This window comes from Nicotiana tabacum, chromosome 15 (genome assembly GCF_000715075.1).
Source record: "Nicotiana tabacum cultivar K326 chromosome 15, ASM71507v2, whole genome shotgun sequence".
NCBI classification, from domain to species: domain Eukaryota; kingdom Viridiplantae; phylum Streptophyta; class Magnoliopsida; order Solanales; family Solanaceae; genus Nicotiana; species Nicotiana tabacum.
This window is the reverse complement of record NC_134094.1, coordinates 15,543,654-15,832,011: the sequence shown is the minus strand read 5'-3', so window position 1 is coordinate 15,832,011 and position 288,358 is coordinate 15,543,654. Positions and strand designations below refer to the sequence as shown.

Here is a 288,358-nt window from a genome sequence, read left to right as displayed (position 1 = left end):
TATTTTGCCCTATTATCAACCTAATATATGAAGGGGAAAGAAATTTTAAAAGGCCTCTTTGAACGACCTGAATTGGCCCATTTTTGGACGACCCGAACTGGCCCAGTTTTGGATTCTCGTTTAAGCAAGTAGGTGACAGTCTGCGCAGTCTTGCAAAAATGCCCATATCTCTCTACTCCGATATCGTATTGAAAAATGGTTTAATGATTTGGAAAATAAAATCCAAGATATTTAATTTTATGGGTGAAACAACTCATAACTCTAGGTATATTGGGAGAAAATTTCAGTTACATTTGATCCAAAGTTTCAGTAAAACTTATGAACGTAACTTGTGATGACTTTCATCGACTTTTATTCCATCACTCGCTTGACTTCAAAACATAACACACGACTATCATATGAATAACATAACTCTTAACATATCCTCCTTATCATGTTAAACACTTTGGTATCACCCCAAAAGTATATGCTATAACATTTCCAATTTGTCGACTTTCGACGGAACATTCTTTTCTTCAATTCCTTTAGCTTCTGAACCTTCCTACCCTCTTTGTAATTGTTGTTCATGATCTTCAATATTTTTTACTTCTAAGGTAACATTATTAACTTACTTTGTAAACTTTTCATATATGATTTTATTTCTGAGCTTACATCAATTGACTTACGACATACTTGTACGTACGAAAACATGGGTTGTAACATCATTCCTCCCTTTGGAACATTCATCCTCGAATGTTGACTGGTGCACTTTTCAATCTCATAACCTATATCTCTTATAAATACTTGATTGCTGGCCTCTCCATCTAGGCAACTATTCTATGAATAAATCCATAGGCAGGGCATTCCCCCTCTTAGGCCTCTTTCTCACACCACGACTTGTGGTCGGAATCCTTCCAATCTCGTAATTATTGCGACCTTCTGTCATGCAGTCTGTACGACTTTTCCCTTGTATGTGCGCCTATGCGACTCTTATTTTCCTTTTCCTCCAGCTTCTAGCCAATCTCTAGGCCTCACTTTGGGTACATATACAGAACTATGACAAGTTGTTCCTCCTGGTGTATATAGGTGTAGTGAAGTTCTTCGCTCGGTACTTTGTCAAATTTACGACTGTTGGGATATCTTGTTTCGTAGCCTTGTAAATATCTCATTATGGCTTTACTACATCTAGGTAGGTTATACTACACCATCACACTTACTTCGGTTTATTATTGCCGATGTTTGCTACCCAACTCCAGGTTACCCTCTCGCTGCTTATCCTATATGTATAAATCTAAGTCCTTTAGTTCTTCCTCATTACTGTTCATCTTAAGAATGACGGCCTAATATCATCTCATACTTTGGAACTTTTATCTGCCTATTGTTGATTCACCTTAATGTTGATCTATAATCTACCACTGATAAATTGAAACCTCTTACGTAATACATTGTCCTTAGGGATCACATCTCATCAGGGAACATCTGAAGTTATTTTCTCGATCCACCTAGGGGCAATACTATACTTCAATAACCTTATTCCATCGCATCCCAACGTGATTCATCTTATGAGGGTTATTCTATTCTCATGCAATTCATGAAATCCCTTCTCTTTGAATCATTAACCAATCAAGGTCTTAACGTCATCCTCTTATCTATCACAATTACACCCTTATTCTACTACCAGGGCAACATTTCATCTCTTCAAATTGCTCATAGTCTTAGACTCCTCTGAGTTCATTCATGCTATACTGAGTTTTTTTATATAACTTACGGAAACTATCAGCTCTCTTGTTTTGATGGGCTTAATTCTAATGCCTTACCTATTCTCGTCACTTTCTTAATCACCTCTGCTTATCATTACTCCTATCCACCTAAAACCTTGTTGCTCTACCACGCTTTAGCTTGCGACCTACACATATCTATTTATAGTACTGACAAACTTCCTTTAACTTTCTAGAACCATACATTTCCTTATGTTATTCAGGAACTTCAAGCGAGACATCAAATCGTCTCTAACTCTTCCTTACTCTCTTAACTAGACCTCTCGATACTTGGAAACTATACGCTAGAAGATATGTCACTAATAACACCACTATCATTTGTGGATACTGAATCGCGATACTTCTAGCCCTCTATCTGATGTATGGACTATTCACAACCTTCTATACTTGAGGATCTCATACCTTCTTAACATTTACCTTACTTAGATTTTAATATCGCATTGTATCTTCTGTCTCTTTCATAACATCCATTCCACAAAGGTAGAATTCACATCCACAACTTGAAGCTCTACTATAAACTTGCACCTCTAGTGCGTACCCAATCCGGCGAGAGCTTCATACTTACTCCTTATGAGGCTGTTACTTTTTTTTTCTGGCTTTATTGTAGAGTCATTATAGAATATGGTTGTTGTACTATCTTTATTGTACCTCTAATGTGAAGAGTGATCTTGAATGTTCAGAATCATGATTTTTATAATTATATTGATCTAATAATCAGACTCCTGATTTACTTACATGATGTAACTCATTAGTTTCCTCTTATCTCCCAACCTTTAAGTATGCTTAAGCTATCTTCCGATCTGCTGCTAAGGGTATTATTACTTTTTCCTTTGGTTGACGCCATGGAACATCCATAATATAATCTTGTAACAATTCAAGCCTTTGGCTGTGAGGTGGACTCAATTCTTTCTTTTAACTTTATACCAGAGTCTCCTATAGCTGTAGGAATGTCAACATTTATGCTGCATGGATAATACTCTGAAATGTAAAGTGCGGTCATAACGTAACTAAGATTGAATAATTCATTTCGTGCCTTCTCAAGTTTATTTAAAAGTGCAGAATTACTTCTCTTGGTCGTTCTATCACTTGTTGCATAAATACTTGGCTTATCTTAGTGCCCACACCTGTTGGAATTTCGGGCAACTCATATGATCTCAAATATTTCTTTTGATTTTTACTTCCCGTTCATTAGCCACGATAGGTGCCACTTTCTTATGGAGTGTATACAATATTGTAGTGAGACTATTGTTACAAGATCATTTCTTCTTTAGGTCACTATGCTTATGTTGAAGCCTTCTTCCTTATTTCCTCAGCTAGTCTTTCGTTGTAGCACTTAGGGAAGACCCTCTGACTCTTGTAAAGCTGGTAGCTTTTTACATCGTATACCCGACAAAAATTTTGATGTACTGACGCGCCAATAATTATCCTTAGTTACTTATCTCTGCGCCCTTATGCTCGTAGGGTTACTTCTGTACTCAAATTTTTATTATCTCCTTAGTGGCACTCTCTCTTTTATTTCCATAACATTTATACGGTATATTTTATTACCCAACTCCTATCAGAATATTTCTCAAGGATTACGATGCCGTATCTACGAGACCGAATTTCCTATGCGGGGTTTCACTTCGTTTATCTCGCATGATCTACTGATTTATCTGAGACCTCTTGTCTAGCCATGACTAGGCTCTTCCTAAATGAGCTACTAACTACTCGTCAGTCCATGCTCATATTTACACTCTAGGTAACCTCTCTTGGGTTATGTCTTCTATATTAACTTAACTTTTGCACTGGTTCCTAATGTATCAAGTGTTCATTCATACTTATTTATCAATAACATATGGTGTGGGAACCCTTACTGCCTCTCCCCGACGTCGTGCTTGCATAATGTTCTGGAGTCGTATCATGTCTGTAGGATCTGAATAAATGCAATATCATTCCTTTCGCCATTTACTGCATTCTTCCTTTACTATTCCATAGTTACCTTAACCACTTAACTCCGACTTAATACCATATTACACCATCTTACCCCTTTTAGGGGAGTATTAACATTTAATGCTATGAAGACTTACTTATAAATATTTTACCTCTTCATCTTCGACGTCTTTTTCACGTCTTTATTGACTCTTACTCGCCTTGCAGTAAACCTTATGTACCAAGGATAATTGAATATCTTACACACGACGGTATAAGATACCTAGTGTTACTGGAACACTTAGTCCTTTAAGCTTAACTTTGCTCAAAGTGCTTGATCTACTTTCATGGTATATATAAGATAGATATGAAATATTCGACATAGATATGTTTCTGAAATATGGATTTAGGAGAAACTAGTATGAAAAATACTAGATTGGAAGAGGTAGATATACCTCAAAACCTTGATTTGTTAAACAAATGGACTATTCCTAAAGTCCCTATTAGAACAATCTATGATTATGGATGGTTTGATAAACTCTCTTCTAAACAACTTGTTAAAACAACTGAGCAATCTTTAGCTTTGAATTCGTCTGAACAGACTATTCGTTTGTTAAACAAGCATGATGTAGATGTTTATAAACACCAGTATAATTATTTGCATATTGGTATGGTTCAAATTGCCTTTAAGCCTTTAACCCTTAAAGGGTTACCAGAGACATTTTTGGCTGCTCTCAGAGATGCCAGAAATTTGAACTTTAGACAGTCTTTGATGGGTTCTATTGAATCTACTGTTGCCTACGGCCCAGTATATTTTAATACTCAACCCAATCTGCAATTATCTCTATCTGATGTTAATATACTTGATGCATTAACATTAAATGTGAAAACGCATGGTTATAATTATGCGCCTGGTTCTGAGCTTATATGTTTATCATATAGAATTTATTTCAAATTGCTATCTATGTTAAACCCCAGATGTAAATTATATGATACATCTGATCAGACTATTTTAATGGAAACGAATTTTGCAAAGTCTAAGGTCACCACGAGGAGACCTATTAAGTGGGAAGAAATCAATTTTCCAACTACATGGACTTTAAATTCGGTTATATCCCCCAGTCAGATAACTGCTGCTGTTAGTAATACTGAGTATTCTCATATTACTCAAAATCCAGATGGTAGGATTTGCATTCCGTTTGACGATAATAGTTTCACTTATAGTAGATAGTCATTCTCTAATAATAGACTGTTACCTACTATTAGTTCTAATTATAACAGACATTCTTTCACAAATCATAGACTATTACCCGATATTCAACATATTTCTCCATGTTGAACCAGTCTATAGACCAGCTAGAAATCATGCTGCATCTCTACACACAATTTCTACTAAGATAGGTGATAAACCTGTTGAAAGGATTAAGATTAACCCGAAGACAAATATTGTCCAGGATAATAATAATATTTCTGACAAGGATATTCCTTCTGCGTCCGAGATGAATTTTGACCCAGACAGTGTTTAAATGATCCCACACCAAATTGATTTTAGTCCAGGGTCACAAGCTAGGGGTTATATTCAAAAAGAATTTTTTAGTGATAAGTGAAACCGGTTTAAAACTTGGTTTTTTGATACTTATAGTAAAGAGGATTTAAATAATATTTTACAAGAGTTTTATGAAACCTGTGCTTTACATAATCAAATTATGTATTTTGTTCCTTGGTTTATAACCATATATTTACCACTTTATATAAAAGTTTTAGAAAGATCTTATAAAGACGGGAGTGGCAATATTACTAAAGCCATTTACCCTCCTCAAGCACCTTTTGTTTTACCTAATAATACAGGTATTACTTTTACTGCATTTCAAAAATTTATTGATGAAGATGTTGCTGCAGTCAGCATCGCAAAAATTAATAAATTAATTTCTCACAACAATTATTTGATCTTATATGTTAAAGTTCTGGGAGAACAGATTAGTTTTCTTGATAAAAAACTTGATGATTTAACAGTCTTGATTAAAGATATGAGTACTAAAAAGACTTTGACTGATATTGCCTCTTCTTAAGGAAGCAAATCAGAACCTCAAATTGCTTTTACTCATATTCAAAGACCTCCTGAGATTCAGGATTTTAAATTTAAATCTTTTGGTGATTTAGAAGAACTTCTTGATAAAAAGTTATCCGGTTTGAATATCAAACCCATTGATTTATCAAATGATTTTGCTGATAAATTAGATAATACTTTTGATTACAAAAAGGATGTTTTGTCAGAGTTTAATAAACTCAAAAGTTACCCCAAAAAGAATAGTAAGTTTGCGGATAGCAGATATGCTGATAAACCTAGAATGCAAACTTATTATTACAATCGTCCAACTCCTCAAGATGTTTTAATAGAGGAACGTGATTGAAATCAGACTAATACGTCTTATAGTGATTCCGAAATATATGAGTAGAATCTTGATGGTTTGACTGATAGGCAATTGACTATTCTTGTGCATAGAATGCTTATGTATGCAACTATCTGTAAAAGTGTGAAAAATACAGATAGAAATATTTGCAGAATGATTGTTGCAGGTTTTACTGGCCAACTTCGTGGCTGGTGGGACAATTATTTAACTATCGATGAAAGGGCAATGATTATTAATGCCAAAGCCACTGATGATGGAATTGATAACTTAGGCATGGCTCTGGTAGCAAATAGAGAAGATGCGGTTTACACTCTTATTCTTACTATATTAGAACACTTCAATGGTAGATTTATCAATCAGAACGAGACTGTTCGTACTCTCCTTAATAGCCTTAGATGTAAGACTTTAAGTGAGTTTAGATTGTATAAAGACACTTTTATGAGTAGAGTGATGGAACTACCAGAAAATAAGCTGGAACATTGGAAGGCTAAGTTCATAGATGGCCTTCCCTCTTTATTTGCTGAAAGAGTTAGAAAGATTTTAAGAGGTAGTTATGGTGAAATTCCATACAGAGACTATACCTATGGTAAATTGATAGGAATTTGCACACAGGAAGGGTTAAACCTGTGCAATGAATTAAGATTGTCCAAACAGCTTAAGATGGATAAGCTTAAGGAAAGAAACCAGTTAGGGGACTTTTGCGCCCAGTTCGGTTTACCCGAGACTTCTACTCATAAGAAGAAGAAACATAAGTATCATAGATACCCCAACCAAGATAGTCCTTATAGGAGAAAGAGATCTAGATATAGATCCAAAGAAGAACGAGAAACTAAGAAAGCCCATCGTAAGGCTACTAGATTTACCAAAAATAGGTCTAAGAGAGACCTAGCTGACATTAAGTGTTATAAGTGTGGTAAATTTGGTCATATAGCTCCAAATTGTAAGCTTCAAAAGCTGAAAACCTTAGGACTAGACGATGAGCTACGTGATAAGGTTTATAGTTTGTTATACACTTCTGGATCAGAATCAGATTATTATTCTGAGTCAGAATCCGAAGCTGAAATTGATTTACTTGATTTATCTGATAGTGATAAAAATGTTGATAATACTTGTACAACTTGCAAAGGTGATACATGTACTTGTGATGATGAATTTTATAAATTACAATCACAATTTGAAAATTTAAATATGAAAACTATTACATCTGATAATGTAATAGAACTTTTAAAAGAAGTTACTGATGAAAAACTGCGTGAAAAAATTATTAATTTGGCTGCTAGTCCAAGTTCTAATTCAAGTTCTAGTTTTGCAAAACCTTTTGAAAAGGAATTTGAATATTCACCGCCTTATTCTTTACTAGAGGTTAATAACCATCTTTTGAACAAAAATGCAACTCCAGCAAGAGATTCTTCTTTCGATGATTTAAAAACTGAAGTTGAAAACTTGAAACGAGAGATTAAATCTCTTAAACAAAATCAGATGATTTGTGATCATAGGATTACTCAGATTGAGAAAATCAATCCTCAAGCTGAGAAATCTGATGATAAAAACAAAGGTATTTCTGAAATTGATAGTGAAGAAAAACCTATTAGTTTTAATCCTAAACATGATATGTTTTTAGGAATGATGCAAATTATTACTGCTCACAAATGGTATATTAAATGTACTATTCTTATTGATAATAATTTCTCTATTACAAACATTGCCATGATTGATAGTAGAGCAGATGTTAGCTGCATTCAAGAAGGTTTAATACCTACAAAATATTTTCAAAAAACTACTCATATGGTTAGATCTGCATCTGGACATGCTTTAGATATAAAGTATAAATTGCCTAATACGGGTATTTGTCAGAATAAAGTCTGTATTCCTCACTTCTTTTTCTTAGTTAAAAATCAGTTATACCCTCCTATTATACTTGGAACACCTTTTATTAATGCAATTTATCCTTTTACTAGCATTGACGCGAAAGGATTTACTGCTACTTATAAGGATAAAGAAATTAGTTATACTTTTGTTACAGATCCAGTAACTAGAGATATCAATGCTTTAATTGGTATGAAGCAAAAACATGTTGATTCCTTACAATTAGATTTGCTTAGTATGAATATATTTGATACTTTGAATTCTACTAAAGTACAGGAAAAAATTAAATTGATTTCCGAGCAGATGGCTATTGATATTTGTGCTGAGCATCCAAGTGCTTTTTGGATCGAAAAAAGCATATTGTCACTCTTCCTTATGAAGACAATTTCTCTGAGGATAATATTCCTACTAAATCTCGACCCTGTCAGATGAACGCAGAATTAGTGGAATTTTACAAAAAGGAGATTGATAATTTACTACAAAAGGGTTTGATAAAACCCTCAAAATCTCCCTGGTCTTGTACAGCTTTTTACGTTAATAACGCAGCTGAAAAGGAACGTGATGTTCCTAGATTAGTCATTAATTATAAACCCTTGAATAAATATTTGAAATGGGTTAGGTATCCTATTCCTAATAAAAGAGATTTATTATCTAGATTATATGATGCCAATGTATTTTCAAAATTCGATTTAAAATTTGGATATTGGCAAATTCAAATATTTAAAGAGCATACTTATAGAACTGCTTTTAATGTTCCATTTGGGTAATATGAATGGAATGTTATGCCTTTTGATTTGAAGAATGCCCCTTCAGAATTCAAAAAAATTATGAATGATATTTTCAACCCTTATCTAGACTTCATTATTGTCTATATCGATAACATTTTGGTATTTTCCAAAACACTTGAAATGCATATTAAACATTTAGATATTTTTAAAAGAATTGTTATACAAAATGGTTTGGTCATCTCAAAACAAAAAATGAGTTTATTCCAAACTAACATTCGATTCTTAGGACATTATATTTGTCAGGGAAAAATTACTCTTATTCAAAGATCGATAGACTTTGCTTCAAAATTTCTCGATGTTATTACTGATAGAACTCAGTTACAAATATTTTTGGAAAGCCTAAATTATATTTCGCCTTTTTATAAAGATTTGTCGCGTGATTTAGCCCCTTTATATGACAGGCTAAAAATGAATTATAAAAATCCTTGGACTGATAGTCATACTACTTTAGTTAAAAATATTAAGCAACGTGTAAAATCTTTACCTTGCTTAACCCTTGCTAATCCTGCATGACAAAAGATTATAGAGACTGATGCGTCTAATATTGGTTATGGAGGGATTTTGAAACAGATAAATCCCAAAGATAAACATGAATATCTGATTAGATTCTACTCTAGTAATTGGTCTGAATCCCAAAAGAAATACGCTACTGTAGCACATGAAATTTTGACTATAGTAAAATGTGTTTTAAAATTTCAGGACGATTTATACAATCAAAAGTTTTTGATAAAAACTGATGCACAGTCTGTTAGATATATGTTTAACAAAGATTTTAAACATGATACCTCGAAAATAATATTTGCAAGATGGCAGGCTCAATTAGCCCCTTTTGATTTTGAGATACAATATAAAAAGGGAATTGATAATTCTTTGCCTGACTTTTTATCTCGTGAATATCTACAGGATGGAACCCCCCTGGGGTAGGGGAAGAGGTAGAGGTTGGGGAAGATCATCCCCACACTCTAAAGGAAGATCATCATCTTCAGGATTGTCATATGGATCCTCATCAAACTTCCCAGTTATACAAATGGGAAGAAAGAGTTTGGTTAATGAGAGGATATCTCTCAGAAAAGAATCATCAATTAGACCATCTATCCATCTGGAAGATATTCCAGAAGATAGCCCGTTATACGCGCATTTGCAGGCATATTTGACTGCTCAAAAACAGAAAGATACTTCTATTAAGCAAAGTGATACTTTTGCTTCCATTTCTAAAGATGACAATGATGATATCAAGTCATACGAAAAGGTCTCAAAAAGAGAAATGATATTTCTCTTAGAAAACTCTGATATTCAGAGAAAAGAAGAACCTTGGAAGATATTCCAAAGCTATTTAATAAATGGGTTATATTATCCGGGTGAGTCATACAAAACCCGTTCCTACTATGAAACGATATTAACCAGTACTGGCAGTGCAGATTTTCAGCACTTCTCTGGGTATAGCACAGACGAGAACGTTTATAACTTCTCGAAGATTATAATTAAACAGATTATATCTGTTGAAGATTGGGGTATATCCACAATGAAAGAAAGGCAGATAAGCCTTAACAAAAATAAAATAAATTTTACCTATTGGGATTATATCCAAGCCTTTGATAAAGTGCTTTACTACAATAATGATAGACACAAACATACTTGGTTTATAAAGGTTTGTGCAAAGATACTTGCAGCAACTGTTCCTAATTGGTTTCTGAACTGGTGGTCATACTACAGTCCAACAATAAAAATTTTACCATATCCATTTCTTAAGTTATACAAAGAATGGATTAAAACCTCCCCTTTTATAAACAACTTATATCATTCAGATCATATTTGTTACCCTCATAAAATCAACCAAATTTATTTCTTTCTGAAATTCTCTATTCCGTGGATACACAAATGGAATCCAGAAGTCGGATTCACAGAAGAACAAGTCCCATGCTTATACAGGACTTTTTACAACAATTTTTGGGATAAGCTAATGAAGAAAGATCCCAAAACGAAGGCATTATATGGTCAATAGCTCTTAGATTCAATAGAAACAAAAATCCAGAAATATTCCAGCAAACCTCAAAAAGAAGTAATTGATGATAGTTCAGTCAGGCATATTGCCAGAAGAATCTCCTTTCAAGAAGGAGATAAAGCAGAGATGATTAATGCTTATTTGGAAGAAGTCAAAAGAAATTTACTTCATTCCATTATTCAATATGAAAAATCAGATACGTCTATGCAAAGTGAAACAAGCAACGATGATATCGCTAAAGATTCTCATCCCATTGAAGCAGAAAGGATATTATCTGAAGAAGACTTAAATGATGCAGAAGAATTCATCCGCAAAATGAAAGAAGCGGAGAAGAGACCAGCACAGTAAAACAGCTGGGACCCACTGCAACAGTGAAGCCGCCGGACCCCACTCAAACAGTAGATACACTGTTCATCAACAGTAGATACACTGTTTCAACAGTAGATACAATGTTCTAACAGTAAAAACACTGTAACAGGGACCCACGGGATCCACTTTTTATTGTTCATAGATTCCTTTTCTTTTTCTATTTATATAATTCATTAGTTCATTCTTCAGAGGAGACAGGACCCTCTCTCTCTACAACCTTCTCTCTCTCTCTAAGTTTGTAAGTAAGAAGTTTGAAGAAGTTTAGCTTGTAATAGAAGAACACAAGTAAATAAAGTTTTGTTCTTCATCTTCAGGGCCTTGCTTCTTGGCCACAAGGTACATATTTTCTGTCCTTCTTAGTTAGCTATTTCTCCTCTCTGGCCGTGACGATGTCCGGCTAAGAGACATCATATCTATGTTGAGTATCTAACTTCTCTCTTATATACACCATGAAAGCGACGGCATCTATTAAAATATAAATGAGTTTTATATATAGAGTTTTCACTTGGTGTCAAGATGGTTGGTACAGGCTGATATAATACTGCTCTTATTGGCTTTGCCTTAGTGGCTCCGTCTAGCCAGTCGTGAACCTCAGCCCGATAAAGGAGTTAAAAGGGCATCTTCTTTCATGATTAGAACTGCTAGACACATGGGCTCAATAAAAGTATGTATTATATCATGACAGGACCCTTGCTTGAGTAAAGGTTTTAACCTTCCATACAGTGATTAAACTATATATAAAATTCAAGTATATTTTTATTCTTATATCCTTATTGATTGTGCGGATTACCGCCAGTCTTTAAATATAAGGGTACTGAATTAGCTAGATTAAGAATTCTCAAGTATGTTAAAATAGAAATCTTTAACTGGTGGAAACCTTCCAGGCATATAAAAGCCAGATGTGAGGTGTGAAATAAGTCCAGTTCCCGGTCAAACGGGTGATTTCTGTTTTTATTTAATTGAGAAGGCATGGCGGATTACCGCCCGCCACTTGATCCTGTTATTAACAGGATGAAGAACAAAACTTTATTTACTTGTGTTCTTCTATTACAAGCTAAACTTCTTCAAACTTCTTACTTACAAACTTAGAGAGTGAGAAGGTTGTATAGAGAGAGGGTCCTGTCTCCTCTGAAGAATGAACGAATGAATTCTATAAATAGAAAAAGAAAAGGAATCTATGAACAGTAAAAAGTGGGTCCCGTGGGTCCCTGTTACAGTGTTTCTACTGTTAGAACAGTGTATCTACAATTGAAACAGTGTATCTACTGTTGATGAACAGTGTATCTACTGTTTGAGTGGGGTCCGACGGCTTCACTGTTGCAGTGGGTCCCAGCTGTTTTACTGTGCTGGTCTCTTCTCCGCTTCTTTCATTTTGCGGATGAATTCTTCTGCATCATTTAAGTCTTCTTCAGATAATATCCTTTCTGCTTCAATGGGATGAGAATCTTTAGCGATATCATCGTTGCTTGTTTCACTTTGCATAGACGTATCTGATTTTTCATATTGAATAATGGAATGAAGTAAATTTCTTTTGACTTCTTCCAAATAAGCATTAATCATCTCTGCTTTATCTCCTTCTTGAAAGGAGATTCTTCTGGCAATATGCCTGACTGAACTATCATCAATTACCTCTTTTTGAGGTTTGCTGGAATATTCCTGGATTTTTGTTTCTATTGAATCCAAGAGCTCTTGACCATATAATGCCTTCGTTTTGGGATCTTTCTTCATTACCTTATCCCAAAAATTGTTGTAAAAAGTCCTGTATAAGCATGGGACTTGTTCTTCTGTGAATCCGACTTCTGGATTCCATTTGTGTATCCACGGAATAGAGAATTTCAGAAAGAAATAAATTTGGTTGATTTTATCAGGGTAACAAATATGATCTGAATGATATAAGTTGTTTATAAAAGGGGAGGTTTTAATCCATTCTTTGTATAACTTAAGAAATGGATATGGTAAAATTTTTATTGTTGGACTGTAGTATGACCACCAGTTCAGAAACCAATTAGGAATAGTTGCTGCAAGTATCTTTGCACATACCTTTATAAACCAAGTATGTTTGTGTCTATCATTATTGTAGTAAAGCACTTTATCAAAGGCTTGGATATAATCCCAATAGGTAAAATTTATTTTATTTTTGTTAAGGCTTATCTGCCTTTCTTTCATTGTGGATATACCCCAATCTTCAATAGATATAATCTGTTTAATTATAATCTTCGAGAAGTTATAAACGTTCTCGTCTGTGCTATACCCAGAGAAGTGCTGAAAATCTGCACTGCCAGTACTGGTTAATATCGTTTCATAGTAGGAACGGGTTTTGTATGACTCACCCGGATAATATAACCCATTTATTAAATAGCTTTGGAATATCTTCCAAGGTTCTTCTTTTCTCTGAATATCAGAGTTTTCTAAGAGAAATATCATTTCTCTTTTTGAGACCTTTTCGTATGACTTGATATCATCATTGTCATCTTTAGAAATGGAAGCAAAAGTATCACTTTGCTTAATAGAAGTATCTTTCTGTTTTTGAGCAGTCAAATATGCCTGCAAATGCGCGTATAATGGGCTATCTTCTGGAATATCTTCCAGATGGATAGATGGTCTAATTGATGATTCTTTTCTGAGAGATATCCTCTCATTAACCAAACTCTTTCTTCCCATTTGTATAACTGGGAAGTTTGATGAGGATCCATATGACGATCCTGAAGATGATGATCTTCCTTTAGAGTGTGGGGATGATCTTTCCCAACCTCTACCTCTTCCCCTACCCCAGGGGGGTTCCATCCTGTAGATATTCACGAGATAAAAAGTCAGGCAAAGAATTATCAATTCCCTTTTTATATTGTATCTCAAAATCAAAAGGGGCTAATTGAGCCTGCCATCTTGCAAATATTATTTTCGAGGTATCATGTTTAAAATCTTTGTTAAACATATATCTAACAGACTGTGCATCAGTTTTTATCAAAAACTTTTGATTGTATAAATCGTCCTGAAATTTTAAAACACATTTTACTATAGTCAAAATTTCATGTGCTACAGTAGCGTATTTCTTTTGGGATTCAGACCAATTACTAGAGTAGAATCTAATCAGATATTCATGTTTATCTTTGGGATTTATCTGTTTCAAAATCCCTCCATAACCAATATTAGACGCATCAGTCTCTATAATCTTTTGTCATGCAGGATTAGCAAGGGTTAAGCAAGGTAAAGATTTTACACGTTGCTTAATATTTTTAACTAAAGTAGTATGACTATCAGTCCAAGGATTTTTATAATTCATTTTTAGCCTGTCATATAAAGGGGCTAAATCACGCGACAAATCTTTATAAAAAGGCGAAATATAATTTAGGCTTTCCAAAAATCTTTGTAACTGAGTTCTATCAGTAATAACATCGAGAAATTTTGAAGCAAAGTCTATCGATCTTTGAATAAGAGTAATTTTTCCCTGACAAATATAATGTCCTAAGAATCGAATGTTAGTTTGGAATAAACTCATTTTTTGTTTTGAGATGACCAAACCATTTTGTATAACAATTCTTTTAAAAATATCTAAATGTTTAATATGCATTTCAAGTGTTTTGGAAAATACCAAAATGTTATCGATATAGACAATAATGAAGTCTAGATAAGGGTTGAAAATATCATTCATAATTTTTTTGAATTCTGAAGGGGCATTCTTCAAATCAAAAGGCATAACATTCCATTCATATTACCCAAATGGAACATTAAAAGCAGTTCTATAAGTATGCTCTTTAAATATTTGAATTTGCCAATATCCAAATTTTAAATCGAATTTTGAAAATACATTGGCATCATATAATCTAGATAATAAATCTCTTTTATTAGGAATAGGATACCTAACCCATTTCAAATATTTATTCAAGGGTTTATAAATAATGACTAATCTAGGAACATCACGTTCCTTTTCAGCTGCGTTATTAACGTAAAAAGCTGTACAAGACCAGGGAGATTTTGAGGGTTTTATCAAACCCTTTTGTAGTAAATTATCAATCTCCTTTTTGTAAAATTCCACTAATTCTGCGTTCATCTGACAGGGTCGAGATTTAGTAGGAATATTATCCTCAGAGAAATTGTCTTCATAAGGAAGAGTGACAATATGCTTTTTTCGATCCAAAAAGCACTTGGATGCTCAGCACAAATATCAATAGCCATCTGCTCGGAAATCAATTTTAATTTTTTCCTGTACTTTAGTAGAATTCAAAGTATCAAATATATTCATACTAAGCAATTCTAATTGTAAGGAATCAACATGTTTTTGCTTCATACCAATTAAAGCATTGATATCTCTAGTTACTGGATCTGTAACAAAAGTATAACTAATTTCTTTATCCTTATAAGTAGCAGTAAATCCTTTCGCGTCAATGCTAGTAAAAGGATAAATTGCATTAATAAAAGGTGTTCCAAGTATAATAGGAGGGTATAACTGATTTTTAACTAAGAAAAAGAAGTGAGGAATACAGACTTTATTCTGACAAATACCCGTATTAGGCAATTTATACTTTATATCTAAAGCATGTCCAGATGCAGATCTAACCATATGAGTAGTTTTTTGAAAATATTTTGTAGGTATTAAACCTTCTTGAATGCAGCTAACATCTGCTCTACTATCAATCATGGCAATGTTTGTAATAGAGAAATTATTATCAATAAGAATAGTACATTTAATATACCATTTGTGAGCAGTAATAATTTGCATCATTCCTAAAAACATATCATGTTTAGGATTAAAACTAATAGGTTTTTCTTCACTATCAATTTCAGAAATACCTTTGTTTTTATCATCAGATTTCTCAGCTTGAGGATTGATTTTCTCAATCTGAGTAATCCTATGATCACAAATCATCTGATTTTGTTTAAGAGATTTAATCTCTCGTTTCAAGTTTTCAACTTCAGTTTTTAAATCATCGAAAGAAGAATCTCTTGCTGGAGTTGCATTTTTGTTCAAAAGATGGTTATTAACCTCTAGTAAAGAATAAGGCGGTGAATATTCAAATTCCTTTTCAAAAGGTTTTGCAAAACTAGAACTTGAATTAGAACTTGGACTAGCAGCCAAATTAATAATTTTTTCACGCAGTTTTTCATCAGTAACTTCTTTTAAAAGTTCTATTACATTATCAGATGTAATAGTTTTCATATTTAAATTTTCAAATTGTGATTGTAATTTATAAAATTCATCATCACAAGTACATGTATCACCTTTGCAAGTTGTACAAGTATTATCAACATTTTTATCACTATCAGATAAATCAAGTAAATCAATTTCAGCTTCGGATTCTGACTCAGAATAATAATCTGATTCTGATCCAGAAGTGTATAACAAACTATAAACCTTATCACGTAGCTCATCGTCTAGTCCTAAGGTTTTCAGCTTTTGAAGCTTACAATTTGGAGCTATATGACCAAATTTACCACACTTATAACACTTAATGTCAGCTAGGTCTCTCTTAGACCTATTTTTGGTAAATCTAGTAGCCTTACGATGGGCTTTCTTAGTTTCTCGTTCTTCTTTGGATCTATATCTAGATCTCTTTCTCCTATAAGGACTATCTTGGTTGGGGTATCTATGATACTTATGTTTCTTCTTCTTATGAGTAGAAGTCTCGGGTAAACCGAACTGGGCGCAAAAGTCCCCTAACTGGTTTCTTTCCTTAAGCTTATCCATCTTAAGCTGTTTGGACAATCTTAATTCATTGCACAGGTTTAACCCTTCCTGTGTGCAAATTCCTATCAATTTACCATAGGTATAGTCTCTGTATGGAATTTCACCATAACTACCTCTTAAAATCTTTCTAACTCTTTCAGCAAATAAAGAGGGAAGGCCATCTATGAACTTAGCCTTCCAATATTCCAGCTTATTTTCTGGTAGTTCCATCACTCTACTCATAAAAGTGTCTTTATACCATCTAAACTCACTTAAAGTCTTACATCTAAGGCTATTAAGGAGAGTACGAACAGTCTCGTTCTGATTGGTAAATCTACCATTGAAGTGTTCTAATATAGTAAGAATAAGAGTGTAAACCGCATCTTCTCTATTTGCTACCAGAGCCATGCCTAAGTTATCAATTCCATCATCAGTGGCTTTGGCATTAATAATCATTGCCCTTTCATCGATAGTTAAATAATTGTCCCACCAGCCACGAAGTTGGCCAGTAAAACCTGCAACAATCATTCTGCAAATATTTCTATCTGTATTTTTCACACTTTTACAGATAGTTGCATACATAAGCATTCTATGCACAAGAATAGTCAATTGCCTATCAGTCAAACCATCAAGATTCTACTCATATATTTCGGAATCACTATAAGACGTATTAGTCTGATTTCAATCACGTTCCTCTATTAAAACATCTTGAGGAGTTGGACGATTGTAATAATAAGTTTGCATTCTAGGTTTATCAGCATATCTGCTATCCGCAAACTTACTATTCTTTTTGGGGTAACTTTTGAGTTTATTAAACTCTGACAAAACATCCTTTTTGTAATCAAAAGTTTTATCTAATTTATCAGCAAAATCATTTGATAAATCAATGGGTTTGATATTCTAACCGGATAACTTTTTATCAAGAAGTTCTTCTAAATCACCAAAAGATTTAAATTTAAAATCCTGAATCTCAGGAGGTCTTTGAATATGAGTAAAAGCAATTTGAGGTTCTGATTTGCTTCCTTAAGAAGAGGCAATATCAGTCAAAGTCTTTTTAGTACTCATATCTTTAATCAAGACTGTTAAATCATCAAGTTTTTTATCAAGAAAACTAATATGTTCTCCCAGAACTTTAACATATAAGATCAAATAATTGTTGTGAGAAATTAATTTATTAATTTTTGCGATGCTGACTGCAGCAACATCTTCATCAATAAATTTTTGAAATGCAGTAAAAGTAATACCTGTATTATTAGGTAAAACAAAAGGTGCTTGAGGAGGGTAAATAGCTTTAGTAATATTGCTACTCCCGTCTTTATAAGATCTTTCTAAAACTTTTATATAAAGTGGTAAATATATGGTTATAAACTAAGGAACAAAATACATAATTTGATTATGTAAAGCACAGGTTTCATAAAACTCTTGGAAAATATTATTTAAATCCTCTTTACTATAAGTATCAAAAAACCAAGTTTTAAACCGGTTCCACTTATCACTAAAAAATTCTTTTTGAATATAACCCCTAGCTTGTGACCCTGGACTAAAATCAATTTGGTGTGGGATCATTTAAACACTGTCTGGGTCAAAATTCATCTCGGACGCAGAAGGAATATCCTTGTCAGAAATATTATTATTATCCTGGACAATATTTGTCTTCGGGTTAATCTTAATCCTTTCAACAGGTTTATCACCTATCTTAGTAGAAATTGTGTGTAGAGATGCAGCATGATTTCTAGCTGGTCTATAGACTGGTTCAACATGAGAAATATGTTGAATATCAGGTAATAGTCTATGATTTGTGAAAGAATGTCTGTTATAATTAGAACTAATAGTAGGTAACAGTCTATTATTAGAGAATGACTGTCTACTATAAGTGGAACTATTATCGTCAAACTGAATGCAAATCCTACCATCTGGATTTTGAGTAATATGAGAATACTCAGTATTACTAATAGCATCAGTTATCTGACTGGGGGATATAACCGAATTTAAAGTCTATGTAGTTGGAAAATTGATTTCTTCCCACTTAATAGGTCTTCTCGTGGTGACCTTAGACTTTGCAAAATTCGTTTCCACTAAAATAGTCTGATCAGATGTATCATATAATTTACATCTGGGGTGTAACGTAGATAACAATTTGAAATAAATTCTATATGATAAACATATAAGCTCAGAACCAGGCGCATAATTATAACCATGCGTTTTCACATTTAATGTTAATGCATCAAGTATATTAACATCAGATAGAGATAATTGCAGATTGGGTTGAGTATTAAAATATACTGGGCCGTAGGCAATAGTAGATTCAAAAGAACCCATCAGAGACTGTCTAAAGTTCAAATTTCTGGCATCTCTGAGAGCAGCCAAAAATGTCTCTAGTAACCCTTTAAGGGTTAAAGGCTTAAAGGCAATTTGAACCATACCAATATGCAAATAATTATACTGGTGTTTATAAACTTCTACATCATACTTGTTTAACAAATGAATAGTCTGTTCAGACGAATTCAGAGCTAAAGATTGCTCAGTTGTTTTAACAAGTTGTTTAGAAGAGAGTTTATCAAACCATCCATAATCATAAATTGTTCTAATAGGGACTTTAGGAATAGTTCATTTGTTTAACAAATCAAGGTTTTGAGGTATATCCACCTCTTCCAATCTAGTATTTTTCATACTAGTTTCTCCTAAATCCATATTTCAGAAATATATCTATGTCGAATATTTCATATCTATCTTATATATACCATGAAAGTACCTAGGCTCTGATACCATTTAACAGGACGCAATAATAATAATAATAATAATAATAATAATAATAATAATAATAATAATAATAATAATAATAATAATAATAATAATAATAATAATAATAATAATAATAATAATAATAATAATAATAATAATAATAATAATAATAATAATAATAATAATAATAATAATAATAATAATAATAATAATAATAATAATAATAATAATAATAATAATAATAATAATAATAATAATAATAATAATAATAATAATAATAATAATAATAATAATAATAATAATAATAATAGGAATAGTAGTAAGACCGGTAAATAATATCAATAATTGAAGTCAATTCAGCAATCAAAATCCCTCAATTTATTTCCATTGCGGCGTGCAACCCACTTCAACAATATAAACTTAGAATAAAATCCGTTGCGGCGTGCAACCCGATCCAACAATATAACCTTTCAATTAAATTCCGTTGCGGCGTGCAACCCGCTTTAACAATATAAACTTTAAATAAATCTGTTGCGGCATGCAACCTGATCCCTCAATATATTTATTTTTATTTCCGTTGCGGCGTGAAACCCGTTCTAGTAATATAATTTAACAACTCTTAAATGTAACAAAAATACTACAATAAATACCACGTTCAATGATAAATTATTATGAAACAAGGCATACAATAATTATAATTTATTTATGAAATAAATAATGACAAGTAGCAATTAATTATGGATATCAAGGAGAAAATAGAATATTTAATATTTAATATGCTAAATATCAAGTAGCAATTGAGACACATAAGTCAAATAAGCATGTAGAAATTATAGCATGAATTAAAGACATAATACTGGACAAGGAATATGAGAGAAATAATTAATTAATGATTTAAATTTATTTCTGATTTTTCTGATAAATAGGCAAATAATCAATTTGACAACGTATAGGCACTCGTCACCTCGCCTATACGTCCTTACACATGAAATTCACATAACAAATCATTCAAGGGTTCTATTCCCTCAAGTCAAGGTTAACCACGACACTTACCTCGCTTCGCAACCAAATTTCAAGATTTCAATACACCTTTGCCTCGCAAATTCGTGTCCGAAAGCTTCAAATCTAGTCACAAACAATTAAATATACTCAACACGAATCGTAGGAATTAATTCCATATGAATTTACTAATTTTTTGAATTAAAATCTGAAATTCATTTTAAAAATCGACAATGAAAAATTATCGAATTCTGATACGAGGTCAACCATACAAAAATTATCGAATTCTGACATCGTATTAACCTTCAAATCTTCATTTTACATTTTTGGAAGATTTTATAAAAAATCTGATTTTTCTTCCATAAATTCACGGATTCATGATGTAAATGAGTACGGAATCATGAAATATTATCAATATAGGATAAGGAACACTTACCCCAATGTTTTCCCGTGAAAATCTCCTGAAAATCGCCTCATCCGAGCTCTTAAAATCCAAAAATGGGTAAAAATGGTCAACCCCCGAATTTATATGTTCTGTCTAGGGATTTTCGCTTATGTGACCTCGGCCCCAACTGCTCGCTTCTGCGACCTCAGCCTCAACTAATGCCTGGTCGTGACCTCGGACCATCTAGTCGCTTCTGAAACCTCGGCCTCAACTGATCGCTTCTTCGATCTCGGCCTCAACTGATCGCTTCTGCGACCTCGCCTCAACTCAAGCCTGGTTGCTTCTGTGACCTCGGCCTCAACCTATGTCTGGTCTCTTCTGCGACCTCGGCCTCATCTCATGTCTGGTTGCTTATGTGACCTCGGCCTCAACTCATGCCTGGTCGCGACCTCGATCCATTTGCTCGCTTCTACAACCTCTACCTCGACCTTGATTACGACCTCGGCCCATGCTTGGTTGCGACCTCGACCTCGGGCCATGCCTGGTCACGACCTCGACCTCGGCCCAAACCTGCGAGCTAAATTCTGCAGGTGCGATTGCACTAGAAGACTAAAATTTCCAACAACTATTTAAGTCTAAATTTAGATCTGTTAACCTTCTAAAACTCACCCGAAGCCCCCGGGACCTCAACCAAATACACCAACCCGTCCTAAAATAGCATACAAACTTAGTTGAAACCTCAAATCACATCAAACAATACTAAAATCATGAATCATACCCCAATTCAAGCCTAATGAAACTAAGATCTTTCAACTTCTACATTCAACGCTGAAACCTATTAAATCAAGTCCGATTGACCTCAAATTTTGCACACAAGTCATAAATGATATAACAGACTTATTCTAATTTTTCAGAATCGGATTCCGACACCGATATCAATAAAGTCAAATCCGCGGTCAAACTTTAGAAAGTATTAGCTTTTATATTTCTAGTTTTGTTAAATGTCGATAATTTGAGTTAAGGACCTCCGAATTCAATTATGGGTATACTCCCAAGTCCAAAATAACGATACGGACCTACCGAAGCTAATAAAATACTGATCCGAGTCCGTTTGCTCAAAATATTGACTAAAGTCAATTAAGATGAGTTTTGAAGCACTATTTCACATTTTAATCAATGTTTCACATAAAACAATTCCAGCAATTTATACGTACTGTGCACGTAAGTCAAGAAATGATAAATAGTACTTTTCGATATCTTAGAACAGAGAAATAAATGTTTAAATTGAATATGATATTTTGGGTCATCACATTAGTAGAGTCTTGCGGATCGGTATAGAAACGTCTGTACTTATCTTCGAGATGATGCCGGACCCTTAGGAAACTTCACATTCTAGTATTCTTGTTGTGCAGATTTGTTGATAAATCAGACTGGCCTCAATACTTTTAGGTAGTGTGTCTGCTATTATTAAACACTCACAACCACTATTGTCATCACATGGATCCACCTCAAGAAAATTTACTTTCTCAGAAACACTACTGAATGTGTCACCATTGTATGGTAATTGTATCAGGTTATTTTATGTATTTTCGAAGCACCCTGCAATGATATTCTCGTTTGTCGTATTCTAGTCCAGCGCGGATTCCTTCAGTGTTATACATAATGGATACATTATGAACTCCTTGTAGTTCCGTTTCATCTCTTTATACACTTGTAGCCCTATATTATTGTGAATTTTCATGGGAGGGCACCTGACATTGACAATATATTTGATCTCCATTATTTTAACAGAGGTATCTATAGATAATTTCCGAGCAATGACTGAAATTAACTCATTGCAGCTTGACTCTATGTTGATTACAACTCCATCGACATTGAATCGACATATCAACCAGTAACATCCCATCGGCCTGAGTGTTGAAGCATGATTGCCATAGTCACCATTTGAATCTCTATCAGGATTTGAGTTAGACTCGATATCGAACTTCAAAATTGTATCACAGTGACGGTGATTTTTCTTCTCCAGTTGAATTTTGTTCGTCAAATGTAGCAGAATATCGATTCAATCGATTCTATTTAGATTTTATGCTGCTCCGTTTATGGTAGGAAAAAGAAGAGATGGGGATTATGGGCGGAGATTAAGGGATTTTGAGGTAGATGAATCCTTGATACTTCGCTTGTAATTGAACGCGTTTGTTAAGGTACTATTAAAAACCTACAGGCTTGGAAAGTTAATATACTAATTGTATACAAATTGTTAATGAAAGTAGGGTATTTGGAGAAAACTACTAAACCTAGAGAAAATTGATAATAAAGTCTTTATTATAGTATAACTAGAAAAAAATCCCAACTTATTAGGTCCAGGCCTGGGCCCGAGCTTAGCACGGCAATTTTCATCTAGTATATACATATTTCACACTTAGATTTGTTAATCACTAAAATATATAACTCTTCAACAGCTTCCAAATTCAAGAAAGGAATTTAGAAGAGCTAGTATTTGGTTTCAATTAAGGGGTAGACAGAAATGTGCACTCTCTTGATAATTTGGAGGAAATTAAATTAGTTGTAGTTCAAAGGAACATAAATGGAGTCGGTTCCAAAAACCTTTTTTTGTTTTTTGTAACACATGTGAATATAACCATACCAACAAAATAACCATTCAATACACCTAAAGAGCACTCGTAGTCTTGATCCCCTTCCAAAAACCATTTTTAATAAGGTTATTGATTTTAATATTTTGCTCGTGTTTATTTAAGGGGCTTTTATACAATGTCATTGGGTAGGATGAGTCATGTTACCAACATATATTGTATTTTGTGAGGGAATGGTAAACACTGTTTTACAAATTTAAATATAAAAATTAGTATATCATATGGTTACATGCCACGTGTATCAACGTGGAAAAGCATATTGTTTTATGGATGGTTGCTTGTTCTTTCTCAATATATCTTTCCTGTTTGGAATAAGATATTCAGCAAGCAGTGGTACCTAAATTCACAATAAAAATTAAAATTTTTGGCCTTCGTACTCTAAATTTTGCTACATAAAATGAAGTGGAGCGAGTAGTAAAATATTGTTATAACTTAAAATATTCCCTTTGCAAACACCTAATGTTACAGTATCTTGCAGATCTTTTATGAGTTAGCATTCTTTGTTTTATTACACGATAAATTAATTTCTCGCTTATGTATTCTCTCCCACGTGCATAATAAAAATGAATTTTCCTCTTTTGGATGGCTAACCATTATTCTATCTCATATACATTTTTTTCCCCTTTTCGGAATTAATAAGAAATTCTGCTATGAGCGCTATTAACTTGTTATCTATCAACACTAATATTAGCATAAACAAACTTCATAGTTTTGGGGTGGCAAAACTAACCTAAATCTGTCCAACCCACCCAAGTTTTAATGGGTTTGGGCTAGAACGATTTTGAAAATGGGATGATTTGAGCTAACCCAAGTTAACTCATAAAATATTATCAGCCCAAATAGACTCATGATGATGCCCAACATTGACCCATGGAAATACTCAATCTTAGAGTTCTACCTTGACCTGAAAATATTTTCTAATTTTTTCATATTTGGTTGGTTTAAATATTTGAAAAATATTTTCTTTATCAATTCATTTTTCTCCAATTGGAGGAAAATATTTTTCTACAAATATGTTTTCTATCAAGAGAAGGGAAAATATTTTTCAAAATTCTTTTTCAACCTTCAAAAACTAACTGTTGTTGACAAAAAATAATTATCAAACATGAAAAAAATCTGAAAATAATGAAGAAACATTATCACAAAAGAAAAATAACAAATAAAATTTACATCAATAAAATAAATGACGGGTACTGAGCTATTTTTAGGTATCACAATAAAATAAAAGAAAGTACTCATGTTTGGTTGGTTGGTTTCGGCATCGTTTGTCAAATTTGGAAGTTTCAAGTTTCTTTAAGTTTGAATTGGAGGGTGATTCGTGATTTTAGCATTGTTTGTGATTTGAGGGTTCGACTAAGTTCGTGTGGTATTTTAGGACTTGTTGGTATGTTTGATTGAGGTGTCGTGGGCCTCGGGTGTGTTTCGGTTGCTCAACGGACTAGTTTTTGGACTTGAAAGATAGCAGATTTCTGGTGTTTTTGTTGTAGACAATTCTTCATCGCGTTCGCGAGAGAGGTCTCGCAATCGCATAGAGCATCTGGGAAAGGCAACTAAGTTTGCTATTCGCATTCGCGACGTCGTTCCCACATTCATGAAGGTATGGAACACTATGGCTACGCGTCCGCGATAGGGACCTCGCGTTCGCGTAGAGTCAAAGGTCAGATGGGTTCCAGAGATATCAATTGGGTAATGATTCTTAACTTGATTTTGGTTATAACCAAATAATCTATCATTAATTTTATCATTTAATTTCGGATTTGGGGTGAAAAAGTCAGTAAAATTGAGAAGAGTTCTTAAACAATATTTTGGGGTTTTGATCGAAATTTTGGTATCGGATTTGAGTAATTTTTGTATGAGTGAACTCGTGATTTAATGGGTGTTCATAATTGGTGACTTTTACTCGATTTCGAGACGTGGGCCCGGGGAGGCTTTTAGGGAGATTTTCCAATTTCTTGATTTAGCTTTGATTTCACTAATTAGATTAATTTGTGTAGTTGTATTTATGGTATGTAATTGATTTTGGCTAGATTTGGGCTATTCGGAGATGGATATTCGTGGAAAGAGCATTGTTACGGATTGATTGAGCTTTGTTTGAGGAAAGTGGCTTGCCTAACCTTGCGTGGGGAAAATTCCCTTAGGAGTTGGTACTGATTTTACAATGTGAGCGCCGTGTATGCGAGGTGACGAGTGTGTACACGAGCTATTAGTTGAAAAATCCGATTTTTACTGAGAATTTTCCCCGTTTCCACCTTATTTGAATATACTAGCATGCGTAGTTACCCTGTTAGCTTAGAATAACATGTCTACATGCCTTATTTGCTTAATTGAACTCTTTGCAACATGCCTATTGAATTCTAGCTTCTTTCCCGACTTGTACTTAGTCTAGACTGTATATTTACCTTGTTGTACTTATCGTTTGTAATTGATTGTGCTGTGTATTTATTTTGGGACTACGGGAAGGTATCCCGGGAGATCCCCTTGCATATTTACTTTGGGACTACGGGACGGTATCCTGGGAGATCCCCCTGCCGATTTACATTTAGGTCTAGGGGACGGTATTCCAGGATATCCCCCTCCACATTTACTTTGAGACTACGAGGCAGTACATCGAGAGTCCTCCCTGCATATTTACTTTTGGGACTATGAGATGGTATCTCGGGAGAACCCTTGTCGCTTAATTCCGTGCACTGTTATGTTATTTTACTGTTCTTTCCATTGTTGAACTTTAGTCTCTTATTATACTGCTTATTCTCCTGATTTTATTACTATATACCAGTGGGCCTGACCTGACCTCGTCACTACTCGACCGAGGTTAGGCTCGACACTTATTGGATACCGCTTTGGTGTACTCACGCCCTTTCTTGCACTTGTTTTTCGTATGCAGATCCAGGTCCCTTTTACCGGCCTCGTCCTTAGCTGCAGTTGTTGCTGTTTTGGAGAACTTCAAGATACATCTGCCCGCGCCCGCAGATCCTCGGAGTCCCCCTCTATCCCTCTATGTTCATTTTGTTTCCTCTTTCTCTAGAAATGATATATAGAACAGTTAAGACTTCTTAGTAGCTTGTAACTTGCGGGTTTCTGAGTTTTGGGAATTGTTTAGTACATTTCAAAGGTGATAATTGTATATGTCGAGTGGCATTAAGTTTCTTATTAGATATTTGTTACTGTTAGTGGTTTATGTTTAAGTTTTTATCTCATTTCTGCAAAGTGTTAGGCTTACCTAGTCGTAGAGACTAGGTGCCGCCACGACAACTCACAGAGGGATAAATTGGGTCGTGACAAGTTGGTATTAGAGCTCTAGGTTCATAGGAGTCATGAGTCACAAGCCTGTTTATTAGAGTCTCGCGGATCGGTACGGAGACGTCTGTACTTATCTTCGGGAAGCTATGGAACTGTTAGGAACAAACATACTTCTTTTTTTTCCTTGTCGTGCGAGTTATTGGCATCAAATTCTAAGAATTCTCTATTCTATTCTTTCTCACAGATGGTGAGGACCCGTACCGGAGGATCTGATGACCAGGCACATGCGCCCCCTGCTGGAGCCTCAAGAGGCCGGGGTAGAGTACGGCCACGCGGTGCAGCCATAGCACCCGCACGAGCCGTGACAGAGGATCCCCCAACAGTTCCAGCTGAATGGCAGACACCGGAGGTTCCTATTGTTGCACTAGCCCTCTAGAAGTCTCTAGCTCAATTCATGATCATGTTCATCACCTTAGCTCAGGCTGGATTAATTACGTTAGCTCACGCCACGTCTCAGGCCGGGGGAGGGGTACGAACTTCCGCAGACCACACTCCTGAGCAGAGGGTCCAGGTTGACCATGCCCCAGAGTTCATTCCTATGCCACCAGTAGCCCCGGTTCAGCATAAGACTAGGACAACTGCTTCTGAGGCAAAGCAGCTCAGACTTGAGAGGTACGAGAAGTACCACCCACCTACCTTCAGCTGATTGGCTATAGATGATGCTTCGGGTTTTTTGGAGGAGTGTCATCGTATTCTCCGTACTATGGGTGTAGCAGAGGCGAGTGGGGTTTCTTTGACCACTTTCCAACTTAGAGGAGCAGCCTATCAGTGGTGGCGCGCTTATGAGTTGATTAGTCTGGATGGGGTAACATTACTTACATGGACTCAGTTCTCGAACATGTTTTTAAGAGAGTATGTCCCTCAGAGCCTCATGGACTCATGGCGCGCGACATTTGAGCAGCTACACCGGGGTGCTAAGACTGTGTCAGAGTATGCAGTCTGCTTTAGTGATTTTGCTCGACATACCGACCTTGGTTGCCACAGTTCAAGAAAGTGTTCGACGATTTTTTGAGCGACCCCACCCCAGTATCAGGATTAGTATGGTCAGGGAGCTGGAGATAGATATTTCTTGCCGTCAGGTTGTGAGTATTGCTAAGATATTGGAGGGCATGCTTTCCCGGGATCGAGAGGAGAGAGAGGCCAAGAGGTCTCGAGAGACTGGTTCTTATTCTAGAGCTCGTGCCCCAGTAGCTCGCCATGGTAGGGGTTATGTGGGTCACCCCATTCATTCAGCTCTTCTAGCTGCCAGTGGTGTTCTAGCCCCTTATAGGCCTCACGAGCCTTATTATGCATTGCTAGTATCTAGTGTGCCTCCTGCTCGGGGTACTTTTATTGGCTAGTCCAGCAGACCTGGCCTGAGTCAGTCACAGCAGCCACGCCCTCCGAGGGATTGTTTTGAGTGTGGCGACACCCTCCATATGTTGAGGGATTTCCCAGACTTTGGAGGGTTGCACCTCCACAGACTTCTTAGATACCACATGCTCAACCGGGTCCTCAAGCTATGATCATAGCACCAGCTACCTCCCCACCAGCTCAGCCAGCTCGAGGTGGAGGTCGGGGAGGTTGAGGTTACCCTAGAGGGGGAGGCTAGGCCAGGTATTATGCTCTTCTGTCTCGTACATAGGCAGTTTCTTCCGACTTTTTCATTACCGGCATTGTTCCAGTCTGTTATAGAGATGCGTCGGTATTATTTTACCCATGCTCTGCGTATTCATATTTGTTCTCTTATTTTTCCCCACATTTGGGCGTATCTCGGGATTAATTGAGTTCCCATATTTATGTGTCTACTCCTATGGGAAATTCTCTTGTTGTGGACTGCGTGTATCAGTCATGTTTGATTCCTCTTAGTTATTTTGATACTAGGGCCAGCTTATTATTACTCACCATGGTAGATTTTGATGTTATGTTGGGCATGGACTGGTTGTCGCCCCATTATGGTATTCTTGATTGTCACGCTAAGACCGTAACACTGGATATGCCAGGCTTACCACGATTAGAGTGGAGAGATACCTTAGAGTATACTCCCAATCGAATTATTTATTTCTTAAAGCTCATCGAATGGTTGAGAAGGGATGTGACGCGTATCTAGCTTATGTGAGAGATGTCAGTATTTATACCACTACAGTTGAGTCAGTTCCAGTAGTGAGGGACTATCCAGATGTGTTCCCAGCTGATCTTCCGGGCATGCCGCCCGGCAGAGATATTAATTTTGGCATTGATTTGTTGCCGGGCACTCAACCCATCTCTATTCCTCCATATTGTATGGCTCCTCCTGAATTGAAGGAATTGAAGGAGAAGTTACATGAGTAAATTGGTAAGGGCTTCATTCGGCCCAGTGTGGCACCTTGGGGTGCTCAGTCTTGTTTCTGAAGAAAAAGGATAGTTATATGCATATGTGTATTGATTATCGCCTATTGAACAAAGTCACAGTGAAGAACATGTATCCCTTGCCTCATATTGATGACCTATTTGATCAGCTACAAGTGCCAACATATTTTTCAAGATTGATTTGCATTCAAGTTATAATCAGTTAAAGATTCGGGAGCCAGATATCCTGAAGACTGCTTTCAGGACTCGGTATGGCCACTACGAGTTACTTGTGATGTCATTTGGGCTGACCAATGCCCCAACAATCTTTATACACTTGATGCACAGTGTGTTCCGACCCTATATTGATTTTTCATCATCGTTTTCATTGATGACATTCTAGTGTATTCCTGGACTGGGGAGGATCATGAGAAGCACCTAAGGACAGTGTTTCAGACATTGAGAGAAAAGTTGTATGCAGAGTTCTCAAAATGTTAGTTCTGGTTAGATTATGTGGCATTCTTGGGTCATATTGTGTTGAGTGAGGGGATCAAGGTGGATCCGAAGATGGTGGAAGCAGTGCGGAGGTGGCCCAGACCGTCCTCAGCTATAGAGATTCGGAGTTTCCTTGGTATGGCGGGGTATTACCTTCGGTTTGTTGTGGGATTTTCTTCTATTGCAAAATCTATGACCAGGCTGACCCAAAAGGGTGCTCCGTTCAGGTGGAGAGAGGAGTGTGAGGAGATCTTTCAGAAGCTCAAGACAGCTTTGGCTACAGCCCCATTATTGGTATTGCCTTCAGGTTCGGGATCTTATACAGTTTATTGCGATGCGCCGCGAGTTGGCCTCAGTGCAGTGTTGATGCAGGACCGTAGGGTGATTGCTTACACATCCAGACAGCTAAAGATGGATGAAAAGAACGATCCTATCAACGGCCTTAAGCTTGCAGCTATTGTTCATGCCTTGACGATTTGGAGGGACTATTTGTACGGCGTTCCTTGTGAGATCTACAGTGATCACCGGAGTTTGCAGCATCTATTCAAGCAGAAGGATCTTAATTTGCGTCAGAGGAAGTGGTTAGAGCTGCTTAAGGATATGACATTACCATTTTGTACCATCCCGGGAAGGCCAATGTGGTGGACAAGCTTTGAGTCGTCGGGCAGAGAGTTTGGGGAGTTTAGCATATCTACCAGTAGCAGAGAGGCATATGGCATTGGATGTTCAAGCCTTAGCCAGTTAGTTTGTGAGATTGGATATTTCTGAGCCGAGTCGAGTATTGGCTTGTATGGTCTCTCGGTCTTCTCTTTATGATCGTATCATGGATCCTTAAGGGCACGGTCCAGCACGATAATGCTAATGAGGTAACTATTGGGGGGATGGTGCACTGCGGATGCAGGGTTGGTTATGTGTGCCCAATGTGGACGATTTTGTGTGAGTTGATTCTCCAGGAGGCTCATAGCTCGCGGTACTCAATTCATCCGGGTGCCACAAAGATGTATCAGGACTTGAGGTAGCATTATTGGTGGAGGAGGATAAAGAAGGACATAGTAGTGTATGTGGCTATATGCCTAATTTGCGAGTAGGTGAAGTATGAGCATCAGCGACCGAGTGGGTTGCTTTAGAAGATAGAGATTCCTGAGTGGAAATGGGAGCGGATCACTATGGACTTTGTTGTTAGACTCCCACGGACTCAGCGGATATTTGATGCAGTTTGGGTGATTGTGGACAGGCTGACCAAGTCAGCTCATTTCATTCTTGTGATGACTACCTATTCTTCCGAGCAGCTGGCTCGAACTTACATTCGTGAGATTGTCAGATTTCATGGCGTACCGGTATATATCATCTCTGACAGGGGCACGCAGTTTACATCGCGGTTCTGGAGAGCCGTACAATAGGAGTTGGGTACTCGGGTGGAGTTGAGCACAGATTTTTACCCTCAGGTGGACGGCAGTCCAAGCGCACAATTCAGATTCTTGAGGATATGCTTTGTGCATGTGTCATGGAGTTTGGAGGTTCTTGGGATTAGTTCTTTCCACTTGCGGAGTTTGCCTACAATAACAGTTATCGGTCCAGCATTCAGATGGAACTGTTTGAGGCTCTGTATGGTAGGCGGTGTCGGCCCCCAGTGTGTTGGTTCGAGCCGGGCGAGGCCAGATTATTGGGTACAGAGTTGGTTCAGGATGCCTTGGAGAAGGTGAAGGTGATTCAGGACAGACTTCACACAACCCAGTCCAGACAGAAGAGCTTATGCAGACTAGAAGGTTTGAGATGTTGCATTCATGCATGGAGAGCGGATCCTACTTCGGGGTTCGCCTATGAAGGGCGTTATGAGGTTCGGAATGGGGCAAGCTGAGCCCCAGGTTTATTGGCCCCTTTGAGGTGTTGCGGCGAGTTGGGGAGGTTGCTTATGAGCTTGCCTTACCTCCCAGCCTAGCCGGAGTTCATCCGGTATTTCTTGTTTCGATGCTCAGGAGGTATCACGATGATCTGTCTCATGTGTTGGATTTAAGCTCAGTCCAGTTGGACAATGATCTATCCTATGTTGAGGAGCGAGTGGCTATTTTGGACAGTAAGGTTCGGAAGTTGAGGTCTAAGAACATTGCATCAGTAAAGGGTTCAGCGGCGGGGTCAGCCAGTCGAGAAGGCGACTTGGGAGACAGAGCAGGATATGCACAGTCATTATCCTCAACTATTCACCACTTCAGGTATGTCTCGATACTCGTTCGAGGACGAATGAATGTTTTAAGAGGTGGAGGATGTAACGGCCTGGACGGTCATTTTTAGAGTTATAGCCCTGATCCCCTATTAACTGCTTCTCCCATATCTATTTCTGCTATTGTGGCTTGCTGAGAGGTTTCGTTTTTGTTTGTTTGGAGTGTTTTGGGACACTTAGTCCCTAAATGGAGGTTCAAGCCTTAGGATTGCCACCCTAGTCGGATCCATGTGATGACGACTCTGGAATGGAATTCCATCGATTTTGTTAGCTTTGCTGTGTGCTTTTGGGCGTAGGGGCGGGTCCGGATTGTGTTTTAGAGGTCTGTAGCTCATTTAGGCTTGAAATGGCAAAAGTCAAATTTTTGGAGTTTTGGGGTGGCAGTGGAATTTTTTGATATCGGGGTCGTATTCTGATTCCGGAAGTTTGAGTAGGTCCGTAGTGTTGAATATGACTTTTGTGCAAAATTTGAGGTCAATCGCACGTGGGTTGGTTGGTTTCGGCATCGGTTGTCGAATTTGGAAGTTTTAATTTTCTTTAAGTTTGAATTGGATGGTGATTCATGATTTAGCATTGTTTGATGTGATTTAACAGCTCGTCTAAGTTTGTATGGTGTTTTAGGACTTGTTGGTATGTTTGGTTGAGGTCCCGGGAGCCTTGGGTGTGTTTTGGATGCTCAAAGGACTAGTTTTATTACTTGAAAGATAGTAGATTTCTGGTGTTTTTGTTGCAGACAATCCTTCATCGTGTTTGTGAGAGATGTCTGGCAATCGCGTAGAGCATCTGGGAAACGTAGCTGAGTTTTTTCTTCGCATTCTCGATGTCGTTCCCGCGTTCGCGAAGGTATGGAACACCATGGCTACGCGTTCGCGATAGGGATCTCGTATTCGCGTAGAGTCAACGGTCAGATGGGTTCCAGGCATGATAGCCTACGCGTTCGCGGTGAGTATCCCGCGTTCGCGTAGGGTGAGGCTAGTTGATCTTCGCATTCGCAACCAGCGCATCGCGTTCGCGACAAGTATATTTTTGGTCTGAAACAGGCTTTGACCGCGTTCATGAAGAAGGATCACCTGGGCAGTGCTTAAACATTTCAAAATCGAGGGTTAGCCATTTTTATCAAAACTTGAGTATGGGAGCTCGGATTTGGACGAGATTTTGAGGGAGTTTCAGAGATATCAATTGGGTAATGATTCTTAACTTGATTTTTGTTATAACCCACTAATCTATCATTAATTGTATCATTTAATTTCGGATTTGGCGTGAAAAACTCGAAAAATTGAGAAGAGTTCTTAGACCAAATTTTGGGATTTTGATCGAGAATTTGGTATCGGATTTGAGTAATATTGGTACGAGTTAACTCGTGAGTGAATGGGTGCTCATAATTGATAACTTTTACTCGATTCCTATACGTGGGCCCGTGGAGGCTTTTAGGGCGATTTTCCAAATTCTTGTTTAGCTTTGATTTCATTAATTTGATTAATTCTTATAGTTGTATTTATGGTATGTAATTGATTTTGGCTAGATTTGGGCTATTCGAAGCCGGATATTCGTGGAAAGAGCATTGTTACGGATTGATTGAGCTTCGTTTGAGGTGAGTGGCTTGCCTAACCTTGTGTGGGGGAAATCCCCTTAGGAGTTGGTACTGATTTTACTATGTAAGCGCCGTGTACGCGAGGTGACGAGTGCGTACACGGGCTATTAGTTGAAAAAGCCAATTTTTACTGCGAATGTTTCCCTGTTTCCACCTTATTTCAATATACTAGCATGCGTAGTTACCCTTTTAGCTTAGAATAACATGTCTACATGCCTTAACTTTTTAGTTGAACTCTTTGCAACATGCCTATTGAATTCCTGCTTCTTTCCCGACTTGTACTTGGTCTATACTGTAGATTTCCCTTGATGTACTTATCATTTGTAATTGATTGCACTATTTATTTATTTTGGGACTACTGGACGGTATCCCGGGAGATCCCCCTGCATGTTTACTTTTGGGACTATGGGACGGTATAACGGGAGATCCCCCTACATATTTACTTTTAGGACTACGGGACGGTATTCCGGGAGATCCTCCTGCACATTTACTTTGAGACTACGAGGCAGTACCTCGGGAGTCCTCCCTGAATATTTACTTTTAGGACTACGAGACGGTATCTCGGGAGATCCCCTGTCGCTTAATTCCATGCACTGTTATGTCATTTCACTATTTTTTCCCTTGTTGAACTTTACCTCTTATTATACTGCTTATTCTCCTCATTGTATTATTATATACTAGTGAGCCTCACCTGACCTTGTCACTACTCGACAGAGGTTAGGCTCGGCACTTATTGGGTACCACTGTGGTATACTCACGCCCTTTCCTGCACATGTTTTTCGTGTGCAGATCCCGGTCCCTTTTACGAGCCTCGTCCTTAGTTGCAGTTGTTGCTGTTTCGGAGAACTTCAAGGTAAATCTGCACGCGCCTGTAGATCCTCGTAGTCCCCATCTATACCCCTATGTTCATTTTGTTTTTCCTCTTTCAGTAGAAATGATGTATAGAACAGTTAAGACTTCTTAGTAGCTTGTGACTTGCGGGTTTCTGGGTTTTGGGAATTGTTTGGTACATTTCAAAGTTGATAATTGTATATGCCGAGTGGTATTCAGTTGCTTATTAGATATTTGTTACTATTACTGGATTATGTTCAAGTTTTTATCTCATTTCTACAAAGTGTTAGGCTTATCTAATCGTAGAGACTAGGTGCCGTCATGATAACTCACAGAGGGATAATTCGGGTCGTGACAAGTTGGTATCAGAGCTCTAGGTTCATAGGAGTCCTGAGTCACAAGCCGGTTTATTAGAGTCTTGCGGATCGGTACGGAGACGTCTTTACTTATCTTCAGGAGGCTATGGAACTATTAGGAACAAACGTACCTCTTTTCATTCCTTGTCGTGTTAGTTATTTGCATCAAATTATAAAAATTCTCCATTGTATTCTTTCTCACAGATGGTGAGGACCCGTACCTGAGGATCTAATGACCAGGCACCCGCACCCCTTGCAGGAGCCGGTGTAGAATATGGCCACATGGTGTAGCCATAGCACCCGCGCGAGCTGTGACAGAGGGGCCCCCGGCAAGTCTAGCTGGAGGGCAGGCACAAGATGTTGCTATTGCTGCACCAGCCCTCCAGGAGTCTCTAGCCCAGTTCATGAGCATGTTCATCACCTTAGCTTAGGCTGGATTGATTACGTTAGCTCCCGCCACATCTCAGGCCTGGGAAGGGCACAGACTCCCGTAGCCCACACTTCCGAGTAGAGGGTCTAGGTTGATCAGGCCCTAGAGTTCATTCCTATTCCGCCGGTAGCCCTGGTTTAGCATGAGACTAGGACAGTCGCTTCTGAGGCGGAGCAACTCAGACTTAAGAGGTATAAGAAGTACGACCCACCTACCTTCAGTGAATTGGCTACATATGTTGCTCAGGTTTTTCTGGATGAGTGTCATCGTATTCTCCGTACTATAGGCGTAGCAGAGGCGAGTGGGGTTTCTTTTATCACTTCCCATCTTAGAGGAGAAGCCTATCATTGGTGACGTGCTTATGCGTTGAGTAGTCCGGATGAGGAAGCTTCACTTACATGGACTCAGTTCTCGGACATGTTTTTGAGAGAGTATGTGCCTTAGAGCCTCAGGGACTCATGGCACGCAGAGTTTGAGCAATTGCACCAGGGTGATATGACTGTGTCAGATTATGCAGTCTGCTTCAGTGATTTGGCCTGACATGCACTGGCCTTGGTTGCCACAGTTCGAGAGAGGGTTCGATGATTTATTGAGTGACTCCACCCCAGTATTAGGATTAGTATGGTCAGGGAGCTGAAGATGGATATTCCTTACTAGTAGGTTGTGAGTACTGCTAAGAGATTGGAGGGCATGCTTGCCTGGGACCAAGAGAAGAGAGAGACCAAGAGGTCTCGAGAGACTGGTTCTTAATATGGAGCTCGTGCCCCAGCAGCTCACCATGGTAGGGGTTATGTGGGTCGCCCCGTTCATTCAGCTCTTCCAGCTGCCAGTAGGGGTGTTCGTTGGTCGGTATGGTACAATATTTAGATATTTTGGTTCGGTATTTTCGGTATTCGGTGTCTTAAAATGCTAGTCCAGCAGACTTGGCCCGAGTCAGTCACAGCAGCCACGCCCTCCGAGGGATTATTTTGAGTCTGGCGACACCCGCCATATGGTGAGGGATTGCCCCAGACTTTGCAGGGTTGCACCTCCACAGACTTCTCAGACACCACATGCTCAACCGGGTCCTCAAGCTATGATCATAGCACCAGCTACCTCCCTACCTACTCAGCCAGCTCGAGGTGGAGGTCGGGGAGGTCGACCTAGAGCGGGAGGCTAGGCCAGGTATTATGCTGTTCCGGATCGTACAGAGGCAGTTGCTTTTGACTCTGTCATTACAAGTATTGTTCTAGTCTGTCATAAAGATGCATCAGTATTATTTGGCCAGGCTCTACGTATTCATATATGTCCTCTTATTTTGCCCCACATTTGGGTGTATCTCGGGTTCTTTGAGTCCCTATGTTTATGTGTCTACTCTTGTGGGAGATTCTCTTGTGGTGGACCGCGTGAATCAGTCGTGTTTGATTGCGCTTAGTGTTTTTGAGACCAGAGCCAGCTTATTATTACTCAGCATGGTAGATTTTGATATTAACTTGGGCAAGGACTGGTTGTCATCCCATTACACTATTCTTGATTGTCATGCTAAAACCGTGACACTGGCTATGCCAGGCTTACCATGATTAGAGTGGAGAGGTATCTTAAAGTATACTCCTAACCGAGTTATTTCATTTCTTAAAGCTCAACGAATGGTTGGGAAGGGGTGTGACGTGTATCTAAATTATGCGAGAGTTTTCAGTATTGATACCCCTACAGTTGAGTCAGTTTCAGTAGTGAGGGACTATCCAGATGTGTTCCCAACTGATCTTCCGGGCATGCTGTCCGACTGAGATATTGATTTTGGCATTGATTTGTTGCCATGCACTCAGCCCATCTCTATTCCTCAATATCGTATGGCTCCTCCTGAATTGAAGGAATTAAAGGAGCAGTTACATGAGTGGCTTGATAAGGGCTTCATTCGGCCCAGTGTGTCACTTTGGGGTGCTCCTGTCTCGCTTGTGAATAAAAAAGATGGTTCTATGCGTATGTGTATTGATTATCGCTAGTGGAACAAAGTCACAGTGAAAAAAAGGTATCCCTTGCCGCGTATTGATGACCTTTTTGATCAACTACAAGGTGCCAAAGTATTTTCCTAGATTTACTTGCATTTAGGTTATCATTAGTTGAAGAATCGGGAGCTAGATATCCTGAAGACTGCTTTCAGGACTCGGTATGGCCATTGCGAGTTCCTTGTGATTTCATTTGGGCTGACCAATGCCCCAGTAGCCTTTATGCGCTTGATGCACAATGTGTTCCAACCCTATATTGATTCTTTCATCATCGTATTCATTGATGACATTCTAGTGTATTACCGGACTCGGGAGGATCATGAGCAGCACCTGAGGACAGTGCTTCAGACTTTGAGAGAAAAGAAGTTGTATGCAGAGTTCTTAAAATGTGAGTTCTGGTTAGAATCTGTGGTTTTATTGGGTCATATTGTGTCGAGTGAGGGGATCAAGGTTGATCCGAATATGGTGGAAGCAGTGCAAAGTTGGCCCAGACCATCCTCAGCTACAGAGATCTAGAGTTTCCTTGGTTTGGCGGGGTATTACCTTCAGTTTGTTGAGGGAGTTTCTTCTATTGCAGCACCTATGACCAGGCTGACCCAGAAGGGTGCTCCGTTCAGGTTGAGAGAGGAGTGTGAGGAGATCTTTCAGAAGCTCAATACAGCTTTGACTACAACCCCATTATTGGTATTGCCTTCAGGTTCGCGATCTTATATAGTTTATTGTGATGCGTCGCGAGTTGGCCTCGGCGCGGTGTTGATGCAGGACCGTAGGGTGAATGCCTACACCTCCAGACAGCTGAAGGTGGATGAAAAGAACTATCTTGTCCATTACCTTAAGCTAGCAACTATTGTTCATGCCTTGAAGATTTGGAGGCACTATTTGTATGGCGTTCCTTGTGAGATCTACAATGATCACTGGAGTTTGCAGCATCTGTTCAAGCAGAAGGATCTTAATTTGCGTAAGAGGAGGTGGTTAGAGCTGCTTAAAGATATGACATTACCATTTTGTACCATCCCTGGAAGGCTAATGTGGTGGCCAATGCTTTGAGTCGTCGGGCAGAGAGTTTGGGGAGTTTAGCATATCTACCAGCAGCAGAGAGGCATATGGCATTGTATGTTCAAGCCTTAGCCAGCTAGTTTGTGAGATTGGATATTTCTGAGCCGAGTCGAGTATTGGCTTGTGTGGTCTCTCGATCTTCTCTTTATGATCATATCAGGGATCGTCAGTATGATGACCCCCATCTGCTTGTCCTTAAGGACACGGTCCAACACGATGATGCTAAGGAGTTAGCTATTGGGGAGGATGGTGCATTGAGGATGCAGGGCAGGTTATGTGTGCCCAATGTGGACGGTTTGCAAGAGTTGATTCTCTAGGAGGCTCACAGCTCGTGGTACTCCATTAATCCGGGTTCCGCGAAGATGTATCAGGACCTGAGGCAGCATTATTGGTGGAGGAGGATGAAGAAGGACATAGTAGAGTATGTGGCTAGATGTCTAAATTGCCAGCAGGTGAAGTATGAGCATCAACGACCGGGTGGGTTGCTTCAGAAGATAGAGATTCCGGAGTGTAGATGGGAGTGGATCACTATGGACTTCATTGTTAGACTCCCACAGACTCAGCGGATGTTAGATCCAGTTTGGGTGATTGTGGACAAGCTAACCAAGTCAGCTCATTTCATTCTTGTGAGGACTACCTATTCTTCCGAGTAGCTAGCTCAAATTTACATTCGTGAGATTGTCAGATTTCATGGCGTCCCGGTATCTATAATCTTTGACCGGGGCACGTAGTTTACATCGCGGTTCTGGAGAGCCTCATGGTGCACGCTCACACGCTCATCACCTAGCATGTGTATCTCCTCTAATTATTCACATCATACAAGTTCTTGGGGTTTCATACCCTCAAAACCAGATTTAAGACTGTTACTTACCTCAATGGCGTTGAAATCCTACTCCGAAATGCCATTGCCTTTTGAATCGTCCTCCAAATGCCCTAAATCTAGTCACAAACAGTACGTAGTAATCAATATTGGCTAAAAGGATCAATTCCATAAGAAAGCTACTAAAATCTAGCCCAAAATCCGAAATTGTCTCAACCCCCCGGGACCACATCTCGAAACCCGACGAAAGTCGCAAAACCCGAAAGCCCATTCACTCACGAGTCTAACCATACCAAATTTATAAATATCCGATGTCCATTGCCCCTCCAAAATCCCAAAGTTCACTCTCCAATTCCCAAGCCCTAAACCCCCAAATTTCCAACTCAAATCCCTAATTAGGTGATGAAGAAAGCCATAGATTCACGAAATTCAGATCAATCCGGGCTAGAATTACTTACCCCAACATTTTCCTTGAAAATCCTCGAAAAATCGCCTCCCGAGCTTCTCAAGTCCAAAATCGAAAATGAAAGTCCAACCCTCGAGCTGGTGTTTTTCTGCCCATAAATACCGCACCTGCAGAAATTCCATCGCAGGTGAAGATTTCACTTATAAATCCTGACCTCTCTCCTGCGGCCCCAAGACCGCATATGCGCCTATCGCAGGTGAGGGAATCCATCACACCTGCGGCCATCCTTTGCACCTAGACCCAGCTGCCTGCACCTGCGACCCTCGCAGGTGCGGGAAAATCTTTGCACCTGCGGATTCTGCCCAGCTCCTTCTTGGACGCATGTGCGACTCCTTCTTTGCTTTTGCAGACTCGCACCCGCGGTTCCCATTCCGCAGGTGCGGTTACACCAGTAGCAGCAGCTTCAACTGCATTTCCTTAACTCCCTTTAGGCCGTTAACCACCCGAAATTACCCCGAGGCCCTCGGGACCTCAAAAAAATGCCAATAGGTCCTATAACCCGATAAGAACTTAGTCGAACATTTGAATCACTCCAATCAACATGAAAATACCAAATTACACCCGGACTCAAGCCTAAAGAATTTCTAAACTTCCGAATTTCACAAACGATGCCGAAACCTACCAAACCACGTACGATTGACCTCAAGTTTTACACACAAGTCAAAAATGATACCACGAACCTACTCCAACTTCCGAAAATCCATTCCAGCCTCGATATCAAAATTTCCACTGTTGGCCAAAGTCGCCAAAATTCCAACTTTCGCCAATTCAAGCCTAATTCAACTACGGACCTCCAAATCACATTCCAGTCGCACTCCTAAGTCCAAAATCATCTAACAGAGCAAAAGAAACCATCAAAATTCATATCCGAGGTCGTTTACACACAAGTTGACATCCGAATAACTTTTTCCAACTTAATCTTCCAATCAAGAGACTAAGTGTCTCAATTCACTCCGAAACCACTCCGAACCTGAACCAACCCATCCGATAGGACATAATACAGTTGTAAAGCACAAAAGAAGTAGAAATAGGGGAAACATGGCTATAACTCTCGAAACAACCGGCCGGGTCGTTACATCCTCCCCATCTTAAACAAATGTTTTTTCTCGAACGAGTCTAGAAACATACATACCTGGAGTCTCAAATAGGTGTGGATATCTGCTCCGCATCTCCCGCTCAGTCTCTCAAGTGGCCTCCTCCACAGGCTGACCTCTACACTGCATTGAAGCTATATTTTTTGATCTAAAATTCTAAACCTACCACTCCAAAATGGCCACCGGCACCACATCATAAGTCATATCACCATCCAACTGAACCATGCTGAAATCCAAAACATGGGACGGATCGCCGATATACTTCCAGAGCATAGAAACATGAAATACTAGATGCAAACTTGACAATCTAGGTGTCAAGGCAAGCTTGTAAGCCACCTCCCCTATCCTCTGAAGTACCTCAAAAGGCCCAATGAATCGGGGGCTCAACTTTCCCCTCTTCCCAAACCTCATAACACCCTTCTTGGGTGATACCTTCAGCAGAACCTTCTCCCCGACCAGGAATGACACATCACGGACCCTCCTATCAGCATAGCTCTTCTTCCTAGACTGCGCCGTATGAAGCCGCTCCTGAATCAATTTCACATTGTCTAATGCATCTTGGACCAAACCAGTGCCCAATAGCCTAGCCTCGCCTAACTCAAACCATCCCACCAGAGATCTACGCTGCCTCCCATATAAAATCTCATACAGAGCCATCTAAATTCTCGGCTGATAACTGTTGTTATATGCAAACTCCGCGAGCGGCAAAAACTGGTCCCAAAGTCTCTAAGAGTAAACATTCGAGGACGAATGTTCCCAAGGGGGGAATGATGTTACACCCTATATTTTCGTACGTAAAAATGCATCGTAAGCAAACTAATGTAGGACCAAAAATGAGATAATATTTAAAAGTATATAAAGTAATTTAATCATGTTACCTCTGAGGTTACAAATATTGAAGATCATGAATAACAAGTACAAAGAGGGTTGGACGGTTCAGAAGCTAAAGCAATTGAAGAAAATAATGTTTCGTCGAAAGTCGACAAGTTGGGAATGTTATAACATGTACCTTTGGGCGAGACTAGGGTGCTTCACATGATAAGGAGATTATGTTATGATTTATATTAGTCGTATGACATCCGTGTGTTATGTTTTGAAGTGAAGCGAGTTGTGGAACAAAAGTCGATGAAAGTCATCACAAGTTACATTCATAAGTTTTACTGAAACTTTGGGTCAAATGTAACTGCAATTTTCTCCCAATATACTTAGAGTTATGGGGTGTTCCACCCATCAAATTAAAGATCTATGAGTCTATTTTCAAACGCATTAAACCGTTTTTCAATACGACATCGGAGTAGAGAGATGTGGGCATTGTTTTGATACTGCACAAGCTGCTAGATGACAAGTAGGTGTGTCACCTACTTGCTTAAATGAAAGCCCAAAAATGGGCCATTTAGGGTCGTCCAAAGAGGCCTTTTAAAGGCCTATTTTCTTCATATATTAGACTTAAAATAGAGAATAATAACCAGACATAGGCTCTGCAAAGAATCCTCCCAAATATTTCCCACAAACCCTAATTTATTTTCTCTCCCTTTCAAGTTCTAATTGGAGGTAAAACCTAGAGTTTGAAGAACCAAGATAGGAGCTGAGTTATCCAACAAATAAGGTAAGTTTACTGATCTCTTTCATCCATTATTTCTGCTGTAAATTCATGGTAAGTCGTTCTATACTTGTAAGAACTCACGGGACGGTGATCGGAAGCCGTGAGTTTGAGTTATTCACTTGTAGCGGACTGTTTTGTGGACTGTTTTGTGTTGCTGTTGGGCTGCGTGTTTTACTACTATTTTGTGGTGTTTGGGAGGAGGAAGGGGGTGTAAAAATACCATATAAATGTAGGGTGGTTGGCTGGTCATTCTTCATAACATTTCCGAGTCGTTTGACACTACTACGGTGGTCGTTTTGTGTATGAAGAGATTGGGGTGTGTTGGGCTGTTTTGTAGTATTTGATGGCGTATATAGGGCTGAAAAATGGTGTATATATGTTGTTATTGTTTTGTTCTTGTATTGTTGGTGTTATCTTGAGTTTGGAGGAAGTAAGGATTACAGGGGAGATGCTGCCCGTTTTAATACAAAATAAGTTTGTCGTTCGTTGTGCGATAGTTGTACCTTTCGAAACTTAAAGATAGTATTATTATCATTCTTGTAGATTAAGGTGCGAAGAGGTGAGTTCAACTTGGTGATTGGAAAGATTGTGATAAGGTATGTTAAGGCTAAGCCCTTCCTTCATTTTGGCATGATCTCATAGCTACATGTGTTAATAATGAGACATAAAGAGAAGTTCGTATTCATGAATTTATTCACATTATTCTAGTCTCATAAGTTACAATATTATTCCTTATCGAGACTTCATATTCAGTTTAGTTTTGTCTTTATTCAGTCAAGAGAGCAGATGGTCTATATATATATATATAGTATTACATTATTTTCACCACCATCGAGCTATAATCGGTGGGCAGGCCCCTATTGGGCAACCTCTGATCAGATGGTAAGTTATATATACAGAGCCTAATATGGCCGAGCGCCTATGAGCGAGCCCAGGATGGCCGAGGTACAGAGCCCAGTATGGCCGAGCGCCTATGAGCGAGCCTACTACGGCCGAGCAGTTACACGTACCGAACCTTATAGGGCCGGACATTTATTTTACTTACTATATTGAAGGAGTTTAGTCACTATCAGCAGGTAAGTATATCTCCAGACCATCTTTGACTCCCAGTTATTTTATTGCCTTACATACTCGGTACATTATTTCGTACTGACGTCCCATTTCTGGGGGCGCTGCATTTCATGCGTGCAGGTTCAGACAGACAAACGGGTAGACCTCCTCAGTAGGTGTTTCCCGAGTTAAGCCGGATCGGTAAGCTCCAAGTCTTTCGGAGTTGCCAGGTCTAGAGTTTTGTGTACATCTTATGTATATCTGTATATATGTTATGGGTAGGTCGGGGCCCTGTTCCGATCACAATATATCTATCAGTAGAGGCTTGTAGACATATCATGTTGGTTAGTGCAGTATGTTGGGTTTGTAGGCCTGGTATGTATATTTGATGGTTTGTCAGCTGTAGTAGCTACGACGGCCTTGTCGGCCTAGCTTTATATTGATGTTTAGTTAGCGCTAGTTTCCATTCAGTTTTATATTTTGCTTCGCAAATTATCTATTAAGGTGGCCCCATGGCCAAAGTATGACATTATATGTTCAGAGTCCCTTAGTCGCAATTTGTTACGCCAGGTTAGGTGAGGCACCGGGTGCTGGTCTCGTTCCTAGGTTCGGGGCATGACAGGCTATGCTCAACTCAACCTGAGTACCCAACTCTCACTGCACGACCCTCCAAAACTGCGATGTAAACTATGTGCCTCTATCTCAAATGATGGAAACTGGGACACCATGAAGGCGAACAATATCTCGAATGTAAATCTCAGCCAACCGCTTTGAAGAATAAGTAGTACGAACTGGAACGAAGTGCGCGGACTTGGTCAGCCGATCCAAAATCAACCAAATAGCATCGAACTTCCTCGAAGTCTGTGGGAGCCCAACTATGAAATCCATGGTGATCCGCTCCCACTCCACTCTGGGATCTCTAACCTCTGAAGTAAGCCACCCGGTCTCTTATGCTCAAACTTAACCTACTGATAGTAGAGACACTGAGCCACAAACCCAAATATATCTTTCTTTATCCTCTTATACCAATAGTGCTATGGGCCTCCTCAAGAATCAACTCCCGAAACCCATCCACATTGGGCACACATATCAGGCCCTGCATCCTAAACACACCATCATCACCAATAGTAACATCTCTAGCATCACCTCGCCAAACCTTGTCCTGGAGGACGAGAAGATGGGGGTCATCACACTGATGCTCCCTACCACGATCATAAAGAGAAGACTTAGAGACCACACATGCCAATACCCAACTCGACTCTAAAATATCCAATCTGACAAGATGGCTAGCTAAGGTCTGAAAATCCAATGCCAAGGGTATCTCTACTGCTGGTAAATACACTAAACTCCCCAAACTCTCCGCCTGGCGACTCAAGGCATCGGCCACCACATTGGCCTTCCCGAAATGGTACAAAATGGCGATATTATAGTCTTTAAGAAGCTCCAGCCACCTCCGCTGACGCAAGTTAAGATCCTTCTATTTGAATAGATGCTGAAAAATCCGATGATTAGTGTAAATCTCACAATGAACCCCGTACAGATAGTACCGCCAAATCTTCAAGGCGTGAAGAATAGCTGCTAACTCAAGATCATGGACATGATAGTTCTTCTCATGGGTCTTCAATTGGCACGAAGCATAAGCAATCACTCTGCCCTCCTACATCATAACACATCTAATAAATATCCACGAGGCATCACAATACATTGTGTAAGAACTAGAAGCTGATGGTAGAACTGGAGTCGTGGTCTAAGCAGTCTTGAGCTTCTGAAAGCTCACCTCACACTCATCCGACCACCTGAATGGAGCACCCTTTTGGGTAAATTTTGTCAAGGGCGATGCAATAGATGAAAAACGCTACAGAAAATGACGGTAATAGCCTGGCAAACCTAGAAAGCTCCCTATCTCGGTGGTTGAGGATGGTCTGGGCCAACTCTACACACGCCTCCATCTTCTTCGGATCCACCTGAATACCCTCGTTGGACATCACATGCCCTAAGAACGCCATTGAACCGAGCCAAAACTCAAACTTGGAGAACTTTGCATAAAGCTTCTCCTCCCTCAATCTCTGTAACACAATCCTCAAATGCTGGGCATGCTCATCCTAGCTACGAGAGTACACTAGGATATCATCAATGAATATAATAACGAACGAGTCCAAATAAGGCTGAAACACACTATTCATCAAATGCATAAAGGTTGCTGGGGCGTTAGTCAGCCCAAAAGACATCACAAGGAACTCATAATGGCCATATCGAGTCCTGAAAGCTCTCTTAAGAATATCCAAATCCCAAATCTTCAGCTGGTGATACCCTGACCTCAAATCAATCTTGGAGAACACCCTTGCCCCCTGAAGTTGGTCAAATCAATCATCAATACGTGGCAAAGGATACTTGTTCTTGACTGTGACTTTGTTCAACTGCCTGTAGTTAATGCACATCCTCATAGAACCATCTTTCTTCTTTACAAATAGAACCGGTGCACCCCATGGTGACACGCTAGGCTGAAAAACCCTTTATCAAGGAGTTCCTGAAGTTGTTCCTTCAACTCCTTTAATTCCGCCGGTGCCATACGATACGGTGGAATAGAAATATCCTGAATGCCCAGCACCAAATCAATACCGAAGTCAATATCCCGGTCAGGCGGCATGCCTGGCAGATATGCAGGAAACACATCCGAAAAATCACACACCACCGAAATAGAATCAATGGAAGGAGTCTCTACACTAACATCCCTCACAAAATCCAGATAGTATAGACAATGCTTTAAACCGTTTGTCAATACAAAATCGGAGTAGAGAGATGTGGGCATTTGTGCGATACTGCACAAGCTGCTAGATGACAAGTAGGTGTGTCACCTACTTGCTTAAATGAAAGCCCAAAAATGGGCCATTTCGGGTCGTCCAAAGAGGCCTTTTAAAGGCTTATTTTCTTCATATATTAGACTTAAAATAGAGCATAATAACCAGACATAATCTCTGCAAAGAATCCTCCCAAATATTTCCCACAAACCTTAATTGATTTTCTCTCCCTTTCAAGTTCTAATTGGAGGTAAAACCTAGAGTTTGAAGAACCAAGATAGGAGCTGAGTTATCCAACAAATAAGGTGAGTTTACTGATCTCTTTCATCCATTTTTTCTGCTATAAATTCATGGTAAGTCGTTCTATACTTGTAAGAACTCACGGGACGGTGATCGGAAGCCGTGAGTTCGAGTTATTCACTTGTAGCGGACTGTTTTGTGTTGCTGTTAGGATGCGTGTTTTACTACTGTTTTGTGGAGTTTGGGAGGAGGAACGGGGTGTAGAAACACCATATAAATATAGGGTGGTTGGATGGTCGTTCGTCATAACATTTCCGGGTCGTTTGACAATACTACGGTGGTCGTTTTGTGTATGAAGAGATTAGGGTGTGTTGGGCTGTTTTGTAGTATTTGATGGCGTATATAGTGCTGAAAAATGGTGTATATATGTTGTTATTGTTCTGTTCTTGTATTGTTGGTGTTATCTTGAATTTGGAGGAAGTAAGGATTATAGGGGAGATGCTGCCCGTTTTAATACAAAATAAGTTTGTCGTTCGTTGTGCGATAGTTGTACCTTTCGTAACTTAACGATAGTATTATTATCATTCTTGTAGATTAAGGTGCGAAGAGGTGAGTTCAACTTGGTGATTGGAAAGATTGTGATAAGGTATGTTAAGGCTAAGCCCTTCCTTCATTTTGGCATGATCTCGTAGCTACATGTGTTAATAATGAGACATAAAGAGAAGTTCGTATTCATGAATTTATTCACATTATTCTAGTCTCATAAGTTACAATATTATTCCTTATCGAGACTTCATATTCAGTTTAGTTTTGTCTTTATTCAGTCAAGAGAGCAGAGGGTCTATATATATATACAGTATTACACTATTTTCACCACCGTCGAGCTATAATCAGTGGGCAAGCCCCTATTGGGCAACCTCTGATCAGATGGTAAGTTATATATACCGAGCCTTATATGGCCGAGCGCCTATGAGCGAGCCCAGGATGGCCAAGGTACAGAGCCCAGTATGGCCGAGCGCCTATGAGCGAGCCTACTACGGCCAAGCAGTTACACGTACCGAACCTTATAGGGCCGGACATTTATTTTACTTACTATATTGAAGGAGTTTAGTCACTATCAGCAGGTAAGTATATCTCCAGACCATCTTTGACTCCCAGTTAATTTCAGTTATCATATTAACAGTTCAGTTTCAGATATCAGTTATTTTATTGCCTTACATACTCGATACATTATTTCGTACTGACGTCCCATTTCTGGGGGCGCTGCTTTTCATGTGTACAGGTTCAGACAGACAGACGGGTAGACCTCCTCAGTAGGTGTTTCCCGAGTTCAGCCTGATCGGTAAGCTCCACGTCTTTCAGAGTTGCCAGGTCTAGAGTTTTGTGTACATCTTATGTATATCTGTATATATGTTATGGGTAGGTCGGGGCCCTGTTCTGATCACAATATATCTATCAGTAGAGGCTTGTAGACATTTCATGTTGGTTACTGCAGTATGTTGGGTTTATAGGCCTGGTATGTATATTTGATGGTTTGTCAGCTGTAGTAGCTACGACGGCCTTGTCGGCCTAGCTTTATATTGATGTTTCTTTAGCGCTAGTTTCCATTTAGTTTTATATTTTGCTTCGCAAATTGTCTTGCAAGGTGGCCCCATGGCCAAAGTATGACATTATATATTCAGAGTCCCTTAGTCGCAATTTGGTACGCCAGGTTAGGTGAGGCACCGGGTGCTGGTCTCGCTCCTAGGTTCGGGGCGTGACAAACTTGGTATCAGAGCAGTTCTGTCCTAGGGAGTCTACAGGCCGTGTCTAGTAGGGTCTTGTTTATAGATGTGTTGTGCACCACATTATATAAGCAGGGAACTACAGGGCATTTAGGAGTTGGTTACCCTTCTTTGAAATCTAAATCGTGCTATAGAACTGAGTTATAGGAAATTTGAATTAAACTTATGTGTTGGTATTTGAATGCACAGATGACGGTGACTAGGAAGACTACGGCTAGCCAGAGGAGAGATACAGCAGTAGGTGAGGGGACCAGCAGGGTACCCCAGTAGATGGGGCCCAGTCTGAGGCTCAAGGTGAGACCCCTACTCAGCCATTACCGGCTCCTCCACCAACTGCGGAGATTCCTAGGAAAACCGCACATCCAGTTCCCCCTCCACTTCCATCAGATCAGGACTTGAGAAGTGCATTGTATTTGTTGACACAGTTGGTAGCCACCCAGCAATAGGCTAGGGCATCAGCTAGTGCAGGAACTTCTGAGGGGTCTGGGAGTTCAAGGGTCCGAGAGTTTATTGTTTTAAGTCCCCCAGAGTTCACGGGGACATATCAGAGGGAGGACCCACAGGATTTCATAGATCAACTTCACAGGATCTTTCGTGTTATGCATGCCACGGAGAAAGAGGCACTCGAGCTAGTCGCTTTTCGACTCCGAGATATAGCCATCCTTTGGTACGAGGGACGGGAGAGGTCCAGGGGACGTGATGCACCTCCAGCTATTTGGGAGAATTTTTCAGATGCCTTCCTTGACCAGTACTTACCGCGGGAGATCCGACAGGCTCGAGTCGATCAGTTTCTAGCCCTCAAGCAGGGTAATGTGAGTGTTCGAGAGTATAGTCTCCGTTTTGACTCATTGGCCAGATATGCACCATCCATAGTTGCTACTATGCGGGACAGGATTCACAGGTTTATAGCAGGGTTAGCCCCAGAGTTAACCGAGGCATGTGCCACCGCTGCATTGCAGGATAGTATGGATATCTCCCAGATTCAGGCATTCGCCCAGAATATAGAAAGGGGTAGGCGTCGGCAGCAGGGTACAGAGAGGGCTGAGGAAGGGCAACGTAAGAGGATGAGATTTCCCAAGTCTCAGGAGCAATCTCAGGGTAGTTATAGGACCCAGTACTTCAGACGGCCACCTAGGCCTCCACCACCTCAGTTACAGGGTTACAGGTATTACCACTATACTTAGTCAGGACCAGGTGAGAGCTCACGGGCATCGGGTTTGCAGTGACAGCGAGGTTCTGCGTAGACATGGTCATTTCCTCCACGGTGTGACATCTGTGGTAGAGGACACTTGGGCCAATGCCGAGCAGGTTCTGATGCTTGTTATACATATGGGCGTCCGGGGCATATGATGCGAGATTGCCCAAATAGAGATTCTGGGGGAATGGCACAACCAGCGAGTTCAGCAACCGGATCATCTATGTCCGTGCATCCTTCAGGGCGTGAGTCTCAGTCTTCGGCTGGTAGAGGTCAAGGCAGAGGTAGAGGTTCCAGTTCAGGTGGTAATCAGAACCGTATCTATGCTTTAGCGGGTCGACAGGACTAGGAGTCTTCACCAGACGTTGTGACAGGTATATTAACTATTTGCTCTCACGATGCTTATGCTTTGATAGACCCAGGATCTACTTTATCGTATATTACCCCATTTGTCGCGAGGAAGTTTGGTATAGTGCCTGAAATACTAAGTGATCCTTTTGCGGTATCTACATCGGTCGGAGAATCGGTTATTGCTAGATGGGTTTATCGAGGTTGTACGGTGACAATTTGTAGTCGTCAGACCTCAGCTGACCTAGTTGAGCTAGAGATGATGGATTTTGATGCTATCATGGGCATGGACTGGTTGGCAGCTTGCCATGCCACAGTTGATTGCCGAGCAAAGGCAGTCAGATTTCATTTTTCGTGTGAGCCAGTCCTTGAATGGGTAGGTAATACAGCAACACCCAGAGGTAGGTTTATTTCCTATCTGAAGGCGAGGAAAATGATCGCAAAAGGGTGCATTTATCATATTGTGCGAGTTAGAGATGCAGATGCTGAGATACCTACACTTCAGTCTATTCCCGTAGTCAAAGAGTATGCAGATGTGTTTCCAGATGAGCTTCCAAGTATTCCTCCAGAGCGAGAGATTGATTTGAGCATCGATTTGCTTCCAGGAACTCAACCAATATCCGTCCCTCCGTATAGAATGGCACCTGCCGAATTGAAGGAGTTGAAGGAGCAGTTAAAAGATTTGCTGGAGAAAGGTTACATCAGGCCCAGTACCTCACCTTGGGGTGCACCGGTACTATTTGTGCGGAAGAAAGACGGCTCGCTGAGGATGTGTATCGATTATAGGCAGCTGAACAAGGTAACTATTAAGAATAAGTATCCACTTCCAAGGATCGATGACTTGTTTGATCAGTTGCAGGGGGCTAGATGCTTTTCAAAGATAGATTTGAGGTCGGGGTACCACCAGGTCAGAGTTCGGGAAAAGATATTCCAAAGACAGCCTTCAGGACCCGATATGGCCACTTCGAGTTCCTTGTCATGTCCTTCGGGTTGACTAATGCACCCGCCATATTTATGGACTTGATGAATAGCCTATTCCGGCCATTTTTAGATCTGTTCGTGATAGTATTTATTGATGATATTCTGGTTTATTCCCGTTCAGAGGATGAGCATGCGGACCACCTGCGAGCGGTACTCCAAACCCTCCGTGATCGTAAGTTGTATGCTAAGTTTTCTAAATGTGAGTTCTGGTTAAAGTCTGTAGCATTCTTGGGGCATATTGTATCAGATGAAGGGATAAAGGTGGACACTCAGAAGATTGAGGCCGTGAAATCTTGGCCTAGACCTACCACTCCGACAGAGGTTCGTAGCTTTCTAGGCTTAGCAGGATACTATCGGAGGTTCGTAGAGGGTTTTTCTTCCCTTTTGGAACCATTGACGAAGTTGACACAGAAAGAAACTAAGTTTGAATGGACAGAGGCTTGCGAGCGGAGTTTCCAAGAGCTTAAGAACAGGTTGACCTCAGCTCCAGTTCTAACACTTCCAGAGGGTCTAGAGGGTTATACCGTGTATTGTGATACATCAGGTGTCGGGTTAGGATGTGTCCTGATGCAACATGGGAAGGTAATTGCGTATGCTTCAAGGCAGTTGAGGAAGCACGAGAGGAATTATCCGACCCACGACCTCGAGTTAGCTGCGGTTGTCCATGCACTTAAGATATGGCGGCATTATTTATATGGTGTTCATGTTGATGTATTTACTGATCATAAAAGCCTACAATATATCTTCAAGCAGAAAGAGTTGAATTTGCGACAGAGGCGATGGCTTGAGTTATTGAAAGATTACGATGTTAACATTCTCTACCATCCAGGGAAAGCTAATGTTGTAGCAGATTCCTTAAGTCGCCGATCTATGGGTAGCTTAGCACATGTAGAGCCTGAGAAAAGACAATTAGCTAGAGAGATTCATCAATTGGCTTCGTTGGGGTTTCGGTTAGTAGATTCTGAGGATGGTGGAGTTGTACTCCAAAACACTACAAAATCATCCCTTATAGCTGAAGTCAAGGAAAGGCAGTACGAGGACTCAGAGTTGGTCGAGTTGAGAGAGCGAGTTCCGCAGCAGAAGAAGCCAATGTTAGAGCTAAAGGGAGATGGGGTTCTCAGATATAGGGGTCATTTGTGTGTTCCAGATGTAGCAGGGCTACTAGACAGGATTATGTCAGAGGCACATTATTCATGGTATTCCATCCATCCTGGGTCGACGAAGATGTATCATGACATTAAGGATGTGTACTGGTGGAACGATATGAAGAAGAACATTGCTGAGTTTTTCGCCCAATGTACTAGTTGCCAGCAAGTGAAGGTAGAGCACCAGAAGCCCGGAGGGCTAATGCAGACTATAGAGATCCCGACATGGAAATGGGAGGCGATAAACATAGACTGTATCACGGGTTTATCTCGTTCTAATCGTAAGTTCGATTCCATATGGGTGATAGTCGATAGGCTTACGAAATCAGCTCACTTCCTACTGATCAGATCTACATATACAACAGAAGATTATGCAAAGTTATATATTAAGGAGATAGTGCGGCTACACGCAGTACCAGTTTCTATTATATCTGACCGTGGGGCTCAGTTTACAGCACATTTTTGGAGGTCATTTTAGGGAGGTCTAGGGACTCAGGTAAATCTCAGCACAGCTTTTCATCCACAGACTAATGGACAAGCCGAGCGCACAATTCAGACGCTCGAGGATATGTTACGAGTATGTGTGTTGGATTTTAAAAGAAGTTGGGATGAACATCTACCTCTTATCGAGTTTGCATATAATAACAGTTACCACTCCAGTATCCATATGGCTCCGTATGAGGCTTTGTATGGGCGTAAGTACAGATCTCCTATAGGGTGGTTTGATGTTGAAGAATCTGGGTTACATAGGCCAGACCTGGTTCAGCAGGCCATAAAGAAAGTAAAGCTTATCCAGGAGCGACTGTTGACAGCTCAGAGTCGTCAAAAGTCATATTCTGACGTGCGACGACGAGACTTAGAGTTCAGGATTAATGACTGGGTATTCTTAAAGGTATCACCTACGAAGGGCGTGATGAGGTTTGGCAAGAAAGGCAAGCTTAGCCCACGGTATATTGGGCCTTATAGGATCATTCGGAGAGTGGGCCAAATAGCTTATGAGTTAGAGTTGCCCTCAGAATTGGAGTCTGTCCATCTAGTTTTTCACGTATCTATGCTACGAAAGTGCATTGGCGATCCTACCCGAGTGGTGCCCACGGATGATGTACATATTACAGAGAACTTGTCATACGAGGAAATTCCAGTTGCCATCCTAGACCGACAAATCCGCAATCTACGAAATAAGGAGGTAGCTTCCGTAAAGGTTTTATGGAGGAGCAAGAATGTAAAAGAGATGACATGGGAATCAGAGGAAGAAATGTAGTCTAAATACCCCCACCTATTTCAAACTGAAGATATGGCTCGAGATGGGATGCTACAACACAGCTCTATGTAGGCTAGCAGGTCATCAGGTAAGCTTTTATTTTTCACTTTCAATATTTATGATTTATGGTCGGTGAGGCAAATTGCTGCTATTTATAAAGATTGGCCATGTGTGGCATGCATAGTATGTTTTCTAGCTGCGTGTAGGTTGGTTTTAACCTAGTGTATGAAGGATACTCTGGCAAAATTTTCCAAAGTCTCTAAGAGTAAACATTCGAGGACGAATGTTCCCAAGGGGGGAGTGATGTTACACCCTATATTTTCGTACGTAAAAATGCATCGTAAGCAAACTAATGTAGGACAAAAAATGAGATAATATTTTAAAGTATATAAAGTAATTTAATCATGTTACCTCTGAGGTTACAAATATTGAAGATCATGAACAACAAGTACAAAGAGGGTTGGACGGTTCAGAAGCTAAAGCAATTGAAGAAAATAATGTTTCGTCGAAAGTCGACAAGTTGGGAATGTTATAACATGTACCTTTGGGCGAGACTAGGGTGCTTAACATGATAAGGAGATTATGTTATGATTTATATTAGTCGTATGACATCCGTGTGTTATGTTTTGAAGTCAAGCGAGTTGTGGAACAAAAGTCGATGAAAGTCATCACAAGTTACATTCATAAGTTTTACTGAAACTTTGGGTCAAATGTAACTGCAATTTTCTCCCAATATACTTAGAGTTATGGGGTGTTCCACCCATCAAATTAAAGATCTATGAGTCTATTTTCCAACGCATTAAACCGTTTGTCAATACGACATCGGAGTAGAGAGATGTGGGCATTGTTTTGATACTGCACAAGCTGCTAGATGACAAGTAGGTGTGTCACCTACTTGCTTAAATGAAAGCCCAAAAATGGGCCATTTAGGGTCGTCCAAAGAGGCCTTTTAAAGGCCTATTTTCTTCATATATTAGACTTAAAATAGAGAATAATAACCAGACATAGGCTCTGCAAAGAATCCTCCCAAATATTTCCCACAAACCCTAATTTATTTTCTCTCCCTTTCAAGTTCTAATTGGAGGTAAAACCTAGAGTTTGAAGAACCAAGATAGGAGCTGAGTTATCCAACAAATAAGGTAAGTTTACTGATCTCTTTCATCCATTATTTCTGCTGTAAATTCATGGTAAGTCGTTCTATACTTGTAAGAACTCACGGGACGGTGATCGGAAGCCGTGAGTTTGAGTTATTCACTTGTAGCGGACTGTTTTGTGGACTGTTTTGTGTTGCTGTTGGGCTGCGTGTTTTACTACTATTTTGTGGTGTTTGGGAGGAGGAAGGGGGTGTAAAAATACCATATAAATGTAGGGTGGTTGGCTGGTCATTCTTCATAACATTTCCGAGTCGTTTGACACTACTACGGTGGTCGTTTTGTGTATGAAGAGATTGGGGTGTGTTGGGCTGTTTTGTAGTATTTGATGGCGTATATAGGGCTGAAAAATGGTGTATATATGTTTTTATTGTTTTGTTCTTGTATTGTTGGTGTTATCTTGAGTTTGGAGGAAGTAAGGATTACAGGGGAGATGCTGCCCGTTTTAATACAAAATAAGTTTGTCGTTCGTTGTGCGATAGTTGTACCTTTCGAAACTTAAAGATAGTATTATTATCATTCTTGTAGATTAAGGTGCGAAGAGGTGAGTTCAACTTGGTGATTGGAAAGATTGTGATAAGGTATGTTAAGGCTAAGCCCTTCCTTCATTTTGGCATGATCTCATAGCTACATGTGTTAATAATGAGACATAAAGAGAAGTTCGTATTCATGAATTTATTCACATTATTCTAGTCTCATAAGTTACAATATTATTCCTTATCGAGACTTCATATTCAGTTTAGTTTTGTCTTTATTCAGTCAAGAGAGCAGATGGTCTATATATATATATAGTATTACATTATTTTCACCACCATCGAGCTATAATCGGTGGGCAGGCCCCTATTGGGCAACCTCTGATCAGATGGTAAGTTATATATACCGAGCCTAATATGGCCGAGCGCCTATGAGCGAGCCCAGGATGGCCGAGGTACAGAGCCCAGTATGGCCGAGCGCCTATGAGCGAGCCTACTACGGCCGAGCAGTTACACGTACCGAACCTTATAGGGCCGGACATTTATTTTACTTACTATATTGAAGGAGTTTAGTCACTATCAGCAGGTAAGTATATCTCCAGACCATCTTTGACTCCCAGTTAATTTCAGTTATCATATTATCAGTTCAGTTTCAGATTTTAGTTATTTTATTGCCTTACATACTCGGTACATTATTTCGTACTGACGTCCCATTTCCGGGGGCGCTGCATTTCATGCGTGCAGGTTCAGACAGACAAACGGGTAGACCTCCTCAGTAGGTGTTTCCCGAGTTAAGCCGGATCGGTAAGCTCCACGTCTTTCGGAGTTGCCAGGTCTAGAGTTTTGTGTACATCTTATGTATATCTGTATATATGTTATGGGTAGGTCGGGGCCCTGTTCCGATCACAATATATCTATCAGTAGAGGCTTGTAGACATATCATGTTGGTTAGTGCAGTATGTTGGGTTTGTAGGCCTGGTATGTATATTTGATGGTTTGTCAGCTGTAGTAGCTACGACGGCCTTGTCGGCCTAGCTTTATATTGATGTTTAGTTAGCGCTAGTTTCCATTCAGTTTTATATTTTGCTTCGCAAATTATCTATTAAGGTGGCCCCATGGCCAAAGTATGACATTATATGTTCAGAGTCCCTTAGTCGCAATTTGTTACGCCAGGTTAGGTGAGGCACCGGGTGTTGGTCTCGTTCCTAGGTTCGGGGCGTGACAGGCTATGCTCAACTCAACCTGAGTACCCAACTCTCACTGCACGACCCTCCCAAACTGCGATGTAAACTATGTGCCTCTATCTCAAATGATGGAAACTGGGACACCATGAAGGCGAACAATATCTCGAATGTAAATCTCAGCCAACCGCTTTGAAGAATAAGTAGTACGAACTGGAATGAAGTGCGCGGACTTGGTCAGCCGATCCAAAATCAACCAAATAGCATCGAACTTCCTCGAAGTCTGTGGGAGCCCAACTATGAAATCCATGGTGATCCGCTCCCACTCCACTCTGGGATCTCTAACCTCTGAAGTAAGCCACCCGGTCTCTTATGCTCAAACTTAACCTACTGATAGTAGAGACACTGAGCCACAAACCCAAATATATCTTTCTTTATCCTCTTCTACCAATAGTGCTATGTGCCTCCTCAAGAATCAACTCCCGAAACCCATCCACATTGGGCACACATATCAGGCCCTGCATCCTAAACACACCATCATCACCAATAGTAACATCTCTAGCATCACCTCGCCAAACCTTGTCCTGGAGGACGAGCAGATGGGGGTCATCACACTGATGCTCCCTACCACGATCATAAAGAGAAGACTTAGAGACCACACATGCCAATACCCAACTCGACTCCAAAATATCCAATCTGACAAGATGGCTAGCTAAGGTCTGAAAATCCAATGCCAAGGGTATCTCTACTGCTGGTAAATACACTAAACTCCCCAAACTCTCCGCCTGGCGACTCAAGGCATCGGCCACCACATTGGCCTTCCCAAAATGGTACAAAATGGCGATATTATAGTCTTTAAGAAGCTCCAGCCACCTCCGCTGACGCAAGTTAAGATCCTTCTATTTGAATAGATGCTGAAAAATCCGATGATTAGTGTAAATCTCACAATGAACCCCGTACAGATAGTACCGCCAAATCTTCAAGGCGTGAAGAATAGCTGCTAACTCAAGATCATGGACATGATAGTTCTTCTCATGGGTCTTCAATTGGCACGAAGCATAAGCAATCACTCTGCCCTCCTACATCATAACACATCTAATAAATATCCACGAGGCATCACAATACATTGTGTAAGAACTAGAAGCTGATGGTAGAACTGGAGTCGTGGTCTAAGCAGTCTTGAGCTTCTGAAAGCTCACCTCACACTCATCCGACCACCTGAATGGAGCACCCTTTTGGGTAAATTTTGTCAAGGGCGATGCAATAGATGAAAAACGCTCCAGAAAATGACGGTAATAGCCTGCCAAACCTAGAAAGCTCCCTATCTCGGTGGTTGAGGATGGTCTGGGCCAACTCTACACACGCCTCCATCTTCTTCGGATCCACCTGAATACCCTCGTTGGACATCACATGCCCTAAGAACGCCATTGAACTGAGCCAAAACTCAAACTTGGAGAACTTTGCATAAAGCTTCTCCTCCCTCAATCTCTGTAACACAATCCTCAAATACTGGGCATGCTCATCCTAGCTACGAGAGTACACTAGGATATCATCAATGAATATAATAACGAACGAGTCCAAATAAGGCTGAAACACACTATTCATCAAATGCATAAAGGTTGCTGGGGCGTTAGTCAGCCCAAAAGACATCACAAGGAACTCATAATGGCCATATCGAGTCCTGAAAGCTCTCTTAAGAATATCCGAATCCCAAATCTTCAGCTGGTGATACCCTGACCTCAAATCAATCTCGGAGAACACCCTTGCCCCCTGAAGTTGGTCAAATCAATCATTAATACGTGGCAAAGGATACTTGTTCTTGACTGTGACTTTGTTCAACTGCCTGTAGTTAATGCACATCCTCATAGAACCATCTTTCTTCTTTACAAATAGAACCGGTGCACCCCATGGTGACACGCTAGGCTGAAAAACCCTTTATCAAGGAGTTCCTGAAGTTGTTCCTTCAACTCCTTCAATTCCGCCGGTGCCATACGATACGGTGGAATAGAAATATCCTGAATGCCCGGCACCAAATCAATACCGAAGTCAATATCCCTGTCAGGCGGCATGCCTGGCAGATATGCAGGAAACACATCCGAAAAATCACACACCACCGAAATAGAATCAATGGAAGGAGTCTCTGCACTAACATCCCTCACAAAATCCAGATAGTATAGACAACCCTTCTCAACCATCCGCTGTGCCTTCAAGTGTGAGATCACTCTACCGGGAACATAGTCTATAGAACCGCTCCACTCAACGTGACAATATAGAACAACATGACATGGAGATAACCAATCCATAACCAATATCACATCAAAATCGACCATACTGAGCAGCAAAAGATCCACTATGGTCTTTAAACCTCCAATAGTCACTACACATGACCGATATATGCGGTCCACAATAATAGTATCGCCCACAGGAGTAGATACATAAACAGATGAAACTAAAGACCCACGGGGCATATCCAAAAAATGAGCGAAATATGAGGAAACATATGAATAAGTGGAACCAGGGTCAAATAATACAGAGGCATCTCTGTGGAAAACTGAGACAATACACGTAATAACAACATCTGAAGCAATGATATCTTGTTTGGCATGGAGGGCATAGAAACGGGCCTGTCCACCCCCTGATCTTCCTTCCCCTCTCGGGCGACCTCTAGTTGACTGGGCTCAACCCCAGGCCGGCTGAGCGGGTGGTTGAGGGGCTGGTGTTGATGACATAGATTGGCTCCTCTATGGAGCAGGACCTCCCACTATACGAGGATACTCTCTCCTCATGTGACCAAAATCCCCAAACTCATAACAACTCTCCGGTGCTGGTACGGGATCTGAAGGGAGCCCCGAACACCGGGATAACTGGTAGAAGGACCTAGCATAGATGAACCCTGACCTGATGGAGCACGAGACGAACTCTGCACTGGGAGGGCACCGAGAGAAGAACGTCCCTACTGATAACTGTGAGAACCATGGCCAGATGATGTACCACGGTGACCTAGATGAGCCGTATAGGCATGTCTGAAAGGACGGCCTCTACCGTGCTAGAACTGACCCACAGAAGAAGCACCACTAAATCCTCCCTATCCACGAGGCCTCTTGGCCTCCCTCTCAACCATCTCCTGACTACGAACCATCTCAATCTGACAAGCAATGTCGACAACCTCATCAAAAGTAGCATCAGACACTCTCTCTCTAGTTATAAGCAATCGCACCTGATAAGTGAGGCCATCTATAAGCCTCATGATCCTTTCCCTGTATGTGGGAACAAACCAGATAGCATGACGGGCCAAATCCAAGAATCGTATCTCATACTACGTCACAGACATATCACCCTGACGAAGCTTCACAAACAGTCTGCGCAACTCCTCTCTGTGGGACTGAGGTACGAACTTCTCTAGAAAGATAACAGAGAACTGCTGGCAGGTAAGGGGCTCTGCGCCGACCGGCCTACGCCTCTCGTAAGCCTCCCACCAATTGAATGCAGCCCCAAAGAACTGAAAGGTAATGAACCAGACCCCACTGATCTCCATATTATCTGCTGTACAGAGTATACTTTGACACCTATCCAAGAAACCTTGTGCATCCTCTCCCTCTACACCACTGAAAGATGGAGGCTGGAGTCTCCCAAACTTCTCCAATCTATGCTGCTCTTCCTCAGGCATAGCAAGAACTATATTAAGGATGTGTATCGATTATAGGTAGTTGAATAAGGTTACTACAAAGAACAAGTATCCACTTTCAAGGATTAACGACCTGTTTGACCAACTACAGGGTGCCAAGTATTTATCCAAGATTGACTTACGTTTAGGGTATCATCAGTTGAGGGTTAATGAGAAGGATATTCCGAAGATGACCTTTCGAAAATGATATGGGCACTTTGAGTTCTCGGTGATGTTGTTCGGGCTAACAAATTTCCCAGTAGCTTTTATGGATCTTATGAACAGTGTATTCAGACCCTATCTTGACGTGTTCATGATCGTATTCATTGATGACATTCTAGTGTATTCTCGTTCAGAGGCGGAACATGCGAGCCACTTGAATATAGTATTACAGATCCTTCAGGATCATAAGTTTTATGCTAAGCTCTCCAAATATGAATTCTAACGGAACTCAGTAACATTCTTTGGCCATGTGATATCTGACGAGAGTATTAACATCGACACTCAGAAGATCGATGCAGTGAAGAATTGGCTGAGACCTACAACCCCATTAGAAGTCTGTAGCTTCCTGTGGCTAGAATGATATTATAGGCAGGTTGTAGAAGGATTTTCCTCTATATCAACACCATTGACTAAGTTAACATAGAAAGCTACCAAGTTCCAATAGTCTGACGCTTGTGAACATAGTTTTCAAGAGATAAAGAATCGATTGACATCCGCACCAGTGCTCACTCTCCCACAAGGAACAGAAGGTTATGTGGTATATTGTGATGCCTCATGTATAGGTTTGGGGTGCGTATTGATGCAACATGGCAAAGTGATTGCTTATGCATCAAGACAATTGAAGAATATGAAAAGAATTACCTGACTCATGATTTGGAATTGGCTGCATTAATATATGCTTTGAATATATGGCGGCACTACTTATATGGCATCCGTGTTGACATCTACACAGATCACAAGAGTTTACAATACATCATCAAGTAGAAGGAGTTGAATTTGAGGTAGCGTAGATGGCTTCAAATACTGAAAGACTACGATATAGAGATATTGTACCATCCCAGTAAAGCCAATGTTGTGGTAGACTCTCTCAGCCGTAAGCCAATGGGAAGCTTAGTACACATTGAGGCAAGTAGACAAGGGTTGACTAAAGAGCTTCATCAACTGGACAATATGAGAATCAGATTGTTAAACTCTAATGATGGTGGTGTTACTATACAGTATACAACAGAATCATCTTTGGTAGCCGAGGTAAAAGCACGTCAATATGAAGATCCTACCTCAGTACGATTGAGAGAGGTCATTCAGCAGCGTAAGGTTATAGCTTTCGAGACCGTAGGAGATGGGGCACTGAGATACCAAGGCCGATTATGTGTGCCTAATGTGGCAGGGTTGCGAGAGAAGATTATGATTGGGATTCAACAGTCTTGATATTCCATCCATCCCAGCTTGATAAAGATGTATCATGACGTTAAGGAGCTGTATTGGTGGGATAACATAAAGAGGTCTATTGCAGAATTTGTAGCCTAGTGTCCTAATTATCAACAAGTAAAGATTGAGCATCAGAAACCCTATAGATTGATTCAGAATATAGAGATTCCAACTTGGAAATGGGAGGTAATCAATATGGACTTCATTATTGGATTACCTCGCTCTTATCATAAGTTTGACTCCATTTGGGTGATAGTTGATCGACTTACAAAATCTGTCCGTTTTCTGCCAGTTAAGACAACGTACACGGTTGAAGATTGTGTGAGCTTATATATCAACGAGATTGTTAGGGTTCATGGTGTTCTAGGATCTATTATATCAGACCGAAGAGCTCAATTTAAAGCTAATATTTGGAGGTCTTTTCAGTAGGGCTTAGGCACACAAGTAAATCTCAGCACTGCATTCCACCCACAGACTGACAGACAGCCTGAATGTACCTTAAGACACTCGAAGGTATGCTACGAGCATGTGTTATAAATTTCAAGGGGACTTGGGATAACCATCTTCCATTCATAGAATTCACCTATAATAATAGTTACCATTCTAGTATTAAAATGGCCCCGGTACGAGGCACTGTATAGGAGGAGATGCAGATCACTAGTTGGATGGTTCGAAGTTGCTGAAACAAAATTATATGGGCCATATTTGAGTCACCAAGCCATTAAGAAGGTGCGAGTGATACAAGAACGACTAAGAACATTGCAAAGCATGCAAAAGTCTTATTCCGATGTCTAACGTCGTGATCTAGAATTTGAGGATGGTGATTGGGTAATCCTGAGGATCTCGCCGATGAACGTTATTATGCATTTTTGGGAAGAAGGGTAAGCTGAGTCCGTGTTATATCGGGTCGTGCAAGGGTCTTTGACAAATTGGACATGTTGCTTATGAGTGAGAATTTTCATCCGAATTGGAATTTGTCCACCCGGTATTCCATGTATCTATGTTGAGAAAATGTATTGGAGACCCTTCTTTGGTCGTCCCTATCAAAGATATATAAGTTACGGAGGATCTATCATATGAAGAAGTTTCAGTGGCTATATTAGATCGACAAGTCCACAGGCCAAGAACAAAGGATGTAGCTTCCGTCAATGTATTGTGGGGGAACAAGAATATGGAAAGAAGTGACATGGGAAGAAGAATAGGAGATGAGGTCTAAATACCCTTACATATTCAATATTCAAGATAACGAGGATGTCGGGGGAATGCAAGATGCAATGGAAAATGAAACGGCTGTATGAGGTAATAATAGCTTGAGAATACTCTTCCTTAATACAAAATGGTGATACACAAATAATGTATATATGCATAATGCTTTGTATAGCCTTGTGAGGCCATAGATTGGGTTTAACTACTTGCAAGTTTGTTAAGTGTCCATTTTATAGGGGAAACTCGGCCGGGAAGTTTCGCCAGAATCCACGATGAGTTAGACTCCTCATAAACCCTTATATTCGAGGACGAATATTCCTAAAGGGGGAGGGTGTTACAACCCATATTCGAGTACGTTAGATCACACTATAAGTTAGTCGACGTAAATCGGAGAAGATATTATCTTTGATATGATAAGAAGTTAATCCTATTGGACTTAAATGATACAAGGGTGTATAAGAGTGATTAACAAATATTAGACGTTAAATGAATCAAGGATGTTGTAACCCGTATTTTCGGGTAACACTAGAGGTGCTTAATATTCTCTGGAGGCTGTGTTTTAAGGTATTTAAATCATATAATATCCTTATCATAAGTGTTACAACCCAAATTCGCATACCTTAGATCATGCCGTAAATTAGTCGACGTAAATCCAAGAAGAGATTATCTTTGAGATGATAAGAAGTTAATCCTATTGGTCTTAAACGATACAAGGATGTATAAGAGTGGTTAACAAGTATTAGAAGTTAAACGAATCAAGTATGTTGTAACCTGTATTTTCGGGTAACACTAGAGGTGATTAATTATCCCAAGAGGTCATGTTTTAATGTATTTGAATCATATAATATTCGTATCATAAGTCTTGAAGTCAAGCGAGTTATGAAACAAAAGTGGATAAAAGTTGTCGCAACTTACGTTTATAATTTTACATAAACTTTAGGTCAAATGTTACTACATTTTTCTCCCAATGTACTTGGAATTATGGGGTGATCTACCTATCAAATTTAATATCTATAAGTCTAGTTTCCAACACATTCAACGTTTCATCGATACGATCTCAGAATAGAGAGATATTCACATTTTCGCGAGAGTGCGCCAAGCAGCTCTCTATGGGGCCCACATAGGCGGTTTAAGACATATGGATATATATTAGATACCTCAACCCCGTTTTAAATCATTATTTTTCAGTATATTCAGACCTTAGAACCCTAAAAAGAGTCTCTCAAGGTTCTCTCATGATCCAAGACTCAAACAAAGGGCAAACAACACAAATCAAATATCGGAAATCCCGTGGCGCTAGTAAGTTTCTTGTTTTTCTTGTTGTTGCTGATTTTTGTGTTGTTCCAGCTCGTGTGGGAGGTTGTTTTAAGTGTTTTATGTTCTGTAAATACTCCTTCAAGTTTTTAATATCAACCCTAGGTGATTTCAAGTCTTCTAAAGTAATTCTAGTGCCGAAAAACCCGAATTAATTACTAGTTTCGCTTCCTTGTTCTTGTGGCAGAATTGGAGGGATATTTCGTGGAACATTTAGGTCAAATTGGAGTTGTTCTTTCTGTTTAAATGTAAGGAACCTATTACTCTATATATATTTAAGATTATCCAAGTTGCGGCTAAGTCGTTAAAGCTAGAACTTGTGAAATATATATCGGAAGGCTTGGCAGTAATGTTGTTGGTTGGTGGACTCTTTTGGGAGGCTCAATATGATTATTAATGGTGTTGTTTGGGCTGTTTGATGATTGTATTGACTTGTGGGAAGTCATATAAATAGGGGAGGTGCTGTCCGTTTCATCGTAAAATAGGTTGCGGTCGATACATAATAGTTACGATGCTTAAACGATAATGATAGTGTCATTTTTCTTATTGTAGACTAAGGAGTCGTGACATTTGCATAGCTTGAGGTTGGGCAGTATATACAAGGTATGTGAGGCTATCCCCTTCATTCTTTTGCACGACTCCGATTGTATATAATGTAATGAACGAGCTCCCAAAGATACTCTACTCTTAGAAGCTAGCAGTACTTACATTGCTGCCCTTCTTATGAAACGATTGATATTGATGTTAGTTCTCTTATTCTTATATTATCAATTTTGTTGGTAGTTCCTGATTCTTATAAGATTCTTGATGAAGAGTTAATCCTAATAACATGTACGAAGGACACCGACCTTACGTCACTCCGAAAGGTTCAAAATGTGATTCCAATGAGTCCAGCATGCATCATATATATGTATCTATTTTACTCTACTGAGCCACGCTATAGTCGGCCGGGTATGGCACCTATTGTGCAACCACTGATCAGTTGGGTTTTACCGAGCTCCAAGTGGCCGGGTACGATTCTACCGAGCCCTTTGATGGCCGGGTACGTTTTACCGAGCCTATTACGGTCGGGTATGACATTATGATGGTGATGCCCACAAAGGCGTATGTTTTAAAATTTTATGTATATATATGTATGTATCATGTATTTCATGTCAGTAGCCCTCAGAGGTACCCAGATGTCACAGGTTGTATATTCTCTATCCTTGTTTACATTACTGTTCTCACTTATGCTTTCATGCCTTACATACTCAGTACTTTATTCGTACTGACGTCCTTTTTATTGTATACAGTTTGATTCTTTAGCAAGGTATGCTCCCCATATGGTGGCCGAGATGAGTGATAGGGTGCATCTGTTCGTGAACGGGTTGGGACCACATCTGATAAATGAGTGCACAACAGCCTCTTTGGTAGAGGGCATGGATATTTCCCGTATTCAGGCTTATGCCCAGACCCTAGAGGATCGTAAGCGCCAGCAAAGGACAGATAGGGAGCAGGATAGGGGCCAGCATAAAAGGGCGAGATTTGCAGGGTATTCTGATGGGTTCAGAGACAGTATCAGGCCCCAGTCTTTGAGGAGTTCGGCGCCACCTGTAGCTAGTGCTCCTCCACAGTTTCAGAGGCCTCGATATGATCGATTTACCTATTCTGGTTCAGGTCAGAGTTCGAGGGCATCCGGCTCACAATTTCATAGAGATACTAGTTAGACGAGACCCCCAACACCTCGTTGTGATCCGTGCGGCAAGGCCCACTTTGGATTGTGCCGTCGAGGTTCCGATGCATGCTATTCTTGCAGGCAGCCTGACCATATGATGCGGGATTGTCCTAACAAATGAGGTGGTGTTATGGCTCAGCTGACTGGATCTATGTCTAGTTCTTCCTCATCAGTTCGACCTCCAGCAAAAGGTTTTCAACAGTCGACAGCTCGTGGTAGAGGTAGAGGTTCAGTGCCAAGTTTGAGTGGTGCTCAAAATCGAACCTATGCTCTAGTAGGTCGACAAGATCTCAAAACGTCTCCGGATGTTGTTACAGGTATATTGTCTGTGTTTTCTTATGATGTATATGTGCTAATTGATCCGGGATCTACCTTATCATATGTTACACCCTTTATGGCTAATAAGTTTGGCATTGAACCTGAATTGATAAGTAAACCACTTGTGGTATCCACTCCGATAGGAGATTCTGTGATTGCTAGAAGGGTATATAGAGGTTGCACTGTGATGATTTGTAGTCGTCAAACCTCTAAAAATTTATTTGAGTTAGAAATGGTTGATTTCGATATGATAATGGGAATGGACTGGTTGGCCTCGTGCTATGCAAATGTTGACTGTCGTACGAAGATGGTTAGGTTTCAGTTTCCTGGTGAGCCTGCCATTAAATGTAAGGGGAACATTGCTACACCGAAAGGTAGGTTTATTTCCTATCTTAAGGCAAGGAAGATGATCTCAAAAGGTTACATTTATCATCTTTTTCGCGTTAGGGATGCGGAGGTGAAGCCGCCTACTCTACAACCAATCCCCGTGGTCAATGAATTTCTAGATGTTTTCCCAGATGAACTCCCAGGCCTTCCTCCTGAAAGGGGGATTGAGTTTAGCATTGATGCGTTGCCTGACACTCAACCGATCTCTATCCCTTCATACAGGATGGCCCTGGCAGAGTTGCGAGAGTTGAAGGCGCAGTTGAAGGACTTGCTGGATAAGGGTTTCATTAGGCCTAGCACTTCACCTTGGGGTGTGCCAGTCTTGTTCGTGCAGAAGAAAGATGGGTCGTTAAGGATGTGTATCGATTATCGACAGTTGAATAAGTTTACAATAAAGAACAAGTATCCACTTCCAAGGATTGATGACCTGTTTGACCAACTGCAGGGTGCCAAGTATTTCTCCAAGATTGACTTGCATTCAGGCTATCATTAGGTGAGGGTTAAGGAGAAGGATATTCCAAAGACGGCCTTCCGGATAAGATATGGGCACTTTGAGTTCTTGGTGATGTCGTTCAGGCTAACAAATGCCCCAGTAGCTTTTATGGATCTCATGAATAGTGTATTCAGGCCCTATCTTGATGTGTTCGTGATCGTATTCATTGATGACATTCTGGTGTATTCTCGTTCGGAAGCAGAACATGCGGGCCACTTCCGGATAATATTACAGACCCTTCAGGATCATAAGTTATATGCTAAGCTCTCTAAATGTGAATTCTGCCTGAACTCATTAGCATTCCTTGTCCATGTGATATCTATGCAGAAGATCGATGCAGTGAAGAATTGGCCGAGACCTACAACACCGACAGAAGTCCGCAGCTTCCTGGGGCTAGCAGGATATTATAGGTGGTTTGTAGAAGGGTTTTCCTCTATATCAGCACCATTGACTAAGTTAACACAGAAAGCTACCAAGTTCCAGTGGTTTGATACTTGTGAACATAGTTTTCAGGAGCTAAAGAATCGATTGACATCCGCACCAGTGCTCACTCTCCCAGAAGGAACAAAAGGTTATGTGGTATATTGTGATGCCTCAGGTATAGGTTTGGGGTGCATATTGATGCAATGTGGGAAGGTGATTGCTTATGCATCAAGACAATTGAAGAAGCATGAAAAGAATTACCCGACTCATGATTTGGAATTGGCTGCAGTAATATATGCTTTGAAGATATGGCGGCACTACTTATACGGCGTCCATGTTGACATCTACACAGATCACAAGAGTTTACAATACATCTTCAAGCAGAAGGAGTTGAATTTGAGGCAGCGTAGGTGGCTTGAATTACTGAAAGACTATGACGTCGAGATATTGTACCATCCCGGTAAAGCCAATGTTGTGGCAGACGCTCTCAGCCGTAAGTCAATGGGAAGCTTAATACATATTGAGGCAGGTAGACAAGGGTTGACCAAAGAGCTTCACCAGTTGGCCAATACGAGAATCAGATTGTTGGACTCTGATGACGGAGGTGTTACTGTACAGAATACAACAGAATCATCTTTGGTAGCCGAGGTAAAAGCACGACAATATGAAGATCCTGCCTTAGTAAGATTGAGAGAGGGAATTCAGCAGTGTATGATTACAGCTTTCAAGATCGGAGGAGATGGGACACTGAGATACCAGGGCCGATTATGTGTGCCTAGTGTGACAGGGTTGCGAGAGAAGATTATGATTGAGATTCATCTGTCCCGATATTGTATCCATCCTGGCTCGACAAAGATGTATCATGACGTTAAGGAGCAGTATTGGTGGGATAACATGAAGAAGTCTGTTGCAGAATTTGTAGCCCAGTGTCCTAATTGTCAACAAGTAAAGATCGAGCATCAGAAACCTAGTGGATTGATTCAGAATATAGAGATTCCGACTTGGAAATGGGAGGTGATTAATATGGACTTCATTATTGGATTACCTCGCTCTTATCATAAGTTTGACTCCATCTGGGTGATAGTTGATCGACTTAAAAAATCTGCCCATTTTCTGCCAGTTAAGACAACTTACACGGCTGAAGATTATGCGAAGTTGTATATCAAGGAGATTGTTAGGCTTCATGGTGTGCCGGTATCTATTATATCAAACTGAGGAGCTCAATTTACGGCTAACTTTTGGAGGTCTTTTCAGAAGGGTTTAGGCACACAAGTAAATCTCAGCACTGCATTCCATCCGCAGACTGATGGACAGGCTGAACGTACCATCCAGACGCTTGAAGATATGCTACGAGCATGTGTTCTAGATTTCAAAGGGAATTGGGATGACCATCTGGCACTTATAGAATTTGCCTACAATAATAGCTACCATTCCAGTATTAAAATGGCCCCGTATGAGGCACTGTACGGGAGGAGATATAGATCACCAGTTGGATGGTTAGAAGTCGGTGAGACAGAATTATATGGGCCAGATTTGATTCACCAAGCCATTGAGAAGGTGAAAGTGATACAAGAGCGACTTAGGACGGCACAAAGCAGGCAAAAGTCTTATTCCGATGTCCGACGTCGTGATCTGGAATTTGAGGTTGGTGATTGGGTTTTCCTGAATATCTCGCCGATGAAGGGTGTTATGCGTTTTGGAAAGAAGGGTAAGTTGAGTCCGCGGTATATTGGGCCGTACAAAATTCTTCGACGAATTGGACAAGTTGCTTATGAGTTAGAGTTGCCATCCGAATTGGAAATTGTCCACCCGGTATTCCATGTATCTATGTTGAGGAAATGTATTGGAGACCCTTCTCGGGTCGTCCCTATCAAAGATGTACAAGTTATAGAGGATCTATCATATGATGAAGTGCTAGTGGCTATATTAGATCGACAAGTCCGCAAGCTGAGAACAAAGGATGCAGCTTCCGTGAAAGTATCATGGAGGAACAAGAATATAGAAGAAATGACACGGGGAGCAGAAGAGGAGATGAAGTCTAAATACCCTTACCTATTCCAGAGTGAAGATAACGAGGATGCCGGGGGAAAGAAGGACACATTATAAGGTGAAACGGCTCTATGAGGTAAGCAATAGCTTGTGAATACTCTTTTTTAATACAAAATGGTGATATGCAGATAATGTACATGTCCATAATGCTTTGTATAGTCTTGTAAGGCCATAGGTTGGGTTTAACTACTTGCAAGTTTGGATAGTGTCCATTTTATTGGGGAAACTCAGCTGGAAATTTCCGTCGGAATCCACGATGAGTTAGACACCCCATAAACCCTTACATTCGAGGACGAATGTTCCTAAGGGGGAGAGGGTGTTACAACCCAAATTCGCGTACCTTAGATCATGCCGTAAGTTAGTCGACGTAAATCCAAGAAGTGATTATCTTTGAGATGATAAGAAGTTAATCCTATTGGTCTTAAACGATACAAGGGTGTATAAGAGTGCTTAACAAGTATTAGAAGTTAAACGAATCAAGGATGTTGTAACCCGTATTTTCGGGTAACACTAGAGGTGATTAATTTTCCCAAGAGGTCATGTTTTAATGTATTTGAATCATATAATATTCGTATCATACCTTGAAGTCAAGCGAGTTATGAAATAAAAGTTGATAAAAGTTGTCGCAACTTACGTTTATAATTTTACTTAAACTTTAGGTCAAATGTTACTACATTTTTCTCCCAATGTACTTGGATTTATGGGGTGATCTACCTATAAAATTGAAGATCTATGAGTCTGGTTTCCAACATATTACACCGTTCACCGATACGATCTCGGAATAGAGAGATATTCGCGTTTTTGCGAGAGTGCGCCAAGCAGCTCTCTATGGGGCCCACATAGGCGGTTTAAAACATATGGATATATATAAGATACCTCAACCCCGTTTTAAGTCATTATTTTTTAGTATATTCAGACCTTAGAACCCTAAAAACAGTCTCTCAATGTTCTCTCATGATCCAAGACTCAAACAAAGGGCAAACAACACAAATCAAATGTCGGGAATCCCGTGGCGCTAGTAAGTTTCTTGTTCTTCTTGTTGTTGCTGATTTTTGTGTTGTTCCAGCTCGTGTGGGAGGTTGTTTTAAGTGTTTTATGTTCTGTAAATACTCCTTCAGGTTTTTAATATCAACCCTAGGTGATTTCAAGTCTTCTAAAGTAATTCTAGTGCCGAAAAATCCGAATTAATTACTAGTTTCGCTTCCTTGTTCTTGTGGAAGAATTGGAGGGATATTTCGTGGAAAATTAAGGTCAAATTGGAGTTGTTCTTTATGTTTAAATGTAAGGAACCTCTTACTCTATATATATTTAAGATTATCCAAGTTGCGACTAAGTCGTTGAAGCTAGAACTTGTGAAATATATATCGAAAGGCTTGGTAGTAATGTTGTTGGTTGGTGGACTGTTTTGGGAGGCTCAATATGATTATTAATGATGTTGTTTGGGCTGTTTGATGATTGTATTGACTTGTGGGAAGTCATATAAATAGGGGAGGTGTTGTCCGTTTCATCGTAGAATAGGTTGCGGTCGATACATAATAGTTACGATGCTTAAACGATAATGATAGTGTCATTTCTCTTATTGTAGACTAAGGAGTCGTGACATTTGCATAGCTTGAGGTTGGGCAGTATATACAAGGTATGTGAGGCTATCCCCTTCATTCTTTTGCACGACTCCGATTGTACATAATGTAATGAACGAGCTCCCAAAGATACTATACTCTTAGAAGCTAGCAGTACTTACATTGCTGTCCTTCTTATGAAACGATTGAAATTGATGTTACTTCTCTTATTCTTATATTATATATTTTGTTGGTAGTTCCTGATTCTTATAAGATTCTTGAAGAAGAGTTAATCCTAATAATGTGTACGAAGGATACCGACCTTACGTCACTCCGAAAGGTTCAAAATGTGATTCCAATGAGTCCAGCATGCATCATATATATGTATCTATTTTACTCTACCGAGCCACGCTATAGTCGGCTGGGTACGGCCCCTATTGTGCAACCACTGATCAGTTGGGTTTTACCGAGCTCCACGTGGCCGGGTACGATTCTACCGAGCCCTATGATGGCCGGGTACGTTTTACCGAGCCTATTACGGTCGGGTACGATATGATGATGGTGATGCCCACAAAGGCGTATGTTTTAAAAGTTTATGTATATATATGTATGTATCATGTATTTCATGTCAGTAGCCCTCAGAGGTACCCAGATGTCACAGGTTGTATATTCTCTATCCTTGTTTACATTACTGTTCTCACTTATGCTTTCATGCCTTACATACTCAGTACTTTATTCGTACTGACGTCCTTTTTATTTGTGGATGCTGCATGTCGTGCTGCAGGTCCTGATAGACGGGTAGACGCAGCTCCCCCACCATAGTAGGCTGTCCAGTTCAGCGGTTATTGGCGAGATCCCTTATCCGGACTTGCCGTGGACTTGGTATGCATTTTCGTTATAGACATTATGGGTATGTCGGGGCCCTATTCCGGCAATGTTGTAGCACTTATGTTCCTTTAGAGGCTCATAGACAGGTGTCGACTCATGTATGGTTTGGAATGCCTTGTCGGCTGATTTTTGTTGTATAGTCTTTCATGGCAGTATGGTAGCTCGTACCTTATATATAGTTTCTTGACAGTCTTGTCGTCTCATGTTATGTATGTTCATGACATTATCTTTCATTGTTGGATGTTCATGATCCATGTCTACCATTTATATTAATCTTGTCGGCCCTTAAAGATAATAAGAAAGGTTAGATAAAATGTATGTTGGTGATCGGCAAGTATGGCCCGGGTGCTAGTCATGACCCTCCAGTTGGGTCGTGACAATAAGTCTTGAAGTCAAACGAGTTATGAAAAATAATTCGACAAAAGATGCCGCAACTTACGTTCATAATTTTACTTAAAGTTTAGGTCAAATGTTACTAAGATTTTCTCCAAATTTTCTTGGAATTACAGGGTGATCAACCCACACATTGAATATGTATGAGTCTAGTTTCCAACGGATTACACTGTTCGCCTATACAAGGTCAGAGTAGAGAGATATTTTCATTTTCGCGAGACTGCGCAAGCAGCTCTCTACGGGACCCACAAAGGCGGTTGAGATATATTGATACGTATGAGATGCCTTAAGCCCATTTTCACTCAATCCTCTTCACTCTCTTCAGATCCTAGAAACCTAAAAACTCTCTCTCAAGGTCCTCTCATGATCCAAGACCCAAACAAAGGATAAACAACAAAAATCAAGTGTCGGGAATCCCATGGTGCTAGTAAGTTTCTTGTTCTTCTTATTGTTGCTGATTTTTGTATGGTTAAAGCTTGTGTGGGTGATTGTGTTACGTGGCTTAAGTTCTATAAAATACTCTCTCAAGTTTTTTATATCAATCCTAGGTTATTGCAAGTCTTCCAAAGTGATTCTAGTGTCGAAAACCCCGAATTGATTGCTAGTTTCGCTTCCTTGTTCTTGTGGTAGCATTGGAAGGATGTTTCGTGGTGAAGTAAGGTAAAATTGGAGTCGTTACATCTATTTAAAGGTAAGGAACCTCTTATTCAACATGTATTTAAGATTATCCAAGTTGCGGCTAAGACGTTGAAGCTGGAACTTGTGCGACATCTATCGAAAGGCTTGTTAGTAATGTTTTTGGTTGGTGGACTATTTTGGGAGGATTGATATGATTATTATTGATGTTGTTTGTTCTATTTGGGAAGTCATAAAAATAGGTGAGGTGCTGTCCATTTCATCGTAATATTGGTTGTGGTCGATATATAATAGTTACGACGCTTAAACGATAATGATAGTATTATTTCTCTTATTGTAGACTAAGGAGTTGTTACATTTGCACTCCGATTGTACATAATATAATGATCGAGCTTCCAAAGATAATCCACTCTTAGAATCTAGCAGTACTTACATTGTTTCCCTACTTATGGAACGATTGATGTTGATGTTACTTGTCTTATTCGTATATTACCAATATTGACTCTTATAAGATCCATAACGAAGTGTAAGTCCTAATAACGTGTATGGAGGTTTCTGACCTTACGTCACTCCGAAAGGTTCAGAATATTATTCCAATAAGTCCAACATGCATTATATATATATATGTACCTATTTTACTCTACCGAGCCACGCTATAGTCGGTCAGATATGGTCCATATTTTACAACCGCTGATCAATTGGGTTTTACCATGCTCCATATGGCCGGGTACGATTCTACCGAGTCTTATGATGGCCGGGTAAGTTTTAACCGATCCTATTATGGCCGGGTAAGATATGATGATGATGATTCCCATAGAGGCGTATGTTTTTAAAAGTACATGATACATTCATACATATGTGTATGTGTGTGTGTATGTGTGTGTATATATATATATATATATATATATATCCCTGCTTACATTATTGTTCTTATTTATACTTTCCTACATTACATGCTCGGTACTTTATTCGTACTGACGTCCCTTTTATTTGTGGATGATGCATATCATGTTGTAGGTCCTGATAGACAGGTAGACGCAACTCCCCCACCACAGTAGGCTGCCCAGTTCAGCGGTTATTAGCGCGATCCCTTCTTCGGACTTGCCGTGGTCTTGGTATGCACTTTTGTTATAGATATTATGGGTATGTCGGGGCCCTGTTCCGGCAATGTTGCGGCACTTATATTCCTTTAGAGGCTTATAGATAGGTGTCGACTCATGTATAGTTTGGATTGCCTTGTCGGCTGATCTTTGTTGTATAGTCTCTCATGGCAGCTTTCCAGCTCGTACAATATATATTGCTTCATGACAGCCTTGTCGGCCCATGTTATGTATGTTCATGCCATTATCTATCATTGTCGGTTGTTCATGATTCATGTCTACCATTTATGTTGATCTCGTCGGCCCTTATAGATAATAAGAAAGGTTAGATAAAATGTACATTGGTGCTCAACAAGTATGGCTCGGGTGCCAATCATGGCCCTCCAGTTTGGGTCGTGACATTCTGCTTCATGGGAATCAAAAGGCACAACTATTCAAGAAGCCTAGAAGCTGGATACCTGATGAGTTGATTGGAAACTTAAAGACTCATGAAGTGAGAAAGATACAACTGCGCAAGGAAGAACCAAAGAGGGATAAGGCCTTGGTCCTTAAGGCGTCTGAGGAAGATGAATCTGACACTGATGATCATGACCTAGCAATGCTTGCTAAGTTCAATAAGTTCATGAAGAACTCCAAAAATGTATCTGAGAGAGACCAGCGATAAGCCTAAGCAGATTGACAAAGCCACTTATGATGGGTGCTACAAGTGTAGCATGCTAGACCACATGGTCAAGAACTACCCAATGTGAGAAATTAAGTGGAGGAACGAACGAGCTGAAAAAGAAAAGGGGGATAAAATGAGAGAAAAAAGGTCCCAACTGAGGAAATATCCTTGGTAAAGGATTCACTGAAGCAATGAAGCAGGCCTTTCTAGTAGCGTATGAGGATAGTGGAAGCGATAAAAAGGAAGAGAAGGCGGATGAGGCCATAAGTCTCTATGCTATCATTGATGGACATTAGAAAGTGGAGAAATAACCTCCAGTGTAACTAGGAATGCACATTAGAAGACCTCCTCCTGTTTGATGGACATTACTATGATAAATGAAAGATGCGTATGCAAATATTCCTTCAAGCAACTGATTTTGACCTTTGGGTAATTGTCAGTATTGGACCAATCATCCCTACCAAACTGGATGGTGGAGGTGAAAGATGTAACAAGAAAGAATAGGAAAATAATGATGAAGATCGACAGTTGATCCAGAAAAATGCTAAAGCAAAGGACCTGCTCTATAGAAGTTTACCCAAAAAGATTCTCTACAAGGTGTCATGTTGCATCTCTGCCCATGATATTTGAAAGACCTTGGAAGCTGATTTTTGAGATGAAAACACTAATGTGGCGCTGATGGCAATTGAAGAAAGCCAAACGGAAGAAGAAGCGATACGAATGATGGCCATGAATAATTCAAAGACCGAAGAAGAATCAAATCAGGCAAGTATCCTTGACTTGAAAGAAAACATTCATGTTATGTCTAAAAAATAATTGATGGCCATAATTGTGACCATGATGAGTGAAATAGACAAAATGAGTGTTGAAATTGATCAGTTAATAAGCAAACTTTTACGCGTCAAACTTGATCTCAAAGACCTAGAATCTAACAAAGCTCATCGTGAAGGACATGTCAAATACCTTAAGAACAAGGTTCTTGAGCTCACTTCTAAAAATGAGAAGTCATATGATACAGATGGTAAGGGATAAATTAGTGATACGCAACATAAGCTTGAAAAGGAACTAAAAAAGGCTAAAGATAATCTTTGTGATGCTGAATGTAAAAATAAAGTCCTGCAAGAAAGTCTAGAAAAGAGTAATTATAAACTATCTAGTCTAAGAAAATGGCGTAGATCCTCTGATGCTTTCAATTGGCTGAATGAAAACTGCAGCACTTACAAATAATGAATTGGCTACAAAAAATTTATTCCCAAATTTTACACAAAGTATGGAGGAATATCTCATAACAAAATTTGCATTCATTGTGGAAAAGGCCCTACCTTAATTCATGCTCTGTTTAAGAACACCTTTGGTCTTTCTAAAAATGTGAAGAAGGAAGATGAACCAAAAGCCAAGCCTCCTATCCAAACGAAGTGGATTAAGGTGAACAAGATAACATCTATTAATCCCCTTTCTCTTATGGTCAAGAAGATAACTTATTCATAATTTTTAAATAAAAAGGGACCAAGCTTGTTTGGGTTCCCAAGACTAACTTATGATTTCTGGTGCAGGCTAAAGTGAGAAGGAACAATCAAGAGTGGTATCTAGACAGAGGATTCTCAAGACATATGACTGGAGAAAAAAAAAACTTCCACTGACTCACAACCTTCCAAGGAGGGAGTATGTCATTTGGAAATGAGAAAAAGGGCCAGATAAAAAGTATTGGTAAGGTTGGTAAGTCACTCTCTCATGCTATAGAAGATCTGTATTATGTTGTAGGCAAAATGAGGTAAAATTCAATTCCAAAATCTGCACTGTCACAAAGCTTGATACTGATGATTTTTTGTATTAAAAGGTAAGAGACATAACAATATTTACAAGATATCCATTATGTCTCTTCCTCAAAGTGAGCACATATGCTTAAGTGCAGTGGAGGATGATGCACTTTTATGGCATAGAATACTAGGTCATGCCAGTCTTTCTCAATTTAACAAGTTGGCAGCAAAGGACTTGGTCCTTGGCCTACCAAAAGTTGAGTTCTCGTCAGACAAGGTATGCAATGCTTGTGTTAGAAAAAAATATGCAAGGTCACTTTTTAAATCTAAAAACGTTGTTAGCACATCCAAACCTCTAGAACTCATTCACATGGACCTATGTGAACCAACGAGAGTGAGGAGCAGAGGAAGCATGAGGTATGTATTTGTCATTGTGGATGACTTTTCCAAGTACACATGGGCTCTGTTTCTGGGATATAAAGATGAAACTTTTGATATTTTCTGTGTGTTTGTCAGAATGATCTAACAGAAACTGGGTTGTAATGTGTTAAGTATAAGAACAGACCATGGAATTGAGTTTGAAAATTCTAAATTCCTTGAGTTATGTAACACACATGGTATTGATCATAACTTCCCTGCACCTAGAACTCCCTAACAAAATGGTATTATAGAAAGAAAGAATAGATCTCTAGAAGACATGGGGAGGACCATGTTGATTGCTAGTAGACCACCTAAGAGCTTCTGGGCTGAGGCAGTCGATACTTCTTCTTACTTGCTAAACAGATTTGTAGTCAGACCTTTTCTTGGGAAAAACTCCCTATGCCCCCCTTCTAGTGAGAAAGACCAACACCACTCACCTAAGAGCATTTAGGTGCAAATGTTTTGTGCACAATAGTGGCAAAAAATCTCTAGGATTGTTTGATGACATAAGTGATGAGAGAAGTTTCTTGGGTTACTCTCCACATGGTAAGGCCTACAATATTTTTAATAAAAGAACTATGTGCGTAGAAGAAAATGTTCATATTATTTTTTATGAATCTAACAACTTGACTGAGAAAAGGTCTACAGGATGAAGATTAACATAGGACTCACTGATGAGGGATCTCCTAAGGAACCTGAACTTCAACTTGAAGACCCGGAGATCATAAGAAAGTTGACAGTGATCATGAGGAATAAGAAGAAGAGAGAACTACTATAAATGCTAACCAGACTCATGAAGCTATACCTACTGAACCTATTACTTTGGGTCACTCATTGGGTGAACCATCTCTTGGAATGCAAATTAGGCCATGGAAACATCAAAGTTCACATCCTTTTGAGAACATCATCTCTAACTCTAATGTAGGAGTGCAAACCAGGTCATCTCTGAGAAATCTATGTGCTCTCACAGCATTCCTCACACAGGTTGAACCCAAGAACATAAAGGAAGCTCTAAAGGATCCAGATTAGACTATAGTCATGCAAGAGGAGATAAATTAGTTTGAAAGAAGCAAAGTCTGGTACTTGGTTCAGGAACCCAAGAAAAGAACTATCATAGTTACCAAATGGGTGTTCAGAAATAAGCTGGACGAATAAGGAAATATCACAAGGAACAAGGACAGACTGATGGTCCAGGGATACATTCAAGAAGAAGGTGTTGACTATGATGAGAAATATTCACCTATAGCTAGAATGGAAACTATAAGAATGCTAATAGCTTTTGCTACACACGTAGTGTTCACCTTCTATTAGATGGATGTAAAGAGTGCATTCTTGAACCACTATCTAAAAGAGGAAGTGTTTGTTAAATAACCTCCTGGTTTTGAGAGTGAAGAATTTATTGACTATGTATTCAAGTTAGACAAAGCCCTGTATAGACTGAAATAGGCTCTAAGAGCTCGGTATGAAAGAATCTCAAAACTCCTCTTAACCAACAACTTTGTTAGAGGAAAGGTAGACAATACACTATATATGAGGAGCAAAGGTAAGAATGTTATGATTGTACAAGTATATGTGGATGAAATTATCTTTGGAGCTACTAGTGAAGCAATGTGCAAGGAATTTGCTGAGATGATGAAATGAGCACGATGGGTGAATTGAACTTCTTTTTGGGGTTGCAAATTAACAAAAACCTACTGGAACCATGATACATTAACAAAAATACATCAAGGAACTACTGAAGAAATTCAACATGGACTCCTCTGAGTCCATAGACACTCCCATTGCCATTGCAACAAAGATGGACCTTGATAAAGAAGGGAAAAGTGTTGAACAAAAGCTATATAGAGGAATGATTGGGTCACTGTTGTATCTCACAACAAGTATGCCTAATATTGTATTCAGTGTGAGACCATCTGCAAGATTTCAGGCAAATCCAAAAGAGTTTTATTTGAAGTATGTCAAGAGGATACTCATATATCTAAAATGGACTCTTAATTTGTGCCTATAGTATCCTAGAGGGTATAACTTTGATCTAGTTGGTTATGTTGATGCTGACTATGCTAATTTTTATGTTGACAGGAAGAGCACTTCAAGAACAAACACATTTTCTAGGTTCTTGTCTGGTGTCTTGGGAAACGAAAAAGAAGAACTCAGTGTCTTTATCCACAACCGAGGCGGAATATGTGGCAGCAACATCTTGGTGTGCTGAGTTGGTCTGAATAACACAAAAACCAAGGGATTATGGTATTTTTGTTGATTATGTTCCTATTTTCGGTGACAACACCAGTGCCATAAATATTACTAAAAATCCTCGTCAGCACAAGAGAACAAAGCACATTGACATTAGACACCACTTTCTCAAAGACAATGTTGAAAAGGGGAATATCTCAATTAACTTCTGTAAAACAAAAAGACCCAATTGAAGATATTTTTACTAAAGCTCTGAGTAGGGATCACTTTGAATTGTAGTTTGGACGCTTTATTGCAGAAATGAGTAAGGAGTTACTAATGAATTGATTCTTTGACTCAGGTACGTGTCATCTTGTCTTAATTCACTAGGACTTAATATCCTAAATTACTGCTATTCTCAGACTTTCTAATCATGTTTGCATCACTTCTAGTTGTCATCTAGTTAAAGAGTAAGGGGGATTCCTAGAGCTATTGGAGTTTAATTACTCCTGAAATACTAACAACCAAAGTAACCATTATTAGAGTCTCGTTAAAACTCAAATTTAGTCACTCTATTCCCAGGAGTAACGTCTTTAAAATCCCCTTATGATCAATTTCTCAGACCTTACTATTTCTCTCAAACCCTATGCAAGAACAAGAAATAATTCTCCCTTTCCTTTCATCGATTTTCTTCTCTTATCACCATGCCTAAATCCAGACAAAGCTCTTCTAAAGAAAAATCATCATCCAAGACCAAATCCAAATCCAAGAACATGAACCGTAAATCAAAGAAAAATGTCAAACCATCAACTGAATCCTGCACCCATACCTACTCCTTCTCCATAGATTTCCACCCTTGTGAAAGCATTGACCCCCTCTACCTCTCACCCATGAACCAGTTCCTCCCCCTGGTGTCCTTAGTTTCTTTTGTTATCCAAGTTTTTGTTTCTTCTGGTCTAGTATGAGTAGGTTGCAACATGTGTAGTTTATTTTATTTTAATGGTTTAAGCAACGGCCTTGGGCTTATTTTGGCACTTCCAAATGACTTCTCTTATAATGTTTTAATGCTTCATACATGGTTAGATCATCAGCTTAGGCTGTTTGCTTTGATAATTCTTGAGCTTGTGTTGTAACCTATTTGGCCATGAATCTTTCATTAACCGTTCTTAATATGTCTAACATCTTTTGTCATTTTTTTATGATACCAAAAGGGGGAAAATAGAGTTGGGGGTGTTGTGTATGTTGGTATGGATATCTCTGCCTGTGGTGTGATATGCTTGTTGATCATGATTTGGTATGATAACCTGGTTCCAGTATGCACAAAGATTGTCATTATTAAAAAGTGAGAATTTGTTAAGTATTGAGATTTTGATCATTAACAAAGTTTATTTAGATGAAATGTTCTAAGAACCAGGTCCTTAATGTAGCTACTTAACCGCTCTAAGAACCAGCTGCTCAGGGTTAAGGACCAACTACTCCTCATGATTGATGATTGTACGTCTTTGCAAGATAGTAACTTTATCTCAAAGTTACCCAAGTACGCGTTTGGTGGAAGAAGACAGCTACACATAATAAGGGAGAGACAAGAGTCCCATGACTTGTAGAGTCCTTGAAAAAGTAGGAGTCCTATCAAACGAGAAGCTGACTACGAATAGGACTCTTAGAAGATCTTGGAGTCCAGAGAAATTAAATACTATCCTTCTAGATAACCGGGATTATCCTTTTGCACATAAATAGAAGAACTACATTTTACACACTTTATTCGAGTACCAGTGTTGTGTTCTTCTTGATTCAGTCTTGTGAATTTGTTTTAGGAAATCCAGTTGTAATCAAAGTGTCACAAATAATTAGCGAGTTGGAGTGAGTGTTTGTTTTACAAGTTAGAGTAACATGTAAATCAAATAACTGTAGTAGGAGTACCAGAAAGTATTGAGTTACAATATTGTAATCGATACATTTGGCTCATTGTTCTAGTAAAATTAAAGTTGAAAATCGTACGTAGTAGGTCATGGTTTTTGCACCTTTCGAGTAAAAATTGTCATGTTTACTTTACTGCTTATTTTACTTCACGTTTAAGGAGTAAGGTAAAGAACAAAATTATTTAGTAATCCATAAAGGCATTTAAACTAACAATCATGATCTTTACCTCTAGAAGAGGATCTAGGGGTTGAAAAAGTTCAGGGTTTTAAAGAAGAGGGTTTTGTAGTATCTTTCTGGGAAGGAGTAGAGCTACGCCTTGATAAAAAGCCTAGGCTACAAAGTCTACCACCTATTTTACTCCTAGTTGGGGAAGAAGAAGGGGAAAGTTCATCAACAGTGATTACTTTACGAGGATCTGATGGTGAAGAAGGATGTGAAGAAAGGGAAGTCATCTTTAATGATGAAAACACGAAGAAAGGAAAAAATTGCAGAAAAATTTAGAATATGAATGCAAGAAAGAATAAGAAATTTTTTAGTGGTATATGATATGGTATTTATATAGAAGAACTGTCATTATGAAGCGTCATCATAGAACTGTCACTTCAAACTGACATAGACGCAGAAAACCCTCAAAAAATGCTATAAATTGCAGATCCAATTACAACAGGATACGTGTTTCGGGTATTAAATGGAAAGGATGTGCGTCTCATCTCTTATGAAGAGAACATTATGATGGTTGGGAAGAGGCGGCAAGACATTCCCGCCATAAATGAACTTGCCACTTGCCGAAAAGTTAGTTGAGAATATTCAGAAAGTGGGAGGACTATCTATATTAGTTAAAAAATAGGTATGGCACGTGGATTAATAGTATGATGATAGGTGGAATCTATATCGGGTCAATAATGAAGGATGACAAGGCACACATAAAATACCCAAAGGATGTATGAAAAAAGGTACCATGCCTGACAGCTGGGAACGAAGAAATAGGCATTAGATGCATGAAAACCATAAAAGGGGAAGATTCATGAATCAGTTATAAATATGGAAAGGAAATCAACATTATACCAGATTATTCCCGGTCACTATTATTAGAATAATCATTACAAGTAATTTAGTAACGGGAAAATAATACAGTTTATGTTAGTAATGGGTAAGAATTAAGTAAGGTAAACTGTTACATCTGTGTATCCTTATATAAGGGCCCCTACCTTATATTATACGAACATCAGAATATTCTCAAATATATGCAATCGGCCTTTTAGTTTTACTTGATTGAAGACTCCAATCAATAATTCTGGGTGAAAACAGTGATCATCAATAAGATTTATTTCCTTCATTTATCATTTCAATTGTGTAGAAATAATGAGTTGTACAGTTAGTTATTTATCTTGTACTCTTCTAGAATGATAATTAGTTAAAGGTTAGTTTCTTAGCTTTCATAATGTTAGTTATTGGAGATATTATTTGTAATAGATATATATATGTGTAAAGTACACTTTTCTGTTAATGAGTAAGAGAAACATTCAGCTCCACTCTCTCTTCAGAACCTTCCTCTCATTTCCCTCTCAATTATCTCTTCTTCCCCAAATTTGTGGCTCCATTAATAGCAGAGCTAGAGCGTGATTTTTAACATGGTATCAGAGCTCGATTAATTGCGATTTAGAGTTCTAGGAATTTGTTCCTCAGTTCAGCTTCTTCTATTTCCGTCAAAATACTAAATTCTCCTCTTTTCTCTTACTTTTTTGATTTCTGATATTTTCCTTGTAATGGCGATCAATACGCCGGAAAATGTGCATGGATTTTCACACGTAACTTCTTAATAGATTGATTACAATGATCCATTATATGTTCATCCATCAGATACACCAAGTATTTCACTCGTCCATCAACGGTTGATAGGGACTAAAAATTACTTGGAGTGGAGTAGATTTATGGTAATGTCATTACTTGTGAAGGACAAATTAGGTTTTGTTGATGGTTCATGTACTAGAGATCAATTTGAAAAGGATGTATACAAATTAAGCTAGTGGGATAGGTGTAATACGATTGTACAGACATGGATTATGTGTTCAGTTGCACCAGAACGCATAATCCAAATCGGAGGGCCGCAACAGGCACCCGTTGCCTTATTCAATCGGGTACCAATGTAACAAATCGTTCTTATCATACCATTATGGGTAAATGAGCCAAAAGGGCCATTATGAGATAACCAGAATAAAACATAAGGGAATACTAGACATAGACGATCAATATGATTTAGAAACTTGTATATGTGATATACTGGCTTATAAGGCCGATATGATCATTTGTACACTGCAAATATAGGCCAAAAAGGCCATACAAGTATCCATATACATGACATTTGTCTACAAGACTCTAAGAGTATATAAACGTCATAAAGGTTGGGACAGGGCCCCGCCATACCAATCAATACATGTTCAAATCATACTGACCAAATAGGCAACTCCGGAGCAAGTGAAATGCACCAATGCCTTCCGCTGAGCCGATAGACAACTAAGAGGACTGTCAACCTATCTATCAGGACCTGTGGGCATGAAACGTAGCATCCCCAGGAATAAGGGATATTAGTACAAATAAAGTACCGAGTATGTAAGGCATGAAAAGCAGTATGTAAAAGACATGAAAGAAACATGGAGTAAAGGACTCAACCTGTAAGTCTGAATAGCTCTATGAATCATGAAACATTTATAATGTCATGCATGTGTGCATAAATATCATATCATGCATAGGTATATGTGTACATAACATCATCAAGCCTTTGAGGGCATCCCATCATATCATCTTGGCCTTTATGGGTGTGTGTGTGTGTGTATATATATATATATATATATATATATATATATATATATATATATATATATATATATATATATATATAAACACACACACACACACACACATGAAAATGGGTCAATGTACATGTATAAATGAATGCAATGCATAATGAAGTAAGTCAATAAGATCTCTCGGAGTGTCATACGATCAATATGCCTTCGGTTATTATCATGAAATAAACTTTATCAACGTACGTATTTTCTGAGACCCATGAACAGACGATATAATAACAAGACATATGGGAAATCAAGAACATAGGCAACCCTAGTACTTCTAAGAATATAGTCATTTGTGAAAGTTACGCGTTTGTTCATTTCATTTGTATCATATGGATCATGCCAAAAGGAAAGAAGGGATAGCATTAACATACCTTATAGAAATCTGTCCAATAACAATGATAAACTCAGCTCACTGAACCTTAATCTACAACAACGACAGTGGAGCTATTGTCAAGTTACGAATGACTCTCTCATTTATATAACGAAAGTAACTTAATCTGTAACAAAAACAATGAGCAGCATTTCCCCTGATTTTACAAATCTCTCAAGCCTACTATAGACGTGACAACAACACACTACATCAGCAACTCAAAAACAACCTAACTACAATTTGGGACCTTTAATGCAACAAAAACCCCAAATATACCATAACACACCCAATCAACAAGTTATCAAGTAGCTTGACACAACAACGACGAGTGACCAGCCCACTACCCTACCACATTTGGAGTTTCTCTACGCCCTTTATCCTTCCAAACTCTATAAATAAGCAGCACAAGAGGCCAACACGAGTGGACAACAAAACAGTCCACTAAAAGTGGAATAAAACGAACTCACGACTTCCGATTACCGTCCTGTAAGTCTAACTGTTAGGAAAATTTTTTATCAACCTTCATTGATATTTAAAATATTAAATATAGAAAGTAGGAATTTTATTAACTATGAATTACCTTCCAAAACTCCAGTTACAAAGAAAAAGAGAGGCGGTATAATGATACTTACGTCGTATGGATTGATATAACGTTATCGCTTCTTGATTTCGTATCCGGGATGTTAATCATCTTTGACACCCTTTTACAGAGCTTAAATATAGGTTTATGGGGGTTCTACGTTCGTGTTCTATGAAAAAAAATGAGAAATACAACTTCAGACGTATATATATCAACTTTTGAAAAGTCAAAGAGGTGCTAGCTTGGCACCCTAGCATTGGCCCTTCTTCAGACGCTCATATCGTTTTATCTGGACGACGTATGAATGAAAGGTTAAGAATGTTGGAAACTGTATTCCAAGACCTCCAATTTGGTATATAACATGTCCCAAAAAGACCTCATATAACACACGAAATGTTGTGCTCAAAAAGCTTCATTGCAAGGCAAATCCTTAGTAGGTTTTCCACAACTAAAATCCGATTTTTCCCAAACTTTATATTTTATATTCAAATATAATATAAAGTCATATTTTTAATTTAAACTCATTTAAATCATGATTAACAATTCAATATCATTATACATCACCTTGGGACGCATAGGGTGTAACACTTGTGATGACCTAGCCAACTTTTGTTCCACAACTCGCTTGAATTTAAAACGTAATACACGACTATCGTACGAATAAAATAGCTCATAACATAACCTTATAATCATTTTAAGCACCCCAATCGTACCCCAAAATTACATGTTATAACATTCCCAACTTGTCGGCATTCGACGAAACTTATTTTCTTCAATTTGTTTAGCTTCTATGCTTTTCAACTTTCATCGTACTTGTTATCCATGATTTTAAAGATTTGTAACCTCTAAAGTAACGTGATTAACTTACTTTATGTACTTTAAAAGATGATATAACTTATGAGCTTACATAAATTGACTTACAACGTACTTTTATGTATAAAAACATGGGGTATAACATGATTCCCCCCTTTAGAACATTCGTCCTTGAATGTTGATTGATGCGCCTATCAGTCTCATAACCTATAGCTTTTATGAATACTTTAATATTGTCCTTGCCATATAGTTAATTGTTCTATGAATACATCCAAAGGCAAAAGCATTCCCCCCCTTTAGGCCTCTTTCTCACACCATGACTTGTGATCGGAATTCTTCCAATCTTGTAACTGTTGCTACATTCTGTCATGCAGCCTGTACGACTCTGACCTTGTAAGTGCACCTATGCGACTCTTCTCTACTTTTTTCTCCCGCTGTTAGCCAATATTTAGGCCTCACTTTGTGAACATATACAGTATAACTATGACAATCTATTCCTCTGGGCATCTATAGGTGTACTGAAGTTCTTCGCTCGATAATTTGTCCAACTTACGACTATTGATATATCTTGTTTCATAGCCTCGGTTATCTATGCTTATGGATTTACTACAGTTAGATAAGTCATACAATACCATAACTCTTACTTTGGTTTATTATTGCCGATGTCTTCTATCCAACTTCATGTTACTCTCTCGCTGCTTTTCTTATATGTATAAATCTAAGTCCTTTAATACTTCCTCATTACTGTTCATCTTAATAATGACAACCTAATCGCATCTCGTACTTTGTAACTTTTATCCATCCATTGTTGATTCACCTTAATGTTGATCCATAATCTACCATTGATAACTTGAAACCTCTTACGTACTACATTATCACTAGGGCTCACGTTGCATTGGAAAATATTTGAAGTGATTTTCCTTATCCACCTAGGGACGATACTATACTTCAATAGCTGTATTTCATAGCATCCCAATGTGATTTTCCTTATCCACCTAGGGACGATACTATACTTCAATAGCTGTATTTCATAGCATCCCAATGTGATTCATCTTATGGGGATGTTCTAATCCCGTGCAATTCATGAAATCCCTTTTCTTAATATTATTACTCAATCAAAGCCCTAAACTTCATCCTCTTATTTATCAGCATTACACTCTTATTCTATTACCAGGGAAGCATTTCATCTCTTCTAATTGCTTATAGTCTTAGACACCTCCGAGTTCGTTCAGGAGGGAACCATCACCTCTCTTGTTTGATAGGCTTAATCCATAGGCCTTACCTATTCTTTTCACCTTCTAACTCACCTGCTCTTATCCTTACTCCCATCTACCTAAAATGTTACCACTGTACCATACTTTAGCTTGCGACCTACACATATCTATTCGTACTACTCGCGACCTTCCTTTAACTTGATAGCACCATAGATTTACTTTTGTGCCTTCTCAATTGCCTTTAAACATAAGCAATTCTTTTTCCAAGTCGTTCTGCCATTTGTTGTATGAATGCTTGGCTTATCATAGTGCCCACGAATACTGGAATTTTCTATAACTCATACGATCTCCAATATCACTTTAATTTTTACTTCCCGTTAATTAGCCATAATAGATGCCACTTTTTTATGGAGTGCATACAATATTGTAGTGAGAGTGTTGTTACAAGATCATTTCCTCTTTAGGTCACTATGCTTAGGTTGAAGCCTTTTTTAATTATTTCCTCAGCTAGTATATCGTTGTAGTACATAGGGGAGACCATCTAACTCTTTTAAATCTCAAAGCTTATTACATCATATACCTAATGGGATTTTTGATGTTCTTGCTCGCTTTTAATTATCCCTAGTTACTTACCCCCGCGTCGTTGTGCTCGTAGGGTTGCTTCTGAATTGATATTTTTTATTGTCTTCCCAGTGGCATTCTCTTTTATTTTTGTAACGCTTATATAGTACCTTTAATTACCCCAACTTCTAGCTGATTATTTCTCAAGGATTACGATATCATATCTACGAGACTGAATTCACTATGTTAGAGTTCACTACATTTATCTTGCACAATTTGATGATTTGTCTGTATCTTCTTGTCTAGCCATAATTAGGCTCTTCCTGAATCATCTTCCGCGTCCATTCTCTTATGTATATTCCGCGTAATCTCTCTTGGGTTATTTCATTTGTCTTAATTTACCTCACGCTGGCTACTTATGTATCAATTGTTCATTCACACTGTTGATACCCAATTTTGCCCTCATATTTTTATATGCTTCTATAATATCATTCATGCATCATCACCAATATTTCCTATGCTGATCCATAATTTTTTAAGTTTTAAAATTCTTGCATTTAAATTACTTGAATATGTATTGATTACCCTTTAAATTATTTTGTGGTGACTTAATAATCTGAATTTAGTATTTGCATCCACATAGATGTCTCATAATATTTTACTTTGTTTTTATGTAATTATATTTATATTTTTAAAGTGATTTTATTCAATTTTACTATAATAGCCTATATTCTACACATAATTGTATTTATTAAATTATTTATTTCAAAATAGCTTTCCTTATATTTTTATAATGTTAAGTTGTTATTTTACAGCACGAATAAAATTTTTATAATTAATTAATAATTTTATAATTTGCTCTTATGAATTTCATGTATTTAAATTGTAGCCCAATTTTGAGCCAATGTTTGGACCAAATTAATGGCCCAAACACCCCAAACGTTAGCCCAATCTTCCCTGGACCAATCCAAACAACCCCTGTGACCAACGTGATCTCAACCTGTTGCATTTGACCCGCCCCGTTTCTTAGCCAATCTTGGCCGTTGATCTTCAATGATCAACAACCCATAATAAATCTCTATCTTTCCTTATATCCCCACTATCAAACCCAAGAGACCATTCTCCCAAAATCGCCGCCTTTGCATTATCTCATCTCTAAACCCTAGCTGCCTCCTCTCAAATTCCCTCAAAACTCGGCTAAATCATGAAATGTATTCACGATTTTCTTACCTTATTTGCACTATCTCGTTATAATTCATACACTCGTGGTGTTACTTAGTACTTGCCCCCATTTTGGCAAGTATTACCTCTCCGAATCAATTGTAATCATCCTCAACGTACAAGATTCAAATGAAAATCCATTTGTATACGCTCTCAACAGGGTCGTATGGGTCCGATTCAACGAGATTCTTGGCTAATTTTGACCATTTTCCAAACTAGGGTTTGTCCGATATTTTTTTTTTACCTATTTTGATCAGAATAGGCTATGCATGTGACTTTCCTTTGTTCCAGCTTAAACGTGATTGATTTTCTTTCCTTATTTGTGTTTGATTAATTATTTTTCATGTTTGCTTGTTGGATATCTACCACTATATAACCCCTCCACAATTTTCCCTTTAGTGGGACAAGGAATCACCTTAAGAACTATTCTCTCACTCTCACTTATTCTATACTATTCTGAAATTGAGCTCTTGGCCGGCTGAAAGCCAAGGTCACGTCTGTTCACCTTCCTCCAGTGCAAGCACTGCTCGGTGTCTATTTCGAGGCTCCTGTGAACTTTGAAGCACTGGGGAGTTGAGGTTTTACTGGCCTTCAATAATCACAGCTGTTCTTGAGATTTTTATGTTCTTCATCCTTTGTTTCATTTTTTTGCAATTGGTTAGTTCCCTATACTCTCGTAATTTTATTACTTTCTGATTGTGTGCATTTCTATGGGTGTTTTATATCATGCTATCTCAAACCTGCTCTAATTCTGACTTTTATTAAGTAATGCATGATGATACTGGGCTTGCTTCTAAACCTGATTAAAGTTCATCGAATGTTGTTTGGATTTCTGGGAAGCTATGTCAGTCTAGAAGTATCTTTCTTCTTGTCGAATCCCTTACCCATCACCTGCTGCCCTGTTGCAACTATGGGATGACATTACATGAATACTTAGCCTAGCATGCTTTTCCTTGACTTTATTGGCATCAATTCTTGCCTATTGTAGATGACTAAGTTGGTTGAATGTTTGTCTACATGCTTAAGCTTAATTGACTATTCAAGACTATTGTTGTTTTGATTGGGACTCTTTTGGGAAATCAATAACTGCCTAGAACCTATGCCAAATCTTTTATGTATACCTGCTATTTCCTGAAATCAACTTCTGATCATATGAACTCTATGTGTTAATGTTGTTGCAATGACAAAGCAGACTCGTTCTATGCTTTGATGGTTTGTGCTCATGTATTGTTTGAGACTCTTAGGATGAATTTCAATACCTGTATTGTTTACTCTTCTTTATACGATGCCTTCTTACTTGACCTTCCTGAAAATCAGCCTCCTCTCATCTGAATGCTCACTTATTGATAAACTAAGTTTATTTACATGTCCCATATGTTAAGCTCTGCAAATTAGCTGCTCTCATTATGTTCTAGTGTTGAACTTTTCATGTTAAGTCTACATTTCATTATTCTCGCCCATGAAACTGTTAGAATTCCATCTTCAGGCCCCTGCTTAAGGCTCCTTAGGATGGTTTTGACCAAGCTTTGTTCTGGAACATTATTCGAAATAGCCCTGTTGCTCTTAAACGTTGTTTCTGGAGTTACAACCACAAACCTTGCCACATATGTGTTTATATGACTCTATCTATAAGTCTTGGTTAGAGGTTTTTGTTGGACACAACTTAAGGACTGAGTGTTTTAATTTTTAGAGATGTTCAATTAACTATGTGTGTAGTGTCATCTGTATAGCCAAGCTTACCATACTTTCGTAAGAAATTATTCGTATAGGCATGGTATGCTGGGACTGCTTTGGTATTGGAAGTATGAAGAGCATTGTTTCCACTTAGAGTTTGGGCCTGCAGTATGCATGGAATTCTAAACCTATCTTGAATGACTAATTTTTACTGGGTTATTGTGTATTCATATCTGTGCCTGTAATTATTCAATATGGCATGTAATAATTTGTAACAAACGATGGGGAGATTAGTAAAAAGGACTGGGGAACTCTAATATTTACATGAATGGGTAGAAAATATGCCTATAGGATCTATGTGTTCTATTTGCCATTACGTCTAGCATGCCCTATTTGTGCACACTAATTGGAACCATGTCTATAGGAATCGCACACACTGCCCCTAACTTGTCTAATACTCGTATACTATCTCAAGCATATTAGTAATCGCTATACTTGATTTCACGTCTACTACTATGGACTCTTAGACAACATGCCTATAGGAATCGAATGCCTTGATTAATTATTAGAGAGCATGCTTATTGATAACGTCCAAATCCACTACTAAAAAGTAAATGGACACGGTCGCATGCAATATAATTTACCCAACTATGAGTCGGGGTCGAATCCCACAGAGAACAATATGTAGGAGATTAGGCGTGTAAGAGAATTATCACTTATTATGCTAAGCCAAATACTTAAAAATATTTTGAGAAAATATTTATAACTAATTGCGTAAATGTAAACTAACCTAGAAATTAAGTAGAATGATCACTGGCAACAAGCATGGATGCATTGGGAATTACACTCAAGTAACGATCCTTTATATTTCAAGATTTTACAAATATGAGTGAGTTTATTATTAATTAGCCTCGGATAATAATTCTATATTAGCTTCCTCTGAAGACTTACAAGACCTCCTAATTGAATTATCCCTAAAATAATTAAGAGATTAAGCACACCCAAATATGGTTATAAGTAGTCCAATCCTATCCCTAAGTAGAATCCATAAAGTGAGGGTTAATGCCTAAAGTTCATATTAATTAATCTTTTCCAACCCCTAATTATTTTTTCCAAAATTAATTCGAAGTGAATGGGCAAGTCTTAGGGTTAGTTAATCCCTTTGGAAACATTAAAGAACAAGAATAATTGAACAAACAATAATTCACTTCCTAATAAATAGAAACCGTTTAATACATAAGCACAACAACGTATTTAATCCACACTTAAAATATGAATATTCCCATAAACAAGATTTAAATGCCAGAAAAAATACTACACACTTAGATATTCAATACAAAGCAAGGAAATGAAGAAATGAACATAAATGGATAATATATTCTCAACCAAAACCTCCAAATATTCAAGACCCAAGTTTGTGTGCAAGAATCCCAACTCCAAAAATGCCAAAGAGGCTGACAAATGGTGCCAAAGCTGCCCCCAGAAGCCAAAGATGTATTTTCAATAAGCTAGGTCATGTATTTGTGGGTTTGGGATAGGGAAATGTGAATTGCAAATTTTGTCCAGAGTTGAAGTTTGTTGGACGCACTTGCGGAAGAATCCTCGTAGGTGCGTTTCCGAAGATGCAGACACCTGTTCGTAGAAGCAATTTTTGGTGGAAATGGCTACTCCGTAGAAGCATCTTAAAGAGTGCAGAAGAGCGTCCACATAAGAGGTCTTCAACCAGAGAAGCGCGATTAGAGATGCGGTCTTCAACCGTAGAAGCGCGATTAGAGATGCGGTCTTCAACCACAGAAGCGGTTGATCAATCGCATAAGCAGTTTATGTGTTGCAAGTCTTGTTCCATAGATGCGGATCATTTCTCGCAGATGCGAGACCACATATGTGGATGCTTCTGCGCAGATGCGATTTCACTGGATATTTTTGCACTTCTTTCACTCTTTTTGTATGAATCCAGGTCATTTAATTTCAATTCTCTTCAAGACTTCATTTAAGATTAAATTTCACACCCTTAATCACCTCATTTTATAATTAAAAGACACAAAAATAAAAGAAAAGAGATTAAGATGAGTGGTGAAATCACTACTCATCAACACTCCCAACTTAACGTATTTGCTTGTTCTCAAGCAAATCAAAATCAAATACTCAATGAGTCTCTACTATTCAATGCACAATTATCATCGCTATCATTTCCAAATCACATTCTCCAATTAAGCATAGCACTAATGGATTTAGGTGATACTAATAATTAGGCTCAAGCATATGAATCTCAACCAAATAACTTCCTAATTTAAAATAATTTAAATAATACAATGGAGTTTTAACATAATTAAATGACAACAACCAAGCCTCAAGAAGTGACTCAAAAGTACTAGTCTACTACATATACTCAATTTACTCAATTCGCAATATATAATTGTCACCAATCCATCATAATTCATGTACCCTCACAAGAAAGAATGTCCCAAAATCAACATATTTACAATAACAACACAAAGGACAAATACACAAAGACACTCACTCTCAACAAAGAATTCCAAGTGTTACAAAATTTCATACCATAAACTTGCCCTTATTTTAATTCACCGCCTATTCAAGAACATTTAGTTGGAGGTCCCATAAGGACTTTTTAAGTCTGTAATGTAGGCTAAGAGAAGGGTAGGATAAACATTTAGGATACAAGTGACTACACACTCCCTGAACACTACTCACATTTGTCTTTTCATTTTGCAATTTGCTCCTTTTTAAACAACATAGAACCACCCTAAAGTATCTCTCTAATTTTCTCAAGACTCCATCTTTTTTTTAACAACTATTTTTTTTTTTTGGAGCTTAAGTATTTTCATATAAATAACTTCGAGGTATTTTCTTCTACGCACAATGTACATCTTAATCATTTCCCAATTAATACCAACACCCTAACTTACATTTTTTTGCATCATTCTCAACATTCAAGGAGGGACGGGTTCAAAAGAGGGAATTATTTCACAGAAAGGGTAAAGTTTTATAATGTATTAGCCAAAGAAAAGGTTAAAGGTTAAAATAGGGTTAACTAGTGATAATACTTATGCAATGGTAGGCTCGAAAGGCTAAAAAGGCTTTTTCAAAAATCACAAAGAATGCCTAAGGTCTTCCCTCCAACCAAACATAATTAACATTAGCATTGAAAGACCAACCGGGGAAGTTCTAAATGATAAAAGTAAACACATGAATTATTTTTAACAAAAACTAACACACATGGTGTTACACCCTATATTTTCGTATGTAAAAATGCGTCGTAAGCAAACTAATGTAGGACAAAAAAATGAGATAATATTTAAAAGTATATAAAGTAAGTTAATCATGTTACCTCTGAGGTTACAAATATTGAAGATCATGAACAACAAGTACAAAGAGGGTTGGACAGTTCAGAAGCTAAAGCAATTAAATAAAACAATGTTTCATCGAAAGTCGACAAGTTGGGAATGTTATAACATGTACCTTTGGGGTGAGACTAGGGTGATTAACATGATAAAGAGATTATGTTATGATTTATATTAGTCGTATTACATCTGTGTGTTATGTTTTAATGTCAAGCGAGTTGTGGAACAAAAGTCGATGAAAGTCATCACAAGTTACATTCATAAGTTTTACTGAAACTTTGGGTCAAATGTAACTGCAATTTTCTCCCAATATACTTAGAGTTATGGTGTGTTCCACCCATCAAATTAAAGATCTATGAGTCTATTTTCCAACTCATTAAACCATTTGTCAATACGACATCGGAGTAGAGAGATATGTGCATTTTTGCGATACTGCGCAAGCTGCTAGGTGACAAGTAGGTGTGTCACCTACTTGCTTAAATGAAAGCCCAAAAATGGGCCATTTCGGGTCGTCCAAAGAGGCCTTTTAAGGGCCTATTTTCTTCATATATTAGACTTAAAATAGAGCATAATAACCAGACATAAGCTCTGCAAAGAATCCTCCCAAAAATTTCCCACAAACCCTAATTGATTTTCTCTCCCTTTCAAGTTCCAATTGGAGGTAAAACTTAGAGTTTGAAGAACCAAGATAGGAGCTGAGTTATCCAACAAATAAGGTGAGTTTACTGCTCTCTTTCATCCATTTTTTCTTCTGTAAATTCATGGTAAGTCGTTCTATACTTGTAAGAACTCACGGGATGGTGATCGGAAGCCGTGAGTTCGAGTTATTCACTTGTAGCGGACTGTTTTGTGGACTGTTTTGTGTTGCTGTTGGGCTGCGTGTTTTATTACTATTTTGTGGAGTTTTGGAGGAGGAAGGGGTATTTATAAACACCATATAAATGTAGGGTGGTTGGCTGGTCGTTCGTCATAACATTTTCGGGTCGTTTGACACTACTACGGTGGTCGTTTTGTGTACGAAGAGATTGGGGTGTGTTGGGCTGTTTTGTAGTATTTGATGGTGTATATAGGGCTGAAAAATGATGTATATATGTTGTTATTGTTCTGTCCTTGTATTGTTGGTGTTATCTTGAAGTTGGAGGAAGGGCATATTATAGGGGAGATGCTGCCCGTTTTAATACAAAATAGGTTTGTCGTTCGTTGTGCGATAGTCGTACCTTTCGTAACTTAACGATAGTATTATTATCATTCTTGTAGATTAAGGTGCGAAGAGGTGAGTTCAACTTGGTGATTGAAAATATTGTGATAAGGTATGTTAAGGCTAAGCCTTCCTTCATTTTGGCATGATCTCGTAGCTACATGTGTTAGTAATGAGACAAAAAGAGAAGTTCATATTCATGAATTTATTCACACTATTCTAGTCTCATAAGTTACAATATTATTCCTTATCGAGACTCTATATTCAATTTTAGTATTGTCTTCTTTCAGTCAAGAGAGCAGCAAGCCTATATATATAGTATTACAGTATTTTCATTACCATCGAGCTATAATCGATGGGCAGGCCCCTATTGGGCAACCTCTGATCAGATGGAAAGTTATATACCGAGCCTACTATGGCCGAGCGCCTATGAGCGAGCCCAGCATGGTCGAGATACATAGCCTAGTATGGCCGAGCGCCTATAAGCGAGCCTACTATGGCAGAGCAGTTATATATACCGAGCCTTATAAGGCCGTACAATTATTTTACTTACTATATTGAAGGAGTTGAGTCAGTATCAGCAGGTAAGTATATCTCCAGATCATCTTTGACTCCCAGTTAATTTCAGTTATCATATTATTAGTTCAGTTTCAGATTTCAGTTATTTTATTGCCTTACATACTCGGTACATTATTTCGTACTGACGTCCCTTTTTTGGGGGCGCTGCATTTCATGCGTGCAGGTTCAGACAGACAGACGGGTAGACCTCCTCAGTAGGTGTTTTCCGAGTTCCGCCTGATCGGTAAGCTCCACGTCTTTCGAAGTTGCCAGGACTAGAGTTTTGTGTACATCTTATGTATATCTGTATATATGTTATGGGTAGGTCGGGGCCCTGTTCCGATCACAGTACATCTATCAGTAGAGGCTTGTAGGCATATCCTGTTGGTTAGTGCAGTATGTTGGGTTTGTATAAATTGGTGGTTTGTCAGCTGTAGTAGCTATGACGGCCTTATCGGCCTAGCTTTATATTGATATTTAGTTAGTGCTAGTTTCCATTCAGTTTTATATTTTGCTTCGCAAATTGTCTTGCAAGGTGGCCCCATGGCCAAAGTATGACATTATGTGTTCAGAGTCCCTTAGTCGCAATTTGGTACGCCAGGTTAGGTGAGGCACGGGGTGCTTGTCTCGCTCCTAGGTTCGGGGCGTGACAAACTTGGTATCAGAGCAGTTCTGTCCTAGGGAGTCTACAAGCCGTGTCTAGTAGGGTCTTGTTTATAGATGTGTTGTGCACCACATTATATAAGCAAGGAACTACAGGGCATTTAGGAGTTGGTTACACTTCTTTGAAATCTAAATCGTGCTATAGAACTGAGTTATAGGAAATTTGAATTAAACTTATGTGTTGGTGTTTGCATGCACAGATGACGGTGACTAGGAAGACTACGGCTAGCCAGAGGAGAGATACAGTAGTAGGTGAGGGGACCAACAGGGTACCCCCAGTAGATGGGGCCCAGTCTGAGGCTAAAGGGGAGACCCCTACTCAGCCATTACCGGCTCCTCCACCAACTACGGAGATTCCTAGGGAAACCGCACATCCAGTTCCCCATCCACTTCCATCAGATCAGGACTTAAGGAGTGCGGTGCATTTGTTGACACAGTTGGTAGCTACCCAGCAACATGCTAGGGCATCAGCTAGTGCAGGAACTTCTGAGGGGTCTCGGAGTTCAAGGGTCCGAGAGTTTATTGCTTTGAGTCCCCCCAGAGTTCACGGGGACAGATCAGAGGGAGGACCCACAGGATTTCATAGATCAGCTTCACAGGATCTTTCGTGTTATGCATGCCACGGAGAAAGAGGCAGTTGAGCTAGCAGCTTTTCGACTCCGAGATATAGCCATCCTTTGGTATGAGGGATGGGAGAGGTCCAGGGGACGTGATACACCTCCAGCTATTTGGGAGAATTTTTCAGATGCTTTCCTTGACCAGTACTTACCGCGGGAGATCCGACAGGCTCGAGTCGATCAGTTTCTAGCCCTCAAGCAGGGTAATATGAGTGTTCGAGAGTATAGTCTCCGTTTTGACTCATTGGCCAGATATGCACCATCCATAGTTTCTACTATGCGGGACAGGATTCACAGGTTTATAGCAGGGTTAGCCCCAGAGTTAACCGAGGCATGTGCCACCGCTGCATTGCAGGATAGTATGGATATCTCCCGGATTCAGGCATTCGCCCAGAATATAGAAAGGGGTAGGCATCGGCAGCAGGGTACAGAGAGGGCTGAGCAAGGGCAACGTAAGAGGATGAGATTTCCCAGGTCTCAGGAGCAATCTCAGGGTAGTTATAGGACCCAGTACTTCGGACGGCCACCTAGGCCTCCGCCACCTCAGTTACAGGGTTACGGGTATGACCGCTATACTCAGTCAGGACCAGGTGAGAGCTCACGGGCGTCGGGTTTGCAGCGACAACGAGGTTCTGCGCAGACATGGTCATTTCCTCCGCGGTGTGACATATGTGGTAGAGGACACTTGGGTCAATGCCGAGCAGGTTCTGATGCTTGTTATACATGTGGGCGTCCGGGGCATATGATGCGAGATTGCCCAAATAGAGATTCTGGGGGAATGGCACAACCAGCGAGTTCAGCAACAGGATCGTCTCTGTCCGTGCATCCTTCAAGGCGTGAGTCTCAGTCTTTGGCTGGTAGAGGTCGAGGCAGAGGTAGAGGTTCCAGTTCAAGTGGTAATCAGAACCGTATCTATGCTTTAGCGGGTCGACAGGACCAGGAGTCTTCACCAGACGTTGTGACAGGTATATTAACCATTTTCTCTCACGATGCTTATGCTTTGATAGACCCAGGATCTACTTTATCGTATATTACCCCATTTGTCGCGAGGAAGTTTGGTATAGTGCCTGAAATACTAAGTGATCCTTTTGCGGTATCTACACCGGTCAGAGAATCGATTATTGCTAGACGGGTTTACCAAGGTTGTACGGTGACAATTTGTAGTCGTCAGACCTCAGCTGACCTAGTTGAGCTAGAGATGATGGACTTTGATGCTATCATGGGCATGGACTGGTTGGCAGCTTGCTATGCCACAGTTGATTGCCGAGCAAAGGTAGCCAAATTTCATTTTTCGGGTGAGCAAGTCCTTGAATGGGTAGGTAATACACCAACACCCAGAGGTAGGTTTATTTCCTATCTGAAGGCGAGGAAAATGATCGCAAAAGGGTGCATTTATCATATTGTGCGAGTTAGAGATGCAGATGCTGAGATACCTACACTTCAGTCTATTCCCATAGTCAAAGAGTATGCAGATGTGTTTCCAGATGAGCTTCCAGGTATTCCTCCAGAGCGAGAGATTGATTTTAGCATCGATTTGCTTCCAGGAACTCAACCAATATCCGTCCCTCCGTATAGAATGGCACCTGCCGAATTGAAGGAGTTGAAGGAGCAGTTAAAAGATTTGCTGGAGAAAGGTTACATTAGGCCCAGTACCTCACCTTGGGGTGCACCGGTACTATTTGTGCGGAAGAAAGACGGCTCGCTGAGGATGTGTATCGATTATAGGCAGTTGAACAAGGTAACTATTAAGAATAAGTATCCACTTCCAAGGATCGATGACTTGTTTGATCAGTTGCAGGGAGCTAGATGCTTTTCCAAGATTGATTTGAGGTCGGGGTACCACCAGGTCAGAGTTCGGGAAAAAGATATTCCGAAGACAGCCTTCAGGACCCGATATGGCCACTTCGAGTTCCTTGTCATGTCCTTCGGGTTGACTAATGCACCCGCTGTATTTATGGACTTGATGAATAGCCTATTCCGGCCATTTTTAGATCTGTTCGTGATAGTATTTATTGATGATATTCTGGTTTATTCTCGTTCAGAGGATGAGCATGCGGACCACCTGCGAGCGGTACTCCAAACCCTCCGTGATCGTAAGTTGTATGCTATGTTTTCTAAATGTGAGTTCTGGTTGAAGTCTGTAGCATTCTTGGGGCATATTGTATCAGATGAAGGGATAAAGGTGGACACTCAGAAGATTGAGGCCGTGAAATCTTGGCCTAGACCTACCACTCGACAGAGGTTCGTAGCTTTCTAGGCTTAGCAGGATACTATCGGAGGTTCGTAGAGGGTTTTTCTTCCCTTTCGGCACCATTGACGAAGTTGACACAGAAAGAAACTAAGTTTCAATGGACAGAGGCTTGTGAGCGGAGTTTCCAAGAGCTTAAGAACAAGTTGACCTCAGCTCCAGTTCTAACACTTCCAGAGGGTCTAGAGGGTTATGCCGTGTATTGTGATGCATCAGGTGTCGGGTTAGGATGTGTCCTGATGCAACATGGGAAGGTAATTGCATATGCTTCAAGGCAGTTGAGGAAGCACGAGAGGAATTATCCGACCCACGACCTCGAGTTAGCTGCGGTTGTCCATGCACTTAAGATATGGCGGCATTATTTATATGGTGTTCATGTTGATATATTTACTGATCATAAAAGCCTACAATATATTTTCAAGCAGAAAGAGTTGAATTTGCGACAGAGGCGATGGCTTGAGTTATTGAAAGATTACGATGTTAACATTCTCTACCATCCAGGGAAAGCTAATGTTGTAGCAGATGCCTTAAGTCGCCGATCTATGGGTAGCTTAGCACATGTAGAGCCCGAGAAAAGACAATTAGCTAGAGAGATTCATCAATTGGCTTCGTTGGGGGTTCGGTTAGTAGATTCTGAGGATGGTGGAGTTGTAATCCAAAACACTGCAAAATCATCCCTCATAGCTGAAGTCAAGGAAAGGCAATACGAGGACCCAGAGTTGGTCGAGTTGAGAGAGCGAGTTCCGCAGCAGAAGAAGCCATTGTTAGAGCTCAAGGGAGATGGGGTTCTCAGATACAAGGGTCGTTTGTGTGTTCCAGATGTAGCAGCGCTACGAGACAGGATTATGTCAGAGGCACATTATTCATGGTATTCCATCCACCGTGGATCGACGAAGATGTATCATGACATTAAGGATATGTACTGGTGGAATGATATGAAGAAGAACATTGCTGAGTTTGTCACCCAATGTACTAGTTGCCAGCAAGTGAAGGTAGAACACCAGAAGCCCGGAGGGCTAATGCAGACTATAGAGATCCCGACATGGAAATGGGAGGCGATAAACATGGACTTTATCATGGGTTTACCTCGTTCTAATCGTAAGTTCGATTCCATATGGGTGATAGTCGATAGGCTCACGAAATCAGCTCACTTCCTACCGGTCAGATCTACATATACAGCAGAAGATTATGCAAAGTTATATATTAAGGAGATAGTGCAGCTACACGGAGTACCAGTTTCTATTATATCTGACCGTGGGGCTCAGTTTACAGCACATTTTTGGAGGTCATTTCAGAGAGGTCTAGGGACTCAGGTGAATCTCAGCACAGCTTTTCATCCACAGACTGATGGACAAGCCGAGCGCACAATTCAGACGCTCGAGGATATGTTACGAGTATGTGTGTTGGATTTTAAAAGAAGTTGGGATGAACATCTACCTCTTATCGAGTTTGCATATAATAACAGTTACCACTCCAGTATCCAGATGGCTCCGTACGAGGCTTTGTATGGGCGTAAGTGCAGATCTCCTATAGGGTGGTTTGATGTTGGAGAATCTGGGTTACATGGGCCAGACCTGGTTCAGCAGGCCATAGAGAAAGTAAAGGTTATCCGGGAGCGACTGTTGACAGCTCAGAGTCGTCAGAAGTCATATTTTGACGTGCGGCGACGAGACTTAGAGTTCAGGATTAATGACTGGGTATTCTTAAAGGTATCACCTATGAAGGGCGTGATGAGGTTTGGCAAGAAAGGAAAGCTTAGCCCACGGTATATTGGGCCTTATAGGATCATTCGGAGAGTGGGCCAACTAGCTTATGAGTTAGAGTTGCCCTCAGAATTGGAGTCTGTCCATCTGGTTTTTCACGTATCTATGCTACGGAAGTGCATTGGCGATCCTACCCGAGTGGTGCCCACGGATGATGTACAGATTACAGAGGACTTGTCATACGAGGAAATTCCAGTTGCCATCCTAGACCGACAAATCCGCAATCTACGAAATAAGGAGGTAGCTTCCGTAAAGGTTTTATGGAGGAGCAAGAATGTAGAAGAGATGACGTGGGAATCGGAGGAAGAAATGAAGTCTAAATACCCCCACCTATTTCAAAATGAAGATATGGTTCGAGATGGGACGCTACAACATAGCTCTATGTAGGCTAGCAGGTCATCAGGTAAGCTTTTATTTTTCACTTTCAATATTTATGATTTACGGTCGGTGAGGCAAATTGCTGTTATTTATAAAGATTGGCCATGTGTGGCATGCATAGTATGTTTCTGGCTACGTGCAGGTTGGTTTTAACCTAGTGTACGAAGGATACTCTGGAAAAAGTTTCCAAAGTCTCCAAGAGTAAACATTCGAGGACGAATGTTCCCAAGGGGGAGTGATGTTACACCCTATATTTTCGTATGTAAAAATGCATCGTAAGCAAACTAATGTAGGACAAAAAAATGAGATAATATTTAAAAGTGTATAAAGTAAGTTAATCATGTTACCTCTGAGGTTACAAATATTGAAGATCATGAACAACAAGTACAAAGAGGGTTGGACAGTTCAGAAGCTAAAGCAATTAAATAAAATAATGTTTCATCGAAAGTCGACAAGTTGGGAATGTTATAACATGTACCTTTGGGGTGAGACTAGGGTGATTAACATGATAAAGAGATTATGTTATGATTTATATTAGTCGTATTACATCCGTGTGTTATGTTTTTAAAGTCAAGCGAGTTGTGGAACAAAAGTCGATGAAAGTCATCACAAGTTACATTCATAAGTTTTACTGAAACTTTGGGTCAAATGTAACTTCAATTTTCTCCCAATATACTTAGAGTTATGGTGTGTTCCACCCATCAAATTAAAGATCTATGAGTCTATTTTCCAACGCATTAAACCATTTGTCAATACGACATCGGAGTAGAGAGATATGTGCATTTTTGCGATACTGCGCAAGCTGCTAGGTGACAAGTAGGTGTGTCACCTACTTGCTTAAATGAAAGCCCAAAAATGGGCCATTTCGGGTCGTCCAAAGAGGCCTTTTAAGGGCCTATTTTCTTCATATATTAGACTTAAAATAGAGCATAATAACCAGATATAAGCTCTGCAAAGAATCCTCCCAAAAATTTCCCACAAACCCTAATTGATTTTCTCTCCCTTTCAAGTTCCAATTGGAGGTAAAACTTAGAGTTTGAAGAACCAAGATAGGAGCTGAGTTATCCAACAAATAAGGTGAGTTTACTGCTCTCTTTCATCCATTTTTTCTTCTGTAAATTCATGGTAAGTCGTTCTATACTTGTAAGAACTCACGGGATGGTGATCGGAAGCCGTGAGTTCGAGTTATTCACTTGTAGCGGACTGTTTTGTGGACTGTTTTGTGTTGCTGTTGGGCTGCGTGTTTTATTACTATTTTGTGGAGTTTTGGAGGAGGAAGGGGGTTTATAAACACCATATAAATGTAGGGTGGTTGGCTGGTCGTTCGTCATAACATTTTCGGGTCGTTTGACACTACTACGGTGGTCGTTTTGTGTACGAAGAGATTGGGGTGTGTTGGGCTATTTTGTAGTATTTGATGGTGTATATAGGGCTGAAAAATGATGTATATATGTTGTTATTGTTCTTTCCTTGTATTGTTGGTGTTATCTTGAAGTTGGAGGAAGGGCATATTATAGGGGAGATGCTGCCCGTTTTAATACAAAATAGGTTTGTCGTTCGTTGTGCGATAGTTGTACCTTTCGTAACTTAACGATAGTATTATTATCATTCTTGTAGATTAAGGTGCGAAGAGGTGAGTTCAACTTGGTGATTGAAAAGATTGTGATAAGGTATGTTAAGGCTAAGCCTTCCTTCATTTTGGCATGATCTCGTAGCTACATGTGTTAGTAATGAGACAAAAAGAGAAGTTCATATTCATGAATTTATTCACACTATTCTAGTCTCATAAGTTACAATATTATTCCTTATCGAGACTCTATATTCAATTTTAGTATTGTCTTCTTTCAGTCAAGAGAGCAGCAAGCCTATATATACAGTATTACAGTATTTTCATTACCATCGAGCTATAATCGATGGCCAGGCCCCTATTGGGCAACCTCTGATCAGATGGAAAGTTATATACCGAGCCTACTGTGGCTGAGCGCCTATGAGCGAGCCCAGCATGGTCGAGATACATAGCCTAGTATGGCCGAGCGCCTATAAGCGAGCCTAATATGGCAGAGCAGTTATATATACCGAGCCTTATAAGGCCGTACAATTATTTTACTTACTATATTGAAGGAGTTGAGTCAGTATCAGCAGGTAAGTATATCTCCAGATCATCTTTGACTCCCAGTTAATTTCAGTTATCATATTATCAGTTCAGTTTCAGATTTCAGTTATTTTATTGCCTTACATACTCGGTACATTATTTCGTACTGACGTCCCTTTTTGGGTGCGCTGTATTTCATGCGTGCAGGTTCAGACAGACAGACGGGTAGACCTCCTCAGTAGGTGTTTTCCGAGTTCCGCCTGATCGGTAAGCTCCACGTCTTTCGGAGTTGCCAGGACTAGAGTTTTGTGTACATCTTATGTATATCTGTATATATGTTATGGGTAGGTCGGGACCCTGTTCCGATCACAGTACATCTATCAGTAGAGGCTTGTAGGCATATCCTGTTGGTTAGTGCAGTATGTTGGGTTTGTATAAATTGGTGGTTTGTCAGCTGTAGTAGCTATGACGGCCTTGTCGGCCTAGCTTTATATTGATATTTAGTTAGTGCTAGTTTTCATTCAGTTTTATATTTTGCTTCGCAAATTGTCTTGCAAGGTGGCCCCATGGCCAAAGTATGACATTATGTGTTCAGAGTCCCTTAGTCGCAATTTGGTACGCCAGGTTAGGTGAGGCACGGGGTGCTTGTCTCGCTCCTAAGTTCGGGGCGTGACACATGGCACATGAAATAATAAAGATGGATCAATTTCACTTCTTAATAAGAACAGTTAGAGCAACATCATGCCAACTAATGTGCAAGGAGTCACAAAATGAGCCCAAAAGGTTATCACAAATATTATTCCCCATGCAACGTACTTATTCAATTTACAACCAAAAATTGGAGGGGTATTCTTAATTCACACATCACATACAAGAGACTAATTTTATTGGTATCAAACAATCCAAAAGTCTCCACATAACAAAACAAGACTAACTCCCTTAAGAAAGTTTTTACACTATCCATCATAGGGCAAAGTCACCCGATTCAATACAAAAGTATTCCTCGGGAACGAACCGTAGCATAAAGAAAACCCAAAAAGTTTTATTGAAAAGTATGTTACTATTAAAGAGATCAAAATAATATAAACTAAAAACTATTAAAGAAAGCAGAATAAAAACTAAAGGGATAAAAATAAAATAACTAAAAACTACAAAAGAAAATAGAATAAAAAATAAAGGGATAAAAATAAAATAACTAAAAACTACTAAAGAAAATAGAATAAAAACTAAAAGGATAAAAATAAAATAACTAAAAACTACTAAAGAAAATAAATAATAAAAAGAAAAATAAAATAGAATAATAAAAGCGACTAATACTAAAGGAATAAAAATAACATAAACTAAAAACTACTAAATAAAATAAAAAATAAAATAAAAATAGAATAACAAAAGCGACTAATCTACAATTATATCAGCAATCACAAACTACGCCCGATAAAGGTACATGATATACAATAGTAAAACAAGCCCGGCAAGGGCACACAGTATCCATATAAACGTCCGGCAAGGGCATACAATATCCATACAAAAGCATATGCCCAGTAAGGGCACAAGTTAAGCATCAATGTACAAATAAAGTATATTTCCTAAAGCCACCCCCAATTAATAATAGTGCAGTGTCCTCACTACACAATATCAAGATAAAATAAAAGTAGCTTGAGGGTCTCCCTGATATCTGCATCAGACTAGCAGATTGCGGGGAAAAGCTAATCACTGCCGTGTGAAGCTCTCAGCCTCATCATCACCGGTAGCATCAATATCAGCATCATCAACACTAGACATGAATGAATACTCTTCACTATCGTCATTGTCCTCAACCGGTATCTTCCTATTCGGCTGCCCCCATTTGACGACCGCCTTGATGCCTCTCCACATCTTTATCATGAACTTACTATCTTCTTATTGTTTTCTTTCTCCTTGTGGAAATCTTCCTAAATATCTACATGTGCCTTGGCCATGTTGCCATAGGCTACCTCGAGCCTGCTAACAGAAGCCGTCAACTTCTCCTGGGAATCTTCTTTCTTCTTCTGGTTCTCCAAGTAGGTCTTCATTTCTTCCCTTGTGAAATACTCGGGCGTAGGCCGGGAGTATGAGGGCCGACTAGGGAGATGTGACACTAAGTCAAGGATGGAGACAAGCTGTGAGTTTAACATTCTAAATAGTCCCTCATGCAGTGCTGCCTATGAGGAGGACTCTGGTCGTGGTGACTTTTTTCTTCTTACTCTTTACTGCACTACCCCCGCCTGTTACTCTCAATGGATGACAAGATTTGTCGGCTGGTAACCACCGTCGGTGCGATGCACCTTAACATCTGCCCGCCGACATAACTCTGTAATCAGTGAAGTTAACATCAAGCCTGAGATGTCGTCTAGCAAATACTCTTTCAGCTCCTGAAGGATACAATGGCCGACATTCACATGAATGCGGTCAAGTATGCATGCAATCATCAAGGCTCTGCCATATGAAATATCCAAAATATTTCCACATGGTGATACTCTACTGCAGATGATATAGAGCCATATCTTGGCCTCAGCTGTGAAGTCGATGGACTTCAAACCCTTTCTCTTGTTTGCCCACTATGCTCTTATGTCGGCTGGATAAAATTTTAAAACTAGCCAATCTCCGTTTGAGCAATGATGCTTTTCTCGTACCGGCTCAAGTGGATGGTCACGAAGCCCTATAATATATTTGATTTTTTTAGTTCCAAACCTAACTGTTTTGCCTCTAATGGTGAGTTGTTGGCCGTTGAAGTTTATACGCTTAAGGTTTTCATAAAACTCATGAACCCACTCCTCATTGGCCTTACACATGATAGGCATGAAACAAGACCAACCGATATCTAGTCTGTAGACGGCCATAAAATTCTGGAAGTAACTCGGTCAATTTATCCTCGAAGATTCCCATTTAAAACACGACCTTCTTTGTAAGAAGGTTGTCGTAATATCGGTGATGAAAATCAGCAAACATGAATCGTTAAGTGTCGAATTGTTTCGCCTCAGCTTCTTCCTTAATTTCATGATAAAAGTCATATTTTCATTCATCTTCGGGTCCATTTTATGCTTAGAGTACCGAAATAAATAAAAACCAAGTTAGTCTGGAATTATAATCATGTTAAACAATTAAAAATAATACAATTAGGCTAAAGAATCATGCTAAGCGGGCTCCGGAATCTCCAGTAGCAAAGGTACTATTTTTGCACGAAATGAACAGTCACCGCACCTGCGGAAAAAGCCTCGTAGATGCGGTTCCACTTATATGAAAATTGTATTGGTTCTGTGAACTTGCCTGACTAACCGGAAATCTCACCTGCGGAAAAGGCATCGCAGGTGCGAGGCTGCATATGCGGTACTTTTCCGCTTTTGCGTTGTTCGTCAGGTGTTTCAAAAAACTCATAAACTGCCTAATTTCTATACTTCCAAACATGATTTTTGGCACATAATGTTTATTCAAGACTTCTAAATTAGTGCTCTAGATGATTGCACGACTTGATTAAACCTGATTTTAAGGCACTTCTCAACCAAAATTCTCTTGGACAATATATCGAACACATAACATACACTGAGGGATTTTTGGTTCTTTTAAGAAATTTGGTACTCAGACTTCCCAAATTCTTTTCGGCAATAACAGCACACACAACTACACTCAACCAATTTCCTCACCCCTAATATTAACATTAATCAAAAGGAAATGGGGAACTTAGGGGACATGGCAATGGAAAATCAGAGATGTAGAAGAAAGAGAAAATAAAAGTAGAAGAGAAATGTATAATAGAGAGCTGAAGATGATACCTGTGCTACATGTGTGTGAGAGCAAGGGAACTCCAAGAAATATTTGTGTGAGAGATGAGAGGGAGTTTTGAATTTAGGGGGAAAGCTTAGAGTGTTACCTGTAGGAGAAACACAATAGGGCTTTTTCTTTAAACTCACCCGACGCATCGCACCTGCGAGGTTTGAACCGCTTATCCGGTTAAAGGATTGCCTCTGCGAAGAGTTCGCATCTGCGGCTCCAAACACGCTTTTGTGTGGCCTCTTTTGCGCCTAATCCACCGCTTCTGCGATAACTCTACATCTGCGGCTCATAACACCCTTCTGTGTGGCCGCTTCTGCAGAAGCAGTTGCACCAGATTTTATAGTGCCACAACTGGGAAACCATTGCTTTAGCTCATTCCAACACTTCAAACTCCCCAATTAAACTTCAAAAAATCTGAAACTTGGCAGATTAGTCAAAAATAATATACTAAGCTATTCAAAAAAAAATTTCAAAAATTACTTTAACATTTTGAAAACGATGGGTTTCCTCCCACCAAGTGCCGCATTTATCATCATGGCATGACACGAATCAAATTTATCATTTTTCTTGCCACATGGATGATATGAATGGGGCACTCAACTTGGAATCAAGTTTGTGACTATGAGCGACGGGGGGATGTATGTAGATGATCAAGCCAAACTTTAATTTCTTCATTTTAAATTTCTGGGCTTTCATGTGAGGAATATCATTTTGTATTTTTGAATTTTCAAATTGTAAGATGTATGGCTCTTGTCTTTCTTCTTTGCAATACCACATGGATTCACATGGTTCAGTTCCCATATCACCATACAAGCCCAAAGTTGAAAATGCTTGGAATGAGATAATTGCCCCCCAACTTGCAACTTTTTCTGAATTTTTACATCCTCTCTTTCCCCCAAACTAGAGTCAACTTCAACCATCTTTTCAATTACACCGGTTGACTCTAATTTCATAAGCATGGAGTCAGTTTTGGATGTTAAATTTTTGATTCATAAAGCTCACTTTCTTCCTCGAACTTGGACTCTTGTAGACCTCTTTCGACACTCAAAAATTGATAGGCATACTGAGGCATAATCAATGAATTCATTTGATTTTCCAAACTGCCGATAGTCTCATCATTTGGATGTAGTGCTTATTTTAAGTCCTCAAGTGCCAAGTTTTGATTCTCCTCATATGACATCTCGCGTTTTCATACGCTAAAGTTTCATCGTAAGTTAATCGACATAAGTTCGGGAAGGAAATTATTTTGATATTATAAGTATTATGCTATTTCAAACAAGGGATAAGTAAATTCGTGAAGGACAGAAGGTAAGCAAATAGATGAAAATGAGTTTCGTCGAAGTTTGGCAATTTGGGATAAAATACGGTCCAAATTATAATACCCCATATTTATGGACTAGTACCATACAAGGTACCACATGACCATGATAGTATGACGTATAAGAGTTATTAAAAATAAGTAGTATTTTAAGTAATTTGAGACAATTCTTAATTATGCGGGTAATTGGTTAATTACCGGGTAACGGGACATTACCTAATTACCTAATAAGTGGATAAAGATTAAAATTTCCCACCCCACGTGGAAGCAAGCCACTTCTTGGAGAACGGACTCTTAGTCATATTAGATTAGGTGGCAACCAATTCCTAGATAAGCCATCTAATTAGAAAAAGCAACAAATCGTTTAACAATCAAAAGATACTTCGCTTCCAACATAAGGAATTATTAAATCCTAGAAGGTTACATATCTTTGAATATGAACAATTCAAAGATACATCTTTTAACGATTAAGAGGATAACAAAGAACTCTAAATGTGGTCAATCTAAAGTTGACGGAAAAGATAATCGGCAGTTAACTTAGAAGGGTACGGATCTTCAATAAATCAAACAGAGAATTTACAGTTTTAAGGGAGTACGTGTAATCCTTCTCATGAATATCACACGGATTTGTTCTACTCCATGTATGTTAAGGCTAAGCCCTTCCTTCATTTTAGGATGATCTCGTAATTACATGTGTTTGATAATGAAGCATAAAGAGAAGTTCATACTCCCAAATTTATATACATTATCATAGTCTCATAAATTACAGTATTCTCCTTATCGGAACTTCATATTTAATTGAGTATTGTCTTCTTCCAATCAAGAGATCAGAGAGCCTATATTTACAGTATTTTCATTACCATCGAGCTATAATCGATGGGCATGCCCCTATTGGGAAATCTCTGATCAAATGGTAAGTTATATACCGAGCCTACTGTAGCCGAGCGCTTAAGAGCGAGCCCAGAATGGCCGAGATACAGAGCCTAGTATGGTCGAGCGCCTATGAGCGAGCCTACTACGGCAGAGCAGTTGTATATATATACCGAGCCTTATAGGGCCGGACAACTATTTTACTTACTATATTGAGAGAGTTGAGTCAGTATCAGCAGGTAAGCATATCCTCAGATTATCTTTGACTCCCAGTTACTTTCAGTTATTATATTATCAGTTCAGTTTCAGTTTTATGTTATTTTGTTGCCTTACATACTCTGTATATTATTTCGTACTGACGTCCCTTTTCTGGGGGTACTACATTTCATGCGTGCAGGTTAAGACAGACAGACGGGTAGACCTCCTCAGTAGGTGTTTCCCGAGTTCAGCTTTATCGGTAAGCTTTACGTCCTTCGGAGTTACTGGGTCTAGACGGTTTATGTATATCTTGTGTATATACGTATATAGGTTATGGGTAGATCGGGGAACTATTCCGATCACAGTACATCCAGCGGTAGATGCTTGTAGACATAACTTGTTAGTTAGTGCAGTATGTTGGGCTTGTAGGCCTTGTATGTATATTTTGTTAGTTTATCAGCTGTTGTAGTTATGACGACCTTGCCGGCCCAGCTTTATATTGATGTCTAGTCCGCGTTGGTTTCCGTTCAGTTTTATATTTAACTTCACAAATTGTCTTGCAATGTGGCTCATGGCCAAAGTATGACATTATATGTTCAGAGCCCCATAGTTGCAAGTTGGTACGCAAGGATAGATGAGGCACTGGGTGCCGGTCTCGCCCCCAGGCTCGGGGCGTGACAAAAGTGGTATCAGAGCAGTTCTATCCTAGGGAGTCTACAAGCCGTGTCTAGTAGGGTGTTATTTATAGATGTGTTGTGCACCACATTAAATAAGCAGGGGACTACTGGGATTTAGGAGTTGCATGCATAGATGACGATGACTAGGAAGACTACGGCTAGCCAAATGAGAGATACAGTTGTAGGTGAGGGGACTAGAAGGGTACCCCCAGTTGATGGGGCCCAATCGGAGGCCCAGAGAGAGACCCCTACTCAGCTATTACCGTCTCCTCCGCCACTTGAGGAGATTCTTAGAGAGATCACACATCCAGTTCCCCCTCCGCTTTCATCAGATCATGACTTGAGGAGTGTGATAAATTTGTTGACACAATTGGTAGCTACCCAGCAACAGGCTAGGGTACCCACTAGTGTAGGATCTTCTGAGGGGTCCGAGAGTTTATTGCTTTGAGTCCCCTAGAGTTCACGGGGACAGATCAGCTTCACAAGATCTATCGTGGTATACATGCCACAGAGAAAGAGGCAGTTGAGCTAGCAGTTTTTCGACTCCGTGATATAGCCATCCTTTGGTAAGAGCGATGGGAGAGGTCCTGGGGACGTGATGCACCTCCATCTATTTGGCAGAATTTTTCGGATGCCTTCTTTGACCAGTCATTACCGTAGGAGATCCAACAAGCTCGAGTCGATCAGCTTCTAGCCCTCAAGCAGGGCAATATGAGTGTTCAAGAGTATAGACTCCGTTTTGACTCATTGGCCAGATATGCACCATTCATAGTTGCTACTATGCGCGACAAGATTCACAGGTTTATAGCAAGATTGGCCCCAGAGTTGACCGCGGTATGTGCCACCGCTACATTGCAGGATAGTATGGATATCTCCCGGATTCAGGCATTCGCCCAAAATATAGAATGTGGCAGGCATCGACAACAGGGTATAGAGAGGACTGAGTCTGGACAGCATAAGAGGATGAGATTTGCCAGGTCGTACGAGCAGTCTCAGGGTCATTATAGGCCCCAGTACTTTGAACGGCCACCTAGGCCTCTGCCACCTCGGTTACAGGGTTACAGGTATGACCGTTATACTCAGTCAGGACTAGGTGAGAGCTCAAGGGCGTCGGGTTTGCATCGACATCGAGGTTCAGGGCAGACATGGCCATTTCCGCCACAGTGTGACATCTGTGTTAGAGGACACTTGGACCAATGCCGAGCCGGTTCTGATGCTTGCTATACATGTGGACGTCCGGGGTATATGATGCAATATTGCCCAAATAGAGATTTTGGGAGTATGGCACAACCAGTGAATTAAACAACATGATCATCTATGTTTGTGCATCCTTCAGGGCGCGAGTCTCCGTCTTCGGAAGGTAGAGGTAGAGGTTCCAGTTCAAGTGGTAACCAGAATGGTAGCTATGCTTTAGCGGGTCAACAGAACTAGGAGTCCTCACCAGACGTTGTGACAGGTATGTTAGCTTTTTCAACGCATGTAATCAGCGAATTCATTAGTCAAAAACAACAATGATGTTTGTATAAAACTAGAAATCAGAATCACATAGAAACCATGCATATAGGACAGAACGACTCTAATGCATCTTAATTCTAATAAATTGTATATTGCTGAATCTGCCTGCATGCAATCTATTGTTTATGTGTGGAGCTTAAATTGAGCCTTTACTTGCATTTATGTGTATTCCTATATATTTTGAATGTGCATTAGTTTTATCATTTTGAGAAACCTAGGTGTAGTCTAGAACCATCCAAATAGAGGTCCAAAACCTCCTGGACCATAGGTATGGGACGGGTAGTGCACGCATAGGGTACGACCTATAATTGAATTAGAACTCTTTTAGGTAACAACTTTAACATAGTAAATGATAGTCTGTGCTCGCTGAATAATATGAGCAACCCCTACCTTAAGGTAGTTGCGAAGTATTATTTATGTTGCATTGGATGATCCTTAAGGCTAAACAATATAGGACCCCCCCCACCCCCCCCCCTTTCTTTATATACTGGCTATTTACACTTACTCATTTAATATAGACCAATGTAGTTATATCCTTGTAATCATTAAGATTCGTACTGATTCTCATGTGTTATAGTAAGACTCTCTGACTTCTAAATTTCCCTTTGTCTATTTGATCGCCTAGCCTAATCACATAATCCACATAGTTTAAAGTTTGGACGGGACCCACAGTTGTGGACTTCAAAGAATGCCTAACACTTTCCCTTCGAATTAACTTAAGCCCTTACCCGATCTTTGGTGATACAGACTAGTCAAACAACGTTATTCGCAAATAGGTGCCCTAACACACCTTAAAAGAATCGTTAGGTGGCGACTCTTCTTTTTTAATACCTTCATTAAAAGAGTTGTAACACGTCGAAACCCGTTCTCGTGAGAAAACGGGGTGCGACACACACTTATTTATCAATAACATCTGGTGCGGGAACCCTTACTTCCTCTCCCCAGTGCCGTGCTTGGATAATGTCATGGAGTCGTAACATATTTGTAGGATCAGGATAAATGTAACCTCATTCCTTTCATTTTTTACCACATTCTTCCTTTACCATTCCATAGTTACCTCATTATCTTTGGCGTATTTACACATCTTCATTGACATCTTACTCGCCTTGCGATAACCCTTCTATACCAAGGATAACTAAATTACTTTACGCACGAGGGTGACACCTAGTGTAACTGGCACACTTAGTCCCTTAAGCTTAACTCTTCTCATAGGGCTTGCTTTAGGGTAACGTCTTCCCTAATCACCGTTAAAGGTTATTCTTCCATTGTCTATTCTATTATTACTGGAACGTGATCTCTGAAATTCTCACGATGCCGACTATTATCAAATCCTTCTGTCCCTAATTCATGTTCCGTTTATCTTGTTAACTAGTCTATACTTATTTCTATTACTTCGGGGGTCTAACTTAGTCTTCTGCTAATCATGTTCGAGTCACCAACTTATTTCTCGAAATGAGGGTATGACTTATACAATTTTATTGTCTCAAGGCCTGTCACCTCTTGTCTTTTCCTTCACTTAACTATAGACTCTGTCATTTTGTCATATTTTCCTTTACCATCATCACCCATTTATCACATCTTACTCATAATACTTCATTTACTCTCTTCCTATTCTCCTGCTAATATTTCTCTATAACACTTTATTCCTAAAACTTCAACAAAATAATCTTTTGCTTTTATCTCCCCTTGCTCCATCTACTGGCTCTTTGGGTCGTCTAACATTCTCTCTTGACTATGGATAGGAGCCATACTAAGGTAAATATTTATCGCTTCTAAGATTCCACTGCCTATCTTCTGATATTTTTTAACATGCTAGTATCATATCTGACTGTTCTAGTCTAGAGTGCACTATCTGGGTGTCTCATAAGGAGATCTATTACCAAGTTTGCACTATCCATCGAAAATATTAGCTAATAATAACAATCCATCCACCATTTTGGGTTATTCTAACGCTAGCTGGATCTTGATATCCCATACTTCTCTAAACTATATCTGTTAGCTCCTATAGGGCATAACTGAGATAGCTGTGGCCAATTCTATATATATATATTTTACTTGTTGAAACTTGTATCTACCTTCCGATTCTCTTATTGCTTTTTACCATATGGGTGGATAACTATTCATGCCTCAGGGTTCCTTATCAAGAAGCTTACACATCTTAGTACACACATGATCTGCTGAAGACTTCACATTTACTCATCATAAGCATGATCCAAAATCGAGTTCCTCAGACTCAATTCTTTTACAACTACATTCAACCTCCTACCAACTATCTTTTTAGATGAGTGTATCGTTGTATTATGAATAAAATAGAATTTAGGAGTTATGAATTCTTACAACTTAGCTCTACCACTCGATATAGAGTAAGAAGAAAGAGTGACAGTCCTAAATTCTCGGTAGCCTCATGTTTATAAGTGTGGTGCACAATATACCCATAAACAAGACTCTACTAGACACGACTTATAGACTTCCTAACACATAACTGCTCTAATACCACTTTTGTCACGACCCAAATAGGAGGGTCATGATAGGCACCTGTGCCTTACTCAACCGACTACCAACGTAACGTATTGTTCTTATCATACTATCATGGGTAAATGGGCCAAAGGGCCATCATGAGATAACCAGAATCAAACATAATTAAATACTAGACATAGGATGACCCAACAAGATTTAGAAACTTATACATGTGACATATGGGCCTATAAGGCCGAATGAGTATTTGTACACTCAAAACATAGGCCGACAAGGACATACAAGTATCCATATATACGACATCTATCTACTAGCCTCTAATAGTACAAAAATGTCACGACCCAAAATCCCACCACAGGCGTCGTGATGGCACCTAGTCTCTAAGACTAGGTCAGCCGATTTCCATTACATTTCGAAGCTATTTTTTTTGAATATGAATTTAATAAGTAATCAAAACCAACAGCGGAACAAATATGAATATAACAACCTCCAAAGACTGGTAGTACTGAGTCACGAACTCTAACTGAATACATGAAATTATCTCAAGGATCGAATACTCAATACTGTTTGATTAATAATTACCAGTACAATAAAATGAAATGACTTCAAGGGACTGCGACGACCAAGCAGCTCTACCTTGAATCCTTGTGATTACACTTTAACTTTGTCCAAGTCCCATAGCTCCAATACCTAGCTCTCCACAAAAATGTGGAGAAGTGTAGTATGAGTACACCACAGTTGGTACCCAGTAAGTATCAAGACTAACCTCAGTAGAGTAGAGACGAGGTAGAGTCAAGACACTCACTAGTCTAATAGCCTGTGCAATAAGATATACAAAATAATAGGAAATAAATAATAATAAGTGCAACAAGAACACCATTAATAATGCTCAACAATTTATAAATTTAAGTACACCCCGTTAAATCAAGTATTTCAAATAAATATCTTTCACGTATATTTCTTCCGAATAAATCTCTTTCAAATATAATTCCTTCAAATAAATATCTTTCAAATATACTTCCTTTAAATAAATCTCTCTCAAGTATAATTTCTTCAAATAAATACTTTTCGAATGTAATTCTTTCAAATAAATATTTTTGAATAAAACTCCTTCCAAATAAATATTTTGAATATAATTCTTTCAATTAAAAAGTCACCATGTGACACTTCATTTCATAATCATACAACTACGAGTCTCAGCCCATTTTTATATTTTTCATAAACACGGGTCTCATAACACTTTCATATTTCCACGGCACTTCGTGCCTATAATTAAATCATCATATTTTCCCGTCACCTCGTGCCCTCATTTAATATTATAACTACACGGACAATTCACGTGTTAATATCATCATTATTTACTCATGACACCTCATAAACACATTTCATATCATAATCTACCTGGCAATGGCAACATGCCACAATTTCAACATAAATCACACTATTACCAATTTACCAACAACAAGACCAATTGCACAAGATATAAAAATAAACACAATGAAAACCACAACATCACATAAAAATCACCAACGCAACAACCCCACATCATCATATATCATCCCTGATAATAGCCACCCTTATCTCTCCTATAGCCACCCTTATCACTCCTATAATATCCTCCCTTATCCCTCCGCCCGCCCTGACTATATCAATAGCCACCCTTATCGCTCCTATATCCACCCTTATCGCTCTGCCAAGATAATACCCCAACACACATAACAACAGTGAAATGCCTCCCTTATGCCCACATAATATCAACAGTGAGATGCCACCCTTATATCCTCAAAATGATAACTCAATTAACACAATAATTTACACAGAATATTATCATGGCAACGTAACAAAAATCATTTCATATCACAATTTGCACAATGGCCACAACCAATTTCAAGGATATAACAAAATCAATTAATTTAACAACAAATAGCCCAAGGCTCCACACAATGTATATAAAACCTCAAAAACAATCAACAGAGATAGAAAAATAATCAACATAGGGCACACCTTCATTAATCCAAAACGAAATGAAGGAAATGACCATTTTTGGTCCTTAAGTTTCTGCCCACCCATCACTAAAAGTCAATTTTCCGTCACTAAAAGTCCGCACTAGAACTTGCTAGCATCAGCCTCCATTCAATCGATCATACCTTTATGTACAAATGTCCAAATGATGAATGGTTTAACTTTTTGAAAACTAGAATCAAACCACTACAATTTTGTTTCAAAAAGTTTTATATTCCTTATAGATTGCAAGATATAAGCTTCCAAAGTTGGCTCCATGCACCAAAAAGTTTTGGCGAACAACTCTGCAACAGAAATTTCCAGCAACCCTCTTTGTCCGAAATCCATTCCGTTTACCTTCTGAAATCCACTTGAGGCCCTAGGGACCTTAACCAATTACACCAACATGTCCCAAAATACAATAAAAACTTAGTCGTGGCTTCAAACCACATCTAACAACATCAAAACGACGAATGTCACCTCAAATCTAAATTTATGAACTTTGAACTTTCAAATTCTATATCTTATCCCGAAACACATCAAATCAATTCAGGATGACTTCAAATTTTGCGCACAAGTCATAAATGACATAACAGACCTATTCCAATTTCCAGAATTGGATTCCGACCTTGATATTAAAAAGTCAATCCCCGGTCAAACTTCTCAAAAATTTAACTTTCGGCATTTCAAGCCTAATTCCACTACGGACCTCCAAATACTTTTCCAGACAAACTCCTAAGTCCAAAATCACCATACGGAGCTATTGACATCATCAAAATTCCATTACGGAGTCGTTTGCTCAAAAGTAAACTCTCGTCAACTCTTTTCATTTAAGCTTCTAATTAAGGATTGTTTCTTTTAATTAATTCTGAATCTTTCAGAAAATTAAACTCGAAAATACCCACGGGTCATAATACTTATTACGAAATTGCTCGAGACCTTAAGTCGTTGAACAGGGCGTTAATTCTTTAAACGACAAGTCGGGTATTATATTCCCCACCTTTTAAACAAATGTTCGTCCTCGAACATGCTAGGAATTATTTTGAGGTTACCTAATTGATGATTTTACTTTTACACATATACTTACGGTTGATCCCACGTTATCGTATTTGAGATAAGCCTGACAAAACCTTCTCAGTTGAGATTCGTTCTTTGATTTACACTTCTAAGTCTTAAAACCAATTTCTTACACTCCAAACATTTTCAAAAGGCCTGATTTTCACATCAACGCATGGTATTAGTCTCAACTAGCTATAGCCACTCGTGTCTACACACACATCAACTTTCTTGATAGTGTTGAAGTACTTTGAAATTATTCCAGGGTGTTACATAGGTCATAAAGGTCGGGACTGAGCCACACCATACCAATCAATACATATCCAAATCATACTGACCAAATAGGCAACTCTAGAGCAAGTGGAGTGCACAACACCTTCCGCTAAGCGGATAGCCTAATTGGAGGACTATCAAACTATTTATCGGGACTTGCAGGCATGAAAAGCAGCATCCCCAGGAAAAAGGGATGTTAGTACAAATAAAGTACCGAGTATATAAGGCATGAAAAGCAGTATGTAAAAGACATGAAAGAAACATAGAGTAAAGGACTCAACCTGTAAGTTAGAATAACTCTAAGAATCATGAAACATTTATAATGTCGTGCATATGTGTATAAATGTCATATCATGCATAGGTATATGCACACATAACATCATCAAGCCTCTGAGGGCATCCCATCATATCATCTCGGTCTCTGTGTGCGAAAACATCAACGTATACTAACTGATCATGTGGTGGTGCATATATAATGTTGTAACATTTCCCAATACCTCATATACATATATATACGTGTATATAACGCCATCTGGTCATGTGTCAATATACATGTACAAATGAATGCAATGCATAATGAAGTAAGTCAATAAGATCTCCCGGGATGTCATACGATCAATATGCCTTCGATTATTATCATGAAATAAACTTTATCAAATTATGTATTTTCTGAGACCCATGAACAGACGATATAATAATAGGACACATGGGGAATCAAGAACATAGGCAACCCTAGTAGTTCTAAGAATAGAGTCATTTGTGAAAGTTGCGCGTTTGCTCATTTCATTTGTATCATATGGATCATCCCAAAAGGATAGCCGTAACATACCTTATAAAAATCTATCCAATAACAATGATAAACTCAATTCACTGCACCTTAATCTACAACAACGATAGTGAAGCTATTGTCAAGTTACGAATGACTCTCTCATTTATATAACGAAAATAATTTAATCAGTAACAAAAAATAAAATGGGTGGCATTTCCCCTGATTTTACTGCTCCCTCAAGCCTACTATAGGCGAGACAACAACATGCTACAATCAGCAACTCAAAAACAACTTTACTATAATTCGAGACCTTTAATACAATAAAAACCCCAAATATACCATAATACACCCAATCAACAAGTTATCAAGTAACCTGAAGCTGCAACGACGAGAGACCAGACCACTACCCAACCACATGTTACGTGTCTCCATGCCCTTTATACTTCCAAACTCCATAAATAAGTAGCATAAGAGGCCAACACAAGTGGACTACAAAACAGTCCACTAAAAGTTGAATAATTCGAACTCACGGCTTCTGATCACCGTCCTGTGAGTCCAACTATTAGGAAAAATTATTATCATCCTTCATTGATATTTAAAATCTTAAATACAGAAAGTAGGAATTTTAATAACTATGAATTACCTTCCAAAATGCATGCTACAAAGAAAAAGAGAGGCGGTATAATGATACTTAAGTCGTATGGATCGATCTAATGTTATCGCTTCTTGATTTCATACCTGGGTTGTTAATCTTCCTTTTAGAGAGCTTAAAGATAGGTTTACGGGGGTTCTATGTTCGTGTTATATGAAAACTGAAGTGAAAGACGACATAAGACCTATATATATTAACTTTTGAAAAGTCAAAGAGGTCCTAGCTTAGCACCCTAGCATTAGCCCTTTTTCAGACGCTCATATCATTTTATCCGGATGTCGTATGAATGAACGGTTAAGAGTTTTAGAAACTAAAGCCCATGAAATTCAGTTTGGTATATAATATGTCCCAAAAAGACTGCACATAGCACACAAAATATTGTGCTCAAAAAGCTTCATTACAAGGTAAATCCTTAGTCGGATTTTCCGCAACTAAATTCTGATTTTTCTCAAACTTTATATTTTATATCCAAATATCATATATAGTCATATTATAACTTGACACTCAATTAAATAATTATTAACAAGTCTCCTATTCATTATATGTGACCTTGGGATGCATATGGTTTAACACTTGTGATTACCTTTGCCGACTTTTGTTCCACAGCTTGCTTGACTTTAAAACGTAATACACGACTGTTGTACGAATAAAATAACTCATAAAATAAACTCATTATCATGTTAAGCACCCTAGTCTCACCCCAAATGTACATGTTATAATATTCTCAACTTGTCGACATTCAATGAAACTTATTTTCTCCATGATCTTAACGATTTGTTACCTCCAAGGTAAAATGATTAACTTACTTTATGTACTTTTAAAGATGATCTCATTTTGAGCTTACAACAATTGACTTACGGCGTACTTTTACGTACGAAAAATGGGGTGTAATAAGTACCTTAATTGCCGCCACCTCTTTGGTTCGCAACTTACGAATTTGGCTATCTAGAATGGCTATCGTAATTTCTTCATAAGATAGATCTTCTGTGAATTGGACATCTTCAATGGGTGTAACGTAGGATGGTCACCCAAACATTTAAAAAGCATGGACACATGAAATACCAGATGCACTACTCCCAATTTCGGGGGCAACCAAGCTTATAAGCCACTTGACCGAGTCTCCGAACAATCTAATATGGTCCGATATACCGAGAATTGAGTTTGCTTTTCTTTCCAAACCTCACCACACCTTTCATAGACTTTACCCTCAAGAATGCCCAGTCTTCTATTGAGGATTCTATATCTCGACGTCGATTATCTGAGTAGGATTTTTGCATTCTTTGAGTGGACAATAATCGACCTCGAATTATTCCCACCTCTTTTATAGCATGTTTTACCAATTCAGTACCCAATAACTTTGGTTCACCGATCTCAAACCAACCGATAGGGGTTTGCTCTTTCGTCCATGTAGAGCTTCATATGGTGCCATCCGAATGCTAGCATAGTAACTGTTGTTGTACAAAAACTCTATGAGTGGTAGATGGTCTTCCCAACTTCCCTTGATGTCTAGTACACAAGCTCATAACATGTCCTCAAGTATTCGAATAGTGTGCTCGGCTTGGCCCTCCGTTTGTGGATGAAAATTTATGCTATGTTTGAATTTTGTACCCAAACCTTCTTGAAACGATCTTCAGAAGTTAGCTATAAACTGGGCACCTTTGTCTGACATAATAGAAATTGGAATTCCATGAAGTTGCACTATTTTCTTAATATATAACTTATCATAATCTTCAGCTAAAGAAGTAGTCTTAAAAGTAGGAAATGAGATGTCTTGGTGAGTCTATCCGTAATAACCCATATGGAATCAAACTTTATGTGAGAACATGGTAATCTGGTAACAAAGGCCATATTGATTATCTCCCACTTACAGGTCAGGATTTCAATATTCTGAAGCAACCCAATCGGTTTTTAGTTTTCAACCTTAACTTGTTGGAAATATTTGTCTCTTAGCGACGTATTCGGCAACGTTCCTCTTCATGGCATTCCAACACTATAGCTATCGAATATCATGATACATCATGGCAGACCCCAAATGAATAGAGTACCAAAATTGGTGAATCTCCTCCATGATATGTCATCGGAGTCCCCCTGACATCGGGCACACATAAGCGGTCCTTATATCTAAGTCCATCCACTGATATTTCAAACGATTGCTCTTTCTGATGGGGAATGATATCCATTATTCTTATCAAGATTGGATTGTCGAATTGTCGTGCGTTTACTTCTACCACTAACAAGGAGTTAGCAATATTTCGAATTATGGCTAGTCCATCACCGGTATCTAGCAATCGTATACTTAGATTGGCCAACCGGTACAAATATTTAGTCAACTAAAGTTTATCAATTTCCACATGCCACAGACTGCCCATTGATTTCTGACTTCGCGCATCAGCTATAACATTTGCCTTACCAGGGTGGTATAGAATATCAATATCATAGTCCTTTAATAATTCGAGCCACTTCCGTTGTCTCAAATTCAATTCCTTCTGCTTGAATATGTATTGAAAATTGTTATGATCTGTAAACATGTCAACAAGAATTCCATATAGATAGTGATGCCACATTTTTAATAATAATAGCCGCTAACTCACGCTCATGTCGGTTAATTATACTCATGTTTCCTTAGTTTCCTCGAAGCATAAGAAACAACTCTACCGTGTTGCATCAAAAAACTGCCCAGTCCCACTATAGGAGCATCATAATATATAACATAACCTTGTGATCCTTCGGGTAAAGCTAAAATAAGAGCTGATGTTAGTCAATTCTTTAACTCTTGAAAATTCCTTTCACAAGTATCCATCCATTGGAATTTAGTTTCCTTATGCATCAACTTCATTAACGGAGTACTAATAGAAGAGAAATCTTCTACAAACCTTCGATAGCAACCAGCTAAACCCAAGAAGGTACGACCCTCGTTAGGACTTGTGGTCCTTGGTCAATTCTTAACCGCTTAAACCTTTTGATTATCGATCTTAATGCCCTCCCCCGATACATTATGCCCAAAACACCATAAAGTTCAACCCGAACTTGCATTTGGACAATTTTAGCGTATAACTTATGATCTTGAAGGGTGCATAAAACTATTCATAAATGCTCTGTGTGCTTCATTTTTGATTGAGAATATACCATAATATCATCTATAAATACGATCACAAAGATATCCGAAAATGACTTGAATACCCAATTGATTAAATCCATAAAGGACACTGGTGCATTGGTTAGGCCAAACGACATAACAAGGAACTAGTAATAGCCATATCTAGTCCAGAAGGTTGTCTTTGGTACATCTTCTTTATTCACTCTTAACTTGTGATACCTAGATCTAAGATTGATCTTCGAAAAATACTTGTCGCCTTGCAATTAGTCAAACAGGTCATCGATCCTTGGAAGCAGATGTTTGTTCTTAATGGTTACCTTGTTTAGCTATCAGTAAACAATAAACATCCTTAATGAATTGTCTCTCTTTCGAACAAATAACACAGGGGCACTCCATGGGGAAATGTTGGGTTGGATGAAGCCCTTATCTAGAAGATCTTCCAATTGAGCTATCAACTCCTTAAACTCAGTAGGGGCCATCCTGTATGGAGGAATAGATATCTATTTGCGTATTGGGAAGCATATCGATAAAGAACTCGATTTCACTCTCGGGAGGAACGCCCGAGAGATCGTCAAGAAATACATAGGGAAATTTGTTAACAACCGGGATCTACCAAAGGGTATCCTGCACTCACACCAAATGATAGAAACATCCTTTCAAGATCATCTTTCGAGCCTTAAGGTAAGAAATAAACTTTCCTTTAGGTGAGGCAACATAACCCTTCCATTCAATGACGGGCTCTCCTTGAAAATTAAAGCGACGATTTTCGTCCAACGATCCACATTAGCGTAAAAAGAATCCAAACAATTTATTCCCATAATGACATAAAATTCCACCATCTCTAATTCATTCAAATTAGCTAAGGTATGATGATCATAAATCATTACATCGCATCCTCAATTTATCTGTTTAATTATCACATACTCATCTAGAGGAGTGGATACTTCAAATGGTTGATGTAATAACTCAGTTTTCTTACCACATTTACTAGCAACAAATGGAGTAGTGTACGTCAAGTGGAACCTAGATCTATCAAAACATACACATTAGTGGAGAATACGGATAGTATACATGTATCCACATCTGCTGATGACTCTAGGTTATGTCGACCTGATAATGCATATATGTTATTCTTTTGTGCACCTGAGCTAGACACTCTACATCTACCTCTGCCTCTTCCAACAGATGTTTGTGGAACCTGCCTATGATAGCATACTGATGAAAACTAGTTTCTACAGATCCCGTTATTCGTATCATATTGCTCCCTCCTCTCTCGGGGCAAAAGCACATAATGTGACTGGGTTGCCCACACGAATAACATAAATCTAATTTTTGCAAACGTGGAACAAAATGGTTCTTACCACTTCGGCTACAATACGTCATAAAGGGTCCTACCTTAACAGAATCTCCATTGTACTATGTGCTATGTCCTCGGGAATTTTGACCCTTACCAGAATAAGTGGCCCGATCACGAAGCTAGCCATGGAACTGTGATGGTGCACTAGTCGTCGGATAAGATGGATGCCGAGGAATCGAAGGTCTAAACTCACCTCGAGACTATCCCGTATCACCTGTGGACCGACTTTCCTTATGATGGCCCTGATCATACTCGCGGGCGGCTCACTTCTGCCTCTTATGATCTTCCGAGTTCTGCGCATAGTCTTGAATACGAGCAATCTCCATAATAGAATTCAGAGAATCAATGGTACGTTCATTAATCAAATGTGGTTCCAAACTACCCGCAAATCGATGTATTCTATCGCTTATCTCAGCCACAAGTGAATGGGCATACCTACCCAAAGAGTTAAATTGCATACTATATTCCCGGACACTAATATTACCTTGCTCCAACCGAACGAATCTATCTTGCCTGGATCAGCGGAGCTCAACAGGCAAATACTTCTGTAAAAATGCCGAAGAAAACTCCATCCATCCTGCTAGTAGGGAAAGGGTCCCCTAGTCTGTTCCCAACTAGGTCGGGACAAGGCCCCACCATACCCAAAATGGTTCTTACCACATCGGCTACAATACGACATCGGGGGTCTTACCTTATTAGAATCTCCACTGTACTATGAGCTCTGTCCTCGAAAAATATAACCCTAACCAAAATAAGTGGCACATTCATGATGTTGACCATAGAACTGTGATGGTACACTAGTCACCGAATAAGATGGATGCCGAGGAATTGAAGGTCTAAACTCACCTCGAGACTCTCTTGTATTACCTGTGGACCGAGTTCTCTTACCCGATCATGCTCTCGGGTGGCTTGAATACGAGTAATGTCAATAATCAGATTCAGAGAAACGTGGTACATTCATTAACCAAATGGGGTCCCAGACTACCCACAAATCTATGTATTTTCTCGCTTATCTCATACACAATCAATGGGGCATACCTAGCCAAAGATTTAAATTACATACTATATTCCTAGACACCCATATTAGCTTGCTCCAACCGTAAGAATCTGTCTTGCCTGGCTTAGCGGAGCTCAACTGGAAAATACTACTGTAAAAATGCATTAGAAAACTCCTCCCATCATGTTGGTGGAGAAAGGGGTCCCCTAAACTACATGAAGAAAGCTCTACAGACTCAATGTAAATGTCATGCATAACTCGTAAAGTCCACTACTTCTGATCTAGAAAATTCTGAGGATCTTCGTTGGTTTCTATTCATGTGAGTACTGGGGGGTCTAGGTTAATAAAATCTCTAACTCTTGCACTTACCTTTCTGTCCGAAGTACTAGGGGCCTGACGCTGGGCCTGAGAGTCTATTAACCTAGTCAACAACTGCACCGCATTTCTCATATCTATATCCTAATCAGTAACAACCAGGGGATGAACAAGGGGTACGTTTGTTTCTCTATGTCGTTCTGGGGGTAGTGTTGATGTTCTCGAAACCTGAGTATCAGCCTCATCTTGAGGTTCACATTGATCTATGTGGGCAGGTGGCACCCGACTGGTACCCTCCCCTACCTCTTCATTCAATCTCTGAACAACCATTTGTCGTCTCGTAATAGGCATGAAGAAGATAAATATTAGAAGTGAACACTTACGACTCAGTTCTATCGCACGATCTATATCAGAAAGAAAGGTATCCATCCTAAATATAATGTATCCTCCTCTTTATAAGTATAGTGCATGACATACCCGCAAACAACACTCTACTAGATACGGCTTGAAGACTCTCTAGAACAAACTTGTTGTGATACTAAGTTTATGATACCCCAACCTCTGGAGGTGCGAACGGCACACGACAGTCAAAGGCTCGTGCGAACAAATGGCCGTACTTAGACCTTTCAAAGAATTTGGGCCAACAAGGCCTCCAAGTATGATACCAAAATATAAAAGAAACATTCACAAACAACTAGTCCTGGTACGACAATTCGAGATGTAATTCTTGGACGAACTCCGATTCTTTAATTGAAGTGGGGCTTGTATTACTTGAAGCTGACTAGGAAATGCTCGCCACAAGTCGACGATAGCGCTCTCCACGTGTTATGGCCTTACATTACCAATACATTTGTCAATGTAAAGTTTCTTTATTGAGTAATTAAGCATAACCTCTATACTTATTTTACTAATATGATATGGAGAGCGATGAGCAATTTTAAGGTTCTCTCGCGTGGAATGCTGTCACGACCCCAATTTCTCACCTTAGGATGTCGTGATGGAACCTAGCCTCTAAGACAGGTAATCCTAACACATGCTTATTTAATAACAAAATTGAACTGTTTAATCATTTATCATAAACCATTATATCACATACATAGCCGTAAGCGGCCAATAGTTATACATTTCAAAAATGCAGTAGTACATAGTCATAAGCACTACTAAAACACACTTGAATTTCTAAACAAAAGACTAGTTTGAATTACAATTTAACAGTACCAAAATAAAGTAAGATGGCAACTCTGAGGCTTGTGAATGTCAAGCAAGTACACCGTGAAATCTCCCGCCGTGCAGACGCAACACTCAACAACACAATCAGAATACCTAGATCTGCACACAAATATGCAGAAGAATAGCATGAGTGCACCACAATGGTATCTAGTAAGTATCAAGCCTAACCTTGGTAGAGTAGTGACGAGGCCAGATTAATACACATACTAGACAGAGAAACCTTTTCAAGATATACGTAATCTAACAATGGACAGAACATCAATGTAAGACCAACGACGTAAATTTTATTTATTTAAAAAAAATAATAAAGTAATAGAAACATAAATGGCAGCAAGTAGTAAACGATTAAATTAAGAAACAACATAGTCAGAACAACGATAAGATGTAAATGAACTCAACTAAGGAAAAATGGATGACAACTCAAATAATCAAATCGCTCCCAACGCATGGACTTACAACAAGAATTACCCCGAGGCACTACACCTCATAAACCACAAGTCATGGACCATAATTCCCAAATCATACGCATATGGCACCTCGTGCCCACACTAACAATCACCCTCACACGATAAAGCCCACGTGCTACCATGTACTTGCAACCGTGATAAATATTAATTAAGATGAACGAAAGATATATTAAAACTTATTAATAATCTTAAATAAAGTGAGGTGTCTAATGAAATAATGAGTTTATTTTAGAAATTAAATAAAGTAATATAATATGCAATTTCTACGAAACAAAGTATAAGATGGGTTAAGTTTGGAAATTAATAAAATAGAGTAAAAGTATCATTTTTAAACAAAACAAAACATAAGTTAAATTAACGAATTAAAATAGAATTTGATAAGGAAAAATATGATAACAATTTTAAGTAAGGTAAACATGTAACAGGGTGATGAGTATAATTTGAGAGCCCAATTATAATGAAATTGCGATAACCATTTAGAATAATAAGGCACCAAGTGAGATAACGAGTTCGATCTTAAGAGGAACATAGAATAAAGCATGTTAATAATTATTTTATTTAAACCACTATGTTACCAACAACTCAATAGAATATCATATAGTGACTCGACGCAATTAAATAATAATAACAAAAACAGAAAAGGAAAGTTAAATATTAGATTTATAAAAACGAACTCAAACCTCACTATCAGAAAGCCTAAAATAACAAACCTCGTAATTTCATATAAAAAAGTTAAAAACTAACACAACAACAACAATAAGCACAACACACACACTCTGTTGCGGCACGCAACCTGATCCCACCGTACATAGAAAATCCTCCCTTATGTCACCATAGCATCATTTATCAATATCAAGTATCACGTATGCAATCCGTTGCGGTGCGCAACCCGATCCCACCATATCATCATAATCAATATCATAATTCTACCTTATTCCAACATATCATCATTTATAAATATAAAATATTACATACTCAAACCGTTGTGATGCGCAACCCGATCCCACCATATTATCATTAATCAATATCATAATCCTCCCTTATTTTATCATATCACAACCATTGCGGCGTGCACCCGATCCACAAATAATTTCAGTAAACATAAGTAATCCAATACTCAATTTATAAGAATTTCTAGAATCAAAGGGTATGAGTTCAAGGCATTAGAGGAACCATGTAATAATCAAAGGAATATAACTAATATTACAAAAAATAATAGGACAAATAAAATAGGTGACAATTAAGATGTGCAAGTAGAATAGTTAGGGCAGGTAATAAATAAGCACGGAGTCATGGAAGGGACGAACAATTCAATATTTTTATAATAAATAGCACATGACTCAACCACAATGTGTACAGTGATTTCAACAATAATAAAATGAATGGGACTTATCAATAAGGAAAGGTATCTCACCAATTAACAACTTCAGCTCAATGTGACAACGGCTATTACAAATTCAACACCAATAACTCAACAAGACGATATTTCACGAAATAACAACTTCAATTAAAAATGATTCTACAATTAAGAGGTAACAAGACAATATGAAAGGTAATAACTTCAACTAAAGCATTTAAGAGCAAAATAACAAGTAAGAGGTAGAATAAGTGTGAACAATGTCAAATAAAGCATGTAAGAGTAGATTAACAATGAGAGATATAACATGTTATGACAATTCAATTAAAGGCATGGAAAGAGTTTAGATAATCTAAACCGGTCAAATACCATATATAGCTCATGTACCCAATCGTCACCTTGCGTACATGGTTTTCACATAACACAGATAACACAATTAACCCAAATCCTAAGGGGTAGTTTCCCCCACATAAAGTTAGGCAAGATACATACCTCAACTAAACCAACTCAACCCTCCGAAATACCTTCTCCCCAAACATTCGCCTCCACACGACACAAATCTAATAAAAAATAACTTAATAACATCAAACAATGCAAGAAAAACCAATTACAATAAATAAATCTATGATCTCTACATTTTTTCCAAAAGGTCAACAGAAGTAAACAGCGGCCCGCCTTGGATTCCGTATCCAAGCTTACCCGAGCAAAGCCCGAACCAATACAAGCTCTCACAAGTGAAAAAGTGATTCAATTAGAGTTCGATAGCTCAACCAATTCGCCAAAACGTCGCTCTTGGATGTTCATAACCCAAGAGTCCAACCCACCCTAGTTGTGTCCTATATCTCCCGAAATATTCCTCCAAAACTCGCCAAATTCGAGTATGTTGTTCTACTAATATATGAGAACAAGATACCAAAAGGAATCGGGAAATAAACATCCCTTACTCATTTTAAATTTTTAAAATTTAGGACATAACCCTAGGTCTTGATTTAAAGAATTAAATGGGTTTTCAATTAAAATCATGGATACCAAGGGAGTGAAGCAAAGGAAAATACTTAGGTTATAGTTTAAAATGAGAATCATTCATACAAATCAATCTCGATCCATCCAAAAACCGAAACCAACTATACACGCAAGTCATAATACAGAATATGAAGCTACTCAAAGACTCAAACCACCGAATGGAACGCTAAAGCTCAAAATGATAGGTCGGGTCATTATATTCTCCCCCGCTTAAACATACGTTCGTCCTCAAGCGTGCTAAGATCGTTCCAAAGCCATCAAATCATCATACACCCTCACCATGCACATAACCACGGGTGACCCCACGTCACCGCAATACATATAAGCCCGACAACACCACCTAACAGAGGATCCTTACTTCAACCTTAGTCCATAAACCTTAAAATCCAAATCCCCAACATCTGGAACTAATTATATGACCCGATTCTTGAATCTATGCACCATTTAACTCTGAACAAGTTGTATCAATCCATAACCATATCTCAAGACATAATCACATGATATACCATATAACTCAAATACTCATAGCAATAACTTTCGACCGCAATTGTTGCTCGATAACTAACCCGACACCAGTACCAAACGTCATATCAACTAAAACCTTGTTCTGAACCTTCGTACACTTCCAATGATGAAAGAAACATACAGAAACACATAACCACCCATCAGATTAACAAGTTGTGGAGCTCTCTTGCCCGATAAGAACCATAACCAACATCTAAGCCTACTAGTGACACAATGCTTGGAAGAGTACTTTAATCAAATCCGATGACACTCATTACAGGCCAATAACCTCACCTCATCCAGTACATGTTGCTTGACCAACCTTTTATAGAAATCATATTTAGATCTACATATCATGCAATCCGTGCACCAATGAACAATAACACAAATATACTCAATGATGGAAAAAGAATGGAAATGAATAAACCATCCCATCAGCTCAACAGATACCACCACGAAGCACAATGCTATCAACCCACCATACAAGGAGAAGCATAACACACTAAATAAGCACAGAGGATCATATCCTAGCATAACGCTACTACGATACATGATCCAATCCGACACAGGTCCACCTGGAATACGTCAAGCCATGATACTCATAATCAAAAATCATAAGCATATAAGCATCAAACACACGAAGCACGTGACCATAACTATGTAGATATGGACATCACTATATACTAGAAACAGGAACACCATAACCACAATCAACCATTCAACACCCCAAGAGCAATCTCACTCTAATCTTGCTACAAAGCCCAAACATAACCGCATTGGTGTGCAGATAACCAACAGATCACAACCCATCACAACATATGAGAGTAACACATGAGACATATCCAAACATGAATGTGATCCACCTTAACCGATAACATACCCCTCCATAATAACTATGCTGGGTAGATAAATCAGACCTGATTTAGAACATACATCCTTATTAGACCTACTAGTAGCCTCCAAATCAATTCCGATCCTTCTGAAGTAGGTACATAGCTTCCAGAAAGCCCACATTAACATATCTATAGTACATACCATCAGTTGCTAACCTCTTAACATACCTTCGCCATTCACAACCATGGAACAATCTACCTCAAGAACCCTTATACTTTTAAAATCTGTAGAATACTAGAATCACCATATCCGATCATAACTACACTACTCAAATAACTGACACATTCGTCACATACAGTCGGCCCGCGAGAAGTACTTCTATAATTATTTCGTTCAATAAAGCAAAAATCTGGACATCAAAAATCGATCAACCAGGCGATTACCATAATTCCAGTCAAGCATCTGCAAGTCAAAATACAATGCGCCTTCTGTAGTGTGCACCCTTCTTAGGTGGTATCAAATAATGCTAGCATTCTTCTAAACATCTGAAATCGTCCATGCAGTCTAGAACGTGTGTCCCTATCCAGGCAAAAATCATAACACACATCACGTTCCTTATGCCAGTAACAGACATCTAGCTCAAACGGTAGTCGATACTATCAAGAACTCTTCGAGGCTAGTCCGCACATCACCAAACTATACTGCTTGGTTGAGTTTCGGACGAGCTTCAGATTAATTGAAGAATTTTTGGGTGAGGCTGGTTTAGACTGAGTTCTGGTGTAGTCAATGGGCTTCACATGCGCGGTTCTTTTGTCACAAAAGAGATGCCGAAAAAATGGCTAATTATGTAATAGGTGCGATCAGGCTTGGGCATACTCTATGTTGTCGAGGGTGTTTGAGGATTTATTAATTTTTGGTGTTGTAGACCTTGGCTTTGGGACATGTTTCTTGGATGTTTCAATTAATTCGCTGGGGTATGTGTTCTTTATGGAAATCTGATTATATTTCCTGAATCCATTGTTATCTTCATCATTTAATTAGTGAATTAAGTTTGAAATTTGAAGAAAATTTGTAAACATCTTTCAAAATGTAAAATGAGGATTTTAAGGGCAATTCGATATCAGGATTCGATAATTTTGGTATAGTTGGACTCGTATCGGAATGCGAGTTCGAATTTTGTGAATTTTATCGGCTTTCGAGGTGCGAGCCCAGGGGTTGACTTTTGGGTTGACTTTATAGTTTTTGTTAAAGATTGAAGCTTTATTATCTGGAATTGTTTCCTATGAGTTTTATTTGTGATCTGAAGTTATTTTTGCTAGATTTGAGACGTCTGGATGTTGTTTCACTCGAGAAGGTCAGTTTAGTGTAACGGTGTAGCTTCTTTGAGGTAAGTACCTTGACTAACTTGGGAGGGGGGGACTTCCCCTTAGGTTTCGAGACATTTGTGCTAATTGTGTCATGTGAAGGCCGTGTACGCAAGGTCACGACTATGTGCTCGGGCTAATTTATGGAAATGTTCCCGTTTAGGGCTCTTAGGTTCTTATGTCCATTAGATATGAAGTGGTCTTGTCATGTTAAGTACCCCATTTACTAAATTCACCCATGTATGTCTTATTTGGAATTAATTGCTTCATGTTCTACCCTTATTGCCGATTAAACTCTTATGTGCCTTAACTGAAGTTGTTGCCTCTTTTATGGCCATGTTATCCTTTTCTTAATTACTTATCCTTAATTGAAGTTATTATTATCTTTTCCGTAATTGTCTATCCTTATTTGAAATTATTATTATCTTTTCCGTAATTGTTTATCCTTAATTGAATTTATTATATCTCTCCCGTAATTGGTCAACCTTGAAAGAAGTTTTGATATTCTTTTTTATTGTTGACTTATCCTTATTTGGAGTCATTGATTCATGTTATCTCTCTTATCGTCGAATTGTACTTTTGTGGAATCATTGCTACACATTATATTTCCCTTGATGGCCTATTCTTGTTGAGACCATTATTCCCAGTCGTCTTTATTTTTGAACTCGTTCTACCGTTTCTTTGTGTTATGATATTCATGAGTTGATTTACTTGTCATATCCTCATGGTTCTATTATTGTTGATGTTGTATTTAGTGTTGCTGAACCGAGGTTTATGCGTGGTTGTGATATTGAAACTGTTTTGAGGAAATATTATGGCATATGGGCACATATTGTGAAAGTCATTTTATTGAGATGTTCTGTTTTGGCACACATGTTATTGTTGAGAGGATTGTTTGGGTATTTGCACGAGGTTTCTATCATGCTGTTGTTACTATTGATACGCATGCGGTGACACAAGATATGGGTGTTGAAACGCATGCGGTGAGATAAGGCGGGATTGATATGCGTGGCTAGTAGGGGAACTACTAGAAGTCATGCGGTGTGATAAGGTGGGCCTAACATTGTAACGACCCGGCCGGTCATTTCGAGAGTTACAACCCCGTTTTCTCCATTTCTACTTCTTTTGTGTTATTCAGCTGTATTATGTTATATCGGGTTAGTTGGTTCGGGACCGGAGTGGTTTCAGAGTGAATTGAGACACTTAGTCTCTTAAGTAGAAACTTAAGTTGGAAAAGTCAATCGTATGTTGACCTATGTGTAAACGATCTCGGATTTTAATTCTGATGGTTCTGTTAGCTCCGTTAGGTGATTATGGACCTAGGAGTGCGTCCGGAATGTGATTTGGAGGTCCGTGATTGAATTAGGCTTGAATTGGCGAAATTGGAAATTTGACGATTTCAGTCGGCAGTGGAAAATTTGATATCGGGCTCGGAATGGAATTCCAGAAGTTGGAGTAGGTTCGTAGTGTCATTTGTGATGTGTGTGCAAAATTTGAGGTTATTCGGACATGGTTTGTTTGGTTTTGGCATCGGTTGCCGAATTTAGAAATTTAGAAGTTCTTAGGCTTGAATACAAGGGTAATTTGGTATTTGGATGTTATTTTGAGTGATTCGAAGGTTTGACTAAGTTGGTATGTTGATATATGACTTGTTGGTATTTTTGGTTGAGGTCCTGAGGGCCTCGGGGTGATTCCAGGTGGTTAACGGATTTGTTGAAGTTGGAAATTGCAGCTGGAGCTGCTGCTTCTACTATTTCCGCACCTACGGAAGAAAGGGCCGCAGGTGCGAAGCCACTGGTGCGCGTGGGGAGTGCGCAGGTGCGGGAGACACTGGGCCAAGGCTGTGAATGCAGGTGTGAAGAATTGGCCGCATCTGCGAGCCCGCAGGTGCGAGGCCTTGAGCGCAGATGCGGAGATGAGGAGTTTGGGCTGGTTTCGCAGATGCGCACCTGGGGCCGCAGATGCGAGTCCGTAGGTTCGAGGAAGGTGTCCGCAGGTGCGGAAGCTGGGTGATTAAGTGATTTGCGTAGGTGCGGCTTCTTGGACCGCAGGTGCGGTCACACGGGTGCGAGAAAATGGCCGCAGGTGCGAAAAATATGGGCAGAAACCATAAATAGAACCCTTCGCGAATTTTGGTCATTCTTCATAATTTCAACTCGGTGTTTGGAGCTTTTTGGAGTGATTTGAAGAGGGAATCAAGGGGATTTCGTTGAGGTAAGTTACTTGAGCCCTAATACTTGTATATAAGGTGATTTCAAGTTGTTTTAATCATGGTAATTAGTGAAAATGAGGGGTTAGGGCTTGAAATATTTGGAGAGTAATTTAAGGATTTGAAGGACCAAACGATGTCCGATTTTGATGAATTTGGTATGGTTAGACTCGTGAGTAAATGAGCTTTCTAGTTTTGTAAAATTTGTTGGATTTTGAGAGGTGGGCCCGAGGGCCGAGTTTGAGCCAATTTCGGGTTTTGGTCTAATTCTGTAGTTTTTCTTGTGGAATTCATTCCATTAGCATGTATTGATGGTATTGTACTGATTGTGAATAGATTCGGAGCATTTGGAATCCGAGTCCAGAGGCAAGATCATTGTGGGTTAGAGATTTGACCGGTTTGAGATAAGTAACGATTGTAGATCTAGTCCTGAGGGTATGAAACCCGATTTTGTATCATTCCACTATTTTTAGTGATGCACATGCTAGGTGACGGGCGTGTGGGCGTGCACTGTTGGGGATTTGTGACTAGGTCCACCCTGTAGCAACTGTAAAGTTGCATACTTTGTTGAAACCATATGATATTTATATGTTTTAGAAAGAATTTCTGTAAATTGGGTTGAATGCCATGTTTGGGCCTTGCGCCAAAGCTGTTTGGACACTTAAGGGCTGTTTCTTACCATTCTCTCATTGTTTTCGATTGAAAATCTATACTCAGTTATGTTTATACTTGTTTACCGCATAACACAGTTTTATGACTCTATTTTGATGCATATAAATGTTTTGGGCCGAATGCCCTGTTTTACTGAAATGCCCGAGTGGCTTGAAAGGTTTATGACTGAGTGAGGCTGAGGGCCTGATTTGTGAGGATGATTGTGGATCGGGGCTGCCCGCCTGCAGCATACTTTATTATTTTGGCACGTGAGTTGTCCGTGTAGATTATAGCGCTTGGGCTGAAGGAATCCCTCCGGGGTCTGTACACACCCCCAGTGAGCGAAGGTACCTACTGAGTGCGAGTGCCGATTGCCGAGTGCTGAGTGACTGGGAGGCATGAGTGATTGTGAGGTATGCCCGAGTGGCAAGAGTGATTGTGAGGTATGCCCGAGTGGCACGAGTGACTGTGAGGTTTGCCCGACGGGCTGTATATGAGAGATGTTTTGCCCGAGGAGATGTTTATGATTTCATCATTTTTGCTCACCTTTGCATTGAGCCATTAGTTGGAAAAATGTCTTTAAATGATTTTTACTCGAACTCGGTTTAAACTAGATAATTTGATTCAAATCCTGATTTTTAAAAAGCATGTGGTATTTTACTGAGATTTCCTGATATGAACGTTATATACTTTATTGCTCATCACTACTGCTCGGTCTTTAATTATTGTTGTTACTTACGGAGTTGGCGTACTCACGTTACTCCCTGCACCCTGTGTGCAGATTCAGGTATAGCTGGACACGGTAGCGGTTATTGAATGTTCCGGTTGCAGATTTTCTTGGAGATAGCAAGGTAGTTGTTTGGCGATCGCAGCCCCTTCTCTTCTCCCTCTTATCTTCCTCTAGTTGTATTTATCTATTTTTCGGGCTGTGTTAGCCTTGATATTATTAGACATATTATAGTATATGCTCATGACTAGTGACACCCCGATGTCGGGCTTTTCTTTTCCGCACTTCTGTTTTTCTTTGATTTGAACTCTTTAAATGGAGTTTTTATGTTAAATAACCTTGAAATTATCTTTAAAATGAAAATATCGGTTTGTTTTGGAAATGAGTCGGCTTGCCTAGTTCCACGATAGGCGCCATCACGATAGGGGTTAGTTTTGGGTCATGACAAAAATACAGGATGCTATTTTGAGAAAACTGATTTTCAAAACTAAATATAAAGGCTCCCCACGGTGATATAAGGAAAGATAGTGATTCATTTAGTGATTTGAGACCAGGAGGCGGTACCTTGGTAGTGGCTGTTGTTGACATTTCCCCATTAGTTTGTACTTGTCTTTGGTATTTGTTATCCTTAGCACACTATTAATTATCTTTCTCCGTGTTGCACTATTTTCTTAGTTCCGTGTAGCTAATCTTGTTGTACTATTCGTTGTTTCAATTTCATTGTTGTCTTTATTACACTGTATATTTTGTGATGATCTTTTCTTATGTGTCATTCATTGTCTCTACTCTTACTTATTGACTTGAATTGTGGTAGAATACTACCACAAGCATACACGTAAATAAATAACCCATATCAGTATACGAAGATGTTTTGACCATTTACATGTACTCCAGTGTACTTGCCTTATGTGCGGGTATTAGATATTATCACTCCATTGTCATCGTTCATGCCGTTATGAATTGTAATGTGGGAACAAGATGCCAACTGATTAGGGTTCACGAATTGGGACCCCTGATTTGTTATTTTAAGCTTTGGTACCTCGTGGAAATTCATGGATAAACCCGGTGTGAAAGTGGTTGTTCCTATTGAGTTGTCACTTGTTTCTCCTTAATTTGGTTTCACCGGATTTGAACTATATTCAGCTTACTCTACGGTGTTATTACCTATAGTGTCTCGATGCTAACTGTTGCTTTTAGTCCCTATTACAAGCATTGTGTTATTATTGTCATCATGCCTAGCTTTATATTGATATTGTTCCTTATTAGTTCTATATTTATACTTGTTCAGGTTGTTTAGACCAGTGGGTGTCTTGATTGTTTCTCTTTACTGCTCCACCGAGGTTAGTCTTGATACTTACTGGGTACCGCTGTGGTGTACTCATACTAAACTTCTACACATTTTTGTGCAGATCAAGGTGCCACGGATATTGTTGATTATTAGCTAACTGGTCGAGCATTGCTGTGGAGACTCAAGGTAAACCTATCGTCGCTTTCGCAAGAATCAAAGTCACCTTATAATATTGTACTTGTATTGTTTAATTCTATCCTGAACAGTTATATTTAGAGATTTTCTAGCAAACTCAGGAAAGCTTATGACTTTTACTGTCGGTTTTGGGGTATTGTATTACACACAGGATCATTGGTTTTACTAAAGAAATTTCAATTTCATGCTTCGTAGTTGTTCTGGTTAAATTCTGTCTTTAATTAAGTAAGTGTTGGGCTTACCTAGTCATAGAGACTAGTGTCATCACGATATCCTACGGAGGAAAATTTGGGTCGTGACAACATGCTGATTTAATAACAAAATTTAATTATTTAATAATTTATCATAAAACATTAAATGACACACATAGCCGCAAGCGGCCAATAATTATACATTTCCCAAAACTGGTAGTACAGAGTCATAAGCACTACTAAAACACACTAGAATTTCCAAACACAATATTAGTTTGAATTACATTTAACAATAGGATAATGAAGTAAGATGGTGAATCCGAGGCCTGCGAATGCTAAGAAGGTATACCTCGAAGTCTCCCGTTGTGCAGATGCAATGCTCAACAACACAATCGGAATACATGGATCTGCACAAAAATATGCAGAAGCGTAGCATGAGTACACCACAACGGTACCCAATAAGTATTAAGCATAACCTCAGTAGAGTAGTGACGAGGCCAGATCAAGACACCTACTTGGCATAGAAACCTGTTCAAGATATACCTAAGCTAAAAATGGATTGAACATCAATGTAAGACCAAGGGCAAAAAATTTATTGATTTGCAACCAACAATGAAGTTATAGAAATATAAATGGCAGCATATAGTAAACGAGTAATAAGTAAACAGCATAGTTAGAACACCGATGAGATGTAAATGAACTCAAATAAGGGGAAACAGATGACAACTCAAATAATCAAATCACTCACAATGCATGGACTTACAACAAGAATTACCCCAAGGCACTACCTCGTAAACCACAAGTCATAGACCACAGTTCTCAAAATTTATTGTAACAATCCGACCGGTCATTTTGAATGCTTAAATTTTGCTTTACAGTTGTTTTATGACTTACCGGGTTAGTTGGTTCGAGTCCGGAAGGATGTCGGAGTGAAATGAGACACTTAGTCTCATAATTGAAAACTTAAGTTGGAATAGTTAACCGAATGTTGACTTAGGTGTAAATGATCTCCTATTTGAATTTTGATAATTTCAATAGCTCTGTATGGTAATTTTGGACTTAGGAGTGTGTCCGAGAAATTATTTGGAGGTTCGTAGGGGAATTAGGCTTGAAATGACGAAAGTTGAATTTTTGATAGTTTGACCAGGGGGTTGACTTTTTGATATCAGGGTCGGAACCTGATTCTGAAAATCGGAATACCTCTGTTATGTCATTTATGACTTGTGTGCAAATATGAGGTTAATCGGATGTGATTTGATAGGTTCCGGCGTCGTTTATAGAAATTGGAAGTTTCAAAGTTCATTAGACTTGAATTGGGGTATGATTCGTGGTTTTTGCATTGTTGGATGTGATTTGAGGTTTCGACAAAGTTTGTATAATGTTTTAGGACTTGTTGGTGTATTTGGTTGAGGTCTCGGGGGCCTTGGGCCAAGAGATATGTGCCCCATTAGCACAAAAACACTCAAAGAAGTAACTCTACTTTAATACCACCTATCAAACTCATACTTAGTGCGTACTACATCATTCACAAATAACAACTCACTCATCCCACAATTTTCATATACTCATAAGGCACCATAACCCGTATCCAAAAATTTGCTTACTCGAGTCATTCTCGAACTCCACTTCTGCAAGTCATAACTAACCCACAAGTATGCCTCAGCCCAAAACTAAACTTGTACGTATAACCATGAAATTGAATTGTCAACAGCAGGCTCCCCCACTTGGCTCAAAGCCATAGATTAAAACACTTGATAACTCACAATACTCATACTCTATTACTACCATTATACCGCAGTCAGTTCAACGAAAATTCTTTTCAAGTTCATACCACGCCAACCATAAAAAAATACCTCAATCGTTCGCCTAAGCTCACATCCATTCCCATAACACTCAAGTCAACTTTCTCAACCAGGTTCAAATTCAAGTCTCGACATATACGCCCCACTGGCAGAAAATAAACTCTCTATTCACATCATAAGGAACACACCTACGTAGATTACTCCGCATAAGATAACCCACCTGCTTAGTCTCTAATTGGCATCTTGTTATACCCTTTTCGCAGCCGCAATTACTATGAAATCACTTAATCTTTCTAAGTCCAAACTCATTAACCAGACACGGGAACTTAATTTGCCCCAAAATTTACCAACGTGAAAGATCCTTCAAAACGTTCGTACTCGAGACTGTACGTCACATCAAAACGAAAATCAAGCACCCAATAGCCTTTCCTTTGAATTTCAAGGAAACACTTCTCGTCACATTCAAATTGTCTTAACTCATCCCGCAGTTACATCATACTCATCATAAGGCCATTCCACCGCTCATCGAGCCACAAATTTCACTCATAGGGATATCACCGGACATATGATTCCAAATGTACAAGTTACAACTGAAGCTACCGAGCTCAAGCTACGGTCTAACCATGGCCTCAAGTCCTCCAGACTGGCCAATCACCAAAACACAGTATACATATCTCGAACTTCGTTCATGGAATCACAAGACGGCGATGCACAATTGATATCGAGCACTCCTGTGTGCATACAAATGCGTGGAAGGAATTCAAAGAGTTATGTTTCAAGCTGAATCAATTCCGCACGATAAGGAATGAAAGATGGGAAGTATATATCCTAAATGCCCTGTAGCCTATCGAAGATAAGTATGGACGTCATCATACTGATCCGCAAGACTCTACTAGGCATTTTCTCATGACTTGTATAACCTATGAACCTAGAGCTCTGATACCACATTGTCACGACCCAAAATCTAACTAGTCGTGATGGCACCTAACGTAAACCGCTAGGTAAGCCAATTACCGACTATCCAATTCCAATGAAATTAATACGGTAATTAATTAAAAAAAAAATAAAACTAATACATTTTCCCAAGAACTAGTAGAACAAATCATGAGCTTCTAAGAATAGAATTTACAAAACTCGTATGAAATAATACATCATCTGTTCGAAATTTACATGAATAGATTGTTGTAAATCTAAGGCTACCATGAACAAGAAGCAGCTACAACCGGAGGTACATCTTCAGATCCAGCTCCCAAAGAACACAACAACATCAGCAGCCAACCACATGTACTAAATAAGTGTAGTATGAGTACAACCGACCACATGTACTAAATAAGTAACAAACCTAACGTTTGGTTGAAAGTAGTGACGATCTTTTACCAAGGTTGGGTCAAAAACCAACTGTCCACAATAGTCCATAACAACGTAAAGCAAATAATACAAGAAGTAACTCAGAGATAAAATGCTCAGCTAAATCATGATTTCTAAAAGTAGTTCTTCCTTTTAAGTACATCAGTGAAAACCCAAATCGTTTACCGAAGTAACCAAAAATATGAATAAGTTTGAAAACAAGAATTTTCCCAAAATCCTTTCAATAATAAATGAGATGTTTTATTTTCTTTCCATATAACCCGTGTAAAACAAATGCATCACTATGCCCATCTATCAACATACGTGAGAAATCAAGAATGATGTGATACTGTACAGCATGAGGAAAATACATCTTTATGCATGTATGTCATGTGTGCATGTCAATGCAATGTATCTTAGAGATGAACTCATGTACTCACACTCATAGAGTACTCAATCTCACTTTCTCGCACATTCCACTCATCATGACTAATTACTCGGTACTGTATATGGACAATCCGGCCCAAGGAAGATCCATCCCAGAATATGCACATCAACGGATCATCAGTCACTTAGTACCGAGTAGGGCCAAATCAGCCAGTGGAGAAGATCCATCTCCAGGTATATAATACTTTGGACAAGATCCATGTCCAGGGCATCCCTTAATAATATCAAACGCGCTCACTGGGGGTGTGTGCAGACTCTGGAGGGGCTCCTTCAGCCCAATCGCTATAATTTTCACAGACAACTCACGTGCCATAGTATTAATATCGGAATCAATGAGGCCCTCGGCCTCACTCAGTCATCAATCTCTCCAGTCTCTCTCTCACGAGCTCACAATGTCAGGAAAGTAGCCCGCAAATGATGATATGATGTATCAATAAATAACAACAGAGACTGAGATGTGACATGCAATGAAATGAATATGACTGAATATGAAATTTTAATTTAAACAAATAATTCACAGCAATATGACCTCTGTGGGTCTCAATAATACTGGTGCATAAGCTCAACATGATTTTAATATGATTCTCAGCTCAATTTCATTAACACATAAAACTACATGGAAAATATCAAGATTATGACTACAAAATTCCACATAACCATTTACGTCACAATTTCTATGGTGCACGCCCACACGCCCATCACCTAGCGTGTGCGTCACCTCCCAACAATTCACATAATACATATATTCAGGGTTCATACCCTCAACTCGAAGATTAGAAGAGTTGCTTACCTTTAAAAAGATGAATCAAATTTCGAGCAAGATCAAAATGCTCCAGAAATCCCATTCTGTGCGTATCAACTTCTGAACGGATCGAATCTATCCACAATAAATTTGTTTAGTCCACACAATTATAGGAATTAATTCCATATCAAAATACTAATATTTTCCCACAATATCCAAAATTACACTACAAAAATCGCTCATGGCGCCCACGTCTCGGAATCTGACGAAACTCACAAAATCCGACAACCCATCGAATTACAAGTTCAACCATACTAATTTTATGAATCAAAAATTTATTTTATGAACTTTAGGCCAACACCCCTAATTTACTCTTTAAATTTATCAACAAATTGCTAAATATGAAGATAGATTCATGGAATATAATCACAAGGGAGTTAAGAACACTTACCTCAAGTTGTATGGAAAACTTTCCTCTCCAAAGTCGCCCAAAATGAGCTCCAAAATGTCCAAAATAAATAAAATCTCGGAAACCCTCATTTTTAAAACTGCCCCGGGCATTTACACACCTGCGGAGCCTGGGCTGACACCTGCGCATCCATTTTTGCGGAAATATTGCGCTCCTGCGGATACAACCAGCCTTCGATATCCTCACATCTGCGACGCGCTTCTCGCATCTGCATGCTAGCAGATGTGTATTACCATTTGCACCTGTGTTCGCCCAAGCCAGCCCCATTACTGCATCTGCGCCAACCATGCCGCACCTGCGGCATCACACTCGAGGACAAGACCCTCTCGGGTGCGATCACATTAGAGGCAGCAGTTCCAACATTTTCCTTAAGTCTGAATTTGATCTGTTAACCATCCGGAACTCACTCAAGGCCCCAGGGACCTCAACCAAATACACCAACAAGTCTCATAACATAACACAGACCTACTCGCATCCTCAAATCACATCAAACAATATCAAAATGACGAATCGCACCTCAAATAAAAATCTATGAACTTTGAAACCTCAACTTCCACAACCGATGCCGAAACATAACAAATCACATCCAATTGACCTCAAATTTTGCACACAAGTCACATTCCATATTGCGAAGCTATTCCAATTTCAAGAATCGGATTCCGACCCCGCTATCAAAAAGTCAACCCCCAGTCAAACTTTCCAAAAATTTGACTTTCGCCATTTCAAGCCTAATTCCACTACGGACCTCCAAATAATTTTTCGGACACTCTCCTAAGTCAAAAATTACCATACGGAGCTATTGGAATTATCAAAATTAAATTCTGAGATCGTTTACACATAAGTCAATATCCTGTCAACTTTTCCAACTTAAGTTTTTAATTTAGAGACTAAGTGTCTCATTTCACTCTGAAATCCTTTCGGACCCGAACCAACTAACCCGGTAAGACATAAAATAACTATAAATCTTAACTTGAGTAGTAAATGGGGAAACATGGTTGTAATACCCAAAACGATCGGTCGGGTCATTACAGGCCGAGGGCCTGATTGTGAGGATAATTACGGGATCGGGCTGCAGTCCCCACCAGGTCATATTGGCTTTATATACTTTATTATTATGTGATCGGGCTGCTCACCACAACAGGCCTGATAGGATTATTATATCACGTGAGTTTTTCGTGCGGATACAGATATTGATATTATATCATGTGAATTGTCCGTGCAGCATGTGAGTTGTCCATGTAGATTATAGCACTTGAGCTGAAGGAGCCCCTCCGGAGTCTGTACACACCCCCAGTGAGCGTAGGTACCTAATGAGTGCGAGTGTCGAGCGATTTGAAGACGTACATGCGTTCTGGTTGTAGCTTCCTCTTGTTCATGGTAGCCTTAGATTTATAAAAATCTGTTTATGCACATTTCGAACAGATGATGTAATTTATTTCATACCAGCTTTGTAATTTCTAATTTTAGAAGCTCATGATTTGTACTACCAGTCCTTGGGGAGTAAACTAGAGTTAGTTAAATATTAATTGAATCGTATTATTGTTATTAGACTTACCTAGCGGGTAAGGTTTAGTGCCATCACAGCTAGTTGGATTTTGGGTCGTGATAAGGTGGTATCAGAGTTTTAGGTTCATAGGTTCTACAAGTCATGAGCAAGTGTCTAGTAGAGTCTTTTGGATCGGTATGATGACGTCCATACTTATATTCTAGAGGCTACAGGGCATTTAGGATAATTTTGCATCTTTCTTTCATTATCGTGCATAATTGATTCAGCTTGAAATATAACTCTTTGAATTCCTTCCACGCATTCGTGTGCACATGTGAGCACTCGGTATCAGTTATGTATCACCGGCTTATGATTTCAGGGATGACGTACGGGATGTGTATTCTGTGTTTGGGTGATAGGCCAGTCTGGAGAATTTGAGGCCAGGTTTGAACTGTAACTTATGCTCGGTAGCTTTAATTGTGTGAACTTGTACATTTGGACTCATATAACTGGTAATGTCCCTACAGGTGGAATTTGTGGCTCGATGAGCGGTAGAATGGCCTTGTGATGAGTGTGATGTAAGTGCGGGATATGTTAAGACGATTTGAATGTGACGAGAAGTGTTTCCTCGAAATGTAAAAGAAAGGCCATTGGGTGCTTGACTTTCATTTTGATGTGACGTACAGTCTCGAGTATGAATGTTTTGAAGGATCTTTCACGTTGTAAAATTTTGGGACAAATTAAATTCTCATGTCTGATTAATGAGTTTGGACTCAAATAGATTAAGTGATTGCATAGTAATTATGACTGCGAAAGGGTATAACAAGGTGCCAATTTGAGACTAAGCAGGTGGGTTGTCTCCTGCGGAGTAATCTACGTAGGTGTGTTCTTTATTATGTGAATAGAGAGTTTCTTTTCTGCCAGCGGGGCATATGTGTTGAGACTTGAATTTGAATCTGGTTGAGAAAGTTGACTTGGCTATTAAGGGAATGGATGCAAGCTTAACGGACGATTGAGGTATTTTTATGGTTGGCGTGGTATGAGCTTGAGAAGAATTTTCATTGAACTAACCACGGTGTTATGGCAGTAATAGAATATGGGTACTGCGAACTATCAAGTGTTTGAATTGATAACTTTGAGCCAAGTGGGGTAGCCTGCTATTGACAATTCAATTCATGGTTATGCGTCAAATTTCTTTTATTTCAGTCTGAAGTATACTTAGGAATCAATGATGACTTACAAAGGTGGAGTTCGAGAATGACTCGAGTAAGAAAATTTCTAGATACAGGTTATATTGCACTTTATGAGTATATAAAAATTGTGGGATGAGTGAGTTGTTATTTGTGAATAGTGTAGTGCGTACGGAGTTTGAATTTGATAGGTGGTATTATAGTAGAGTTACTTCTTTGAGTGTTGTTGTACTAATGGGGCACGTGTCTTTTGGCCCATTTGGGCGGTGTAATTTGGATTTGAACAAAGGAGGTGACTCTCGAGAAAGTTCTAATGGATTCAAGATTAATATGTAACAATTGAGAATTTTTGGCGGATTGGTTTATGGCTAAAATCTGAGATTTAAGTTAAATGGTGTCGAGAATTGTGGCATTTTGTATATCATTATGGATTTTATATTTCGGTATGAGGAAGGTGAATGGAACGGCCTTAGACTCAATTAAGGTATTTTCAGAGTGGGTGTTTCGGTTATGGTATTTATAGGGGTAATTATTATGTGGTGAGACCTACAGATGTTTTGGTGGCAATATTCTTGGGTTTTGGTGACCTGCGTGGTTTGGTCGAGTTAGAGGAATTTAGTTCTAATAGATTGGTTATATGCAGATGGATTTTGAAGCGTTCTTGATGGTTTCTACAATGGTTTGAACCGAATATTTTCTGCTGGTGTGGGAAACGTGTTGTGTATTGTGATTTCCGCCTGGAAGGAAGCAAGAGGAAGGTTTCTAACTAACCGGGTATGTAATTTGCTGGTGACTCAGAGTTGATAATGGGATTCTTGTGCTTGTCACATGATGGAATAATAGATGTGGTGTGGTGTGCGGGATTAGGATTTACATGTATAAGGTGACAGTTCAGTCTTGAAGAGAAGGTAATGAATGTTGGACATCATGGTATGTTTCAGATATATCGATGAATGTTATAACTGCTCGGTAATTCCTAAAAAAGGTGCTCATTTTAGAAGGCGCATTGTGTTTTTATTTATGGATGTTCATCGGTATTGCAGTACTCACCTGGTTGATAGACTGCTAATATTCAAATTATTGCTATGTGGCACAAAAGAATTATGAAAGTATTCCTCATAGGATTATTATGAATGGAAGATGTGTTAGTCATTTTAGTGTTGGAGTTGGGATCAGTTATGGTGATTTATGTGTTCGGTGAATTTGGAGACTAGGAGTTCTCAGAAGTATATCGTTTCGGGTTGCGGCCTATTTGAGGTGAGTACTTTATTTTAACTCAGTGGAGGCACTAGTTGCGTTAATTATTTATGATAGCTACGCGCTAGAAGTGTGCATATATGTGAGGTTTGAGCTAATGTGTGGGCATTGGTGCAGGTATTTATACTCGAAAAAATGCATAGGCTATGATATGCCTAGAGTTGACTGTTAAGCATAAAGTTATAATGTTTCTCGTGTTCTTACCTTTGTTGAGAACTATCTGGGCTACACTTGAGGTTATAAAGAGGCTAATTCCCTTGATAAACGGGGTAGTTACTATTTCTGCGTTAAATTGCCGATTTGAAGTGTTATAGCAAACTTTGCACATGCTTATACTTTGGCATGTTATTTATACTAGTCCAGGAGCATGAGAATCTTATTTCATTATCATATACAAGTGTACTTGTTTAATTACCTGTGACCATCCTGGGACTGGAGGCTTGTGACCATGTCAGGCGATACATATTATTGGCACGTGAGTTGTCCATGCCATGTTTGTGAATTTTATTTCTATAATAATTTATCTTATTCATTCATTTCCTTCCTCTACAATTGTGCACATACACCTACGGTTATCCAATTCACGAAATTTGAGGAATTGATTGTAATATTGTGGTTGTGGTGGTGCTTGTTGAACTTGCAATATAGTTCTCTTCCTTGAGATATAGTTCTCTTCCTTGAGACATCTCCCATATTGGGTACACTAATTGCGCATATGTGACTGGAGTTATATTGATGTGGCGTGTCCGTGGAATAGTTGCATTTAATAATGTAAGGTCATTGGACCTATAATGGTACTATCATGTTTGATTACAGCATATTCGGAAGGATAATATTGAAAGTCGGCTAAGCAAGTGGTTATGGTTTTGGTTGGGGCGAGAGAGCTCCATGACTTGTTGATCTTATAAGGGGTTACGATATTCTGCGTGTTTCTTTTATTATCAACAGTGTACGAAGGTGTTGGATGAGGTTTTGTTCGATATGAGATTTAATGCTAGTACTTGGTTGGTTTGGAGTAGTTATTGTGATCAGGAATGGTGCTACGAGCGGGCGAGTTATATAATATGATGGGTGATTATATACGTGATTATAGTTATAGCTCGATGCAACTTGTTCAGACTCATACAATGTGTAAATGTAAGATCTGTGTCTTGAAAAGAAATTCTGATGGCTGGGAATTGAATTCCAAGGTTTTTGGGATAAGGTTAGATTAAGGATTTTCAGTTGTATTGTGTTGTGAGGCCTATGTAGAATTGGGTGACGTGGGATCACCCCCGTGTAGGTGCTTGGTAAGATGGAATAGTGACTTGATCTTAGAAACAACCCTTGGCACGTTCGTGGGCGAACGTATGTTTAAGTGGGGGAGAATGTAATGACCCGGCCGGTCGTTTTGAGTATTACAACCATGTTTCCCCATTTACTGCTCAATTTGTTCTTTACAATTATTTTATGACTTACCGGGTTAGTTGGTTCGTGTCCGGAAGGATGTCGGGGTGAAATGAGACACTTAGTCTCATAATTGAAAATTTAAGTTGGAAAAGTTAACCGAACATTGACTTAGTTGTAAACGACCTAGGATTTGAATTTTGATGATACCAATAGCTCCTAATGGTGATTTTGAACTTAGGAGCACGTCCGAGAAATTATTTGGAAGTCCGTAAGGGAATTAGGCTTGAAATGACGAAAGTCGAATTTGTGAAAGTTTAACCGGGGGGCTGAATTTTTGATATCAGGGTCGGAACCCGATTCTGAAAATTGAAATACCTCTATTATGTCATTGTTGACTTGTGAACACAATTTGAGGTCAATCGGACGTGATTTGATAGGTTCCGGCGTCGTTTGTAGAAATTGGAAGTTTCAAAGTTCATTAGGCTTGAATTGGGGTATGATTCGTGGTTTTAGCATTGTTGGATGTGATTTGAGGTTTCGACTAAGTTCGTATCACGTTTTAGGACTTGTTGGTGTATTTGGTTGAGGTTTCGGGGGCCTCGGGTGAGTTTCGGATGACTAGCGGATCAATTTTGGACTTTGCATTCCAGCTGAAGAATGTTGGTTTTCTGTCACTGGTTTCCTTCTACGTGATTGCATGAGAAGGTCCGCGATCACGTAGGCTAAGTTAGAGCAGTAAGATTTTGTGCTATGCAATCGCGTGAAGGCATCAGCGATCGCGTAGGTTGGGCCAGGCTATGCATCGCGAGCGCGTGGGCTAGGCCGCGTTTGCGAAGAGGAATGGAGGGAGGAGCTGAGAGACACACTTACTGTTTCGCGATCGCGTGAGAATGGTACGATCGCATAGAAGAAATGACTGGGCAGAGAGTTTAAGTTCTAAAAATGGGACTTCATCCCATTTTTTATTTTTACCGATTTGGAGCTCGAGAAGAGGCAATTTTTGGGAGATTTTCAAGAAAAATAACAGGATAAGTGTTCTTAACTCAATATTGGTCAAATTATTCGAATCCATGATTGTTTTTAACATTTAATTGGTGAATTCAGTTGCAAAATTGTGAAAAACCCTTTTGGTTTTATATGAAGATTTGAGGGTCGAGTTGATGTCGGATTTGAGTAAAATTTATATGGTTGAACTCGTGCTTGAAGGGGTGTTCATATTTTGTAACTTTTGTGGGGTTCCGAGATGTGGACCCCACTGGCAAATTTTGAGTTAATTTCGAATTTTTATTGAAAAATTAGTATTTTCTTATGAAATTATTTATAATAATTTGTATTGACTTAATTAAATTAATTGTGACTAGATTCGAGCCGTTTGGAAGTTGATACGAGCAGAATGGAATTTCTGGAGCATTGTTTGGCTTGTTCGATATTGGATTCGGCTTATTTGATGTAAGTAATTCTTCTAATCTTGGAGCTAAAGGTATGAACCCTGAATATACGTATTATGTGAATTGTTTAGAGGTGACTCACATGGTTGGTGATATGCGTGTGGGCGTGCACCATAGAAATTGTTACGTAATTGTTCCGTAGAATTTTGTAGTCAAATAATCTTGGCATTTACCATGTAGTTTTATTTATTGAAAAAATTTAGCTGAGAATAATATTAAAAATCATGTTGAGGGTATGTGCCAGTATTATTGGAACCCACATAAGTCATATTGTTGTGAATTATTTGTTTTAAATTAAAAATTCATACTCAGTCATATTCATTTCATTACATATCATATCTCAGTCTCTGTTATTATTTATTGATACATCATATCATCATTTTCGGGCTATTTTCATGACATTGTGAGCCCGAGAGACTGAAGATATTGATGACTAAGTGAGGTTGAGGGTCTGATTGTGAGGATAATTATGGGATCAGGCTGCACACTACAGCAAGCCATGTTGGTTTTATATACTTTATTATTATGGGATCGGGTTGCCCACCGCAGCAGGACATATTGACTTGTTATAGCACGTGAGTTGTCCGTGCGAATACAGATATTGATACTATAGCACATGTGTTGTCCGTGCAATACGTGAGTTGTCCGTGCAGATTATAGCGCTTAGGCTGAAGGAGCCCTTCCGGAGTCTGTACACACCCCCAGTGAGCGCATGTAACTACTGAGTGCGAGTGCCGAGCGATTGGGAGGACTGAGTGACTGTGAGGATTGAGTGACTGTGTGGACTGAGTGAAATGATACAATGAGAGTATGCATATGATTTTATCACGGAGTTGCATCGCATTGACATGAACATTTGACATACAAGCAAAGAGATGCATTTTTCTCATATTGTACGGTATCACGTCATTTATGACTTCTCACACATTTTGGCATATGGGCATAGTGATGCATTTTTGAATAGTTATCTCGAAAGAAAATGAGACATCTTATTTATTATTGAAAGAATTTTTGGGAAAATTACTATTTTCAAACTTACTCATATTTTTGGCAACTTCGGTGAACGATTTAAATTTTCACTGATATACTTGAACGGCAGAACTATTTTCAGAAAATCAAGATTAAGCTGAGCATTTTATATTTGAGTTACTTCTTTTATTACTTGCGTTATATTGTTATGAACTGATGTTGGTTATTGGAGTTGGACTCTGACCTTGGTACCAACTCGTCACTACATTCAACCTAAGGATAGGTTTGTTACTTATTGAGTACATGGGGTCGATTGTACTTATACTACACTTCTGCACCTTGCGTGCAGATATTGGATGATGATATTGATGTGATCGACGAGAGCTGGATTTGAAGACGTACCTGCATTCTGGTTGTAACTGCCACTTGTTCATGGTAGCCATAGATTTATAAAAATCTGTTTATGTACATTTGGAACAGATGATATATTTATTTCATACCAGCTATGTAATTAATAATTTTAGAAGCTCATGATTTGTACTACTAGTCTTTGGAGAGTGAATTAGAGTAAGTTAAATATTAATTAAATTGGATTATTGTTATTGGGCTTACCTAGCGGGTGAGGTTAGGTGCCATCACGGCTAGTTAAATTTTGGATCGTAACACTTACAGATATGGAACCCCGTGCCCACAATAACAATTACCTACGCACGGCAAAGCTCACATGCTACCATGTACTTGCAACCGTGATAAATATTAGTTTAGATGAATGGAACATATATTTAAACACCATAAAATATAATAACAATCTTGATTAAAGTAAGGTGTCAAATAAAATCAAGTAAAGTAAAATAATATACAATTTATATGAAACACAGTATAAGATGAGTTTAGTTTAGAAATCAATATAATTGAGTAAAAGTATCATTTTTAAGCAAAACAAAACATAAATTAAATTAACGAATTAAATATAGAATCTGTTAAGGAAAAACATGATTACAATTTTATGTAAGGTAAACATCTAATAGGGTGATGAGTATAATTTGAGAAACCAATTATAGTGAAAGTGCGATAACCATTTAGAATAATAAGGTATAGAGTGAGATAACAAGATCTATCTTAAGAGGCACATAGAATAAAGCATGTTAATAATTATTTTATTTAAATCATTATAATACCAATAACACGATAGAATATTATATAGCGACTCCACGTAGTAAAATAATAATAACACGAAAAGAAAATAGGAAATGAAAGTAAAATAAATTTATGAAAACGAACTTAAACCTCACTATTAGAAAGCCCATAATAACAAACCTCGTAATTTCATATAAAAATGTTAAAAGCTAAGTCAACAACAACAACAACAAGCACAACACACACAATCCATTGTGGCATGCAATCCGATCGCACTGTACACACACAATCCTCCCTTAGTTGGCCATAGCATCATTTATCAATATCAAGTATTACGTATGTAATCTGTTGTGGCGCGCAACCTGATCCCACCATATCATCATAATCAATATCATATTCCTCTCTTATTCCACCATATCATCATTTATCAATATCAAATATTACATACTCGAATCGTTGCGACGCGCAACCGGATCCCACCATATCATCATTAATTAGTATCATAATCCTCTTTGATTTCACCATATCACAATCGTTGCGGCCTGCAACCTGATCCACAAATAATTTCAATAAACATAAGCAATATAACTCAATTTACAAGAATTCTACAATAAAAGGGTATGCGTGCAAGGAAATAAAGGAACCACATAATAATCAAAGGAATACAATAAATATTACAAAAAAAAATAACCTCAAGACAAATAAAGCACGTGACAATTTAGATGTGCAAGTAAAATAGTTAGGGCAGGTAGCAAATAAGCACAGAGTCATAGAAGGGACGAACAATTCAATATATCCACAACAAATAGCCCATGGCTCAATCACAATGTGTACAAGAATTTTAACAATAACAAAATAAATGGGAATGCTCAATAAGGAAAAGTATCTCAACAATTAATAACTTATGCTCAATGTGATTACGGCTATTACAATTTCAACACCAATAATAACTTCAATAAAAAATGATTCAACAATTAAGAAGTAACAACACAATAAGAAGACAATAAATATCAACTAAAGCATCTAAGTTTTACGATCTTCTACATAAAGCTTATAATATCACACTCCTAAAGATCTTCTACGAGTTAGCTTTCTTAGTTTTATTAGTATAACAATATATATAACAAATTTCACGTTTACCTATGGCCTCCCACGTGAATCCAAAGTAAACAAAATATTTTTTCTCGTTTTCATGGTACCAACTTGTTTTCTTCTTCTTCCTTTGATACTAGAATAGATAAAGTTAGACAGAAAAATTAAACTTTCGGGTGAAGATATGCATGGAAATTCGACAACCAAATAATAGTCCCTATGTTTTTGTGCTTTGTATATAGACGAAACGTAGATATCGGTGTACTCTTTCGTGCGAATATGTTATTACAATTCAATAATTTATTGATTCATAGGCCGATAGTGTATTTTTTCACTATTCGTGAATTTTAAATTATGATAATAGCATGTTAATTATTATTTTTATCAAATTGTGAAATAAGGTTTATCAATAAATTTACTTGTAATTATATGTTGGATGACCTAATTATATAAATAATACCCTTTACTCTTTTTTCCAATGTAGTTTGCACCTGCCGCTGACAAATTGTCTGGCACCTGAACTTTCTTTTTGAGGAATTTATTTTTTCGTCAAACAAGTGATGGATTGACAGCTAGCTGGATTACCCGTTTGGGTTCCAAATCATGTTTTGAGTGCATGGTTATTTATCCCATTTGTGACTTGTTAGTAGTATGGTTTGAATTGAAATCCGTGGGTTATATACTTATTTTTGATTGTCGAAAGGATTTCATTTACACCAAATATTTCTGCTCAAATCTTATGCAGTCGCGATCGCGAAATGGATAACCTTGTAGTAGCCCGCGATATCAAAGTCTTGTCTACGAACGCGAGCGGAGTCAATCTGATTGCCTCACGCAATCTTGATACTATTAAGGTCCGCGATAGCAGGCAAGCCTCATCTAGCTTAGTCCTGCAACCGCCAGGTGAAGTTCACGAACTGTTGGAGGCTCGGCCTAGCTTACTTCGCGATAGCGGTAGGGGGCCCATGATCGTAGAAATCCAACTCAGTAATCATGTTTCGCTAAAATTCTATGTTTTTGCATGTAATTTGCCTTGTATTATGTCTTGATCTTGTTAACTTTGATGTGAATATTTGTGACTCGAGCTTAATAATAGTATTTTCATGTGGAGGAGTCAATTAGAAGTGATTTGGGAAGTTTGCATGCAAATTGATGTCACAATGGAGAAGAATTTGGAGCAAAGTGCACAAGAAATTAGAGTAGAAAGATAAAACATGCAAAAGGAGAAACTAAGGAAAACGAAACTTAAGAGAACTTACCCGGAATAGCAATAGTGTTGGTTGTGATTGCATGAAGCTTGGAAAGAAAAGTTAGGCAACTAGCACTAACAAAAAAAATCAAATTTGAGTAACGACGCAGAAGATATCCTCGCGTACAGTGGCGCAACGCGAGCCAATTCTCGTGTGTTTAAGGTCGCGAGGCCAAGTCTGATGCGGGACGTTCGCGTGTTTCACACCTTGATGCACGGGTCCGGGTTTCGAAGTTTCTTTGTTTTCTTTTTGATTTTGGACTTGATTATTTTGCCTAGGCTTTTCCCTACATCTATAAATAGTCCTTAAACACAATTTTTATAGAATTGTTTGGACCAACGGGAGAGCACGGAACCGTCGTGGAGGCCGGAATTTATCAGATTCCATCTTTCTTCCGTCAAACTTAGTAATCTTTACATTTCTTTGGATGGATTGTTGTTTTACTACCATGTCTATGTGGAGCTAACCATCGCGTTCTACGGTTGTGGTTGTCATGAATATTGAAGTTTATTAGATATATTACTGTTAATTCGAGTTATCATCTTTGGTTGTTTAGCTAATTCTGTGCATAATTGCTTAATTGTTTGGCCAGCAGTTGAGTTCTATTTACTATCTATGCTATGCTTGGGAAAGTCTTGTTTAGAATAGAGTAGAATTAGAGAGAGAGCTTGTTTGAGAACCCGTGGCTCAGGGAAAGATTTTGAGGTTAGGATAGGAATATACCTAACAGTCTTGCTTAGTTAAATAATGTATTATATTCGTTCATGATAGATTCAATACTGTCACGACCCAAATTTTCCCTTTCGTATGACGTCGTGACGACACCTAGTCTCTACAACTGGGTAAGCCTAACATTTGCGGAATAATGAAATGAAAACATAAATTTAACAACTAACTGTAACAGTAATAACATAACTGGGTACCATGCCGCCTGGCATGTACAATAACCAACTATTCAAAAATACATAAAAATTCCAAAACCCGAAAAATCATAAGTCACAGGCTACAGAAGAAAACTAGTATCTCTATACACCAGAATCTAATAACAAAAGTAAGGAAGGTAAATGACATAGGAGGGAATAGAGGGGGACTACGAGGTCTGCGGATGCGGCAGATATACCTTCAAGTCTCTGTACAGCAACAAGCACTCTCAGCTAGTAGTGGGGCTGATAAGAAGTACCTGGATCTGCACATATAACATGTACAGAAGAGTAGCATGAGTACACTACAACGGTACCCAGTAAGTGCCAAGCCAAACCTCGGTCGAGTAGTGATGAGATTAGGTCAGGGCCTTACTGGTATATAAATAAGAAACTAAGACAGAATGACATATTGCAGTAAAATAAGTGCTGAAATTTAACAGTGAATGAACTCATAGAAGACAACAGGGAATCTCCCGAGATACTGTCTCGTAGTTCCAAACGTAAAAGTACAGGGGGGATCTCCCGGAATACCGTTTCGTAGTCCCAAAGTAAATATGCAGTACAGGAGGATCTCCCTGAATACCGTTTCGTAGTCCCAAAGTAAATATGCAGTACAGGGGGATCTCCCGGAATACCGTTTCACAGTCCCAAATTAAATATGCAGTACGGGGAGATCTCCAGGAATGCCGTTCCATAGTCCCAAAGTAAATATGTAGCTAAACAAAAGAATTCAATAGTCACGACACAAAATTCTACAGTTCAACCTAAGTACTAGTTAAGGAAAAACAGGTAAATTCACTAAGCATGCTGTACGTAGTTCAAGTAAACAGTTAAGGCAAGTAGACATGTTATTCTAATCTAGCAGGATACTACACATGCTGATGAAACTCAAATAAGAAAGAAATTAGGTTATTACTTAGTAGAAAGTCGGGTTTTTTCATAATTAGCTCGTGTACGTAGTCATCACCTCACGTACACGACATTCATATATCAAAAATAGTACAAATCGTACGGGGAGTTCCCACACACAATGTTAGGCAAGACACTTACCTCGAACCAAGCTCAATCAATCGGTAACAATGCTTTTTCCACGAATATCCGACTCCGAATGGCCCAAATCTTGCCAAAATAATTACATATCATAAATACAACTATAATAAATTAATCTAATTAATGAAATCAAGACTTTAATAAATGTTTCGAAATCTGTCCTAAAACGTCGACCCGAGCCCACGTCACAGTATCGGGTAAAAGTCACAAAATTCGAAAGTCCATTTACTCACGAGTCTAACCATATCAAATTTACTAAAATCCGACACCAAATGGTCCTTCAAATCCATAAATCAAACTTTCCAAATCCCTAGCCTCAAACTCTCAAATTCCACCTTAAAAACCTACTAACAAGTAGAAAAATAAATGGGGAAGCAAGATTATTGATCAAAAATAAGCACAAGGGACTTACCTCAAGAAATGCCTCAAAAATGCTCTAAAAAACCGCCCTAAACCAAGTTTGCAAAGTCCAAAATGACAAAAACCACGAAGCCCTTCGGTTTTAAACACTGCCCAGGCATTTCCGAACCTGCGTGTGCGCTTGTGCGAAAAATGAGCGCTCATGCGCAAGCAACTTGCCCCCTCTGCCTCTGCACCTGCGATGAAAAGGGTCGCACCTGTGCGTGCGCGCCTGCGAAAATCTCGTTCGCTTCTGCAGTCTAACTTCGCGCATACGGATAACCTTGCGCATTTGCGGGCATTGCAGATGCGGCCTTTTCCACGCACCTGCGACCCCTGACCAATCCACCCAACTCCGCTTCTGCGCCAATTTGCTCGCACCTGCTGGCAGCCTTGCGCAAGTGCGATTACAACAGAACCAGCCCATCACCGGAAAAATGTTCCAAGTCCAAAAATGATCTGATAACCATTTGAAACACACCCAAGGCCCCCGGGACCTCAACCAAACATACAAATAAGTCCTAAAATACCATACGAACTTAGTCGAATCCTCAAACCACATCAAACAACCCTAAAATCAGAAATCACCCTCCGATTCAAACTTAAAGAACTTGAAATTTCCAAATTCGACAACCGATACCGAAACCAACTAAACCACGTCCGATTGACCCCGAATTTTGCACTCAAGTCATATTCAACATTACATACCTAATCCAACTTCCAAAACCGGAAAACGACCCCGATATCAAATTTCCACTACCGGTCCAAATTTCCAAAAATTCGACTTTCACCATTTCAATCATAAATAAGCTACGAACCTCCAAAACACAATTCTGACACGCCCCTAAGCAGAAAATCACCTAACGGAGCTAACAAAGCCAACGGAATTCCATTTCGAAGTTGTCTTCATACAGTTCAGACTACGGTCTAAATCCTAAGGCTTAAACTGCCATTTAGGGACTAAGTATCCCAAAACACTCCGAAACCAAAAAACAAAACCTCCTGACAAGCCACCTAAGTAGAAAAAGGTACGGGGGAAATAATAAATAGGGGATCGGGTCTATTACTATCAAAATGATCGTCCAGGTCATTACAAATACCATAGGAATACATGGTTGATATATTATGGATAAACGAATAATATTGTGGGAATATGCTATTTATATAAACGATCTGGTAAACTAGAAACCATAGATAATTCGGATTAGCAGGTGTAACTACGAACTCAATAGGATTGATGAATCGACCAAAACCTTGGAATCTATATCTCCTTTAGTTACGTGTTTAAATTTTGCAATAGTACTTGTAATAGAAAAACAAAACTTTTGAGTATCTTGGACGGTAAATTGATATTAGTTTGCTTAGTTAACAATTAATCTACGTCTCTGTGGGTTCGACATTCGACTTTCGAGTCACTTTATTACCTGACGACCGTGTATACTTGCGTGTACACTGAGAACCAGCCTATTTTTGGCGCTGTTGTGGGGGACTTAGTTCTTGAATGTTTATCTAAGTTAAGCTTTTAATTGATTTCTGTTCAACTTTTAAATTTTCCTATTTAGTTATTTTTGTAGATTAGACTTTTACTTTTATCTTTATAGGTTATTCTTATTTTTCTTTGTATAATATTTTTTATTTTTATAACAATTTAATTTTTCTCTTAGTGTGCTCATAGTTCTCTCAACATTACATCTGGGGATGAAAAATCCGGAGGTAAGGTTATTGATGAAGATGCTTGGTTGACAGAAGACTTTTATGGCCCGTCTTTTTGTGCTTGTCATGACCTGAACTCTGGGAGGTCTGAATTAAGTAAGGGTTAGTAATGGGACGTATTTTCACAATTAAGAGAATATGCGTAATGACGTTATCTTCTAATAAAGTTGGTTAATGATTTGTCGAAGGAGAGAGTTGATCTTGTATAAGAGATTGACAAGTTTGGCTTGGCTTTGTACAACTTGGATGCAGATTTTAGTGCAATGGTTGATACGTTCAACGCCCAACAATTTAATGGTGAGTTGTGTGAAACTAAAAAAAATCTTCTAGACCAAATTGAGGAGCTTAAACGAGAATACCAATCATTAGACCATATTTTTCTTGATGATGCCAATATTGAGATGAGTGCTCTAGAATCATGTGAGAGAGTAGATAACATTACTTTTAGGGAATTGAGTGTGTGTATAAATGGGGATGTAAATAGTAGTACAATTCATGAGTTAGGGCACATTAGACCTCATTTCAATCATTTTTTCACATTGGAATCGGGAAATAAACGTCTCTAACTCATTTTTAATTTTTAAAATTTAGGACATAACCCTAGTCTTGATATAAATAATTAAATAGAGTTTCAATTAAAATCATGAATTAAAGCTTAAACCAAGGGAATGAATCAAAGAAAAATACTTAGGTTATGGTATATACCTTACCCCATGGAAGAAACTTGAAGAACATCCTTGAATTCTCCAAATCCCAAACTTTCAAGAAGAGAAAACCTCCAACAATATTAATAGCATAAAACACCCAGTTGTTCTGCCTTGTTTCTTATACCAAATGATCCCTAAACTCATTTTTTTTTGCCTCCAATGGATTCCTCGTGAAATGTCAATTAAGTTAGGCTTTTGAATCACTCCATTTGGCCTTATAACGAAGGAGATATTTTGGTTTCAATATTTGAAAATAGTCACATTTTTAAATACGAATTTAATGTCAATTTCGTATTTAAACTGACAAATCTAGCAACCCAATTCTTAGTAAAATAACTATAAATTCCTCATACGATATTGAAACTTAATGATTTCAGTTGCTATGGTTTAGTCGAAACACAAATCAAAGGCCATTTGCACAATATGGTAACCTTTGTGCTCAAATCGACGTCGAAACCGAAAACAATCACCATACAACCCAAACGTATCCAAAACTCATCGGAATTTAACCAAACTTTATGGACATGTCCAAAATTATCATACAAATTTATTGGAATAATTAAAATTTGATTCTGATTCCGAGTCAGTTTATCCAACTTAAAGCTTCTAAAACGTGAATTATTCTTACAAATCAATCCTGAACCGCTCGAAAACCAAAACCAACCATACACGCAAGTCATAATACATAACATGAAACTACTCAAAGTCTCAAACCACCAAATGGAACACTAAAGTTCAAAACTATCACGATCCGGAATGTCCCACCGACGGGACCGTGATGGCGCCTAACATTTCACTTGCTAGGCAAGCCAACGTTAGAAAATCATTAAACCAATTCCTTATTTCCATTCAGTAATTAACAATAATTAACTAAGATGAAATATAATAAGTGCGGAATATCATAAAACTGTATTAATTACTACCACCCTGGAGTCACAATTCACGATCATTCTAGAAATTATTACAAGTAATAGTCTGAAAGAAATACAACTATCTCAATGAAAGAAATAGTAGAACAGAAAAGATAGACGGGGACTTCAAGGTCTGTGAACGCTGACAGATCTATCTTGAGTCTCTGGACAGCGGACCAATAGCAAATTCTCGATCAACCCGAGCCGGTATCAAAATCTGCACAGAAAGTGCAGAGTGCAGTATCAGTATAACTGACCCCATGTACTGGTAAGTGTCGAGCCTAACCTCGATAAAGTAGTGACGAGGCTAAGGCAAGACACCTACAAATCAACCTGTATAATTTAACACTGTATATATAAATAACAGAAATGAAGAACTAAATAGGAAATGTCGGGAGGAAAATATACTGAGGGGAATACAAGATAAAGAACTACAACAGAATGATCACCGGAGCAGTCAATATACCATGAATCAACACGAATAGTGAATACAGTAAAGGAAAAATGCACGGCATCACCCTTCATGCTTTTACTCTCAATCTCACCATAAAATTAATAGAAACGGCACGGCATCACCCTTCGTGCATTAACTCTCATATCATGGCACGGTATCACCCTTCGTGCTTTTACACTCACAATATGGCACGGCATCACCCTTCGTGCATTAACACTCACAATATGGCACGGCATCACCCTTCGTACATTAACACTCACAATATGGCACGGCATCACCCTTCGTGCATTAACACTCTCCCTTACCATAATGCAATGCATAAATAACAACAGGGAGATAGAATAACAAGTACAAACCTTACTTCAACATTTGATTCTACAATATAAATCTCAACTTTTAAATGAATACTCGATTACCAACAGAAAATCCGTAACCATGATAATGACGATCCATTTAACAATACTAGTATAAACATGTAGCAATTAGGCATAGAAAAGAGACAATATAAAAAAATAGAAGAAACATGAAATACAGATAAATTGGCGGCGCATAAGTACTCGTCACCTCACATATACGCCGCTCACATGAATTTTACTTAGCAAATAATCTAAGGTTCCTAATTTCCTCAAGTCAGGGTTAGACACAACACTTATCTTGCTCTGAAGGCCACTTAATTCTCAATCACAACCTTTCCTTTGAAATTCAGCATCATACCACTCGTATCTATTCAATAATGACTCAATAATATCAAATATTGCTAACGAAATCAATTATATTGCATAAATTAAATTTTCCAAATTTTCCTCCAAAAAGTCAAAAAATCGACCCCGGGCCCGCTTGGTCAAAACCCAAGGTTCGGACCAAAATTTATTTACCCATTACCCTCGAGCCCGAATATATAATTGATTTTAGAATCCGACCTCAAATTGAAGTCTAAATCCCCAAATTTCCGAAATTCCTAATTTCTACCCTAACCCCTAATTCTACCATGAAAACTATAGATTTTAGGTTGATAATTAATAAAATATAATGGGTAATTGAAAGAAAATAGTTTAGAATCACTTACCAACACTCTGGGGAAGAAAATGACTCTTGAAAATAGACTATACCCATTTGGTTCTTCAAATATGTTGAAGAAATGGCTTAAACCAGTGTTTGATTCTATTTTATGCACTAGGCGACAGTGTGCATCGCGTTCGCGAGGCAACTGTCACGTTCGCGAAGGGTACTGGCTGCCAAGCCTTCGCGTTCGCGAGACCCTGCTTGCATTCACGATGGTTACTCCCCCCTGGCCTTCGCGTTCGCGAGACATTGCTCGCGTTCGCGATGAAGGAACGACCAACTCTCATCCAGGTGTGCCTAACACTACGCGTTCGCGAGTAGCTGGTCGCGTTCGCGAAGGGTAACGCCCCCATCGGTTCGCGTTCGCGACTAAGCCTTCGCGTTCGCGAAGAAGAAAACTTCAGCTGCCTAGTTTACTCTTCGCGTTTGCGAGAGTACCTTCGTGAACGCGAAGAAGGACCTGCCAGAACACCTGCTGCAGAAAAATACCAGATTTTCAAAGTCCAAAACATCTCGTGGCCTACCCGAAACTCACCCGAGCCCTCGAGGATCCAAACCAAATATGCACACAAGTCTAAACACATCATAAGAACTTGCACACGCGATCAAATCACCAAAATAACACCTAGAACTATGACTTTAGCACCAAATCAAATGAAATTCTCAAGAACACTTTTAAAATTCCTATCTTCTCAACTGGACGTCCGAATCACGTCAAATAAACTCAGTTTCTCACCAAATTTCACAGACAAGTCTTAAATATCATAACCAACCTGTACCGTGCTCCGGAACTAAAATACGGACCCGGTACTAACAATGACAAATTTCAATCAATTCTTAAAAACAAATAATTTTCAGATTTTTAATTTTCATCAGAAATTCATAACTCAAGATAGGGACCTCCGAATTCGATTTCGAGCATACGCCCAGGTTCCATAATTCGATACGGACCCACCAAGACCGTCAAACCACGTATTCGAGCCCTTTTACCAAAAATGTTGACCGAAGTCAAATAAAAATTAACTTTTTAAGGCATAAATTCTTATTTCTATCAATTTTCAACATAAAAGCTTTCTGGAAACCTGCCCGGAATGCGCATGCAAATCCAGGAGGATAAAATTGAGATTTTTAAGGCTTAAGAGCGCAGATTCGAGTTCTAAAACATAAGATGACCTTTTGGGTCATCACATTATCCACCTCTAAAACAACCGTTCGTCCTCGAACGGACATAGAAAAGTACCTAGGCTGATAAAAAAGTGGGGATATCTACTCCGCATATCGGACTCGGACTCCCAAGTAGCTGCCTCAATAGGCTGATCTCTCCACTTCACTCGAACCGAAGGGTAACTCTTTGATCTCAACTGAAAAACTTGCCGGGCTAGAATTTCCACCAGCTCCTCCTCGTAAGTCAAATCCTTGTCCAACTAGACAGAGCTGAAATCTTACACATGGGACGGATCGACGTGATACTTTCGAATCATGGACACGTGGAATACCGGATGAACAACTGCTAGACTAGGTGGCAACGCAAGCTTATAAGCCACCTCTCCCGCTCTCTCCAGAATCTCAAAAGGTCCAGTATACCTATGGCTCAACTTTCCCTTCTTTCCGAACCTCATTACACCCTTCATGGGTGATACCCGAAGTAACACTCTCTCTCCGACCATGAATGCAACACCATGAACTCTACGGTCGGCATAACTCTTCTGCCTGGACTGAGCTGTGCGAAGTCAATCCTGAATAATCTTGACCTTATCCAAGGCATCCTGTACTAAGTCTGTGCCCAACAACCGAGCCTTTCCCGGCTCGAACCACCCAACTAGCGACCGGCACCGCCTACCATATAATGCCTCATAGGGAGCCATCTGAATGCTCGACTGGTAGCTATTGTTGTTGGTAAACTATGCAAGGGGCAAAAACTGATCCCAAGAACTTCCAAAGTCTATAACACAAGCACGAAACATATCCTCCAAGATCTGAATAGTGCGCTCGGACTGCCCGTCCGTCTAAGGATGGAATGTTGTGCTCAACTCAACCCGCATATCCAACTCACATTGTACTTCCCTCCAAAAGTGCAAGGTGAACTGCGTACCTCAGTCAGATATAATAGACACGGGCACACTGTGAAGACGGACGATGTCCCGGATGTAAATCTCTGCCAACCGCTCCGAGGAATAGGTAGCTACCACATGAATGAAATGCGCTGACTTATTCAGCCTGTCCACAAAGACCCAAACTGCATCAAACTTCCTCTGAGTCTGTGGGAGTCCAACAACAAAATCCATAGTGATACGCTCCCACTTCAACTCAGGAATTTCTAACCTCTGAAGTAAACCACCAGGTCTTTGATGCTCACACTTTACGTGCTGGCAATTTAGGCACCAAGCTACATAGGCAACTATGTCTTTCTTCATTCGCCTCCACCAATAATTCTACCTCAAGTCCTGATACATCTTGAGGGCGCCCGGATGAATAAAATGACGGGAACTGTGGGACTTCTCAAGAATCAACTCACAAAGTCCATCCACATTAAGCACACAAATACGACCCTGCATCCTCAAAACTCCGTCATCTCCAAGAGTAACCTACTTGGCACCACCGTGCCGCACTGTGTCTCTAAGGACAAGTAAATAAGGATCGTCATCCTGTCGATCTCTGATGCGCTCAAACAAAGAAGGCCGAGCAACTGTACAAGCTAGAACACGTCTGGGCTCGGAAATATCTAACCTCAAGAACTGGTTGTCCAGGGCCTGAACATCCAATGCTAGCAGTCTCTCACTAACTGGAATATAAGCAAGGCTGCCCATACTGGCTGTCCACATTGGCCTTCCTGGGATGATACAATATGGTGGTATCATAATCTTTCAATAGCTCCAGCCACCTCCTCTGCCTCAAATTGTGTTCTTTCTGCTTGAACAAATACTGCAAGCTCCGATGATCAGTGAATACCTCACATGGAACGCCGTAAAGAAAGTGCCTCCAAATTTTTAGCGCGTGAACAATGGCTGCCAGCTCTAGAACATGAACAGAGTTATTCTTCTCGTGAACCTTCAACTGTCGCGAAGCATATGCATTAACCTTGCCACCCTGCATCAATACCGCACCCAGACCAATACGAGATGCATCACAATATACTGTATAAGATCCTGAACCTGTGGGTAACACCAATACCGATGTCGTAGTCAATGCTATTTTGAGTTTCTGAAAGCTCGCTTCACACTCGTCTGACCACCTGAACGGGGCACCCTTCTGGGTCAATCTAGTCAACGGGGCTGCTATGGATGAAAACCCCTCCACAAATCGACGGTAATAGCCCGCCAAACCCAGGGAACTATGGATCTCTGTAGCTGATGTGGGTCTCGGCCAGTTCTGAACCGCCTCAATCTTCTTAGGATCCACCTGAATACCCTTTGTTGATACAACGTGACCCAAGAAAGCAACCGAACTCAACCAAAACTCGCATTTTGAGAACATATCATATAACTGGCTATCTCTCAGAGTCTAAAGAACGATCTGAAGGTGCTTCTCATGCTCCTCTCGGCTGTGGGAGTAGATACAAGATATCATCAATAAACACAACCACAAAGGAATCCAAGTAGGGCTTGAACACCCGGTTCATCATATCCATGAATGCCGCTGGGGCATTTGTCAGCCCAAATGACATCACTTGGAACTCGAAATGCCCGTACCGAGTCTAAAAAGCTGTCTTAAGGACATCAGATGCCCTAATCCTCAACTGATGGTAGCCGTATCTCAAATAAATTTTCGAAAACACCTGGGCACCCTGAAGCTGATCAAATAAATCATCAATCCTCGGCAATGGATACTTGTTCTTGATAGTGACTTTGTTCAACTGCCGATAATCTATACACATTCTCATCGATCCATCTTTCTTCTTCACAAACAATATAGGTGCACCCCAGGGCAAGACACTAGGTCTAATGAAGCCCTTATCAAGAAAATCTTGCAACTGCTCCTTCAATTCTTTCAACTCTGGCGGGGCTATGCGATATGGTAGAATGGAAATAGGCTGAGTGCCTGGAGCCAAATCAATGCAGAAATCAATATCCCTGTCGGGTGGTATCCCCGGCAGGTCTGCAGGAAAGGCCTCTAGAAACTCACTAACAACCGGCACTGAATCCATGGAAGGAACTTCCGCACTAGAATCGCAGATATAAGAAAAATAAGCTAGACACCCCTTCTCGACCATATGCCGAGCCTTCACATAAGACATAACCCTGGTGGCAGAATGGCAAAGATTCTCTCTCCACTCTAATCGAGGCAACCCCTGCAAGGCTAAGGTCACCGCCTTGGTGTGACAATCTATTATAGCATGATAAGGTGACAGCCAATCCATACCCAGTATGACATCAAAATCAACCATGTCGAGAAGTAGAAGATCTACAGGAGTCTCAAGACTCCCAAATGGTGACCACACACGAACAATAAACACGATATACAACAATAGCATCTCCCACTGGTATAGACACATACACAGGAGCACTCAAAGAATCACGGGGCACAACCAAATAGGAAGCAAAATATGATGCCATATAAGAGTAAGTAGATCCCGGATCAAATAGAACTGAAGTATCTCTACTGCCAAATGAAACAGTACCTGTGATAACAGCGTCAGATGACTCAGCCTCAGGCCTGGCTAGGAAACCATAACACCTGGGTTGGGCCCCACCACCCTGAACTACGTCTCTAGGACGGCCTCTAACTGGCTAGTCTCCACCTCTAACGGCCTGACCTCTACCTCTAACAGTCTGGCCTCTATCTCTGGATGCCTGACCCTTGCCTCTAGCTGGCTGAGCAGGTGGTGTAGCAACTGGTGCCGGAACCATGGCACGAGAACTCTGATGCTGTGAGCTGCATGTTGCACGAGGGCAAAATCCAGCAATGTGCCTCGGATGACCACAAGTATAACATAACCTCGGCTGCTGTGACTGCTGACCCTTAAACTGGCCCTGTCAACCTAAATAACCACCATGATAACTCTAGAGTGGAGGTGCACTAATAGGAGCTAGTGGTACCCTATAGGTTAGCTGGTCGAAATAATGCATCTGAGGGCCACGACCACCTGAGTCACCGTGGGATGCCTAGAGCAATGAATGAAACGGCCTAGGAGGATGGCCTCTACCAAAAGTACTCCTGCCTCTAGATGATGCACCGCTGAACTCACCGGAATTACGAGGTCTCTTGTTAGACCCCTGACCTCCCTAAGTAAGAACCATTTCGACTCGTCTGGCGATATTAGCAGCCGCCTGAAAAGAAATCTCACTCGCAGTCTCCTTAGCCATTTGCAATCTGATAGGCTGAGCAAGTTCATCAATAAACCTCCTCACCCTCTCTCTCTCAGTGGGTAGCAGAAGAATAGCATGACGGGCCAAATCTACAAAACGGGTCTCATACTGAGTAATAGTCATACCGCCTTACTAGAGATGTTCAAACTGACGGCGACGCTCCTCTCTCAAGGTGATAGGCCGAAACTTCTCTATGAAAAGCTGAGAGAACCGGTCCCAAGTAAGAGTAGGTGATCCAGCTGGTCTGGTCAACAAGTAATCTCTCCACCACTTCTTGGCGGAACTAGTCATCTAAAATGCAGCAAAATCGACTCCATTGGTCTCCACTATATCCATGTTTCGTAGGACCTCGTGACAGCTGTCAAGATATTCCTGGGGGTCCTCTGAAGGAGCACCACTAAAGTGAATAGGAAAGAACTTGGTAAACCTGTCCAATCTCCATAAAGCCTCAGAAGACATAGCTGGCCCATCTCTGACCTGTGCCGCAATAACCGGCTAAACTAATCCGACTGGCTGAGCTGCTGGAGCCTGATACGGGGGAGCTATCTGCTCCGGAGCAGGAGTGGTGGGAGTCTGGGCTCCTCCTCCAGCCTGAGAGGCTGCTGGTGCCATGGGAAATGCGCCAGTCTGGGCCACACTCTCCCTAAAGCCCACCAAACGGACCAAAGCGTCCTGAAGTACTGGGGTAGCAATGAACCCCTACGGAACCTGAGTTGGTCCAGTAGGAATAGTCTGAGCTGGAATCTCCTCATCAAGATCTATCTGAGGCTCCACTACTGGGGCTGCTGCTCGGGCTTTAGGCTGAGCCTTGCCTCCGCCTCTGGCACGGCCGCAGCCTCGACCTCTGCCCCACGTAGGAGCTGCCACTGGAGGCTCTAGCTGCTGCTCAGCTGAGGAAGCAGTACGTGTTCTCGCCCTCTGCGAGAGAATAAGAGTAAAAAAATTCAATCGGCATTGAGAAAGCAAAATCGCACGTCATAGAAGAATAGAAGTGAAACTTGTTCCTAAACTTCATAGCCTCTGAAAGATAAGCACAGACGTCTCCGTACCAATCCTCCAGACTCTGCTAAGCTTGCTCGTGAATCGTGAGACCTAGGCAACCTAGTGCTCTGATACCAACTTGTCACGACCCGAAATTTCCTACCAACGGGACCGTGATGGTTTCTAACATTTCACTTGCTATGCAAGCCAACGTTAGAAAATCAGTAAACCAATTCCTTATTCCCATTCAGTAATTAACAATAATTAACTAAGATAAAATATAATAAGTGCGAAATATCATAAAACTGTATTAATTACTACTACCCGATTTTGGAGTCACAATTCACGAGCGTTCTAAAATTTACTACAAGTAATAGTCTAAAAGAAATACAATTGTCTGAATGAAAGTAACAGTAGAACAGAAAAGATAGACGGGGACTTCAAGGTCTCTGAATGCCGACAGATCTACCTTGAGTCTTCAGACAGCGGACCAATAGCAAAATCTCGATGAACCTGAGCCGGTATCAAAAACTGCACAGAAAGTGTAGAGTGCAGTATCAGTATAACCGACACCATGTACTGGTAAGTGTCGAGCCTAACCTAGACGAAGTAGTGACGAGACTAAGGCAAGGCACCTACAAATCAACCTGTACAATTTAACACTGTATATATAAATAACAGAAATGAAGAACTAAATAGAAAATGTCGGGAGGAAAATATATTGAGGGGAATACAAGATAAAGAACTACAACAAAATGATCACCGGAGCAGTCAATATACCATGAATCAACACGAATAGTGAATACAGTAAAGGAAAAATGCACGGCATCACCCTTCATGCTTTTACTCTCAATCTCACCATAAAATTAATAGAAACGGCACGGCGTCACCCTTCGTGCATTAACTCTCATATCTTGGCACAGTATCACTCTTCGTGCTTTTACACTCACAATATGGCATTGCATCACCCTTCGTGCATTAACACTCACAATATGGCTCGGCATCACCCTTCGTACATTAACACTTATAAAGAATAATTGTTATAAAGAATAACAATTATTGTTATACAAGTCATTCATAGCTACAAGATAAGGGCTTTCTCTATAATTTTTTAAAAGGTTAAAAGGTTCCAAGGACTTTTCTAGCAAATCCATAAGGATCTAGGATCTTCCAAATGAAATCTTCATATTTCTCTAAAACCTCCCGCAAGTGCTAGTCTCCTACCTATGTAAGTTTTTCACATGACAAAATATATGCCAATAGCACCTAGGTGGCAAGATGATGTAGCGACTCATCACACTTAGATGTATATTCCCACACCTCCTTTTGCCCTTTTCGATTCCAAATCATGTTTTAAGTTCATGGTTTATGTTGTTTATGCCGATTTTGACATGTTACAATTTTTGTTTTGAATTGTTGGAAGGCTTACATTTACAACAGATATTGCTTCTGATAAAATATGATGCAGTTGCGGCCACGTAAAAGGATAACCTAGTTGTAGCCCGCGACAGCAAAGGCTTGATCACGAATGCTAGCTGAGTCAATCCAAATGACTCACGCAATTGCAACAGATAGCAAACAAGCTTCATTCGGCTTAGTCCCACGACCACGAGGTGAGGTCCCCGATATTGTTGGAGGGTCGAACCAGCTTACTCCACAATAGCATCGTGGACACCCATCTCAATATCTCCATGGTAACTCCCAAAATATTTGTTACTTATAAATCTTTATAGTCCAACGGCTTAAGTTTCATACTTTATCTCAAATGTGGCTCGATAGCAGAAAATGTATCATGTAAAGCTCCTAGACAAGTCATGACATGACTTATAATATGGCACGACATCACCCTTCGTGCATTAACACTCTCCCTTACTTCAACATTTGGTTCTACAATATAAATCTCAACTTTTAAATGAATACTTGATTACCAACAGAAAATCCGTAACCATGATAATGACGATCAGTTTAACAACACTAGTATAAACATATAGCAATTAGGCATAGGAAAGAGACAATATAAGAAAACGAAAGAAACATGGAATACATGTAAATTGGCGGCGCATAAGTATTCGTCATATCACATATACGCCGCTCACATGAATTTTACTTAGCAAATAATCTAAGGTTCCTAATTTCCTCAAATCAGGGTTAAACACAACACTTACCTTGCTCCGAAGGCCACTTAATTCTCAATGACAGCCTTTCCTTTGGAATTCACCTCCAAACCACTCGTATCTATTCAAAAATGACTCAATAATATCAAATATTTCTAAAGAAATTAATTATATTGGATAAATTAAATTTTTCAAATTTTTCTCCAAAAAGTCAAAAATTGACCCCGGGCCCACTTGGTCAAAATTCGAGGTTCGGACCAAAATTTATTTACCCATTCACCCTCGAGCCCGAATATATAATTATTTTTGGAATCCGACCTCAAATTGAAGTCTAAATCCTTAAATTTCAGAAATTCCTAGTTTCTACCCTAACCCCTAATTCTACCATGAAAACTCTCGATTTTAGGTTGATAATTCAAGAAATGTAATGGGTAATTGAAAGAAAATGGTTTAGAATCACTTACCAACACTTTGGGGAAGAAAATGACTCTTGAAAATCGCCTCTACCCATTTGGTTCTTGAAAAATGTTGAAGAAATGGCTTAAACCCGTGTTTGATTTTGTTTTATGCACTGGGCGACAATGTACATCGCGTTCGCGAGGCCACTGTCACGTTCGCGAAGGGTATTGGCTTCCAAGCCTTCGCGTTCGCGAGACCCTGCTCGCGTTCGCGATAGTTACTCCCCCCTGGCCTTCGCGTTCGTGATAAAGGAATGACCAACCCTCCTCCAAGTGTGCCTAACACTACGCGTTCGCGAAGGGTAACGCCCCCATCGCTTCGCGTTAGCGAAGAAGAAAACTTAAGCTGCCCAGTTTACTCTTCACGTTCGCGAGAGTACCTTCGCGAACGCGAAGAAGGACCTTCCAGAACACCTGCTGCAGCAAAATACCAGATTTTCAAAGTCCAAAATATCCCGTGGCCTATCCGAAACTCACCCGAGCCCTCGGGGCTCCAAACCAAACATGCACACAAGTCTAAAAATATCATACAAATTTGCTCGCACGATCAAATCGCCAAAATAACACTTAAAACTACGAATTTAGCACCAAATCAAATGAAATTCTCAAGAACACTTTTAAAATTCCTATCTTCTCAACTGGACGTCCGAATCACGTCAAATCAACTTTGTTTCTCACCAAATTTCACAGACAAGTCTTAAATATCATAACGAACCTGTACCAGGCTCCGAAACCAAAATACGGACCCGGTATTAACAATGCCAAACATCAATCAATTCTTAAAAATAAATAATTTTTAGATTTTTAATTTTTATCAAAAATTCATAACTCAAGCTAGGGACCTCCGAATTTGATTCCGGGCATACGCCCAGATTCCATAATTCGATACGGACCCATCGGGACCGTCAAAATATGAATCCGGACCCGTTTACTAATAATATTGATCGAAGTCAAATAAAAATCTACTTTTTAAGGCATAAATTCTTATTTTCATCAATTTTCAACATAAAAGCTTTTCGGGAACCTGCCTGGATTGAGCACACAAATCGAAGAGGGTAAATGAGATTTTTAAGGCTTAAGAGCACAGATTCGAGTTCTAAAACATAAAATGACCTTTTGGGTCATCACAAAAACGACCGATCGGATCGTTACAAATTTCGTGCACTCTTCCATCTCTCCGACATCGCAAGAAGTTCCTAATGAAGATGGGTTGTTGGGAAGGTGGTAAAAGAGGAGGATTATGACGGTGAGCTTCTTTGTGGTCCTATTAAATGTACCACTTGAAAAAAATCTTTCTACACGTAATTGGGCACTTTCTCAATCTTAGAATTGTTATTACTTTTGTAAATTAAGGACGATCAATTAATTGACAAATCCAGAATAAAATTTGAAATTCTAATACTCTATTAATTATATGCATGCTTTCCAACTTTTTCTATAGTACCCGATAATGCATATGCAACATTCATGTTACTGAATTGTCTATTTCATATAATGTTGTGGACATTGAATTTCTTTCCCGCTATGAGTTTAGACGTTTAATGCCAATTATCTTATTAGATCTTTGGCGCTAGCACGGACGCCTATATCTAGTCAATTAATAGTGATCCAACTATTTAATTACTCATAATTTCCCTTATTCGGCAAGGAAATATAAGTCGATTTTATTAATTTCCCTACTGTTGACACTTAATATCATAGTATCCTAAAGATGACTTTTGAGCCAGCTTTCTTAGTTTTATTAACAAATTTATCGCTTATATGTCCATTATGTCACGTCTTCAGTCTTAAACTAAGCGCACATACGATATTTAACAACTCGTTCACGTTCTTGTACAACTTATTCACGATCTTTCTATGTCAAGTCGTTCATGTGTTTAGCCTTAAACACTACTAAGGTCACCAAGGAAATATTAGAACGAACACAAGAAACTACAAAAAGGAGGCTTTGTATCAGGGTAAACTTGAATTGTTTACTTGATGAGTTACAAATGAACAACCTCATATATATATATATATACTAGTCAACTAAAACTAGGGGCTAGTGGATAAAGAATAATTGTTATACAAGTCATTCATAGCTACAAGATAAGGGCTTTCTCTATAATTTTTTAAAAGGTTAAAAGGTTCCAAGGACTTTTCTAGCAAATCCATAAGGATCTAGGATCTTCCAAATGAAATCTTCATATTTCTCTAAAACCTCCCGCAAGTGCTAGTCTCCTACCTATGTAAGTTTTTCACATGACAAAATATATGCCAATAGCACCTAGGTGGCAAGATGATGTGGCGACTCATCACACTTAGATGTATATTCCAACACCTCCTTTTGCCCTTTTCGATTCCAAATCATGTTTTTAAGTGCATGGTTTATGTTGTTTATGCCGATTTTGACATGTTACAATTTTTGTTTTGAATTGTTGGAAGGCTTACATTTACAACAGATATTGCTTCTGATAAAATATGATGCAGTTGCGGCCACGTAAAAGGATAACCTAGTTGTAGCCCGCGACAGCAAAGGCTTGATCACGAATGCTAGCTGAGTCAATCCAAATGACTCACGCAATTGCAACAGATAGCAAACAAGCTTCATTCGGCTTAGTCCCACGACCACGAGGTGAGGTCCCCGATATTGTTGGAGGGTCGAACCAGCTTACTCCACAATAGCATCGTGGACACCCATTTCAATATCTCCATGGTAACTCCCAAAATATTTGTTACTTATAAATCTTTATAGTCCAACGGCTTAAGTTTCATACTTTATCTCAAATGTGGCTCGATAGCAGAAAATGTATCATGTAAAGCTCCTAGACAAGTCATGACATGACTTATAACTTTTATCTAATCAACATTCATAAGTGGCTCTTATAACAATAAAAAGTAATTTCAAGATATCAACTAACTTTTATAAACTTTATACGTGGTGCAATACATGTTCGTTCGCCCCACAAACATAAATTCACATTTAGGACACTATTTAATTTGAATAGCATTCGTAGGAAATTCATTAGTTAGGTTAGATATCAACTTGACTTAACCTTGTCCGTTAATTTTAATGTATGGTCCAATATATCGTTGCGTAATCAAGCTACACATTACAATTAGTGGCGGAGGTAGAGTGTCGGGACCGGGTTTGGACGAACCCAGTAACTTTGATTCGAACCCTATATTTATCTTACAAAATCCATTGAATATGTATAAATGATTAATTTAGAACCCAGTAATTTTTAACGATTAGAATCTCGAACTTATAAGCTTGAAATCATGGCTCTGCCTCTAATTACAATGTGTATTTATTAGTAACAACTCATAATTATATCAATGGTGCCATCAAGATCTTAACACGTAGGCTCAATATCATTAACATTTTCCAAGTATCCAATCAAGGTGCAATCTTAATTAGTTAGGTCTATGATAGTTAGTCAACAATCAACATGCATGCCTGTGAGGACAGTAATGTCTTTTTAGTTGAAGTTTATGCTTCTTCTTGGGATTGCCTAGTAATAAGACAATATAATTAGATCTTGTTCTCTTTCTATGTTTGTTTCACTATAATCTTTTGCTTGGGATTCAAATTATCAAATTTTATTAAATTATCCAATAAGTTTTATAATAATAATTTTACCCTTAGGTACATAAAGCCATGTTAAGGCGATATTAAGTTTTATAATAATAATTTTACCCTTAGGTACATAAAGCCATGTTAAGCCATGACTTATAAGTCAGACCTAGGTAAGTTTTTAACTTTCACACCTTTTGACTTCTTGACTGTAATGTTGCAATCACTTTAAAGCATATTAAAAATCATGTTAAGGTTATGTGCCAGTATTATTAGGACCTACGGAGGTCATATTGTTGTGAATTATTTGTTTAAATTGAAAAATCATACTCAATCATATACATCATATCATCATTTTGGGCTATTCTCGTGACATTGTGAGCCCATGAGTGAGAGACTAACAATACTAGAAATCCGGTACAAACCGACCAAAAAAATCGACCAACGTTGGTCGGTAATGGCCAAAAATCGACCAAAATGCGACCATTTACATGTGGACGGTATTTTTGTGGTCAGAAAGGAATACCGACCAAAGTTGGTCGAAAATTACCGACCAACTTTGGTCGGTCAATTAAATTCAAAAAAAATATTGTAAAAAAAACCGACAAAAGTTGGTCGGTTTTTTCCGACCATAGTTGGTCGGTATTTTAATTATGTAATAAAAAGATTCACCATCTAGGAATCGAACTGGGGTCTGTACTGTGGCAGTATACTATTTTACCACTAGACCATTGGTACATTTTGTTTTAAGACTGTCTTTTATTTGATTTATACTCTTTAATTATATTTTCGCACGAAAATAACCGACCAAAGTTGGTCGGTTTTATTAAAAAGTAAAATTACCGACCAAAGTTGGTTGATTTTTTTAAATGACCCGCTGAATTAACCGATCAATTTTGGTCGGTTTTTTAATATTAATATTTATTTATTTTAATTGAAAAACCGACCAAAGTTGGTCGGTTTCTTGAAACATAAATTTTGCGGGACTCAAAAATAGTTTCCCGCATTTTTGCGCTAAAGAAAACCGACCAAAGTTGGTCGGTTTCATAAAAAAAAAATTAAATAAAAATATTTTGAAAAACCGACCAACTTTGGTCGGTTTTTTGGTCGATTTTTTGACCGACCAAAGTTGGTCGGTCGACCTTGGTCAGTTTTTGCCGAATTTCTAGTAGTGTAAAGAGATTGATGACTGAGGGGGGCCGAGGACCTGATTGTAAGGATATTTTTGGGATCCGGCTGCACGCCGCAGCAGGCTATGTTGGCTTTATATATATTATTACTATTATATGGTTCGGGACTGCCCACCTACAGCAGGCTTTATTGGCTTATTATGCCACGTGACTTGTCTGTGCGGATTCTGATATGATATTACAACATGTGAGTTGTCCGTGCAATGCGTGAGTTGTCCGTGCAGATTATAGCGCTTGGGCTGAAGGAGCCCCTCCGGAGTCTGTACACACTCCCAATGAGCGCAGGTACCTACTGAGTATGAGTGTCGAGTGCTATGTAACTGGGAGGCATGAGAGATGGTGAGGTATGCCCGATGGGCTGTTTATGAGTGATTGTGAGGTATGTCCGAGGGACTATATATGAGTGATTGTGAGGTCTGCCCAAGGGGTTATTTATGATTTTATCATTGAGTTGCATCGCATTGGCATGCACACTTGATACACAGGCATAGAAATATATTTTTCTCATGCTGTACTGCATCACATCATTTACGATTTTCGCACATTTTTGACAGATGGGCATAGTGATGCATTTGCTTTTACACGGGATATCTAGAAGGAAAATAAAATATCTTACTTATTCTGGAAAAGATTTTTGGGAAAATTATTGTTTTCAAACTTATTCATATTTTCGGCAACTTCGGTAAACGATTTGGGTTTTCACTGATGTACTTGGAAGTAAGGACTATTATTTTCAAAATCAGGATTTAACTGAGAATTTTATCTCTGAGTTACTTCTGGTATTATTTGCTTTATGTTGTTATGGACTGTTGTGGACTAGTGGTTTTGGACCCGACCTTGGTAGAAGCTCGTCACTACTTTCAACCTAAGGCTAGATTTGTTACTTACTCAGTTCATGGGGTCGGTTGTACTGATACTACACTTCTGCACATTGCGTGCAAATGTTGGTTGATGTTGTTGTTGTGCTCGATTGTTGCGGGAGTTGAAGATGTACCTGCGTTCCTGTTATGGCTGCCTCTTGTTCATGGTAGTCTTAGATTTATAAAAGCTCTATTTATGTATTATTTAAACAGACTATGTAATTATTTCATTTTCACTTTGTATACTCTATTCTTAGAAGCTCATGATTTGTACTACCAGTTCTTGGGGAATGTATATGGTTAAGATAATTATTTACTTAAATTGCTTTAATAATTGTTATTGAGATTAGATAATTGAAAGTTGGCTTACCTAGCGCGTTGGGATAGGTGCCATCACGGCTAGTTGGATTTTGGGTCGTGACAAGGTTGTATCAGAGCAATAGTTTCACAGGTTCTACAAATCATGAGCAAGTGTCTAGTAGAGTCTTGCGGATCGGTATGTTGACGTCTATACCTATCTTCGAGAGGCTACGGGGAATTTAGGATAATTTTCCATCTTTCTTTCTTTATCATGCGGAATTGATTCAGCTTCAAATATAACTCTTTGAATTCCACCCACGCATTCGTATGTGCACATGAGCGCTCGGTATCAGCTGTGTATCTCCGGCTTGTAATTTCAGGGATGATGTGTGAGATGTGTATTCTGTGTTTTGGTGATGGGCCAGTCTGGAGGACTTGAGGCCATGGTTAGATCGCAGCTTAAGCTCGGTAGCTTAAGTTTTAACCTGTACAGTTGGACTCATATGTCCGGTAATGACCCTACAGTGAAATTTGTGGCTCGATGAGCGGTGAAATGGCTTTGTGATGAGTATGATGTAACTGCGGGGTGTGTTAAGACGATTTGAATGTGAGAAGAAGTGTTTCCTTGAAATGTAAAAGAAGGCCATTGGGTGCTTGATTTTCGTTTTGATGTGACGTACAGTCTCGAGTATGAATGTTTTGAAGGATCTTTCACGATTGTTAAATTTTGGGACAAATTAAATTCTCATGTATGGTTAGTGAGTTTGAACTCAGATAGACTAAGTGATTGCATAGTAATTATGACTACGAAAGGGTATATCAAGATACTAATTTGAGGTTAAGCAGGTGGGTTATTTCCTACAGAGTAATCTACGTAGGTGTATTCCTTATGATGTGAGTGGAGAGTTTCTTTTCTGCCAGTGGGGGATATGTGTGGAGAATTGAATTTGAATCTGGCTGAGAAAGTTGACTTGAGTGTCAAGAGAATGATTGCGAGCTTAGCGGATGATTTGGGGTATTTTTATGGTTGGCGTTGCAGGAGTTTGAGAAGAAGTTTCGTTGAACTAACTGTGGCATTATGACAGTAATAGAGTATTGGTATTGTGAGTTATGGAATGTTTTAATCTATGGCTTTGAGCCAAGTGGGGGAGCCTGCTATTGATAATTCAATTTCATGATTATATGTAAAGGTTTAGTTTTGGGCTGAGGCATACTGGTGGGTTAGTTATGACTTGCAAAAGTTGAGATCGATGATGACTCGAATAAGGAAATTCCTGGATACGGGTTGTATTGCACTTATGAATATATGAAAATTGTGGGATGAGTGAGTTGTTATTTGTGAATGATGTAGTATGCACGGAGTATGAATTTGATAGGTGGTATTAAAGTAAAGTTACTACTTTGAGAGTTGTTGTGTTAATGTGGCATGTGTCTTTTGGCCCATTTAGACGGTGTAATGTGGATCTGAACAAACGGGGTGATTCTCGAGAAAGTTCTAATGGATTCGAGATTTATATGTAACGATTGAGAATTTTTGGCAGATTTATTTGCGGCTAAAATCTGAGATTTAAGTTTGATAGTGTCGAGACTTGTGGCATTTTTGTATATCATTATGGATTTTATATTTTGGTATCAGGATGGTGAATGAAATGGCCTTAGACTCAAATAAGGTATTTTGCAGAGTGAGTTTTTTGGTTGTAGTATTTATATGGGTAATTATGATGTGGTGAGACTCTACAGATGTTTGGGTGGTAATATTCTTGGGTTTGGTGACCTAGGCGGTTTGGTCAAGTTTGAGGAATTTAGTTCTAATAGCTTGGTTATGTGCAGATGTGTTGGTGTGGAGAATGTGTTGTGTATTGTGATTTCCTTCTAGAAAGAAGCAAGAGAACAGTTTCTAACTAATAGGGTATGTAAATTGTTGGTGACTGAAAGTTAATAATAAGATTCTTGTGCTTTTCATATAATGGCATAATAGATGTGGTATGTTGTGCGGGATTAGGATTTACATGTACAAGGTGACAGTTCAGTCTTGAAGAGAAGATAACGAATGTTGGACAGCATGGTCAGTTTCGGATATTTCGATGAGTGTTATAACTCCTTGGTAATTCCTGAGAAGGGTGCACATTTCAGAAGGCGCATTGTGTTTTGACTTACGGATGTTAATCAGTATTGCAGTACTCACCTGGTTGATAGACTATTGATATTCAAATTATTGCTATGTGGCACAGAATAATTATGAAAGTATTCCTCATGGGATTATCGTGAATGGAATATGTGTTAGTCATTTTAGTGCTGGAGTTGGGATCAATTATGGTGATTCATGTGTTCGATGAATTTGGAGAGTGAGAGTTCTCAGAACTATATTGTTTTGGGTTGTGGTCTATTTGATGTGAGTATTTTATTTTAACTCAGTGGATGCACTAGTTGCGTTAATTATTTGTGATAGCTATGCGCTATAAGTGAGCATATATGTGAGGTTCGAGCAAATGTGCGGACATTGAGGAAGGTATTTATACTCGAAAGAATACTTAGGCTATGATTTGCCTAGAGTTGACTGATAAGCATAAAGTTATAACGTTTCTCGTGTTCTTACCTTTGTTGAGAACTATCAGGGCTACACTTGTGGTTAAAAAGAGGCTAATTCTCTGAATAAACGGGGTAGTTACTATTTCTACATTAAATTGCCGATTTGAAGTGTGATAGCGGATTTGCACATGCTTACACTATGGCATTTATACCAGCCCAGGAGCATAAGAATCTTATTTCATTATCATATACACATGTACTTGTTTAATTGCTCCTGTATGATATGCTGGGACTAGAGGCCTATGACCCTGCCGGACGATTCATATTATTGGCACGTGAGTCATCCGTGCCGTGTGTGGGAATTTTATTTCTATGATAATTTATCTAATTCATTAATTTCCTTTCTCTACAATTATGCACATACGCCTACGGTTATCCTCATCATGAAATTTGAGGAGTTGGTTGTAACATTGTTGTTGTGGTGGTGCTTGTTGAACTTGCAATATGGTTCTCTTCCTTGAGACATCTCCCATATTTGGGTGCACGGATTGTGCAGTGGTGGCTAGAACTATATTGATGTGGCGTGTCTGTGGGATAGTTGTGTTTAATAATATAAGGTCATTGGTCCTAGAATAAGTACTATCAGGTTTGAAATGATACATTCAGGAAGATAATATTGAAATTCAGCTTAGAAAGTGATTATGGTTCTGGTTGGGGCGATAGAGCTCCATTACTTGTTGATCTGATAAGGTTTCTTGATATTTCTGCGTGTTTCTTTTATTATCAACAGTGTACGAAGGTTTTTGGGATGAGTTTTGGTTCGATATGGGTTTAATACTAGTATTTGGTTGGTTTTGGAGTAGTCACTATGATCAGGAATGGTGCTACGAGCATGCGAGTTGTGTAATATGTCAGGCGATTATGTCCGTGGTTATGGTGATAGTTATGGCTTGATACATCTTGTTCAAACTCATACAGTGTGTAAATGTAAGATTCGTGTCTTGAAAGAGATTCTAAAGGTTGGAAATTAAAATCCAAAGTTTATGGGCTAAAGTTAAATCAATGATTTCAGTTGTATTGTGTTGTCAAGCTTATATGGAATCAGGTGACGTGGGTTCACCCCCGAGTGCGTGTGTGGTAAGATGGAACAGTGATTTATGGCTTGGAAAAAACTCTTGGCACGTTCGAGGACGAACGTATGATTAAGTGGGGGAGAATGTAACAACCCGACCGATCGTTTTGATTATTACAACCCCGCTTCCCCATTTACTGCTCAAATTTTACTTTACAGTTGTTGTGTGAATTGCCGGGGTAATTGGTTCGGGTCCGGTGAGGTTTTGGAATAAATTGGACCACTTAGTTCCAAGGTTTAAAGCTTAACTTAAAATAGTGACCGGATGTGGACTTTTTGATATCAGGCTCGGAATCCGATTCTGGAAATTAGAATGGGTCTGTAATGTGAAATGTGACTTGTGTGAAAAATTTGAGGTCCCGAGGGGCTCGGGTGAGTTTTGGATGGTGAACGGATCATTTTTGGCCTTGGTGAGATTACTGATATCTGCTGCTGCATTTTTCTGATTTTCTCTTTCGCGTTCGCAAGTGGGCCCTCGTATTCGCAAAAAGTGTTTTCTGACTGTAAGGTTTTGTTCTTCGCGTCCGCGAATGCGAAGGTATGGTCTGTGTGTGTATCGCGAACGCGTGGGAGGTGTCGCGTTCGCGGAGAGGAGTGAGGCTATTGGGGACCCCCTGGTCCTTGTTCTACGCGTTCGCGTGGTGGCGGTCACATTCGCGAAGGTCTTAGTTGGTAAAGCTTCACGTTCGTGAAGCCGTGGTCGCTTTTGCGAAAGGTAAGATTTGCAAAGCTTCACGTTCACGAAGGGTTAAATTTGTGGGAAGTCGAGTTGTGCTTCGCGAACGCAAGGGACCTGTCGCGTTTGCGAAGAAGAGAGGTCTGGACATAGTGTTTATGTTCTGAAAATATATTTGAGCTCGGGAAGAGGCGATTTTTGGGAGTGTTTCAAGGGAAACAACGAGGTAAGTGTTCTAAACTCAATATTGGTTAAATTACCCGAATCCATGGTTGTTTTTATCATTTAATTGGAGAATTAAGTTGAAAAAATTTAAAAACCCTCTTAGTTTAAATTGAGGATTTGAAGGCCGAGTTGTGGTCGGATTTGAGTAATTTTTGTATGGTTGGACTCGTGGTTGAATGGGGGTTCGGATTTTGTGAGTTTTATTGGATTCCGAGACGTGGGCCCCAAGGGAGATTTTTGGGGCGTAATTTCGAATTTTGAAAATATTAGTATTTTGATATGGAATTAATTCCTATAATTTTAGTGAGCTGAATCAAATTAATAGTGACTAGACTAGAGCCGTTTGGAAGTTGATATGTACAGAATGGAATTTCTGGAGCATTGCTTAGCTTGGTCGACATTGAATTTAGCTTGTTCGAGGTAAGTAACTCTTCTAATCTTGGAGCTGAGGGTATGAACCCTGAATATATGTATTATGTAAATCGTTGGGAGGTGATGCACATGCTAGGTGACGGGCGTGTCGGCGTGCACTATAGAAATTGTGACATAATTGTTTCCGTGGAATTTTGTAGTTAAATAATCCTGGCATTTTCCATGCAATTTTGTGTGTTAAAGAAATTGAGCTGAAAAGCATATTAAAAATTATGTTAAGGCTATGTGCCAGTATTATTGGGTCCGACGTAGGTCATATTGCTGTGAATTATTTTGTTAAAATAAAAATTCATACTCAGTCATATTCGTTTTATTGCATATAATATCTCAGTCTCTGTTGTTATTTATTGATACATCATATCATCATTTTTGGACTATTCTCATGACATTGTGAGCTCATGAGAGAGAGACTGGAGAGATTTATGACCGAGGGAGGCCGAGGGCCTGATTGTGAGGATATTTTTGGGATCGGGCTGCACGCCGCAGAAGGCCATGTTGGATTTATATATATTATTACTATTATATGGATCGGGGCTGCCCGCCTGCAGCAGGCCTTATTGGCTTATTATGGCACGTGAGTTGTCCGCGCGGATTCTGATATCATATTATAGCACGTGAGTTGTCCGTGCAGCACGTGAGTTGTCCATACAGATTATAGCACTTGGGATGAAGGAGCCCCTCCGGAGTCTGTACACATCCCCAGTGAGCGCAGGTACCTAGTGAGTGCGAGTGCCGAGTGCTGAGTGACTGGGAGGCATGAGAGATAGTGAGGTATGCCCGAGGGGCTGTTTACGAGTGATTGTGAGGTATGCCCGAGGGGCTGTCTATATGATTTTATCATTGAGTTGCATCGCATTGGCATGCACACATGACATACATGCATAGAGATGTATTTTCCTCATGCTGTACTGCATCACATCATTCATGATTTTCACACATTTTTGACAGACGGGCATAGTGATGCATTTGTTTTTACACGGGTTATCTAGAAGGAAAATGAAACATCTTACTTATTTTGTAAAAGATTTTTGGGAAAATAATTGTTTTCAAACTTATTCATATTTTCGGCAACTTCGGTAAACGATTTGGGTTTTCACTGATGTACTTGGAAGGAAGGACTATTATTTCTTAAATCAGGATTTAGCTGAGCATTTTATCTCTGAATTACTTTTGGTATTATCTGCTCTATGTTGTTATGGACTGTTGTGGACTAGTGGTTTTGGACCCGACCTTGGTAGAAGCTCATCACTACTTTCAACCTAAGGCTAGATTTGTTACTTACTCAGTATATGTGGTCGGTTGTACTGATACTACACTTCTGCACATTGCGCGCAGATGTTGGCTATTGTTGTTGCTGTGCTCGATGGTTGCGGGATTTGAAGATGTACCTGCATTCCTGTTGTGGATGCCTCTTGTTCATGGTAGCCTTAGATTTATAAAATCTCTGTTTATGTATTATTCAAACAGACTATGTAATTATTTTATTTCCGCTTTGTATACTCTATTCTTAGAATCTCATGATTTGTACTACCAGTTGTTGGGGAATGTATAAGGTTAAGAAAATTATTTACTTAAATTGCTTTAATAATTGTTATTGGGATTGGATAATTGAAAGTTAGCTTACCTATCGGGTTGGGTTAGGTTCCATCACGACTAGTTGGATGTTGGGTCATGAAAGTTTCGAAGTTACTTTATTTCCTTTTTGGTTTTGGACTTGATTATTTTGCCTAGGCTTTTCCCTACATCTATAAATAGTTCTTAAATACAATTTTTATAGAATTTTTGGACCAATGGGAGAGCACAGAACCGCTGTGGAGGCCGAAATTTATCTGATTCCATCTTTCTTCCATCAAAATTGGTAATCTTTACGTTTCTTTGGATGAATTGTTGTTTTGCTACCATGTCTATGTAGAGGTAAACTTCCCGTTCTAGGGTTGTGGTTGTCATGAATATTGAAGTTTATTAATTATATTACTATTAATTCGAGTTATCATTTTTGGTTGTTTCTCTAATTCTGTGCATAATTGCTTAATGGTGAGGCCAGCAGTTGAGTTCTATTTACTATCTGTGCTATGCTTGGGAAAGCCGTGTTTAGATTAGAGTAGAATTAGATAGTGTTTGTTTCTGAACTCGTGGCTCGGGGAAAGATTTTGAGGTTAGGATAAGAATATACCTAATAATTTTTCTTAGTTAAATACCGTACTATATTCGTTCATGCTAGATTCAATAATGTCACGACCCAAATTTCCCCCTTTGTATGACGCCATGACGACACCTAGTCTCAACAACTAGGCAAGCCTAACATTTGCGGAATAATGAAATGAAAACATAAATTTAACAACTAACTGTAGCAGCAACAACATAACTGGGTACCATGCCGCCTGGCATGTACAATAACTAACTATTCAAAAATACATAGAAATCCCAAAACCCTGAATATCATAAGTCATAAGCTACATAAGGAAACTAGTATATCTATACACCAAAATCTAATAACAAAAGTAAAGAAGGTAAATGACATAGGACGGAATAGAGGGGGACTCAGAGGTCTGTGGACACGACAGATATACCTTTAAGTTTCTGCACAACAACAAGCACTCTCAGCTAGTAGCGGGGCTGATAAGAAGTACCTGGATCTGCACACAAAACATGTGCATAAGAGTAGCATGAGTACACCACAACTGTACCCAATAAGTGTCAAGCCTAACCTCAGTCGAGTAGTGATGAGATCAGGTCAGGGTCCCACTGGTTTATAAATAATAAACTAAGATAGAATGAAAAATTGCAGTAAAATAAGTGGTGAAATTTAACAAAGAATGAATTCATAGAAGACAACAGCTCAGTACACAGAGATAACAACAGGGAATCTCTCGAGATACCGTCTAGTAGTTCCAAACGTAAAGGTGAAGAAGGATCTCCCGGAATACCATTCCGTAGTCCCAATGTAAATATGCAGTACAGGGGTGTCACAACCAAACAACCTAAGTTATCGTGATGGCGCCTATCATTGAACTAGGCAAGCCGACTCATTTCCAAACAAAAACTGATATTTTCATTTCAAAGATAATTTCATGATTATTTAACATAAAACCTCCATTTAAAGAGTTCAAATCAAAGAAAAACAGAAGTGCGGAAAAGAAAAAAAGCCCGACATCAGGGTGTCACTAGTCATGAGCATCTACTATAATCTTTCTAACAATATCAAGGCTAACTCAGCCTGGAAAATAGCTAAATACTACTAGAGGAAGATAAGAGGGAGAAGAGCAGGGACTGCGATTGCCAAACAACTACCTTGCTATCTCCCAAAAATAAATCTGCAACCAGAACACTCAATACCCGCTACCTTGTCCAGCTACACCTGAATCTGCGCACAAGTTGCAGGGAGTAATGTGAGTATGCCAACTCAGTAAGTAACAACAATAAATAAAGACTGAGCAGTAGTGACGAGCAATAGATCATATAACTGTCATATCATGAAATCTCAATAAAGTACAACATGCTTTAAAAATCAATGTTTGAATCAAATCATCTCGTTTAAACCCGGTTCCATTAAAAATCATTTAAAAATATTTTTCCAACAGTTTTTCAAACAAAGACTCAATGCAAAGGTGAGCAAAAATGATAAAATCATAAACAGCCCCTCGGGCAAAACATCACTCATATACAGTCCCTTGGGCAAACCTCACAGTCACTCGTGCTACTCGGGCATACATCACAATCACTCTTGCCACTCGGGCATACCTCACAATCACTCATGCCTCCCAGTTACTCAGCACTCGGCACTCGGCACTCACACTCAGTAGGTACCTGCGCTCACTGGGGGTGTGTACAGACTCCGAAGGGGCTCCTTCAGCCCAAGCGCTATAATCTGCACGGGAAACTCACGTGCGATAATAATAAAGTATATTGCAGGCAGGCCGCCCCGATCCACACTCATCCTCACCAATCAGGCCCTCGGCCTCACTCAATCATAAGTATGATGCAGGCGGGCAGCCCCGATCCACACTCATCCTCACCAATCAGGCCCTCGGCCTCACTCAGTCATAAGTATTCTGCAAGCGGGCAGCCCCGATCCACACTCATCCTCACAAATCAGGCCCTCGACCTCACTCTGTCATAAGTATCTCAAGAAACTCAGGCATTTCAGTAAAACATGGCATTCGGCCTAAAACATTTATATGCATCAAAATAGAGTCATAAAACTAATTTATGCGGTAAACAAGTATAAACATGACTGAGTATAGATTTTCAATCGAAAACAATGAGAGGATGGTAAGAAACAGCCCCTAAGGGTCCAAACAGCATTGGCACAAGGCCCAAAGATGGCATTCAGCCTAATTTACAGAAATTCTTTCTAAAACATATAAGTATCAAATGGTTTCAACAAAGTATGCAACTTTATAGTTGCTACGGGACGGACCAAGTCACAATCCCCAACAGTGCACGCCCACACGCCCGTCACCTAGCATGTGCATCACTTCAAAATAGTAGAATGATACGAAATCCGGGGTTTCATACCCTCATGACTAGATTTACAATCGTTACTTACCTCAAACCCGTCAAATCTCTAAACCGCAATGATCTTGCCTTTGGACTCGGCCTCCAAATGCTCCAAATCTATTCACAATCAGTACAGTACCATCAATACACGCTAATGGAATGAATTCCACAAGAAAAACTACAAAATTAGACCAAAACCCGAAATTGGCTCAAACCCGGCCCCCGGGTCCACGTCTCGAAATCCGACCAAATTAAAAAAACTAGAAAGCTCATTCACTCACGAGTCTAACCACACCAAATTCATCAAAATCTGACATCGTTTTGTCCTTCAAATCCTTAAATTACTTTCCAAAAGTTTCAAGCCCTAACCCCTCATTTTCACTAATTACCATGATTAAAACAACGGAAAATCACAAGTGTACAAGTATAGGGCTCAAGTAACATGCCTCAACGAAATTCCCTTGATTCTCTCTTCAAATATCTCCCAAAAGCTCCAAAAACCGAGTTGAAAATGTGAAGAATGAGCAAAATTCACGAAGGGTTCTATTGATGGTTTCTGCCCAGGTTTTTCGCACCTGCGGCGATTTTCTCGCACCCGCGGTCCAAGAAGCCACACCTGCGCAACTCACTTAATCACAAAGGTTCCGCACCTGCGTACACCTTCCTTGCACATGCGGACTCGCATCTGCGGTCCCAAGTGCTCATCTGCGAAACCAGCCCAAACTCCTCATCTCCGCATCTGCGCTCAAGGCCTCACACCTGCGGGCTCGCAGATGCGGCCAATTCTTCGCACCTGCGTTCCCAGCCTTGGCCCGGCATCGCCCGAAACTGAGCACTACCCACTCACACCAGCGGCCTCGCACCTGCGAGGATTTCTTCCGTAGGTGCGAAAATAGCAGAAGCAGCAACTCCAGCTGCAAAGTCCAACTTCGACAAATCCGTTAACCACCCGGAATCACCCCGAGGCCCTCGGGACCTCAACCAAAAATACCAACAAGTCATATATTAGCATACAAACTTAGTCGAACCTTCGGATCACTCAATACAACATCCAAACACCAAATTACCCTCGGATTCAAGCCTATGAACTTCTAAATTTCCAAATTTGACAACCGATGCCGAAACCAACCAAACCACGTCCGAATGACCTCAAATTTTGCACACACGTCACAAATGATACTACAAACCTACTCCAACTTTCGGAATTCCATTCCGACCCCGATATCAAAGTTTCCTCTGCCGATCAAAATCGCCAAAATTCCAATTTCGCCAATTCAAGCCTAATTCTACCACGGATTCCCAAATTACATTCTGATCTCGTTCCTAAGTCAAAAATCACCTAATGAAGCTAATGGAACCATCAGAATTCCAATCCGAGGTCAAATGCTAAAGAGTCAAATTTTGGTCAACTCTCCGAAATCTAAAGCTTCAACAATAAAATTCTTTCTTTCAATTCGATTCCAAAATACCTGCAACCCAAAACCGATGATTCACACAACCGAGTGAAGTGCAAATATTCAAAACGTCCGGTTAGGTCGTTACATCCTCCCCCACTTAAACACACATTCGTCCTCGAAGGTGCCCAAAGTTTTTCCAAAAGCCATCAAATCGGTGTGTAGCTTTCACATGCATATACCCGGGGGTGATCCCACGTCACCCTATCCCATACAGGTCCGATAGCACAGCATAACTGAAATTTCTAAATTCAACCTAGCCCACAAGCCTTCGAATCAAATTTCTAACATCCGAAATTTCCTATAAGATGAGAAGTTTGCATCTATATACCGTATATGTCTAAACAGTCTGTACCGAAAGCCGTAACCATAACTCAAATACTCAAATTCAAATACCGCATAGCTCGAATGCTCAAAGCAATGATTTCTAATCACAATATCGACTCATCTCAACCCAGTGCCGGTAATAACCTCATATCAGACAAAACCTTGTTTCAAAACCTTCGTATACCGCCGATGATGAAAGAAACATACCAATTTCATAACCATTCATTAGACCAACAGGTCATGGAGCTCTCGTTCCCTCTACAAGAACTATAGCCAATTTCAAAGCCGACTTCCGATATTATCCTCCCAATTATACCACAATCAAATCCGATAGCATCTATTCTAGGCCCAATGACCTCGTCTCATCCCACACGACCACTCTAGTGACATGACACATCAATACAATCTAAAGCCACAACTCGTGCAATCCATGCAGTAGATAGCAACATTCTAAGTTTACCCAATCGTACCAAGGACCCAAACAGGAGAACCGTTCCGCTAGCTCGACGGGTACCACCCCGACGCAATGCTAAGAACCCATCACTAACTGTAGACCCATAACACATGAATCTTACACAAATGATCATATTCCCACATAACTCTGCTGCAATATGTGACCCTATCCAAATACTGGTCCATCTGAAACACCTCAAGCCACCCAGCTAAAATCAATAACCATGCGCAATTTGACATCAAGTACCCAAAGTGCATTACCATAACCACGGAGAAGCAAACGACACCATGCCACACAAAACCCGAAAGAACATGACCAATACGCCATCAACCAAGCAATATCCAATACTATTCTCGCTCAAATTCCGCTATAAGGCCACAATAGAACCGCACCATATGTGCATGTAACCAACGAATCGCAATAAATAACCTCCGAAAGTCCACAATGATTGAATCATAACACATTCTATCATCTGGCTAGCTCCGGCCACAACTTCACAGTCCACAACCATGAAATAATCTGCTCCTGAGAACTCCCAATCTCCAATTCCATAGAGCACATGAATCACCATATTTGATTCCACCTCCACCGCCCGAATGTCTAACACCTCTCTCATACACAATCATCCCACAAGAAATACAAAAAAAAAAAAAAATTCTTCCGTGCCACTTGGCAAAAATTTGAATATCAACAGTCGATCAACCGGGAGAGTGCCGCAATACCAGCGAAGTACCCATAAATCAAAACACACTGCCCCTTCTGAAATGTTCTCTCCCATCAAGCCATACCAAATAGTAATATCATTTACCTAGACATCAGAAACCGTCCATGCTGCCTAAGAATTTATGTCCTTCCCTTCAAAACTGAATTGTGACCTTCTACATGTAAAACCTATTCCCGCACAACACCACATCTATTATGCCATCATGAGACAAGCATAAGAATTCTATTATCAACTCTGAGTCACTAGAAAATTACATACCTTATTAGTCAGAAACCTCTTTCTTGCTTCTTTCCAAGAGAAAATCATAACACACAACATGTTCCGTACACTGGTAGAAAATATCTGGTTCAAACCATGGTAGAAAACATCATGAACACTTTGAAATCCATTTGCACATAACCAAGCTATCTGAACCGAATTCATCTAACTTCACCAAGCCACACAGGTTGCCAAATCCGGGAGCATTGGCACGAAATACCTGTAGATACTAGCCACGTCATAAGTACATAAATAACCGATCATACCCATTACTTTGCTACCCCAACCTACTTCTAAACTGTCATATTTTCCCCAAGTCCTTTCCAAATTTCCTTCAAATTGCTATTTTATTTCCTTGTTAGAACACTACTATCCTTAACTAAAACTTGCCCTACAAACTCTAGCATAGAATCACACCGCCCTAAGGTTTATAAGCCTCCGAATTCCCTTTTTATGTATTCCAAAGATTCCACAACCAAAATGCTTACTCCGAAGAGACTTTATGTGAACCAAAAACTGTTTCCTTCACCTACTTGGTACTGAAATGCATAATTCACAATGATATAAGATGCAACGAGTCTCAACACCGTTCAATGCAACTCCCAGTTTTCTATCCATATTTATAAATCTTGAATCCATTGTAACCATTCTCGAATTAACTGACCAAACGGACCGTAACGACCTGTGGCCCATTAGCACACCAACACCCAAGGGAATAAAGAGTAACCCTCACTCCTACGCAATCGAGCAAATTCCTGCTCCATGTACACTACATTCTCCGTGAATAACCACTCAATTATTTTTATGGTCCTCCTATAACCATAGAGTGTAATACAACTTGTGTCCAGAAATTCCTTTACCCGAGTCATCCTCGATCTCGACCTCTGTAAGTCATAACTGATTCACCGATATACCCCGAACCGAAACTAATACGACTCATAACCGTGCAATCAACTCATCGATAACAAACATCCCCACTTAGCCTTAAGCTGCAATTATATAAGATTAGAATGCGTAAGGATTTCTCCTTCTCAATTACCAAGGTCTCGCACCGTTAACCTGCCAGACTTCTCGAATATATATATATATATATATATATATATATATATATATATATATATATATATATATATATATATATATATATATATATATTATTTTTTATTAAGCTTTTCATGAACATTCTGAATCTCCAGCCAAAATTACACATGCGACCTCCGACCGAGTAGCTAGTAATATTCCTCGCACAAGGTTCATCAACATCACGCCACAGCTAGTTGCACACAGGAGATAACCCACATGTGGAATTCCTTACCGACATCTCCCAATGACACTGCACTAAGTGCAACGACCACGAAATTCGTAAATTCTCCTGAGTTTATGCTCGCCCACCATTTATATAAGTCTGCACTTTCCCTATTGACATCAACTGTACGTCAACAATACCTTCATAACTCAAGTCAAATTGCACCTGACATGATAATCAGATCTTCACGCCTCTATTCATTTCAAACACACTCCTTTCTGCCTTATTCAATTTTTCCTTTGTACATTAATCATCACTCCAAATAGAGTCTACAGGCCGATTCACATACTAACACGATTCCAAACCATTCTACACTTTCTCAAGGCGCACGACTACCCTACTAGTGAATTCATATGCTAATCTGCCACACTTACTTCTGTTAAATTTTCTCCTTTAAGAAACTTCTCAACCTCTACTTATCCTACTTGACCTGCTAGTATTTCAACCACCACGAAACACTTCCCGTCATGTCTTCCCTCATACTTTGCTACCCAACCGCTGCATCAAATCGAAATGTATCTCTGTCGCACCTAAACCAATAAAATGTTACCGACTCTAAGTCTCTTCAAAGATTATCTTTCCCGAGCCATCAACGTCAAAATACCCATTCGCAACTACCATTACTACACAACCACTTACTCTTCTTGAGTTCAAACTCATTGACAGACATGAGAATTTAATTTGCCCCAAAATTTAACAACGTCAAAGATCCTTCAAAACATTCACACTCGAGATGGTACGTCGCATCAAAACAAAAATCAATCACCCAATGGCCTTCCTTTACATTTCAAGAAAACACTTCTCTTCACATTCACATAGTCGTAACACTTCCCGCAGTTACGTCATACTCACCACAAAGCCATTTCACTGCTCATTGAGCCACAATTCAACTCGTAGGGACATTATCAGACATATGAGTCCAAATGTATAGGTTACAACTGAAGCTACCGAGCCTAAGTTGCGGTCTAACCATGGCCTCAAGTCCTCTAGACTAGCCCACCCCCATAACACAGAATACACATCTCAACCTTGCTCGTAGAATCACAAGCCGGCGATGCACAACTGATACCGAGCGCTCATCTGCGCATACGAGATGCGTGGAAGGAATTCAAAGAGTTATGTCGCAAGCTGAATCAATTTCGCACGATAGAATACAAGAAAGTGAAATTTTCCTAAGAGTTCTGCAGCCTCTCGAAAATAAGTACAGACGTCTCCGTACCGATCTGCAAGACTCTACTAAACCCGCTCATGACCCGTGAGACCTATGTAACCTAGGCTCTGATACCAATATGTCACGACCCAAAAACCTAATCTATCATGATGGCGCCTATCGTGGAACTAGGCAAGCCGACTCATTTCTAAACAAAAACTGATATTTTCATTTCAAAGATAATTTCATGGTTATTTAACATAAAACCTCCATTTAAAGAGTTCAAATCGAAGAAAAAAAGAAGTGCGTAAAAGAAAAAAAGCCCGATATTGGGGCGTCACTAGTCATGAGCATATACTATAATCTGTCTAACAATATCAAGGTTAACTCAGCCTGGAAAATAGCTAAATACTACTAGAGGAAGATAAGATGGAGAAGAGCAGGGGATGCGATCGCCAAATAGCTACCTTGCTATCTCCAAAAAACAAATCTGCAACCAGAACACTCAATAACCGCTATCGTGTCCAGCTACACCTGAATCTGCACACAAGTTGCAGGGAGTAACGTGAGTACGCCAACTCAGTAAGTAACAACAATAAATAAAGACTGAGCAGTAGTGACGAGTAATAAACCATATAACATTCATATCATGAAATCTCAATAAAGTACAACATGCTTTAAAAATCAGTGTTTGAATCAAATCATCTCGTTTAAACCCGGTTCTAGTAAAAATCATTTAAAGATATTTTTCCAACAGTTTTTCAAACAAGCACTCAATGAAAAGGTGAGCAAAAATGATGAAATCATAAACAGCCCCTCAGGTAAAACATCACTCATATACAGCCCCTCGGGCCAACCTCACAGTCACTCGTGCCACTCGGGCATACCTCACAATCACTCCTGTCACTAGGGAACACCTCACAATCACTCATGCCTCCCAGTCACTCAGCACTCGGCACTTGCACTCAGTAGGTACCTGCGCTCACTGGGGGTGTGTACAGACTCCGGAGGGGCTTCTTCAGCCCAAGCGCTATAATCTATACGGACAACTCACGTGCGATAATAATAAAGTATGCTACAGGCGGGCCGCCCCGATCCACACTCATCCTCACCAATCAGGCCCTCGGCCTCACTCAGTCATAAGTATGTTGCAGGCGGACAGCCCCGATCTACACTCATCCTCAACAATCAGGCCCTCGGCCTCACTTAGTCATAAGTATGTTGTAAGCGGGCAGCCTTGATCCACACTCATCCTCACAAATCAGGCCCTCGGCCTCACTCAGTCATAAGTATCTCAAGCCACTCAGGCATTTCAGTAAAACAGGGCATTCGGCCCAAAACATTTATATGCATCAAAACATAGTCATAAAACTGAGTTATGCGGTAATAAGTATAAACATGACTGAGTATAGATTTTCAATCAAAAACAATGAGAGGATGGTAAGAAACAGTCCCTAAGGGTCCAAACAGCATTGGCACAAGGCCCAAACATGGCATTCAGCCCAATTTACAGAAATTATATCTAAAACATATAAGTATCAAATGTTTTCAACAAAGTAGGCAACTTTACAGTTTCTACGGAATGGATGAAGACACAAATCCCCAACAGTGCACGCTTACACGCCCGTCACCTAGCTTGTGCGTTACTTCAAACTAGTAGAATGATACGAAATTCGGGGTTTCATACCCTCAGGACTAGATTTACAATCCTTACTTACCTCAAACCGGTCAAATCTCTAACCCGCAATGATCTTGCCTCTGGACTCGGCCTCCAAATGCTCCGAATATATTCACAATCAGTACAATACCATCAATATGCGCTAATGGAATAAATTCCACAAGAAAAACTATAAAATTAGACCAAAATCCGAAATTGGCTCAATCCCGGCCCCCGGGCCCACGTCTCTAAATCCGACCGAATTTACAAAACTAGAAATCGCATTCACTCACGAGTCTAACCATACCAAATTCATCAAAATCCGATATCGTTTGGTCCTTCAAATTCTTAAATTACTTTCCAAATATTTCAAGCCCTAACCCCTCCTTTTCACTAATTACCATGATTAAAACAACGGGAAATCACAAGTGTACAAGTATAGGGCTCAAGTAACTTACCTCAACTAAATCCCCTTTATTCCCTCTTCAAATCTCTCCCAAAAGCCCAAAAAACCGAGTTGAAATTGTGAAGAATGACCAAAATTCGCGAATGGTTCTATTTATGATTTCTGCCCAGGTTTTTCGCACCTGCGGCCATTTTCTCGCACCCGCGCGACTGCACCTGCGGTCCAAGAAGCTGCACCTGCGCAACTCACTTAATCACCCAGCTTCCGCACCTGCGTACACCTTCCTCGCACCTGCGGACTCGCATCTGCGGTCCCAGGTGCGCATCTGCGAAACCAGCCCAAACTCCTCATCTCCGCATCTGTGCTCAAGGCCTCGCACCTGCGGGCTCGCAGATGCGGCCAATTCTTTGCACCTGCGTTCCCAGCCTTGGCCCAGCATCGCCCGCACCTGAGCACTACCCACTCACACCAGCGGCCTTGCACCTGCGAGGATTTCTTCCGCAGGTGCGGAAATAGCAGAAGCAGCAGCTCGAGCTGCAAAGTCCAACTTCGACAAATCTGTTAACCACCTGGAATCACCCCGAGGCCCTCGGGACCTCAACCATAGATACCAACAAGACATATATCAACATACAAACTTAGTCGAACCTTCGGATTACTCAAAACAACATCCAAACACCAAATTGCCCTCGGATTCAAGCCTAAGAACTTTTAAATTTCCGAATTCGGCAACCGATGCCGAAACCAACCAAACCACGTCCGAATGAACTCAAATTTTTCACACACTCACAAACGACACTACGAACCTACTCCAACTTCTGGAATTCCATTCCGACCCCGATATCAAATTTTTCACTACAGACCAAAATCGCCAAATTTCCAATTTCGCCAATTCAAGCCTAATTCTACCACGGACCTCCAAATTACATTCCGGTCGTGCTCCTAAGTCCAAAATCACCTAACAAATCTAATGGTACCATCAGAATTCCAATCCGATGTCAAATGCTAAAGAGTCAAATTTTGGTTAACTCTCCCAAATCTAAAGCTTCAAGAATGAAATGCTTTCTTTCAATTCGATTCTGAAATACCTGCAACCCAAAACCGATAATTCACACAAGTCAAAGTAAATCATATGGAGCTACTCATGCCCTCAAACAACCTTGTGAAGTGCAAATGTTCAAAACGACCGGTCGGGTCGTTACAAGGGGGATCTTCCGGAATACCGTTCCGTAGTTCCAAAGTAAATATTAGCTAAACAATAGAATTCAATAGTTACGGCATGAAATTTTACAGTTCAACCTACTACCAATTAAGGAAAAACAGGTAAATTCACTAAACATGCTGCACGTGGTTCAAGTAAAAAGTTAAGGCAAATAAACATGTTATTCTAATCTAGCAGGATAACTACACATGCTGATGAAACTCAAATAAGAAAGAAATCAGGTTATTACTTAGTAGAAAGTTGGATTTTTACACAATTAGCCGGTGTACGTACTCGTCAGATCGCGTACACGATGCTCATTTATCAAAAATAGTACAAATCCTACGGGGAGTTCCCACACACAAAGTTAGGCAAGCCACTTACCTCGAACCACGCTCAATCAATCGGTAACAATGCTTTTTCCATGAATATCCGACTCCGAATGGCACAAATCTAGCCAAAACAATTACATATCATAAATACAACTATAATAGACTAATCTAATTAATGAAATCAAGATTTTAATAAAAATTCCAAAATCCATCCTAAAAAGTCAACCCCGGTCCACGTCTCAGAATCGGGTAAAAGTCACAAAATCCGAAAGACCATTCACTCATGAATCTAACCATATCTAATTTACTAAAATACGACACCAAATGGTCATCCAAAGCCACACATCAAACTTTCCAAATCCCTAGCCTCAAACTCCCAAATTCCACCTTAAATATATACTAACTAGGTGGAAAAATAAATGCGGAAGCAAGATTATTGATCAAAAATAAGAACAAGGGACATACCGCAATAAATGCCTCGAAAATACTCTCAAAATGCGCCCTAAATCGAGTTTCTAAAGTCCAAAATGACAAAAATCACGAAGCCCTTCGGTTTTAAACACTGCCCAGGCATTTCCGCAGCTGCAGGCTCGCACCTGTGCGTGCGCTTGTGCGAAAAATGAGCACTTATGCAAAAACCACTTGCCCCCTCTGCCTCTGCACCTGCGATGAAAAGGTTCCAACCTGCGCATGCGCGCCTGCGGAAATCTCGTCCGCTTCTGCGGTCTAACTTCGCGCTTGCGGATAGCCTTGCGCATTTGCGGGCATCGCAGATGCGGCCTTTACCACGCACCTGCGACCCCTGACCAATCCACCCAATTTCACTTTTGCGCCAATTTGCTCGCACCTGCGGGCAGCCTTGTGCAGGTGTGATTACAGCAGAACCAGCCCAGCACCAGAAAATCTTCCAAGTCCAAAAATGATCTGATAACCATCTGAAACTCACCCAAGGCCCCCGGGACCTCAACCAAACATACTAACAAGTCCTAAAATACCATACAAACATTGTTGAATCCTCAAACCACATCAAACAATGCTAAAATCACAAATCATCCTCCGATTCAAACTTAAAGAACTTGAAACTTCCAAATTAGTCAACCGATACTGAAACCAACAAAACCTCGTCCGATGGACTCTGAATTTTGCACACAAGTCATATTCAACATTACGGACCTACTCCAACTTCCAGAATTGGAATCCGACCCCGATATCAAAATTTCCACAACCGGTCCAAATCTCCAAAAATTTGATTTTCGCCATTTCAAGCCTAAATAAGCTACGTACCTCCAAAACACAATCCGGACACGCCCCTAAACCCAAAATCACCTTACAGAGCTAACGGAACTGATGGAATTCCATTCCGAAGTTGTCTTCATACAATTCTGACTACGGTCCAAATCATAAGACTTAAATCTCCATTTAGGGACTAAGTGTCCCAAAACACACCGAAACCAAGAACAAAACCTCCCGGCAAGTCACCTAAGCAGAAAAAGGTACGGGGGAAACAGTAAATAGGGGATCAGGGCTATTACTCTCAGAACAACCGGCCGGGTCATTACAAATACCATAGGAATACAGGGTTGATATATTATGGATAGACGGATAGTATTGTGGGAATATGCTATTTATATAAACCATCCGGTAAACTGATAATTCGATTTAGTAGGTGTAATTACGAATTCAATAGGATTGATAAACTGACCAAAATCTTGGAATCTATATCTCCCATAGTTACGTGTTTAAATTTTGCAATAGTAGTTGTAATAGAAAAACCAAAATTTTGATTATCTTTGTCACGACCCAAAATCCAACTAGTCGTGATGGCACTAACCTAACCCGCTAGGTAAGCCAACTTTCTACTATCCAATTCCATTAACAATTATTAAAGCAATTTAAGTAAATAAATATCTTAATTTTATACATCCCCTAGAAACTGGTAGTACAAATCATAAGCTTCTATGAATAGAATTTACAAAGATGATATGAATTAAATACATCTTCTTGTTGAAAAGTATATAAATAGAGTTTTTATAAATCTAAGGCTACCATGAACAAGATGCAGCTACAACAGGAACGCGGGTACATCTTCAAATCCGGCAACCATCGAGCACAGCAACAACATCAGCCAACATCTGCACGCAATGTGCAAAAGTGTAGTATCAGTACAACCGACCCTATGTACTGAGTAAGTAACAAACCTAGCCTTAGGTTGAAAGTAGTGACGAGCTTTTACCAAGGTCGGGTCCAAACCAATAGTCCACAACAGTCCATAGCAACGTAAAGCAAATAATACAAGAAGTAACTCAGAGATCAGATGCTCAGCAAAATCACGATTTTCGAAAATAGTTCTTCCTTCCAAGTACATTAGTGAAAACCCAAATCGTTTACCGAAGTTGCCAAAAAATTATGAATAAGTTTGAAAAATCCTTTCAATAATGAATGATATGTTTCATTTTTCTTTCCAGATAACCCTTGTAAAACAAATGCATCACTATGCCCATCTGTCAACATGTGCGAGAAATCATAAACATTATGATACTGTATAGCATGAGGAAAATACATCTCTATGCTTGTATGTCATGTGTGCATGTCAATGCGATGCAACTCAGTGACAAAATCATATGCATACTCTCAGAGTATCATTTCACTTAGTCCTCCCAGTCACTCAGTCCTCACAGTCACTCAATCCTCCTAAATCACTCGGCACTCGTGCTCGGCACTCGCACTCATTAGGTACCTGCGCTCACTGGGGGTGTGTACAGAATCATGAGGGGCTCCTACAGCCCAAGCGCTATAATTTTCACGGACAACTCACGTATTGCACGGAAAACTCACGTATCAAAATAATAATATTTTCCACAAAATCCGAAATTACGCCCCAAATTTCAACTATGGGACCCACATCTCGGAATCCAATGAAACTTATAAAATACGATAACACATACAATTAGAAGTTCAACCATACTAATATCACTCAAATCAGACTCCGAATCGGTATTCAAACCACAAAAAAATTCATTTTGTGACATTATAGAAATTTCCTTTGATTTCTCTAGAAAGTTCGATAATCTTACACCAAAAATAAAAATTAATTCATAAAATATAATCACAAGGGAGTCAAGAACACTTACCCCAAGATGTGTGGAAATATTCCTATCCAAAATCGCCCAAACCGAGCTCCAAAATCCAAAAAATGGCTGAAAAATTGTGAACCCTCGAACTTAAGGGCTTCTGTCCAGTTAATCTGCATCTGCGTTGCGCCTCCGTTTGTGCGAGCAAAACGTCGCATTTGCGGACTTCATTCTCCTGCCTAGTTTGCGCATCTGCGAGGACACCATCGCATTTGCGAGGACTCATCTACGGGAAAGACATCGCAAATGCGAAAATACTCAGCTTCCAGCCATCTCGCTCCTGCGCCTAAGTCGTCGCACCTCCGAGTCCATTTCTGCAGGTGCGAAAACAACATACCTCCATAAATTCTTCAACTTCGAACCTTGGTCCGTTAACCACCTGAACTCAACCCGAGGTCCCCGGGACCTCAACCAATCATACGAACTACACATGGATTTAAGCCTGATGAGTTTTGAAATTTCCAAATTCTACAAACGATGCTGAAAGCTATCAAATCACGTCCGATTGACCTCACATTTTGCACACAAGTAACATTTCACATAACGGACCTATTCCAATTTTCAGAATCGGATTCCGACCCCGATATAAAAATTTCAACCCCTCGGTCAAACTTCCCAAAAATTCAACTTTCGCCATTTCAAGCGTAATTCCACTACGGACCTCCAAATAATTTTCCGGACACGCTCCTAAGTCCAAAATCACCATACGGGGTAATTGAAATCATCAAAACTCCATTCCTATTTAGTTATTTTTCTAGATTAGACTTTTACTTTTATCTTTATAGGCTTTTCTTATTTTTTCTTTGTGCAAATATTTTTATTTTTATAACAATTTGATTTTTCTCTTAGTGTGTTCATAGTTCTCTCAACATGACATCTGGGGATGAAATATCCGGAGGTAAGGTTATTGATGAAGACGTTTGATTGACAGAAGACTTTTATAGCCCATCTTTTTGGGCTTGTCATGACCTGAACTCTGGGAGGTCTGAATTTGAATATGGGAGTAAGGGTTGGTATTGAGACGTATGCTCGCGATTAAGAGAATATGAAGAACGACGTTATTTTCTAACAAAGTTGGTTAATGATTGGTCAAAGGAGAGAGTTGATCTTGCACAAGATATTGACAAGTTTGGCTTGGCTTTGCACAACTTGGATGCAGATTTGAGTGCAAAGGTTGGTGCGTTCAACGCCCAACAATTTAATGGTGAATTGTGTGAAACTGAAAAAAATCTTCTAGACCAAATTGACGAGCTTAAACTAGAATACCAATCATTAGACCATATTTTTCTTGATGATGCCAATATTGAGATGAGTGCTCTAGAGTCATGTGAGAGAGTAGATAATATTACTTTTGGGGAATTAAGTGTGTGTGTGTGTGTGTGTGTGTATAAATGGGGATGTAAATAGTAGTACAATTCATGAGTTAGGGCGCATTAGACCTCATTCCAATCATTTGTCCACGTTGTGTTTAGATAGTGAGATACTAATCAAATCACCTGAGCCTATGGGGGAGTCAAAGGGTGAGGATGAGAGTGCATATAATCTTGAATTTATTGTGCCAAAAAGTAAAAATTACATTCCTCATTTAAAGGCCAAGAAGTGTAGAGTGAAAAAATTATTACTTGGCTTGATTATCTTTGTAGCCCCACCACTGGAGCATAGCCGCAAACTGGATGCCATGTTAGGGATACAATTCATAAGTTCAAGGTGGAGGAAAAAGTACTTTAAGTCGTGTCGCGGCGTTAAATCAGGCGCTTGTTGGGAGGCAACCCAACTTTACTGCTTTCTTTTATTTTTATTTTTATTATACTATTTTTGTAGTATCTGTTTTATTTTGTAGGAATATAAACATATGAAGCAAAGCCATTGGAAGAGTTCAAAAGCAAGCTAGATGGTGAGAACTAAATGTGGGGTGCTCATACAAAGGACCATGCATGGGGAAGTCTAAGTACCCCGTGAGCAGTGATTGCTTCGGCTTTTGGCCTTTCAGGGAGTTTCTTGTCCACCCTCATTATTGTTTTGCTTTAATTGTGTATTTGGGACACTGCACTCTTTTAAGTGTGGGGTGAGAGGATTCCTCTAGATAATTAGTAGTAGTATGATAGAAAAATATTAACTTCTTATTTTGAGTTTAGCTTCTTATTTTTTATTTACGTAGTTGTGTAGTATATTAGTAGCTTTAATAAAGAAAAATCGATTGTTTTTTGGAAAACATTGACTTTTCTTGACAATGGATCTTCTAGGCAGTTTTCTTGAGGGATTAAAGTCTAAAGAAAAATCCAAATATATGTCTTTTAGTTTCCTTTAGGTAGTAAAATCCCCCATATTTTTTCTTTCTGCCTTAGTTCATTTCCATTGGATGTAGTTTGAACTGGGTAGTAGTTTTTTCTTTTCTTTTTTTTTTTTAGAGCAGGACTTGGGAAAAAATGGAGGAAGATAGATGAGATTCCTAAGTGCCCTTGACTTATTTGTTAGTAGTATATTTAGGCTTTGGCATGGGTAGTATCTTCCCTATGTTCTAAAATTACTTATGATTCCTTGGTTATTTGGATAGCATGTCTTATGACGCCTACGTCTCATTTACTTGACTTATGTTTAATTTGTTCTTAATGCTTATGTCATGACCCAAAATCTAACTAGTCATGATGGAACCTAACCCAACCCGCTAGGTAAGCCAACTTTCAACTATCTAATTCCAACAACAATTATTTAAAGTAATTTAAGTGAATAAACATCTCAATCTTATACATCCCCCAAGAACTGGTAGTACAAATCATGAGCTTCTAAGAATAGAGTATACTAAGCGAAAATGAAATAAATACATAGTCTGTTTGAATAATACATAAACAGAGCTTTTATAAATCTAAGGCTACCCTGAACAAAAGGCAGCTACAACAGGAACGTAGGTACATCTTCAAGTCCCGCAACCATCGAGCACAGCAACAACAACAGCCAACATCTGCACGCAATGTGCAGAAGTGTAGTATCAGTACAACCGACCCCATGTACTGAGTAAGTAACAAACCTAGCCTTAGGTTGAAAGTAGTGACGAGCTTTCACAAAGTCGAGTCCAAAACCAATAGTCCGCAACAATCCATAACAACATAAAGGAAAAAATACCAGAAATAACTCAGGGATAAAATACTCAGCCAAATAATGATTTCAAAAATTATAGTTCTTCCTTTCAAATATCTTAGTGAAAAACCCAAATCATTTTTCGAAGTTTCTAATAATATAAATAGTTTGAAAACAATAAATTTCTCCCAAAAGCTTGTCAATAATTAATAAGATGTTTCATTTTTCCTTCCGAATAACCCGTGTAAAACAAATGCATCACTATGCTCATCTGTCAAAAATATGTGAGAAATCATGAATGATGTGATGTTGTACAGCATAAGGAAAAATACATCTCTATGCCTGTATGTCATATGTGCATGCCAATGCGATGCAATTCAGTGATAAAATCATAAACAGCCCTTCGGGCAGAACATCACTCATACACAGCCCCTCGGGCAACCTCACAGTCACTCGTGCCACTCGGGCATACCTCACAATCACTCTTGCAACTCGGGCATTCCTCACAATCACTCTTGACACTCGGGCATACCTCACAATCAATCATGCCTCCCAGTCACTCAGCACTCGGCACTCGTCACTTGCACTCAGTAGGTACCTGCGCTCACTAGGGGTGTGTACAGACTCCGGAGGGGCTCCTTCAGCCCAAGCGCTATAATCTGCACGGACAAATCACGTGCGATAATAATAAAGTATGTTGCAGGAGGGCAGCCCCGATCCACATTCATCCTCACAAATCAGGCCCTCCGGCTGCGTAGTCTGGCTAGTTAAGTGGAATGCGCAGGTGTGCACCGGAGTCCGCAGATGCGGAAGCGCAAGTGCAAAAAAGGGTCCGCAGGTGCCGAATCCCTGGGGCAGACCCTTTATATCACACTTCGCGAATTTTGGTGCATTCTTCACTATTAGTATTCGGTTTTTGGAGCTTTTGGGAGAGATTTGAAGAGGGAATCAAGGGGGTTTCGTTGAGGTAAGTTACTTGAGCCCTAATACTTGTATATATGGTAATTTTCCGTTGTTTTAATCATGATAATTAGTGAAAATAAGGGGTTAGGGCTTGGGATTTTTGAGAAGTAAGTTAAGAATTTGAAGGACCAAACGATGTCAGATTTTGATGAATTTTATATGGTTAGACTCGGGAGTCGACAAGGTTTATTATTCTACCATTTTGACTGATTTCAAGACGTGGGCCTGGGGGTCGGATTTTGGTCGGTTTTGGATTTTTGGCATATTTTGAAGTTTTTCTTATGGAATTCATTCCATTAGCATATATTGATGGTATTGTACTGATTGTGATTAGATTCGGAGAATTTGGAGATCAGGTCAAGAGACGAGGGCATCCCGGAGTAGGATCTTTATGCTGTTAAAGTAAGTAACGGTTTTAACTCTAGCTTTGAGGGTATAAACCCGGAGATTTGACATTACATGATTGTTTGGAAGTGATACCCATGCTAGGTGACAAGCGTGTGGGTGTGCACCGTGAGGAATTGAGACTTGGTCCGTCCGGTGAGGTTGTGAGGCCTAATGGCTATTATCTGTGGTTATGCGTTTATTTTTTTGTTGAACTTGTTTGCCTTCATGTTAGAGATCATGCTTAGGCTTTATTCATGCTCATATTATTTATACTCAGTCCTAGAAATTATTGTACATGTTTATCTCACTCTCTATTATTTGCTAATATGCGGTGATGCTTGATGTGGGTTGTGTTCCCTTATTTGTTGGTGATGGTGAGGCTAGTGAGGTACATGATTGAGTGAGGCCGAGGGTCTAGTTGTGAGGATATTAATACCATAGCGCGTGAGTTATCTGCGTAGCACGTGAGTTGACCGTGCGGATCCAGGTATTGATACCATAGCGCGTGAGTTATCCGCATATCACGTGAGTTGACCGTGCGGATCTTGGTATTGATATTGATTGAGTGAGGCCGAGGGCCTGGTTGTGAGGATATTAATACCATAGCGCGTGAGTTGTCCGCGTAGCACGTGAGTTGACCGTGCGGATCCAGGTATTGATATGATGGCACGTGAGTTATCCCTGCTTAGCGCTTGGGCTTTGAGAGCCCCTCCGGAGTTAGTACACACCCCCAGTGAGCGCACAGTGTTGAGTGTTTTTAGTATTAAGTGGTGAGTACGAGTGATGAGTGATGGAGTGACATTGCCATGAGGTTGTATTTATTTGTGTTGCTACTGCATTTATCTGTTAAACTTCTTTGTGGCATTTATTGAGTTATGGAATTTACTTGTTTATTTCTGTTTAATTTTAAATTGTGAAAAAATAAATAATTGGACTGTTTTACTTTGATCGTCACTATTGCTCAGTTTTTTAGTTATTTCTGTTACTTGCTGAGGTGGTCGTACTCATGCTACACCCTGCAATTTATGCGCAGATTCAGGTGAGTTAGAGCGCGGTGATGGTTGAGTTCAGGCCGGCTATATGTGGAGATTGCAAGGTAGCTGCTAGCGTCTGCAGGGCCTTGTTACTCCTTTTATCATTTCTTCTTTTGGATTGATTTGACAGTTAGACAGTTTTATTTCTTAGTTCATAGATTTAGACGCTCATGAACACCCCGATGTTTGGGGCTCTTTCCGTATTTCTAAAATTATAATTAGAGTTGATTTAGTTTATGAGAAATTCAAATGTTGAAATATTTTTTTAAATTCTTATAATCAGTTTAGTAGAAATATTTTGGGAAGTAGGCTTGCCTTGTAACACGATAGGCGCCATCACGACCATGGTTAGATTTTGGGTCGGGACAAGTTGGTATTAGAGCTCTAGGTTACATAGGTCTCACGAGTCATGAGTGGGTTTAGTAGAGTCTTGCAGATCGGTACGGAGACGTATGTACTTTTCTTCAAGAAGCTGCAGAACCTTTAGGAAAACTTCACATTCTTGAATTCTCTTCGTGCAGTATTGATTCAGCTTGAAGTGTAACTCTTTGAATTTCTTTCACGCATTCGTATGCGAACATGAGCGCTCAATATTAGTTGTGCCTCGATGGCTTGTGATTCCCTGGATGAGGTGCGAGATGTGATTTCTGTGTGTTGATGTTGGGCCATTCTGGAGAACTCGAGGCCGGGGTTTGACTATAGCTTGAGCACTGAGGTGTTGATTGTGTGAGCGCATGCTTTTGGTACTTTTGGGGATATTTAAAAGAGTATTCAGCGGCTTATGAGCCTTAGTGCAGTGTGGTTTTATGCTTGGGTCTCGTGTGGTGAGTCTGGGTTGAGGATTGTGGTATTATGGCGGGGCAAAGTATCAATTTGAAGGTAATTTAGAAGGAACTCAGATAGATAGGACATCATGGTAGCAGGTAGGATCGGCATGGTAATTAGTATGATTAGTTCTTTGGGAGTGTATGAGGTAATGAGTTCTACAGGTATTTTGTGGCAATGTCCTTGGGTTTTTGGAGGTCTGCGTAGCTTGGGAGTTAGAAGGATTCAGTCCTGACGGATTGATTTTGTGCCATTGGAATTCGGAGAGAGTTCTTGATGGTTTTGAGAACAACTCTTGGCACGTTCGAGGACGAACGTATGTTTAAGTGGTGGAGATTATAACGGCCCGACCGGTCGTTTTAAGCATTTACACTCCTTTCAGCTATTTGAGGTCTTGCATAACTTCCTACGAGGTATTATGACTTGTGTAAATTATCAGTTTTGGTTTTAAGGTATTTCGGAGTTAGCTTGGAAGAATGAATTTCATGTTGGAAGCTCAAGTTGAAATAGTTGACCGGATGTCGACTTATGTGTAAACGACCTCGAAATAGAGTTTTGATAATTCCAATAGCTCCGTATGGTGATTCTAGACTTAGGAGTGTGTCCGGATTGTAATTTGGAGGTCCGCAGTAAAATTAGGCTTGAATTGGCGAAATTGGAAATTTGGCAATTTCGGTTGGCAGTAGAAAAATTTGATATCGAGGTCAGAATGGAATTCCGTAAGTTGGAGTAGGTTCGTAGTGTCATTTGTGATGTGTGCGCAAATTTTGAGGTCATTCGGACGTGGTTTGGTTGGTTTCGACATCGGTTGCCCAATTTTAAAATTTAGAAGTTTTTAGGCTTGAATCCGAGGGTAATTTGATGATTTGGTGTTGTTTCGAGCGATTCGAAGGTTCGACTAAGTTGGTGTGTTGATATATGAATTGTTGGAATTTTTGGTTGAGGTCCCGAGGGGCTCGGGATGATTTCGGATGGGTATCTGGGAGTTTGGAAGTTGGGAAATGCTGCTGGAGCTGTTATTCTGGTGTGTCTGCACCTGCCGATTGGGGACCGTAGGTGCGATGATTGCAAGTGCGTGGGAGGCTTCCATATGCAGAGATGGTCGCAGATACGATGAGTGGATTGCACCTGCGGGCTCACAGATGCGAAGAGACTTCCGCAGGTGCGAAGTCTGGCCAGTTAAGTGGAATGCGCAGGTGCGCACCGGAGTACGCAGATGCTTAAGCGCAGGTGCAAAAAAGGGTCCGCAGGTGCAGAATCCCTGGGACAGACCCTATATATCACACTTCGCGAATTTTGGTGCGTTCTTCACCATTTCTATTTAGTGTTTGGAGCATTTGGGAGAGATTTAAAGAGGGAATCAAGGGGGTTTCGTTGAGGTAAGTTACTTGAGCCCTAATACTTGTATATATGGTAATTTTCCGTTGTTTTAATCATGGTAATTAGTGAAAATGAGGGGTTAGGGCTGGGGATTTTTGAGAAGTAAGTTAAGAATTTGAAGGACCAAACGATGTCGGATTTTGACGAATTTTATATGGTTAGACTCGGGAGAGGACAAGGTTTATTATTCTTCCATTTTTGACAGATTTCAAGACGTGGGCCCGGGGGTCGGGTTTTGGTCGGTTTCGGATTTTTGGCATATTTTGTAGTTTTTCTTGTGGAATTCATTCCATTAGCGTATATTGGTGGTATTGTACTGATTGTGATTAGATTCGGAGCATTTGGAGACCGTTTCCAAAGACGAGGGCATCCCAAAGTAGGATTTTTACGTTGTTAAGGTAAGTAACAGTTTTAACTCTAGCTTTGAGGGTATAAACCCAGAGATTTGACATCACGTGATTGTTTGGAAGTGATACCCACGCTAGGTGACGAGCGTGTGGGTGTGCACCGCGAGGAATTGAGACTTGGTCCATCCCGTGAGGTTGTGAGGCCTAGTGGCTATTATCTGTGGTTATGCGTTTATTTTTTTGTTAAACTTGTTTGCCATCATGTTAGAGATCATGCTTAGGCTTTATTCATTCTCATATTATTTATACTCAGTCCTAGAAATTATGGTACATGTTTACCTCAGTCTCTATAATTTGCTAATATGCATTGATGCTTGATGTGGGTTGTGTTACCTTATTTATTGGTGATGGTGAGGCTAGTGAGGTACATGATTTAGTGAGGCCGAGGGCCTGGTTGTGAAGATATTAATATCATAGCGCGTGAGTTGTCCACGTAGCACGTGAGTTGACCGTGCGGATCCAGGTATTGATACCATAGCGCGTGAGTTGTCCGCGTAGCATGTGAGTTGACCGTGCAGATCCAGGTATTGATATTGATTGAGTGAGGCCGAGGGCCTGGTTGTGAGGATATTAATACCATAGTGCGTGAGTTGTCCGCGTAGCACGTGAGTTGACCATGCGGGTCCAGGTATTGATACCATTGCACGTGAGTTGTCCGCGTAGCACGTGAGTTAACCGTGCGGATCTAGGTACTGATATGATGGCACGAGAGTTGTCCGTGCTTAGCGCTTGGGATTTGGGAGCCCCTCCGGAGTCTGTACACACCCCCAATGAGCGCAGAGTGTTGAGTGTTTTGAGTATTGAGTGCTGAGTACGAGTGATGAGTGATGGAGTGACACTGCTGTGAGGTTGTATTTATTTGTGTTATTGCTGCATTTATCTGTTAAACTTCTTTGTGGCATTTATTGAGTTATGGAATTTACTTGTTTATTTCTGTTTATTTTTAAATAGTGAAAAAAATAAAAAATTGGATTGTTTTACTTAGCTCATCACTATGTCTCAGTTCCTTAGTTATTTCTGTTACTTGCAAAGGTGGTTGTACTCATGCTACACCTTGCACTTTATGTGCAGATTAAGGTGAGTTAGAGCGCGGTGATCGTTGAGTTCAGGACGACTATCTGTGGAGATTGCAAGGTAGGTGCTAGCGTCCGCAGGACCTTGTTACTGCTTTTATCATTTCTTCTTTTGGATTGTATTAACAGTTAGAGAGTTTCATTTCCTAGTTCATAGATTTAGACGCTCATGAACACCCCAATGTTTGGGGCTCTTTCCGTATTTCTAAAATTATATTTAGAGTTGATTTAGTTTATGAGAAATTCAAATGTTGAAATATTTTATTAAATTCTTATAATCGGTTTAGTAGAAATATTTTGGGAAGTAAGCTTGCCTTGTAACACGATAGGCGCCATCACGACCATGGTTAGATTTTGGGTCATGACAAGTTGGTATTAGAGCTCTAGGTTACATAGGTCTCACGAAGCATGAGCAGGTTTAGGAGAGTCTTGCGGATCGGTACGGAGTCGTTTGTACTTATCTTTAAGAGGCTGTAGAACCTTTAGGAAAGCTTCACATTCTTGAATTCTTTTCGTGCGGTATTGATTCAGCTTGAAGTGTAACTCTTTGAATTCCTTCCACGCATTCGTATGCGAACATGAGCGCTCAGTATCAGTTGTGCCTCGATGGCTTGTGATTCCCTGGATGAGGTACGAGATGTGATTTCTGTGTGTTGATATTGGGCCAGTCTGGAGGACTCGAGGCCAGGGTTTGACTATAGCTTGAGCACTAAGGTGTTGATTGTGTGAGCGCATGCCTGTGGTACTTTTGGGAATATTTAAGAGAGTATTCAGCGGCTTATGAGCCTTAGGGCGGTGTGGTTTTATGCTTGGGTCTCGTGTGGTGAGTCTGGGTTGAGGATTTTGGTGTTATGGCGGGGTAAAGTATCAATTTGAAGGTAATTTAGAAGGAACTCAGATATATAGGACATCTTGGTAGCAAGTTGGATCGGCATGGTAATGGGTATGATTAGTTCTTTGGGTGTGTATGAGGTAATGCGTTCTACAGGTATTTTGTGGCAATGTCTTTGGGTTTTTGGTGGTCTGCGTAGCTTGGTTGAGATAGAAGGATTCAGTCCTGACGGATTAATTTTGTGCCATAGGGGTTCGGAGAGAGTTCTTGATAGTTTTGACAACAACTCTTGGCACGTTCGAGGACGAATGTATGTTTAAGTGGGGGATATTATAACGACCCGACCGGCCGTTAATAGCATTTACACTCGTTTCAACTATTTGAGGTCTTGCATAACTTCCTACGAGGTATTATGACTTGTGTAAATTATCAGTTTTGGTTTTAAGGTATTTCAGAGTTAGCTTGGAAGAATGAATTTCATGTTGGAAGCTCAAGTTGAAATAGTTGACCGGATGTCGACTTATGTGTAAACGACCTCAGAATAGAGTTTTGATAATTCCAATAGCTCTGTATGGTGATTCTAGACTTAGGAGTGTGTCCGGATTGTGATTTGGAGGTCCGCGGTAAAATTAGGCTTTAATTGGCGAAATTGGAAATTTGTCGATTTCGGTCAGCAATGGAAAAATTTGATATCGGGTTCGGAATGGAATTACGTAAGTTGGAGTAGGTTCGTAGTGTCATTTGAGATGTGTGTGCAAAATTTGAGGTCATCCGGACATGGTTTGGTTGGTTTCGACATCGGTTGCCGAATTTGGAAATTTAGAAGTTCTTAGGCTTGAATCCGAGGGTAATTTGATGATATGGTGTTGTTTCGAGTGATTCGAAGGTTCGACTAAGTTGGTGTGTTGATATATGATTTGTTGGTATTTTTGGTTGAGCTCCCGAGGGGCTCGGGATGATTTTGGATTGGTATCGCGGAGTTTGGAAGTTGGAAAATGCAGCTGGAGCTGCTATTCTGGTGTGTCCGCACCTGCGGATTGAGGACCGCAGGTGCGATGATCGCAGGTGCGTGGGAGGCTCGAAGTTGCAGAGATGGTCGCAGATGCGAAGAGTGGATCGCACCTGCGGGCTCGCAGATGCGATGAGACTTCCGCAGGTGCGAAGTCTGGCCAGTTAAGTTTAATGCGCAAGTGCACACTGGAGTCCGCAGATGCGGAAGCGCAGGTGCAAAAAAGGGGCCGCAGGTGCGGAATCCCTGGGGCAGACCCTATATATCACACTTCGCAAATTTTGGTGCGTTCTTCACCATTTCTATTCGGGTTTTGGAGCTTTTGGGAGATATTTGAAGAGGGAATCAAGGGGGTTTCGTTGAGGTAAGTTACTTGAGCCCTAATACTTGTATATATGGTGATTTCCCGTCGTTTTAATCATGGTAATAAGTGAAAATGAGGGGTTAGGGCTTGGGATTTTGTAGAAGTAATTTAAGAATTTGAAGGACCAAACGATTTCAGATTTTGATGAATTTTACATGGTTAGACTCGGGAGAGGACAAGGTTTATTATTCTGCAATTTTTGACTGATTTCGAGACGTGGGCCTGGGGGTCAGGTTTTGGTCAGTTTTGGATTTTTGGCATATTTTGTAGTTTTTCTTGTGGAATTCATTCCATTAGCGTATATTGATGGTATTGTACTGATTGTGATTAGATTCGAAGCATTTGGAGACCGGGTCCAGAGACGAGAGCCCCCCGTAGTAGGATTTTTACGTTGTTAAGGTAAGTAACAGTTTTAACTCTGGCTTTGAGGGTATAAACCCGGAGATTTGATATCACGTGATTGTTTGGAAGTGATACCCACGCTAGGTGATGAGCGTGTGGGTGAGCACCGTGCAGAATTGAGACTTGGTCCGTCCCGTGAGGTTGTGAGTCCTAATGTCTATTATCTGTGGTTATGCATTTATTTTTTGGTTAAACTTGTTTGCCTTCATGTTAGAGATCATGCTTAGGCTTTATTCATGCTCATATAATTTATACTCAGTCCTAGAAATTATTGTACATGTTTACCTCAGTCTCTATTATTTGCTAATATGCGGTGATGCTTGATGTGGGTTGTGTTCCCTTATTTGTTGGTGATGGTGAGACTAGTGAGATACATGATTGAGTGAGGCCGAGGGCCTGGTTGTGAGGATATTAATACCATAGCACGTGAGTTGTCCGAGTAACACATTAGTTGATCGTGCGTATCCAGGTATTGATACCATAACGCGTGAGTTGTCCGCGTAGCACGTGAGTTGACCGTGCGGATTCAGGTATTGATATTGATTGAGTGAGACCGGGGGCATGGTTGTGAGGATATTAATACGATAGCGCGTGAGTTATCCGCGTAGCACGTGAGTTGACCGTGCGGGTCCAGGTATTGATACCATTGTGACTGAGTTGTCCGCGTAGCACGTGAGTTGACCGTGCAGATCCAGGTATTGATATTGATTGAGTGATGCCGAGGGCCTGGTTGTGATGATATTACGACCATAGCATGTGGGTTGTCTGCGTAGCACGTGAGATGACCGTGCGGGTTCCAGGTATTGATACCATTGCGCGTGAGTTGTCCGCGTAGCACGTGAGTTGACTGTGCGGATACAGGTACTGATATGATGGCACGTGAGTTGTCCATGCTTAGCGCTTGGGCTTTTGGAGCCCCTCCGGAGTCTGTACACACCCCCAATGAGCGCAGAGTATTGAGTGTTTTGAGTATTGAGTGCTGAGTATGAGTGATGAGTGATGGAGTGACACTGCTGTGAGGTTGTATTTATTTGTGTTGTTGCTGCATTTATCTGTTAAACTTCTTTGTGGCATTTATTGAGTTATGGAATTTACTTGTCTATTTTTGTTTATCTTTAAATAGTGAAAAAAATAAATAATTGGACTGTTTTACTTAGCTAGTCACTATTGCTCAGTTTCTTAGTTATTTCTGTTACTTGCAGAGGTGGTTGTACTCATGTTACACCCTGCACTTTATGTGCAGATTCAGGTGAGTTAGAGCGAGGTGATCGTTGAGTTCAGGCCGGCTATTTGTGGAGATTGCAAGGTAGCTGCTAGCATCCGCAGGACCTTGTTATTCCTTTTATCATTTCTTCTTTTGGATTGTATTGACAGTTAGATAGTTTCATTTCTTAGTTCATAGATTTAGACGCTCATGAACACCGCGATGTTTGGGGCTCCTTTCTGTATTTCTAAAATTATATTTAGAGTTGATTTAGTTTATGAGAAATTCAAATGTTGAAATGTTTTATTAAATTCTTATAATCGGTTTAGTAGAAATATTTTAGGAAGTAGGCTTGCTTTGTAACACGATAGGCGCCATCACGACCATGGTTAGATTTTGGGTCGTGACAAGTTGGTATCAGAGCTCTAGGTTACATAGGTCTCATGAGTCATGAGCGGGTTTAGTAGTGTCTTGAGGATCGGTACAGAGACGTCTGTACTTATCTTCAAGAGGCTACAGATCCTTTTCGTGCGGTATTGATTCAGCTTGAAGTGTAACTCTTTGAATTCCTTCCACGCATTCGTATGCGAACATGAGCGCTCAGTATCAGTTGTGCCTCGATGTCTTATGATTCCCTGGATGGGGTGCGAGATGTGATTTTTGTGTGTTGATGTTGGGCCAGTCTGGAGGACTCGGGGCCGGGGTTTGACTATAGCTTGAGCACTGAGGTGTTGATTGTGTGAGCGCATGCTTGTGGTACTTTTGGGGATATTTAAGAGAGTATTCAGCGGCTTATGAGCCTTAGGGAAGTGTGGTTTTATGCTTGGGTCTCGTGCGGTGAGTCTGGGTTGAGGATTCTGGTGTTATGGCAGGGCAAAGTATGAATTTGAAGGTAATTTAGAAGGAACTCAGATATATAGGACATCTTGGTAGCAGGTTGGATCGGCATGGTAATGGGTATGATTAGTTCTTTGGGTGTGTATGAGGTAATGAGTTCTATAGGTATTTTGTGGCAATGTCCTTGGGTTTTTGGTGGTCTGCGTAGCTTGGTTGAGTTAGAAGGATTCAGTCCTGACGGATTGATTTTGTGCCATTGGGGTTCGGAGAGAGTTCTTGATGGTTTTGAGAACAACTCTAGGCACGTTCGAGGACGAACATATTTTTAAGTAGGAGAGATTATAACCACCCGACTGGGCATTTTAAGCATTTACACTACTTTCAACTATTTGAGGTCTTGCATAACTTCCTATGAGGTATTATGACTTGTGTAAATTATCGGTTTTGGTTTTAAGGTATTTCAGAGTTAGCTTAGAAGAATGAATTTCATGTTGGAAGCTCAAGTTGAAATAGTTGACCGGATGTCGACTTATGTATAAACGACCTCGGAATAGAGTTTTGATAATTCCAATAGCTCAGCATGGTGATTTTAGACTTAGGAGTGTGCCCGGATTGTGATTTGGAGGTCCGCGGTAAAATTAGGCTTGAATTGGCAAAATTGGAAATTTGGCGATTTCGGTCGGCAATGGAAAATTTTGATCTCGGTGTCGGAATGGAATTCCTTAAGTTGGATTAGGTTCGTAGTATCATTTGTGATGTGTGTGCGCAATTTGAGGTCATTCGGACGTGGTTTGGTTGGTTTCGACATCAGTTGCCGCATTTGGAAATTTAGAAGTTCTTAGGCTTGAATCCGAGGGTAATTTGATGATTTGGTGTTGTTTCGAGTGATTCGAAGGTTCGACTAAGTTGGTGTGTTGATATATGACTTGTTGGTATTTTCGGTTGAGGTCCCGAGGGGCTCGGGATGATTTCGGATGGGTATCGGGGAGTTTGGGAGTTGGAAAATGCAGCTGGGGCTACTATTCTGGTGTGTCCGCACTTGTGGATTAGGGAACGCAAGTGCAATGATCGCAGGTGCGTGGGAGGCTCGCAGATGCAGAGATGGTCGCAGATGCGAAATGTGGATCGTACCTGCGGGCTCGCAGATGTGAAGAGACTTCCGCAGGTGTGAAGTCTGGCCTGTTAAGTGGAATGCGCAGGTGCACACCGGAGTCCGCAGATGCGGAAGCGCAGGTGCAAAAAAGGGTCCGCAGGTGCGGAATCCCTGGGGCAGACCCTATATATCACACTTCGCGAATTTTGGTGCGTTCTTCAGCCTTTCTATTCGGTTTTTGGAGCTTTTGGGAGAGATTTGAAGAGGGAATCAAAGGGGTTTCGTTGAGGTAAGTTACTTGAGCCCTAATACTTGTATATATGGTGATTTCCCATCGTTTTAATCATGGTAATTAGTGAAAATGAAGGGTTAGGGCTTGGGATTTTTGAGAAGTAATTTGAGAATTTGAAGGGCCTAACGATGTTGGATTTTGATGAATTTTATATGGTTAGATTCGGGAGAGGACAAGGTTTATTATTCTGTAATTTTTTTACTGATTTCATGACATGGGCCCGGGGGTCGGGTTTTGGTCGGTTTCGGATTTTTGGCATATTTTGTAGCTTTTCTTGTGGAATCCATTCCGTTAGCGTATATTGATGGTGTTGTACTAATTGTGATTAGATTCGGAGCATTTGGAGACCGGGTCCAGAGACGAGGGCATCTCGGAGTAGGAATTTTACGCTGTTAAGGTAAGTAACAGTTTTAATTCTGGCTTTGAGGGTATAAACCCGGAGATTTGACATCATGTGATTGTTTGGAAGTGATACCCATGTTAGGTGACGAGCGTGTGGGTGTGCACCGCGAGGAATTGAGACTTGGTCCGTCCCGTGAGGTTGTGAGGCCTAATGGCTATTATCTGTGGTTATGCATTTATTTTTTTGTTGAACTTGTTTGCCTTCATGTTAGGGATCATGCTTAGGCTTTATTCATGCTAATATTATTTATACTCAGTCCTAGAAATTATTGTACATGTTTACCTAAGTCTCTATTATTTGCTAATATGTGGTGATACTTGATGTGGGTTGTGTTCCCTTATTTATTGGTGATGGTGAGCTAGAGAGGTACATGATTGAGTGAGGCCGACGGCCTGGTTGTGAGGATATAAATACCATAGCGCGTGAGTTGTCCGCGTAGCACGTGAGTTGACCGTGCGGATCCAGGTATTGATACCATAGCGCTTGAGTTGTCCGCGTAGCACGTGAGTTGACCGTGCGGATCCAGGTATTGATACCATAGCGCGTGAGTTGTCCGCGTAATAGGTGAGTTGACCGTGCGGATCAGGTATTGATATGATGGCACGTGAGTTGTCCGTGCTAAGCGCTTGCGATTTGGGAGCCCCTCCGGAGTCTGTACACACCCCCAGTGAGCACAAAGTGTTGAGCGTTTTGTGTATTGAGTGTTGAGTACGAGTGATGAGTGATGGAGTGACATTGCTGTGAGGTTGTATTTATTTGTGTTGTTGCTGCATTTATCTGTTAAACTTCTTTGTGGCATTTATTAAGTTATGGAATTTACTTGTTTATTTCTGTTTATTTTTAAATAGTGAAAAAAATAAATAATTGGACTGTTTTACTTAGCTCGTCACTATTGCTCAGTTCCTTAGTTATTTATGTTACTTGCAGAGGTGGTTGTAGTCATGCTACACCCTGCAAGGTAGCTGCGGAGGTGGTTGTAGGCCGGCTATCTGTGGAGATTGCAAGGTAGCTGCTAGCGTCCGTAGGACCTTGTTACTCCTTTAATCATTTCTTCTTTTGGATTGTATTGACAGTTAGACAGTTTCATTTCTTAGTTCATAGATTTAGACGCTCATGAACACCCCGATGTTTGGGGTTCGTTTCTGTATTTCTAAAATTATATTTAGAGTTGATTTAGTTTATGAGAAATTCAAATGTTGAAATATTTTATTAAATTCTTATAATCGGTTTAGTAGAAATATTTTGGGAAGTATGCTTGCCTTGTAATACGATAGGCGCCATCACGACCATGGTTAGATTTTGGGTCGTGATAATTTTAGTAAAACGGGGCATTCGACCCAAAACATTTATATGCATAAAATATAGTCGTAAAACTGAGTTATGATATGCAATGAAATGAATATGACTGAGTATGAATTTTTAATTTAACACAATAATTCACAGAAATATGACCTCTGTGGGTCCCAATAATACTGGCACATAGCCTCAACATGATTTTTAATATACTTTTCAGCTCAATTTCTTTGACACATAAAATCGCATGGATAATGCCAAGATTATTTAACTATAAAATTCCACAGAAACAATTATGTCACAATTTCTATAGTGCACGCCCACACGCCCATCACCTAGCGTGTGCGTCACCTCCCAACAATTCACAAAATACATATATTCAGGGTTCATACCCTCAACTCCAAGATTAGAAAAGTTACTTACCTCGAACAAGCTGAATCCAATGTCGAGCAAACTAAACAATGCTCCAGAAATCCCATTATGTGCGTATCAACTTCCAAACGGCACGAATCTAGTCACAATTAATTTGATTCAGCCCACAAAATTTATAGGAATTAATTCCATATCAAAATACTAATATTTTCACAACATCCGAAATTACGCCCCAAAAATCACCCGTGGGGCCCCACGTCTCGAAATCTGACGAAACTCACAAAATACGACAACCCATCCAATTACAAGTTCAACCATACTAATTTCACTCAAATCTGACTCCAAATCGGTATTCAAACTTGAAAAGTTCGTTTTGTGACATTATAGAAATTTCCTTCTATTTCTCTTGAAGAATCAATAATATTACACTAAAAATGAAGATGAATTCATGGAATATAATCACAAGGGAGTTAAGAACACTTACCCCAAGTTGTGTGGAAAATTTCCTCTCCAAAATCGCCCAAAGCAAGCTCCAAAATGTCCAAAATGAGAAAAATTCTCGGAACCCTCGTTTTTAAACACTGCCCAGGCATTTCCGCACTTGCGGTGCCTGGGCTCGCACCTGCGCATCCGCATTTGCGGACAAAAATGCGTGCCTGCGGAAAACAGCCGGCCCTGTAAAAACTCGCATATGCGATGAAATTCTCGCATCAGCGGGCTTCGTAGATGCGCATTCCCCTTCGCACCTACGGCCTCGCAGATGCGGCAAATTCCTCGCACCTGCGAGCACTTCCTAGTCGCACTCTTGGCCACTTATGCGGCTTATTTCACGCAAATGCGGCTTCGCACCTGCGATCAAAATCTTCATAGGTGAGATCACACCAGTAGGCAGCAGTTCCAGCATTTCCTTAAGTCCAATTTTGATCTGTTAACCATCTGAAACTCACCCGAGGCCCCCGGGACCTCAACCAATTGTATCAACAAGTCCCATAACATAACACGGACCTACTCGAGGCCTCAAATCACGCCTAACGATATCGAAATGATGAATTACATCTCAATCCGAAATCATTGAACCTTGAAACTTCAAATTCTATAACTTACGTCAAAACACATCAAATCATGTTCGATTCACCTCAAATTTTGCACACAAGTCATATTTCACATTACGGACCTATTCCAATTTCCAGAATCGTATTCGGACCCCAATATCAAAAAGTCAATTCCCCGGTCAAACTTCCCAAAAATTCAAATTTCGGCAATTAACGCCAAATTCCACTACGGACCTCCAAATAAGTTTTCGGACACGCTCCTAAGTCCAAAATCACCATACGGAGCTATTGGAATCATCAGAATTAAATTCCGAGATCGTTTACACATAAGTCGACATTCGATCACTATTTTAACTTAAGCTTTAAACCTTGGAACCAAGTGTTCCAATTCATTCCAAAACCTCACCGGACTCGAATCAATTATCCCGCAATTCACACAACAGCTGTAAAGTACAATTTGAGCAGTAAAGGGGGAAGCAAGGTTGTAATACTCAAAACGACCGGTCGGGTCGTTACATTCTCCCCCACTTAAGCATACGTTCGTCCTCGAACGTGCCAAGAGTTGTTTCCAAGCCATCAAATCACTGTTCCATCTTACCACACACATACCCGGGGGTGAACCCACGTCACCCTATCCCACATAGGCTTGACTACACAATGCAACTGAAAATCATTAATCTAACCTTAGCCCATAAACCTTGGAGTTTAATTTCCAACCCTTAAAATTTCTTTCAAGACACGAATCTTACATTTACACACTGTATAAGTCCGAATAAGATGCATCTTGCTATAACTATAACCACGGATATAATCACCCAGCATATTACACAACTCGCATGCTCGTAGCACCATTCCTGATTGCAGTGACTACTGCAAAACCAACTGCATACTAGTATCAAACCCATATCGATCCAAACCTCATCCCAAAACCTTCGTACACTTTTGATAATAAAAGAAACACGCAGAATCTCGTAACCCTTTATCAGACCAACAAGTCATGGAGGTTTCTCGCCCCAACCAGAACCATAATCACTTTCTGAGCCGACTTTCAATAATATACTCCTAAATATACCGAAATTAAACCTGATAGTACCTATTCCAGGTCCAATGACCTTATATTACTAAACATAACTGCTCCACAAACATTTTGAATCAATATAACTCGGAGCCACAACTCGTGCCATCCGTGCACTAATATGCAACAATTCAAATTTACCCAGTCATGGAAAATGACTCAATTATTTAACTATAAAATTCCACAGAAATAATTATGTCACAATTTCTATAGTGCACGCCCACACGCTCGTCACCTAGCATGTGCGTCACCTCCCAACAATTCACAAAATACATATATTTAGGGTTCATACCCTCAACTCCAAGATTAGAAGAGTTACTTACCTCGAACAAGCTGAATCCAATGTCGAGCAAGCTAAACAATGCTCCAGAAATCCCATTATGTGTGTATCAACTTCCAAACGGCTCGAATCTAGTCACAATTAATTTGATTCAGCCCACAAAGTTTATAGGAATTAATTCCATATCAAAATACTAATGTTTTCACAACATCCGAAATTAATCCCCAATAATCACCCATGGGGACCACGTCTCGAAATCCGACGAAACTCACAAAATATGACAACCTATCAAATTACAAGTTCAACCATACTAATTTCACTCAAATTCGAGTCCAAATCAGTATTCAAACTTGAAAAGTTCGTTTTGTGACATTATAGAAATTTCCTTCTATTTCTCTTGAAGATTCAATAATCTTACACCAAAAATGAAGATGAATTCATGGAATATAATCACAAGGGAGTTAAGAACACTTACCCCAAGTTGTGTGGAAAATTTCCTCTCCAAAATGTCCAAAATGAGATACATTCTCGGAACCCTCGTTTTTAAACACTACCCAGGCATTTCCGCACCTACGGTGCCTGGGCACACACCTGCGCATCCGCATTTGCGGACAAAAATGCGCGCCTATGGAAAACAGCCGGCCCTCTAAAAACTCGCATCTGCGGCAATATTCTCGCATCTGCGGGCTTCGCAGATGCGCATTCCCCTTCGCACCTGCGGCCTCGCATATGCGAAAAATTCCTCGCACCTACGAGCACTGCCCAGTCCCACTCTTGGCCGCTTTTGCGGCTTATTTCACGCACATGCGGCTTCGCACATGCGATCAAAATCTTCATAGGTGCGATCACACCAGTAGGCAGCAGTTCTAGCATTTCCTTAAGTCCAAATTTGATCCGTTAACCGTCCGAAACTCACCCGAGGCCCCCGGGACCTCAAACAATTATATCAACAAGTCCCATAATATAACACGGACCTACTCGAGGCCTCAAATCACACCTAACGATATCGAAACGATGAATTACACCTCAATCCGAAATCATTGAACCTTTGAAACATCAAATTCTATAACTTACGTCAAAACACTTCAAATTCTATAACTTACGGACCTATTCCAATTTCCAGAATCGGATTCCGACCCCGATATCAAAAAGTCAACTCCCCGGTCAAACTTCCCAAAAATTCAATTTTTGGCAATTCACGCCAAATTCCACTACGGACCTCCAAATAATTTTCTGGACACCCTCCTAAGTCCAAAATCACCATACAGAGCTATTAGAATCATCAGAATTAAATTCCAAGGTCGTTTACACATAAGTCGACATCCGATCACTATTTTAACTTAAGCTTTAAACCTTGGAACCAAGTGTTCCAATTCATTTCAAAATCTCACCAGACCCGAACCAATTACCCCGGCAATTCACACAACAGCTGTAAAGTACAATTTGAGCAGTAAAGGGGTAAGCAAGTTTGTAATACTCAAAACGACCGGTCGGGTCGTTACATTCTCCACCACTTAAACATACGTTCGTCCTCGAATGTGCCAAGAGTTGTTTCCAAACCATCAAATCACTGTTCCATCTTACCACACACATTCTCGGGGGTGAACCCACGTCACCCTATCCCACATAGGCTTGACTACACAATGCAACTGAAAATCATTAATTTAACCTTAGCACATAAACCTTGGAGTTTAATTTCCAACCCTTAAAATTTCTTTCAAGACATGAATCTTACATTTACACACTGTATAAGTCCGAATAAGCTGCATCGTGCTATAACTATAACCACGGATAATCACCCAGCATATTAGACAACTCGCATGCTCGTAGCACCATTCCTGATCGCACTGACTAGTCCAAAACCAACTGCATACTAGTATCAAACCCATATCGAACCAAACCTCATCCTAAAACCTTCGTACACTATTGATAATAAAAGAAACACGCAGAATATCGTTACCCTTTATCATACCAACAAGTCATGGACGTCTCTCGCCCCAACCGGAACCATAATCACTTTCTGAGCTGACTTTCAATATTATACTCCTGAATATACCAAAATTAAACCTGATAGTACCCATTCCAGGTCCAATGACCTTATATTACTAAACATAACTGCTCCACAGACATACCGCACCAATATAACTCGGAGCCACAACTCGTGCCATCCGTGCACTAATACGCAACAATTAAAATGTACCCAGTCATGGAAAATGACTCAATTATTTGACTATAAAATTCCACAGAAACAATGATGTCACAATTTCTATAGTGCATGCCCACACGCCCGTCACCTAACATGTGCGTTACCTCCCAATAATTCACAAAATACATATATTCAGGGTTCATACCCACAACTCCAAGATTAGAAGAGTTACTTACCTCGAACAAGCTGAATCCAATGTCGAGCAAGGTAAACAATACTCCAGAAATACCATTATGTGCGTATTAACTTCCAAACGGCTCGAATCTAGTCACAATTAATTTGATTTAGCCCACAAAATTTATAGGAATTAATTCCATATCAAAATAATAATATTTTCACAACATCTGGAATTACGCCCCAAAAATCACCCGTGGGGCCCACGTCTCGAAATCCGACGAAACTCACAAAATACGATAACCCATCCAATTACAAGTTCAACCATACTAATTTCACTCAAATCCGACTCCAAATTTGTATTCAAACTTGAAAAGTTCGTTTTGTGACATTATAGAAATTTCCTTCTATTTCTCTTGAATATTAAATAATCTTACACCAAAAATGAAGATGAATTCATGGAATATAATCTCAAGGGAATTAATAACACTTACCTCAAGTTGTGTGGAAAATTTCCTCTCCAAAATCGCCCAAACCGAGCTCCAAAATGTCCAAAATGAGAAACATTCTTGGAACCCTCGTTTTTAAACACTGCACAGGCATTTCCGCACCTACGGTGCCTGGGCTCGCACCTGCGCATTCGCATTTGCGGACAAAAATACACGCCTGCGGAAAACCACCGGCCCTCTAAAAACTCATATCTGCGGCGATATTCTCGCATCTGAGGGCCTCGCAGATGCGCATTCCCCTTCGCACCTGCGGCCTCGCATATGCGGCAAATTCCTCGCACCTGCGAGCACTGCCCAGTCCCACTCTTGGCCGCTTCTGCTGCTTATTTCATGCACATGCGGCTTCGCACCTGCGATCAAAATCTTCGTAGGTGCGATCACACAGTAGGCAGCAGTTCCAGCATTTCCTTAAGTCCAAATTTGATCCGTTAACCGTCTGAAACTCACCCGAGGCCCCCGGGACCTCAACCAATGGTATCAACAAGTCCCATAATATAACACGTACCTACTCGAGGAGTCAAATCACACATAACGATATTGAAATGATGAATTACACCTCAATCCGAAATCATTGAACCTTGAAACTTCAAATTCTATAACTTACGTCAAAACACATCAAATCAAGTCCGATTGACCTCAAATTTTGTACACAAGTCACATTTCACATTACGGACCTATTCCAATTTCCAGAATCGGATTCCGACCCCGATATCAAAAAGTCAGTGTTACAACCCAAATTTGCGTACCTTAGATCATGCCGTAAGTTAGTCGACGTAAATCCAAGAAGAGATTATCTTTGAGATGATAAGAAGTTAATCCTATTGGTCTTAAACGATACAAGGGTGTATAAGAGTGGTTAACAAGTATTAGAAGTTAAACGAATCAAGGATGTTGTAACCTGTATTTTCGGGTAACACTAGAGGTGATTAATTGTAACAAGAGGTCATGTTTTAATGTATTTGAATCATATAATATCCATATCATAAGTCTTGAAGTCAAGCGAGTTATGAAACAAAAGTCGATAAAAGTTGTCGCAACTTACGTTTATAATTTTACTTAAACTTTAGGTCAAATGTTACTACATTTTTCTCCCAATGTACTTGGAATTATGGGGTGATATACCTATCAAATTGAAGATCTATGAGTCTAGTTTCCAACGCATTAAACCGTTTATCGATACGATCTCGGAATAGAGAGATATTCGCATTTTCGCGAGAGTGCGCCAAGCAGCTCTCTATGGGGCCCACATAGGCGGTTTAAGACATATGGATATATATAAGATACCTCAAACCCGTTTTAAGTCATTATTTTTCAGTATATTCAGACCTTAGAACCCTAAAAATAGTCTCTCAAGGTTCTCTCATGATCCAAGACTCAAACAAAGGGCAAACAACACAAATCAAATGTCGGGAATCCCGTGGCGCTAGTAAGTTTCTTGTTCTTCTTGTTGTTGCTGATTTTTGTGTTGTTCCAGCTCGTGTGGGAGGTTGTTTTAAGTGTTTTATGTTCTGTAAATACTCCTTCAAGTTTTTAATATCAACCCTAGGTGATTTCAAGTCTTCTAAAGTAATTCTAGTGCCCAAAAACCCGAATTAATTACTAGTTTCGCTTCTTTGTTCTTGTGGCAGAATTGGAGGGATATTTCGTGGAAAATTAAGGTCAAATTGGATTTGTTCTTTCCATTTAAAGGTAAGGAACCTCTTACTCTACATGTATTTAAGATTATCCAAGTTGCGGCTAAGTCGTTGAAGCTAGAACTTGTGAAATATATATCGAAAGGCTTGGTAGTAATGTTGTTGGTTGGTGGACTATTTTGGGAGGCTCAATATAATTATTAATGATGTTGTTTGGGCTGTTTGATGATTTTATTGACTTGTGGGAAGTCATATAAATAGGGTAGGTGCTGTCCGTTTCATCGTAAAATAGGTTACGGTCTCCGATTGTGTCATTTCTCTTATTGTAGACTAAGGAGTCGTGACATTTGCATAGCTTGAGGTTGGGAAGTATATACAAGGTATGTGAGGCTATCCCCTTCATTCTTTTGAACGACTCCGATTGTACATAATGTAATGAACGAGCTCCCAAAGATACTCTACTCTTAGAAGCTAGCACTACTTACATTGCTGCCCTTCTTATGAAACGATTGATATTGATGTTACTTCTCTTATTCTTATATTATCAATTTTGTTGGTAGTTCCTGATTCTTATAAGATTCTTGATGAAGAGTTAATCCTAATAACGTGTACGAAGGATACCGACCTTACGTCACTCCGAAAGGTTCAAAATGTGATTCCAATGAGTCCAGCATGCATCATATATATGTATCTATTTTACTCTACCGAGCCGCGCTATAGTCGGCCGGGTACGGCACCTATTGTGCAACCACTGATCAGTTGGGTTTTACCGAGCTCCACGTGGCCGGGTACGATTCTACCGAGCCCTATGATGGCCGGGTACGTTTTTCCGAGCCTATTACGGCCGGGTACGATATGATGATGGTGATGCCCACAAAGGCGTATGTTTTAAAAGTTTATGTATATATATGTATGTATCATGTATTTCATGTCAGTAGCCCTCAGAGGTACCCAGATGTCACAGGTTGTATATTCTCTATCCCTGTTTGCATTACTATTCTCACTTATGCTTTCCTGTCTTACATACTCAGTACTTTATTCATACTGACGTCTTTTTTATTTGTGGACGCTGTATGTCGTGCTGCAGGTCCTGATAGACGGGTAGACGCAGCTCCCCAACCATAGTAGGTTGTCCAGTTCAGCGGTTATTGGCGAGATCCCTTCTCCGGACTTGCCGTGGTCTTGGTATGCATTTTTGTTATAGACATTATGGGTATGTCGGGGCCCTGTTCCAGCAATGTTGTGGCACTTATGTTCCTTTAGAGGCTCATAGATAGGTGTCAACTCATGTATGGTTTGGAATGCCTTGTCGGCTGATTTTTGTTGTATAGTCTTTCATCGCAGCATGGTAGCTCGTACCTTATATATAGTTTCTTGACAGTCTTGTCGTCCCATGTTATATATGTTCATGACATTATCTTTCATTGTTGGATGTTCAAGATCCATGTCTACCATTTATATTGATCTTGTCGGCCCTTAAAGATAATAAGAAAGGTTAGATAAAATGTATGTTGGTGCTCGGCAAGTATGGCTCGGGTGCTAGTCATGACCCTCCAGTTGGGTCGTGACAAACTTGGTATCAGAGCAAGTCTGTCCTATGGGTTGTCTATGAGCCGTGTCTAGTAGAGTTTTGATTATGGATGTGTAGCGCGCCACATTTATAATCAGGAGGCTACGTGACATCTAGGGTTATTACCTTCTTCCTGAATCTAAGATCGTGTATAGAGTTGAGTAGTAAGTGTTCATATCTAATATTCACCTTGTTTTCTTTCAGCGATGCATTCGACTAGGAAGCAAGCGATTAGTAAATGGCTTGATACTGCTATGGGAGAGGGTAACATTCAGGTGCCTCCAGCCAGAGCAGGCCAAAGTGAGGCTCAGAGTGAGATGCCGCCTCTCCGTCTCCTCCAGAGGATATTAGGAGGCACCCAGTACATCCAGTTCCTCCGTCTGGCACTATAGACCACGATATGCGCAGTGCGGTGCAGTTGTTGACTAGCTTGGTAGCTGCTCAGGCTCAGAGGCAAAATACCGGTGCTGCTGATAAACCGGTTAGTGCGAGAGTTCATGATTTTATTAATCTAGACCCTCCAGTGTTTACCAGATCAGACCCCAAGGAGGACCCGCAAACATTTATTGATCAGGTTCATCGTACATTGTGGGTTATGCATGCTAGTGATACGGAGGCAGTAGAGTTGGCTTCTTATAGGTTACGGGATTTAGCGGTTTTCTGGTATGATAGTTGGGAGAGATCTAGGGGTCTGAACGCTCCTCCAGCCATGTGGAAGGAATTTTCTGATGCCTTTCTTCGTCACTACTTGCTAGTTGAGATACGACGAGCTAGAGGTGATAAGTTCTTGAACCTTTGACAGGGTAATATGAGTGTACGAGAGTATAGTATACAGTTTGATTCTTTAGCAAGGTATGCTCCCCATATGGTGGCCGAGATGAGTGATAGGGTGCACCTGTTCGTGAACGGGTTGGGACCACATCTGATAAATGAGTGCACAACAGCCTCCTTGGTAGAGGGCATGGATATTTCCCGTATTCAGGCTTATGCCCAGACCCTAGAGGATCGTAAGCGCCAGCAAAGGGCAGATAGGGAGCAGGATAGGGGCCAGCATAAGAGGGTGAGATTTGCAGGGTATTCTGATGAGTTCAGAGGTAGTATCAGGCCCCAGTCTTCGAGGAGTTCGGCGCCACCTATAGCTAGTGCTCCTCCACAGTTTCAGAGGCCTCGGTATGATCGATTTACCTATTCTGGTTCAGGTCAGAGTTCGAGGGCATCAGGCTCACAATTTCATAGAGATACTAGTCAGACGAGACCCTCAACACCTCCTTGTGATCAGTGCGGCAAGGCCCACTTTGGACTGTGCCGTCGAGGTTCCGATGCGTGCTATTCTTGCGGACAGCTTGGCCATATGATGCGGGATTGTCCTAACAGAGGAGGTGGTGGTATGGCTCAGCCGACTGGATCTATGTCTGGTTCTTCCTCATCAGTTCGACCTCCAACACAAGGTTTTCAACAGTCGACAGGTCGTGGTAGAGATAGAGGTTCAGTGCCAAGTTCGAGTGGTGCTCAAAATCGAACCTATGCTCTAGTAGGTTGACAAGATCTCGAGTCATCTCCGGATGTTGTTACAGGTATATTGTCTGTGTTTTCTTATGATGTATATGCGCTAATTGATCCGGGATCTACCTTATCATATGTTACACCCTTTGTGGCTAATAAGTTTGGCATTGAACCTAAATTGATAAGTAAACCACTTGTAGTATCCACTCCGATAGGAGATTCTGTGATTGCTAGAAGGGTATATAGAGGTTGCACTGTGATGATTTGTAGTCGTCAAACCTCGAAAAATTTATTTGAGTTAAAAATGGTTGATTTCGATGTGATAATGGGAATGGACTGGTTGGCCTCATGCTATGCAAATGTTGACTGTCGTACGAAGATGGTTAGGTTTCAGTTTCCTGGTGAACTCGCCATTGAATGGAAGGGGAACATTGCTACGCTGAAAGGTAGGTTTATTTCCTATCTTAAGGCAAAGAAGATGATCTCAAAAGGTTACATTTATCATCTTGTTCATTTTAGGGATGCGGAGGTGAAGCCGCCTACTCTACAATCAATCCCCTTGGTCAATGAATTTCTAGATGTTTTCCTAGGTGAACTCCCAGGCCTTCCTCCTGAAAGGGAGATTGAGTTTAGCATTGATGCGTTGCCTGACACTCAACCGATCTCTATCCCTCCATACAGGATGGCCCCGGCAGAGTTGCGAGAGTTGAAGTGAAGGACTTGCTGGATAAGGGTTTCATTAGGCCTAGCACTTCACCTTGGGGTGCGCCAGTCTTGTTCGTGCGAAAGAAAGATGGGTCGTTAAGGATGTGTATCGATTATCGACAGTTGAATAAGTTTACAATAAAGAACAAGTATCCACTTCCAATGATTGATGACCTGTTTGACCAACTCTAGGGTGCCAAGTATTTCTCCAAGATTGACTTGCGTTCAGGGTATCATCAGGTGAGGGTTAAGGAGAAGGATATTCCAAAGACGGCCTTCCGGACAAGATATGGGCACTTTGAGTTCTTGGTGATGTCGTTCGGGCTAACAAATGCCCCAGCAGCTTTTATGGATCTCATGAATAGTGTATTCAGGCCCTATCTTGATGTGTTCGTAATCGTATTCATTGATGACATTCTGGTGTATTCTCGTTCGGAGGCGGAACATGCGGGCCACTTGCAGATAGTATTACAGACCCTTCAGGATCATAAGTTATATGCTAAGCTCTCTAAATGTGAATTCTGGCTGAACTCAGTAGCATTCCTTGGCCATGTGATATCTGATGAGGGTATTAATGTCGACACTCAGAAGATCGATACAGTGAAGAATTGGCCGAGACCTACAACACCATCAGAAGTCCGCAGCTTCCTGTGGCTAGCAGGATATTATAGGCGGTTTGTATAAGGGGTTTCCTCTATATCAGCACCATTGACTAAGTTAACACAGAAAGCTACCAAGTTCCAGTGGTCTGATGCTTGTGAACATAGTTTTCAGGAGCTAAACAATCGATTGACATCCGCGCCAGTGCTCACTCTCCCAAAAGAAACAGAAGGTTAAGTGGTATATTGTGATGCCTCAGGTATAGGTTTGGGGTGCGTATTGATGCAAAGTGGGAAGGTGATTGCTTATGCATCAAGACAATTAAAGAAGCATGAAAAGAATTAGCCGACTCATGATTTGGAATTGGCTGCAGTAATATATGCTTTGAATATATGGCGGCACTACTTATACGGCGTCCATGTTGACATCTACACAGATCACAAGAGTTTACAATACATCTTCAAGCAGAAGGAGTTGAATTTGAGGCAGCGTAGGTGGCTTGAATTACTGAAAGACTATGACGTCGAGATATTGTACCATCCCGGTAAAGCCAATGTTGTGGTAGACGCTCTCAGCCGTAAGTCAATGGGAAGCTTAATACATATTGAGGCAGGTAGACAAGGGTTGACCAAAGAGCTTCACCAGCTGGCCAATATGAGAATCAGATTGTTGGACTCTGATGACGGAGGTGTTACTGTACAGAATACAGCAGAATCATCTTTGGTAGCCGAGGTAAAAGCACGGCAATATGAAGATCCTACCTTAGTAAGATTGAGAGAGGGAATTCAGCAGTGTAAGATTACAGCTTTCAAGATCGGAGGAGATGGGACACTAAGATACCAGGGCCGACTATGTGTGCCTAGTGTGGAAGGGTTGCGAGAGAAGATTATGATTGAGATTCATCAATCCCGATATTCTATCCATCCTGGCTCGACAAAGATGTATCATGACGTTAAGAAGCAGTATTGGTGGGATAACATGAAGAAGTCTATTGCAGAATTCGTAGCCCAGTGTCCTAATTTTCAACAAGTAAAGATCGAGTCTCAGAAACCCAGTGGTCTGATGCTTGTGAACATAGTTTTCAGGAGTTAAAGAATCGATTGACATCCGCGCCAGTGCTCACTCTCCCAGAAGGAACAGAAGGTTATGTGGTATATTGTGATGCCTCAGGTATAGGTTTGGGGTGCGTATTGATGCAACGTGGGAAGGTGATTGCTTATGCATCAAGACAATTGAAGAAGCATGAAAAGAATTACCCGACTCATGATTTGGAATTGGTTGCAGTAATATATGCTTTGAAGATATGGCGGCACTACTTATACGGCGTCCATGTTGACATCTACACAGATCACAAGAGTTTACAATACATCTTCAAGCAGAAGGAATTGAATTTGAGGCAGCGTAGGTGGCTTGAATTACTGAAAGACTATGACGTCGAGATATTGTACCATCCCGATAAAGCCAATGTTATGGCAGACGCTCTCAGCCATAAGTCAATGGGAAGCTTAATACATATTGAGGCAGGTAGACAAGGGTTGACCAAAGAGCTTCACCAGCTGGCCAATATGAGAATCAGATTGTTGGACTCTGATGACGGAGGTGTTACTGTACAGAATATAGCAGAATCATCTTTGGTAGCCGAGGTAAAAGCACGGCAATATGAAGATCCTACCTTAGTAAGATTGAGAGAGGGAATTCAGCAGTGTAAGATTACAGCTTTCAAGATCGGAGGAGATGGGACACTGAGATACTAGGGCCGATTATGTGTGCCTAGTGTGGCAGGGTTGCGAGAGAAGATTATGATTGAGATTCATCAGTCCCGATATTCTATCCATCCTGGCTCGACAAAGATGTATCATGACGTTAAGAAGCAGTATTGGTGGGATAACATGAAGAAGTCTATTGCAGAATTTGTAGCCCAGTGTCCTAATTTTCAACAAGTAAAGATCGAGCATCAGAAACCCAGTGGATTGATTCAGAATATAGAGATTCCATCCTGGAAATGGGAGGTGATTAATATGGACTTCATTATTGGATTACCTCGCTCTTATCATAAGTTTGACTCCATTTGGGTGATAATTGATCGACTTACAAAATATGCCCATTTTCTGCCAGTTAAGACAACTTACACGACTGAAGATTATGCGAAGTTGTATATCAAGGAGATTGTTAGGCTTCATGGTGTGCCGGTATCTATTATATCAGACCGAGGAGCTCAATTTACGGCTAACTTTTGGAGGTCTTTTTAGAAAGGTTTAGGCACACAAGTAAATCTCAGCACTGCATTCCATCCGCAGACTGACGGACAGGCTGAACGTACCATTCAGACGCTTGAAGATATGCTACGAGCATGTGTTCTAGATTTCAAGGGGAATTGGGATGACCATCTGGAACTTATAGAATTTGCCTACAATAATAGCTACCATTCCATTATTAAAATGGCCCCGTATGAGGAACTGTACGGGAGGAGATGTAGATCACTAGTTGGATGGTTCGAAGTCGGTGAGACAGAATTATATGGGCCAGATTTGATTCACCAAGACATTGAGAAGGTGAAAGTGATACAAGAGCGACTTAGGACGGCACAAAGCAGGCAAAAGTCATATTCTGATGTCCGACGTCGTGATCTGGAATTTGAGGTTGGTGATTGGGTTTTCCTGAAGATCTCGCCGATGAAGGGTGTTATGCGTTTTGGGAAGAAGGGTAAGTTGAGTCCGCGGTATATTGGGCTGTACAAAATTCTTCGACGAAATGGACAAGTTGCTTATGAGTTAGAATTTCCATCCGAATTGGAAATTGTCCACCCGGTATTCCATGTATCTATGTTGAGAAAATGTATTGGAGATCCTTCTCGGGTCGTCCCTATCAAAGATGTACAAGTTATAGAGGATCTATCATATGATGAAGTGCTAGTGGCTATATTAGATCGACAAGTCCGCAAGCTGAGAACAAAGGATGTAGCTTCCATGATAGTATTATGGGTGAACAAAAATATAGAAGAAATCACATGGGAAGCAGAAGAGGAGATGAAGTCTAAATACCCTTACCTATTCCAGAGTGAAGATAACGAGGATGCCGGGGGAAAGAAGGACGCATTATAAGGTGAAACGGCTCTATGAGGTAAGCAATAGCTTGTGAATACTCTTTTTTTAATACAAAATGGTGATATGCAGATAATGTACATATCCATAATGCTTTGTATAGTCTTGTAAGGCCATAGGTTGGGTTTAACTGCTTGCAAGTTTGGCTAGTGTCCATTTTATAGGGGAAACTCAGCCGGAAATCTCCGTCGGAATCCACGATGAGTTAGACACCCCATAAACCCTTACATTCGAGGACGAATGTCCCTAAGGTGGAGAGGGTGTTACAACCCAAATTCGCGTACCTTAGATCATGCCGTAAGTTAGTCGACGTAAATCCAAGAAGATATTATCTTTGAGATGATAAGAAGTTAATCCTATTGGTCTTAAACGATACAAGGGTGTATAAGAGTGGTTAACAAGTGTTAGAAGTTAAACGAATCAAGGATGTTGTAACCCATATTTTCAGGTAACACTAGAGGTGATTAATTATCCCAAGAGGTTATGTTTTAATGTATTTGAATCATATAATATCTGTATCATAAGTCTTGAAGTCAAGCGAGTAATGAAACAAAAGTTGATAAAAGTTGTCGCAACTTACGTTTATAATTTTACTTAAACTTTAGGTCAAATGTTACAATATTTTTCTCCCAATGTAATTGGAATTATGGGGTTATCTACCTATCACATTGAAGATCTATGAGTCTAGTTTCCATTACATTAAACCGTTCATCGATACGATCTCGGAATAGAGAGATATTCACGTTTTTGCGAGAGTGCGCCAAGCAACTCTCTATGGGGCCCACATAGGCGGTTTAAGACATATGGATATATATAAGATACCTCAACCCCGTTTTAAGTCATTATTTTTCAGTATATTGAGACCTTAGAACCCTAAAAACAGTCTCTCAAGGTTCTCTCATGATCCAAGACTCAAACAAAGGGCAAACAACACAAATCAAATGTCGGGAATCCCGTGGCGCTAGTAAGTTTCTTGTTATTCTTGTTGTTGCTGATTTTTGTGTTGTTGCAGCTCGTGTGGGAGGTTTTTTTAAGTGTTTTATGTTCTGTAAATACTCCTTCATGTTTTTAATATCAACCTTAGGTGATTTCAAGTATTCTAAAGTAATTCTAGTGCCAAAAACCCCGAATTAATTACTAGTTTCGCTTCCTTGTTCTTGTGGCAGAATTGGAGGGATATTTCGTGGAAAATTAAGGTCAAATTGGAGTTGTTCTTTCTGTTTAAAGGTAAGGAACCTCTTACTCTATATATATTTAAGATTATCCAAGTTGCGGCTAAGTCGTTGAAGCTAGAACTTGTGAAATATATATCGAAAGGCTTGGTAGTAATGTTGTTGGTTGGTGGACTGTTTTGGGAGGCTCAATATGATTATTAATGATGTTGTTTGGGCTGTTTGGTGATTGTATTGACTTGTGTGAAGTCATATAAATAGGGGAGGTGCTGTCCGTTTCATCGTAAAATAGGTTGCGGTCGATACATAATAGTTACGATGCTTAAACGATAATGATAGTGTCATTTCTCTTATTGTAGACTAAGGAGTCGTGACATTTGCATAGCTTGAGGTTGGGCAGTATATACAAGGTATGTGAGGCTATCCCCTTCATTCTTTTGAACGACTCCGATTGTACATAATGTAATGAACGAGCTCCCAAAGATACTCTACTCTTAGAAGCTAGCACTACTTACATTGCTGCCCTTCTTATGAAACGATTGATATTGATGTTACTTCTCTTATTCTTATATTATCAATTTTGTTGGTAGTTCCTGATTCTTATAAGATTCTTGATGAAGAGTTAATCCTAATAACGTGTACGAAGGATACCGACCTTACATCACTCCGAAAGGTTCAAAATGTGATTCCAATGAGTCCAGCATGCATCACATATATGTATCTATTTTACTCTACCGAGTCGCGCTATAGTCAGCCGGGTACGGCACCTATTGTGCAACCACTGATCAGTTGGGTTTTACCGAGCTCCACGTGGCCGGGTACGATTCTACCGAGCCCTATGATGACCGGGTACGTTTTACCGAGCCTATTACGGTCGGGTACGATATGATGATGGTGATGCCCACAAAGGCGTATGTTTTAAAAGTTTATGTATATATATGTATGTATCATGTATTTCATGTCAGTAGCCCTCAGAGGTACCCAGATGTCACAGGTTGTATATTCTCTATCCCTGTTTACATTACTGTTCTCACTTATGCTTTCCTGCCTTACATACTTAGTACTTTATTCGTACTGACGTCCTTTTTATTTATGGACGCTGCATGTCGTGCTGCAGGTCCTGATAGACGGGTAGACACAACTCCCCTACCACAGTAGGCTGTCCAGTTCAGCGGTTATTGGCGAGATCCCTTCTCCGGACTTGCCGTGGTCTTGGTATGCATTTTTGTTATAGACATTATGGGTATGTCGGGGCCCTGTTCCGGCAATGTTGTAGCACTTATGTTCCTTTAGAGGCTCATAGACAGGTGTCGACTCATGTATGGTTTGGAATGCCTTGTCGGCTGATTTTTGTTGTATAGTCTTTCATGGCAGCATGGTAGCTCGTACCTTACATATAGTTTCTTGACAGTCTTGTCGTCACATGTTATGTATGTTCATGACATTATCTTTCATTGTTGGATGTTCATGATCCATGTCTACCATTTATATTGATCTTGTCGGCCCTTAAAGATAATAAGAAAGGTTAGATAAAATGTACGTTGGTGCTCGGCAAGTATGGCCCGTGTGCTAGTCATGACCCTCCAGTTGGGTCGTGACAGTCAACTCCCCGGTCAAACTTTCCAAAATTTTAACTCTCGGCAATTCACGCCAAATTCCACTACGGACCTCCAAATAATTTTTCGGACACGCTCCTAAATCCAAAATCACCATACGGAGCTATTGGAATCATCAGAATTCCGAAATCGTTTACCCATAAGTCGACATACGATCACTATTTTAACTTAAGCTATAAACCTTAGAACTAAGTGTTCCAATTCATTCCAAAACCTCATCAGACCCGAACCAATTACCCCGACAATTCACACAACAGCTGTAAAGTACAATTTGAGCAATAAAGGGTGAAGAAAGGTTGTAATACTCAAAATAACCGGTCGGGTCGTTACATTCTCCCCCACTTAAACATACGTTCGTCCTCGAACGTGCCAAGAGTTGTTTCCAAGCCATCAAATCACCGTTCCATCTTACCACACACATTCCCGGGGGTGAACCCACGTCACCCTATCCCACATAGGCTTGACTACACAATGCAACTGAAAATCATTAATTTAACCTTAGCCCATAAACCTTGGAGTTTAATTTTCAACCCTTAAAATTTCTTTCAAGACATGAATCTTACATTTACACACTGTATAAGTCCGAATAAGCTGCATCGTGCTATAACTATAACCACGGATATAATTACCCAGCATATTACACAACTCGCATGCTCGTAGCACCATTCCTGATAGCAGTGACTACTCCAAAACCAACTGCATACTAGTATCAAACCCAACTCCAAGTATCGAACCAAACCTCATCCAAAAACTTTTGTACCCTGTTGATAATAAAAGAAACACGCAGAATCTCGTAACCCTTTATCAGACCAACAAGTCATGGAGGTCTCTCACCCCAACCAGAACCATAATCACTTTCTAAGCCGACTTTCAATATTATACTCCTGAATATACCGAAATTAAACCTGATAGTACCCATTCCAGGTCCAATGACCTTATATTACTAAACATAAGAGCTCCACATACATACCGCACCAATATTACTCAGAGCCACAACTCGTGCCATCCGTGCACTAATATGCAACAATTCAAATGTACCCAGTCATGGAAAATGATTCAATTATTTAACTATAAAATTCCACAGAAATAATTATGTCACAATTTCTATAGTGCACGCCCACATGCCCGTCACCTAGCATGTGCGTCACCTCCCAATAATTCATAAAATACATATATTCAGGGACCCTCAACTCCAAGATTAGAAGAGTTACTTACCGCGAACAAGCTGAATCCAATGTCGAGCAAGCTAAACAATGCTCTAGAAATCCTATTATGTGCGTATCAACTTCTAAACCCTCAACTCCAAGATTAGAAGAGTTACTTACCGCGAACAAGCTGAATCCAATGTCGAGCAAGCTAAACAATGCTCTAGAAATCCTATTATGTGCGTATCAACTTCTAAACGGCACGAATCTAGTCACAATTAATTTGATTCAGCCCACAAAATTTATAGGAATTAATTCCATATCAAAATACTAATATTTTCACAACATCCGAAATTACGCCCTAAAAATCACCCGCGGGGCCCACATCTCAAAATCTGACGAAACTCACAAAATACGACAATCCATCCAATTACAAGTTCAACCATACTAATTTCACTCAAATCCGACTCCAAATCGGTATTCAAACTTGAAAAGTTCATTTTGTGACATTATAGAATTTTCCTTCTAATTCTCTTAAAGATTCAATAATCTTACACCAAAAATGAAGATGAATTCATGGAATATAATCACAAGGGAGTTAAGAACGCTTACCCCAAGTTGTGTGAAAAATTTCCTCTCCAAAATCGCCCAAACTAAGCTCCAAAATGTCCAAAATGAGAAACATTCTCGGAACCCTCATTTTTAAACACTGCCTAGGCATTTCCGCACCTGCGGTGCCTGGGCTCGCAGTTGCACATCCGCATTTGCGGACAAAAATACGCGCCTGCGGAAAATAGCCGACCCTCTAAAAACTCACGTCTGTGCCGCTATTCTCGTATCTGCGGGCTTTGCAGATGCGCATTCCCCTTCGCACCTGCCGCCTCGTAGATGCGGTAAATTCCTCGCACCTGCGAGCACTGCCCAGTCCCACTCTTGGACACTTCTGCGGCTTATTTCACGCACATGCAGCTTCGCACCTACTATCAAAATCTTTGTAGGTGCGATCACACCAGTAGGCAGCAGTTCCAGCATTTTCTTAAGTCCAAATTTGATCCGTTAACCATCTGAAACTCAACCGAGGCCCCCGGGACCTCAACCAATTATATCAATAAGTCCCATAAAATATCACGGACCTACTCGAGGCCACAAATCACACCTAACAATATCGAAACGATGAATTACACCTGAATCCGAAATCATTGAACCTTGAAACTTCAAATTCTATAACTTACGCCAAAACACAACAAATCACGTCAGATTGACCTCAAATTTTGCACACAAGTCACATTTCACATTACGGACCTATTCCAATTTCCAGAATCGGATTCCGATCCCGATATCAAAAAGTCAACTCCCCGGTCAAACTTCCCAAAAATTTAACTTTCGGCAATTCACGCCAAATTCCACTACGGACCTCCAAATAATTTTCCGAACATGCTCCTAAGTCCAAAATCACCATACGGAGCTATTGAAATCATCAGAATTCAATTCTGAGGTTGTTTACACATAAGTCGATATCCGATCACTATTTTAACTTAAGCTTTAAACCTTGGAACTAAGTGTTCCAATATATTCCAAAACCTCACCGGAACCAAACCAATTACCCCGGCAATTCACACAACAGCTGTAAAGTAGAATTTGAGCAGTAAAGGGGGAAGCAATGTTGTAATACTCAAAACGACCGGTCGGGTCGTTACAGCTTAACATCTTGTGGCTCCGTGAATACTTGTATTAGTTGAGAGTCGGAATGGGACCGTCCTTAGTAAGTCATGTGCCATCTGTGAAGTGAAATTTTTGTGTAGTCAATGTCATTGTACTTGTGTCTAGAACTTGTCCGGTATAGGAGTTGAAGCGAAATATTAGGTGAGACTCGGTTTGAAAAATGATTTTAGGCTGTCTTTGTTCTTTTTGTGCTTATTGTTTACCATAAATAAAATTTATCCATAGTTAATTATTTTAAGCCTAAGGATTACCTCTAACCCTTGTAGCAACCAGTCACTGGCTATTGCGACAGCTTCAAGTTAACTCTAACTTGAACAATACAACTCAAGTACCTAATACACTTTGCTTCTAAGAAAGCTGAAAAGGTACAAATCAAAAGCCCTATTACAATTGAACTAGAATAAAAGACAGACATATGAAACTATTTTTTCTATCTGGTTCATAATATAGCTTCAGATTCGCACTTTTGAAACACACAGGAATGGCTTGCAAAATGCCTTGATATTTTGCGCTCAATTCGTGCTTAACTCCAGCGTGTGTGAGTCACCTGTAAAAGAGAAGACAACTGATATATATATAGAGTTAGTAGAATTAGGATTATTTAGAGGCACTACAAGAAAGTATGAAATTTGCAACAATATTTTTCGTTGCCATATATTGAATATTGTTGCGAAAAGTACTTTTGGCAACAAAAGGAAAGTTGTTGCATTCCGTTACAATAAATACTGATGAAAAAAGTTTTTGCAACAACAAAAGATGTCGTTGCCAAAAGCTAACTTAACGCAACAAGAAATATTGTTGCCATAAATTATATTTTGGTTACACACTTGTGGCTTATAATATATTTAGCAACAAAAGTTATTGCTGCGATAAATTATTATTATTTTTGCAACAATATTACTTGTGGCAAAAATTTGGCAGGGGGGTACTTAATAATATGTTATAAAGGCTTTTAGCAACAAGTATTGTTGTGGGCACAAACCACTTTTTGCCAACAATATTATTGTAACGACTCGACCGGTCGTTTTGAGAATTAGAATCCCGATCTCTTAATATCTGCCTTCCCTATATTTATTTTTTCTTTTGTCCCCCCCCCTCTATATATATATATATATATATATATATATATATATATATATATATATATATATATATATACAAAAATTAATATATGATATATATTTGCAAAGGTCAATACAACTGATGCACCAAGTATTTACATACTTTCAAAAACTAAATACTACTAAAACACATGTTCTTACTTTAAAAAAAAAGATCATCATCTACAGGGTCATAATTTCAAATCTAATAACAACCCAAAAAGTAAATCTTCTTCCAGTAGCTTGACCTTTAGATGAACCATATTGTAAGCTATGTTGGTTTACTCATCCTCATCCTACAAAGGAAGATAAATTATAATTATAATTTTTATAAAAGAAAACTATAAAGTATACAAGTATAGATCAAAAAAGAAAATTTGGACACTAATGAATGATATAAAAATATTCTTATAACCAAGCTAAGCTAAGAAATCATCAAATAAGAACTTGCACCATGTAACATAAAAGAAAGGAGTTAACTACCTACCATAAGAAATCCTGCCTTGTACTAGAACATGGTTGCTAGACTTGTAGTGGCCCAAATTCCAGAGCCTGACTAATTAATTTTTTAGTACCAGGACCAAGACAAATAACAATTCCAAGTTGCTTTCAAGGCACTCCAATTTTTCTCTTTATCAAACTATTAAACAAAATTATGCTCTTTCGTTGTTGTAGTGATCGTTCCTATGACAATGCACAATTGTAATTTGTAAAGGTTTGGGGACTATTCACAAAATAATATAGTTATACCCTGTTGATATATTTCTATTTAACTTGTGGAATTTTAGCATCCACAGTTGCGCATCTCACATAAACGAGCACAGAAAGCATAGCATGTTATGGCCACAAAAGAAATTTCTGGATACAAGTTGTATTATACTCTATGGGTATATAGGAATTATAAATAAATTGAGTGGTTATTCACGAAGGATGTAGTATACATGGAGCAGGAATTTTTCGGTTGCTTAGGAGTGTGGGTTACTCCTTTGGGTGTCGTTGTGCCAATGGGGCACCAGTCATTTGGCCCGTTTGGGGAGGTGCAATTGATATGTGAGCAGAGTGGATGACTCTCGAAAATGGTTCTAATGGATTCAAGATTTATATGAAACAATTGGGAATCTTCAGGATGTGTAATTGGCTAGAAACTGAGATTTATATGGGAGGATGTCATGACTTGTGGCATTTCTATATCATTATGGATTCTACATAGCAGTATCATGAAGGTTAAGGTAATGGCTTTAGGTTCATAGGAAGTCTCTTAAGAGTAAGGATTTTGGTTATGGTACTTTTGGGATACATAAAGAGGGAATTCAACGACTTATAAGCCTTAGGGCGGTGTGATCCTATGCTAAAGTTCGTGGGGCAAGTTTTGGTCAAGGTTAGTAGTGTTCTAGCAAGGAAAGGTATCAATTCGAAGGAAACTCAGAAGGAACTCAGAGAATGAGGACAGCTTGGTAACGGGTTGAATCATCATGGTAACGGATGTGATTGGCTCTTTTGGTTCTTATGATGTAGTGAGTTTCTACAGGTGTTTCGTGGCAATGCTCTTGAGTTTTTGGCGACCTGCGTAGCTTGGTTGAGTTAGAGGGATTCAGTCCTGACTGGCTGGTTTTGTGCAAATGGTATTCGGAAAGTTCTTGATGGCTTCTACTACGCTTAGAGATGTATATTTCCTACTGGCGCGAGAAGCACATGATGTATAGTGATTTTCTCCTGGATGGGATCAAATGGAAAGTTCTTGTCTAATTAAGTATGCAGTTGCTTGTGACTCGGAGCGGATTACGAATTTCTTGTATTTTTCGTATGAAGGCATGGTATATGCGGTGTGTTGGGTAGGATTGAGAGTTCCATGTGTAAGGTCACGATTCAGTTTTGAAGGGGAGGTCATGGATCCTTACGCAACACGAACGGTTTCAGAAGACTAGGTAAATGATATTACTATTTGGTATTACTTGAGGAGGGTGTACATTTCAGAAGGGGGATTGTGTTTTGATTTATGGATACTTTATTGGCATTGTGGCACTCTCCTAGTTGGTCGACGGTTGATATTCAATTTTGCTTTGTGGCACAGAAGAATTTTAGGAGTATTCCTCGTTGGATGATCGTGTATGAGAGATGTGCCAGATATTCGGGATATGGAGTTGAGATCGGATATGGTGATTCGTGCATTCTATGGATTTGGAGACTGGGAGTTCTCATAAGTATATTGTTTCGTGGTTGTGGACTATGAAAATGTAGCCAAGGTTGGTCAGAGGATAGCATGTTTTGTGATTCAGTCATTGTGGACTTTCTAAGGGTTATTTATCTATTGTCGGTGACGAGAGTTGAATTGGGGTTCATTAGTAGGCCCAATATGGATGTGTGTGCTACATCGAGCTGGATTGGTTGGCTCCATACTGCTATTGCTGTTGAGCATATTCGTGTTCTGAAATGGTCTGTAAATTACTCTTCTATGCTACAAGGAGTCGTGATTCCTTGGTTATATGCACATATGGTGTGGTTCTATTTGAGCTTTATATCGCGGTTTGAGCGGGATGAGTATCTGGGTATTTCATGATTAATTGCGAGTTGGCTATGTTCGTTCCGGATCGTGGTATTATGTTTTTTGCTCTCCTTGGTCATGGTAATGCACTTTGGGTACTTGATATAGAATTTTGCATGGTTATTGATTTTGAGCAGGGTGGCTCGAGGTATATAATATGGACCAACGTTTGGATGGGGTCACGCGTTGTAGCGGAGTTGTATTGAGATATGATCCTTTGTGTTGGATTCGTGTATTTTGGTTCTACGATGTGTGCTAGGCTCTTAGCATGGTGTTGTTATGGCACCAGTTGAGTTTGCATAACGATTCACTTGTTTGGGCCATTCTCCATGTTTGGATATATTTGGAATGTTACTTATTGGTGCACGGACTGCACGGATTATGACTTTAGATTATATTGAGGTGCCATGTCACTAGAGTGGTCGTGTTGGATGAGATGAGGTCGTTGGACCTGGAATGGATACTATCGGATTTGATTACAGCATGTTGGAAGGGTAATATCGAAAGTCAGTTTAGAAATCTGTTATAGTTCTTGTTGAAGGAGAGGGAGCTCCATGACTTGTTGATCTGGCGAATGGTTATGAGTTTCGATGTTGTTATGGGTGTTTTGAGGCCTCGAGTAGGTCCATCTTTTATTATGGGACTTGTTGATATATTTGGAAGGGATCCCGAGTTGCTCGAGTGAGTTTCGGACGAGGTTCGGATCATTTTCACTCCATGTTGCATAGCTGAAGATTTTCTGGTTCTGGTGTGACCGCACCTACGGAGTTTTAGGAGCAGGTGTGGAGCCGCAAAAGGAGCAGTGTCATCGCAAAAGCGAGAAAGGAAGCTGGCATGAGGATCGCAGGTGCGGGTGCTTGGACACTCCTGCACAACCGCAGAAGCGGTTCAAGTGCGCAGAAGCGCGATCGTAGAAGCGTCTTAAGGACCGCAGGTGCGTCGTTTTTGCTGATTCAGGCTGTTTTGCAGAATCGAGGATTTACCGCAAAAGCGGTGATCGCAAATACGACAATTTGACCGCAAATGCGGTATAGCTGGGCAGAGTTATAAAATTGAGGTTTTGGTTCTGTCTCCATATTTTGAGATGTGGGACTCTGATTGTGGCAATTGTTTGATGAATTTTAAAGAGAAATTGTGGGTTTTGGCCTAAAGTTTTATAATATAGTTTTTTGAGTTTTGAACATCGAATTGGAGTCCGAATTGAGTGAAACTAGTATGGTTGGACTCGTAATTGAATGGGTTGTCGAATTTTGTAAGTTTTGTCGGGTTCCGAAGAGGGGGTGCCCGGGTAGGGATTTTGGGCCGATTTCGGGCTTTGATTCAAGATTTGATCTTTTACGATCAGGATTGGTTCCTTTAGCATTGTTTGATGTATTTGAATTTTTGTCGGTCAGTTTCGAGCAATTCAGAGGTCTGAACGCACGGGGTGGAATCTTCGGAGCATCATTTGACTTGCTTGGCATTGATATTGGCTTGTTCGAGGTAAGTAACTCTTCTAATCTTAGTGTTGAGGGTATGAAACCCTGAAATACGTGTTATATGATTTGTGTTGAGGTGATGCACATGCTAGGTGACATGCGTGTGGGCGTGCGCCATGTGAATTGAGACTGTTGTTCCATGGCATTGTAAAGTTGTCCTATCTTGTTGATATTCGTGTTTTCACCATGTGATAAAGTAGTTAAGCTGTCAATCGTGCTAAATATCATGTTTAGGTTTTATGCTGATATTTCTAGGACCCATAATGGTCGTTTCTTGATGTCATCTCACTGATTTCATTGATATATTTTACCCAGTCATATTCATGCACTCATATCATATCTCAGTCTCAGTTGTTGTTTATTGATATATCATATCATTGTTGTCAGGCTAGTTTCATGACATTGTGAGCCCGTGAGTGAGACTGAAGAGATTGATGACTGAGTGAGGTCGAGGGCTTGAGTGAGAGTGACATTTTAGGATTGGGTTGCACGCCACAGCATATAATATTGATTATATTTTATATAGATCGGGTTGCACGCCACATTTTATGGGATCGGGTTACACGCCGCAGCAATATAGAACTTGGGCTGAAGGAGCCCCTCCGGAGTCTGCACACCACCAGTGAGCACAGTCGACTATATACATGTGGATCGGGTTGCACGCCGCAACGGGCCTTATGGTTATATATGGATCGGGTTGCACGCCGCATCAGGTATTGTACAGCACTGAGTGATTGAGTGTGTTGAGCTTTGAGCATAGTGGGAGAGAATGCGAGGCAGTGAGATTGAGTACTCTGAGAGTGTGAGTACATGAGTTTATCTCTGAGATACATTGCATTGACATGCACACATGACATACAGGCATAGAGATGTATTTTTCCTCATGTTCTACAGTATCACATCATTCATGATTTCTCACACATGTTGACAGATGAGCATTGTGATGCATTTGTTTTACACTGGTTATCTGAAAAGGAAATGAAGCATCTTATTATTATGGAAAGGATTTTTGGAAAATTATTGTTTTCCAACTTATTCATATTTTTGGTAACTCTGGTAAACAATTTGTGTTTCATTTAAGTACTTGAAAGGCATAACTATTTTCCGAAATCATGTTTTGTTGAGCATTTGATTATTGAGTTACTTATGGTATTACTTGTTTTATGTTTTTATGAACTATTGTTAGTTATTGAAGTTAGGACCCGACCTTGGTACAAGCTCGTCACTACTTTCAACCTAAGGTTAGGTTTGTTACTTATTGAGTACATGGGGTCAGTTGTACTCATACTACACTTCTGCACCTTGCGTGCAGATGTTGGCTGCTAATGTTGCTGTGTTCGATGGGAGCTGGATTGAAGATGTACCTGCGTCTCGGTTGCAGATGCCTCTTGTTCGTGGTAGCTTTAGATCTGTAAAACGCTATCTATGTACTTTTTAAACAGACTATGTAATTATTTCATTTTCGCTTTGTAAACTCTATTCTTAGAAGCTCATGATTTGTACTACCAATTCTTGGGGAATGTATAAGATTTAGATATTTCTTTACTTAATCGCTTTATTAATTGTTATTGGAATTGGTTAGAGGTTAATTGGCTTACCTAGCGGGTTGGGTTAGATGCTATCCTGACTAGTGGATTTAGGGTTGTAATAAGGTGGTATCAGAGCTCTAGGTTCATAGGTTCTACAAGTCATGAGCAAGTGTCTAGTAGAGTCTTGCGGATCGGTATGATGACGTGTATACCTATCTTCGAGAGGCTACAGGATATTTAGGATATACTTTCTATCTTTCTTTCCTTATCGTGCGACATTGATTCAGCTAGAAGCGTAACTCTTTGAATTCCTTCCACGCATTTGTGTGCGCACATGAGCGCTCGGTATCAGTTATGCATCGACAGTTTGTGATTCCATGGAAGAGGTGCGAGATGTGATTTCGGTAAGCTGATGATGGGCCAGTCTGAAGAACTTGAGGCCGGGTTTTGATTGTAGCTTGAGCACGGAGATGTTGATTGCGTGAGCACGTGATTTTTGACTTATATGTCCAGTAGCGTCCTTATGAGTGGAATTTGGGGCTCGATGGGCGGTTGGATGGCTATATAACGAGTATGATATGACTGCGGAAAGTGTTCATATTGTTCGAATGTGACGAAAAGAGTTTGATTGAGATGTAAATTTGGTGCTTGATTTCCGTCTTGATTTGACGTATAGTCTCGAGTTATGGGTGTTGAAGGGTCTTTTCATGTTGTTTAGTTGGGGAATAAAGTAGATTTTCATGTCATGATATGAGTTCAGACTCAAGAGGATTAAGGGCTTGCGTAATAGTTATGACTGTATAAGGGTATAGAGAGATGTTGGTTTGAGGAAGAGCAGGTGGGTTATCTACTGTGAGGTGTCCTGAGGTTGTGTGGTCCTTATGATGTTTTGTAGAGATTTCTCTTTTACCAGTGAATGATATATGTTGCAATTTGAGTTTGGAACGCTTATGGAAGATGTCTAGACTATTACAAGGGTGAATGTGAGATTTGTAGACGATTTGAGGTATTATGTGGTTTGTGTTACATGGGCTTGCGAAGGATTTAGTTGAATTTTAGTGCGAGATTCTAGCAGTAATAGAGTATGTGTATCGTGATGTTATCGAGTATTTAGTTCTGTAGCTTTAAGACAAGTGGGGGAGTCTGCTATCGACGAGTTTATTGCACGATTATGTGTTGTATTGGTTTCGGTTCGGGGTATAATGGCGAATCAATTATGACTTGCGGGGGTCGAGATCGAGGATGGCTCAGGTAAAGGAATTTCTGGATACATGTTATATTACACTCTATGGGTATATGCGAATCATAAAATAATTGAAGGGTTATTCATAAAGGATGTAGTGTACACGGAGTAGGAATTTGCTCGGTTTCTTAGGAGTGTGGGTTACTCCTTTTGGTGTCGTCGTGCCAATGGGGAACCAGTCGTTTGGCCCATTTGAGGCGGTGCAATTCAGATTTGAGCAGAGTGGATTACTCTCGAAAATGGTTCTAATGGATTCAAGATTTATATGAAACAATTGGGAATCTTCAGGATGTGTAATTGGCTAGAAACTGAGATTTATATGGGAGGATGTCAAGACTTCTGGCATTTCTATATCATTATGGATTGTACATATCAGTATCAGGAAGGTGAAGGTAATGGCTTTAGATTAGCAGGAAGTCTCTTCAGAGTATGTATTTTGGTTATGGTACTTTTGGGATACAAAAAGAGGGAATTCAGCAGCTTATAAGCCTTAGGGCGGTGTGATCCTATGCTAAAGTTCATGGGGCAAGTTTTGGTCAAGGTTAGTAGTGTTCCAGTGAGGAAAGGTATCAATTCGAAGGCAACTCGGAAGGAACTCAGAGAATTAGGACAGCTTGGTAACAGGTTGGATCAACATGGTAACGGATGTGATTGGCGCTTTTGGTTCTTATGATGTAGTGAGTTTCTACAGGTATTTCGTGGTAATGCTTTTGGGTTTTTGGCGACCTGCGTAGGTTGATTGAGTTAGGGATATTCAGTCCTGACGGGCTGGTTTTGTGCAAATAGGATTCAGAAAGTTCTTGATAGTTTATACCACGGTTACTGATGTATATTTCCTACTGGCGTGAGAAGCATGTGATGTATAGTAATTTTCTCCGGGATGGGATCAGATGGAAAGTTCTTGGCCAATTAAGTATGAAGTTCTCATATTTTTTGTATGATGGCATGGTATATGCGGTGTGTTGGGTAGGATTGAGATTTGCATGTGTAAGGTCACTTTTCAGGTTTGAAGGGGAGGTCATGGATCCTTACGTAGCACGGACGATTTCAGAAGACTAGGTAAATGATATTACTATTTGGTATTGCTTGATGAGGGTGTACATTTGAGAAGGGGGATTTTGTTTTGATTTATAGATACTTCATTGGCATTGTGGCACTCCCCTGGTTGGTCGACGACTGATATTCAATTTTGCGTTGTTTCACAGAAGAATTTTAGGAGTATTCCTCGTGGGATGATCATGTATGAGAGATATGTCAGATATTCAGGCGGAGGAGTTTAGATCGGCTATCGTGATTCATGTGTTATATGGATTTGGAGACTGGGAGTTCTCATGAGTAGATTGTTTCGTAGTTGTGGACTGTGAAAATTTAGCCAAGGTTGGTCAAAGGATAGTATGTTTTGTGATTCAGTCATTGTGGACTTTCAGAGGGTTATTTATCTATTGTGGGTGATGAGAGTTTACTTAGGGTTCATTGGTAGGCCCAATATGGATGTGTGTGCTACACCGAGACGGATTGGTTGGCTCCATACTGCTACTGTTGAAGGATGCGCCATTTGGTTGTTGTTGAGCCTATTTGTGTTCTGAAATGGTATGTGAGTTACTCTTCTGTGCTACGAGGAGTCGTGATTCGTTGGTTATATGCACATATGGTGCGGTTCTATTTGAGCTTTATATCGGGGTTTGAGCGGGATGAGTATCTGGGTATTGCATGATTAATTGTGAGTTGGCTATGTTCTTTCTGGATCGTGGTATTGTGTTATTTGCTTTCTACGGTCATGGTAATACACTTTTGGTACTTGATATCGAATTTCGCATGGTTATTGATTTTGAGCAGGGTGGCTAGAGGTATATAATATGGACCAGCATTTGGATGGGGTCACGCATTGTAGCAGAGTTGTATTGAGGTATGATCCTTTGTCTTAGATTCGTACGTTTTGGTTCTGTGGTGTGTGATGGGTTCTTAGCATTTAGTTGGGGTGGCACCCGTTGAGTTTGCGGAACGATTCTCTTGTTTGAGCCATTCTCCTTGTTTGGATACATTTGGAATGTTGCTTATTGGTGCACGGATTGTACGGGTTGTGACTTTAGATTGTATTGAGGTGCCATGTCACTAGAGTGGTCGTGTTAGATGAGATGAGGTCATTGGACCTGGAATGGATACTATCGGATTTGATTACAGCGTGTTGGAAGGGTAATATCGAATGTCGGCTTAGAAATCTGCTATAGTTCTTGTTGAAGGAGAGGTAGCTCCATGACTTGTTAATCTGGCGAATGGTTATGAGTTTCTGCGTGTTTATTTCATCGTTGGTAGTATATGAAGGTGTTAGAACGAGGCTTTGTTTGATAAGAGGTTTATTATCGATATTGGGTTGTTTTGAGCAGCTGTTGTGATTAGAAATTATCTCTATGAGTGTTTGAGTTATGTGGTATATCATGTAATTTCATCTTGAATTATGGCTATGGCTGGATACAGTTTGTTCAGAATTATTCAGTGTAAAAGCGAGATTCTGATCTTATAGAAAATTTTGGATGTGGGAATTGGATTTTAAGGCTTATGGGCTAGGTTGGATTTAAGAAATTTCAGTTATGTTGTGTTATCAGACCTATATGAGACAGGGTGACATGGGATCACCCCCGGGTATGTGCATGGTAAGGTTACACAGCGATTTGATGGCTTTTGGAACAACTCTGGGCACATTCGAAGACAAACGTATATTTAAGTGGGGGAGGATGTAACGATCCGACTAGTCGTTTTGAGCAATTTCACTTCACTCGGTTGTTTGAGGGCATGAGTAGCTCCGTATGGTGTATTATGACTTATGTGGATCATCGGTTTTGATTTTCAGGTTATTCAGAATTGATTTGGAAGAATGAATCTCAACTAAAAGCTTTAAATTTGAAAGGATTGACCAAGTTAGACTTTTTAGAATTTGACCTCGGATTGGATTTCTGATGGTCCCGTTAGCTCCGTTAGGTGATTTTGGACGTAGTAGCGCGTCCGGATTGTGATTGGGATATCGGTAGTAAAATTTGGATTGAAATGGCAAAAATTAGAATTTTGGAAAGTTTGACCGGGAGAGGACTTTGTGATATCGGGGTCGGATTTTGATTTTGGGAGTTAGAGCAGGTCTGTATTGTCAAATATGACTTGTGTGCAAAATCTGAGGTGAATCGGACGTAATTTGATAGGTTTCGGCATCGGTTGTGGAAGTTTTAAGTTTCAAAGTTCAATGATTTCGACTTGAGGTGTGATTCGTCGTTTCAATGTTATTATGGGTGTTTTGAGGACTTGAGTGGGTCCGTGTTATGTTATGGGACTTATTGGTATATTTGGACGGGGTCCCAAGTGGCTCGGGTGAGTTTCAGACGAGGTTCGGATCATTTTCACTCCATGTTGCATAGCTGAAGATTTTCTCGTTCTGGTGTGACCGCACCTGCGGAGTGTTGGGCGTAGGTGTGGAGCCGCAAAATTGGCAGTGTCATCGCAGAAACGAGAAAGGAAGCTGGACGTGAGGATCGCAGGTGCGGGTGTTTGAACGCACATGCGCAACTGCAGAAGCAGTTCAAGTGCGCAGAAGTGCTATCGCAAAAGAGTCTTAAGGACCGCAGGTCTGTCATTTTTGCTGAGTCAGGTTGTTTCGCAGAAGCGAGGATTTACCGCTAAAACGGTGGTCGCAGATGCGAAAATTTGACCGCAAATGCGGTATAGCTGGGCAGAGTTATAAATATCGAGGTTTCGGTTCTTTCTCCATATTTTGCGATGTGGGACTCGGATTAAGGCAGTTTTTTTTGAAGCAAATATCATCACAAGTATTAGGGTAAGTGTTCACTACACAGTTTTGATTATATTTCACGAATCTATCTTTATTTTTGGCAATTGGTTGATGAATTTTAAAGAAAAATTGGGGGTTTTGGCCTAAAGTTTAATAATATAGATTTTTGAGTTTTGAACATAGAATTGGAGTCCGAATTGAGTGAAACTAGTATGGTTGGACTCGTAATTGAATGTGTTGTCGGATTTTATGAGTATTGTCGGGTTCCGAGGTACGGGCCCAGGTTGGGCTTTTGGACCGATTTCAGGCTTTGATTCAAGATTTGATCTTTTACGATCGGGATTGGTTCCTTTAGCATTGTTTGATGTATTTGAATTGTTGTTGGTCAGTTTCGAGACATTCAGAGTTCGGAACGCGTGGGGTGGCATCTTCGGAGCATCGTTTGGCTTGCTCGGCATTGATATTGGCTTGTTCGAGGTAAGTAACTCTTCTAATATTAGTGCTGAGGGTTTGAAATCCCGAAATATGTGGTATGTGCTTTGTGTTGAGGTGACGCACATGCTAGGTGACGGGCGTGTGGGCGTGCACCATGTGAATTGAGACTCTGTTGTTCCCATCACACTGTATAGTGGTCCTACTTGTTGATATCCATGTTTTCACCATGTGATAAAGTAGTTAAGCTGTCAATCATGTTAAATATCATGTTTATGCTTTATGCTGATATTGATAGGACATATAGTGGTCGTTGCTTGCTGTCATCTCACTGATTTCATTGATATATTGTACTCAGTCATTTTCATGCATTCATATCATATCTCAATCTCAGTTGTTGTTTATTGATACATCATATCAATTTTGTCGGGCTAGTTTCATGGTATTGTGAGCCCGAGAGTGAGACTGGATGTTACACCCTATATTTTCGTACGTAAAAATGCATCGTAAGCAAACTAATGTAGGACCAAAAATGAGATACTTTTTAAAAGTATATAAAGTAATTTAATCATGTTACCTCTGAGGTTACAAATATTGAAGATCATGAACAACAAGTACAAAGAGGGTTGGACGGTTCAGAAGCTAAAGCAATTGAAGAAAATAATGTTTCGTCGAAAGTCGACAAGTTGAGAATGTTATAACATATACCTTTGGGGTGAGACTAGGGTGCTTAACATGATAAGGAGATTATGTTATGATTTATATTAGTCGTATGACATCCGTGTGTTACGTTTTGAAGTCAAGCGAGTTGTGGAACAAAAGTCGATGAAAGTCATCACAAGTTACATTCATAAGTTTTATTGAAACTTTGGGTCAAATGTAACTGCGATTTTCTCCCAATATACTTAGAGTTATGGGGTGTTCCACCCATCAAATTAAAGATCTATGAGTCTATTTTCCAACGCATTAAACCGTTTATCAATACAACATTGGAGTACAAAGATATGGGCATTTGTGCGATACTGCGCAAGCTGCTAGGTGACAAGTAGGTGTGTCACCTACTTGCTTAAATGAGAGCCCAAAAAAATGGGCCATTTCGGGTCGTCCAAAGAGGCCTTTTAAGGGCCTATTTTCTTCATATATTAGACTTAAAATAGAGCATAATAACTAGACATAAGCTCTGCAAAGAATCCTCCCAAAAATTTCCCACAAACCCTAATTGATTTTCTCTCCCTTTCAAGTTCCAATTGGAGGTAAAACCTAGAGTTTGAAGAACCAAGATAAGAGCTGAGTTATCCAACAAATAAGGTGAGTTTACTGCTCTCTTTCATCCAATTTTTCTTCTGTAAATTCATGGTAAGTCGTTCTATACATGTAAGAACTCACGGGACGGTGATTGGAAGCCGTGAGTTCGAGTTATTCACTTGTAGCGGACTATTTTGTGGACTGTTTTGTGTTGCTGTTGGGCTGCATATTTTACTACTGTTTTGTGGAGTTTTGGAGGAGGAAGGGGGTTTATAAACACCATATAAATGTAGGGTGGTTGGCTGGTCGTTCGTCATAATATTTTCGGGTCGTTTGACACTACTACGGTGGTCGTTTTGTGTACGAAGAGAGTGGGGTGAGTTCGGCTGTTTTGTAGTATTTGATGGTGTATATAGGGCTGGAAAATGATGTATATATGTTGTTATTGTTCTGTTCTTGTATTGTTGGTGTTATCTTGAATTTGGAGTAAGTAAGGATTATAGGGGAGATGCTGCCCGTTTTAATACAAAATAAGTTTGTCGTTCGTTGTGCGATAGTTGTACCTTTCGTAACTTAACGATAGTATTATTATCATTCTTGTAGATTAAGGTGCGAAGAGGTGAGTTCAACTTGGTGATTGGAAAGATTGTGATAAGGTATGTTAAGGCTAAGCCTTCCTTCATTTTGGCATGATCTCGTAGCTACATGTGTTAGTAATGAGACAAAAAGAGAAGTTCATATTCATGAATTTATTCACACTATTCTAATCTCATAAGTTACAATATTATTCCTTATCGAGACTCTATATTCAATTTTAGTATTGTCTTCTTCCAGTCAAGAGAGAAGCAAGCCTATATATACAGTATTACAGTATTTTCATTACCATCGAGCTATAATCGATGGGCAGGCCCCTATTGGGCAACGTCTGATCAGATGGAAAGTTATATACCGAGCCTACTGTGGCCGAGCGCCTATAAGCGAGCCCAGCATGGTCGAGATACATAGCCTAGTATGGCCGAGCGCCTATGAGTGAGCCTACTATGGCAGAGCAGTTATATATACCGAGCCTTATAAGGCCGTACAATTATTTTACTTACTATATTGAAGGAGTTGAGTCAATATCAGCAGGTAAGTATATCTCCAGATCATCTTTGACTCCCAGTTACTTCCAGTTATTATATTATCAGTTCAGTTTCGATTTTCAGCTATGTTATTGCCTTACATACTCGGTACATTATTTCGTACTGACGTCCCTTTTCCGGGGACGCTGCATTTCATGCATGCAGGTTCAGATAGACAAACGAGTAGACCTCCTCAGTAGGTGTTTCCAGAGTTTAGCCTGATCGGTAAGCTCCACAACCTTCGGAGTTATCGGGTCTAGGTTTTTGTGTGCATCTTATGTATGTATTTATATGTATAATATGGGTAGGTCGGGGCCCTGTTCCGATCATAATATATCTATAAGTAGAGGCTTGTAGACATATCCTATTGGTTAGTGCAGTATGTTGGGTTTGTAGGCCTGGTATGTATAATTTGGTGGTTTGTCAGCTGTAGTAGCTATGACGGCCTTTTCAGTCTAGCTTTATATTGATGTTTAGTTAGCGCTAGTTTCCATTCAGTTTTATATTTTGCTTCGCAAATTGTCTTGCAAGGTGGCCCCATGGCCAAAGTATGACATTATGTGTTCAGAGTCCCTTAGTCGCAATTTGGTACGCCAGGTTAGGTGAGGCACCGGGTGCTTGTCTCGCTCCTAGGTTCAGGGCGTGACAAACTTGGTATCAGAGCAGTTCTATCCTAGGGAGTCTATAAGCCGTATCTAGTAGAGTCTTGTTTATAGATGTGTTGTGCACCACATTATATAAGCAGGGCACTATAGGGCATTTAGGAGTTGGTTACCCTTCTTTGAAATCTAAATCGTGCTACAGAACTGAGTTATAGGAAATTTGAATTAAACTTATGTGTTGGTGTTTGCATGCACAGATGACGGTGACTAGGAAGACTACGGCTAGCCAGAGGAGAGATACAGCAGTAGGTGAGGGGACCAGCAGGGTACCCCCAGTAGATGGGGCCCAGTCTGAGGCTCAAGGTGAGACCCCTACTCAGCCATTACCGGCTCCTCCACCAACTACGGAGATTCCTAGGGAAACCGCACATCCAGTTCCCCCTCCACTTCCATCAGATCAGGACTTGAGGAGTGCGGGGCATTTGTTGACACAGTTGGTAGCTACCCAGCAACAGGCTAGGGCATCAGCTAGTGTAGGAACTTCTGAGGGGTCTGGGAGTTCAAGGGTCCGAGAGTTTATTGCTTTGAGTCCCCCAGAGTTCACGGGGATAGATCAGAGGGAGGACCCGCAGGATTTCATAGATCAGCTTCACAGGATCTTTCGTGTTATGCATGCCACGGAGAAAGAGGCAGTTGAGCTAGCAGCTTTTCGACTCCGAGATATAGCCATCCTTTGGTACGAGGGATGGGAGAGGTCCAGGGGATGTGATGCACCTCCAGCTATTTGGGAGAATTTTTCAGATGCCTTCCTTGACCAGTACTTACCACGGGAGATTCGACAGGCTCGAGTCGATCAGTTTCTAGCCCTCAAGCAGGGTAATATGAGTGTTTGAGAGTATAGTCTCCATTTTGACTCATTGGCCAGATTTGCACCATCCATAGTTGCTACTATGCGGGACAGGATTCACAGGTTTATAGCAGGGTTAGCCCCAGAGTTAACCGAGGCATGTGCCACCGCTGCATTGCAGGATAGTATGGATATCTCCCGGATTCAGGCATTCGCCCAGAATATAGAAAGGGGTAGGCGTCGGCAGCAGGGTACAGAGAGGGCTGAGCAAGGGCAACGTAAGAGGATGAGATTTCCCAGGTCTCAGGAGCAATATCAGGGTAGTTATAGGACCCAGTACTTCGGACGGCCACCTAGGCCTCCGCCACCTCATTTACAGGGTTACAGCTATGACCGCTATACTCAGTCAGGACCAGGTGAGAGCTCACGGGCGTCGGGTTTACAGCGACAGCGAGGATCTGCGCAGACATGGTCATTTCCTCCACGGTGTGACATCTGTGGTAGAGGACACTTGGGCCAATGCCGAGCAGGTTCTGATGCTTGTTATACATGTGGGCGTCCAGGGCATATGATGCGGGATTGCCCAAATAGAGATTCGGGGGGAATGGCACAACCAGCGAGTTCAGCAACAGGATCATCTATGTCCGTGCATCCTTTAGGGCGCGAGTCTCAGTCTTCGGCTGGTAGAGGTCGGGGCAGAGGTAGAGGTTCCAGTTCAAGTGGTAATCAGAACCGTATCTATGCTTTAGCGGGTCGACAGGACCAGGAGTCTTCACCAGACGTTGTGACAGGTATATTAACCATTTGCTCTCACGATGCTTATGCTTTGATAGACCCAGGATCTACTTTATTGTATATTACCCCATTTGTCGCGAGGAAGTTTGGTATAGTGCCTGAAATACTAAGTGATCCTTTTGCGGTATCTACACCGGTCGGAGAATCGATTATTGCTAGACGGGTTTACCGAGGTTGTACGGTGACAATTTGTAGTCGTCAGACCTCAGCTGACCTAGTTGAGCTAGAGATGATGGATTTTGATGCTATCATGGGCATGGACTGGTTGGCAGCTTGCTATGCCACAGTTGATTGCCGAGCAAAGGCAGCCAGATTTCATTTTCCTGGTGAGCCAGTCCTTGAATGGGTAGGTAATACACCAACACCCAGAGGTAGGTTTATTTCCTATCTGAAGGCGAGGAAAATGATCGCAAAAGGGTGCATTTATCATATTGTGCGAGTTAGAGATGCAGATGCTGAGATACCCACACTTCAGTCTATTCCCGTAGTCAAAGAGTATGCAGATGTGTTTCCACATGAGCTTCTAGGTATTCCTCCAGAGCGAGAGATTGATTTTAGCATCGATTTGCTTCCAGGAACTCGACTAATATCCGTCCCTCCGTATAGAATGGCACCTGGCGAATTGAAGGAGTTGAAGGTGCAGTTAAAAGATTTGCTGGAGAAAGGTTACATCAGGCCCAGTACCTCACCTTGGGGTGCACCAGTACTATTTGTGTGGAAGAAAGACGGCTCGCTGAGGATGTGTATCAATTATAGGCAGCTGAACAAGGTAACTATTAAGAATAAGTATCCACTTCCAAGGATCGATGACTTGTTTGATCAGTTGCAGGGGGCTATATGCTTTTCAAAGATAGATTTGAGGTCGGGGTACCACCAGGTCAGAGTTCGGGAAAAAGATATTCCGAAGACAGCCTTCCGGACCCGATATGGCCACTTCGAGTTCCTTGTCATGTCCTTCGGGTTGACTAATGCACCCGCTGTATTTATGGACTTGATGAATAGCCTATTCCGGCCATTTTTAGATCTGTTCGTGATAGTATTTATTGATGATATTCTGGTTTATTCCCGTTCAGAGGATGAGCATGTGGACCCCCTGCGAGCGGTACTCCAAACCCTCCGTGATCGTAAGTTGTATGCTAAGTTTTCTAAATGTGAGTTCTGGTTGAAGTCTGTAGCATTCTTGGGGCATATTGTATCAGATGAAGGGATAAAGGTGGACACTCAGAAGATTGAGGCCGTGAAATCTTGGCCTAGACCTACCACTCCGACAGAGGTTCGTACCTTTCTAGGCTTAGCAGGATACTATCGGAGGTTCGTAGAGGGTTTTTCTTCCCTTTCGGCACCATTGACGAAGTTGACACAGAAAGAAACTAAGTTTCAATGGACAGAGGCTTGCGAGCGGAGTTTCCAAGAGCTTAAGAACAGGTTGACCTCAGCTCCAGTTCTAACACTTCCAGAGGGTCTAGAGGGTTATGCCGTGTATTGTGATGCATCAGGTGTCGGGTTAGGATGTGTTCTGATGCAACATGGGAAGGTAATTGCGTATGCTTCAAGGCAGTTGAGGAAGCACGAGAGGAATTATCCGACCCACGACCTCGAGTTAGCTGCGGTTGTCCATGCACTTAAGATATGGCGACATTATTTATATGGTGTTCATGTTGATGTATTTACTGATCATAAAAGCCTACAATATATCTTCAAGCAGAAAGAGTTGAATTTGCGACAGAGGCGATGGCTTGAGTTATTGAAAGATTACGATGTTAACATTCTCTACCATCCAGGGAAAGCTAATGTTGTAGCAGATGCCTTAAGTCGCCGATCTATGGGTAGCTTAGCACATGTAGAGCCCAAGAAAAGACAATTAGCTAGAGAGATTCATCAATTGTCTTCGTTGCGGGTTCGGTTAGTAGATTCTGAGGATGGTGGAGTTGTACTCCAAAACACTACAAAATCATCCCTCATAGCGGATGTCAAGGAAAGGCAGTACGAGGACCCAGAGTTGGTCGAGCTGAGAGAGCGAGTTCCACAGCAGAAGAAGCCACTGTTAGAGCTAAAGGTAGATGGGGTTCTCAGATATAGGGGTCGTTTGTGTGTTCCAGATGTAGCAGGACTACGAGACAGGATTATGTCAGAGGCACATTATTCATGGTATTCCATCCATCCTGGGTCGACGAAGATGTATCATGACATTAAGGATATGTACTGGTGGAATGATATGAAGAAGAACATTGCTGAGTTTGTCGCCCAATGTACTAGTTGCCAGCAAGTGAAGGTAGAGCACCAGAAGCCTGGAGGGCTAATGCAGACTATAGAGATCCCGACATGGAAATGGGAGGCGATAAACATGGACTTTATCATGGGTTTACCTCGTTCTAATCGTAAGTTCGATTCCATATGGGTGATAGTCGATAGGCTCACGAAATCAGCTCACTTCCTATCGGTCAGATCTACATATACATCAGAAGATTATGCAAAGTTATATATTAAGGAGATAGTGCGGCTACACAGAGTACCAGTTTCTATTATATCTGACCGTGGGGCTCAGTTTACAGCACATTTTTGGAGGTCATTTCAGAGAGGTCTAGGGACTCAGGTGAATCTCAGCACAGCTTTTCATCCACAGACTGATGGACAAGCCGAGCGCACAATTCAAACGCTCGAGGATATGTTACGAGTATGTGTGTTGGATTTTAAAAGAAGTTGGGATGAACATCTACCTCTTGTCGAGTTTGCATATAATAACAGTTACCACTCCAGTATTCAGATGGCTCCGTACGAGGCTTTGTATGGGCGTAAGTGCAGATCTCCTATAGGGTGGTTTGATGTTGGGGAATCTGGGTTATATGGGCCAGACCTGGTTCAACAGGCCATAGAGAAAGTAAAGCTTATCCGGGAGCGACTGTTGACAACTTAGAGTCGTCAGAAGTCATATTCTGACGTGCGGCGACGAGACTTAGAGTTCAGGATTAATGACTGGGTATTCTTAAAGGTATCACCTATGAAGGGCGTGATGAGGTTTGGCAAGAAAGGCAAGCTTAGCCCACGGTATATTGGGCCTTATAGGATCATTCGGAGAGTGGGCCAAGTAGCTTATGAGTTAGAGTTGCCCTCAGAATTGGAGTCTGTCCATCCGGTTTTTCACGTATCTATGCTACGGAAGTGCATTGGCGATCCTACCCGAGTGGTGCCCACGGATGATGTACAGATTACAGAGGACTTGTGTCACGCCCCGAACCTAGGAGCGAGACAAGCACCCGGTGCCTCACCTAACCTGGCGTACCAAATTGCGACTAAGGGACTCTGAACACATAATGTCATACTTTGGCCATGGGGCCACCTTGCAAGACAATTTGCGAAGCAAAATATAAAACTGAATGGAAACTAGCGCTAACTAAACATCAATATAAAGCTAGGCTGAAAAGGCCGTCATAGCTACTACAGCTGACAAACCACCAAATTATACATACCAGGCCTACAAACCCAACATACTGCACTAACCAACAGGATATGTCTACAAGCCTCTACTGATAGATATATTGTGATCGGAACAGGGCCCCGACCTACCCATATTATATATATAAATACATACATAAGATGCACACAAAAACCTAGACCCGATAACTCCGAAGGTTGTGGAGCTTACCGATCAGGCTAAACTCTGGAAACACCTACTGAGGAGGTCTACTCGTCTGTCTATCTGAACCTGCATGCATGAAATGCAGCGTCCCCGGAAAAGGGACGTCAGTACGAAATAATGTACCGAGTATGTAAGGCAATAACATAACTGAAAATCGAAACTGAACTGATAATATAATAACTAGAAGTAACTGGGAGTCAAAGATGATCTGGAGATATACTTACCTGCTGATACTGACTCAACTCCTTCAATATAGTAAGTAAAATAATTGTACGGCCTTATAAGGCTCGGTATATATAACTGCTCTGCCATAGTAGGCTCGCTCATAGGCGCTCGGCCATACTAGGCTATGTATCTCGACCATGCTGGGCTCGCTCATAGGCGCTCGGCCACAGTAGGCTCGGTATATAACTTTCCATCTGATCAGAGGTTGCCCAATAGGGGCCTGCCCATCGATTATAGCTCGATGGTAATGAAAATACTGTAATACTGTATATATAGGCTTGCTTCTCTCTTGACTGGAAGAAGACAATACTAAAATTGAATATAGAGTCTCGATAAGGAATAATATTGTAACTTATGAGACTAGAATAGTGTGAATAAATTCATGAATATGAACTTCTCTTTTGTCTCATTACTAACACATGTAGCTACGAGATCATGCCAAAATGAAGGAAGGCTTAGCCTTAACATACCTTATCACAATCTTTCCAATCACCAAGTTGAACTCACCTCTTCGCACCTTAATCTACAAGAATGATAATAATACTATCGTTAAGTTACGAAAGGTACAACTATCGCACAATGAACGACAAACTTATTTTGTATTAAAACGGGCAGCATCTCCCCTATAATCTTTACTTCCTCCAAATTCAAGATAACACCAACAATACAAGAACAGAACAATAACAACAAATATACATCATTTTCCAGCCCTATATACACCATCAAATACGACAAAACAACCTAACACACCCCAATCTCTTCGTATACAAAACGACCACCGTAGTAGTGTCAAACGACCCGAAAATGTTATGACGAACGACCAGCCAACCACCCTACATTTATATGGTGTTTATAAACCCCCTTCCTCCTCCAAAACTCCACAAAACAATAGTAAAACACGCAGTCCAATAGCAACACAAAACAGTCCACAAAACAGTCCGCTACAAGTGAATAACTCGAACTCACGGCTTCCGATCACCGTCCCGTGAGTTCTTACAAGTATAGAACGACTTACCATGAATTTACAGAAGAAAAATTGGATGAAAGAGAGCAGTAAACTCACCTTATTTGTTGGATAACTCGGCTCTTATCTTGGTTCTTCAAACTCTAGGTTTTACCTCCAATTGGAACTTGAAAGGGAGAGAAAATCAATTAGGGTTTGTGGGAAATTTTTGGGAGGATTCTTTGCAGAGCTTATATCTGGTTATTATGCTCTATTTTAAGTCTAATATATGAAGAAAATAGGCCCTTAAAAGGCCTCTTTGGACGACCCGAAATGGCCCATTTTTGGGCTTTCATTTAAGCAAGTAGGTGACACACCTTCTTGTCACCTAGCAGCTTGCGCAGTATCGCACAAATGCCTATATCTTTCTACTCCATTGTCGTATTGACAAACGGTTGAATGCGTTGGAAAATAGACTCATAGATCTTTAATTTGATAGGTGGAACACCCCATAACTCTAAGTATATTGGGAGGAAATCGCAGTTACATTTGACCCAAAGTTTCAGTAATACTTATGAATGTAACTTGTGATGACTTTCATCGACTTTTGTTCCACAACTCGCTTGACTTCAAAACATAACACACGGATGTCATACGACTAATATAAATCATAACATAATCTCCTTATCATGTTAAGCACCCTAGTCTCACCCCAAAGGTATATGTTATAACATTCCCAACTTGTCGACTTTCGACGAAACATTATTTTCTTCAATTGCTTTAGCTTCTGAACCGTCCAACCCTCTTTTACTTGTTGTTCATGATCTTCAATATTTGTAACCTCAGAGGTAACATGATTAAATTACTTTATATGCTTTTAAATATTATCTCATTTTTGGTCCTACATTAGTTTGCTTACGATGCATTTTTACGTACGAAAATATAGGGTGTAACATCATTCCCCCTTGGGAACATTCGTCCTCGAATGTTTACTCTTAGAGACTTTGGAAACTTTTGCCAGAGTATCCTTCGTACACTAGGTTAAAACCAACCAGTACGTAGCCAGAAAACATACTATGCATGCCACACATGGCCAATGTTTATAAATAGCAACACTTTGCCTCACCAACCGTAAATCATAAATACTAAAAGTGAAAAATAAAAGCTTACCTGATAACCTGCTAGCCTGAATAGAGCTGTGTTGTAGCATCCCATCTCGAGCCATATCTTTAGTTTGAAATAGGTGGGGGTATTTAGACTTCATTTCTTCCTCCGATTCCCACGTCATCTCTTCTACATTCTTGCTCCTCCATAAAACCTTTACGGAAGCTACCTCCTTATTTCATAGATTGCGGATTTGTCGGTCTAGGATGGCAACTGGAATTTCCTCGTATGACAAGTCCTCTGTAATCTGTACATCATCCGTGGGCACCACTCGGGTAGGATCGCCAATGCACTTCCGTAGCATAGATACGTGAAAAATCGGATTGACAGACTCCAATTCTGAGGGCAACTCTAACTCATAAGCTACTTGGCCCACTCTCCGAATGATCCTATAAGGCCCAATATACCGTGGGCTAAGCTTGCCTTTCTTGCCAAACCTCATCACGCCCTTCATAGGTGATACCTTTAAGAATACCCAGTCATTAATCCTGAACTCTAAGTCTCGTCGCCGCACATCAGAATATGACTTCTGATGACTCTGAGCTGTCAACAGTCGCTCCCGGATAAGCTTTACTTTCTTTATGGCCTGCTGAACCAGGTCTGGCCCATGTAACCCAGATTCTCCAACATCAAACCACCCTATAGGAGATCTGCACTTACGCCCATACAAAGCCTTGTACGGAGCCATCTGGATACTGGAGTGGTAACTGTTATTATATGCAAACTCGATAAGAGGTAGATGTTCATCCCAACTTCTTTTAAAATCCAACAAACATACTCGTAACATATCCTCGAGCGTCTGAATTGTGCGCTCGGCTTGTCCATCAGTCTGTGGATGAAAATCTGTGCTGAGATTCACCTGAGTCCCTAGACCTCTCTGAAATGACCTCCAAAAATGTGCTGTAAACTGAGCCCCGCTGTCAGATATAATAGAAACCGGTACTCCGTGTAGCCGCACTATCTCCTTAATATATAACTTTGCATAATCTTCTGCTGTATATATAGATCTGACTGGTAGGAAGTGAGCTAATTTCGTGAGCCTATCGACTATCACCCATATGGAATCGAACTTACGATTAGAATGAGGTAAACCCGTGATAAAGTCCATGTTTATCGCCTCCCATTTCCATGTCGGGATCTCTATAGTCTGCATTAGCGCTCCGGGCTTCTGATGCTCTATTTTCACCTGCTGGCAACTAGTACATTGGGCGACAAACTCAGCAATGTTCTTCTTCATATCGTTCAACCAATACACATCCTTAATGTCATGATACATCTTCATCGATCCAGGATGAATGGAATACCATGAATAATGTGCCTCTGACATAATCCTGTCTCGGAGCCCTGCTACATCTGGAACACACAAACGACCCCTGTATCTGAGAACCCCATCTCCTTTGAGCTCTAACAATGGCTTCTTCTGCTGCGGAACTCGCTCTCTCAACTCGACCAACTCTGGGTCCTCGTACTGCCTTTCCTTGACTTCAGCTATGAGGGATGATTTTGCAGTGTTTTGGAGTACAACTCCACCATCCTCAGAATCTACTAACCGAACCCCTAACGAAGCCAATTGATGAATCTCTCTAGCTAATTGTCTTTTCTCGGGCTCTACATGTGCTAAGCTACCCATAGATCGGCGACTTAAGGCATCTGCTACAACATTAGCTTTCCCTAGATGGTAGAAAATGTTAACATCGTAATCTTTCAATAACTCAAGCCATCGCCTCTGTCGCAAATTCAACTCTTTCTGCTTGAAGATATATTGTAGGCTTTTATGATCAGTAAATACATCAACATGAACACCATATAAATAATGTCGCCATATCTTAAGTGCATGGACAACCACAGCTAACTCGAGGTCGTGGGTCGGATAATTCCTCTCGTGCTTCCTCAACTGCCTTGAAGCATACGCAATTACCTTCCCATGTTGCATCAGGACACATCCTAACCCGACACCTGATGCATCACAATACACGGCATAACCCTCTAGACCCTCTGGAAGTGTTAGAACTGGAGCTGAGGTCAACCTGTTCTTAAGCTCTTGGAAACTCCGCTCACAAGCCTCTGTCCATTGAAACTTAGTTTCTTTCTGTGTCAACTTCGTCAATGGTGCCGAAAGGGAAGAAAAACCCTCTACGAACCTCCGATAGTATCCTGCTAAGCCTAGAAAGCTACGAACCTCTGTCGGAGTGGTAGGTCTAGGCCAAGATTTCACGGCCTCAATCTTCTGAGTGTCCACCTTTATACCTTCATCTGATACAATATGCCCCAAGAATGCTACAGACATCAACCAGAACTCACATTTAGAAAACTTAGCATACAACTTACGATCACGGAGGGTTTGGAGTACCGCTCTCAGGTGGTCCGCATGCTCATCCTCTGAACGGGAATAAACCAGAATATCATCAATAAATACTATCACGAACAGATCTAAAAATGGCTGGAATAGGCTATTCATCAAGTCCATAAATATGGCGGGTGCATTAGTCAACCCGAAGGACATGACAAGGAACTCGAAGTGGCCATATCGGGTCCTGAAGGCTGTCTTTGAAATATCTTTTTCTCGAACTCTGACCTGGTGGTACCCCGACCTCAAATCTATCTTTGAAAAGCATCTAGCCCCTTGCAACTGATCAAACAAGTCATCGATCCTTGGAAGTGGATACTTATTCTTAATAGTTACCTTGTTCAGCTGCCTATAATCGATACACATCCTCAGCGAGCCGTCTTTCTTCCGCACAAATAGTACCGGTGCACCCCAAGGTGAGGTACTGGGCCTGATGTAACCTTTCTCTAGCAAATCTTTTAACTGCTCCTTCAACTCCTTCAATTCGGTAGGTGCCATTCTATACGGAGGGACAAATATTGGTTGAGTTCCTGGAAGCAAATCGATGCTAAAATCAATCTCTCGCTCTGGAGGAATACCTGGAAGCTCATCTGGAAACACATCTGCATACTCTTTGACTACGGGAATAGACTGAAGTGTAGGTATCTCAGCATCTGCATCTCTAACTCGCACAATATGATAAATGCACCCTTTTGCGATCATTTTCCTCGCCTTCAGATAGGAAATAAACCTACCTCTGGGTGTTGCTGTATTACCTACCCATTCAAGGACTGGCTCACCCAAAAAATGAAATCTGACTGCCTTTGCTCGGCAATCAACTGTGGCATAGCAAGCTGCCAACCAGTCCATGCCCATGATAGCATCAAAATCCATCATCTCTAGCTCAACTAGGTCAGCTGAGGTCTGACGACTACAAATTGTCACCGTACAACCTCGGTAAACCCGTCTAGCAATAATCGATTCTCCGACCGGTGTAGATACCGCAAAAGGATCACTTAGTATTTCAGGCACTATACCAAACTTCCTCGCGATAAATGGGTTAATATACGATAAAGTAGATCCTGGGTCTATCAAAGCATAAGCATCGTGAGAGCAAATGGTTAATATACCTGTCACAATGTCTGGTGAAGACTCCTGGTCCTGTCGACCCGCTAAAGCATAGATATAGTTCTGATTACCACCTGAACTGGAACCTCTACCTCTGCCTCGACCTCTACCAGCCGAAGACTGAGACTCGCGCCCTGAAGGATGCACGGACATAGATGATCCTGTTGCTGAACTCGCTGGTTGTGCCATTCCCCCAGAATCTCTATTTGGGCAATCTCGCATCATATGCCCCGGACGCCCACATGTATAACAAGCATCAGAACCTGCTCGGCATTGGCCCAAGTGTCCTCTACCACAGATGTCACACCGTGGAGGAAATGACCATGTCTGCGCAGAACCTCGCTGTCGCTGCAAACCCGACGCCCGTGAGCTCTCACCTGGTCCTTACTGAGTATAGCGGTTATACCTGTAACCCTGTAACTGAGGTGGCGTAGGCCTAGGTGGCCGTCCGAAGTACTGGGTCCTATAACTACCCTGAGACTGCTCCTGAGACCTGGGAAATCTCATCCTCTTACGTTGCCCTTGCTCAGCCCTCTCTGTACCCTTCTGCCGACGCCTACCCCTTTCTATATTCTGGGCGAATGCCTGAATCCGGGAGATATCCATACTATCCTGCAATGCAGTGGTGGCACATGCCTCGGTTAACTCTAGGGCTAACCCTGCTATAAACCTGTGAATCCTGTCCCGCATAGTAGCAACTATGGATGGTGCATATCTGGCCAATGAGTCAAAACGGAGACTATACTCTCGAACACTCATATTACCCTGCTTGAGGGCTAGAAACTGATCGACTCGAGCCTGTCGGATCTCCCGCGGTAAGTACTGGTCAAGGAAGGCATCTGAAAAATTCTTCCAAATAGCTGGAGGTGCATCACGTCCCCTGGACCTCCCCATCCCTCGTACCAAAGGATGGCTATATCTCAGAGTCAAAAAGCTGCTAGCTCAAGTGCCTTTTTCTCCGTGGCATGCATAACACGAAAGATCCTGTGAAGTTGATCTATGAAATCCTGCGGGTCCTCCCTCTGATCTGTCCCCGTGAACTCTGGGGGACTCAAAGCAATAAAATCTCGGACCCTTGAACTCCCAGACCCCTCAGAAGTTCCTGCACTAGCTGATGCCCTAGCATGTTACTGGGTAGCTACCAACTGTGTCAACAAATGCACCGCACTCCTTAAGTCCTGATCTGATGGAAGTGGGGGGGAACTGGATGTGCGGTTTCCCTAGGAATCTCCGCAGTTGGTGGAGGAGCCGGTAATGGCTGAGTAGGGGTCTCGCCTTGAGCCTCAGACTGGGCCCCATCTACTGGGGGTACCCTGCTGGTCCCCTCACCTACTGCTGTATCTCTCCTCTGGCTAGCCGTAGTCTTCCTAGTCACCGTCATCTGTGCATGCAAACACCAACACATAAGTTTAATTCAAATTTCCTATAACTCAATTCTATAGCACGATTTAGATTTCAAAGAAGGGTAACCAACTCCTAAATGCCCTGTAGTTCCCTGCTTATATAATGTGGTGCACAACACATCTATAAACAAGACCCTACTAGACACGGCTTGTAGACTCCCTAGGATAGAACTGCTCTGATACCAAGTTTGTCATGCCCCGAACCTAGGAGCGAGACAAGCACCCGGTGCCTCACCTAACCTGGCGTACCAAATTGCGACTAAGGGACTCTGAACACATAATGTCATACTTTGACCATGGGGCCACCTTGCAAGACAATTTGCGAAGCAAAATATAAAACTGAATGGAAACTAGCGCTAACTAAACATCAATATAAAGCTAAGCTGAAAAGGCCGTCATAGCTACTAGAGCTGACAAACCACCAAATTATACATACCAGGCCTACAAACCCAACATACTGCACTAACCAACAGGATATGTCTACAAGCCTCTACTGATTAGATATATTGTGATCGGAACAAGGCCCCGACCTACCCATATTATATATATAATTACATACATAAGATGCACAAAAAAACCTAGACCCGATAACTCCGAAGGTTGTGGAGCTTACCGATCAGGCTAAACTCTGGAAACACCTACTGAGGAGGTCTACTCGTCTGTCTATCTGAACCTGCATGCATGAAATGCAGTGTCCCCGGAAAAGGGACGTCAGTACGAAATAATGTACCGAGTATGTAAGGCAATAACATAACTGAAAATCGAAACTGAACTGATAATATAATAACTGGAAGTAACTGGGAGTCAAAGATGATCTGGAGATATACTTACCTGCTGATACTGACTCAACTCCTTCAATATAGTAAGTAAAATAATTGTACGGCCTTATAAGGCTCGGTATATATAACTACTCTGCCATAGTAGGCTCGCTCATAGGTGCTCGGCCATACTAGGCTATGTATCTCGACCATGCTGGGCTCGCTCATAGGCGCTCGGCCACAGTAGGCTCGGTATATAACTTTCCATCTGATCAGAGGTTGCCCAATAGGGGCCTGCCCATCGATTATAGCTCGATGGTAATAAAAATACTGTAATACTGTATATATAGGCTTGCTTCTCTCTTGACTGGAAGAAGACAATACTAAAATTGAATATAGAGTCTCGATAAGGAATAATATTGTAACTTATGAGACTAGAATAGTGTGAATAAATTCATGAATATGAACTTCTCTTTTGTCTCATTACTAACACATGTAGCTACGAGATCATGCCAAAATGAAGGAAGGCTTAGCCTTAACATACCTTATCACAATCTTTCCAATCACCAAGTTGAACTCACCTCTTCGCACCTTAATCTACAAGAATGATAATAATACTATCGTTAAGTTACGAAAGGTACAACTATCGCACAACGAACGAAAAACTTATTTTGTATTAAAACGGGCAGCATCTCCCCTATAATCCTTACTTCCTCCAAATTCAAGATAACACCAACAATACAAGAACAGAACAATAACAACATATATACATCATTTTCCAGCCCTATATACACCATCAAATACTACAAAACAGCCCAACACACCCCAATCTCTTCGTACACAAAACGACCACCGTAGTACTGTCAAACGACCCGAAAATATTATGACGAACGACCAGCCAACCACCCTACATTTATATGGTGTTTATAAACCCCCTTCCTCCTCCAAAACTCCACAAAACAGTAGTAAAACACGCAGCCCAACAGCAACACAAAACAGTCCACAAAACAGTCCGCTACAAGTGAATAACTCGAACTCACGACTTCCGATCACCGTCCCGTGAGTTCTTACAAGTATAGAACTACTTACCATGAATTTACAGAAGAAAAATTGGATGAAAGAGAGCAGTAAACTCACCTTATTTGTTGGATAACTCGGCTCTTATCTTGGTTCTTCAAACTCTAGGTTTTACCTCCAATTGGAACTTGAAAGGGAGAGAAAATCAATTAGGGTTTGTGGGAAATTTTTGGGAGGATTCTTTGCAGAGCTTATATCTGGTTATTATGCTCTATTTTAAGTCTAATATATGAAGAAAATAGTCCCTTAAAAGCCCTCTTTGGACGACCCGAAATGGCCCATTTTTTTGGGCACTCATTTAAGCAAGTAGGTGACACACCTTCTTGTCACCTAGCAGCTTGCGCAGTATCGCACAAATGCCCATATCTTTCTACTCCAATGTTGTATTGACAAACGGTTTAATGCGTTGAAAAATAAACTCATAGATCTTTAATTTGATGGGTGGAACACCCCATAACTCTAAGTATATTGGAAGAAAATTGCAGTTACATTTGACCCAAAGTTTCAGTAAAACTTATGAATGTAACTTGTGATGACATTCATCGACTTTTGTTCCACAACTCGCTTGACTTCAAAATATAACACACGGATGTCATACGACTAATATAAATCATAACATAATCTCCTTATCATGTTAAGCACCCTAGTCTCACCCCAAAGGTATATGTTATAACATTCCCAACTTGTCAACTTTCGACGAAACATTATTTTCTTCAATTGCTTTAGCTTCTGAACCGTCCAACCCTCTTTGTACTTGTTGTTCATGATCTTCAATATTTGTAACCTCAGAGGTAACATGATTAAATTACTTTATATACTTTTAAATATTATCTCATTTTTGGTCCTACATTAGTTTGCTTACGATGCATTTTTACGTACGAAAATATAGGGTGTAACAACTTGTCATACGAGGAAATTCCAGTTGCCATCCTAGACCGACAAATCCGCAATCTACGAAATAAGAGGTAGCTTCCGTAAAGGTTTTATGGAGGAGCAAGAATGTAGAAGAGATGACGTGGGAATCGGAGGAAGAAATAAAGTCTAAATACCCCCACCTATTTCAAACTGAAGATATGGCTCGAGATGGGATGCTACAACACGGCTCTATTCAGGCTAGCAGGTCATCAGGTAAGCTTTTATTTTTCACTTTTAGTATTTATGATTTACGGTTGGTGAGGCAAAGTGTTGCTATTTATAAACATTGGCCATGTGTGGCATGCATAGTATGTTTTCTGGCTACGTACAGGTTGGTTTTTACCTAGTGTACGAAGGATACTCTGGCAAAAGTTTCCAAAGTCTCTAAGAGTAAACATTCGAGGACGAATGTTCCCAAGGGGGGAATGATGTTATACCCTATATTTTCGTACGTAAAAATGCATCGTAAGAAAACTAATGTAGGACCAAAAATGAGATAATTTTTAAAAGTATATAAAGTAATTTAATCATGTTACCTCTGAGGTTACAAATATTGAAGATCATGAACAACAAGTACAAAGAGGGTTGGACGGTTCAGAAGCTAAAGCAATTGAAGAAAATAATGTTTCGTCGAAAGTCGACAAGTTGGGAATGTTATAACATATACCTTTGGGGTGATACTAGGGTGCTTAACATGATAAGGAGATTATGTTATGATTTATATTAGTCGTATGACATCCGTGTGTTATGTTTTGAAGTCAAGCAAGTTGTGGAACAAAAGTCGATGAAAGTCATCACAAGTTACATTCATAAGTTTTATTGAAACTTTAGGTCAAATGTAACTGCGACTTTCTCCCAATATACTTAGAGTTATGGGGTGTTCCACCCATCAAATTAAAGATCTATGAGTCTATTTTCCAACGCATTAAACCGTTTGTCAATACGACATTGGAGTAGAAAGATATGGGCATTTGTACGATACTGCGCAAGCTGCTAGGTGACAAGTAGGTGTGTCACCTACTTGCTTAAATGAGAGCCCAAAAAAATGGGCCATTTCGGGTCGTCCAAAGAGGCCTTTTAAGGGCCTATTTTCTTCATATATTAGACTTAAAATAGAGCATAATAACCTGACATAAGCTCTGCAAAGAATCCTCCCAAAAACTTCCCACAAACCCTAATTGATTTTCTCTCCCTTTCAAGTTCCAATTGGAGGTAAAACCTAGAGTTTGAAGAACCAAGATAAGAGCTGAGTTATCCAACAAATAAGGTGAGTTTACTGCTCTCTTTCATCCAATTTTTCTTCTGTAAATTCATGGTAAGTCGTTCTATACTTGTAAGAACTCACGGGACGGTGATCGGAAGCCGTGAGTTCGAGTTATTCACTTGTAGTGGACTGTTTTGTGGACTGTTTTGTGTTGCTGTTGGGCTGCGTGTTTTACTACTGTTTTGTGGAGTTTTGGAGGAGGAAGGGGGTTTATAAACACCATATAAATGTAGGGTGGTTGGCTGGTCGTTCGTCATAACATTTTCAGGTCGTTTGACACTACTACGGTGGTCGTTTTGTGTACGAAGAGATTGGGGTGTGTTGGGCTGTTTTGTAGTATTTGATGGTGTATATAGGGCTGGAAAATGATGTATATATGTTGTTATTGTTCTGTTCTTATATTGTTGGTGTTATTTTGAATTTGGAGGAAGTAAGGATTATAGGGGAGATGCTGCCCGTTTTAATACAAAATAAGTTTGTCGTTCGTTGTGCGATAGTTGTACCTTTCGTAACTTAACGATAGTATTATTATCATTCTTGTAGATTAAGGTGCGAAGAGGTGAGTTCAACTTGGTGATTGGAAAGATTGTGATAAGGTATGTTAAGGCTAAGCCTTCCTTCATTTTGGCATGATCTCGTAGCTACATGTGTTAGTAATGAGACAAAAAGAGAAGTTCATATTCATGAATTTATTCACACTATTCTAGTCTCATAAGTTACAATATTATTCCTTATCGAGACTCTATATTCAATTTTAGTATTGTCTTCTTCCAGTCAAGAGAGAAGCAAGCCTATATATACAGTATTACAGTATTTTCATTACCATCGAGCTATAATCAATGGGCAGGCCCCTATTGGGCAACCTCTGATCAAATGGAAAGTTATATACCGAGCCTACTGTAGCCGAGCGCCTATAAGCGAGCCCAGCATGGTCAAGATACATAGCCTAGTATGGCCGAGCGCCTATGAGCGAGCCTATTTTACTTACTATATTGAAGGAGTTGAGTCAGTATCAGCAGGTAAGTATATCTCCAGATCATCTTTGACTCCCAGTTACTTCCAGTTATTATATTATCAGTTCAGTTTCGATTTTCAGCTATGTTATTGCCTTACATACTCGGTACATTATTTCGTACTGACGTCCCTTTTCCGGGGACGCTGCATTTCATGCATGCAGGTTCAGATAGACAGACGAGTAGACCTCCTCAGTAGGTGTTTCCAGAGTTTAGCCTGATCGGTAAGCTCCACAACCTTCGGAGTTATCGGGTCTAGGTTTTTGTGTGCATCTTATGTATGTATTTATATATATAATATGGGTAGGTCGGGGCCCTGTTCCGATCACAATATATCTATCAGTAGAGGCTTGTAGACATATCCTGTTGGTTAGTGCAGTATGTTGGGTTTGTAGGCCTGGTATGTATAATTTGGTGGTTTGTCAGCTGTAGTAGCTATGACGGCCTTTTCAGCCTAGTTTTATATTGATGTTTAGTTAGCGCTAGTTTCCATTCAGTTTTATATTTTGCTTTGCAAATTGTCTTGCAAGGTGGCCCCATGGCCAAAGTATGACATTATGTGTTCAGAGTCCCTTAGTCGCAATTTGGTACGCCAGGTTAGGTGAGGCACCGGGTGCTTGTCTCGCTCCTAGGTTCGGGGCGTGACACTGGAGAGATTGATGACTGAGTGAGGCCGAGGGTCTGAGTGAGAGTGATATTTTGGGATCGGGCTGCACGCGCAACATATGATATTGATTATATTTTATATGGATCGGGTTGCACGCCGCAACAAGCCTTCGGGCTATATATATATATATATATATATATTATTGGATCGGGTTGCACGCCACAACAATAGTGGATCGAGTTGCATGCCGCAAAAATATTAGATCGGGCTGCACACCGCAACAATATAGCATTTGGGCTGAAGGAGCCCCTCCGGAGTTTGCACACCCTAGTGAGCGCAATCGACTGCATAGAGATGCATTTTACTCATGATGTACGGTATCACGTCATTCATGACTTCTCACACATATTGGCATATGGGCATATTGATGCATTTTCCACTGCCTATGTGGAAAGAAAATGAAACATCTTATTTATTGTTGAAAGGAATTTTGGAAAAATTACTGTTTCAAACTTACACATATTTTTGGCAATTTCGGCAAAAGACTTGAGTTTTCACTGATACACTTGAAAGGCAAAGCTAGTTTTCAGAAATCAAGATTAAGTTGAGCATGTTATTGTTGAACTATTACTTGTTCTGCTTTAAATTATATTGTTATGAAATATTGTTGGCTATTGGTGTTGGACCCCGACTTGTGTTCCAGCTCGTCACTACTTTCAACCTAAGGTTAGGTTTGTTACTTATTGAGTACATGGGGTCGGTTGTACTCATACTACACTTCTACACCTTGCGTGCAGATATTGGATGTTGATGTTGCTGCGATTGACTGGAGCTAGATTTGAAGATGTACCTGTGTTACGGATTGGTATGATGACGTTCATACTTATCTTCGAGAGGATGCAGGGCATTTAGGATAATTTTCCTTCTTTCTTTCTTTATCGTGCGGAATTGATTCAGCTTGAAACTTAACTTTTTTAATTTCTTCCACACATTCGTGTGCGCATGTGAGCGCTAGGTATCAATTGTGTATCGCCGGCTTATGATTTCAGGGATGATGTGCGAGATGTGTATTCTGTGTTTTGGTGATAGGCCATTCTGGAGGACTTGAGGCCAGATTTAGACTGCAACTTAGGCTCGGTAGCTTCAGTTGTATGAACTTATACATATGGACTCATATGTCCACTAGTGTCCCTATGAGTGGGATTTTTGGTTTGATGAGCGATTGGATAGCTATATGATGAGCATGATGTGACTACAAAATGTGTCCAGATGGTTTGAATATGATGGGATGAGTTTGTTTGGGATGTGAAAAGGACTATTGGGTGCTTAATTTCCATTTTTTATGTGACTTACAGTCTCGAGTGTGAATGTTTTGAAATATCTTTCACGTTGTTAAATTTTGGGACAAATTAAATTCTCATGTCTGGTTAATGAGTTTGGACTCAGGAAGATTAAGTGATGGCGTAGTAGTTGTGGATGTGAAAGGTTATATAAAGATGTCAGTTTGAAGCTAAGCAGGTGGGTTATCACCTGTGAGGTAAACTACGGATGTGCGATTAATATAATGTTGAACGTAGAGTTCTTTTTTCTACCAGCGGAGTGTATGTGTTGAGATCTGAATCTGAATCTAGGTGAGAAAGTTGACTTGACTGTCAAGAGAATAAATGAGAGCTTAGCGGATGATTGAGGTATTTATGGTTGGTGTTGCATGAGCTTGAGAAGAATTTTCATTGAACTAACTGCAGTATTATGGCAGTAATAGAGTATGGGTATTGTGAGTTATTGAATGCTTTGATTTATGGCTTTGAGCCAAGTGGGGGAGTCTGCTATCTACAATTTGATTGTACGATTATGTATTGTATTGGTTTTGGTTTGAGGCATATTTGTGAATCAGATATGACTTGCAGAGGTTGAGATCGAGGATGACTCGAGTAAATGAATTCTTGGATGCGGGTTATATTGTACTTTATGAGAATGTGAAAATCATGGGATGAGTGAGTTGTTATTTGCGAAGTATGTAATACGCACGGGGTATGAATTTGATCGGTGGAATTAAAGTAGAGTTACTTCTTTACGTGTTGTTGTGCTAATGGGACACATGTCTTTTGGCCCGTTTGGGAAGAGAAATTTAGATTTGAACAAAGTGTGTGACTCTCGAGAAAGTTATAATAGATTAAAGACTAATACGTAGCAACTGAGAATTTTTGGTGGATTTGTATATGGCTAGAATCTGAGATTTAAGTTAGATGGTGTCGAAACTTGTGGCATTTCTTTGTATCATTATGGATTTTATATTGCGGTATCAGGGAGGTGAAGGAAATGACTTTAGACTAAAATAAGGTATTTTTAGAGTGGGTGTCTCGGTTGTGGTATTTATGGGGGTGCTTAAGAAGAATACAATGACTTATGGGCCTTAGGGCAGTGTGGTTTTATGTTAGGATGTCTTGTATTGAGCTTTGGGTAAGGATCGTAGCATTCTGACAAGGAGAAGTGTTAACTTGAAGGTAATTTAGAAGAAACTTGGAGAAATTAGGACTACTGGGTAGTAGGCTGGACCAGTATGGTATGATTGGTTCTTTGGTTACCTATGATGTGGTGAGGCTCTACAAATATTTTTGCTGCAACATTCTTGGGTTTGGCTTGATGTTTTCTACTGGTATTGGGGACATGTTGTTTATTGTGATTTCCTCCTGGATGAGAGCAAATGGAAGGTTTCTAATTAACCGTATATATAAACTGCTGGTGATTTAGAGTTGGTAATGATATTCTTGTGCTTGTCACATGATGGCATGATAGATGTGGTGTGTTGTGTGGGATTTAGATTTACATTTACAAGGTGGCGGTTCATTCTTGAAAGAAAGGTCTCGAAGTTTGGACAGAATGGTGAGTTGTAGATATTTAGAGGAATGCCATAACTGCTTAGTAATCCTTGTAAAGGGTGTGTATTTCAGAAGGCGCATTGTGTTTTGACTTACGGATATTCATCGGTATTTCGGTACTCACTTGGTTGATAGACTATTGATACCCAAATTATTGCTATGTCGCACTGAAGAATTATGAAATTATTTCTGGTGGAATGATCATGCGTGAAAGATGTATTAGTCATTCGAATGCTAGAGTTGGGATCAGTTATAATGATTCATGTGTCTTATGAATTTTGAGACTGGAGTCTCAAAAGCATATTGTTTCAGGGTTGTGACCTGCTTGAGGTGAGTATTTTATTTAAACTCAGTAGAGGCACTAGTTGCGTTAATTATTTGTGATAGCTACACGCTATGAGTGTGCATATATGTGAGGTTTTAGCCCATGTGCGAGAATCGGGGGAAGTATTCATACTCGGAAGAATGCTTAGGCTATGATATGCCTAGATTTGACTGTTAAGCATAAAGTTATAACGTTTCTCGTATTCGTACTTTTGTGGAGAGCTATCTGGGCTATACTTGAGGTTACAAAGAGGCTAATTCCATGAGTAAACTGGGTAGTTACTAATTGCTCATGTATTATATGCTTCGACTGGAGGCCTGTGACCATGCCAGGCGAATTATATTATTGGCACGTGAGTTGTCCGTGCGGATCCATATATTGATACTATAGCACGTGAGTTATCCGTGCAGTTGATGTTAATGTGAGCTCTAGGAGAGATGGTTACCGTTATTAGATTCGTGTGTCTTGGTTATACTATATATGATAAGCTCATAGCATTGCGGTTGTGGTGGTTCTTGTAGAACTTGCAATACGGTTCTCTTTTATGAGACATTTCCCATTTTTGGGTACACAGATTGCGCAGTTGTGGCTTGAGTTATATTGGTATGGCATATCTGTGGCATTGTTGTGTTTAATAATAAAAGGTCATTGGACCTAGAATGGGTGCTATCAGGTTTTTTACGGTATATTCGGGAGGATAATATTAAAAGTCGGCTTAGAAAGTGATTATGGTTCTGGTTTGAGCGAGAGAGATCCATGACTTGTTCATCTGATAAGGGGTTATGAGATTCCACGTGTTTCTTTTATTATCGGTTGTGTACGAAAGTTTTGGAATGAGTTGTTGTTTGATATGTGGTTTAATACCGGTATCAGGTTCTTTTAAGTAGCTACAGTGATTATAAATTATTGTGAGTATGCGAGTTGTGTGGTATATCATGTGATTACATCTGGATCTATGGCTAAGGCCTAATACAGCTTATTAAGACTCACACAATGTGTAGATGTGAGATTCAGGCCTTGAAACGAAATGTTTGGATGTTGGAAATTGGATTCCAAGGTTAATGGGTTAAGGCTAAATTAGTTATTTTCAGTTATGTGGTGTTGTCAGACCTATATGGTATAGGGTGGTGTGGGATCGCCCCCGCGTATGTGTTTAGTAAGGTGGAATAGTGATTTGATGGCCTGAAAACAACTCTTGGCACGTTCGAGGGCGAACGTATGTTTAAGTGGGGGAGAATGTAACGACCTGACTTGTCATTTTAAGTAATTACTCTACTTTCTACTATTTGAAGTCTTAAATAGCTTCATATGAGGTACGTGCGTGAATCGTCGGTTTTGATTTTCCGGTGTTTCGGGATTAATTCGGAAGAATGAATTTTATGTTGGAAGCTTAAATGAAAATGGTTGACCGGAGTTTGACTTTTTTGCAAACAACTTCGGAATGGAGTTTTGATGGTTCCAATAGCTCCGTATAGTGATTTTGGACTTAGGAGTATATCCGGAAAATTACTTGGAAGTCAGTAGTTAAATTATGCTTGAAATGGCTAAAATAGAAATTTAAGTTGGAAGTCTGACCGGGCAGTTGACTTTTTGATATCGGGATCGGAATTTGATTTTGGAAATTTGGAATAGATCCGTTATGTCATTTATGACTTGTGTGCAAAATTTGAGGTCAATCGGACTTAATTTGCTATGTTTTGGCATCGAACCTAGAATGTTTCGACATCGATTCTTTAGGAATACGTGGTATCACATTAAGCAAATGAGCTCCAAATTCAATTTTGATTGAGGTGTTAGATTCGTATTAAAATTACGGAGCCATAGCAAAAAGAATCGTCATTGTATGAGAGAGTTATGCCCATTTCTGTGTCAGAGACGATTTTTTGTCGCTGTGAGCGCCCAGGGTAGCGCGGGGCGCTATCCCTGGCGCTGGGACTGCTAGAAGAACTAGAAAGGTACCACAGGTAGAGTCCCACGCCACCTGTGGCGCCACAGACATAAAAACCCATAAAATGGGGGTTTTTAGCCATTTTTGACAAAACAAAGTTGGGAGCTCGGTGAAGGTGATATTTAGGCGATTTTTACGGGAAAACATCTAGGTAAGTGTTCCTTATCCTATATTGATTATATTTCATTATTCTATATTCATTTACATCATGAATCCGTGAATTTATGGAAGAAAAATCAAATTTTAATAAAATCTTCCAAAAATGTAAAATGAAGATTTGAAGGTCAATCCGATGTCGGAATTTGATAATTTTTGTATGGTTGGACTCGTATCAAAATAGGAGTTCGGATTTTGTGAGTTTCGTCGGGTTCCAAGACGTGGACCCCACTGTCGATTTTTCGAATGGAGTTGGAAATTTTTGTAAATTTTTAAATTGTAAGCATTAGAGTAAATTGTGATTAAATTGCACGTTGTTTGAATAGATACGAGTCGTTTGGCTTGAATTGAGGAGATATGAAGGCGTATGGAGGTTGATATGCGCGGAATGGAATTTCTGGAGTATTGTACAGCTTGCTCGGTATTGGATTTGGCTTGTTCGAGGTAAGTAACTCTTCTAATCTTGGAGCTGAGGGTATAACCTTTAATTATACGTGTTATGTGTTTGGTGTTGAGGTGACACACATGCTAGGTGACGGAAGTGTGGGCGTGCACCATGTGAACTGTGATTCCATTATTTCTGTGGTACTGTGTAGTTACCCGAACTTATATGAAATCATGGAAATCTCTACGTACTAGAACTATTGAGTTGATAATCATGCTAAAATCATGTTGATGCGGTACCTGAGTTGTCCAGACGGCGCAGCAGGCCATATTGGCTTTATATACTTTATTATTATGTGGATTTGGGCTGCCCGCCTTCAGCAGGCCTTATAGGCTTTATTATTGCACGTGAGTTGTCCATGCAGATTATAGCGCTTGGGCTGAAGGAGCCCCTCCGGAGTCTATACACACCCCCAGTGAACACAAATGCCTACTGAGTGCGAGTGCAGAGTGACTTGGGAGGATTGAGAGAATGTGAGGCATGAGTGACTGTGAAGATTGAGTGATTAAGAGAACTAAGCGACTGAGAGGATTGAGTGACTGGGAGGACTGAGCGACTGAGAGGATTGAGTGACTGGGAGGACTGAGTGAAATGATACTCTGAGAGTATGCATATGGTTTTATCATTGAGGTGCATCGCATTGACATGCACACTTGATATACATGCATAGAGATGTATTTTCCTTATGATGTACGATATCACGTCATTCATGACTTCTCACACATATTGGCATATGGGCATATTGATGCATTTTTCACTGCCTATGTGGAAAGAAAATGAAATATCTTATTTATTGTTGAAAGGAATTTTGGAAAAATTACTGTTTCAAACTTACTCATATTTTTGGCAACTTCGGTAAAACTTACTGTTTCAAACTTACTCACTAATACACTTGAAAGGCAAAGTTATTTTCAGAAATCATGATTAAGTTGAGCATGTTATTGTTGAATTATTACTTGTGCTGCTATAAATTATATTGTTATGAAATGTTATTGGCTATTGGTGTTGGACCCCGACTTGTGTTCCAACTCGTCACTACATTCAACCTAAGGTTAGGTTTGTTACTTATTGAGTACATGAGATCGGCTGTACTCATACTACACTTCTGCACCTTGCATGCAAATATTGGATGTTGATGTTGCTGCGATCGACGGGAGCTGGATTTAAAGACGTACCTGTGTTCCGGTTATAACTATCTCTTGTTCATGGTAGCCTTAGATTTATAAGAATCTATTTATGTACACTTCGAACAGATGATGTATTTACTTCATACCAGTTTTGTAAATTCTAATCTTAGAAGCTCATGATTTGTACTACCAGTCCTTCGGAAGTTTAATAGGGTTAGTTAAATATTATTTGAATCAGATATTTATAAATTGGCTTACCTAACGGGTTGGGTTAGGTGCTATCACGACTAGTTAGATTTTGGGTCGTGACATAAACAGATCCAATTCAACAAATAACAAGTAATTGATAAACTTCTCATGAAATTGGAATTTAAAACTAGAAATGTGAAACTGTTAATCTTCAATCTAATATCTTATCACATAATCCTTAGCGGAAACAATATTTCACATTCATGTTATGCCAATAATAGAAAAGGGTCCATTAAAAAAGGAACAAGAAACTGGACAAGAATAAAAGAAAAACTTATGCAAAGTTGCTTTCTGAAGCATAAGGATTTAGAGGAGAAAAAGTGCAAATCCTCATAGAAGAATTTAAGATACTCATACCCAATTAAGTACTTCATTAATAAAAGACAATCACAAAAATTGGTTTCCCATAATATAGTGCAGAAGCAATCGGGTAAAGAAATTGAAGATAGAGTTCTTACCGGTTCTTCTCCACTACTAGAAAACTACATAAAACCGTCCAGAAAATACCGAACGAAATCGGTCGAAAAACTGGCAATATCGACCGATAGCCGACTATAATTCGTCAAAATTAAGTTGGTCGGTAAAAATTAACGACCGAAGTCGGTCGGTAAATTATTTTTCACAAACGACCCAAAAAGAAAAAATTTGACCAAAGTCGGTCGATATTTTCCGACCGAATTCGGTCAGTATTTTTAATTATACAATTAAAAAAATACACCATTTGGGACTCGAACCAGGGTCTGTATTGTGGCAGGATACTATTATACCACTAGACTATTGGTACATTTTTGTTTAAGACTTTCTTTTAATTTATTTGTACTCTTTAATTATATTTTCGCGCGAAATAACTGACCGATTTCGGCCGATTTTATTAAAAATTTAAAATTACCAACTGAAGTCGATCGATTTTTTTAATATTAATTTTAACTTATTTTATATGAAAAAAACAATCGATTTCGGTCGGTTTCTTAAAAAATGAATTTCGCGGGATGCTAAAATAGTTTCCCGCATTTTGGCGCCAAACAACCGACCAAAGTCGATCGGTTTCGTAAACAAATATATATATATATTGAAAAACACCGACCGACTTCGATCGATTTTTTCAACCGAAGTCAGTCTGTTGACCGCGATCGATTTTGGTCAAATTTCTAGTAGTGTCCGAGCAGCAGCAACATGACGCAACAATTAGGAAGGCTTTTTCAAATAGAACTGATAAGAAAAACCCAAGCAAGAATGGTTACTATAGAGTGGGCAAAAAGTCCGTAAAAAGTAATGGGAAAAAAACATAAAGAGCGAGCCCATTAGTCTTCACAACTCCTTTTGGCCCTAAAAACTTATAAAAAATATCCCTAAAATAATGTAACCATATGAAATGGTGTAGCGGATTTTTTGGGCAAACACAATCTTGCTTTTCTTTCTCTCTTCCCCCTTTCTTTGCTTTCTCTCTCCTTCCTTTTTCATCTTCCTCTTCATCAAAATTTCAAAGGACCTTAATAATGGAGCTTCTCTTAATTTCCGTGGCACAAATCACAAAAACCTCGGCGTAGTCATTTTCTCTGTCATTTTCTCTGTCATTTCCTCTCTTCGATGTATATATACTATGTATAAACATTATGCAGTGTATGCTTGATGTATAATCACTATAAATCTGGGTACAATCAGCATATATACATTATACGCTTAGTTATACAATGATTATATGCTGAGTTATACAATGATTATACCCTGAGTTATATAATAATTATGCACCAACCCTCCGTCTCCTTCTCTTCGTGTTTATGAGCAAGCTGTAAAAATTCTTATCTATCAAACGTTTTCGAAATGTATTATCGACTCTAACACCATTATTGATGGATTGATCCATTGCTTCGGGAATTGAACCTGTTGCTAGACTCACAAGTTCAGAAAAAGTTGTGAAATCAACAAAGAATTATCAAGGCCTGAGTATAATGAAGTCAAATTATATAAAAGATATTGATTGTCGATTTGGATCACTACTGAAAAAAGAGAACGGCTGCTATAATTTTGGTTTGAATAAGATGAAAAAATTGGTCTTTTTCTTGTCTTGTGAGAATGGTCATAAGAATAAAAGAATGGAAAAGGTGGAGAAATAATAGAAACGACTGATTTTGAGAGAGGGGGAGAGATGAATGGTTATAAATTTGGGAAAGAAAAGGAGAAAATTGACATATTTGGGAGATGGCTATAAATATGAAGTAATCTTACCGCATGGCTATTAAGTGTAATAAAATTAGATTAGGTTTATTATAAGTTTATAGTTAATATGGGCTGCTAATTCAGTTAATTGTTCAAAAATAATTTAAAGGCGAAAGGTTTGCCGCGTTTGATTTTGGAAAAAAATTGAAAATTTTAGGCTACAACCCATGCATGGCAATTTAATGTGTATTGCCAACAAAAAACTTTATTGTTGTCAATTTGCTTTATAATTTAATTTTATTATATTAAAAATTTTATTTTTTGCAACAAATAAAATTAGTTGTTGCCATTTATTAAAATTCGACAACAATACTATAGTTGTTGCTAGAACGATGTTGCCATTTTTAAAATTTAAAGTTTATTTTCTAAATCATAGATTATGGCAACAAAATTAACATGTTTGCCAACAAGAAAACTTTGTTGCCAAACCCAAAACCGTTGAGGTCAACACTTATCACATAAACCAACACAACCCCTTAGTGTCACTCCATGAACTAGCTAGAGAATTGTTGATGCACGCTACTTTATGATGTTTTATTTGTGTTTAAACCGTGATTTAGTACTCTATTCTCGTTGTTCTCGATTAAGATAGCTGGAAAGGCAATAAGCTTGATAATTAAGAATAGAGAGGCGAACCGTTATCCCTCAGTTTGAAGGCTGTGGTTCGTCTTAATGGGTCATAAAACAAATAGCTGGAACGACATATGGTTTACCTAGTGACACACTCCCAACTATCTGTTTGTTGTGACTCTTTAATAAAACTTTTCTATGAGATTCATCTAGCTAAAATAATTACTTTAGATTGTTAACCATAAGGTTCTTCCTAATCAGCAATATTCTACTGTACTTCTTTACTCATCTTTTGCTGATCGTATAAAACTATAGTGTACCTAATTTATGTAGTATATTTTTTTTAGTCTGTTTTAAAAAAAATATAATATTTTATAATAAAAAGTAATTATTAAAAATTTCACTTTTATCTTTAGTGAAATTAATTATAGCCACAGAATATATCTCAGACTTATTTTAACCTACCAGTTTCGATTTTTGTTTTTTAATTAAACTCTGTTATGCCATACAAATTGGAACGGAAGGGGTATATATTTGGCACCACGTGTTTTCTTTTTCTTCTCTTATTACCCATCTCGTCCCCTCCCCGCCCACCTCTCTTCCATTTCTTGGATCTTGTGTTCTTATAAATTACTACATTGGTAAAGTGGTTCACACCTTCAGTCTATGTGACTTGTGTAGTCAACATAATGGAAGTTTCTTTCTTCATTATCACCATCTTCCTCTTTTTCCTACCCTTACTGTTCATATTCATCAAGGATAACAAAAGAGGGCATAACTTGCCTCCAGGACCATGGAAGCTTCCAATGATTGGAAATTTGCATAATCTATTAAACTCCCTTCCTCATGTTGCACTCAAAGAATTAGCTGCGAGATATGGACCTTTGATGCACCTAAAACTAGGTGAACGTTCAACTATTATCATATCGTCGTATCAAATACTGAAAGATGTGATGAGAACAAGCAATACCACGTTTGCAGAAAGGCCGGAGCTTCTTGTTTCAAAGACCATAGCTTATGATGGAGGAGACGTTGCTTTTGCTCCCTACGGTGATTACTGGAAACAAATGCGCAAAATTTGCATTTTACAGCTCCTAAGTCCGAGCAGGGTTCACTCGGCTTATCCTTTAATGGAGGAAGAGATTGCGCGCTTAGTGAAATCTATTAAGGCCTCGGTTCCAGGTGCCCAAATCAATATGAACGAATGTCTTTACTCTCTCACTTGTAATATTATTTGCAAAGATTCAGTTGGAATGGCTTGTAGCAATCCAAACTCATTGATTTCTGCAATGAAAGGATTTTCACCTTTCACGGGAGTTTTAAATGTCTCGGATTTGTTCCCTTCCCTCGAGTTTCTTGATCAGTTCATCATAGGATCTAAACAAAAGCTACTTAAATTGCATCAACAATGTGATCGCCTTCTCGAAGAAATTGTCAGTGAACATGAAGCAAGCATACAAAACAATAACGGTGAGCTCATTGATTACGAAGATCTTATGCACGTTCTTTTAAGGCTTAGAGACAAGGAGAGCCACAATTATCAGGTCCCTATAACAAGAGATAACATCAAAGCTATAGTCTTGGTAATTACATTTTCCTGAATATCTTCCTCTACATCTTTCCTTTCTTTCATATGTAATATAGTAATTATTTTTTCCTATTTGGTAATATTCATTTATTGAGGAAGCTAAGAATTACAAAACAAACATGGAGGGAAGTGCCTAAAATTATCGCAAAATCTTATATACATTTCTACTTTTTTCTTCGAAATATAAGCAAAAATATTTTACTAGTATTTTTTATTTTCTTTTGGCTACAATATGAGCACTAAATCTTTGTTACTTGAGGACCTACAGGATATGTTCGTCGGTGGAACTGAAACAGTATCAACATCAATGGAATGGGCCATGTCTGAATTAGTGAAGAATCCAGCAGTCATGAAAAAAGTGCAAGCTGAAGTCAGAGAGACGTTGAAAGGAAAGAAAATAGTTGGTCATAGTGATATTCAGAATCTGAAGTACCTGAAAAATATAGTTAAGGAGACTTTAAGGCTTCATCCTCCTGGTCCATTGTCCTTGCCAAGGCAATCAATAGAGCAGTGCGTGATTAATGGATATGTTATACCTAATAAAACAATAGCCCTAGTGAATTTGTGGGCGATGGGAAGGGATCCACAATATTGGCACGATCCGGAGAAATTTGAGCCCGAGAGGTTCGACCTTGTTGATACCAAGGGAATTCCTATTGATTTCTTGGCATTTGGATTTGGGAAAAGAGTTTGTCCAGGAATATCATTTGGTGTAGCAAACTTTGAGCTTATTCTGGCTAGGTTACTTTACCATTTTGACTGGAAACTTCCTAATTGTATGAATCCCGAGGAATTAGATATGACTGAAACTTTTGGTGCTGCCGCTGCAAGGAAAAACAATTTGCACTTGATTGCTTCACCATATGATTATTAATTCACTCCAACTATCCAACTGACAAGATTTGGTCTTCTCAGAAGTTGCCTATTGTGCTTAGAAATGAAGTTAAGTCATTGATTTTCTCTTTCAGTATTCCCCCTTTTTTTTCTTTCTTTTCTTTTATTCCTCATGTACTGGATTGTGTAATAAGCTGTAGTTTTATTCTGCAGTGAGTGTTTGTGAATCCAATAGTATCCTTGTTTTCTTGAATTTGCATTGTAATAAATAAATAACACTCATATATTCCACAAGGTTATTTGTCGTAGATAGTTTCAAAGTTGTAATTGGATGCTCCGTGCGAGAAAGTTGAAAACAAATATGTGGATTGTGGGGAAATACATTGGCACCCACAATTGTAAAATGGACACATTCAGTGGGAATCATTTTAACTTGAATGTTGACTTGATTTCTCTTGTCTTGATTCCACACATTGAAGCGTCCATAAGGTACAAGATCAAAGAGAGTATAACATCTGTCCACCAGATATATAGATGTACCATTACCAAAAGAAAGGCATTTCTCGGGTATAAACGTGCATTTGAAATTGTTTATGGTAACTGAGATATGTCCTTTGCCGCTCTACCCATGTACATGACTGCATTGCAACACTTTAATCTCGGGGCTGTTATTGAATGGAAGCTTGAGCGGAGTCCGGGAATACCGAAAAACATATTTAGATATATGTTCTAGACATTTAAACCAGCCATTGATGGTTTGTGCATTGTCGGACGGTAATATCCATAGAGGACACTTATGTGTATGGAAAGTATGATATTAAATTGTTGATCGTCGTTGCAGTAGATGCTAATGGAAGTATATTTCCTCTAGCATTTGCTATTTGTGCCAATGAAAGCCAAGAGACGTGGACATTATTTTTGAACCACTTGAAGGAGCACGTTGTCAGACAATGTTCAGGTATTTGTCTAATATCTTATCGGCATGGCGGTATTTTAAGTTCTGTACAAAATTTGCGTGTATGACAGGAACCGTATCCCTACCGCCGTTACTGTGTTAGGCACTTGAAGGCCAACTTTCGGAGGGCTTATCCGAAAAAGCACTTACATGATTTAATGTGGATGGTTGCAACAGATCACCAAGAGTGTATAGTGAGGAGGCGAATGTAATTGATTAGGCAGGAAGACCCAGAAGCCAATCGTTGGCTAATGCGACATGAGCTTGACAAGTGGACTTTGCATGCGGATGGTGGTAGAACATGAAGAATTCTGACTATAAATGTGTCAAAGTCTGTCAAAGTCCCAAATGTATGAAGACCTATGGTTGCCCAGTAGCAACAATAACTCTCGAGATGCATGTCCGGAATGCACAAGAGGAACCTCCATGACGACATCTATAAATTGAACAATATTAATTAAAGTATTTTTTTTTTGATTGCTTAACATCTTTAAACATATTACAATATCTTATATATTAATATTTAAAAGATATTTTTACTATATTATATGTTAGTTTATTACATTATTTTATATGTTAGTTTATTATTTTATATGTTAGTTTATTATTTTACATGTTTGTTTCTTATTTTATATGTTAGTTTATTATTTTGTATGTTTGTTTCTTACTCGGCTATTTTTAGGTATAATAGAATTAAATAATTACTCCCCCCGTTCCAGTTTATGTGAACCTATTTTCTTTTTGGTCCATTCAAAAAAGAATGACCCATTTCTAAATTTGGAAATAATTTAGCTAATACAATTTTTGGGTTCAAATAATTGGAACGGAGGGAGTAATTTTTATAACTATACATGATATAATTAATAAGTATGCATATAAAAATACTTAGTTTGACAAATATTATTGTTTTTATGTTATTTTCTTTCATTTATTAACTAAAATGTGAGAGAGTTTGTATTTGAACTATCACTGTTTTTTCAGATATTTTTGGGGTTAACAGATAATTAAATGATTAATTTCAATAACTACAAAAATAATTTAGTAATTATTCATATAACACATACTTAGGTTGATAAATTTTCTGTATTAATATTTCATATGTTAGTTTACAACATTTTTCTACTAAAGTAACACTAATCTAAATGACCATGAACAAATTCAACTACCATTACCTAAACTTTATTATCAGTTTTACTACGCTAAAGGGCACTACATTACAATTATGGGCACAACATAACACTAAAAGGCACTAAACAATAATAAAGTCACATATTAATATACATACAACAATAAAATCCAAATAACATTAACTATTCATAAAATAATAATTTATCTATTGTACTAATTTTTTAGCACATAAATAATCTAATCCGGATAAAAAATAATAAATTAATTAAATCACAAAATAATTACGAATAAACATAGACCACAGTAGAAAACAACTAATACACATTTTTTATACATGAGTTTTATCAAAAAGTAAGTCGGAATACCGCGATTTAAAATTTTTTGAAAGGTGAAGATTTGATGATTGGGAGGCCGAAACGAGCAATCCACTATGCGATAACGCCTTAGATCCGGTGTTACCTTGCTACAATACGGAGAAGATATACTTTTTGTGGGATGGGGGAGGGACCGCTGAAATGGGGTTTGGGGGAGTGCACTCGTTTTCTGGTCGGGGGAGATAGAGGCCTACCTTTTTCAGTAGGTATAGCGCATCCTATATGCGTGCTATACCTCCCGCCCTTTTTGAGTTCAAATATAGCGCGGCAATTCACCGCGCTATACCTTAACGGACAATGTACCATTAAGGTATAGCGCGGTAAATTACTGCACTATATATAAAATGTTACTCAGTTGTTTTTTTTCCTACTTGTGTCGTTTTAGTCCAAACGAACCACACTTTGATTCCGGAATCACACTATATGGGGATCACATGTTTCCCTACAATAGACGAGTTCCAAGATTGATAAAAATTTATTACTCTTGTTCTCATTTTTTTTTTTTTTTTTTTTTGCCTTTCGGACCAATAAGGGGTGGTTTAGTTTAGAAATAAGTTATGCAAGGATCGTAACATAAAACTAATATTGCAATGGGTATCAATGCGAAGTTATAGAAAAGATTAATTGTTATTAAGTGTTTGGTTTCGTATTAAAAATTGTAATTTAGTAGATATTTGTTATTCAATGTTTGGTTTTTTATATATTAAAAACCATTACACATGTTATACTAACATGTGGGTTTTATTTGAATTTAAATGAGACTTTTGTTGCATCGTCGTTTAGATGAAGTTTGATTTATGTTTTTGTATTGGACAAGTTTGATTATTTTTGTTCATTTGAAAATGGAAAAGTTAGTCTCTTCTGTAATTCAAAATTGGACGATGGTTCTGGTTCTTCTTTATGGTACAAGAAATTCGGTCATATCTCCATTAATAATTCTCTTATAATATTTTCGATACCCTTAAATTTTTAGATTTTTATTCCACTACTAAGGCTATTTTTTTTTTCCGAATAATGCAAGGTTCCTTGAGGATGTATTGAGTTTGCGACGGGAGGGAGAGATTTTGTCTTTGAGAGGAACATGTTAACATTTCTCTAATTTCTATTGACAATGCTGAAGAACAACTTTCTATATTTGACATTGTTTAATAAGAAAATCCGGATCAAGACAATATCATTCAACATGCTTTTTAAGAAGTTATTTTCAAAGAGCAACTCTACAATCTTAAGAATCAATACTATTAAAGAGATGCATATATAGGCTTAAGCAAGCATCTAATTAATGGTATAATAAATTTTATTTAGTATCTCATTTTATTTCAGGATGAATCTTGTTGATGATTGTGTATACCACAAGTTCAGTGGGGAGTAAGCATATTTTTCTGATTAGTATGCATTTAGATATTTGTATATAATTTCGGGATGTGGTGCAGATATTTAAACAACTTAGAAATGTATCTTTATAAAGGAGCAAAAAAAAAAAAAATCATATGATGCCTATAGAGAACATATATACACTTTCTTATGTAAGAAAGTCCAAAAAGTTAAAAGATATTCAGATATTCGGATATTGACTCTACTAGATGCCAATATCATACGATATATATTTGGTTGATGAGGTATATAAGAAAGAGTGTTAAATGAACATTCATATCCCATTTGTAACGACTCGGGCGGTCGTTTTGAGTATTTCAGCCTCGTTCCCCCATTTACTGCTCAGCTTATGCTTTATAGTTATTTTATGACTTACTGGATTAGTTGGTTCGGGTCCGGAAGGATTTCGGAGTTGAATGAGACACTTAGTCTCATAATTAAAAACTCAAGTTGAAAAAATTGACCGGATGTTGACTTATGCGTAAACGACCTCGGATTTGAATTCTGATGGTTCCAATAACTCCATATGGTGATTTTGAACTTAGGAGCATGTCCAGAAATTATTTTTGATGTCCGTAGTGGAATTAGGCTTGAAATGGCGAAAGTTGAATTTTTTGGAAGTTTGACCGGGGGTTGACTTTTTGATATCGGGGTTGGAATCCGATTCTGGAAATTGAAATCTCTTCGTTATGTCATTTATGACTTGTGTGTAAAATTTGAAGTCATTCCGGATTGATTCGCTGTGTTTCGGCACAAGTTATAGGATTTAAAAGTTTAAAGTTCATAGATTTTGATTTCAGGTGCGATTCGTTGTTTGATGTAATTTGATGCCTCGAGCAGGTCCGTATTATATTATAGAACTTGTTAGGTGAGTTTTGGACGAAGTTGGATCATTTTCATTCCATATTGCATTGCTGAATATTTCTGGTTCTAGTGTGACCGCACCTCTGGAATGTTGGGCATAGGTGCGGAAACGCAAAAGCGGCAGTGTTACCGCAGAAGCGTGACGAGGAGCTGGACGTGAGGATCGCAGATGCGGGTGCTTGGTCGCACCTGCGCAACCGCAGATGCGGTTCACGTGCGCAGAAGCGAGAATCGCAAATGTGACCATGGACATCGCAGAAGCGGCCTGGGTTGCAAATGCGTTCCTTTTTCCGCAAAAGCGAGAGTCGCAGATGCGACCTCTTGTCCGCAGATGCGGAAGTCGCTGGGCAGAATCTTAAATTCGCGGTTTCGTTATTTTTAGCTATTTTCGTATTTTGGAGCTCGGTTTGGGCGATTTTGGAGAGGAATCTTTCCACATAACTTAGGGTAAGTGTTCTTGACTCCATTGTGAGTATATTCCATGAATAAATCTTAGTTTTCGGCGTTAGATTATTGATTTTTCAAGAGAAATCGGAGGAAGTTTCTACAATTTTATAAAATGAATATTCATGATTTGAACACCGATTCGGAGTCGGATTTGAGTGAAACTAGCATGGTTGAACTTGTAATTTGATAGTTTGTCGGATTTTGTGAGTTTCATCGGATTGCGAGATGTGGGCCCCACGTGCGATGTTTGGAGTGTAATTTCGGATTTTATGGGTAAATATTAGTATTTTGATATGGAATTAATTCCTATAATTGCGTGGACTGAATCAAATTTATTGTGGCTAGATTCGAGCCGTTCAGAAGTTGATACGTGCATAATGGAATTTCTGGAGCATTGTTTAGGTTGCTTGACATTGGATTCATCTTGTTCGAGGTAAGTAACTCTTCTAATCTTGGAGCTGAGGGTATGAACCCAAAATATATGTGTTATGTATTTGGTGTTGAGGTGACTCACATGCTAGGTGACGGGTGTGTAGGCGTGCACCGTGTGAGCTGTGACTCCGTTATTTCTGTGGTACTGTGTAGTTACCTGAACTTGCCTGAAATTATGAAATCTCTACGTACTAGAGATATCAAAATGTGATTCATGCTATAAACTATGTTTAGGCTACATGCTTATCCTGTTGGGACCCACCGAGGTCATTTTTGTTGTTGAGTTATTTGCTTTTATTGCATTACATACTCAGTCATACGCATTCATATGCATATCATATCTCAGTCTCTGTTGTTATTTATTGATACATCATATCATCATTTTCGGGCTAATTTCATGACTTGTGAGCCCATGAGAGGGAGACTGGAGAGATTGATGACTGAGTGAGGCCGAAGTACTGATTGATTCTGATATTGATACTATAGCACGTGAGTTTTCCGTGCGGATTATAGCGCTTGGGTTGAAGGAGCCCCTCCGGAGTCTACACACACCCAAGTGAGCGCGATTGATATTATTGAGGGATAGATCTTCCCTAGACATGGATCTTGTCTGAAGCATTATATACCTGGAGATGGATCTTCTCCATGGGCTGGATTGGCCCTACTCGGTACTGAGTAACTGATGATCAGTTGATGTGTATATTCTGGGATGGATCTTCCTTGGGCCGGATTGGCCATATACAGTACAGAGTGATTGAGCATGATGAGTAGAATGTATGAGATAGTGAGATTGAGTACTCTAAGAGTGTGAGTACATGAGTTCATCTCTGAGATACATTGCATTGACATGCACACATGACATACAAGAATAGAGATGTGTTTTTCTCATGTTATACAGTATCACGTCATTCATGATTTCTCACACATATCGGCATATGGGCATGGTGATGCATTTCACACTCGCTATCTAGAAAGAAAATGAAACATCTTGTTTATTATTGAAAGAATTTTTGGAAAAAAAATTATTGTTTTCAAAATTTGTCATGACCCAAAATTCCCACCTTCGGACCGTGATGGCTCCTAACATTTCACTTTCTAGGCAAGCCGACGTTAGAATAATATTAACCATTTTTAAACAATTTTAAATTTATTTATAACAAGCAAAAACAAATGCGGAAGCAAAGTTTGAAATATAGTAAAATAATCCATCAAACCAACGGTGACTAAATACCATCCCAGAATTGGTGTCACGAGCGCACGAGCTTCTAGAACAAATACAAATAAAGGTCTAAATAAAATAAAGATGTCCGAAAAAAAACACACAGCTAAAATAAAGTAGACGGGGACTTCAGAACTGCGAAAGTCGTGCAGTTATACCTCAAGTCTCCTCTGAATAGCTGAAATCCGAGCAAGCCTACGGTACGCCGCTGGGACCAACTCCAAAATCTGCACAAGAAGTGCAGAGTGTAGTATCAGTATAACTGATCCCATGTACTGGTAAGTGCTGAGCCTAACCTCGACGAAGTAGTGACGAGGCTAAGGCGGGTCACTTACATTATCTGTACGCAATATTAGAAACAACAGCAATAGTAGAAATAAATCAAGTAACTCATTCATAATAATTGAAGCTAACTCAGCAGTCATAACCAATTATCATTTTCATCAATTCAGTTGCAGCGTGCAACCCGCTCTCACAATATATTCATATTCAATTCTGTTGTAGCGTGCAACCCGCTCTCACAATATATTCATTTTTTAAATCAAGCCAGTTGCGGCGTGCAACCCGATCCTCCAATATGGACTCTTAATAAGTCTGTTGCTGCATGCAACCCGATCCTCCAATATAGACTTTTAATAAGTCTGTTGCGGCGTGCAACCCGATCCTCCAATATAGACTTTTAGTAAGTGTGTTGCGGCGTGCAACCCGATCCTCCAATATAGACTTTTATTAAGTCTCTTGCGGCGTACAACCCGATCCTCCAATATAGACTTTTATTAAGTCTGTTGCGGCGTGCAACCCGATCCTCCAATATAGACTTTTATTAAGTCTTTTGCGGCGTGCAACCCGATCCTCCAATATAGACTTTTATTAAGTCTGTTGCGGCGTGCAACCCGATCCTCCAATATAGACTTTTAATCAGTCTGTTGCGACGTGCAACCCGATACTCCAATATAGACTTTTAATAAGTCTGTTGCGGCGTGCAACTCGATCCTCCAATATATTCATTATAATCAATTCTGTTGCGGCGTGCAACTCGCTCCTCCAGTATATTCATTTACCAAGTCTTATATAAGGAATTTCTCCAATAAATGCAACAATTAATATGAAATTATAAGACAACAAGCATACAATAATTATGATTTATTCATGAAACAGACAATGTCAGAAATCAGGGAGAAAATAGGTAGTTTAATATTTAATATGCTAAATGTCAAATAACAATTAAGATACATAATTCAAGTAGCACGTAACAATTAATGCAGAAATTCAAGAATTAATATTTGGCAAGGAATAGGAGAGAATCAATTATTATAATAATTAATTCATGATTTAAAATAATTTATAATTTTTCAAGTAATTATGCAAATAATTAATTTGACGACGTATAGACTATCGTCACCTCGCCTATACGTCGTTCACATGCATTTTGCATAACAAATAATTTAAGGGTTCTATTCCCTCAAGTCAAGGTTAACCACGACACTTACCTCGCTTTGAAAATTTCAATCAATTACTCAACCACAACTTTTCCTTTTAAATTTGCCTCCGAAAGCTTCAAATCTATTCACAAATAATTCAATATATTCAATACTAATCATAGGAATTAATTCCATATTAATTTACATATTTTCCGGATAAAAATCCGAAATTTACACAACTTTGTGCTCTCCAACTTTACTCTTCGCGAATGCGAGGGCTACCTCGCGAACGCGATGCTTTCCTGGCTTGGCCTTCGCGAACGAGAGATGCCCTTCGCGAATGCGGGGATTCGATCGCGAATGCGAAGCTTTGTACTTCAACCCTTTGTGAACGCATTTCCTTAGTCGCGAACGCGAAACACAAAAAGTGCCAGTCCAAATTTCCTCTTCGCGAACGCGAAACTCCCCTCGTGAACGCGAAGAAGGAAACCAGAAGCAGATTTCCGCAGTTTTATTAAGTCCAACAATGATCCGCTAACCACCCGAAATCAACCCGAGCCCTCGGGGCTCCAAACCAACCATGCACCCAAGTCCTAAAACATCATACGAACTTGCTCGCATGATCAAATCGCCAAAATAACATCTAGAACTACGAATCAGACACCAACTCAAAGGAAGTTTTCAAGAAAACTTTAAAACTTATATTTTTACAACCGGACGTCCGAATCACGTCAAATCAACTCCAATTCTCACCAAATTCGGCCGACAAGCATTAAATATTATAGTGGACCTAGACAGGGCTCCATAGCCAAAATACGGACCCGAGGTCAATAAATCCAACATCAGTAATTTCTTAAAAATCATTAACCTTTCTAGCTTTTATTGTTTCATCAAAATTCCATATCTTGGGCTAGGGACTTTGGAATTCGATTCCGGGCATACGCCCAAGTCTCAAATCACAATACGGACCTATCGGAATTATCAAAAACATAATCCGGGTCCGTTTGCTCAAAATGTTGACCAAAGTCAACTTAGTTGAGTTTTAAAACTCTATTTCACATTTTAATCCATTTTTCACATAAAAATTTTCCGAAAAATTATACTGACTATGCACGCAAGTCGAGGAATGATAGATGTTGCTTTTCGAGGTCTTAGAACATAGAATTATTTATTAAATTAAAAGATGACTTTTTGGGTCATCACATTCTCCATCTCTAAAACAAACGTTCGTCCTCGAACGGAGTTAGAAAAAGTACCTGAGCTGGAGAAAAGGTATGGATATATACTCCACATGTCCGACTCAGACTCCCAGGTAGATTCCTCTACCGGTTGACCTCTCCATTTCACCCGAACTGAAGGATAACTCTTAGACCTCAACTGTCGGACCTGCCGGGCTAGAATAGCCACCGGCTCCTCCTCGTAAATCAAATCTTTGTCCAATTGGACTGAGCTGAAATCTAACACATGGGACGGATCACCATGATATTTCCGGAGCATAGACACATGGAACACCGGATGAACCGTTGATAAACTAGGTGGTAATGCAAGCCTGTAGGCTACTTCACCCACCCTTTCAAGAATTTCAAAGGGCCCAATATATCTAGGGATCAACTTGCCCTTCTTTCCGAACCTCATTAGACCTTTCATAGGTGAAACCCGGAGAAATAGTCTTTCTCCAACCATGAATGTAATATCACGAACTTTACATCAAC

General features: G+C 39.7%; 1 protein-coding gene across 1 annotated transcript; it reads left to right on the top strand.

The window, feature by feature from the left end:
• Positions 1-276,496: 276,496 nt before the first annotated feature.
• Positions 276,497-278,764, top strand: LOC107828593 (premnaspirodiene oxygenase-like). Its single transcript, XM_016655942.2, has 2 exons — positions 276,497-277,593; positions 277,867-278,764. The coding sequence occupies exons 1-2, from the start codon at positions 276,700-276,702 to the stop codon at positions 278,470-278,472; spliced, it is 1,500 nt and encodes a 499-aa protein (XP_016511428.1). The 5' UTR covers positions 276,497-276,699; the 3' UTR covers positions 278,473-278,764.
• The last annotated feature ends 9,594 nt before the right edge of the window (positions 278,765-288,358 follow it).

Coding starts and splice junctions, on each gene's coding strand:
- LOC107828593 (XM_016655942.2), top strand. CDS start 276,700: ATGGAAGTTTCTTTCTTCATTATCACCATCTTCCTCTTTTTCCTACCC. Junction 277,594..277,866: donor ACATCAAAGCTATAGTCTTG/GTAATTACATTT, acceptor GAGGACCTACAG/GATATGTTCGTCGGTGGAAC.